The 288,358-nt window shown below is 43.8% G+C and overlaps 1 protein-coding gene and 1 long non-coding RNA gene across 9 annotated transcripts; both read left to right on the top strand.

Moving 5' to 3' along the window:
• The first annotated feature begins 121,119 nt into the window (after positions 1 to 121,119).
• Positions 121,120 to 125,233, top strand: MYC (MYC proto-oncogene, bHLH transcription factor). The gene is made up of 3 exons (XM_071553836.1): positions 121,120 to 121,463; positions 122,373 to 123,078; positions 124,107 to 125,233. Exons 2-3 carry the CDS (start codon positions 122,388 to 122,390, stop codon positions 124,667 to 124,669), a joined length of 1,254 nt encoding a protein of 417 aa, XP_071409937.1. The 5' UTR covers positions 121,120 to 121,463; positions 122,373 to 122,387; the 3' UTR covers positions 124,670 to 125,233.
• Positions 125,234 to 141,657: 16,424 nt separating this feature from the next.
• On the top strand, positions 141,658 to 277,157 carry LOC139671262 (uncharacterized). Of its 8 annotated transcripts, XR_011697701.1 has the most exons (8): positions 141,921 to 142,021; positions 167,606 to 167,810; positions 181,597 to 181,971; positions 241,603 to 241,978; positions 248,330 to 248,541; positions 262,144 to 262,193; positions 274,091 to 274,365; positions 276,830 to 277,157. It is a non-coding gene; the product is annotated as an uncharacterized lncRNA (long non-coding RNA). The 8 variants fall into 8 exon arrangements; XR_011697694.1 differs by lacking the exon at positions 248,330 to 248,541; XR_011697698.1 differs by lacking the exons at positions 167,606 to 167,810; positions 248,330 to 248,541 and having other exon boundaries at positions 181,937 to 181,971.
• Positions 277,158 to 288,358: the final 11,201 nt, after the last annotated feature.

Here is a 288,358-nt window from a genome sequence, read left to right as displayed (position 1 = left end):
GCTTTCTATGTGATTGCCATTAGTGATTGTACTTGATCTCAACCTCAGTCCTGCATCTCTCTTTAAGGTGGCACTTCCAGCAAAATGCCATATTTTCCTCTTCTATAATGCTGGAAAACTGGGATGCAGGCATTCCAACTGCGCAGAAACAAAGCTTGCAGCTTTGGCAGGATCATGGCAGCCAGACAGTGACTTTTTTTCCTTGTATGTTGTTTTTTTGATCCTGGCAAATTACCTTACGTGCAATAGGGAATATTATCAGGAGATCATTCAGTTTTGGCTACTTTAGGGTGTGGAAGTCACACAGTGTGTTAAAAGCTGCATAGTAACAATGGTCATCAGAATTATTTTAAACAGATTAAGCTATTGCTGATCATTTGTTCTCTCTAAATTGATCAAAGCCTTAGTAACTGTCTGAAAGAGCAAAGGACTTCAAAATCCTTCATCTTTTCCTTGAGTAACTTAAATGAAATCTGAGCTGGAAGATAAGGATGTTGCAAAAAGACACCTCTTCGTATAAGCAGAAAAGACTTGAATGGGTTAAGCCATATCTGGCTGAGTCCCAACAGACATAAAAATCACCTGTGCCTGCTCTGAAATAAATCAGTGTCCTTTTCTGCTGCTGCCGTTGTCTGGAAATAATGCAAATGCAATGGGCCTGCAGTGACATTGTGCCGCACTCGAAGGATACACATAATAAATTGTCCCCTAATACTGTTAAAGAGACATTTTCATCTTACTCAGTAGCTTTTGAGGTTGAACTGTGCTACTTACTCGTTGAGGATTGTGATATGGTGTCATGTCATTCTGCTTTATTATTCGTTTAGCCTCTTACTGCTTATACGCACATTTGGTTCTTGAGTTTAAAAGTGCATTTTGCTGTTTATACTCAAAGATAGCATGTTTGCTGGTGTGCAGGAAAAAAGCAGGGAGTTTTCTTTCCATTTTGTTGCTGTTGTTTTAATCATTTCTCTCCAATAGCAGCTGGAACAGATCATAGATTCGTATGATTTGGTTCTACCGCATTCATCACTTGGAAAAATGCACAGCTGTGTTAAAGGAAGACAGAAAGAATTTGTCTGCCCAGCGGGAAGCTATTGCTGTTCCATAATTGTTTGTTAAAAGGAAGCTGGAACAAAAATGGAAGTAAATGGGTATCAGTGTCAATCCAATCCATCAAAATGAGATTAACTGACTGGAAAGCCACAACTAAGTAGCTGGATTCCAAAGCTGGTGAACCCAGGATGAAAGAAAATAATCAACCACTTTAAATATTTTACATTTTAAAAATTATATCTGATTGCATCATCTTCTGCACACACAAAAAATAAGTAGAACTATAACCACACAAGGACAGTGATAAGCAAAAGTTTGAACTACAGAACATAATTGTATAGGAAGGAAGGAAGGAAGGAAGGAAGGAAGGAAGGAAGGAAGGAAGGAAGGAAGGAAGGAAGGAAGGAAGGAAGGAAGGAAGGAAGGAAGGAAGGAAGGAAGGAAGGAAGGAAGGAAGGAAGGAAGGAAGGAAGGAAGGAAGGAAGGAAGGAAGGAAGGAAGGAAGGAATTTGGAAGCTCAGGGAAGGGAAAGGAGGAAGAAAGCCCAAACTGGACTGGTTGCCCAATTATCCTCATGCTTTTGCCAGGACAGGATGGCATGAGGCTGAGAACAAGTACCTGTACAGAGCAGATCTGTTAGTATTACAACCTGTGCCTACTCAGGTTTCAGACTCCAGTGTATTTTAAATTAATAAAAAGCCAGTCTTGGCACCTTTCCGCCTCATTTTCATGTGTGAACAAAACAGAGAAAACAGAGACAATGAAACCCACTGAACCAGAGTAGCAGCAGAAGGGATTTAGCTTCAGGTGCCAGCCCTGTAAAACTTTTAAGTAATATGGTTAAACCCATTAGTCATCTTCTGCACATCAGAGTTTTGCAGGACAGGGAGCGATAGCTGAGAAAGGACTAATGCATCACTGTTCTTCAGGTGGAGCTACATTTTGGGCTGACATTCCTAGATCACAAAGCTAGAGGAAACCCACATCAGTCACTTGGCCTGGATATTCTACACCACAGACCACAGGACTTACTTGGCTAATTCCTGCTTGAAGTCCCTGATCTAGGATTGAATGCCTGTTTTTCAATCTCTGGTCCACAGACCTTGAAGAATTATGTCCATAGAAAGTACAAAACATGCCATTAGAAAAGGATTTCAAATACAGTATACAAGGGTGTATCATGACCCCTCCTTGAAAGCGCGCAAGACCAGGTCGGATAGGGCCTTGACAACGTGGTCTAGTGGAAGGTGTCCCTGACCATGGCAGGGGGGTTGTAACCAGATGATCTTTAAGATCCCTTCCAGCCCAAAGTGTTCTGTGGTTCTGTGATTATGTTGGGAAATCTTTTAGGAGTTTACATATGAAAGACAGTCTGAGACCATCTACTACTGCACAAATCTCCTTAACATCTCCCTATATTAACCTGAAATTTTACACTTCTACATCGAGTTACTTAATGTTACCTTGGTTTCAATTGCCAAATTTGTAGTTCAATTTTACCTTGCTTCAACTGCCAGCTATTTGATCTACTGTAACTTTTTCTGCTGAACTGAAGAACTCTCAATAATCACATTCCTGCTGTCCAGGTAGGTACTCATAGACCAGCAAAATCACCCTTAAAACCTCAATAAGTCAATCAAACTGTAAATCTTTCTCAGTAAGTTATGTTTCTTGGTTCTCCAGAGCTTCTCAGTTTTCTTTTCTGAACATGTACTAATTTATCAGTCACTCCTGAAATACAGCCCTGGACACACCATTGCTGTGGATGTTGCATTGTTCAAGTGGAGAGGTAAAAGATGTTCTTCACACCAAGACATTGCTATTCATATTTACAAGTCCGTATTAGCATTTCTACTAAAGTGGTTGTAGCTCATGTTCAGTTGATGATCTGATATGACCCATAAGACTTTCCAAGACCTTCACTTTCCCAGGACAGTCCTCATGCTGCAGAAATTACCTGCATTCATTGCTCTTCTTTGTATGACACTGTACCTGGTTGTCCAGACTTCCTGGAAATTATTCTCTTTGCTTCCACTCTTTCTACAAAGCCATTCTCATTAGGAAATCATGCTGACTTTAAGGTATAGTCAGAGAAGCTATACCAAAGTTAAAGCTTCACTTGTGCTCTCTAGATACGTCCAACACCATTTACTTCATATTCTCCTCAGCACTGCAAACTCTTAACACATCCCCACTCCTTGTGGAAACAATTAATGTGTTGCATTTATAAAAAATAGAGCACATAGAAAAAAAGACCATTTATAAAAAATAGGTGCTGATCTGCTGTGGGCAGTCCTGATGTAATTTTACAGAATCTCCTAATATTTGTGAAATGTGTATTCAACTTCCAAATTCCTATCAACCTTGATTTCACCAATAAAATCTGGTAAATAAGAAAATTATCAATAATATACATGGTTACCTGAGAAAAAATATTTTTACTTATATCTGTTAAGGATATTCACATTTACAGAAAGACTTTGGAAATTCTCTGACTTCCCACCTGTATGCCACTGAAATGCAAGACATGACAGACAAAGATAAACCCCTCTTTGTGATTTTTTTTGCTGTACAAAGGAAGAGGCAATAATAGCAAGCTGGCTTATGTCTCCCAAGGGTCCACAAAGATTCAGGCTGTGGCCCAGGGCAAGATCTTTTGATAACATTTCATTTTAATTTTGAGAGTACTGGGATATGACACGTGCCACACACTTCATAGGTTTGTTAAAGCACCTTGCTTATGTACTGCATGTCTGCAATGCTTTATCCTTCCTTGCTTGTTCTCAAAATAAACTGGTTATTTCTGTACCTTTCCCAAGCCACAGCCTTCTACAGGACTGTTTGTTTTCATGCAGGATTAGAGGATTTGTACTGTCACATATAGAAAAGAAATAAAGGCAGAAGAGCATTTTCTTGTCAGCTTGAAATTTAGTCTACAGACATTTTTACCAAAAGCAAATTTTTTTTGCAATGCTCTGCTATTTGGGAATTCTTTTTATTTTCTGAAAAATTCAGAAGGGTTTTTTTTTCTTTATATCTTTCTGTTCTGTGCAAAATTGCCAGGGAGATTAAAATTCCCTCAGTAAATTCAGTTTCTAACTCACACAAATACTCCTGAACATCCTTTGCCATTGGATGTTTTCAGAAGGTGATAAATTGAAAAGATTGGATTAAACTAGGAGCTGAATCTTAGGTAACTTCAGCAGCTCTCAACAAAAGCTCTGGAATCAAGAATCTTCTTTAACTCTGAATCTAACTTCTATCATCATGAGCACTGAGAGATTTATATACAAAATTACCATGAAAACATAGGAACCGTCACTTGAGGTATATAAAATGAACTCATATTGTTGTCCCTCTTGAAGACTTTCCCATCAAGAGCCCTTCCAGGCAGCCCAGTGTTTGATCCTCCACCCCAATATATGCAGGCAGATCCTGCTGCTAACAGGGTGCCCTGTGAAGAATCTGTGCCTTCCTCTGGGCAGGTGTCTCCATTCACCTGACAGCTTTGCCATCACTAATTCCTCCTTGACTTTGGAGCCTGCCCTGTGAATTACACTGCACTTCTCAAATATGTTCCATCTGCAGTTCCCAAAGAGTAAACACAGTATTAATAACTTCAATTAATAAAGAATGAAATGTTAAGAGTGCTCCAACAGACAACATGTGTGACAACCATATAATTCTGTAGCCTTGGACCTGTAAATGACAGGAAATCTCTCACCTGTGTCCCACATACAGCCCACAACATCACACAGTTTGTAGGCACCTTACTTCTTTTTGCCTCATTATGGGGTAATACCACAGCACAGGCAAAAGTCAGACAAGCACAATTCCAAAAGCTGGATTAGCCTTCTGCTGAAATAATCATAGAATGGTTTGGTTTGAAGGGACCTTGAAGACAGTCTAGTTCCAATCCCCAAATCTTTTCTAATGCCCTACTTTTTGACAACCCTCCCACATTTAGGACTAATTATTAGCTCCTTCTATATAGAACCATCACACTGAAATGCAATCATCAAATAATTATGCCAAAGAATAATCTGGCCAACTGGATAAATAATAGATATTATTGTACTTTATTAAATACATAAGCTTACAATATAATTGCCAGTTGCATTTCTGGCTTTACAGCTTTATAAGGAAGACCATCAAGGAACTAGTATTTCAGGCTGCAAATCCATGGAGACAGAGCCTGAGGAGACATTATCAAGAGGGAAAATTAACACAGACACACACACAGAGGCACGACCGAGCTGAGGAACGATTTTTGATCTTCAGTTCAAGCTGCTCCATGACCAAGAACCTTTTACTTTTCTAGAAGGGCTGTGTCCTCTCAATACAAAAATACACACAATCCATCCTCATATCAGAGTGTCTTGAAAAAGGCAACACTCCACGCTCATTGCTCTTGTTCTAATCCACACTCTTTGAAAACCCAACACTTGCACTTCTGCAATTGCTTGCTTATGTTGCCCTTTACTTTCTCAGCCTCCATTTCACCAAATTAAGGTCCACATTCCTTTCTAGCACTGAGCCCACACTCAGAGTCAACGTCAGATCAAGGCACTGATATATATATACAGCAACATCCACATATATGTACAGAAAGCCTCTAAGACAGTTGGCCGGAAGGGGTAAAATACCTCAGTTTATCTCAAATGATGTTAAATCCTGGAATCTCTTCTCTGAAAGTCCAGTCAACACCATTTTACAAAATTTGTATTTTGGCTAATTATTTCCTAATTTTACTCCTAAATATTCACTCTCTGGTTGGAAATAAGAAGTTTCTGCTCATTTCTCCCAAAAGCAAATTTCTCCATGTAGCGGAAAGCTCCTCAGGAAAATCATCTTGCTTTATCACCATTTCTGCAAATTCTGGAAGGGAATAGAAGAACTAAAAGAGTTCTGGAACATTCCAGAAACAACAGGTACTTTTTCCTGATGCTTTGCTAAATTTATTGTTGACTCTGCACCCAAAGCTTTGAACCAGAAAATCACTTATGTCACTGCAACACATGTACATTCTTTATAGTCACCGTTACCAATCAGTGGCAACCACTGGACTCTCAAAACCAATGTTTTATCCTCGGAATCAATAAAAAATTTGAATCATTTGTCAAAATTTTAAAGGATTTATTTTCCAAGACACTGTTCTTTTAAAAAGTTTTGACTCCAGAGAATGGCAAAAGTTCTCAGCTGAGCAGCATCAGGACAACATCTATTAATCTGAAGAACTGCATCAAACCAAATGGAAGGAATGGCCAAAAAGACAAAACAAAGTGAAACCCCAAAATTCTGAACTAACTGAGCTTTGTAGTAAATACTGTCTTAGTCTGAGGGAAGAAACCAAAATGTTTACCAAAAAGCAGAGGAGAGGATTCCTCTAAAATAATCACGTCACTCTTTATTAAATTTTAGAAAAGGAACTTTTATTAGAAAATGGATATAAGAAGGATAACTGTTCTTAACTACTACATATATATATACACATACATATATATGTAGGTATAGATATAACTGTAAACAGACAAGAGCAAACTACTCCCCCAACACGACAAGTAAAAATACAAGAGAACAACCCCCAAAATGGTAGGCTCCTCCTGGAGCAGCTATAGTTATGGTCAATCTCAGTGTCACACCTTGGCTAGCTGCAGGGTGAGTTCTCAGTATTTTCCCAGCAAGGCAGAGACAAGCGGTGAGCACTCAGATGAATTCTCTCTCTCTCCTTGTCCTTTGTCCCAAATGAAGAAGGAAAGCTAGAAGTGGAGAGCTGCAGCGTCTCCCGAAAGGCAGGTGTGACTCCTCTTTCTTGGGTCTCTGCCGCAGGGGGGTGGGCAGTTGTGACACTGCCAGCAACGGTGAGGCCGGAGCGGCGACCGGGGCCCCAATGCCGAAACCAGGAGAAACAGCAGTGGCAAGAAAAAACTAGCTTACTCCACAGGAACAGCGAGGAGCAGGAGAAAAGGTTTCTGTCCGAGATCCAGCACGCGCAGCTCCTACTTCCCCCCGGGCCCCGTTCCTTGCCACACCTTCACCTCTCCTCCCCCCACACCCCCCCACACCCCCACCCCCCCCCCACCCCCCCCACCCCTTGCCCCCAACTAAAACGATCAAGAAGGAATTGGTAGTAGTTAACTGCTTCTTGTGTTAACTAATGGCATGGGGAGTTAGTGGCAGGGAGAGAATTTACATCAAAACTACAACAAATGCTCAGGATATTTTGCTGAGATGTCACTACTTTCTCCCTCTGCAATCAGGAAGTCTTTCACTGGTCAGATTCAGGCTAATACTTCTCTTTACCTGAGCTTTTATGCACTTGCTGAAATTATCAGTTTAAGCACTGCCTAAGAACAAGTTTGTAAATTCCAGTCATCACCTGCCTTTGAGGTGAGCTCAGACTGGGAACACGAAGTCCCAGACTGCATTCACAGACTTGGAATTGTTTCACTCTTGAACATGGAGGGACCATTTAGTTTGGGTTTTAGGCCTGGCTTACCTTCATTATTTCTGAAATCAATGGGAACATCATGGAGAGCTTTAAAATCTTCTTGATTGCTGTTGACACCAGGAAACTTCAGGAAAACTTTCAAGGGATAACTCTACAGCCTTTTACAGGCAGATGTAAGCTTACTCTGCCAAAGGTACAAGCTGACTCTTGGATGCATTAACTCAGTGCAGAGTCAGTATATACAGACTCTCAGACGACTTAGCTCAGTTTCAGAAACATGATGAGAAGACCTACAGGGCTTCGACTTTGTTAACAGTACAGTCAGAGCAAGCTTACACTTGCCTGAAAATACTACAGGGACTACTTCAAGAGAGGATGCAGACACACCTGAAAATACATACAGTTGCACATGCAACCCCTGGATAACTATTCTTTCTCCCCCAAACCATAGCTATAGTGACAGAAATGCAATGCTGATTTGTCACCGTAAAGGCACTGATGAACTTACAAGTGATGCTAGAAGACCTCACAAATCAGGTATTAGTCCTGCAAAATGCATGTGTTTATTCACCATGAGTATTCCCAGCAATTCGAATAGCAATTTCAGTCTTTTTATATGTGGAGCATCCATGCATCAGAACTCAGGAGAAAAGAATTTGTCACAATGTCATGTACAGCCATTTCTTCTACTTTTTTTTATTGCCTTTGGTAATCTAACCAGAAGCTGATAAAGTATGTTTCTCATTACCAAAAAACTAACTAGGACAATAGGGGGAAAAAACCCAAGCAAACAAACAAACAAAAAAACAAAACAAAACAAAACAAAACAAAAAAAAAACAAAAAAAAAAAAAACCAAACAAAAAACCCCCCAGAACTGAAAGACCAAGTACTCTTAAGGCTTAGTTTTACTAAAAAGCACAAATTTTCTGGTTCAAAAATAAAAATATAACTGTATTAAGTATCTAGGAGTAGGTAGGGCCTAGACCGGATTAAAGGAAGAAAAGACTTTATAGACAACTTATTAAAACAAAACAAAAAAACCCAAAAAAAACAAAAAACAAGAAACCAAAAAACACATGAAATTTAACTCATTTTAACATGTTCTTGGTCCAAACTGGGCTCAGTTTTCTTCATCAACAATTCAGCCTGAACCCAATACCTGCATGTGAGCCCTTGGTTAAGGTCAAATACCTATATTACACTGCCCTTCAAGCAATATTGAATCAGTAAAGTATCTTTTCAGCTACAGTTATATTAGATATAGCTATTGACTTCTTCTTTTTTATTGCACTATAAAACACACTGTAGTGAAAATAAAGGTTTACTTTGCAACAGAGAATTCACAGACATCTATTACTGCTGACTCTTCAAATCCTTGGATGTGTCTTGCTGCCTGTGTTGATTGAGATATTCTGTAAACCAATTAACTATCCTTCAACCAGCATCTGACTGATGTAATTAGTGCAGTGTGTTTCATGTATTTGTGTACAGTAGATGGAGAAATATTTGTCTGTGTCCTTTTGTGTATAACCAAACTATTAAAAGGTTAGGTTTCTTTTTTTCCTGTTTTCAAAAAACAGACAGAAAGCTGCCATCCTCACGGAGATTTTGGGAGTTGGGTGCCTCCTTTTGATTTTAAAGATAATAGTGTCTCATCTTGATTCATCCTGCTCTAACAACTGAAGATCCAAGTGTTCTTTTGCCAAATACTGAGGTAGCTTTGAGACTGATGTAGCACCAGGAACAAGCAATTATATTCACTTTTATAAGCCTCAGATAGAAGGTTTGACAAAGAAAGTGCTCTGAGATCCTCAACCAAATAATCAGTAGCAAAAACAGGTTCAGATTTTTAAATTCCCAAGATATTCTACAAAACAAATAATCTAAGACATTTTAAAGTGATATTTTTCAGACACCTAAAAGATCCCTAAACTGCATTACTGCATTACTCATGCAAACTCCCATGAGAAAATCACTGGTCAAATTAAAAGAAATCCTCCCAATTAATAATAAACAGCGCTATTACCAAGGGAATATACAAGGAAGAAAGACGTTCCATAGTGTTTAGCTTCTGAAAACATTCAAACACAGGCAGGTTAGACAAATCTGTGTTTTAACGATGGTAATTTTGCTTGCCTGCGTGCTGCAGATCCAGGCAGCACCTCAGATTGCTGTGAAAATAGCAATAGTGTTCCCAGATCACAAATGGCTCTCACTGCCTACCTATCATGGAGAAATCTATAGGTTTGATAACCAAAATGTATCACAAAAGCACATATTGATGATTCCTATCAGGGAATGAGAAACCTTGCTTCTCTGCTGAGTCATGTCTCGTGAGGTCTGTCCACAAGGTACAAAAAGCCTCCTGGTAATCTTATTGTGCCCTATGGTCACTGAAGAGCCAGGAATATTTATGCAGATGTCGAAGCCTGATTGCAGGAGACCTCCTAATTACAGTCAAGGAATCAAAGTGGAAAGTGGGAAACCTGAAACCAACAGGGATAAGACACAGCACAGATCAAATGGCACAATAACAGCAAATGTTTGTTCCACAGTCAGGTCTCAAGCTCATTTTATTTTTATCCCTTTCCTTGAGGACTGGAGGATGTCCAGAGGAATAATTGAAAAGGAAAGGAGGAAGCAAAGATGAAGGAAGGCTTGAAAGAAATTTCATGCTGGAATGGCTAACCAAGGGTGTAGCTATCCCTTTGTGATATGGCCAAGCTTGTCAAGAATCACAGCAAACATCACTATGGCTCACAGCAGTCCCAAAACAGTCAGGGCAGGGAGGGACAAGATAAAAATGAGACATGTGAATTAAGAACTAAAGGAATGCATGGGTCCAAGTCTCAACTCTTCCACAGAACATGTGAGTGAATCAGGCAGGTGCGACGATTTCCCTTTCTGTCTTCCAGACTGTCTGTTTGAAATCAGACACACGTTTCTTTTCTGTAAGTACTGGTACATACAGCAGCTCTTCCAGTACTGCAAAAATTATATAATTTAACCATATAACAAATGTTCATTTACATGGTAAACTATCAAAGTTAAACCAGGCAGAGTAAGTCATCTTTTAAATACTATCACTCATCTATTGAAGTGGTTGGGACCAGACAACATCCTTACCCTTACTACTATCTGCTCCCAAGAAATCCCTCCATCCCTAAAGTGAGATGTGCTCTGAGGTGCAAACACTTGCCTGCTGGATTGTGCTCCAGAGAAGAAATGTTCTTTATAAGAGATACTGTCAAACAGCCTGAAACTAGATTGCTACTTGTGTTTTGACAAGACTTTGAGAACTTCATTCTATGGGGAAATTATAGCCTGGTGAAACAAAAACAGTGAGGAGAGAGGGAGAGAAATGCCAAAGATGTCACATATTATGATCTTTCCGCATGTGAGTTTGCCATTTCAGTCTGTCACAATTTGCATCTACATTTGCATTTTAATTGTTCTATGAAAACCTTTGCATTGGAACAAATCCAGAAGGAGCATGGATGAAACATGCATCCACACAGATACAGGTCTTGGGTGGATACCTAATCTTCTCCAGTAGGAAGAGCTTGCTGTAGGCAGAGTCTCAAAAATGAAACTATTACTCCATTTACCTCAGGTGAGTCAAGAGAGGCCTTGTGGTAGGAACTGCAGATGAGCACTTGACTGCTCAGGAAACCAAACAACTTTTATCTATCAAAGATATCTAAACAGGGATTTAGGGGGCCTTATTCTGGTATCCATCTTTAAAAGTACATAATTACATATTTCCAGTTGAACCATAGGAATGCCAAAAGGTCCCAGTGTAGATCAGCAACCTTTCCTGCCAAGCGCTGTGTTAACAGGAAAGTCAGGTCTTGCCTCAAACAGTTTACAAGACAGGCAAAGGAAATAACCACCATCTTGTTTTTCTGGCATGAAACTGAGGCCCACGGCCAAACAGAAGAGCTGACAATTGAAACAAGATTGCTTATTAAAAATAAATGCCAGGCCAACAACTTAAATCAAGGCACTCTCCTTCACTGAGCGTCAACTCACTGCTATCACCTCAAATTCATGTCAATTTCCATTCCACTGTCAAAGAACCTGCTTTCAATGCAGTTGAAGTGGGAGATATATCAAACTGGAGGCTGGAAGTGAAAACCCTGTCCCTTTTCTCTCAGCATCTTCATAAGAGCTGGTTCCTTTGACTCTGTGCTAAGGGTCATTCTTTCCACAAGAAGGGCACTTATTGTTTATTGCCACCAACTGTACAAACAACTCTGATTAATAAAAGGTTTTGCAAAAGGAAGTGCTTTAGGACATACAGCCTTGCTACAGTGTTCAGTCCAGGGCTGTGGCACTCACTATGGGAACAGAATCCTGGAGATTGGTTTTGCCTCACAAACCAGACCACAGTGGCAGTAAGTCAACCTGGATCCACTCTGCTCAATAGAAATTACATTGAGCCTGAGTATGGGAGGATGGAGACTCAGGAAAAATAATGATTTTTGCTTCAGTGAAACACTGTTGACTTGCAGTTTCGTTAGCAGATATCAATTTAGTTGCTGTCAAACACAAAAGGATGTTTTATTAAGTCATAAACAGGTAAGATGCCTCCTAATTCTCAAATTGTGAAACAGTTTACAGGGGGGGCTGGTCCTTCAAGAATGGAAAAAAATAGTATCCCCTGCTCTTTAGGTATTCTTATGGAACAAGATTGTCATCTGACACAGGCAAGCAGTAACTCCTGTGACCTTGCAAGTTTCACTCAATAACACAGATTAGTAAAATTATGTCTGTCAAGTAAACTAATCTTAAAATCAAAACCCCCTCATTTAAAAAAGAATAAGTCAAAGGGGGGTGTTTTTTCTTTTTTAATTCAGGTTCCTTACCAAATTGGGTGAGAAGTAATCAAACAAATGGTTAAAGCTATAAAACCAAACTGGAGACAACCTCCATAAAGAGTAGGGTGGGAAGGCCCAGCAGGGAGATATCTTCATTTGGCTCAGCACTTTTCAGAGCTGTTCATCTGATCATGCCCTCAGCAAAAGAAGTGGAAGGTTTTTGTTTTTTAAAGGCCTGTGGGACGTATTTCGGAACTTGTATTCTTAATGTACTTGAAAAGCACTTGGGTCTTTAAAATACCACCCAGAGAGAATGAAAAAGTCAAAATCAAGTGACTGTGAGCAGAGAACAGTACCGTCCCCATTAACAAGTGTCTTACCTTCCTTTAAGAAAAGAAGGAAGAACAGGGCAGGGGGAGGGAAATTAGTGAAAAAGTCAGTTGTGTTATCAGACAGAAGGAACTACAGAAATTTAGACACTCAGATCAACTTAACTCTTCCCCTTTGTGTATCCGTACATAATATATCTCTTTCTAGGCTTCTTAATTAGCTCGTATCTGTTACTTAGCATAAAAACATCTGTCTATTGTATATAGCTCACCTCCACAGCAGAAAGTAAAGGGTTAAATGATATAGGACACAGTTTCCTTTTTTATATGATAACTAAGAGCTGCAATATAATTGCCTGATTGCTCTATTTCATTAAGGTTCCTTTTTCCTTCTACTTCAAAAGGTTAATGCCACTCATATTTCCTTTTTTTATTGTCTGGCTTCACATAATGCCATGGGACAAGACAAAATAAGCAGTTGCCTCAACAAACTATAATTCATCCCAGCAGACCAATGACCGGTTGTAACTCAGTCTATTTTTAAATCCAACATGTAATGAAATTCACTAAAAATAATACATTTTCTAGAGCCAAGACAATAGACCTAAAATGTGTAATAATTAGTGCTCTGGTCCAAGTGCTTCAGGCTCTAAACTGCTTTATGACTGCAAGATCTGTTCTTAGCAATCAGTCCAGTCCATTGGTACCTACTTAACATCTTTATTGTTAACAAGTTTTTCCTGTACCATCTATGTTTAACCATAAGTTGAAAGCACCATATGCCTGCTTAGCAAAAGAATCAGTGCGTCCCAATGCGCTCCCCACAACTTCAGGACACATAGAGATAATACAAATAAATTCCTTGTCTAAAGAGGAAAGAGGAAAAGTCTGGCAAAACCCACAAAATACAAGGAGACTGCCTTGACAAACTGCCTTTTATGCATAACCATATTTATATACACCAATGAAAGCAGGCTGTAGGTGGCCAGCTGCCTCCCCTGAAGGAGATGAAGTGGCACACAGGGACTGATCTCCACTTCCTCTCTTTTATAGTAGCATTCAGTGATCTTCAGCAAGACTCTCTGTGCTGTATAAGTTTAAACTGTATGTGTGAGGGTATAATAGATACACAAACACTGTGCTGAATGATCTCTGACAGCCTGAAAAAAATACCTGCTACTGCAGCAGTGCTTTTCTTGATCTATATATGCTTTTTCCTTTAATTATTAGTTCACACAATGCTCTGCCAGATTTTTCCTACCCACAGTTTTGCATCTTCAGAAATGATTCTCTGGGGCTGAAAGAATCATTTGGAATCCAACATGCTCTAAAATGAAACAGACATTTTTCTTGGGGCCTTTAAGTTACTTTCAGTGCTACTGCAATCAACTGGGTCTGAAAATCATAGAACCTTAGAATCATTTAGGTTGTAAAAGACATTTTAAGATCATCCAGTCCAACCACTAACCCAGCACTGCCAAGTCACCATTAAGCCATACCCCCACGTGTAATAGTAACACATCTTTTAAATGCTTCCAGAGATGGTGAGTCAACCACATTCTTGGGCAGCCTGTTCCAACGCTTGATAATGCTTTTGGTGAAGACATTTTTCCTAATATTCAATTTAAACCTTCCCTGGCCCAGCTTGGGGCCATTTTCTCTTGTCCTATTGCTTGTTACTTGGGAGAAGACACTGACCCCCACCTCACTAGAACCTTCTTTCAGGGAGTTATAGAGAGCAATAAGGTCTTCCCTCAGCCTCATTTTCTTCAGGCTAAGCAACAGCTGCTCCTCATAATACTAGTGCTCCAAGCCCTTCCCCGGCATTGTTGTCCATTGTTGACACTCCCCAGCACTTATATCTTTCTTGTAGTGAGGGTTCCAGTACTGGACACTGTACTCAAGAGGGGGCCTCACAGGTGGAAAGTACAGGGGGCAAAGTTCAGACAATCAAAACACTCCCTAATATACAGGGATATCCCACCACATCTCTGTCCTTGCCTGTCACTTCTGAAGAGTTTATAATTGTCCCCTGCAGCACTCCAGTTGTGTGAATCATCCCACCACGCTGAGGTCATTTGTCTTGTTCAGCTGAGAAAAAAAGAAACTGAGTGGAAACCTCATCACGATCTACAGCTTCCTCATGAGGGAAAGCAGAGGGCCAGGCAATGATCTTTTCTTTCTGCTGACCAGTGATAGGACTCAAGAGAATGGCATGAAGCTGTGTCAGGGATTAGGTGGTATATTAGGAAGAGGTTCTTCACCCAAAAGGGGGTTGGCCACTGGAACAGGCTCCTCAGGGAAGTGGTCACAGCACCAAGACTGCCAGAGTTCAAGGAGTGTTTGGACAATGCTCTCACGCACACAGTGTAATTCTTGGGATTGTCCTGTGCAGGGTCTGGAATTGGACTTGATGCTCCTTTGCAGGTCCCTTCCAAGTCAGGACATTCTATGAGTCTAAGATTCTATGTTTCCATGATGGCTACTATGTCACAGTCTTTCTGCTACACAGTGGGTTTAAGCTTCTCCTGTTGTTCATGCTCTGTGCATTGGTGTGGATGAACTTCAGTTGGGCTTTTGATCCCACCACCTTTTGGGGTGGGGCAGCCCTAATTCCGACATGACTGTTCTCAAGTGCTTCTGTGGTTTCTAACACATCAATAACCCTTTCATCTTTGCCGTTTCATGGATCTCCATGCCCTACCTCTATTGAGACAGCAGACCAAAGGACTGTCCCTCAAATATTGTCATACTGCCCCCAGGCAAGTCTGGTTTTATCCCTTTCACCCTTCAAATCTAGTTTAATGCACTTTTGACTAGTCCTGCTATCTCCTGCGCGAAGATTCCTTTCCAGTGTTGAGGCAGGTGTACCCCATCTGTTGCCAAAAGGCATGGTGTTGCCTAAAATAACCAACAATCAAAAAACTGCACATTTTGCTGGTGACACCAGGCTTGGAGCCAAGTATTGATCTGCTGGGTCTTCCTCTTTCTTCCCTCATTATTCCCTCCAACTGCAAGGACAGAGAGGAATACCAATTGTGCTTCTGATCCCTTAATCAGTCATCCCAAGGCCATATAGACTCCCTTGACTGTTCCTGGACTTCTTGTTGCAACTTCATCATTGCTTACTTGAAAAAAACAATAATGGTTAATAATCCAAGGGCTATATCAGGGCAGGAGCACTGGCGCTTCTGTTCACATCTTCAATTCAGACCCCACAGAGGTAGAAGACTTCAAGAAGTGGGTCCAGTTTGTGTATTTTTTATTCTGATCCCATCAGAAGGGAGTCTTCTATGAGAATGACCTGTCTTTTTTCATTATGGTAGCAGTTTTGATTCGGGGGTGTGGGCCAACTTAACCTCAGCAATACCTCCATGTTAGATGAGCCACTATCTTTTTGTTTGGTTCCACAGATCAGTTGGTTCAGACCTTTCCTCTGCTGAGCAAACAGCATGAATTATTTTCCAACTTCTTTGTTTAATTGAGTTAGTTAAGAAGACAAAGGACTGAAGAGCCCTGACACAGATTTAAAACAGCTCATTAACATGCTTTGTCGCTCTAACCTGGCTAGTCTTAATAGCCCAGCTCTGCTGAGAGACCCTAGCCAAACTGCCTCTATGTCCACAACTGCACAGAAAGAGGAAAAGGTCCCTGCCTCAATCTAGAAAATATTGAGAAGGAATTTCAATTGCATTGAAAAAAACCCCACATTATTTCATATTTAAGGGTTACATTTGCCTGTTAGAATATGTCTGAAGACTGGGGACAGGTGAGCCTTTATGCATGCAAAACACCTGCTGAGGTGGAGCCTTGCCTGTGTGAGAGTATCAACACCAAATCCATTTAGAGGATAAATTAGATATAGAAAAATAAGAACAGGGAAGAAATCGATGGAGTTTGTTTTCAGTGTGTCATGCCAACAACATTCATTTCAGTCCATTAGTTTACAACATCCATCACACAGAGTTTCATCAATCTTATATCTGTCATGCACACCACCACTGCTGTGACACCATGAGGGCAGTTTGCACTGGTCAGCTTTAGTCCTCACTTCCGTCACTCTTTGCCAGTGTGAAAGCAAAATACAACTGTTGCTCCCTCAAAATACAACTGGTGCCATGCTCAGGCAGCCTGAGCCCAAGACAAGGCCCAAGACCTCAAAGGTTCTTAAATGCTGGGATCCCAAGTATTAGTACAGTGTCGAGAATTTTAATCTTTATGAGAATCTGGACTTGCACCACACATCCAAAGTGTTTCTTTAGCATGCCAGGACATCGAATCTGTCTCTGCTGATCCCCAGTCAGCCCTCCAGCTACAACCCAAACATGTATTTTGAGGTTTGCATTTGTACAGACGTATGTATGCAGCTTAGGAGTAATTTGTAACCAGATTATTACAAAACATCCCTGAAGCTTCATACAAGAGAATTTAATGTACTTCCCTATCTGAGCTCAACTACAGCTGTTGGGCTTTAATGTCCAATCTTTAGGTACCAGTTGAATTCACAACTCTTTCCAAAATACTGTCACCAAACCCTGACATCAAGGCTGTGGCCATATTCAGAACCCCAAACCACTACATGGAAACCTCATCATGTCAACCTTTAGAGGCACTGAGCAAGTCTGCAAGTCCAGAGACTAAGACTAAGACAGATTTCCTTCTCCTCACAACATGTTCTCTGCTGCATCCATGTGAACTGAGTAACATGAGGAATCAGCTCATGCCCACTTCAGCTCTCCTGCTCTTAACCTCTTCCCACCTGCATCCTGCCTCCCACTTGTCCTTAGAGCCACCTGTGAACATAGAGACTAAGCTTGATACCTACAGAAGAAAAAGGTTAGAGAAGAGATTTGTGAGGTCTCCCTCACTGGAGATATTTAAGAATAACCTGGATGCAATACTATGCTCTAGGAAGACCCAGCCTGAGCAGGGAGGTTGGATCAGACGACATCATCGTCATTAGAAGTGGTCCCTTCTAACCTACCCATCCTGTGATTCTGTAACCCAGCTGCTGCTCTGGGAAATACAACATAAGTGTCCTTACTGCATCTTCACTGGCACAATAAAGCTAATGGGCAGCTCAGGGGCTCTAGTTGGGTAAGGATTACCTTCAGAGTGAAAACAGATAGGTCAGAATGTCCCCAGAATGCAGCAAAAAAGCCAGAGGGCTTCACTGAACGGTAAGGATAGAGAGAATCCAAGGAGGACAGGGCAAGGTGCTGAGTAGTTAGTCATTAAAGGAGCATGGATTACCTTGAACAATCAGCAAGGTAGGTCCCAGGAAAGAAACACTTAGAAGCTGTTACTCACATGAAGTGGAGGAACTGAAACTGTTTAAAGAATTCTAAAGGCTGTTACCCAAAATGACTTTGAAAATGTTGCCTTCTTTCCAAAATTCACCTAGAGAAATACAACAATACTTGTGCATAAGCTTTCTAGAAAAAGCAAAAAAAATGCTCATAATAAATATTGCTTCTGTGATAAAGCCAAACTGAACTTGTATTTCAGTAGGTGTGGTATCGAGGAATTCAATATCTGCTTTTTCATTACTTGCCTTCAATGGTCTGCAGTCTTTAGAAAATAATCCTCTCTATACCTGAATCTTAGACCTGGCTTTTCTCCCATAAATGGATAGGACTTTCTTGCAGTTTGGTTAAATAGTTATTTGAACACTGAAAAAGAAAATGCAATTGAAGACTGAAAAGTAAGAACAAGGTGGAAAGGGAAAAAGAAGCAGTAAACACTACTTTTCCTTTGTGACATCCCATAACTAATATTTCAACAGCAATGAAAAACAGAAGTGATGTAATTTTTAGGAAATCTGTCCAGGAAGCTGGAAAACAAGACTTATTTCCTGCATGACCTTGACTAGTTTTTTAGGACCATGTTCAGGGCATGAACCAGAAGGGCCTAAAATTAAGCATCATGAATCCTATGACGTTCAAGCAGTTCAAGCCACCTATTGTGTACCAAGGATTAGCGAAATGACGGATGTTGGTAACATCACCTGGGTTAGGCAACTGTAGCCACAGTGGGGAGCAATAGCGCAGTGCACTCACCCTGGGTACTGTGATTTCTCCTGGTGAGCCTAGGCAGGAGCTGTGGTGTAGCAGTGAGGACGTGACGCCTTCTTTCCTTCAACACAGACAAAATACCTTATCCTATCTCACTTAGGCATTATAAAAATTAACGTTCTGCTGGTTTGATGACTGGGTGCCAGTGACAAAGGTCAGGTAAACACTTGTGCTGTAAGCTGGGATAGTATCTTTCATTAGACCAACTGCAAGAGATAAGGACCCATGTAGATAGCAGGCCACAGGACCATAAAGATCACAGTGCTTCCCATACTCAGCTTGCTTTCCTGTTCAGGAGTGGAATCACAGAGCCCTAGTGGATGATGAGGCAGTTGCAAACAAAATAAAATTTTTATTTTGCTGTGCAATATCCATGTCATGGTCCCTCCTCCTTGTGAGAACAATCTAAAAAGCTAAATTTAAACTAGATTTGTCAAGAGAGAGGGCACCTATCCACCCCAATTCTGCCAGTCAGATGCCTGGAACAGTGCAAAGGCATTCCAGATACTCCAGCCAGCAAGTTGGCTTTATCTGGGGTCCAGCTCAGATGTCTATACAAAAACGCATGTACCATGGGAAACAAATGACAGGAACCAGAGATCTGTGCACATCTGAGTGGATATGATATCACTGGCATCACAGAGACATGGTGGCATGGCTCCAATGACTGTAGCATTGGAATGGAAGGTTTCAGGCTTTTTAGGAAAGACAGGCTAGGGAGATGAGAAGGGGGTATAGCCTTCTATGTCAATGACTAGCTGGAGAGTATGGAATTCTGCCTGGGGAAGCATGAGGAGCCAACCAAGAGCTCGTGGGTCAAGATTAAAGGGAGGGCAGGGGAAGGCAATGTTATAGTGAGGGTCTGCTACAGGCCACCTGATCAGGAAGTTGGTGTGGTTGAAGCCCTCTACAGGCAGACAGCAGCAGCTTCACACTTGCAAGCCCTGGTCCTCATAGATTTCAACCACCCCAATACCTGTTGGAGCGACAGCATGGCAGGGCATAAGCAATCCCTGAAATTTCTTGAATGCGTTGACAACAACTTCCTTATACAAGTGATTGAGGGGCCAACAAGGAAAGGTTGGACCTTGTTCTCACAAACAGGGAGGAACTGGTGGAGAATGTAGTACTCCAAGGCAGCCCTGGCTGCAGTGACCATGAGATGTGGAGTTAGAGATCCTCAGGGCAGTGAGGATGGCACACAGTAAGCTCACGGCCCTGGATTTCAGGTGAACAGATTTTGGCCTCTTCAAGGACCTACACAGCAGAGTCCCATTGGATAGAGCCAAGGAGGGCAGAGTGGCCCAAGAATGGTGGCTGATATTCAAGGATCACCTCCTCCTATTTCAGGAGTAATGGAGGATGCAAGAAAGAAATTGGGCTAAAATGCCAGGAGGCCTCCACAGGTGGATCAAGAGATGCTGATGTTTGATGAAAAACTCAACCTGAGCTGGCAGTGTGAGCTTGCAGACCAGAAAATCAACCATGTCCTGGGCTGAATCAAAAGGAGTGTGGCCAGTAGGTCAAAGGAGGTGACTCTCTCTATCTACTCTGCTCTTGTGAGACCTCATCTGCAATACTTTGTACAGTTCTGGTGACCACAACATAAGAAGGATATGGAACTGATGGAGCAAGTCCAGAGAAGGGTCATGAAGTTGATAAGAGGACTGGAGCACTTCCCTGGCAGACAGATTGAGAAAGTTGTGTCTGTTCAGGCTGGATAAGAGAATGTTGGTTGGAGACATCCTAACAACCTTCCAGTACCTGAAGGGGCCTGCTGGGAAGCCAAAGAAGGACCCTTCATCAGGAACTGTGGTGATAGGACAAAGAATAATGTGTACAAACTGAAAGGGGGGAAATTTAGGCTGGATATTAGGAAAAAAATCCATTATGGTGAGCGTGGTGAGATACTGGAACAGGTTATCCAGGAAGGCTGTAGATGCCCCAACCGTGGCAGTGTTCAAGGTCAGGATGGATGGTCTTGAGCAATCTGGTCTAGTAGAAGATGTCCCTGACCATAGCAGGAGGGATTGGAACTAGATGATATTTGAGGTCCCTTCCAACCCTTAACATTCTATGATTCTGTGTTTCTAAGATTATAAAGCAACATTGGATTCTTAAATGTTAAAAAAGTTAAAAATCCCAAGAGAAATTATCATTGTCAGCCTGTACAAATAAAAATGACATCTTTGCTTTTAGCTTTCCTATTTGAAGTGTTTCTGGGAAAGGTAGCAAGTGAGGAGTCTTCTCCATTAGCTCCAAGCCCAGAACTCTGCAGAGCTCACAACCTGATGCTGGATCATACTGCTTGTTAGCTGGGTCCTTTGGTTATTGGTAATTGCTCACATTTCATGTTCTAGTCTGCTTGTCAGCTCTACGCAGCAGCAGTAAAGAGCCCCACTGTGCACTAAATGAACTCTATTACACATTTAAATGGTATTTTTGGTGTTGTAGAGCCAGAGTGATTGTCCACATGATATTCAGATTTGTCCCAAGCTCTTTACCTTAGTCTCCAAATTAAGTGTCAGAGGAGAGCTGCTCAGCCATCTTTCTTTGCATGGTCACTGAGGACCAGCAGCATATCTGGGATAAAGCACACTCACTGACTGTGGGGTTTTTTTTCAGTTTTTATGTTGTGTCCCTTTGCCACAAAAGCCGCAATAATCAATGCTGTCTCCTTAAAAATGTGATACTGGCTGGTGTATCCAGTGGAAATATTAGCCAGGAAAAAACATGGAGGAGCCTTAACCCACCTTTCCCCTGACCCACTCAGAGCTGGCTGATACCTGCAAGCTTCATTTCACACAGTGGGAAGCAGCCACCTTCCCCCATCAGCCAGAACATTCCTGGTCATGACCTTGAAGTTGTTGAGCATCCATCTGAACACATTTCACTCTTCATGATTTTTCTGTGATAGCAGCTTTCTCTTAATCTCTCATCTGAAACCTTGTGCCTCTCTCAGGGTCAAAATGATGTCAGTATCATGCAGGATTTTGTCTGGCTGGAAAGACTGAGATACCCAACATCAAGCAAACATTTTCTTGTGCCAACACTGCAACAGGAACTGAGTCCTTGACCTGATGTGGAGTCTATCTGAATGCACAACATAAGAAAAGGGATAAATGTAACACGTGTTCCCAGATTTTACAGCAAGGCGACAACTAAGCCAGCAGTAAAGCCAGTTTCCTTTTTAGCTAACACTGGACCTCCAGGACCAGTGCACAACAGCTCATAACACAATATGGGGAAGCTGCTTTGGATTCCAAATTAGCCCTGTAAGAATGACTTGACAAGCACTACAGAATACCAACAGAAGACATTTTTATGGAGGCATTTGTTTACTTTAATTGAGCAAACAGTTTAATTAATTTTTCTCACATATCAGATAAACAGCCTTTTGCTCTGTCCTGTTCTGTATTTTGTGAATGATTCTTAGCTGTGGTTTCCCCAAAGTCATTTCTTAAATTGGAATGATGAACCACAGCCAGGGTATTTTGGTTCATGTACTAAATGTCAAACTAAAGGCAAAAAATAAAATTAAAATTATAATGTCATTTTGCGCTGGCTCCAAATTCAACCAATTGGAATAATCTCAACACCCATGCACATGACCATTTTTCTCTTCAAGCAGTCAAAGATGTCTTCATCTGCTTTTGTTGTAAGCATAGAAGCCAAGGAACCTTGACATGCTGTACACCATGGCTCCTATAACCTCTCCCATTGTGAGCTGTGGAACACAGTACTCCAAGTCCCTCAGGATATATCACTGATCAGAAAGATCAAATTGTACATAGCAGAACAAAATGAAAGAGATGTAATTCACTTCAAGAGCAGTGTTGGCTCCCTGCACTTCCTCCCTTTGTGCCTCATTTAGCCTTGAGGAGAAAGGAATTAGAAAGCAAGTAGAGCAATTGCTGAGAGATAAAAGCATCGAGGCCAAAAATTAGGGAAAGATTCAGACTTTTGAGATGCCAAGCTTTTCCCCCTCATTGAATCAGCCCCTTCAGGATCATTTATAAGCACAAGCAATCTCTGTTTGCACTTGCTACTTCACAGCACTGAAAGGGAGAGGGAGAGTGACTGGTTTCCCTGAGATGCACTCAGCCCTACATGGCAATATCAGATCCTGTGCACGGGCAGTGAGACTGGTACAGCAGCATGTGTAGATGAATGAGAAAAAATCTCCCTCATGGGGCAACTTGGACACCCAGCAGTTTAATTTGCCTTCTTTACTTACAGGATTGAAGGGAGTAACCCTTCACTAATCACCCTCTTCCCCTGTGTGCATGGATTTGAAAGCAGTCTTCCGGCAGTAATGCAAGTTAAGCATCAACTCTCCAATGAAGCAGAATCTATGGCAAGGGCTCTGTTAGTGTCAGCTTTTCTGGAATTCAGCTTTTGATACTTCTTGTAACCCAAAAAGTTAAAGAAATTACTCCTTTTGGATCAACCTCAAGTTCAGTGCTGCTAGCTGGCTGTGCAAGGCAGAAACAGACGTTTTTATTATCTTGCCAGTACAAATTGACTCTTACTCTGGCAGTAAGAAAGTTTGGCTGAGTTTTTTAGCCATCAGATCAGTTCTCAGTGACTGGATACAGCAGCAGAATGCAAATAGTACATGTAAAATCCTTGTAAATAAACCATTTGCATGAATGGTTAAGTTGTAAGATTTAGAGAAGAACTGGTCTCTGCTTATTATGTTATAATAAAACTGTAAGATTATAAATTGACTCCAGTAGTGGTTTGAGACTATTTAACACATTTAGAAAGTTGGGACAAAAGAGTATTTCAATAAGAAAGGTGCACAGTAATCCTGACTTAGTTGTATCTGAAGTTACTGTCATTTTAGCTGCTCCAAGGTATATTCCAAAATATATGTTTGCTCTTAAACTTTAGCAATGATTATGGAGAGTTAAGCTGGGGAACTAAAATACAGCACAGACAGTCTGGGACAAAACCCCCTTTTTTATATTTCCTGCAACTGATGCTTAGCAGGCTTTGAAATTGAAAAGAATAATCTTGGAATAACCCCCTACTCAATACAAAAGAGATCTGATGAAGAGTTTGTATGCCTGAAAGTTTGTTTGAGGTATGATTTCTCAAATATACCAGTTGGTGTAAGGACAGAGCTTCCACTTAACGACTTCCTCTCAGATACATGGCCCATCATAACTGCAACCATCATTTCTATTGCAATAAGAGAGGTGGCTCTGATCACTAGAACTGACATTTCACAGTTTGCATGCTGAGTAGGGTTTTTAGCCAGTAAAAGTCACACTTTCCTTTGTAACTCTCTCAAATATGTATTCTTTTATTTTAAACAAATTTATTCTTCCTATCAGCTTCTTGGTATTCAAAGACAGTTTAAGGCAGGACACTTCAAGACAGGTCAGAATCTGAACTTTTCCTGTGACATTTAAATCTTAACCATAAAATTATTTCCTTTTTTTCAGATGCTTTCAACAATTCGACTCACACTCAACTCACATTTCTCTCAGTACCTATTGTATCATTGCATTATTTAAATATTGCATTATTTAAAACACAAATGGTTCCCAATGTTATGAATCAGTAGCCCAGTGACTTACATTGCTTCACTGATGAAATGAGAAATTTTCGGCAACACACACTGACAGCTGGCACATATCATGGAAGCTGCAGAAAAAAGAACTCATCTCAAAAAACATATGTGTGTGTAGCCATTACCTTGTCAGTAAAACAAGTCAGTTTTACTCCATGGGAAAGTATTGAGTCCCTACAGTATCTGTTAGTCTTCAGGCAGAATTGTCAGCATTTTACTGCTTCAAAGTTCCCATTACTATTTCATTTAAACACCAAGAAGAACAGCAGTGCTAGGGAACAGTGGACCTACATATTAAATTAGGAAGGCACATTGAGTGAAAAAATATCAGCTAGTCATTCACCTTGAGAGTTTCAAAATTATTTGTTTCCATTAAATAAATATCCCTTTCTTTGCAGACAGACAGCCTGATGAAGACTTCAGCTCAATATGCAACTACAGGAAAGGGAAAAAAAAAGATTTAAAAAGTGCATTGACTAGACATAGCAAGCATGTGGAATAGCATAAAGAGTAGTTCAAGACACACAATGCAGAGTAAACCAACTCCTTAGCCATTCCTGGAACAGGGTATGCAGGATTTGTTACAGCACTTCAAAAGGGAACTCTTGAATTTTAGGGATCAAAGGAGGATAACAAAATACAGATTTGATAAAGACAGGGATTGCTTATTTTTAAGAGAGTAAATCAGAGGAGGACAAGAGAAAAGTACAGAGTAATGAATAGTCTGGGAAAATAGACAAAGAATTTCAGCTTTTTAACGGGGCTACTTTTGTGCTCGAGCCATTCATAAAGGTGGTTTAATAGCTGCTCCAGCCCTAAAATGAGCTATGGTGCTCCAGTTTTTATGTTTTTGGCCTATAAGAGCATTTGCATATACCCATCAACCTCAGAAACTAAAGAAAATTCAGAACCTATTCTTTCACAAATAAGAACACACAAAATGATAAAAAACAGAACAGAATTAATCTGAAAGTAGATGACAACCTCTGTTCCAAGCTTCAGTCTAACCTCTCTTTGCAAGGTATCAGGATAAAGAATGAAATGATAGATTATTCTGTGCACTGTGCTGTTGTTTGATATTGTGTACAAGCATTGCTTATTTTTTCAATTAAAAAAAAGAGCAGAACTGCAAGGTACAGTTCCACAGCCACTGAGATGTGTGTGGCTTCCCTCCTTGCTTAAGGGCATCCTTCCTCAGAGCTGGGTATTCCATCACACAGGTGAGCATGTGTTGCCCTTTCCAGGAACTAACTTCATAGTTCAAAAAAATCCCATTACCTTTCAGTGGGGAAAAGCCACTGCAAGTTTTTCATTTTATTAGGCAGAAAGGAGGGGTTCTCAAAGGTCAATGCAGAGCAAAAGCCTACTCCAGAATTCTGAATTGCTTTCTGAGGGAAGTTCTGTTAACCCCAGAGGCATCCTAAGGAAATTTACCTGGGAGGCTAGATGCCACAGGGGTGGTGAGAATCCACACAAGGTCAGTACACTACAACCATGCTTAGAGTAATTTCTTTAATAAGTTTCTTCAAACTTTCATACCAGATTCTAGTCACCTTTGCACCTGAAATTGGGCATTTCAATCTGTAAGTTGATAATAACTTTAAAAGCGGTATAATAAAGCTTACACTTCAAAAAATAAGCCAGAGCAATGATTAACAGGATTAATCCCATGAACATGAAACTAAACAGGCAGCACTACATTGTAAAGCCCTGTAGATTAAATTTCTTGAGCAGAAAATAATAAACTGAAAATAAACTTTCAGGATTTAATTCTTCTCTTATTTACAAATAGATATTTTAGAAGCAACTCAAATCAAGCCTGTAGAGTAATTCAGGAGATGAACAATCAGCAGTCAAAAACAGACCACAAAAATTTATGGAGAATTAAAACCAAAACTAACATAATAACAAAGTCACAAACCCAAAAGTGGACAAGTGGTTAATAAATCTTTTGCACATATTTTTTGTGAATAAATACTAGAGGAGCAGAGGAATACCACTTACAGAACTTTAGACTTGTGCCTCCCCACAAAAGATTTTATGGATTCATATATGTTTAATGGATTTCCACCATAACATGTACATTCATTTATTCTTTCTCTATTAAAAATGAGTTGATGAGAACAACACAAAGGGAGAATATTGCCACAGATGACAGTGAGACAGAATTGATCTAGACAGATTTATTCCCACGTTTAGCACGAAATTCACAATTACCGCAAAAAGAAAGTAGAGAAAAATTACTTTTGCTTGAGGCAGTTAATGGCTACTGCACTATCCCTTGCCTCTTAATCACTTGCTGTGGTGAAGCAACAATCAATACAGTGTAAAAACGATCACAGAGGACCTGAAACAGGCTTAACCAAAGTCAGCAATTGAAAAAAATTCCTTCTACAAGGGAAGTTCGCTGAGTGTCACAGTATAGGACCTGCAACCAAAAGCTGAGACCAAGGTGACCTTGAGCTACAATTGTACTTTTCAATTCGGACTGCTTTAGAGGACTGAGACGGGACCTCAGGGAATGCATCCCAGCCAGGACAATATCCCTAGGCCACTGCAGAAACACAATACTGCAAGTCTTGCTTTACCCTTGCCTCATCACACTGATTCTCTGCCTGTTTTCCCTGCACTGAGTTCCATAGAGAATGCTCAGATGACAACTATGGGTGTGCTTCCATGATGCTTCCCTAGAAGGGAAGAGAAGAGACAAACACTGAGGCATCTGAGACTCTGCTGCTGGGTCTTGGGCTCAGTATAGCAGAGGTGGAGCAGAGACAGAAGGCTTCACACTCCTCAGAGACAGTAGAATGACAGGAAGGAATAGGGCTGATCCAGGGCTGATCCAGGACCGCAGCATTTCTCCAGAGGGCCATCAGTCATTAGTTCCTTGTCAGGATCTCTGTATAACCTAGCCACAGTCATTTTGTTTATCTGTGCCTTATTCCTACAGAAAGTATACTTCTACAATGCTGGCTTCAAAGTGGAGGGGAGGGAGACAGAATGACCATTAACTGTTTTAAACTGTGAGCTCCTAGGATTGTAATATGAGAACATTCTATGGTTTCTATTAAAATTACAGGTCAGACATATTCAAAATTTTGCTTTATTATTTTATTGTAAATAAAAATAAAAATTAAAATGAAGGGGTTTTACCTGCAGTTGTGTCACTAGACAAAACTAAAGAATGTACTCTGGCTTCTCTCCAAGGATGATTACAAACTTGGATCTGCAATATAATTTAAAAATGAAATAATTACAAGGCTTAAACATGAAAAAAGGATTGTTAATGTTCCACACCCAGCTTTGCTCCTGATCCCTCAGTGACCTCAGGCAACAAACCAAAACCGGCTTAAACTCCATCTAAGTTTCACATCTGGAGGCGTCCAGTCAGGAGGAGTGTTCTTGTAAAGCCAGGTTAAAGGTCCATCTAATCCAATATTGTTCTTCCAAGCATGGTCAAGTAGGTGAAGGATGTAAGAACCAAGCAAGAATGTAAATTACATTTTGTTCTATGTAGCTCAGTCTCTGCCTGTCTATGGTTCATGAACTTGCTCCGCAATGGTATTACCTTTGCATGTAATAACCCTCAGTGCCTCTGTCTTTCATAAATGTAGCTAATGATTTTTTAAGTCTATGTAAACATATGGCTCTCACAACCTCTTCTGCCATTAGGCTTTTTAGGTGCTGCTTACACAAAAGCCACTCCATAGTCTCTGTATGTTTTCCCATCCTATAGTATCATTTTACTGATTAGAATACCAAAAATGCATTTTGTTCTCATGAGGCTTCATACACTATACAGAATATTTTTGTTCTCTATTCCCTTCCTAAAAATTTGTATTATACACCTTTGATTTCTAGTGAACACTGAGTTGACTTTTTCATTGAGTTCTTGAAGGGGTTTTTTTCCCCAAATTCTTGGTTATAATCCCAAGATCTCATTCCTGATGAGCAATGTCTACTCCATTGACTATTCAAAAGTTTTTCTCCATGTGTGTTATTTTATATTTGTTCTTTCTTGTCCAGGATCATGGGATTTTTCCTACATTCTTTACAAAGAGCTTTCCTTTTGACACTTTAAATAGTTTAGTATCATGAGCAAATTTTGTCCTCCTACTATTTACATCCTTTCCTAAACCATGTATAAAGATACTGAATTGTATGTAACAACTCAGAAAATGTCTATGGGACACCAGTGGGGCTTTCCACCACTGACAACACTGACAGCTTAATCCTGCCCTTTTTTCTTGTGCATTTTAACCACTCTTTCATCTATGCAAGAACCTTTCCTTTTATCCTCTTGCAGCTCAGTTTCTTTAAAAGTCTTTGATGAGAAACCTTGCAAGGGCCTTCTAGAAACCCCAGTATTGCCTGGATGTCCCTTGTCTACATGGCTATTGACTCCTTCAAAGGATGGATTTATTATGCATAATTCCATAAATGGCACAAGGACTTTTCCCCAATAGATCATATTTACCCACAGGCCTGCTAATATTACAATTTAGAATAGTTTCCACCACCTTACCTAGTGTGGATATTTGCTTTAATGGCCTGTAGTTTCCCAGGTTTCCCTTAGTCTTCCACTTTCCATTCCACTGGCACCACAATAGTTTTAGACTCAAGGTTCAACCAGTCACAAGGTGTCAGGCAGAGTCATAAAATCACAGAGTATCTCAAGCTGATAGTGATCCATAAAGATCATAAAGTAGAATTCCCTCCTTCTTGAAGTACTTAGAGCAGAGCAAATACATCTGGCCCCCTTATTTCAGGTACCAAATTTTATTTTAATTTTGAAAAATTTATAAAAACTCAAAATTCTATTGAAACTAAGGAGTGCCTAATGAATAAAGTTATTCCTCACATTCAACTCATTTTATTTCATCAATCTCAGTAAGACAAAGACCAAGTAATTTGGGGGTATTTTTAAGAAAATCAAAACAGCAAGGGAAGGAAACATACTCTTTTCTTGCATTGATTAATGCAAATTTACTTTTTCAATGTGCTAAGGTCATACAAGAGACCACAAGCGAGAGCAGCTGAAGCCTGGTGGGCTCCTCTTGCTATCATGGGGCAATGACAGAGAGAGAAGGTGCAGATGTTGTAGGGAGGGTAATAACTTCTTAAAACTACAACAGTAATATTTTCCAGAAGTCATCTTGCAGATGGTCTCAGTACTGAAAAAATTAGTCTTTCTTGGTTTTGCTGATGAAATAAAGATCCTGATGACTGTCCTAATGGTGCATAAACTGCACAGTATGACCAGAGAAAGGTCATCATTGTTTTGTATGTATTGTACTTCCTAGAAATGTAACAGCACATGCAGGAGAGTAAAGTTTGGCACATTCAGGAAAAGCAGGAGAAAGAAGCACCTATATGATGTACTCCATTACCTGGGACTGTTGCTGGATTTGAAAGGGATGACATGGTTTTTCCCACACTATAAAGTCAGAAATGCAATTTCACTCCACTTCTATTCTGAGGTGATTTGTACATACTATTCACTGTGCTATTGCTATTTCCTTTTACTAAAATGCCACTGATGGATACCCAGGGAAAGAAGCGGTTGCAAAAACAGCTTTGCCTTCCAGCAGCATTTCAGCATCATTTATAAACTACCAAAGCCCAGCATAAACCAGGTATCTTTACACTTGATTTTCAATCTCTCCTTACACTGCAGGAATAGAATTGTTACTACAACTCTACAAGCTGAGACCTGTAAAACCAATAAGATCAACAGAAAATAAAATATTTTGTTCACAGCAATGGCTTCTAGATTTCTTTGCAATGAAATAGCAGTCTAAATTTTCAGGAAAGTTCTGATCTTCAAAAAAAAAAAGGGTGAGAATTTATTTCCAAATGGGATTCGGAGAACAATTGAGAATTATGGAAACTGTTTTCTAAGTGGGTCTGCTTACAGGTACTGATGAGAAGAGAACTACAAATCCAGTGCCAGCTCACTCTATTGAAAAACAGACTGGGAGTGTATGTCTACAAGATTGTCTCCTAGTGTGTTTAATGCATTTTACTGCTTTCTGCTAAGACAGATAGCATACTAAACAGATCCAAAGCATTCTTCACTGCAACTCTGGAGCATTCTTTTTAATGGAGGGTATAATCTCATTACAAGCTCTGGTAATCATCTAGATTACAATCTTAATTGCCAAAGTAGGTAAATAGATAAAACATATTTCATCTGTCCCCTCCACCTCCTTTTTTGCTTTTTAAAGGTTCAGCAAATGAAGAGTGGATTTTTTTTTCTCTCTCATGAGCTTTTAAGCACCAGAAAGGTTTCTTTGTCTTTGTTATCCTCCACACAGATCCTCTGCAAGATTACATTTCAAATTTATAATTATAAAGACAGATTCCTATGACAATCTTCCATCGGGCACGGAGGGCTCTCAGCATCTCACAGGAGGTGTTCAACAGCTTGTAGGATTCACTTCTCATTACATTGAGTTCTGGAGCACACAACTTGGTGATTCAAAAGGTACAGTCTCCTAAATAGAGATCTCATTAACTTTACCATTTTCCCCCAGCCTGTAGCAACCTATACCATAATCTATCATTTGCAAATAGCTGTATAAACACCCCTAAATCAGCCGCACATTGCTCTGAGAAGGGACACATAATGTCTTCTTGCTAAACTTAGTTCATGCATGAGTAAATGAAGGAAACAAGATGCGAAATGATAAAGCCTTAAAGCGGAGAGACAAGGAAATCTTGGAGCCCCTGCAGTTTGCTGCTGTTATAACACTGCTGATGCCCTTGATAAGTCGTGCATTTAAACAAAGATCACAGGTCTTTATGTCACTACAGCTAAGCTTCCAGCTGTGACCAGAACTGAAGCTGTCCCACCTCAGCACTGAAATGAGGTGCTCACTCAGAAAGAGTAGCTGCTGAGAAAATACAGGTTCAGAAGCCTATCAAACAGCAGGAGGAGAGGGTCTCTCTCCAGCCAAACACTGCTGTTCTGCAGAGTTTCTTCAAGATAGTTCCTCCCAAGTGCCTCAAATCCCAGAGCAAATGACACCACTGACGATCACCACTAAAATCTTGTTTCCGAAATAGACTTTTGGGAGACATTTTGTATCTTGGTGATAGAGTTGCCCACTGCTGAGCTACTCCATCAGGAAAAAGGCCATCTGATAAGTTTTCTAAATCCTGCCATTAAACTGCTAAAAAGCAGCACTAGCCTAGAACATGATTTGCAAGGGTCTGGAAAGCACTTAGCCCTTGTGAACTCATCGACGAAAATTGACCCTTTGACGCATTACAACTGAAGAGGTGCTCAGACTTAGAGATCTTCGAATAGCATTTATTCCAGAGAAAAAGAATGCCAGAGTCAGCTGCAATGAGTTCTCAACTTCCTTGATTTCCACTGAGAAAATGGTTTAGCTCTGTTTTCCAAACTGAAGGTCCAGCCATTGCCAGTGTTAACACACAGACCTGGGCAAAGACTTTCTTTGTTGAGTGACTTTCCCCAGAAGCACTGAGATCCCAGAGTATCCTGGCCAGGGAAAGGGAAGTGTAGGGTAATCCATCTCTCTATTACAAAGAAGTGAGAAGTGAATAATTGGTCCTCCTTCTCCCCTTGAATTTGTGATAAAACATAGCTGTCTCAGCTCCATTCTCAGACTAAACCAACTTGTGAACACCACCATCTACTTTTTCTCTGCAACAAGCTCATTGTGAAATGTCCTTGCCCCTGATGTCCTACTCCAAAATCTCATATAAAACCTGAACTCTTTATATTCACACTTGTGTTTTTTCTGGATTCATGGGTGTATTAGCTGAAATGCTGGTGTCAGCACAGCTAAGAGATCAGAGCAAACTCAATACACTTAAATACTGCTTAAATTATGTGATATATGAGATCCATTTACAGCTTTTTCACTTGTTTCTTCTTGCTGCAGTTAAACATGGGATTTGCACATGTAAACAACAAGCTATTCTGCTGGGAAGGTGTAGCTGAAGAATTATGTTTCAAAATTAAAAGGAAAAAAAACCCAAACAGTGAAATGCCTTTCAGCAGACAAGAACAGTATCTCCCTTTGTAGTTAAAATGAAAAAAAAAGGTGCTTCTAAAATGTATTTATTAAAGGGAACACATTGCTTTTCATTGGCTTGATCATTAGCATTAAAAAGTATTTAAAGTCACAATAATGAATTGTATCTCACAATTAAAGCTTTTATCACAAGATAGCCACAACTTTGACGATACTCCTGCACAACTTCAAAAACACAGGTTGTGACTATGTTTGAAGTGGAAAGAGATATATATATGTTTTTCATAGACAATAATTCCCTTAAATTTCCAAACAAGAAGTGGCTGGAAAACATGCCTTAGGTTGAAATATTGTCATCTACATCTGTGTAGTCTGTTGATCCTAGCGGTCCTTTTCACTCTTGAGCATATATTACTATAGTTCACTTTCAGCCAAAGGCAAAACTATGCCTGCAAGTGACAATTGCACAAACAAGGGACTAAATTGTCTTACCCCAGCAAGAACTGCAGAACTCCAGCTGCAGGTTTTCAGGACACCACACTGTGCTCTGGTGCTAAAGAGCCCATATTCCCTGCTTAGAAATCACCTGGAAGGGTCATAGACCTGTCTTGCTCCTTAGTCTGGAGCACTGACATTACATTTACCCTCACAGAATGCCTTGGATAGCTGTTCCATATTCAGGGTGGATAGAAGCTGAGCACAATGCACTGCTGCAATAGCCTACTCTTGAAGCTCTGGTTTTAAAGAATATGCAAAGCTGGAACAGCTCTCTGAGGTGACTCATTGAACTTCACAAGCATTACAAAAAGACTGGAGCAAGAATAGGTGCTTCTAATGAAGACAGTGCTATCTAAGTATTAAAAAATTGCCTTTCTGCCCTTTTAAATAATTACAAGTCATCATTCACCTATCTTATCTACACTATCACTAGGAAGGGATTAGGAGCAAACTGGAATACACTTATTGTGTACTATATAAAAAAACCTGCACATCCACACACTGCATATGCATATACGTGTGTGCACCCATGAGTGAAGGGGGGGATAATAATTCAGCAAAAGATCTGCCTTATTTCTCATTCTGACATGATACTCCTGAATTCAGAGGCAATGCAAACAGGACGTAGTGGGAAGCAGTTTCTAATAAAATGCTTGGATTAGTTTGTCAGTCAGAAGCTGCAAATCTCAGTCAGCACTAAAGATCGGTTCCTGCCAAAGGGGTTTTTTTCATACAGTAAATTCCAAAGAGATACAGCAGTCCTAAATAGATCTATTGCTTTCTAAGAATATAGTGCAGTGTGCCTGCTAGGCAGCTTGCCTAGAAATTCCTTTCCAATGAAGTACTGGAAGAGACAATTTCATTTGCACTGCTCCCTGTTCCTTGAGTGCCCATAGCTTCAGTGCACTCCTTCAATTTCCCATATGAAGGCATCGTGCATCTAGAAATCACATCTTAGTCTGAAGGAGTCTAACGGCTGAACTCTGCCATCCACGATCTACCATAAATCAGTGAAGGTGCTCTTTTTAAAGATCAAATTACACCATCATTTGTGATTTAATTTGAACCCTACAAGTACCAGCGAGAAACACCTATTAATAGTAATACACATTTCAGTGACCTGGTGTGCAACATGAAAGGAGACACTATGGACATTTCTACAGAGAAAACCAGGAAGGAGAGTATCATAGAATCATAGAATCAATAGGATTGGAAAAGACCTCCGACATCATCAAGTCCAACCTTTGGTCCAACTCCAGTCCGTTTACTAGACCATGACACTCAGTGCCACGTCCAATCTCAGTTTAAAAACTCCAGGGAGAGTGAATCTACCACCTCTCTGGGCACGTCCACAGCCTTATCCTCACCCACCAGGTGGGTCACCTGATCATAAAAGGAGATCAAGTTGGTCAGACAGGACCTGCCCCTCCTAAACCCATGCTGGCTGGGTCTAATCCCTTGTCCATCCTAAAGGTGCTGTGTGATCGCACTCAGGATGATCTGCTCCATAACCCTGCCACGCACGGAGGTCAGGCTGACAGGCCTGTAGTTGCCAGGGTCAGCCCTGCAGCCCTTTTTGTGGATTGGGGTGACGTTTGCCAATTTCCAATCACATGGAACCTCCCCAGTGAGCCAGGACTGTTGGAAGATGATGGAGAGCGCCTTGGCAAGCTCTTCTGCCAGCTCCTTCATCACCCTGGGATGGATCCCATCTGGTCCCATAGACTTGTGAGGATCCAGCTGGCTCAGTAAGTCAGTAACTATTTCCTCCTGGAATACAGGGGGGCCATTCAGCTCCCTCTCTCTGTCTACCAGCTCCAGAGGCCAGTTGTCTTGAGGGCCACCTGTCTTACTAGTAAAAACTGAGGCAAAGTAGTTGTTAAGTACCTCAGCCTTCTCCTCATCTTCCTTACCTATATTTCCCTCCAAGTCCAACAGAGAATGGAGGTTTCCTTGCCCCTCCTTTTGTTATTAATGTATTTATAGATGGACTTTTTGTTATCCCTAACAGAATTAGCCAAATTAACTTCAAATTGCACTTTTCTTTCCCTGATTTTTTTCTGCATGACCTAGCTATCTTTGTAAATTCTTCATAAGTAGCCAGTCCTTTTTTCCACAGTCAGTAAACTTTCTCTTTATCCCTGATTTCCTTCAGAATCTCCCTATTTAACCAAGCCGGCCGTCTTCTGTGGGGGTGAGTGTAAGTGCATCCCTTAAGGAAAGCTGTTTTGGAGTTCTACCTTAAAGAGATCAGAGCTACCTGGAGTATGTGTGGTGACTTGTAACCAATGAGAAGCTGTGGTGTATGCAAGGCGAATTGGCTAACCAATTAGGTGATAGCTTGTTGAATGTGAATGTGCTTAAAAGGTGTGGTTATTACTGCGTGAGAGAGAGATTTACTAGGATGGGAGAGTGAGTCAGATCTAGATCTACTGATGTAATAGGAACTAACTTCTACTATGAGCTATGAGAACTGTCTGTTAACCTATCTTGAATAAACTCTCTAAGATGTGTGCCTTCTGATCAAGCCTTCTGATGTCTGCTGTGCCTGAGCTCTTCTGACCGCCAGTCCACACCCAGCTCAGTATAAGGGGGCTCCCCCTAGAGTCTTCCTCTCCAGCTGGCCTTTTGGCACACTGGTATAGCCTGTTCCTGTGCACTGAAAACTTCCTGCTTGAAACATGTCCATCCCTACCGGACCCCCTTGTTTTTAAGTGTTGTTTCCCAGGGTATGCTCTGAATTAGTCTTTTGAATAGGCCAAAATGTGACCTCCAGAAGTCCAGTGTAGAGGTTTTAATGACCTTGCATCTCTAAGTATTGAAAATTCTATTACACCCCAGGCGGCCTCCAACCACTACATCTCCCACCAGCCCCTCTCTGTTTGTAAACAGCAGGTCTAGCGGGCTGGTGGGCTCATTTACCAGTTGATGAAGGAAATTGTCCTCTATACACTCCAGGAAATTCCTAGATTGCCTCTTCTTTGCAGTATTAAGCTCCCAGCAGATATCTGGCAGGTTAAAGTCACCCACAAAAACAAGGGCTTCAGATTTTGAGACATCTGCCAGCTGCTTGTAGAATAATTCATCTCCTTCATCATCCTGATAGGGCAGTCTACAACAAACTCCCATCAGGATGTCAGCCTTGTTGGCCTTCCCCCTGATTCTGGTCCACAGGCACTCAACCTTGTCACTGTTGACCTCAAGTTCAACAGAGTCAAGAGACTGTCTTACACATAAAGCCACACCTCCACCTCTCCTACCCTGCCTGTCCTTTCTGAAGAGCTTGCAGCCACTGATAGCAGCATTCCAGTCATGCAAGTCATCCCACCACCTTTCTGTGATGGCAACTATGTCAAAGCTTTCCTGTTGCACAAGGGCTTCCAGCTCCTCTTGTTTGTTTCCCATACTACGTGCATTAGTGTACATGCACCTGAGGTGGGCTGCTGATTTCACTCTTAACTCAGGCTTTCCATCCTTAGGCTGATCTTTAGAGAGCCCGGTTTCAATTCTTCCCCCTTCAAACCCAGTTTAAAGCCCTCCTGATTAGCCCCACTGAATTATGGGCTACAGTCCTCTGGGCTCTTCCTATAAGGATGAAGCCCATCTGATTTGAGGAGACTGGGTACCATGGAGTTTGCCTTGTGGTCAAAACAAAAAAAATTTTGATGTTGGCACCAGTCCTTTAGCCACCTGTTGATATTAGCTTTTCTACTCCTCTCATTATTTAACTCCTCATCCGTCCCAGATAGCACAGGAACTGAGACAAATATCACCTGTGTTCCTGTCCCATGAACTGACCGACCCAGTGCTTTAAAGTCTTTTTTAATCATACTGGCACTTCTTTCATTAATGTCTTCACTGCCAGCTTGGACTACTAACAGGGGATAATAGTCTGAGGGGTGAATTAGCTCATGAAGTCTCCTACTCGTACATGCGTCTAGAGGTGACTGAGTTAACTCTCCAAGGTTTTTTCCCAAACCACAAGGACCACAAGCAGAAACAAACTTTCTTGTCATGGCACTACACGCAGTAGCACAACTCGACTCTCTTCAAGACCTCCTGTGGACTGGCTTGTGACTTTCCATCCTCAGTCTCAGATCTTGACCCCAGTTTTACAGAACCCCTGAGACAGATGGTTCTGTGCATCAAAAAAAACAGATGTTCCTCATCATGAATGTTGGGAAGTTAAGTCCTATCATGCCTTGTCTTGTCTTACCATAGCTTCATCAAGCCCCAAGGACTCACACTCCCCATCAACTCCCTTCTTTACAGCAGCAGCCTACATGAGAAACCTGGTGATGTCTGAAACCAGTCAAATTCAAGGCTTAAGCTCAGAGACACCATTATGACAATTACAGATTTTCAAAGCAAGGCAGCCAACAGAAGTTCCCCACACTGGATGATCCCAGGGAGGAGAAATCAGGCTCTTTAGAAAAGCACTGATTGCTCATAGGTAGTGTTATCTACACAGGTGCAGTGCTTAGAGGAAGATAAATCATAAGAAAGTGCTACTTTCAGTACCTCAGTCCTATACTTGCCAAGTCAGCTTCTCACCAGAAGTAGAGTCACTTTAAGGACGGAGAAACAAAAAATAAAACTGTGAGGTCCAACTTAGGTTTCAGCAGCTTTCATACCACCCCTCTCACAAAGTTTTCTCCCTTCTGTTTCCCACTAGTGGGATACACCCAGAACAATAGGTCCTAGTTTGCTGAGTGGAAAATCTCAAGGAAGATGAAAGCACAGATTGCAAAACCAATTCCAACAGTTTAAAGCCTCTGAGTAAAGCTCCCTAGAATGTCTGCTTAGGAATTCCCCTTCCACTCCAGGGTGGCATGGTGCCAGGTAGTGCTGGAAGCTATAGCTTTCTCATCAGCCAGAAGAAGGGGCTTTAGATCCTACTCAAATGGATTTTGTTGCCCATGGGCAGACAGGTTAAAAGTAGAGCTGCGTCCTCAGTCTCTTAATTTATTCCAGGGAATTGCCCGGATACTTTTGTTCTTTATCCTGAGTTACAGCCAGGACAACTCAGACTCTTGGCCGTGGCCTTTTTCCTCCAAATAAACTTAGTATAGTGGTGACGACTAATGGGAGGGAAGAATTGTAATTCCACTGTTGTAGCTCATAAGAATAAAGACATACCAGCTGACAAGTGACAATAATTCATACAGAACACCCCAACTGGATATTACCCAGCTTACACTGTTGTCATTCCACTGCTAGAACCATCTTCATATTGTGCATTAACCTGACTTGGTGGAATGTCCAGCCAAATCACAATAATGTGATCTTGGGGAATTATGCAATGTTGTTTTAAGTTCAATACTCGGTGCCAGAAAGTAACGCCCCACAATATGTTGAACATACGACAAGCAATGTAAAAATACTGCTCTCACTTCAAGGAGGGCTGAGACCCACAGATTTCTGAGAATCAAAGGCATAATCATCAATTCCAAGAATCAGTCTACAATAGCAAGCGAAAAACCTTACTTATTCCCCTCTGCTGACATCAGCACTGCTCATCTGGTAGGAGGCTCATGGCACTGGCACATCTGCAGGGGAGCAGACTTACAGTGAAGATTTTGATTAAGATGGCAGGCTATGTTTTTCAGTTTCAGTCTTGCCAATCATAAGCTATCCTTTCAGGAGATGTTGATCTTTTTATATGCAGCCTGCAGCTATGCCAGCTCCTACCTTGCCTGGTCGAAAACATCAAGACAAAACATCAGCTTGCTCTTCATTACTCTCTTCTTCTGTTGGTGTTTTGGTTTGGTTTGGTTTTTTTAATGCACAGAAAATTCCCCACAAAAGTCTGCAGGAATTCAAGATGCATGAGCCAGGCAGGACCAGATGGCTGGCTGTTGAGTTTGTATGGAGCAGGCAAGAAAGCAGTGCTACAAAGATGAGAACGGGCTTGTGGTCAAAATGCTGGCCTGAGAATACAAACATCTGGATCCAGCTCCACCACAGTGACTTCAGGCAAGTCTAGTGGGATAAGATGACCCATAAAAATGCATACCTGCACTTGCTCTGCCCATGCCCCGGTGTCTTGTTATGCTTCTCAGCTGGGCTTGTTCACTCAGCTGACGTGCAGTGCCTATTCAGCCACTCAACCTTTGAACTGAAGTCTGTGTATGACAAAACTTTTTTGCACCTGTTTACACCCAGATGGTTAGTCAGAAGCTCCATCTCCATGTCTCCACACAGTCCAATTGCCCTTGCCTTCTCTGCTTTGCAGTAAGATGGACAGCGGGCAAGATGGCCAGTTTTTCAGCACTTATCTGCCCCTTAAAGGACCTAGTAATAGAGCTCATAGTATCCCTCATAAGAAATTATATTTACTTGTGATAGTCTGTCATCAGCAGCCCATCTGGTTAGGTTTCCAAAACCAGGATGGGATTTTTTTTTCATTAGTTCCAGCAGTTGAGTCTAGCCTGGAATCTCTGTAGCCATTTTAACTCTGTAACCTTTCACAGCAGCCTGTTCCATTGCTTAATTGAGTAGCTGAAACACATCTCCCACATATGTAGCTGGAATTTTCCTTTCTGCAGCTTAAATCAGATTCTATGCTTCTTTCCTCTCTGACTAATGAGAATAACTGACCCTGTTCCCTTTATCACATCATTTCATGTATTTGTAGACAGCTATTATGCCTTTTTTTAGTCTTTGCAGACTGAACATGCCTGTCTCAACTACTTCTCATAAATCTGATTTTTTTAATTCTTCTATAATTTTTGTTATTGCCCTTTGACCTTTCTTCAATTTGTCAGTGTCTTTTCTTAAAGATCAGCATACAAAACTGAATTCACTATGCCAGTTAAGGCTTTCACCAGTGCCAAGTGGAGCAGAAAAGCAACTCTACTTCGTTTACATATGATGCGCTCCTTTTTTACGTAATCCAGAATATTTCATTGTAAACCATCCATGATCTAAATATGAGAACATGTGGATGGGGGACAGCTAAGAGGAAAATAAATGTCTATGAGACTTCAAAAGGTGCAAACAACAAAAACAAGGATTGTTTTGTATGCTTGAGAGGAAGGAGGAGACTAAGAATAAGGGGATAAATTAAAATGGTACTCTAGATGTCAGGGAAAATATCATAACAGTTCAAACTGTGGAAAACTTTCTCCCTGGAGAAGTGGTGCAGACTACATAAGTTGAGTCATTAAGAATGAGACCAAAACAAAGCAATGTAAACCATATAGCAAGATGAAAATGTATTATTGGGTGTGATAATTTTGATTGAGGCCCCCCTTAGTAACCAGTTGTAACTAGGGAAGTGGGCATTACGTAGGTATTCCACACATGTTTTCCATGTAACAAGAGAGGATAACTAAGAGAGAGATAGGAAGTTGTGGGTTCTTCTTCTTCCGGTGAGGCTTGGGAACAGAGAGAATCCAGGTGTCAGCTCCTTATTAGAGCACACACAGAGAGAGAGAGAGGGAGATCTAGTTTTCTCTTGAAAGTTGTTGGTAAGACTGTATTTTTGTCAGTTTCTTTCCTTTTTAGAGCTTTTGATTGTATTTGTCTGTTTTGGTTTTGGTTTGTCTCTCCTTATTCCTGTTCCCCCTTCCCTCTTCCCTTTTTCCCCTGGGAGCCCCTGATGGTGTGAACAAATTGTATATATAGTTGTAAATGTTAAGAAATATGTATATATTCTGGTTTGATTCAGTTTGAGTCCTCAGTTTCTTTTCAGTTTTTTTTCCTTTGCTGGGAAGAGTGGGGAAAGGAGGGGAGAAGGTAGTCTGGGCTTGGCAGGGGGGCCAGGTTAAACCAAGACATTGGGATAGGGGCTAGATGGTCTGATAAACTTGGCATTTCTAAATTTCTTGTTCTACAGCACTCTCAAATAACAGAACTAACCTTTTCTTAGACTAATATTCACTTTTTGTCTTCACCAACACCTTCATGTGTTCTCCATTTGACACATAAGTGTCTGCAAAGCTAATTTAGAAAGGCTTTGAGAATTTCTGGAAAAGTTTGACAGAATTTGACATTTTCCCTGTCTTTGTATCCACAAGCCCAATATGTTTGCCAGGTTTCAGTTACAGACAACTAAATACTAACAGACCTCACATGGTACAAATGGAGAAAGCTATCACATCCAGCTAAATTGCACAGCTCTACCACCACCATTAACAACACAACCTGCCAGTGCAAGAAGTCACATTGGTACAGCAACACCAATGGCTGGCATCCAGTGGCAGTAATCAGGACAAATCCCCAGTCTAGACAAATCTTTAGTTATCATGAGCAAAACTCTCCGATCTTGCTCTAGTTTTCCTTTTGGTGACACAACTTTAGTATTGGTGGAATTTCACAAACTTCAGTGGAGTTGCTCCTGACTCCCATTCACACAACACAAGCAGGATCACCTGCAGAATTTCCCTTGGCTGAGAAGTGCAAAACTAAGTGGCATTTCTTTAGTTTTCTGATGATCAGAGAACAATACAAATTCAAACAAATTCTAAATACGATCTTCCTTGGTTTGTCTACAGAGATCACAACTATAAGATCCAGTGACTTGAGGAAGACCAAGACCAGAGGCAGAAGGTTGCGTGTCCACCACAGGATACATCTCTTACTCTTGGTGTCAGAGATGCTTAACTCTCATCTCAGCTAGACTAGACAGAGTTTCAGGCTCAGATACTTTACCAAACTCAGAATAATGGCCAGAATAAATGCAAATTTCGGGTGACGACATGCAAGTTTGAAAGAGAGAAAGATATTGCTCTACTGTATGCTATGTCTTAGAAAACAACAGTTATGTACAGCTGTTCTTCATAGCCAAACAGCTGAATCATTCCAAGCAGAAGTCTAGAACCTACCTTTATTTAAAAACAAAACAAAACAAAATAAAAAAACCCCAACAAAACAACAAAAACCAAAACCTGGAATTTTATCTTAATTTTGAATGTTGTTGCATCTGAGTGGCTGATGCCATGGGAACTTTCAGACCAGATCTTCTACAATTGTGAAAGTCAGAATTTTCCCTGCCCTAGAGAGTCTACAGTCTAGAACTAGCAGACTAGTAAAAAGGAAACAGAGAACTATGTTAGACATTAAGATGAGCAGCATTATTGAAACACGGGGAATGTTTTTCCACCATCAAGTGTTTCACAGCTGACAGAGCACAGGAGAGTCTCAGGGGTATGAACAAAGCATGACCTTGAAGAGCTCTGAAAAGTTAGCCTGAGGTCAAACCATAAATTATTACTTAAAGAAGAGAGGTCTGGTGTGCTTATCTGTGTTAGTTGGTAAGTGCCGGAACCACGGGCCTACATTGCCAAGAAGTGGCTATTACATTACTGAGATTATAGTTAATTTAGTTGGTGTTGTTACATAACATGCTAAGATTCCTAAATTCAGCAAAACTCTCTTGTCTGGCAGGAAATCGTCTGACCGGCTCAGTAGCAGGAGTCCTGAATGCATTTACTGTATCTAGTGCCAACCCTTGTCACTGCCAAAGCTCTCCAGGAAGAGATGACTCTTTCCCCTCTTCTCTGTCATACTACTTGGCATCATTACTGGCAGGGTGTGGAGACCTGTCAGTGAGAGGAAAGCCAGGGAAGAGAGAAATGCAGGTGATCGCAAGGACTAAGCAAACTTTTTGCTACCATTTGCTGAGCCACCACAGCACCAAACCACCTGAGTCAGATGGAGGACACCTTGACTCATGGCTAGGTATTATATTCTGAAACTTATCCTACACAAGTGACTCTTCACTAGCATTGGCATGGACTTGGAGCATTCAGAGTCTTCCAGCACTGTAAATGGCCAGTCAAAATAGAAGCTGATCTAAAAAAGTTGTAAGGGTTGTTTTATTTTTCTGTGTTTGTGTCCCATACAATGTGTCATTATGCCAATCTCTGAAAGTGAAATCTAGCTTTAGCATTCTGGGATGTCTTAAATAGTAAGCATAAAAGTGCAGCATTTAATGCCTTAGTTTAAGTACTCATAGCAACACTTTTCAAAGTGTGGAGCATCCCATTTGCCATTACTTTTCATACTCTACAAAAAAGTATTTTCTTTTTCACTATGACATTCACCTACAGAGTGAAGCATTCCTCAGAATCTTGAACAGCCCAAGTGTAGCAATAAAGTAGTAATACATGCCTTGTTTATTCAAAGGTTTGCACAGGTTCAGAGAAATACAATAAAAGAGGGTTTTTTCAGACTTTGGCCTTTTCTACTCACTGCTTGTAGTTTTCCGTAGAGTCCAAAAGTATTCTGAACTTGAATAGCTCCTAATTTTTGAATCAAACACAAACAAGTGAGCATTGCCTCCACCTGCAAAAGTGTGACTTTCATGGCCATAGGTGTCCTTTATTTTTAGTCTAAAATACTCTGCTCTCACTCTGAGCTGGGCAAAAGTCATGGAGATGATTGGGGAAGTCCTACATCTCATGATGATCTGTTACACCAACAGGTATGTAAATCACAGAGTATGTAGAGCAAAATGTGTGACACCTTTTCCTTCTTTTATCACTACCTTACATACCTACGCGCTAAAGCAGGTAATCTTGCAATCTGTGCTGTAGGTACTCATGACTTAAAAATAAACAGGGTCTTGAATCACAGTCTTTTTCATGACTCAAAGAGAAGGCAGACAAAGAAAATACATAGCATTTCAGGCTTCAAGCATTCAATATGCAAAGTGTGAAGAAACTTATCATTTGCAGGGTTTTTTGCTTCTAGCAAATGCTTCATCTGTGCATTCTCTGCCATCACCATCACCTTTGTGCCATTGACATCCTTCAGGTTATTCTGTTTAGGTGGTCCTTGGCCCAAGGAGGAGCTTTGCTTTCCTCGAGGCACTGTAAAATCCTTCTCTTTTCTTGGTGTGGAAGTCATAAATTTTGTCAGCTTGAGGGATTTGCATCAGTCCTTGTCCTACTTGAGCAGGAGGAACCAGTTGGCACTGTGTGGGGGTGATCAAAGCTGTGTATTCTACCCCCTCTATTCAAGGATAATGGGCCATTAGCAGCAGCTGCCCAGGGAGCCATTATCACTTTCACACCCAGCCTGAGGGGGGGGCGGAGCTGCTAAGGGGCCATCAACAGTTCAATACCCCCTGGCTCCCAGAGTTAATCACCCATTGTGTGAGTCCCCGCCCAGGGGGAGGGACTGGGTGCTCCCTGAGGGTACATAAGTGGTGGGTAAGAAGACTTTGGGAACTTCTCGTCGGATCCAGAGCAGCAGCAGGACCTCGACAGGAGGAGATCACCGCTCTCGCTCAGACCACAGCCCTCGCCTGCACCAACAGGTTTTTCATTTCCTTTTGCTCTGGACTTGGGGGAGCACAAGGGCAAACAAACCCCCTTGGGTTTGTGCCCCAGGACACTGGGTTATACTGCTGGGGTTTTGTGAGTTGAAAGCAATTTCCCTTGTGTGTCAGTGTTTTTATTGTAATATTATTATTAAATTTTAGGTCTGACTTATAATCTCTCTCTCGTGGTGAGTTCATTTTCCCTGCTGGTTCGCCTTTAAACCAGCACATCTTTTGGCGCCCAACGTAGGGCCACGAGAGAGAAGTCAGAATTACAATTTTATTTTGTGCATTTGGATACAGAAACTCCCTGACCACCATGTTGCTTGATATATTCATGTGGATGGTGTATCTGGGCCTGTTCATATTTCGACACATGGGGAACCATTTGCTTATTTTGATGCTCTCTTTAATACCAGGGAGAAGGATCAAAATTGCTTTATTAATATACTATGTTTATGTTGTCATAACATCAGAAGCAGTGAATTTCATTGTGAATGTATATTCAGTCTGGTTTGCCTGTCCTGGTTTGGGTTGTTACCTCTGGGGTCTCATTAAAAATAGCACCCAGCCTGTGAGGAAAACAGGCGGAGATGGTTACTTCCACCTTTTCACCTCTGCTACAACAATCATTGAAAATATTGAGCTTCCTTTTGATGTTAGGGACAGCATAATCCTACTGTTAGTGCTGTTAGTGTTGCTTTGTCTCCTCTGTACTGTATACACCATGTTTAGGGTCAGAACTGGACTTTCTAAGGAGGCTTGCTGGAGGCCTGCCCTGGGAGCGGATGATGTTGAGTGGCACGGGAAGTGGGAAGATATGGGCCAGTATTTGGAGACCTTCTCTCCTCAAATGATCTGGAAATTCACCCCGGAACAACTGCAGGACCCTGCCAAAATGCTAAGCTATGTGAAAGGAAGATGCTCTGGTAGTCCCAGAGATGTGCAGCTCACAGCAACCTGTTGGGCCCTGGCCACTGCCTACTGCACACTGCTTGGTGTGGTACAGCATCATCAGGAGGAGGAGAAAAGGAGCAAATCCACAAGCACCATGCCCACCCAAACCACGGCTGAGCCAGAGAGGAAAGGAGATGCATCAACCAGCACCGTGCCCACCCGAACCACGGCTGAGCCAGAGAGGAAAGGAGATGCATCAACCAGCACCGTGCCCACCCGAACCACGGCTGAGCCAGAGAGGAAAGGAGATGCATCAACCAGCACCGTGCCCACCCGAACCACGGCTGAGCCAGAGAGGAAAGGAGATGCATCAACCAGCACCGTGCCCACCCGAACCACGGCTGAGCCAGAGAGGAAAGGAGATGCATCAACCAGCACCGTGCCCACCCGAACCACGGCTGAGCCAGAGAGGAAAGGAGATGCATCAACCAGCACCGTGCCCACCCGAACCACGGCTGAGCCAGAGAGGAAAGGAAATGCATCAACCAGCACCGTGCCCACCCGAACCACGGCTGAGCCAGAGAGGAAAGGAGATGCATCAACCAGCACCGTGCCCACCCGAACCATGGCTGAGCCAGAGAGGAAAGGAGATGCATCAACCAGCACCGTGCCCACCCGAACCACGGCTGAGCCAGAGAGGAAAGGAGATGCATCAACCAGCACCGTGCCCACCCGAACCACGGCTGAGCCGGAAGGACAACAGAAACCGATAGTAGCTCCCCCTGTCCAGAAAAGAAAATCAAAGACCAAATCAGTTCGTATAGTGCATGACGAGGAAGAGTCAGGACCTTCACCTCAAGCAGAAGAAATGGAGCCAGAAATAATCACCCGGTCCCTATCCCTGGGAGAGTTGCGTGAGCTCCGGAGAGAGTTCACACGACAGGCAAATGAGTCCATCTTGACCTGGCTACTTCGAATCTGGGATGCTGCAGCCAATGATACAATTCTAGATGGGAGTGAGGCAGGGAACCTGGGATCCCTTTCTCGAGATGTGGTCATTGATCAGGGCATTGGAAAGAGACAGGAAACTCAGCCTCTGGCGGCGACTGTCATCAAGCGTGAGGGAGAGATATCTTTGTAAGGAGGACCTCCACGTACAGCAAGGACAGTGGAACACGATGGAACAAGGTATCCGGTGCTTAAAGGAATTAGCCATACTGGAGATAATCTTTTCAGAGGATGAGAGATTCCCTAAAAGTCCAGATGGTGTCCAGTGCACATCCCAGATGTGGTTAAAATTTGCACGACTTGGGCCAGAAATGTATTCTCGCTACCTTGCAACATTGCAGTGGAGAGAGGGAGAAGACAAGGTGGGCGCACTGGTCAGCAAACTCAGGATTTATGAAGACACTCTCACTGCTCCATTACGAGCCCACGTCTCAGCTGTGGAAACAAAACTGGCTGAACTGGAAGAGAAGACTAAGGAAGGACTCTTCCATATCTCTCCAGAACAAACGAGAGTCTCTGCCATCAGAAGCAGGCGTCTTCCGGCTAAGGAGAAAGGGTACACTCCACACGGCAATCTGTGGTTTTACCTCCATGAGCATGGAGAAGATATGAGGAAGTGGGATGGGAAACCCACCTCTTCCTTAGCAGCTCGGGTACGTGAATTGCAAAGAGGCACAACTAACACAGGGAATTCTTCAAGGTTGAAGGCTGCTCCAGTCTCTCGTGGGCAAGGCTCCAGACAGTATAGGAATGATGATGTTATGCCCGACCCTCTTGAATATGAAGACCCTCCCGGTCATATTCACAGGGAGAGCACAGTGAGTACCATGACCAGGACTAGGGGGGCCCTGCCTCTAGCCAGGTAGAGGAGAGGGACAATCGGGTCTATTGGACTGTGTGGATTCGGTGGCCTGGCACATCAGACCCACAGAAATACAAATCTTTAGTGGACACTGGTGGACAATGCACATTGATGCCATCAGGATACGTCGGGGCAGAATCCATCTCTATTTCTGGGGTGACAGGGGGATCCCAACAGCTGACTGTACTGGAAGCTGAAGTCAGCTTGACTGGGAAGGAATGGCATAGACACCCCATTGTGACTGGTCCAGAAGCCCCATGTATCCTTGGCATAGACTACCTGAGGAATGGATATTTCAAAGACCCAAAGGGACTGCATTGGGCCTTTGGCATAGCTGCTGTGGAGACAGAGGAAATCAGCCAGCTGAGCACCTTGCCTGGCCTCTCAGAGGACCCTTCTGCTGTAGGACTGCTGAAAGTTGAAGAACAATTGGTACCGCTGGCCACAGCCACAGTGCACCGTTGGCAATACCGCACTGACCGAGACTCTGTGACCCCCATACACAAGATGATTCGTGAGCTGGAGAGCCAAGGGGTGGTCAGCAAGACTCACTCTCCCTTTAATAGCCCCACATGGCCAGTATGAAAGTCCAGTGGAGAGTGGAGGCTGACAGTGGATTACCGTGGCCTCAATGAGGTCACACCCCCCCTGAGTGCCGCTGTGCCGGACATGCTGGAGCTTCAGTATGAGCTGGAGTCCAAGGCAGCCAAGTGGTATGCCACCATCGACATATTCCAATGCCTTTTTCTCCATTCCGTTGGCAGCAGAGTGCAGGCCGCAGTTCGCTTTCACCTGGAAGGGCGTGCAGTACACCTGGAATCGACTGCCCCAGGGGTGGAAACACAGTCCCACCATTTGCCATGGACTGATCCAGACTGCACTGGAAAAAGGTGAGGCTCCAGAACATCTACAGTACATCGATGGCATCATTGTATGGGGGAACACAGCAGGGGAGGTTTTTGAGAAAGGAAAGAAGATAATCCGATTCTCCTAAGAGCTGGTTTTGCCATTAAACAAAGTAAGGTTAAGGGACCTGCTCAGGAAGTTCAGTTCCTAGGAGTGAAGTGGCAAGACGGGCATCGCCAGATTCCAACAGAGGTGATCAACAAAATAGCAGCTATGTCCCCACCGACCAGCAAGAAGGAAACTCAGGCTTTCCTAGGCACCGTGGGCTTTTGGAGGATGCATATCCCTGAGTACAGTCAGATTGTAAGCCCTCTCTACCTTGTGACACGGAAGAAAAATGATTTCCAGTGGGGCCCTGAACAACAACAAGCCTTTGAGCAGATTAAACAGGAGATTACCCATGCAGTAGCCCTTGGGCCAGTCAGGACAGGATGTGAAGAATGTGCTCTACACTGCAGCCAGGGAGAATGGCCCATCCTGGAGCCTCTGGCAGAAAGTACCTGGGGAGACTCAAGGACGACCGCTGGGATTCTGGAGTCGGGGATACAAAGGATCTGAAGCCAGCTACACCCCAACTGAGAAAGAGATCCTGGCAGCTTATGAAGGAGTTTGAGCTGCCTCAGAAGTGATTGGCACTGAGGCACAGCTCATCCTGGCACCCCGACTACCAGTGCTGGGCTGGATGTTCAAAGGAAAAGCTCCTTCTACCCATCACGCCACTGATGCCACATGGAGTAAGTGGATCGCTCTGATCATGCAGCGAACCCGGATAGGGAATCCTAATCGCCCTGGGATTTTGGAAATCATCACCAACTGGCCGGAAGGTGAGAGTTTCGGATTGTCCTCTGAAGAAGAAGAGGAGCAGGTCACACGAGCTGAGGAGGCCCCACCATATAACCAGCTGCCAGAAGAGGAGAAGCGATATGCTCTCTTCACAGATGGCTCTTGCCGCAGGGACAGGCCAGAAATGGAAAGCAGCTGTATGGAGTCCTACATGGCAAGTTGCAGAAGCGACTGAAGGACAAGGTGGATCAAGTCAGGTTGCAGAGCTGAAAGCTGTTCAGCTGGCTTTGGATATTGCTGAACGAGAGAAGTGGCCAAGACTCTACCTTTACACTGACTCGTGGATGGTGGCCAATGCTCTGTAGGGATGGCTGGAGCATTGGAGAAAGGCCGGCTGGCAGCGCAAAGGGAAACCCATCTGTGCGGCTGAGATGTGGCAGGACATCGCTGCCCGGGTAGAGAAGCTGAGTGTGAAGGTCCGTCACGTAGATGCTCATGTACCCAAGAGCCGGGCTAATGAGGAGTATCGTAACAATGAGCAGGTGGATCGTGCTGCTGGGATTAAAGTCTCTCAGGCTGATCTGGATTGGCAGCACAAGGGAGAATTGTTTCTAGCTCGATGGGCCCATGATGCCTCTGGTCATCAGGGCAGAGATGCGACATACAGATGGACTCGTGACCAAGGGGTGGATCTTAACAATGTATTTTGCAGTATAACTAGATGCTGTGAAGTTTGTCAGAGCTCTTGCCCTGAACTTCCATGGGAATTTTTTAAGATTTTAAAATTATTTAGCTCAGATTTTATTTGAACTTATTACCTGAGGGCCAAAAGTCTTGCCTGAAATAGTGGGAGTGGCAACAGTTCTGCCAGTTGCTTGCCCTCTTGAACTCCTAGCCTGTGATGGGCCTTGGAGCTACTCTTGCAACTCTGCTCTCTACTTCCACCTGTGTCCTGGGGAATGCAGGCTGGTAGAGGGTCTGCGGAAATTTCTGACACCCATTTGTTCTTTCACACCTGTTAGAATTTTACTGGCTTAGTGGGACTTTCTGTGTTTGGCTGCTGAGATCAGGGTCTTCATGTACTTTCAAGTCTTGCAACTCTACAACTGTCGCTGGAAACTTGATTCTCAACAAGTTTAGGAAATGACTATTCCTACAATGTCTGATCACAGCCATTTAAAGTTTCCAAAGATCATGCACAGTATGCACTTTTAGGCCCTTAGCTTACTTGCCAAGAAAGGAACATCAAGAGGAAAATAATTGTGATAGGTGTGTAGAAAACTTGTTCCTAAAACTGTATCTTGAACACCCTGAAGCCAAGGATACTAGTCTCAGCTTAAAAGAATTCTGGGATCTGTTGTCCTTAAAATGTGACCTGTGGTGTAAAACTTGCAGAGTATATACCCCCTCATCAATAGAAAGCTCTGCTGAAGGCCAGGAGGAAATCAATCATGAATCAAGAGATGTAGGTAATGAGTAAATACCTCATTATCATGTAACATTTGTTTATGCAATGGCCTAATGTCTTATGCAACTGGAAAAGCATCAAAAATTAAGACAATTCTACTCCTGCTTAAGATTTTCAGAAGGAAAATTGTACTAATAGGATGACTATCCTTATGCCCCTATGGTATAAGCCAGTAAATTTCCTGTTGTGAATTCTTATTCAGAAAGACCTAAGGACTTCTCAACAGATTCCTTAAGGCTGCAGTCTGAAAAAAGGGTTCTGCTCTTCCAGATGTGGGGATTTAACGTGTGGAAAGATAGCCTGGCTGGCGGTAAACCCTGGATGTGGGGCTCACCCCAGTTCTCAGGGTCACCCACCTCACCTCCTTCCAACAGCCAGCATTGACTTGGCCTTTCTTAGTCATCCTTCCCTTTGTTTCCTTTTCATTTTGGCACCTCATCTGACATTCTTGATTCCCCATGCACATGCATACAGCTGTAGCTTGTCTTCCCTTCTCCATCTCTGCTTCATCAGGCAAATTCATTAGCAATTAAGAAGTGGATCCTGGAATGTAAACCACCAGCCCTAAACACAAGTCTGACAGTAATGAAAGGGCAAGTTTGGGCTCCTTCAATCCCTGCAATATCTTCTCCATCACTGAAGACCCTTAAGTGCTGCCAGGTGCCTGTCTCCACCAGGAGAGCTTAGTGCAGGATAACCTGCAGACTTGTGAAGTTTGGTGGGTCACCATCCCAACTAGGAGGGCTCTAAGTGTTCCTTAGGGAGTTGCAATCATCCTCTGGTTTGAGGACAGCTTTGAGCATAGCATCACTAGAAATGGCTTTAACTAAGCACAGACAAACACACCCAGTGCCATGCATGGGGGTGCCAGAGTGGCATCTCTCACCATGCTGTTAGGGTGGGAGGTTGTCAGTGGGATGCTGGAATGGTGGCAAAGAGCAAAGAGATTGCCTTCTCCTGGACTAATGGGGCTACTCCATTTCTTCATGGCCAGGGAAGTCGAGGGGGGGTGGTGAGAAAGTGGTCTTGTTCAGACAGAGAAGGGGCAGCGGTACAACTATTCTGGACCCCTAGTGACAGAGGTCCCTCATCCACTCTGGGAAAAGCCTCTGCTCCCCATCCACCCCCTGACATCCTGCAGTCCATCTACAGAGTCATGTCACTCAGCATGACATCTCAAAGCCCCTGCCCTGTGCTGCAGTGACTTCCCATCATGAAAGCTCACTTTGCTGATCACCAGCTAAAGCCTCAGCTCCTCAATCCCCACGGGCCATGCCCACTGTATGAACAGACATATGTGCTTCTCCCACAGAAAACCTTCAGTGACCTTCCTCCAACACCAACAGTGACCCTGTGGATCTTCTTTTGAAGAGGCCACTGCAAAACTGCTGCAGTTTCTGTGTCACCTCAAGGATGTGCTGCAGAGATAAATGTCCTTGGATTGTCTCAGTGTGCAGCTCTGCACAGCCAGTTCTTCCTCCAAAACATTGAGACTTCTAATAGATAGAATCTGCAAATCAGTCTCTTCTACTGACCTGGCTCTCATAACTGCAGAAAACATGGGAAACTGCCTTCCTATCGCTAAATCACTTTAACACCTTCTTTTAGCATATTGGCCACTGGAAGGCAAAATCTGTAGTATAAAAGATAAAGCAAAGTTCATTATTGCACTAGATGGACAAAAGCCACAGTGCTCTGACAGTGTCAGAAGGTTCTCGCTATAGCTTCTGGATGCTGCATTACCACTTCAACTTCAGGTTGTTCGTGCCTCCTTCCACCTCATGCCACACTCATGTGTGAGCACACCCAGCTATTGCTCACACAGTGCACTCTCCCATAAAACCTGCAACATCTTCTGGCAGCCTCTGTGCTGCACACTGAGCTGGGGCTCTTCCAAGTGGGTCTACGGACTGCTCTCCTTTTTAGCTTCACCTTATGGTAGGGAAAGAAATCTAATGGAAACTCTGCTTGGGGTCTCTGCATTCTCCATTTGTCAAGTCTTTTTCATTTACAGGTCTTTGAAGAGCTCCAGAGGCAATTATACAGGTCTTTCACTGTTTCCAATCTGTATTCTGCATCAGAAGAATTTGCCTTTAAAATAGGCTTAGTAACTGCCAGTTTTCCTGCATTCCTTTATGCCTGAGATTATTTTCCTCAGAGACCTTACTTACCAGTTCTCCAAGTTTGCTGAAGTCTACTTTTTTGGAGTCATTATCCATATTCAGCTGGTCTAGTTTTTTCCCTTGGAATAATGAACTTTATCATTTCATGCTTGCTTTCATCCAAATTACTACCCAACCTTTAGATTGTCAGGTTGTTCTTCTCTGCTAGTCAGAAATAGGTTTAAAGTAGCTGCTCCCCTGTCCATTTCCTCCCACTTTCTGAAACAGTGTCATCTTCACCACATCTAGGAACATAACAACTCATCTGTTTCTTGCTGTGTTGCTCTTGGTAGAGTTATCAAAACAATTATCATATCTTTTTACTAAAAGAGCTGTCCTACTGATGTATCTTCAGGTTGTTCAAAAGAAAAAAATATAGCCACTACATGTCCCAATGAGTCGATCAATATCAGATTCAAAATTTGTGATAATCGTCCCTGGTTTTCTTCCTGTACCAGAAACGTTCAACGGGTCTCTCTTCTGTTCCTTTGCACACACCAGGGCTTGGTACCCAGTGCCTCCCTTCTCCTTCCTTTTATCTCCTGGAAAAAAGACATTCTTTCATACCTTCCATACATTCCCATGGTGTGCCCCATGAGACTGCCATTAAGGGTTGCAGTTCTGCTGCCATATATTGTTGCTTTTTATTATTTTCTTTTAGAACTAAAATGGATAAAAGTCTAATAGACTTAAATGCGACAAAAATTGCTGGTAAGACATATCATCACAGAATATCCTGAACTGGAAAGAAACCACAAGGATCATCAAGTCTAGCTCCTGAAGGGATGTAGAAAGGGCTTGCTACCCAAAATTTGCATGTGGTGGTAAATGGAAGACACATATAGTCAAAAACCCCTAAAACACCAAGAGAACCCAACATCCTTGGTTTTGGCATCCAGGTTGCTGAAAAGCTGGAAATCCTGCATTGCAACAGATAGACAAAGCCGCTACCTAATTTTTTGGACAGACCCTGACATACAGGTTTCTCCTGGAATAAACACCAACTGATTTAAGAGCAGCATGACTGTGGAATCCCCTTGTATATTAGAGAGAAGGAGTGGGCTAAAGGGCTGCAGCTCCTCATTGACCATATGAGGAAAACCTCATTTTTTCATAACACATTTTTTCCCATGAAAGGGAAGATGAAAGCTAACAGATGCTTTCTTCATGAAAACTCTATATCCTTAGTGTTTCTTTTCAGAAGTCAAGCGTGCAATTCCTTCTGGCCAGACAGACTTTTCACATGCAGTATAAATCTACTACATCTCTTGGAAGAGGTTTTGGAAGCCTTCCTAGCAGGGAAAATATCTACAGCAGTTCCCAGTGGATTAAACTCACTTCTGTTCTCCACTTCAATAGATTAAGGTGATCCACACAGTCTGTGCCTCCTGTTGGTTTTCTCGATGCCATTGTTTTCATGGACTTTTACAGATGCTCGCTTTTCCTGTGAGCATTTTTGCCCCTGTGTCTTTAGACATATTTAATCTTCCTCTGCTTTGCTCCACCCTAGAAATGGCTGCATTGAGCAGGGTGCTGATTGTAGTTTTGTGTGAAGTACTTGATCTCTTAGGATAAAAGGTGCAATTTGAATGCAAAACACTGAAAGCTTCCAACTTCTAATGGTTTTGCTTTCCCACGCTGGAAAATACCTAGGATGCTCATTTCCATTTTTATTTTGTTTCCACTTTTGTGGTGCTTACCAAACTGAGGAACGCATGTCATCAGAGTGAGGGGAAGGGCTATCTAAGCCTCTATCCAGACTCCAATGTGCCAGATAACTCCTGGTCTGCGTAATGGTGCCGACCAAATTCCAAATTCTGAATAACTCTGGCCTTAGAGGGCAACATAAATTACCTTCCAAATATTGTAGAGCGTAGGGCTAGAAGGAATATCTACAAGTTGACTAGTCAAACACCTTATCCTGAAGAAAAATTAACCTTCTCTCTGATTATTGTTTGCATCTGTTTTTACCCATCAGTAGTGGGCTCTTAGATTACTGGCAGATGATAACCAAGATAGCCAAGTCTATATTCACAGTACTCTGCCCTTTGCAAACATCACTTCAGTTTGCTACAGACATTTTGTGCCCTGGAAAGACTTAATAAATAGATAAACTACTCAGAATGCAGCAAGAACCACTCAGGCCTGTGTCGTGGTTTAGAAATGGTATTCTCCAATTTAATGTTCCCATTGAAACCACTACAAAATATGCTCCGCTGCTTACTCCTCCCCTCCCCTGTGAGGGGCTGCAGAGGAGAATTGGAAGCCCAAAAGGTAAACATCACAGATTGTAATAAGAACAATTTACTAGAAACAGCAGTGAGATAAGAAAACAAACTGTAATAGCAACAATACTAATAAAAAAGCATACAAGAAATGAAGGATTCACATGTGAGTTCTTATCCCCAACAATACCTGGCTGCTGCCACACTACCTGACTAGAAGGGATGCCTTCCCCTGTCCCCAAAAATGACATGAGGACAACCTACAGGTTGTCAACCTACAGGTCCCAGCCTTGCCTCCTCTTTGCTACTGCAGAAATTAACCCTGTCCTAGCCAGAACCAGGACAGGCTGACTTTGCAGCCCTCAAGGAGACACACATGGCAGTAGACACAGCTGTCATTTGAAAAGGAATGACTGCTTTGCAGATGCCCAGCAACTGAAACAGCCTGTGTGAAACAGGTCTCTTACCATGGGGGAACTGATATGATCTCACTGTGCAGCCCTAAATCATGTTGGTCTGCCAGCAGAGGCACACACACCAGCTTCTCACCGAGCACCACAATGCCCAGCATCCACTGTCCCAGTGCCTGTGGGGGCCTTGCCTGGCTCCCTCACCCAGCAGCACTCTCAGCAGCTGGGCTTTGGATTCTGTCTCGGATTGTTTGGCTCGTAATGATCTTTAATCACAACCAACCAAAGCCACTCTCAGATTATTTAATTTGCTTGCCTGTAGCTCCACAGTAAAATACATATGTTACCATCGTCATTTTCTCATTTTGTTCCATTGCAAGAGTCTCAGATGGGGCTGGGTGTTCTGGGCTTTGATGTGTGTTTTTTTAAACTGCATGAGAACTATATTTAGTTTCAGTTCACTTGCAGTGTCAGGCTTCCCTGTCATGGCCCTCTGCCTTTACTTTGGCAGTGTTACAAGATCCAATTATGGCTTAAAAATCTGGCTGTGGAGAAGCAAAACTGCTGGCTTTTTCTTCATTACTAAACAAGGACCTTCTGTTGTCCACAACACGTGCCTGACGTGAAACCATTTAGGGGGCCCTTGAAGAGGCAGTTCTGCCGCTGTCCTGCCTTCGTGATCTCTTGAAGTCCTCAGAGGCTTAAAGATTTTCCTGCTATAAAAGCCCCTGAAGCCTTTGGTGTAAAAGCAGAGCTGAGTCCCCCTTTGCTGATCTCTTCTTTCACTTCTAGTCTGACCTGTCAGACAGAAATCCTACTTTACTTAAAAAAAAAGGGGGGGGGGGGGTTGGAAGTGGGAACACTCATTTGAAGCCAAATAACCTATTACAGACTCATCCACTTACCCTACGGGCTGAATTATAGTACTCTGCCTTAGAGCCAACACAATGAAACATTTCTCAGGGAATACAAAAGGGTTTTTTCCCCCTTTGGTTTTCCAGTACCATTTACAGTAGCTTTTATGTTACCTGGGTTAACAGTCAACTTCTGGCTAACACATATTAGATTCATCCACAAAGCAAAACATTTTCTTTTCTGACACTGGATGTGAAGAATATGTTTGTTTTAAAGTGATTGTCTCATTAATATGTTTAATTGAATTACACCCCTATAAAGAAATATTGTCCCATTATTAATATATGCTAAAGTAATATCCAAGAAAAACTTCTGGAGGAAATAATACAGTGAAAAGCCAGGTCTCTCTGCACTTTGCTTTTTTTTTTTTTGGGGCAATGCTTTATGTTTTCTTGAACATAAAGGAGATAGTCAGCCTGTAATTTTAAGTTTTACTTTCCAGATCAAATGAAACATAAGGGAATTCATACTACTTTTCCCTTAAAAATGGATTTGGAGTATTTTAATACATGACCATGATTCTCTGGATGAAATCCACTACCAGCTGCCTGAAATAACTTTTTTCATTCACTTGACACATAATTGTCATGGAAGAAACTCCCAAGTGACTTTGATCTCTAAAGAAATTATAGTCACCAAACAAGAGCTCTGTTTTTGACAAAGAGCAAGTCAAGCTCCTGAAATCCTCTTCCTTGGGGTAGCCATCCTCAAGTCACCACCAGGTATATGGAGCAGACTCCCTCGTCACTTCACCATCAGAGCATATGGAGACACTGGGAATATCAGATACTCTCCCAAATCACCCAGGCCTAGCTTATACACAGAAATTGCCAGCCCTTAATACTCAAATTGGTTGATGAGCATTTTATGCTGATTTAGCTTAATTTGGGAACAAACTCAATTAAGCTGAATCAATGTTAGGTACTAAAGGGGTTGCACTGATTTAACTAAATTAATTTAGAAACCTATTTAGTTAAATTGTAACAATTTGTGTGTGTAGACAAACCTCCATTTAGCACATACTCTCTCACTGACTTTATTTGAAAGAATAAAACCCTTTACAGATTATGCCTCCTTCTACACTTGCCTGTGGCACTGCATCTCAAAGGCAGATGCATACATACACTCATCATTTCTTACAGACTCTGCCTTCAGTCAAATTTTCCCATTTGGACTAATATCTAGCAAAGGTGACTCAACTCAAGTCCTTGACATTTTAAAAAAATGTAGATGGTTACATTTTTGTTTGTACTGAGTAGTTTTATTTTGGTTCACACTTTACAAGTAAGGCATCAGCAACCTGGAGAAGAGGAGACTGAGGGATGAACTCATACAGCTTCCTCATGAGGGGAAACAAAGGAGCAGGCACCAATTTCTTCTCTCAGGTGGCAGGACCTGAGGGAATGACATGAAACTGTGTCAGGGCAGTTTAGGTTGGATATCAGTAAAAGCACTTGGACAACACTCCCAGCCACATGGTGTCATTCTTGGGGCTCTCCTGAGCAGGGCTAAGACTTGACTTAATGATCCTTGTGGGTCCTTTCCAACTCAGGTAATTCTATGATTCTATGATCTGAAGAAGATCTGTTTTCCTTTGTCTTTACATCTCCTTTCCTCCAGCACAGTTTGAGGGGATGTGGACACCATAATGGGCCCATGGAGGCTGTGATCCTCCAGCTGCTCTGCTCTATGATGGAGGATGGCCCCGCAGCCTCAGGGTAGGATACGGACCTCAGCACTCTCAACTCCTCAGGACAGGACAAGGAACAGTCCTTCCCATGCTGGCTGGTGCTGCCACTTTGTGCCTCTTGTCCTTTTGAAGTGAGGTCAGGATCTGCTTATCACCTTTCTTTCACAGATGAGTATGACGAACAACAGTGTGGTATCCCCAGTCAGATGGGGTTGATGAGGAAGAGGAGAAGCAGATGTCTTTCTGTCAGCCCTAGTAGCATTTCCAAAGCATATCTGAGGGCTGAGAAGCAAAAGCATTTCCACTGTCATGAAATCACATGAAGTCCAGCCCTCTTTCTGCATTGGCCATTCCTGCAAAAAGCCCATCTCAGATGTCCTTCAGATTGTTGAACTTGTTCCTGCCTCCCAAGTCTATGCTAAGTGCACCGGGCATTTCAGAGCCTTGCTACCTGTGCTATGAAGCCACAGCAGTTTCCTAAGGCAGAAAATTGTTCTGGTGACATAGTGGTCAATGCATCATCCCTTCATTCTCCTCAGAAGATCTCTCCCTAAAATACCATAAAATAACTTCTAACCAAATAGGTTTAAATATAAATCCCAGCCTTTCTTTTTGTTTCCTGTTTTATATCACTGAGATACTGAAATATAACACTGGAAACATGGTTCTGGCTCACTTTTTATTCTGCTGAAGCAGAAGCCTGGGCGAGCATCCCTCCATCGCCTGTGCTGCCTCCCGTGTCGCATGCTTTGATATGGCTGGGTGCTGATAAAATTGCAGTTAGCAGGAGCAATATCCCTATCCCATTCTCTGTGATTTCGGCTTCCCAAGGATTAAAGTGGTTTCTCTGAAGGAACCTCAGTACATAACGCAACACCAAAGCTCAGCAAGGACAGAGACATCCTTTGTTGTGCAAAGTTATGACAGGAAATAACACTGCATTGGACTGATAAGCCTTCAGCATTCACCTGCTGCATATCAAATGTTTGTGTAAGGTGTGTAGCAGGACATTCGAAGTCAGCTATTCCCTGCCAAAGCTTTATAGCAGCTTTGTAGACGGCAGGCTTGTGAGTGCAAATAAACTTATATCTCTTCCACAAAGAAAGTTTGAAAAGTGTATTGATAATGCCTTGGTAAAAAGACTGCCTGACTGCATTAAAACTGCTTCCATTCCTGCCAAAAACAAGCCTACAATGAAACAAACACCACTTTATTTGAATACTATGGCAGTTCTGTGTTGAAGTATTTTTTCAGATTGCCAGACACCAGTACTTAAGATCAGATCCTGTTGGATCACAGGGATTTCTAAGCTGCCTGTCAGTATTTACATAGTGTGAGCGTCTGTTGTATTTCATATGGGATTAAGTATAATCAAAATTCATGTTACCCTTTGCAAGCTAGCATCAGAGGAAAGCATGCATATTTCAGCTAATTAATTAATAGGATGAATGTGTTAACGTGAGCCTCTTGAAATTCAGGTTAATGACCCACTAAGGGTCGTATTTGCAAGTGGCAAAGCTTCTGTGGCTATATAGTGAGCCATAAATTACCAGTGAGGCCACTTACTTTTTCAGTCCTGACTACCTAGAAACAGGGGGTTGTTATGGCTCTGCTTTTATAGGAGTGTGGGGTTTGGTTTTTTGTCTTGTTTGCTCCTATTTCTTTCTGTGTAACTCATTAAAACCCTCTGAATGTCACTGATTGCAGTGTGAGGAAACACAAGGGCCTCTTTTTCACCTGCTCAGAGAAGGTGTGGAGGCTGTGTAGTCTTCATTATCTAATGCTGCCCTGGTGTTATTAAGTCGGGGGCTGAAATTAATTTGCAAGCATCAACCTGGCCATGCCCATGTCACTGTGAAGAAACAGCAAAATGATATGCCATGGAGAGACATTTGCTTTCCAAAGGCCTGTTGCCAGCTGAAGACTGACCCTGTTGGAGGTCACCTTCCCTTATATGCTGCAGTGAGCCAGTGAGCATCTTAACCTACAGAAATGGGGACAGTCTGACCTTTCACTTAATGAAGGTCTCTCCTCATGTCTCCTACAAGCTAATCTGTGGAAGTGAGAACAAGCTGAGCTGGTGGAATCCCCCTGTAGCATCCCTAGACTGACTTCTCAGATGGGCGCATTGAACCTAAGGCCAAATCTACATTCAGCTACAAAATTTAGATGAGAGATGCTGCATCAGCCCTCCACACTCCCTGTTCTGTAGAACATTTCACAGATCTTCAACTCTGTAAAGAACCTGTTAGCCAAGATTTTGGATGTCTCTCAAGAGAAGCTGGTGAAGGCCAAGCATGAAATCACAGCAGACTCCCCTCTGCTTTCCTACACACTGCCCACAGTGTGAACCTATGAAAAAAAGACAAGTCCTCCTGCAAAAAGCAAGGAGCTTACACATCCTTTTTAATCCATTTTAATTACAAAAGTGATGCAAAATAAATCCTGACAGCTGAAAAAGGTGGGGAACTGGCTCTCCTCAGAAGTGCTAGGTTAACAATTGGACTCAATGATCTTGGAGATCTTTTCCAACCTTAACGATTCCATGATTCTATGATCCTGACCTAGTGTGCTTGGGGGTGTCTGCTACAGGTTAGGTGTGCAGATTCCTCAAAGAACCATGGACCACCACCCAAGGGCAGAGGGTGAGGGGAGACCAGAGCAGCTGGGAGAAGAGTTTCAGGATCTTTTTAGGGAATCTGGCTCATCAGTGGTCTTCAAGGGAGAGAAAAGCTGGAAAATGGAAGAAGAAGAAAATCTTGATTGGAACTGCTCTGCTGCTGGGCTCTTGCTGCCCTCCTTTCCCCAAAGAGCATGGTAGGCACACAGCCAAGCCATGAGCTTGAGCCACATCCCTCTCTAGACTGTTGGGTCATGGCTGTAGTGGCAGCCTGTTCTGCAATGGAGTTGGAAGGGACAAGTGTGTTACCCACTGAGATGGCTCATAGCCAATGATCTTGGGCAGGAATCAGAGGAACCCTGTGCTGAAGGAATCTTGCAGAGACAGATAGTTCCATGCCAGCTGGGCTGAGAAACAGGACTGCCTTATCACCACCTCCCTCTACTGAGATCCTCCAGGCTCACACACACCCTAGATGTGTGGGAGATGAGGTATTTGGGATGTTGAGTTTCTCAGGCTTCTCACTTCTCCAGCCCAGGTCTTTCCACCAGAAAGACCTCATTATTTGGGGAAGTTGCAAATCCATGGTGTAACCTCTTCAACAAGCTCCAACATATAATCTGAGGTATTAATTTCAGTTAGGGATGAGCTGCATTACTCCTCAAGTTTTGTAGCTGCTGTAGCTATCAGGTCCTATGAAGGGTAAGACTACACAGGAGATGCCTGAAAAATCTGATGGAAAGGGTGGGTAAAATTCCACAGCACATTCATTGATGAGCTGCCCAGGGTCAGGGTTCATTTGAACAGGTCTCTGACTACAACCAAGAGGCTTGTGGATCTTGCTGTGAGGAACAGAGCAACTCAAAATGCCACTGAACACATCTTTCCCACAGCTTTTAATTCCTTCTTAGTCCTGTTTGGAGTTGATGAGTTAGTGGCCTAATCACTTGTAATAAAATGGCCCAACTTAAGCACCAGAGAGAGCGGGAAATCCTACTGTTCATCACTGCTGAGCTGGCATTTATCTGCATAAATAGGAATATGCTGGGTTACAAAGACATGCCATGCCTGAGTTCAAAACTGAGGGAAATGAGAGCTTAATCCTCTCATTTTTCCACACTTTTGAGCTAGAACTCAATGGCACACAGGTGCACATCTGCCCTAAGAGCTGTGTTGCACAAGTCACAGACAAACTCTCCATTCTCCGACAGGAGTGTGGGGAGTTTGAAGATGCAGAGCACAGGTAAGTTAACCAACCCAAATACTGCAGTTAAATCCCATGGTTACTATTCCTTCCTTTCATGCTCATTACCTTTTGTAGGGCAGTTTATATTTGCAATTCTGGGGATCAGCTGCCAACCAAGCTACTCTGACCAGGCTTGGGGAGAGGACCCAGCCAGGACTCAGCAGTAACTGTATTTCCTTATCCCACCAGAATCCCATCAGACAGTTGCTGTTGAAGCATCCCTCCCATGAAACATCCTCAAGACCTTTCATCAAACATGCCCTTTTCATGCTTCCAAATCCAGATGATGTTCCCAGCTGCAGCCTGGAGAAGCCACAAATTCATGACTAGTTTCTCAAAAGGCTGCATTTAGTGATCTCTATCTCACTGAACACTTCAATAAGGTGCTGGGCGTTCACCAGCCTTAGTAGGAGGGTCATCAAGTAATCATCAATCTCCTTCCATACCCTGAAGCTCAAGTTGCCAACACTCCAGATCTAGCAGTGCAACTGTAGAAAAGTTGCTCCCCACAGCTCCCAGAGTTGCCTCATCTGCTCACATCTGGAGGCATGTGCTCTCAGCAAATGTTTGTGCTCCTTTCTCTTTCTCTCTGCCCCAGCTGCACAGTTCAGTCCTTTCCTCCACTAGTTCTGGAGCTCACCTAATCCTTCTAGAGAGCTAATTTGGCTCATTCACTTAGCAAAAAGTTCATGTATGGATGTGACCAGCACTTGAGATTAGTTCAACAGAAACAGCGGAGTGTCTGGCCATGTTAGTGGTAAAAGTGGGTGTCTTCACTTAGTGACAGGAAATTGGTGTAATCCATATCACCAACTCATTGGTGTAGCCCAGCCTTAACCTACCTCTTCATAAAGCACACAGTTCAGAAGATCAACCAGTCAATCAATAGGTAAATAAATAAATGTTGCTTACATTATTAAGTTAAACCCCCCATCATTTGGTGGTGAGGGAAGCTCGGCGTAGGAAGGTACCACATGGACTGTTGTTTCAGAAGGAATGGGGATGGGAGTACTCAGAGCAGCGAGAGTAATCATGACAAGCAGACAGAGACAATAACTTCTTACCCTGGCTCAATTCTATCTGGAATAATATGTCTAATCACAGCCTGAGACCACAAATGAAAACTAGAGGTATGAGTTTACCTACCCTACACACCAGTCATCAGGCCTGGCTGCATTCTACTGCAGCACACCTCTGAGAAACCATTCTAACCATGCTACAGCTGTGGTTTTGTAAGCTTACATTTGTAATTGCAGGGTCAGCATTCACTCTGGAAGTGGCCTGTTGTATCTCATTTCAGGCAGTGCCCTGCCTAACAGTGATGAGCAAGGAGCCAGCTGAAACTACGGAACGAGGCTATTGTTAGAGCTGGAGAACAAGAGGTGTCACAAGAAAAAGAGCTAGGCATCTCTGATGGAGGGCTACAGAGGCACACACAGACACACACATGCTGCAAATAATTGCACTCACTATGGTGGTCCAGCTTCACTGAACTGCCACTGGAGACGCTTTACAAGTGAGTCAGGTCTTTGCCAGGTCTGCAAGTTGGCACAGAAAATATGCTTCTCTTTTCACTACATATTTCCACTTGTTACTATGATGAGGAAGAATCTCAGATCTCCACCACCAACTGATTAAAGGAGTGTACAGAGGACAGTCCCCACTTTTGTTCACCATCAGTTAATTAGCACACAGGAATGTGCTGTGGATAATGATTCCATTTGATTGATGTCTCAAAAGCAGGTTCTGAAAACAGATTTCTTACCTGAAAGAGATCAGTAAGTACAGCCACTGAAGCCCTCCATCACAGAGCAACTTGTTTGCATGAGTGTGGGAAATAGAAGTGCACTCTCTGCCTCACTTGGATTTCCAGCCACATGGACACTAAAGAAGACCAAAAAAAGCGAACCTTCCACCTATTTCATAGTTGATTATGAAAAGTGAGCACCATGCTTATGGCTAGTACAATTTTAATGGTACAAGGTACCAAAGATCCAAAAAGCTTTGAGAAAGAACCAAGCAAGTGATTCAGTAGTTCTGGCAAAACTCTGGGCACATAATTTCCATCTGATCCTCCACTATCTTAATGTCACCAGTTTGACAAGACATTCAGAGTTATCCTTAAGTACCACAGCACTGTGTGTGAAAGCTGCTTCCTTTCAATATGGAAACAAAATATTTTTGTGACTAATGGCTGTGTTTTATTTATAAATATACACACACACACACACACACACACACACATATATGTATATATGCCATCAGCATTTAGCTAGACACATGTGAGTCCTGCTGCCTAGATGGGCCCCTGCTGTTGTAAATAGAATTCCATGCACCCATGAAAGACTTCCCGCAGAGATTGGATTCCTTGGCAAGAGCCTAAATGTAACACAAACTCTGTGCAGATATAGGACTCTTAGTTCAGAAAGAACCCCAAGCTGTCTGGAAGGGCAATGCATCATAGTACTTACTCAGCCTAATTTTTTTTTTATCTCTCCAGCAGTGCACTTTCAATAATGTCACTGGAGTTAAATCACTGTAAATAAGGTCAGATTTTTTTTTACTTAGCTGAAGCTGATCAACAGTCTTTAGTATCCATTACAGTGCTCCCAAAATATACAAGAGGTACCCAGTTATACATGTATGTGCATTTTCTCAAGATTTAACCCTAACCAGTAATGAAGAACCACATAGCCACTCACTCTTACCCACTACTCCCACTTCCAGTGGAATGGGAAGGAGAATCAAAAAAGGTAAAATCCATGGCTTCAGATAAGAACAGTTAAAAAAGTGAAATAAAGTTGTTAATAATAACAATAGTGATGATCATTATAATAATAATAATAATAGCAATCATAAATGAAAGGAAAAAGAGAGGAATAGAACCCAAGAAAGACAAGTGATGTACAATACAATTGCTGACCACCCACTGATCGATGCCTAGCCCATTCCTGAGCAGTGATCAACCCCTCCTGACCAGCTCCTCCCATTTTGTACACTGAGCATGAAGTTCTACAGTGTGGAATATCCCTTTGGCCAATTCAGGTCAGCTGTCCTGGCTACACTCCTTCCCAATATCTGGTGCACCTCCTCACTGGCAAGCATAGGAAACTGAGAAGTCCTTGACTCAGGATAAGCACTGCTAAGCAACAACCAAAACACCAGTTCATTATCAACATTATTCTCATATGAAATCCAAACCACACCAGCTACTAGAAGGAAGATTAATTCTATCCCAGCTGAAGCCAGGACACATGTTATGAAATGAAAACTTAGTTATTATCAAGGCAACATCTGCAGGTTTTGTGCACCAGAGTCCTCTTAAGCTATGTAAGGTGCAATCAAGAATCAGTTCCCACACTGAACAGCTAATGTAATATAAATTTAAAATGGATATAGAACAGATTTATCAGATATAGAAAATACCAAGAGACAAACAAACAAACAGTGGTCTGAGGGATGGGAGACCTAGATCACCAGCTGCTTAATGCTCACATGATGCACAAACCCAGAAAATTAATGTCTTCAGAGCGATAACTGTCCCACCCTACACATGGTGTGCATATCCATGAATAAGTAAAGTCATCCATACCTAAGCCAGACATAGGGGAATGTTGCTTAATGGCAGGTGCCACCTGCTAAGTCAGAGAAAATCCAAGCGGGCATGGCCAAATCTCCAAGAAGAGCTACAGCTGCCCAGTTGTCCAGGTGAAGCCTACAGGTTCTCTGCAAATTGCGGGAGGATTATGCAATCCTGCTGCAAATGTTTTGGAAACAGTGTTCATTCTTTTTTCTGTTCACTCAGCAGGGATTACAGGCATACTAACTTCATCTATCATTTACACAAGAAGATAAGGGCAAGGAAGGTGTAGGGCAGATCAAGCATCTCTCCTTTCCCCGCTCTCACACTTCCTCCACTGCAAATTTAAAAGGCACACAGTACAGCTCATGTGACCACCTCTTATCTAGTTACTACAACGTAGGAGAATGCCGAATTAGTTTATTGCTTCCTGCAGCTGTACCACCTGAAGTTCTGATCTATCTCATCAAATATCATAAATGGCTGTAACAATGGACACACATGGTCCTGCCCAAGGAAAGGGACCTCTAGAGAACATATGACCTGCATGGGGGTCTCTATAGCTGGAGGCATTTCGCTGCCACCTTTCAGAAGCCACAGGACCCAACATCCAACAAGGATATTGGGTACATATCCTGGGCTGCATCCAAAAGAAGTGTGGTCAGCAGGTTGAGGGAGGTGTTTCTCCCTCTCTACTCTGCCCTTGTGAGATCCCATCTGGAATACTGTGGTCAGCTCTGGGGCCTCGAACATAAAAAGGATATGGAACTGTTGGATCGAGTACAGAGGAGACCACTCAGATGATTAGAGGATTAGAATGCCTCTGCTACAAAGACAGTCTGAGAAAGTTGGGGTTGTTCAGCCTGGAGGAGAGAAGGCTCCAGGGAGACCTCATTGCCACCTTCAGTACCGGAACAGGGCTACAAGACAATTGGAGACGGCAAGAGGGAACAGCTTCAAACTGAAATAGGGAAGATTTAGAATAGAAAAAAGAAAGAAATTCTTTCCTGTGAAGGTGGTGAGGCACTGGAACAGACTGCCCAGACAAACTGTGGATGTCCTGTCCCTATAAGTGTTCAAGGCCAGGGTAGATGGGGCTTTGAGCAATCTGATCTAGTGGAAGGTGTGCGAGTCCATGGCAAGGGGGTTGAAGCTAGATGATCTTTAAGGTCCCTTCCAATCCAAGCCATTCCCTGATTCTTTGAGACAAGTGGCCTGCTTGTTACAAATATATTTTGATCACTGACCAAGATATGGAATATGTTCACATTTATTCTAAGAACTTTGTGCAGAAACACATCACAGGCCTTTGAGTGTCTTCACCCAGCCTGAAAAATATTTCATTCTTCTTCATTGCATAGAACAAAGAGGAGACCTATAATGTACATTAGGACCCTACCTTTACTTAATTTTCAGAAACCTAATTAAGCAATTCCTAAATTCACTATAAAGTCAAAGAACAGAAGGGCACTAGAGGGAGATTCTGCTAACCAAAGTTCCCCACTAGGCTTTGTGCCCAGATGTAATTTGATTAAACTAACATCTTCCCCAGTCTCTGAGAGGTGAGAGGGCTTTGCCTTGGAGAAGGTGGCTCTGTATACCTCAAATTTCCGACTTGTGAGAGTGTCAAGTCAAGAAAAGGCCACTGAAACCCATGATGTGACATGCAATACAAGTGTAAATTATTATAAATACAAAGTGTGATTAGTTTTCTAATGGATTATTGGAAAACCTCTAAACCTTGCACAGTGATGATAAAAAGCGTATAGTGAACAGCATTTTCCTAAAAAAACAGCTATGTTCTCCCAAACAGCACTTTGTTTATACACAATTTGGTTGACTCCCTCCCCCATCCCCAGATGCTCTTCTTTGAGGTTGTTTGAGGAACCCACAGTGTATGAGCCACTGACAATATTTACTGAGAATCTGGTAATATATGTCTGCTTCTCATTATTAAATATTCCAAACTTTTATTGAGATTATTAGAACCTATTTAATGGCTCATTGAACCTAGAAACCATACAATTTTCCTATTAGCCATTTCCACCTAAATATTTATGATAGCAGTTCATACAAAAAATAACAAAATACAAAAAAATGAGGAAGAGGGAGGCATTTCCTCAGATGCCTGGGAGCTAGATCTCTCCATAACTCTAATATAAACCAGTGGTGCAACTTAAAGGAAGCTAACTGAGAAACAAATATGATGATGATGATGAAAGGAGAACCTGGTCATGTCTTTAAGGGAGTCTGCATAAATTTGGATGCAAGGTTCTTTTCCATGATTAAAGAGAATATTTGTAACAACTCATTTCATTTTTGGGGGGTGTGGTAAGGAGTCTTCCAGTCAAATCACTACCTGGTATAAACTGATTTATCTATTTTAAACTAGAACATAAGTAAAAGTTCCAACACATTTTCCATCAGCATAGTAAAAGCACAGATATGGAGGAGGAAAAATTCATGATTTCTTCGTGATGGAGTATTGATGGAGTTTTGAGGAATACATAGTTGTGAGAGCTTGGGAACAAATTGATGTAATCTCTATCTTCAGATTCTCTAAACCCCCTATATTTCTAGATAGTCTGTAGTCTGAGCTATCAACAGAGCAGAAATGAAGAAGACAGGACTGTTCTGTTTATCTAGTTAGCAGAAAGGTCTGTCCTGATGCCAGAATTCTTCAATTCAGGTTGTTTGGGTGAGGTTCTCTGTACCAGTCAGAAAGTGCAAGCAAGTCAGTGCAGGGCAGCACCCTATGAAGAATGTGAAGAAGACACAGGTTGTTAGGGCAGGTGCCCACCGTCTTGCTTCTGCTCTATGCATGTCTCATGTAGACAGACATAGTTAAGTCCAGTTGCATTAATGTGACTCTGAGGCTGAGTTAGATGCCTTGTCACTAGAAAGGAATTATTGGCCCAAGTTAATATTACAATGCACAGCTTCTAGACAGGATCTGGCTTACACCCAGCTAGCTTGCAGTACTGGGAAAAAGGACGTGAAAACTTTCTGACCCATCCACAAAGAAACACTGACATTCAAGGGTATAATCTTCTAAATTGCTGCCTCATTGTACAAACACCCCTAGCTTTCAGCTTAAGATTGAGTAGGTTTCTAATGGTTCTGCTTGAGGGCTGTGTAGGAGTGTTGCACAATACCAAGAGGAGTGAAGTATGGCACCTAGTTGACTCCTAAACTTGATCAGGAATGTCAAAAGCCATCTGTTTTTCATTTTGGAAAAGAGAGAAGGTAGTACTGCGTACAACCTACCACTGTCAGAACGATGAATAAACAACAACCAAAAATAATGTGAGGTTCCGTGTTCTCACTTTTCCTTTACTTTAGAGAGTAATTGCACTCAGAGTGCAGTGAAAGCTGATATGGGACTGGTTATGTGCAATGTACATAAGTATGACTGGGAATCTAAATATAGAAGTAACAAATCGCTAGGCCTGGGAATTCTTCACTGACGTAGCAGTTGTGAAGCTAAAGAAGAGCATGGCTCCAGCTAAATTAGCTCATGAGATATTAGCACCTTTCTTTATGTTCCTTATGTTCCTTTTTCATAAGGAAATAAAATAATACAGGACCCAGAGATATTAAGATTATAAAGCCAGCAATTTGAAACATATAATGGAAGAACTGAAGTCATGTAAGTGCCTACTCATACCATCCACATATATACATTAAGGGACACTCCTTTTCCAGGAAGTTTAATCTCCAAAATTAGTTCTGAGGAATCCTGTCATGGCAATGCAAGAAATAACAAACACCCAACTGTCTTCTCCTCCCTTTTGATGGAATTTGCTCCTCCCAGAGTAAAGTCATTGGAAAATGCACCTGTTTTCATGCAAAACATAGCAGCCTTGGTGGGACCTGTTCTAAACCAAAATGCCAAGCTTTGTAGAAAAATGGCAGGATATGAGCACTCATTTATTCTTGCTAAGGTGGGAAGGTGTAGAGATGTCTGGTGGCAGGCAGCAGGATAAGTGACTCTGAGATGTACAGTGACATATGTGCATTTGTCTGAGTGCCCCAAAGGAGTAAGATTCTGGGCATGAGGAAACCTGACCTTTTGAGATGGAAGCCTCAGGCAGGGGAAGATGGACTAGCAACAAAACTAATGTACAATGTGTTCCTCAACTTGAATTCTGCATTAATATTTCCAGCTAAAGAACTACAGTAATTAGTTGTCTAAAAAACTCAAAATGATTGGCTGAATGCATGCAGCAGAGGAAGAAAGAGCTTGTCCCACTTCCCCACAGCTCTCTGATATCACAGAATGGCACTCAACAGTTTGTGGTGATAGCTCAGCTGAGACAGCACCACCCCAGCTACTCCCACTGTGGGCAAGGCTCCCAGGGTCTGCACTGTAGGAGGGAAGGGGCTTCAAGCCTGAGTGTTGAACTTGGTCCATGCTCAAAAGGAAGCATATAGATCCTGCACTGACCTCAGAATAAAGACTTCAATGTCAGGAAACTAAGTCTCTGTGGAACAGGCTTTTCTGTTTTACACCCAAAAATCTCCATTACACTATCAGGATGACATGACACTCAATCAGGACAGGTCCTGCTTCTATATGGCTTCCTTCTACCAGTGCTTATGTGTGTTGCCAAATTTCCCTTTTTCTCAATCAACTCAATACTGAAGGAATTTGTCATCATCTGCTTTCTTTTTAAAATACGGCAAAGCTGAAGCAAGAGCAGAATCTTTCCTTTTTGGACTATGACAAATAAAAAACTTGAGTGATAAGCTACAGTATAAACAAAAGTGGAAAATCATAAGCAGCATACTGAGTAACTACTGATTTTCAAGCTATCCCTTTATCAGATAGTAAATTAGATATAAAACCATTTAGTTGGAAGATAATAAAGTTTATACAACTAATAAGTAAGTCTTGTAAGGAATGTTGCTGACTTCGTTGTCTGTGTTGTCTCAATCTCTACTTGTTAAACCTCTGAACTTCCCCTGGGTCTCCTTCTATAACCTAGAAAGAATGACTGGACTTAAAAGTACCTCCTCAACTCTAGTACTTTTAAACATAGAGGAAGTTAACACAAGAACACTAAACACAGGAACATAGGAACAGCTACACTAGGTCATGGCAGAATTCCATGGAGTGCCTGTTCCTGGCAGGGGCTAAGAACGGGTGGGACAAAAAAGAGAGAACAAGATGATCATATGGAGTTACCTTCACAGAGCAGTCCTGAAGCGCCTGGAAATTTTTACCTCAGGAATTTCCAGATGAAAAATAATCACAGATTGTTCAGAACTGGTGTGCCCCAACACTTCTGGTCTTCATATCTTTGTTATGGTGGTACTGCCCTGCCATGCTCCAGACCATCTCTGCTCAGTCCTGTACATGCATATGACAAGAGAAAACTGAGCACCTAAGAGATTAGAGATGAGAAAGTAAGCAGGACCACCTGGAGACCTGGGAGGAGAATGCTGTCGCCTCACTCGTAGTCCCATAACAGCACAATTCTCCCCGGCACCCTCACTCCCTCTGTGCTTTTGCAGGAGCTGCTCAGCCAAGGCATGTGCTCATTTTCCCATCCTCAAGCATCTCTGCTACTTGACACCTTCAAGACAAACACAAATCTCTACTGACAGATACAGTGAGCAGTGCTTATTCCTTGTACAGTTCCACTGAAATGTAGGCAAAGCGTTACTGACACTGATGGAATTTCTACTTCTGCTTGCTGAGTGTAGGAACAGATAGAGCCCAGCTCTGCTATAAAAGGTTGATTTCTCCACACCATTGCTTTCTGAGAATATAAAGAGAAAGGAAAACACATCTCTTACAAGAAAGGAGAGACACAGAGATAAGTTGCAGCACTCTTGTATGAACACCAAACTCCCAGTGCTGCGGCAGAGAAACAGGACAGCAGGTTATACAAGTGCCTGAAGTCCTCCAAATCCCTTATTCCATAACATACACCTACACAAGGTTGTATATGTGTGTGTCTGAATTCTGAACAGTGATCACAGCTTAAGCTATTGCATTTTTGCCCATATCACAGCATGGCATTCAAGTCATGATTCTTCTAGCCCTTTTCCTTCTCTAATGAATTTGGAAACTGTGCACCCTGCCACATTAGTGTTCCTTAGTGGGTCAGATCAAACAGCACTCTGACTTCAAATGTGGCTAGGCTTTCAAATGACATACAGACTTTGAGAGTTTTGAGGCTATACATTACAACTGAAAACCAGAAAGTACCTTCTCTACCCTTTTTCCAGTTCTTTTTCCTGAGGGAAGATTTTACCAGGTGTTTTATGATTAGACAGATTGGAAGTGCAACAGTCAGTGCAATTTCTGCTATTTTCAACTTTCACTTTTCTTTTTATTTTTGAGAACTCGCTATATAGACCTCAAAAAAATATATAGCACAACACAGCATCATTCAGGATAAAACTCTGGAAATCATGGGAAATGTAAACATATAGGAGTGACAGTCATTGCACAATGTTTTAGTGTACAGCAGAGAGCACTGTTTCTATCTCTGTTAGATTCAGTTTCCTTGCTGCCATCGAAGAGTTTGTTTAATAAAATCAGTTAAGACCTCAGCCTTTGAAATCATTATTTTCATTTGCAGAAGGAGAATAGGATGAAGATCAGTGTATTTCAGCATCAAGCGTCAGAGAGAGGCATGTACAGGAGTTCTCTGGGACGTAATTTTCAGTAGTGTCAAACTGACAGAAAAAGAACTTAAAGGAAAATATATATATCTGCAAATGAGGTCCATCTTTTCAGTTGACAAGCATTGGAATTAAAAGGGACTACAGGAAAGCGAAATAGAAAAGGATCTATTCATTCCTACCTCTTCAGAAAACTGACCATGTGAGAAAAAATTATCACATACAGGAGCCAGCTTCCCTCTCTGGGCAGGCTGGCTGTGATGAGATAAACCACGGTGCCACTCACCTCTGTGCATGCCTGCCCAGAGCCCTCTCACAGGGGTCCTTGTTAGTAAATTGGGACCTCACAGCACATTCAGCACCCAAGAATGTCATTATGTTATTACTAACACTTATTTGTATTAGGGCAGGTTCCTGAAGGTCTGTCTTTTCAGGTCAAGAACCTCATTGTGTTTGGCATAGTAGAGTGAGAAAATCTGTCCCTGAAGAGCTGACACTAAACAGAAAGTACAGCCAGCATTGAGAACCCAAACTGAAATTCAGATGCTTCGCTTCTTCATGTCATCATACCACTTGACAATGAGTAGTACAGAAAAAATATGCTCAGACATATACTATAAATAATTTAATTTATAATTAAATGTTTGTGTGTCAACCATCCTTAGATGTGGGTCTTCCAGCAACCACTGAAAAGAAGAGTCTACTCTAAAAACAAATCTGTTAACACCTGAAGGCTGTAATCTACACTAATGTAATCACTTAAATTAGTAACATTCTTCATTTCATTGTGTTTGTTTATATTCATTTTTTGGAGCTAATTGGCCATGAATGATGAAGATACTGTAATTTGATTTCATACAGATGTAAGTGGGCCAATAGAGCATCATTTTACATGTTACTGTAAGTGGCACTGCAGAAACGAAAGCATAGGAGGGTACCAGGGTTTTTAAGCTTAAGACAATGCTGAGCTGGGAAGTACATGTCTATGTTGATCCTGGAGCTCAAGAAAGGCTTGAGTCCAGTGTGACATTTCACGTGCACCACTAATACAGGTTCCTTAGTACTCACTGGATAAAATCTATTCAAATGCATCAACTTCATGAATGTTTTTATTAAAGCTCAGACATGGACACACTGAAAGGTTAACTCTGTCCTCTGGGCATAGGGGGACAGAGAATAGAATCATCTAATCATGCTGCAATTCCTGGGGATCAGGAAGTTTAGATATTTCAGAAAATGTAGCATCTCTACTGAAAATTCAGAGATGTTTAAAGTGACACACCTAAGTAATAGTGGGCAGTATTTTATATTGAAATATCAGTTGATCCAGCTCAAATATAGCTGGGTTATTTATACCTCTTCCTTTTCTTTACAATTGCCTCACCAGAGTGATCCCTGACTTGTGGCATCCATGCCATTCAAATTACAAGAGTGACCAAAAGCGTACCACCGAAATAAGACTACAGCAAGACTGGTATCCACCAGAAAGAAAATCACCTTCTTTATTTTTAAGATTTGCAATATGTCACTGACACACTGAGAGCCAACATCTCAGATTTTCAATTAGATATTGATGAAGTATTTATTGCTTGTTCTCCTGTGTCTAAAAGCCAAAACACATCCAATAGCTTCAAACATGGTTCTTTTCTCTTTCACAAGTAAACATGACTGTCACAGTACAGTTTCCCAAAGCCAATTCTTCACTCCCATGGAAATCATCACCTGCTTTGCCAAGTTCACTCCACAAGGGTAACCTCACTCCATGACTTTCTCAGCAGCCAACACCAAGCAAGCAAGAAGACTTATATCCCTTAGGTCACACCCAGCATTTTACTTTCCCTCCACTTTTTCCCTATGTGCTGGTTTAAAGGTAAATCAACGGGAAAAATGAACTCAACAGAAAAGAGTTTACAAGTCAGAGTTACAATTTAATAAAAAAAGATTACAATAAATACAATGATACAGAGAAAAAATTGTTTTTAACCCACAAAACCCAGATGCATACCCCAGCACCCTGTGGCCCAAACTGAATGGTGTTTGTTACCCCCTGTGCTGAGCACCAAGTGGGCCCCCCTGAGTACAAAGCAAAACAAAAGGAAAACCTGTTGGTGAGGGTGATGGTTGCAATCTGGCTGTGAGTGGCAGTCACAGTCCTGTCGAGGTTCGGGTCCTCCTCTGAATCCGATGGGTGGTACCCCAAGTCCCAGATCACAAGGATTACATATGCTTAGGTTCAGATGGGAATGCCCAGTACCTCCCCCCAGGGCGGGGAGTTACACTGTGGGTGATTTGACTCCGAGTCATGGTATATTTTTGTAATCTTTGATGGCCCATTAGCAAATATGATCCCTCAGGAGAGGTGTGAAGGTGCTAATGCCTCCCCAGAGGGGGGTTATCAAACACTGGTGTGAAAACAAAGAACCACTCCCCTGACTCCAAGGGTTCTCTATCATCCAGCTCGTAGCCTGACCTGTCAGGTGTGCCCTGGGCAGCTGCTGCCAACAATCTATTGCTAACAGTACATTAGAAATGATTAGAGGGTGTCGAATACACAGTTTTGGTAACACCCACACAGTGACAAACTGGTCCCAGCCGTTCTAACTAGAACACCCTCAAATCCCATTTCCAGACATCCAAAAAGACTCTGAATGATAGGTAGTGGTAAATGGCCAGCCATTCACTAGGCACCTTCTGCACCAACCTGTTTCAGAAAAATGAGCAGGCTTAGCATTAAGAGCACTACTTTTTAAAACCAGGTACCTCACATTAGACTTCTAAATAGAGGTGTTGATTCCCAGGCTTTCTGAGTAACCAATTTCCCATCAGCAGGTCACATTTTTGCAGTATATTATTCACAGAGTAGACACCCCAGATAACATGTGGTCCTCAGTAAACAACAAAAACAAAGGAACATAAATCACATATAAATCTCTTGGCAAATTTGGTTAGCTACTTAGCCACAAACATGCATCTTTAAAACTCAATTTCCATTTTCTTCTTTTCTTCAGGGTGAAATCTGGATTCATTTTTAATTCTCTTTTTTCATAGCAAAATTTTCTAATTCTATAAACTCTCACTGTCTTGGATGTGATATGGGAGTCTTGGCCTTCCTTTCCAGTCATGGATTACAGCACAGTTAAACTAAAGACTAAATTTAGCAAATACTCCTCATTAACATTCCAGACATGATTTTGAATTAGAGAGCAGATTGCACAAATGTTCTTAAGAGAAATTTAATTTAGTTTATTGGGATGGCAATATTTATTGAAGAACTAGACACAATTTCAGTAGACTTGTATTCACGCTTGGGAATATCAAAATACAGACTTGCTTCCATCTCTAAGGGGGCCACAATCTTTCCAATATTAAAACATAATTTTTAGTAAGAATACTCTGGGTGCTGTGAGAGGGACTTTTGAGGTCTGAGGACCTTCAAGAACTGCTAAATGCAGTAAAGGACGTGGAATTACCAAGGAAGGATAATGGTACTTCCCTTTTCAGCAAATTGTGTTGATATTGGATGAAAAGCACAGATAAGTGAGGTACTATCTGTGCCACCAGCCAAATCAGACAGCCCCGTGCACAATCTGTTTATTTTTATAGTGAGGTATAGTATACTGTCAAAAGGACACTTCATCATCTATAATAAATATTCATCTACATGAATCATGCACTTGAGCTGCATGAAAGTTGAGTGCAGAGTACAGAAATGAATGAGAAACTTGTAAGATAAATGTCACCTTTCAATGCTGTTCTTGTGGATAAATTGCAGATAGATATAAACAAATTCAATTATTTCATACAAGTGTTTCTTGACTCAACATAAGTGTTCCTTATGCCTAGACTAAAATCCTAAACATCATCATTTACTTTTTGTCAGAGAATGACAAGAAGAAACAGTATGAAGTTCCACTAACTGAGGATAATTAAGTACAGTAACACATAACCATTACCATATATATTTTCCCAGAAACAAAGGTCGCATGCTGTGGTGTAGAACAAACTCTCACCTGTGCTTACTAAAAAATTCCATTGACTACTAAAGAAATATTTTTATTAACACTAGCAGAGAATGTGGCATATAAATTGAATGTCCACTGCACTTATCACCCAGCAATGACTCTGAAGCATAGCAAAATATCATTTCCATGACCTCAGTCACAGAAAGCAAAGCAAATTTAAAACAATCTTTAACTTTGCTTCTCCTTGAGTTTAGATTTGCTAGCTCTTTAATGTATGAACATATGTTCTAATTACTTTACTGTTATCCCTAAGTTTCTTAGAAAATAAAATATTCTTCCTGGAACAGCCTTTTATTTGGTTTTAATCTGCACAACTAGTCCATGGCTATGTAACAACTGCTTTCCACGAGCAACATGAAGAACATTAGATGCAAGGACTGTATTTTGTGATATACCCTAAGAAGCAAAATTACAAAGTCAGGAAGGCCCTGTTTCCCATGTTCTGTTATCTGCAGGTAAAGTAAAACAAAAAGAAATCTTGAAGAAATAGTTTTAAATTTCAATAACTTGTTAGTAATAATTTTGAAAATATGTTTTATGCTAATAGGAAGCTATGGACAGTGGTGTTAGGGCACTGTCACCTCTGTTACAAGAAATTACATTTAAAAGTTATGTATAACCATTCTGATCATAATTTGTATTATTTTTTTATTCCTTCTATAAGTTTGGTGTCATTTTAACATTAAAGCCGGACAGCAGATGGAGTTCAGTCATATGGCTAAATGCAATCACATTGTGGCTGTTTAGTAAGCTAACTGTGATTTCCCTCCTGTCCAGCCAGAGCTAACCACCTATACATCACACTTGGTCCACACAACCCCAGTCACGAGGTCATATACATTAATTCACCTCAGGTGAGGCAGCTCAATTTACTTTGTCTCACAAACAAGGCAGCATAAAATCAGGGCAGGGTCACTTGTTCAACCAGCTTCAGCTCCACACTTGCCCATATGCCCAAATAGTTCTTTCTCATACTTTATCTAATGGCACAACCCAAAAATCGACAAAACCCAACTACATCACAGTATCATAGGGGTTTCGGCTTTAAATTTTCCTTGTTTTCTAAATATGCAAGGAGCCTGTTCTGCCAACATTTACTGACTCCAGCAGTAAATGTGTTGCTTGTGCTGCCTTGGGGGTTGCATGTTCCAGCTCTGTGAGTGTGTGCAAGATCTGACCCTTCGTTTTCTGACTTGTGGCTCCACACCAAGAGCCAGGCAGCTCCCCCTGCGGTGTTACTGAATTGAGCCTTAATGAAATATAGGAGAATAAACAGAGATGTTGTTCCCTTGAAAGCCACTACATCTGAAAACTGGCAGGCTGCAGTAGATTATACCACCAACCACAGGGTCATAATGTCTGAATAGAATGTATATAGAAAATAGTTACCGAAAAGAAAGTATAGTCAGCATTGGTAATAAATAATAGCTAATAAATAGTGAAAGCATTACACTCTAGGATGTAGGATCCTATGTCTTCCATTATCTAGTCATTTATCATGTGAAATCCACTGACCTTTCCAAGCTTTCCTTTTTCCCTTTCTTTTTTGGTGAAGCAGGGGTGTTAATTATGCTTTTGCTTTTTTTATTGAGCAACATTAGCATACAAATAGGCCATCAATAAGCAATTACAATCTCCATCTCAGAAAGAAGAGAACTACAACATTAAGTGTAGCTACTCACGCATACACACAAGTCCTTTTAAAAAAAGACAGAGCAACTCACAATTGAGTAAAACACGAATGCACAGGAAAAACAGACAATGATAGATGGATAAATATCAGGCTAGCTTTCAGGCAGGAAATTCAGAAAGGTCCTTCTTATTCATCAGCCAAACATAAGACTCAAAATAACCCGTTTTCCTCAGACTGCACTGCCACTGACTTCAGAGATGAAAAATCTGTTCAGATTTCATGCTGGTAACATTTATGAATTTTACTCAAGTGGAAACTATCAGTTGTGTCAAATGGCACTGACTTATGTCTTAAGCAGCTTTTGAGTTATTGCCAGTGAAACACTAAATCTGCTCGCTTCTTTTTTATAGTGGGGAACCTACATGGGAGAAAGGGTCCATTTCTTGCATTTGTCACTGTAAGAGTAGACTTGTGCTAAAGATGAATAATAAAACAATCATTACAATATTTTTTTCTGTAGGTACAACACATTGCTCCTGTGCCTTTCATCCAAGACCCAGTTTAAACCTGAACCTGCACTGATTTAAGTAAATATGTTATTTTAAACCTTTTTAGTTGATCCAGTTTCACTTCATACTGATGGCCTAAAATTGACTCCAAATGAAAATAGAGGGTAAAAGAATTTTTAAGTGTCTACAGTGATGTTTCCACCTAACATTTAAGACCATTTAATCTTAAAATCAGTTATGTTTAAACATATTGTCAATCAGCCAATGTAGTAATAGAAGTCACTGATCCTCAACTTAAATACAGTAAATAACCAGATTCTAATTTATAGACCATTATGGAAAATGTAAATAGCTTACTTCAAAACATCTTTGATTGAAAGATGACCTCTTAACAGTACTATGCCTTGATCTGTTGCAAGCTTCATGTCTGAAGTTTGTTTATATTCTGCTTGGGGAGTACACACTCTATGGCAAAATATAAACACCCTGAATCAGTGAAACCAAAGCCTACTGAAGAAAAAGCTGCTTACAGCTTTTGTACAAGTGATCTTGACCTTCTGCCTTATGGGTTTTTTTTCCATTAAAATGACAAATAAATCTTTGAAAACTACATAATGCTGGTTATCTAGGAGGTCTTCTTTTGTTTTGGACTTCAGCAGACAAGTTCTGCCAATCCTGCCTCGCCAGCTGAGGAAACAGTTCCCTTGGTTTTCCATCTTGCCTGCCAGCAGCAAAAACCATCTCTGATGTGGACACAGAAATACACAGGAATCCACTCGGCAGACACCACAGTTTGCAGCCTACCATTGCAACTTAACTAACTACAGATTAAGTTGTGAATTTCAGCTGTCATCCTTGCCAACGCTCATTCCACTTTTCCATCTCCCCTGCGAGGGTGCTGTGTTCTCAGTTGCCCAGGAGGATTCAAAAATATTTAATAACAACATCAGCCCCCTAACACAGTTTAACACTCTCCCTCTCCTCCAGGTTTTCTCCAGTGCAGGCAAGATAATAGCTGCTAAGGTCCTAGCTGCTGTCTAATGATTTCTCTGGTGAGAAATGTGACATGCCTAGAGAGGGATAAATATATTTTAACTCCACTATTTTCTTCAGTTCTTGTAAAATCTCCATTTTTTTTCCTCTAGCATTTTGGTGCTTTACCACTGAAACTTTGCATGACATTTCCCAATGGCTTTTTCTGGTGGCACTAGCATATGGGTTTATGACACTGAAAGGACCATACCAAAAAAAATTTCAATACCCTGATATCAGAACTGAAAAGAGCATGGAAAATATTTGAGGGCAACTGTTCAGAGGAGCAGGTTTTTGGGTGAAGTCCCGTGATTTGGGGTGAGGCAATCTAACAGCTCATTGTCTACACCTTGGTATATACTGTGGTTCTCCCCATCTCCTGTCTCCTCCCCATGCCACTTGTCCTCCCCCTCGTTCTTATCGCAGACTGTCTCTGATATTTTGAGTCACTCCTTCCACCAATTCACTTCACTAACCCTGAACAAACTATGTTGTAGGTTGAGAGAAAAAGATCAGATAGTAGATTCTGTAGGCTTAGAGAGCTTCCAGGAAAGAGACTCGAGGACCAAAGTCAGTGAGTATCTCAGACTGGAAAAAAATCCTTAAGTCCAACCATTAACCTCGAGGCTGTATAACCATATAACCAAGAGAAACGGAATGACACCCATCCTTCATGGAAACAACAAAACACATGAAACCAAAGCTTAGCCTGATTTCATCTATCATGACAGGCCATTAGAATCATTCTCAAGGAGTTTACTGACCTCTTGACAAGATCCTTGCTCTTTGATTAGAAGTGGTAATGTCCAGAGAATGGTGCAGACAGGGAATGGGCTATTGGAAAGGAACAATTCATACACAGACTTCCCTGCTGGCTATCTTCATGATTTCAGAAAGTATCTAGAGAATAAGACTGTAAAAGAGACAAAAGGATCCGAAATTCTCAACAATGACAGGCAGCAATCTATTCCATTAGTTGATTAGCAGTGTGCTAACAGATTCTTTCTCCATAATTAGTAGAACCAGAGTGGTATTACTAGAAGGAAGGGGACTTTTCAAGTCCAGCTCTCTAATATCTTATTTTGGAGTTCTGTGCACTAACTGTGTTGCAACATGAAATGTGAAATTTCACTTTTAAATGTTGTGATTTTGTCCATTTAAAAATAAATATAATTCTTTAAACTGTTTTCACTATTTAAAATAGAAAATATAATCCAAATGAGCATTTTTCTGAAAAAGTAAAGTTTTAAGAATTCTAACTTGGCAGAAAGTCTTTTCATTGAAAATGTGGGATCTTCCTCTAATTAGATAAATTTTAACGCTCTTTTTATAACTCTCTTTATAGCATTGCACAAGCACACGCCAAGGCAAAGGTTTTGAATTATAATTTTGAAGGGTAGTATTGTAACTCATTTTTAAGATATTTCAAATCAGCAGTCCAGCCCAAAGACATCCATTCCAACTGTTCTCTGATTCTAAGATTGCCGAACATTCACACTTAATCATAAACACAGACTGTAGAACTGCAGCTGTTATTAAAATGTAGATAAGGTATATCTTAATTGACTGGTTGTACATCTGTAAACAACCAAACTAATTCTATCTCTCTGAATTGTAAGTGACAGCTTTGCATCAGCCTGAGATTTTTTTTTTAATTTCTTACTGGTTAAAAATTACTGTAACAGAAAATGTATGGTTTAAAAACAATAGATTTTTAGCAGTCCTTTCAAATTTATCTCAATTATTTAATCTGAGAAAAAGAGTAAATGCCAAAACAATTCCAAAACATACATAATCTGGACTAGTAAATGTCTATGCATTTAGCTGTGGTGCTTTGTGTGGCTAATCCATCACTGGGGCAACTCTATTCACTTTAATGTTTGTGCCATTCCTCTGAGAAATAAGGTAAAATGGAAAAGTTAAGATCGCACCTCTGATGTTGTCTTGGTTTTGCTGATGACCATTTTCAGATATCTCCAACAAGCATCATTATTTTCTTGTAGTTTGAATATTCTGACATGATCTATGTCTAAGGTTCAAAATCTTCCCCAATCTACAACAAATGTCTACATATTACACCCTCATAAATAAATAATTCCACATCAATATTTCTATTGGGCTACCTGAGGGTTATTTTAATGACATTTTTATGTGTCTTATTGCTAAGTCAGTAGGGGCAAATATATTCTTTTAATTTACTTTTGAGTTTATTAAAATTTACTGGTTCTGTGATGTCTCAGCAACTTCATTAAATTCACCAATTCATTTTACAAAAGCTACTGAAAAAAACCCAGCTGATGACGTTGCCTTCTGGGTCTCTCGTTTGGTCCACATGCAGTTGAACAAGTTAAGACAAAAGGTTATTACTTGATATTGCTCATTTTCACACAAGTGAAGAACTGGAAGTGTGGATTCTACTTGGTGAATCCTCTGGTATTTCTGAGATTACTACAAGAAAAACTCACTAAACTCACTAAACAAGAAATGTATATCACCAGACCATTTTTGATGCTGTTATCTTCAATGGAGGAAGAAATGTGGCCATTTCTAGATGTAACAGAATTTCATTCAGCCTAGAAGTGTTTGCACTGTGATGAAGCTTAACTGCTTCATAGAAAAGGTCAAACAATACCCTTGAAAATAGCCGTGAATGCAAAATTGTGTTTTAAATGCATTAATTTTTGATTTTATTAATAAATGTTGATTTCTTTAAAGATAAAATTGGGGGGGGGGGGGGGGGCGGGGCAGTGGGGGAAGAAAAAGGATAAAAACAAAAAAAATATTGCTTTGGTTTTGAGGGGAATCATGCAATCATAGGTTTGGGTTGGAAGACCCCTGAACGATCATCTAGCTTCACCGCCCCTGCCATGGGCAGGGATGACAAGTTGCTCAGGGCCCCATCCAACCTGGCCTTGAGCAGTTCCAGGATTGGGGCATTCACAGCTTCTCTGGGCAACCTGTTCCAGTGGTTCACCACCCTCCGAATAAAGAATTTCTTTGTAAAATCTAATCTAAACCTGCCCTCTTCCAATTTAAAACCATTGCCCCTTGTCCTGTCACTGCCTGTCCATACAAAGACAGTCTCCTTCCTTTTTATAAGCCCCTTTAAGGTATCGGAAGGTGCTATAACATGTCCCCAAAACCTTCCCTTCTCCAGGCTGAGTAACCTCAGATCTCTTAGCCTGACTTCATAGAAGTGCTCTGTTGCATCTTCATGGCCTGCTTCTGGACCAATTCTATCAAGTCCTTGTCTTTCTTGTGCTGTGGTTCCCAGAGCTAAACTCGTGACCCAGGTGGGCACATGAAGGCAGAGCAGAGGAGGAGAATCACCTGCCTCAACCTGCTGACCATCCCTTTTTTGATGCAGCCCAGGATACAGTTAGCTTTCTGGGCTTCAAGTGCACACTTTGGCTCATGTCCAGCTTTTCATTCACAAGAAGCTCCAGCTCCTTCTCCTAAAGGCTGCTCTTGATGACTTCTTCTCCCAGTCTTTACTTATGTCTGGGATTGCCCTGACCCCAGTGCAGGACTTTGTACTTGGACTTTTTTAACTTCTTGAGGTTCTCATGGGCCCATTTCTCAAGTTTGTCCAGGTCCCTCTGGTTTGCATTCCATATTTCTGTTGTGTCAACTGCACCTCTCAGTTTGGTGTCATCTGCAAACTTGTTGAGGATGCACTTGATCCCACTGTCTGTGTCACTGATGAAGATATTGAAGAGCACTGGTCCCAAGACAGAGCCATGAGGGACACTACATATCACCAGCCTCTGTCTGGACATTGACCACAACTCTCTGGCTGCATCCATCCAGGCAATTCTTTATCCACTAAACAGTCCATCCATGTCTCTCCAATTTGGATATAAGGTTGTCATGGGGGGGCATGTCAAAGGCCTTACAGAAGTCTAGAGAGATGGCATGTGTTGATCCTCTCTTGTCAATCAATGCCATCACTCCATCTTAGAAAGCCACTAGATTGGTAAGGCACAATTCGCCCTTAGTAAAGCTGTGCTGGCTGCCTCTGATCACCTCCTTGCTGCTTATGTGCCTTAACATATCTTCTAGGAGAATCTGCTCCATGATCTTCCCAACACAGAAGCAGGGCTTGCCAGTCTGCAGTTAACATAGTATACAGGAAAGAATTGAGGAAGACTTTCAGAAAAACTTAATATTTCAACAGAAATTTTACAGGTTTTATTTCATCAAAATTTTCAAGGAGAAAAACTTATCTTTTCTCATGATATGTCTTTGAACATGGAGTAGAAGTCTACACAAAGGTAATCTGATATTCCTTAAAATACCAAAATATTGATATAAGTAGACTTTCCATGAAAGCTAAAAGTACTGGCCAAATGTTAACCACAATATTGAAGCAAGATTAGACAGCAGTGAATATTTATACTTCTTCAGATATGAAGTTCTAATCTTACTTTGATAATTTTACTCAGGATTTTTTAATTGGTGAGGTAAATGGCTGAGGTTAATTTTGGCTTTGTAATTCCCTGACTGTTTAATGACAGCAAGGAAAGAAAAGCTGACAAGATTTCCAGTGAGATGCAGTTGAAAATATTTGTTTTCATTATATGCTTAATCATAATCTTTACAAATTCTAAAAAAAAGCAAATTGACTACAGAAATTAACAAAATGTTAACAATAGTGGGAAATTCCTAACAATTCTTACTAATGTGAAAATCAGACCCCTATGTTTGCATATATACATGTTCAGGGAAAAAACAGTCCTAGATTAATTCTGAAACAGTTACTACAATAATCCCAGGGATGCAATTAGCCTGCTCAGCCTAAACCAAGAAAAATTATCCTGAACTGCATGTCTCTCCCTCTCTTCCACTAGCAAAATAGATACTAGAATAAAACTCAGACAGGAAAAAAATTAAGTACCAAATAAAAACAAAGGAGATATATTGCAAAAAAGAAAATCTAAATATATAAATATATTTTAAAAAGCTATTTGGATGGAAGACTTGAGATAAAGCTACTTATTCCTTCTCAGTTTCTCCCCCTCTTTTCTATTTGGCTTCACTATCAAGCAGTAAGAATGATCTGCTTTTAGAATTTTTGGCTGCTTTGCCCATGGTGCTTCTTCTATGAAATTTCCCTTGAGCCAGAATTTGCTGAGGAACCTTATCTTCCCAGAAGTTAGTTGGTTTAGGAGGGATTCAGGACCTCAAAATCTCAAGTTCCTAACACAGGCTTCCTGCCTGTTGATGTGTGCCTGGATCTCACTGACTTGCCATCTACTCAGAAGGCTACATGAAGGACTTCACTTGTTCCACAGCATTTTAGACCAAGGACAAACATCTCCAGAGCATTTTAGACCAAGAATAAGCACCTCTAGAGCTTGTATCTGTGGCCATCATTTGTTGCCTTTCTCTTTCCCTTCTTCCTTCTCCCCAATGAGGTAGGTAGTGCTGAATTTCACGTTTTCCCCCAACACAAGGAGACTTTTTTTAGAGAAATCTTTTACACAAATTGCTGCCCTCAGCCCCTGGCTGAGACACAGACACAAAGTTCAACCACTGCATCCTCTGTTGTACATGACATCAAATCTGCTCTGAACACAGGCTGTCACCTCTCCCCTCCCAGGTGATGACATGCTCATGCCATTCATCTGCAGCACATCCAGAGAAACTGAGGCTGAGAGATGAGACACTTTGCCTGGCTGATCTGATGAAAAACTCTCCCCTGGTTGTCGGAACTATGACCTAAGCTTGCTCATCCAGGAGCTATAAGCATTTCACATCAGATACAGGGTGGGCAGAAGGGAAACATACATGTGGAGGCACCAGAGCAGCAGGCCATCTCTTTTTAGGAGAATGTGGCTACACTGATAATATGTAATATGAAATTTTACTGTAGGTAGTATGTCCTCTGCAAAATATTTCCTGAGAGACAGCACATCCAAGAAATGCTTTGTAGGGTATCATCTAACTGGAGACTTTCCTTCTATATTAACTTTAATAGAGCATTCACAGAGTAACACGAGCTACAGTTACCCTTCCCACAGGGTAAAATAGACACCCCCCGAGTACTAGAATAAATGTTACAGGAATGTCTGTGTCTTTATCTAATATATGAATTAACTCAAATAATCTGGCAATCAGTTAGTTTTGGAAGAAAAATTCTCATCTGCACATGCCCTAAGCAAAGACCTCTTTCTTTTTTTGTCTCATCTCTCTCTCTCTTGGCACACTTTAAACTCCTCCACGAGAAAGTGTATCACCCTTTAGCTGTTCTCCAGTACACAGCCTGCTGCTGGCATGCAACCAGTAAAACTCTAAGCCATAACAACATCAAGAAACAATTTCTGCTCCTGTTATCACAAGAATCCTGTTCAACTTTGGGAGTGGGTGGCTCAACTGCAACCCTCACAGCAGATCACCTAAGCCAACAAAAAATTCCCTTTTGAAGCTACAGACGAAGAAATCATAGAGGAATGAAAAATGCCACCCAAACACCTCTGAGAAATTATTTTCATTATGTGGAGATTTACTTGTAATATTGTTACAGAGATTACTGTTTACAAGTGGCCTTGTATCTTCAAAATAGTTCTAACCAATACTTATTAGATGCTTCCTCACATACACACCACCATTTTCTCTTGGGTTTAATAAATTACCAGCTGTGGAAAACTGTGGGGATACTTAAAACATCAAACAAGCTATTAATTTTGTGATTATGAAAATTAGTAGATTGTAGCTTGTTTCCTGGAACAGCTTCTCCTGAGGGAGCTGAACACAGTGCTTGGAAAACATTTAAAAAACAAAAAACCCCCACAAATTGTTATTCACTGAGTGACCAAAGAAACAAATCCTTAAATATTGCCCTGGACATGTAAATATGTACAGAATAGACAAAAAGGTTTTAAAAATCCAGAACAGAAAAAATAGATTTTAAAAATCCACAAACAGCATCAAACAAACAAAAATATTCTGGAGCTGGCATACACTAAAGCTGATGCATATCTACCAAAGTACATGTCTGTATCTAGGAAGGTCACCTGAAGATGTCTTTACATGCAGCAGAGAATTAGACAAACAAATTCATGGAGACAGTGACACAATTCACCTCATTAGTTTCCTACATTCTTAATTGCATCTTACCAGTTCTATTAGCTGCTTTGACTAGATTTCCCTTGGCTATATTAGAGGTTCACGATGCAGAGATCGAAAAATTATGGACCTCACCCTGATCTGCAAGATGTTCTCAGCTCTCCAACACCAGAAGACCTTCACTGTGGTCCAAACATAATAGAGTTCACTTTTACATCTATATTTAATCTGACCCTTTCCCACACTGGAAAACTGTATCCAAATCTTCAGTTGAAGGCCCTTCTTATCCATGTGTGACCATTTGAGAGCCAGTGTATTCAAATCTTTAGATATTATTCATGTCAGTGTTCACACTGGGTATGATGCCTAAATAAGACTCATGTGCCTGAAAATTTGTTATTAAAAATGTGATGTGGGGGTACCTGACACATAGTAACATGCCAGCTCATCCACTGCAACCTAACTGTTCATAAATCACCTCTTCAAAAATGAACCAGAAGAGGACAGGAAGAATTTACTTGCAAATACCCAGTGACTCAGCAAATACAAACTCTCTGCTGGCAAAGTATGAACATGTATAAGAGATGAAATTATTGCCTCTATCCTATAGTTTAGGTATAAGACAGCTGAAGAAAACAAAAATAAAGATACAAACAAAATAATCCAAACCACCCTTATGATGCCATGTGTGTATCACACACATAAGTGGCCAGAAACCTTCCTGCTGCCCTGATCTCTGTGACAGACAGACAAACAGGTACCTGACCTGTCCAACTGCCCCTAGTAAAAGGGCAGCTGTAGGTTACAGAGGCAATGACCAGTTCACCTTTCTTTACTGGCATGGTTAGTGACCCTTGTGATCAAATCCCTTGGCCGCGCACACTAAGCATTACATAAGAGAGCAATAAATCACGGTGCTGTTGAATGGTGTCTGCACGTTTTCCCCCCATACTTACCAGAAGCAAAGGTGCATGAAATTCATACACACAAATATAACTGAAATTCAGAAGTTAGATCTTCAGAATCTGGGTCAAATCACATCTTTCCACAAACTTCCTATGCCCAGGGTGTGTGGCCAAGACTCTTTATGCCTTAACCTCCTCTTCTCCCCAGTAAAGGAGTGCAGCACTTCCCTGTCTAAGGCTGAATACATCAAAGATTGTGATGTACCCACATATTTTGGCAATAAACTTGTAGCAGTATCTCAGGTAGATAAAATCTCCTGCAAACAAAATACTGGAGTCTTTTAAAAGATTTTTTTTTTAGTTCAATCAAGCTAAAAGAACAATGTTCATTATAAAACAGGTTTTCTGATGTAATTACCAGGGTTTCAAAGTCCCCTCCTGCACTTAACACTCAGGGTTATGGAACTTGTTGCCAAGCAATTACCCCTTAGATTTGCTTTAATCCATGCCGATCATTCTCCAGAGTTGATCATTACTGCAGACTTTAATTGCCTTTGTTGGCTTGCATGTTGCTGGAGTTCAAACAGAACAGATTAACAGGAGGCTGAACACCACAAAATCCTTTGAAATAAAGGCGGGAAGCTGAGTCAAGAAGCTCACAGTGTACTTTATTTCAAGGACTTCCCAGAAATTGTGGTTCACACCTACATTAGCCTCAGAAAAGGTCTGCAGGAGTTATATCCTGTTCTCACTGCTGTCAGTTTTATAGTGGTACCAGCCATCTGTGTTGTATGAAGTTACAGGCATGAAAGTCAGTAAGGAACAGGAAAAACAGTGAATCCAGTGGAAAGAAGCATACGAACATTATCTGCGTATAGAGCAGCACGCAAGACAACCGAGATACCCAGTGCATGTAAATCTCAAGCCCATGTCAATAGGAAAGATGGTCCCACACTGTAACTCCTGTGTGGTTTGGGTTTGCAGGTCACTGGGAGAGAAGGGCACCCTCATTTCTACCCCAAACATACAACCCGGTTCCCATCCCTTTGGATCCTGTCGTTTATCTTAAGGAAGTTGCCAGGTGCAGCAGGAAGGTGGATTGAGCCCACTATAAAAGCAATCTTTTCCTTCAATAACATGGTTTATCTATTAAGTGAAGCTGCTTTTAGAAGAGGCTCAGTACGTTTGCAACATCCCCCCAGGTAATGAGGTTAATGCGCTCGATAACAGCTGATAACTGTGCAACATTCATCAGGACCATCTTCATTTAAACACCAGACATATTTGCAGCTGTTCAGTACTTTCCCATCTAACCCAAGCTCATCAATTTTTCTGGTTTTCTGTTTGTTTCCCACAGGGACATAAAAACTCTGTCTCCAATTCCCAACTTTTAACAGAGATTCAGACTAATATAAAAGAGAGGGAAGTTTTGTCCACACAATACATTTTTCTTCCCTCCCACACCATCGTTATCTCTTTTCCTTTGTAGCTCAGTAACACCTAGAAGCTTTGGCAGCCCACCAGGGGTTTCACCAGTGCCAGGCATTATAGAGTTACACAGCAGTCTCAGGTTCAATTAAGGTGGCATCACAAAACCCAGGAAATGCAGAGACAATGTATATATATATATATATATATATATATGTGTATGCTCAGAAATGAGCAAAATCTGTGAAGAAAGGGAGGGAAACCAAACACCACATAGAAATATGATGAGAGATACCTGGGTCTACAATAAGTTAGTGGTGAAATACCATAATGATAGAGTGACAAGTTTATGTTTACATAGTTTATGTGGCAGGATGACGTTTGTAGGTGCTACAGCCACTAAATTACTATCAGACATACTATGTGCTTACATAGAGCTTATAGTGTTTATAGGGAGAGAAAGAGAAAGATCCAGCTTCAGAGGAATCTGGTGTGTAGCAATGCACAACGAACATACTGGGAGCCCATTACGCAGTCCTAATCTTAAACTTTTTAGTAGGGCCTGTTGTGATAGGACAAATGGCAAAGGTTTTAAACTGCAGGAGGGTCAATTTAGACTAGATACAAGGAAGAAATTTTTTACAATGATGATGGTAAAACATTGGAACAGGTTGCCCAGAGAGTTGGAAGATGTCCCACCCATGGATACATTCAAGGTCAGGTTGGATGGAGCTCTGAGCAACTTGATTGCAGGGGGGTTGAACTAGATAATCTTTAAAGATCCCTTCCAGCCCAAATTATGCTGTAATTTTATGGTCTGAATTCATGAACAATACTTTCTTCCAACTCCCAGTAGAGGTGTCCACCACAAACTCAGGATAAAACCCGAGAGTGAGAAACTTTATTACCATCCCTGTGAAATACACAGGCTGTGCTCTCCAGGCTGAGAGGCTGTAAGGATCACTGCTCCAAAGTCCTTCTCTTTTCTCCTTCCTTGTCTAGATAAACAGATATTCTCTACCTACAAGAAAAAGTAGACATATTCAACAAGAAGGTGCAATTGTGCTGTGATACTCCCCAGAACAACAGACAGCATTTAGCATGTAGCTGCCCCCTTGAAAATTATTTAAACTGAGAAAAATGGAAAATTAAAAATAAGGGTTTAAACACCCTAATTGCTCGGGGTGGGGGGTGGGGGGTGGGGGGAACCCAAGAGACTATGGTAAAAAGGAAATCTGAGAAATGCAAAGAAATTACAGTGGGGAACATCAAACCCAACACACAATATTTTAACTGTGAAATTGATGATGTAGAGATAGGAGGCACTGCTTACCCTGCATAACACAAGATTATGATACAAGGAGAACAGAAGAATCTTGAATAGAGATGGACTGGAATGCAAAAGTATTAAATGCAAGGTCCCACAGCTGGGAATTAACACTACTAATATTAATCATGAATAGGGACTCTGGAAAGAGATAGAGAAGATATTGTGTATACACTCAACAGAGAACTATGTGCAACCATTATGTTACAACTGTGAAAAAGGATAATGCAATCCTAAATTGTTATGCAATGTGATATTTCAAGAAAACAACGAAGAGGGGTTAAAGCCACCACATCAAAATGGGATAATAAAGTGCACAATTCCACACATTTTCAGAGCTAATTAAAACTGTAATAAAACTTTCTTTTTCCTTTTAACTGCAGGTCTGAACTATGGAGTGAAAAAAGATATTTAAGCTGAAGGACGTTGACAAGATGGAATCAACTACACATCAGCTATGAATAGAGTCAGCTTGGAAATTGGCAGAAAAAAATCCACCTATCGGAGCAATTATCTCTAGAAGTTTCCATAGGAAAAACACCAAAGCATAAACAGAGTTATGGTGGAACTTGATAAATATATTAAATACATTTTTATTACATATTTGCCTCCAACATAACGGGAACAGATTTAGTGAACCAGGAGATCCCCTTCCACTCTATGACTAAAACAAAATTCACCCTTTGTACAAAAAACAAAATTCAAAATATAAATATCCTTGAGCCTACAGTTTGAACATTTACAAGGATTTTAAATAGTTTTAAGATTCCAAAGTTTCACCCGTGACTCATGATTTGTATATCACACATCTCTTTGGCTCTTCAGTTTTTATATGAAGTTTATAGAGACATTTTTTCCTTTTGTGGGATTTGTTCCTTTTTATTTGCAGGATCTTCTGAACACCAGATTAAAAGCATCTGTATTGAGCCCATCTCAGACACCCCTGCCAGCATTTAGCTCTGCCTTCACCATAGAACAGGGTTTTGTTGGACTCCCCTAACTTGATAGTATTTTTACATTTGGAAACAAAAACTGAGAAAAGGTTAGGGAAAATATAACAAGAAATAATAATACTCCTTCTGGCTGAAGAAAAGTGGCGTAACTTGCTGCAGAAAATTACTGGTTTAGTGCTTATATAGGCTTTTCCTGCCCAATTTAAATGGAGAACCCTTAGAAAAAGTTGCTCTGAGAAACACTTCCATAGAAAGGCTACAAGTTAATGGAGTAGGAGAGACAGAGACAGCTATTCTGCAGGGCACACATCAGATTTTCTCTTAAATCCATATGCATCAATGATTTGTAAGTAAGCTACTGAAACTGTGCCAGCCAGGATGTACACAGCTAAGGTGTTCACCCAGGTGTGAGATTTACCCTGACCTTGTGTCCATGTGGTGGTACCAGAGGCTGTTCCAGTGGACTAAAAGTTGACATGACAGACATTCAGAGGAAGCTGGGATATTCACATTTGAATTGGACCCCTCCAATGCACCTTCACTTGTTATTTTTTTAAACCCAGATCTTCCCAAAAGACCTAACTTGCAGACCTGATGTTTATGGTCATATTTAAAGACAGAAGACAGAGATGTTCTCTGTCTTCCTTTGTTTCAAACTGTATCAATGTGAACACCAGTAGTCCTAAGAGTTGATTTCTGAGGCATCTCTACCATATGTCTGCCTCTCATTGCTGCCCATAACACAAGCTGCGGGTGAAGCTCTTCCCATATCTGATGTGTCTACAGGAGCCTACTCCAGAGTGGATTCTCTACTACCACAGCTGAGAGCATGTCCAGGATCCTTTTTTTTTATCTGAGTGATAATTTTCACTAAACTTAGAAGTACCTAGTTATGTTTACAGTTTTTTTCACTTCTCGCAACTATGACTAGTGTCATCAAACAGGTTCAAAATGTACCAGCATAAGACATATGAACACACTTAAGCAGTGTATTGCAGCATATGCCTATTTTTCTTTGAAAATAAGGCTAAGAATCCTGCCCTAAAATGTAGAAAATAAGTTAAAACACACAACAATATTTACTTTTCAAGACTTGGGATACAAAAAGCCTTCCTCCTACGTCACAGACTTAGTTGACAGACACAGGATTAATTACCACACTCACAGAAATGGTAATGATTGGATTCAATCAGGTTGATCCACGGATCTCATGCAGGTTGAAGACAAAAAAAAGTCAGAATTGCTCCCCCCACAACTCGTCCTCAACTCTTTCCTCTCTATACTGGTGACAGAGAAAGTCCAGAATAATTTTGATCCTGGTAACTTCAAGTGCTGACTCTGGCTGGAGCATTGCATTCATTCCAACACAGCATTTTCTCTGGCACAAATTGATCTGGAAGAGCTACAAAAGCTGGTGAGCAAAAACTTGATCTAGAGCCCATAACTGCTGCACAGAATTCTGGTTCTCTGAAATGGAGGGGGATGATGAAAAGGTTTGTTTCTGGAACTCTAAACATGGGTGGCAACTGCATCATTTGTGCTGATGGTACCAGTTTGCCTGCTTTACAGCTATTGCATAAGGAAAATATCTACTGCCCACTTTTCGGTGTTTTGCTATTTTTACTGTGCCAAAGCAAGGTTTTATAAGTGTCTCTGTCTTTGCACATTAAATCCAGGGTGTGTAAGGCAAAAGGAATGTGGGGCTGGTGGAAAAACACATAGGATTTCTTAAGGAAATTGTGTGGCAGAGACAAGAGAACCAAAGGGTCTTTTATCTGTAAAAGAAGAGAATTTGAGAAACAAATTTTAGGCGGAAAAGTCTAATTTTTTTTCTACTTCCTTTGGCCTCAGGAACTGGAGAATCCCTTTAAAGATGAATTGTGAGAGAACGCTTGGATTTCTTTTCCCATTTCAATTAAAATGGCTATCACTCTAAGATATTTCAAATAAACGCAACACTTTTAAGCAGCACTCAAAGAAATCAAGGATTGGCTCAAAGAGGAAGGTTAATCAGTAGATAGAGTATTAGAATAGAATTTACAAAACTTATTGCAGAACAGGGAGCTGAGTACAAGCCTCCTATATGACCTTGAACTGAATTGCATTGCCTTTTTCTATCTTGCCTTTGCGTTTCACATATACTTCAGGTGGTCACATAGTACAGTAATAAGGGACTCTGGAGAGAGACATGCAAACTTCAAAATCAAGTGCAAAATCAACTCATTTGTCGTGAGGATCAATAAAGAAAATTAAGTGAATTATTTCAGGTTTCATATCCTGTTGCAAATATTTTGCACCAGTCTTTGAATGATTCTTTGCCTTGCACATTGAACACACTGGTGGGGTAAGACATTATCTCATGGGAAAAGGTGTATAAAGTCCTCTTCAGTGAGGACAATTTCTTGGAGAAAATAAATGCAAGGATATGAAGTGAGAGAGAAAAAAAAAATAAGTTGCAGTCATATCAACTCTGACAGGTTTGAAGTTGAACTCGTGCATGTGCAGAGACCTATGCACCTCTGCACCATCTAAGCCTACTGAATCAAAATTGCATTTTACAACCACACATTAATCCAACAAATGTCATATTTGACTGCATATGCCTGTAACCTTCTCTAGATAGAAATCTGTGACTTGGCTTCAGCTAATCTACCTATCTTTTTTCCTTCCTCAGATTGATGTTTCCTAGATGTTAGCTACACAAGCCCCTTCCTGACACATTTAGTTCTGTGTGTTTCAGTCATACGTTCCGGTATGAATGAGAAGTTTGATGTGTTAGTCATAAAGGAGCTATCCTTCTAGAAAAAGTATCATTATCTGACATTGCATAAAGTACATGTCAAATTGCTCTTATTTTTAGTTATTTGAGGCTTTTGATTTCTTGGATGCAATTGTAAAAATGAAAGCTTTGCTCCCATCTCAAGCTTAGTTAATCACACGCCTAAAAATGAGACAAACATCATCAACAAACCCAGTTCCACCTGATCATGGTTATCACCTTCACACAGTGGCTGAATAGGTTTCTTCATTTCCACAGGATGCAAGAATGGAAATTCTTTGAAAATGTTATAAGTAGTGTTTCTACTTAATCTGTCGTAGTCTTGTTTTATTCTAGTAATGTGCTGTTTAGTTCTCCTTGCACTGGCAAATCAGGAAGGCAAAATATATGTATTTATTTACAATATCTTTAAATACCCCAGAAAAAAAGCTTCTTCCTCCCTTGAAAAACCTTTACTAAATCCAGTTTTCCATCAACAACTTTTTGCCTGTCTTTGAGACACCACCCTCTGCTCTGATGTAACACACTGCATTCACATGTCCATTTCCAGCCCAGCTCAGGCAATGGTAATGAGTGCTTTAGGAAGACAGACAGGTGGATACCTAAGTTTGAGCTCACGTTCGGATTTCTTTGCTATCACTTTCCCATAATCCTGCTTCATTTCCTGCTTTTGCTACCCATTGCCAAATCACAGCTAAATGCAGGGCCTGACCATAAAACCCCATCTGCCCAAATGGATTCCTGAGCCTCTCTCAAGTCTGGCCACCTCCATTTGGCTCCCTGTTGGTGTGAAGATTTGTTTTTCAGCCGTGAAAAAGCCAGATTAGGACTGATGTGGATAAACTCCACAAGATATGCTGTTTGACAGTAAAACCTCAGGCATGTTCACTAATACTCTGAAACAGCAAATTCATTTTTCGAAATAATATTGTGTCAGATCTGCAGATTGCACTGATGCCACCAATACTTTCATCACTGAGTATTAAGATTTTTTCTTTCCTTTAATCTTCGAAGATATGACTTTCCACCTGATAAAAATCAGCAAAGTATGATGATAAGGACATCATTAGCTACACCTTTAGATTAGGTTACATTTGTTTTAACATTATTAATTATTCTGCTTTCCAGTGAGTAATTCAGCCAAGTGATTGCCTATCCAAGCCATAGCAGAACATCCACATATATTGTGTAACCTGTAAGTGTGACAGCCTGAAGGATTGCTCACAGTAGGAATTTATTCAATAGCTACAGACATCTGTAGGCCAACATCTAGACACCATGTGCAGGTGTAGGAAATATAAGAAGCAAAGCAGAAGCAGGATAGCACTACCCTGAGCACATTTTAACATTGGTACCTTCGTCCCTGCAGGACAATAAAACAGTTGATGTTGAAGTGTCAGAGCAGGGCAGGAGAAGAACCTAAAGGCGAGCACAAAAAGACAGAATAGCTGCTAATATAAAGAGCTCCATCAAGGCAAAAAGACAAGAAACTGGCCAAAGGAACAACAAAACTTTATGCCAATCAAGCCTGCAGTCAAGAGAGTCTTATAAGCACACCAAGACACCCAATATTTCTTCATAAACTTAAAGCCAGACAGGTCCATTAAAAGATTAAGCCTAGCCTCTTGCATGACATACTCTATCAAACCACACACTACACACCTGGGTTGAGAGTAGGAGTTTAGGTTTGACTAAAGCTCATCTTGCAAAAATGGATACAGGCCTGATTTGAAAATGTCAAGAAAGGAAAAATCGAGTCCTTTCCTTCAGGTCTCTAGCCTAGATTAAAAGAAAAATCAAAAAGAAAAATCCAAATAAAACCCACAACAAAATGAAAAAAAAAAACTGATTAAGTCTTTCTGTGCTAGACTGAGCAGAGTTCAACAACCACTATTTTCTCTACTGAAAATATTTCTGTTTCACAGTGAAGTCATCCCTGTATCTCTCTTGCTAAATTAGATGTGAATCCTTAGGTTTTTCTCTTTTTTTTCTGCTTAGGAAAAAGACTTTGTTAACTAGATTGAAATTGCAGCTAATGATTACAGTTTGCCCCTAAAAGTGAGTAAAATAAACAAGTTAATCAGAAAAACTGATAATTTTTTTAAGGTGAAAAATGTCAAAGAAGAGAGAAAACAAATTCTGATAAAAATATCAACAAAGACATACAATGGAGGGTTTCCTCTTGTGGTCTGTTACTCAGCCATTAGATGTCCCCATGTGCCATCATGATCAGACACTAGCTGGGCAAAGGAAAGAGACTAAGCAGCAACTCAAGCATGTGGGTTTGTAGCATTCACTGTATGTGTGTGTTTCATATACACTTACTGCTTGAGAGCAATAATGATTTTATGAATGCTGGCAATAACTGACCCTTTCTGGAGGGAAGACTCCAAAGCTGAAGTTACTATGAAAAACCTCAGGCAGGATCTTATTCAAACAGCCACAGGTTGAACCTTAGTTATTAACATCACTCGTCCCTGTACAAAGAAGCAAGATTGGAGTAGACAACAGAGGCCAAGTTATTGATGGATATTTATTTATCTACAGATCAGATCTAATCCTTGAATTCTCCCGTGCTAGCAGCCAAATTGTATTTGCCCATCAGAACCACACATGATTTTAGAAAGCAAACAAGGTAAGACCACATCTTCAGGTGCTGTAAATTAAAATTAGTCAGTTAATATCTTAATCTTAAACACAAGTGAGAAGGCTGGAGCAGATACTGCTCACAGAGATTGCCAGCACCATCACTGGGGCAGCCCAACAAAATGACCCAAACCCACCAAAATCCACAGAAAGACATGTGAAAGTAAGCCTTGGTTTGGGCTTTCTGCATGGTAGTTTAAGATCAGCTTCACCAGCATTTCAGAAAGATGATGACCACCAGGAGAGAAATGAGAAGGATAGCTAGAAGCAGTAACTGCCTTAGTCATCTCAGTCCAGTCTACCTGTGTACATGAGTGACCTGCGCCCTTCAGTGACAAGCACAGATAGTTTCACTGACATTTTAGTTGAAGGGCAGGTGCTTGAGGGTAATTGTTTTACCTTTTTTTTATCCATTATTTTAGTTAGCTGAATGCTGAAGTTGCAACTCTAGTTCATCTACTGAATGGTGCAACTTTTTTGCTTATTATGAGCAAAACGTAGTGTTCTAACTAATATTTATTCTTTTTTTCGCAAAATCAATTCATTTACTAAAGTGAGGATAAGGACATGGTCTTCTTTTTAGCCCTGGAAAGTATCAACATTTTCTATGCTTCAACAACAACAAAAAAACCCTTGCATACACACACACGTGCACGCGCACACACAAAATCATTAAGGAATGCAGTGAGAGCTGAAGGATCATGTCTAGATTTACTTAGTCAACACAGGAACATGGAGACACTCCCCTTTTCATTAACTAGGAGCCAGCTTGGAGATGGCACAGGGAGTTTCACAACACTTCCTTTCTGTACAGATGAAAGGCTGCAGATTATTCAGTAGTGAAGGTGAGCCAGGGAGAGACAGGAACATCCAGGATGACAAGGCTGTCCACACCCATTAGCAATTTTTAACCAGAGGACTGAGGTACAAGCAAATATGTGCCAGCTGTATCTGTAAAACTATTTCTTTTTGATGGTTCAAGGACAAGACTGTAAAGGCTGCAGAGTAGAATTCGTTAGAAAGACATGTGAGAAGCCACCACCAATGGGCTGACATTTCATCAGAGATATTGATGGGGTTGGCCCAAGTATCTTCAGCTAGAGTTCAGTGAAGACCCTGCACACTTAAGGAAAAGCTTCCTGTATTTGAGGACATTGAGTTTTTCTATGTCTCCAACGCTGTGCAAGACATTAGTGGTACTATGTGCTTTCTCTGAAAAAAAAAACCAAACAAAACACCCACATTAATTTCATGGCAATAATGAACGTACAGACAAAAATGCCATCACTCCACCACACAGATGCCTCTCACTTCCTCATCCTAACCAATAAGATTACAAGCAGGAGCATATGCTCTTCCTTTCTCCCTCATCCTTCTTTTCCTCTTCTCGCAACAGAAGGTACTTACTCTGGCAGCTCTGGAGGAGTCAGTTTCACAGGCATACTTGGCTCACACCACAAGTGGTTAACCAAGATATCAATAAACTACTCAGCAGAGAACTCCAGGGACTTAACTACACACTGAGCTCTCCCTTGTGGCTGGATTCCAGTGACGTAAAGCCAGCTTCTGGCTCCAGGTCCGCTAGGAGATAGCTGGTGCCCTGCACCCCTTTCTTTGGCTCCCTGCAGAGGTTTTGGCTCTGGGGCCCCAGAACACATTGCCTCCTCCTCGTTTGCTTTGGCTGCTCTCAGACAGCTGGCCTGAATCTTCCCTTGATGCTGTCGCAATAATGGTTTGAGGAGTGCAGGGTCAAGGCAGGCCAGGAGACCTGGATGGCTCTGGTTGGAATAATAAAGGATTTGTTCAGCCAGCAACAGGCAGCAGGTTTGACTCTTTTCCCAGGATGAGGGCCATGCTAGAAAAGGTCTGAGGTTTGGACTCCAGGGCTAGAGCTGGCAATTCAAAACCTCCTCCTGTAGATGGACTTTTTATGGGCCAAAACAAGCCCATATAAAAAAGTCTCTACAAGGAGTACTTCTGCCAGGTCTCCAAGCAGAATAAACAGAGCACTTCTGTGAGGGTATAAGGGCATGCTCACAACAGTTTGGGTCAGACTCAAATTTTGCCTGCGATCCCAGAGTCATCCTTGGTGTTTATCCGGTCCACCAGCAAAAGCTCTTCAGGCAGCCGTGGCCACCAGTCAGCCCAAAAGGAGTTAGGTGGGAGCTGTTCAGCAGGGGAGCCCCAAACGCCTTGGTTGCACTCTGATGAGAATCCAGTCCCTCCAATCAATGCAATTTTCCCTTTGGAGACCAATGAGCAAGGATGACTGATACACCAGAACAGAGCACACTGGGCTAACTGGAGAGGTAAACCTACCTCTCCACTTCCCTGTAAGCATGACTACCAGCTCCCAGAGATGGAGGAACTCTTTCCCTCCCGGATGGTGTATCTCCTACCTCCTCCCAGCTGTCTCCCTCCAGTCAGTTAAGGAGAACCTTAGACCAATCCAGAGGTCACTTCAGTGAACTGAAGTGCTGGGCATCTCAGAACACAGAGCTGAACCAGCTCTCAGGGGACCCTGTCTCCTAGAAAGTCATGACAGGTTCCAGTAGCTGGAGTGGAAATGTGATAAACTTGACCTTGAGACAAGATGCTGTTTCCTGGGGGTAAGAATGATTAAACACTGGGATAGTTTGCCAAGTGAGAGGAGGATTCACTTTGCTTAGATCATTTACAAGATTAGATCTTTTTATCAAACCTATGATTTAATCCCATTTCTGGGGAGAAGTTCTACTGTCTAAGTAAGTCAGAGGGGAAAGAGGATGAAATTTGCTAATCAATACCTCCTTCTTGACCTGTAGTCCATGTATCTCTGAACATACCATAACTAATGGACTAATGGCAGTTGTGGTGCAACAAGGTGAGAAATATTTACTCCTTCCTCCAACACACCTTGCAACAAAAAAAAAAAAAAAAGAGATGAGTAGAGTGCCACAGGACCTAACCCTGCATATGTGAGATTTCAAAAGTCAGATAGTTTGACGAGTAGTACTGGAAGTGTCTCTTCCACCATGTCTCCTATGGGTGTGACGTCACTCTCATATACATACTTTGGTTTCCAAGTACTGGATCTCCTAATCCTGATACAACTAGTAGCTAGTAGGAAGCTACACTGACCCTTGAGGTCCCTCAGCAAGAATGAGGTCAGGTCACCCTGCTGCCAGTGTCAGATATGAGGTGAGCAAGTGAGAGACTCTCCCAGATAACACATAAGACCTGACAAGTCTGAATGTAGTCAAGTAAGTTTTAGACCTTCCAGGGATTCCCTTCAAGTAAATTGATTTCCATCAAAGGTGACACAGCTAATCTCTTCTCACCTGTGCCCTTCAGGGAAGAGGATACGAGTAGAAACAATTTAGTCTACATAGTAGTTCACGTTATGGCTAACAATGTGCTCCTACTGCATTTGGTGTCCTGTCCTTTGCCACGGCTTCACATTCTTCTTTGCCAAAACCAAATTACATCATCCACCAAACAAGACAGCAAATAAAGAGAAAAAAGGCAAATTAGAAATTTCCTAGTTAGCAATCCTATAGGTTTTAAGGAAAAGGGTCTCTTCTGTGCGGCGTGGAGGGAAAGAGAGAAGGGTTTCCCTGCTATCCCCTTTGTTCCATGGGCCCAGAGAAGGGAGGAAGAGACAAGCAGCTCCATGCAGTTGCAAGGCACAGAGTTATTCTGTTAATTCAAAAACCAAGAGGTAATATCCAGTCCTGGGGGCGGTCCCCAGGTTTGGCAGGATTGGGTGAAAACTGAGGAAAAGGCAGGGTCAAAGGTCCATTAACCAATAGAACTGGGAGAGGGGCAGGGCTGGCTGGGGCCCTGGTCTGCCCCTCCCACCTCACCACTGGGGTAACAGAACAGAGGGGAGGAGGGGAGCCTGGAAACCCCTAGAACCTAGGGACTCTTGAGCAAGGGCGGACACCGCCCGGCCCAAGACAGAGCAATCCAGCCCAATAGCTGGGTCGTCAAGGGAACAAAAGGGCTCCAGGGAACACAAAGAAGGCTGGCAGTGTGTGATATGATAGAACTAGGCACAGCTTGGAGGATACAATGGACAGGGTGTGGTGGTCATCAACCCAGCACCGACAGGGTAACAGAACTAAGCACAGACGAAAACCAAGCAGGGTAACAGAACCAGAAACTGCTTTTTAAAACTTCATCTGAGTCTCTGAGTTTTTTAAGGTGTTTGTCCAGTGCTGGTTTTGGAATTCATTTCAGCATCTTCCTACACAATCCCTGCAAGAATTACTCCTTTCCAGCCAGTGTAAAATATTCTAAAACTCTAAAACTTGTAATGTATCAGACCAGTAGTCATTTATGTTTGTGGGATTGCTACAGCATCCATACCAGCATTAATCTCTCTATGTATGGTTCACATATTTTAAGGTCAGATGTTTAGGATCATCTAGGCAGTATAACACAAACTGCTGAATTTCGTTCAGAATTTCACCCACATCAATCCCATACATTCAGTTAAGCAGATTGCTTGGGCAACACCTTCTTTCAGTTCAGTGAGATCTTTAAATTGTATAAAAGAGAGTTCTGGTTCTATTTTCTTTGAAAATGATGGCTAGGGTTAGAGGAAAACAGGACACAACAATAAAACCACCTCCATCAATGCAACTCCCTCCCCACACCAGCAAGTCAGTGAGGAATTCTGAGTATTTTGCACCAGAGACACACATTTTATGCAAACCATCATAAAGTGGAAAATACCAGGTGACAACTCCACACTGGAGATGCTTCAGCCCTCAGTGGGCTTATACAAAAAGCCATAATACACATAAAAGTCTAATGTGCCTTCAAAATTACCTCATCTTTTATTTAGAGGTTATTTCACCCTTGTCTTCCTTTATCGCTCTTTATATGAGCGAAGTGGGGAAGCTGGACAAAATTGAGGCAATTTAGGTTACTAAGTGGAACTAGAGTTTATGGTCAAAGTGAGACTCTGGAGGAGGAATTCCTTGTCACCACCCACTAGCCAATCTACTGCTTTGCAGTCAGTTTTGTTTAGGTGCTTCTTCCAGCCCCCACCCTCTGCTTGGCGATAAGGCTGTCTACTAAAAGAGGAGAACACAAACAGAAAGCTATGGAGGGCAGCTGGATGAGGGATAAAAATAGCAGCGGGGCTTTTTGTAGTGGTGTCCTTTGTACCCTTAGAGTGGGAACTCTGGCTGCATTTCTATTCATGGAGTGAGTGTCTCCGAAGGGAAGCAACACACATACTCAAAAAAAAAAAAGACTATAGGCTGAGTTTTGGCCATGTCAGTGACATGAGTTAGGAATCAGCTAGAACTGCACAAAGACAATACTCCGGAAAACACTGGAAGACTGACTCCTCCTGGAGCGCAGGGTGATGAAGGACACAGGAGAGAAGTCCCAGCTCCAACCAGCTTGGCTTATACTGTTTCCTCTTATGTTTTCGTTGTTCCCCCCCTCACCCTTTACCTATTTTGAGGCTGTTTGGAGCAGACTGTCTCTATCTGCACAGCACCTGGAAGACTGATTATCATCTCTAGGTTCTACCATAACATAAATAGTGTTGGCTCCAAGGTCCACATATCTCACCAACTACTACTATTTAAAAGTTCCTACTTCAGGGGGGAAAAAAAGGAGTAATTAATTTTAAAATTAGTAGTAGCAGCATATCTGCAGCTTATATTTTCCCATTTTAAACAGAAACAATGCTGAAGAGCAAGATAAAGTCAACAAAGAAAGAAATATCAATATTAGTTTTTCTTCCTCTCCAGAAAATTCTTGATGTTTCCTATGCTTGCTGGTATAAATTATCCCTAAACCTATGGGGTTAAGACAACATTTGCACAGATTTATTGTCTCCTAACAGTCTGCAGTAGCCTTCCAGTGAAAGTGCTAACTCTAGGTATTTTCCAAGACCATATCCCAGACACTTTGCAATTCTCACCCCGCTCCAGTATTTCTATTGCCTTCTATTCCTCTGAAGGCCTTTTCCATCAACTGTTATAATGTAATCTGCCAGTGATATCACTGATGCTCCCCTCTCATCTGGTCAGATTTGGAAATCTTTCTGCAAGCTGCTGAGCAAGCAGGCTTTGCTGGCTCCTGTCTTTTAAATTGCCACAAACAAACAAACAAACAAACAAACAAACAAACAAAAACCTCCAGATCCAAACATCTAAGCTCTGACTTTCAGGAGAAGTGAATTATGCAGTGAATTCAAAGCCTAAAATTTCAGTTCAGATGTAAATTAAATGCAAACCTGTGGCTTTTATGATACACCTAAGTGGCATCAAATCAAATGTTTAAATTGATTGAGAGTTGAATTAATCCCTTCAGTTAGATGCTCTTCTGTTTGCTTTAGAGGATGGCGGTGATGTAGCGTAACTCAGTAACTAATCAATAATTTACTTTTGATTCCTAACTAAATGAAGCTTGATAAATATCAGACACTGTTACATGTATTTGAGGGCTCTGAATCACAAACTGTGGCAACTCCACACTGAAGCAACCTAACTTTGTCTTTCTGCTAGGAGATACTTCCCCATGCCATGTCAGAAGCAGCAGGTGGTCCTCAGACATGCAGGGTTTGGATGCCCTCATCCTGACGGGAAGTAATTTCGTAAACCTTATCACGATGCCGGTGTTCAAAGGGAGCGATGTAGGTGATGTGGAGGGGGAGAAAGGGACATCAAAGCGGCAGCTGGGGAGGGGCCCAGCTTTGAATTTCCAACCGTGGGTTAGAGGTGGCTCAGAAACAGCTGATGAGAGTGATGAGCAGCAGAGAAAGACGTCAGCACGAGGAGAGATGGAAGAGATTGCATCTGTTTCCTGCAGAGACTATGCAAACAGGGAGTGACATACTGCAAGCGTGTAAAAGAATTAATGGTCTAGAGAAGTTATGTCTCCCAACACACAAGAGCTCCTAGAAAACCAGAGGCAATGGCCCTTCAGCAGAGAGATATTTTAAGCGTAATGCCATCTGCAGATCTCATCCTTGTCATTGGTGAACACCAAAATAGCAGAAAACAAAGCAGAGCCACGGAGTCAGCTTCCATTTGGCCTTACAGAGAAGAGTACCCTGCTCTGTGCAGAAGGAAGGCTTAATTTCCTGAGCACAAGCTATGCCATGCCTCTCACCCTCTGGGCTGCCGCAGGTCCTGGCGTGCTTTGTGTGCCAGCACAGACATGGATGGTCAGGTGGAGAAATTAGCTGGAATCCAAAAGGTGCAAGATCCTTATCAGGACCCAGCGTCGCACTCAACAGGAAAGGAAAACACGAAGTAGAATCCAAACACATGCTGGTGGAGATTACAAAGAAACACACTCTGCGGATATGTTGTTCCTGAGATTTTCCTACTCTTCTTCCAAAGTCACTGATACACGAGGTTTGGTGAACTGTTGGGCTGTCACTGTGGTTCTCAAGCATCGGTACCAAAAACTGATGCTAACAACAATGACCACCTCCCAGTGAAAATGATCACAACCCCAGCAAGCTAACTAGTTCCATCACTTTACAGCTTTCCTAGATGTAGAACACACATACTGGACTGGTCTGGGAAAACTACATCCCATGGACAAAGGAAAAGGCACTCCTAAACATTCAGTTTTGTCAATGTAACCACATTGGCCCTTAGGATCTCTGCCTGGAAAGTTGCAGTGCTGAAAGTCCATGCTTCTTCATGCCCTGACAAAATGAGGGTGTGCATTTATCTATCATACTTCATTTTAAATAAATATCAGTATTTTTTCCCCTGGGCTCTCCTTTCTTTTTTTGTCAAGAGCAATGATTGTATCATAGCCAACATTATGATGCAAAATTAGAGGGAAGAAAATGCCTTAGAAAGGTGGCATCACCCGAATAGATGTGATCGCTGCTTGCATTAGCTCAAATATCTTTCTCCCTGAAGTCTGACTCTAGCTGTAAATCAGAGAAGCCTGACGAAATGTAAAAAGAAATGCTATCCTGTTGACCCAGTTTTCATAGAGAGTAGTATGTATAATTATTTCAGCCACCTGAAGTTGATAAACCAATCCCGTGTGAGGTTAAAAATTACCCAGGCATTTACTGGTGACACAGCAGTATGGTAGAAACCTGCACAGCAAACCTGCTCAGCCGCACTGTCCTGGAGGGAGGTGTGGTGAGGCATGAGCCGGGACTGAGATAGCTCTGCTTGCAGATGTCCTCAGCACAGAGAAAGCTCTATAGGATTCTGCTTAGGTGATTTATTTTATTCAGGAATGGCAAAACAAGTGATACCACAAATACCTTATTTTGTGATAAGATTTGAGCTGCACAGGGGCTGTGTTTATGATGCTCCAGCCTGCAGGAATATCAGTAGTTTGCAGCAGTAAATAAAGCACTCTTGGAACTACTGCATTGCTGCAGGAAAACCACTCCCTCTGGGAAAAGATATGCTGGGAATGTGCAATTTTTTTTTCTATAAATAGCAGCATTGCAAAGGATTTCTGCCAGAAAGCTGTGACAGTGAAAGCACCACTTCTGCAGGCCCCAGCAGATGCCGGTGTGCTTGCAGAAGTCCTCAGCAGAGACTAGGAGGAATTTGCTGAGATAGCATCCTCCATGGCTGTGCTGGTGACGCCACTCCCGTACATTCCCAGGCTATGATCACCTGCGACAAAGATTGCAGCTTAGGTTTGCACTGCAGGCTTCCCCACAGATGAGGCTGGTGCTCCTGGGCATCAGGGCAGCACAAATCAGGCACTCAGGTGAGAACATAACCTCCAGATGTTCGGTGGGTTCTGCAGCCCTGGGAAAGAAGTTTCAAACACAGCCTCCCACAAACCACTTACTCATACACCCTTTTTGTCACCCCTCACTCAGCCTCACCATCCTGTCTCTCTTTTCTCAGATTTTTATTGTATTTCTTCAGAGGTTGAAAAGGGTTTACACAGAGCTCATAACCTTCTTAGACCATCTAACTGGGATGTGAGAGGCAAGGGTTTATATATTTGAATTTTTTCACAACTAAAACCCATTTCTCTTTTTCTTTTTGTATTTGGTATATTACAGAGTTGCAGTGAATACCCAGGGGAAAAAATGTGATATAGCTGTTGCTAATTGTTCTAAAATTAAGCAACTTACTTGGGAAAGCATTTTCACTGTAACTTCATGCAGAAGTGCAAATGGATATAATTATACAGACATAACTTCCTAGTCTGTCTTGATTTTGTTTATGTCATTTAGGAAGGGATTTAAATTCAGCCCAAACATTTCAATTTCTAAGAGGGGAAAAAAAAAGGTGAGATTCTTAATATAAATGATAGTTATACCACACAGTCTAAAATATCAGTATTAATGGTAATGGTATAATGGACCATATTAAAAAAAAGAATTCCCATATCTTCCATTACAGCTTATACCCTAATTTCATGCAAAACTGGACTAAGCTATTTATAGCAGTGGACTTCCTAAAAATTTACCCTAGATTAAAAGATTCACATCTGCTCTTAGTGTGGAAACTGCAAATATTACTTTACTAAAACACAACCGAACAGTATTCCAGCCCATTACATCTCAGGTCTCTGCTAAGTAATGAGTATCCTCTGTTAAAAACATCAGTACAGGCAAGTTTTTCTTTAACAAAATTTCTTCAAGACTAGCCAGCTAATGAACAGGGTTTAATGATGATAATGAGCCATTTTTGAAGAATTATTGACATCTGCACTCAAGTACAGAATGTATAGTCAGACATAAGTCCCATGGGTTCTCACAGTTTACCAGGTCTGCATGGTCCATATCCCCGTGAGTTATCATGTTTATAACACACTTGCTATAGTCATATCTGCTGGGGAAACCTCAGCTGGGCTCCCTTTGACACAGACAAGTAACAGAACAGTCATAAGGACATTTCTGCTCAGCAAGCCAATCACAGCACAGGTCCTCTGCTGAAAAGATGCACCTTCTTCACCTCCAAAGGTAACCAGAAATCACATTGTGGCCCTTGTTTGGTCAGTGCCAGTTTGCAGTGGAGGCCAGGCCCAAGTACAACCCAAATCAAGTCCTCTGTGATGGTTAAAGTAGTGCCATGAGGTCCAATTGCTGCACTGCTGGGATGGCTGTGCCCTGGTGGCACTTAGATGGCACTCACTGCCAGATCAGTGTTGACAGACACCCTGTATGAAGTGCTGTGGATGAGAGAAGCAGCTCCCAGCTCCTTCTTGGCTTCTGCTTCCATCCTTCAGATTGTGCTTTTCACAGCTCAGTTATCAAGGCAGATGGCTGCCTGCAGAGCCGAAGGCAAATGGACAGATGGGCTATCCTCCCCACCAAGCTAGGAGCAAGAGCTTGCTGACCTTGCCTGTTTTCTTGGCTGGAGTCAGTCAAAAAAAAAAAAAAGAAAGAAAAAAAAACAACCAAAAAACCTGTACTGTAGCTTTGATTCCTTCTTCCACTTGAGGTAAGCTGGAACTGATGTGAATCTTGATTTTCCTCATCTGCCTGCAGATCCAACACCAGGTTGGAACTTGCTACTCCCAGATGATCCTGAATTATTTCTAAACTCACTGGTGCTTCATCTCCTTCTGAACTCAGATTGATCCCCTGCTGCATTTGTTCCAGATCTGGTCAGGCAAGGAAACATTCAGCACATCACCTCTACATGCTCCACATTACCTTTGTTCATATTCATGATTATATGCATTTATGATGCCATAAATGCTTAGAAGAGCCTTCAGGATCCCTGTTGCTTGGGAAGGAAAGAAGAGATAGGGAATGGAAAGGAAAAGTTGATATGGGAACATGCTGACCTCAGAAGAAATTTAAAGTGATGTTGGTACAAACTCTCACATGGAAATAACTGACCCATCACCTGGTGACCAAATCATTTGATGCTGTTACCCTTGAGGGAGCTGTGAGGTGGTAAGGCACTGGAACAGGTTGTCCAAAGTAGTTGTGGGTGCCTCATCCCAAGAAATATTCAAGGCTGGGTTGAATTTGGCCCTGAGCAACCTGATCTAGTGGGTGGCATCTCTACCCAAGCAAAGAGGTTGGAACAAGATGATTTTTAAGGTCCCTTCCAACTCAAACTATTCTGTGATTCTATGAGAAACCATAAAGGGAGGAAAAAATAGAAGTAACTGAGCACTGAGAAATTTCAGCCCTCATTCTCCAAAGCCAAGAGGGGAAAGACAATACACAGAGGTTTGGGGAATGCTAGATTGATTCAGGCAGTCCCTTCTGATGTAAATTTTCTATGATTCAACTCATAAAACTATGACAGGGGAAAAAAATCCCAAAATATCCTTCATAGTGACAGATGAAAGAATCAGTTTGGTCCATTTGCAATCTATACAATCCTTTCTCCAACCTCTGACACACATTTTCAGATATCGATGCTGTGGGAGCCAAGACAGGAAGAAGACAAGCAGGTACTTGGTGGGACATTAAGGCCTTTACATTTGGTCCAGAAAGTGTTGCAACAATATGAAAATTGCACCAGAGTTGCAGAAAACAAGCCTGTAGAAACTTACTGAACATGACAGACCTGCCCCTAAGGCTTGTGAGCTTTAGCAAACCCCTCAAAAAGCTTGGTTTGTGAAAGGAATTTGTGAGAAAATTCCAAGTCAACAGCTTTACTGTAAATATTTTACACTGAAGTTGATCTGCTTTCCTTCCTTCCTTTATAGCAATGTTACCTCATGTTCTCTCCTTGCAAAAATCTGTCCTTTGAACTGCTTTGTTGTCCTACAATCTTCCACTCAAATATCTCAATCCACCAAGAAAGCAAGGAATACTGCATCCAGTAGAAAGAGGAATGGAGGAGACAGGTGACCCTATGGAGAGTAGTTGCCATTTTGGTGCCATGAATCTGATGTTTTGATTTCTCAGTAATGACAGCACAGACATGCTGAACTGAAGAAAACTGTTGGCTTTTAGCTCACAGAGTTCTTGACTCACTGCTGAGCAAAAATCCCTCACCTACTTCCTGAAGGCAATCCTGTGTCACTCCAGCTGCAGGAACCACACAGTAGCCCATTACTGAGTGAAAACTCTTCTCCTGCTGCCTATTTGATCTCCATATCAGAAGACAGTAGGTAAAAATGGAATGCAGCCTTGTCTACAGAGCTTGCTTGAAAAAAGGGATTACTCGGGGAGTGGAAATCCAACACAGAGATTGGGAATTTAAGAACCCCTCTAGCTCCGCGTGAAAAGTGGAACCCACAATGACATCACTGTTCTTGCAAAGCTTGCACGCACCCCACGCATCACTCTGAGGTTCCAGCTACCTGCACTTCCATCTTATTCCCAGCAGACTCTGCCTAAGGTTATGAGGAACACCAGTGTTTGTCTTCGGGAAGAATATCAAACCCTCCCCATGTCCCAAACTTTTCCCTTCCCACTCCCCTTTAGATACTGGAACTCTGCAACATTTTTCTTCCTTCCAGTGGAAGCAGCATCTACACCAGCCTAAACCCTCCAGCTCTCCTGTGCAGGCTGCTGGCCTCTACTTACACGTCATCTCCAAAGCTTTCATTTGGCAGGCAGTTTGAAAACTGCCAGCGTGCTACATTAACCTGCATTTGTCTCTTCATTCACCACTCTTAATTAGCATTTGGGAATGTATTAACATGGGGCTAAGCCACAAACTTTGCATCTGGACTTGCCTCATGTTTGGAGGAGCTGAGTTAGCACCAGAGTCTGGTGAAGAGTTACCCCTTCCTCACGTAGCACCTGAAAGCAAGAGCATAGCAGTGAATCCCCACCACAGAACTCCCTCTTCTGCTTAAATATACAGTGACTGTGATTCTTTGTCCCCTGTTTTCCCAACTCTAAGCCACCAAACAGTCATTTGGCCCAGTTACTGAAGCTGTTTGGAAACTACCAGCATTTCTAGCTTAACCAAAGTCTTTGCCTTCAGGCAAGGTTGTAACAAAAAGGGATCCATGACAGTGGGTGACTTAAACAATATTAAATGTCTCTGTAGCCACTTTCGGAATGAATATATGAGCTAGCTATTACTGACTTTCATGTGTATGTGTGATAGATAAGTCTAAGTTTGCAGCAAGATAGTTATTCTGATACCACAGGCTCTGGAATAGCTACAAGGTCAAAGAGAGGTGGCAGCAGACACAAGAGGATCTCCTTTGCTCTTCCTCCAGTGGCCCATCTCACCAGCAAGGTGCTAGCAGGCAAGCTGAGGTCTGAACTGTGGTGCAGTCTTTCCTACAGGCTGCTGTGCTTGGAAGACACGTATGTTCACGAACAACTGTAGTTATAAAGACGTAATGAGGTTCTGAGGCCCCTGAAGCAGTTTGAAGAGACATTGAGAAAACTGTCCTCACCACTGCTCTCCCAGGGTCTTTGTGTGGCCACCAAAACACTGTTCCCTGCTGCTCCTCAGTAATGTAGGAAAACCTGTAAGCAGCAACCAGAACTGCCAAGCAAACAGCCCTGCTGAGGATAACTACCAGAGGCAGCACCATGCCAAGGCAAGAACTTACTCAGACAAACTACCAGCCCACACCTGTATAAGACCACCCCTCTTCTTGTCCCAGATCTTTTCCTAAGGTTTTCAGCAGCACTGACCCATTTGACAGTAGGCGTAGGTCTGCACTGCACACAGTAATGCAATGACACACTGACATACCTGAGACATCTCAAAGCCACACAGCTTATGGTACAGGCCCTTCCCCACCAATTGCTGATCTCAGAAAAGGCTGTAAAACCTGTATGGACAAAGTGAGGTAAGTGAATTTCAGCTAAGCTCTGAGCTGCCACAGGAGTCCAGGTACTGAGGTTTGCTGGTTTAAAGCTGGTAAGTATCTGTCTTAATCATAATATTGCACACATGTAACACACCTGAACTCCATATGCCACATCATTTTAATTGAGTGACCCACAAATGCATTCTCCAATTTTCCAAGTACAGAAAAACTAAGGGTAGCTGGGACTCTTCATAACATGAAATAATGCAGGAGATTTCCCATTCCCCCATCTTCTCAGTGTTTAGCAGACAGCAGCTTCTGGAACTTTGAGGGTGGGAGTATAACTACTCTCACATTACCAGCTGTGCAGGAGAGAATGACCAAGCATGTAAATGTAAGGTTGTAAGGATGACCTTGCACCTTCAAATTAGCAATATCATGACTAAATTCCACAGCACTCACACACACAGCCTCTGGCTTCATAGACATAATATCATTCTCTGCGTGTTTTGGAAGGGGAATAACAAGGGAAGCTGAGAAGAACATAAGCTGAAGGCAGATACCTTCTGTTTAAATATCAGAACACTAACAACATAGTAGCTGTAGATATTAGCACGTTGTTTGTGGGGGCTGGCATATGTACCTAACTTTCTCATCCCATATGTATATAGAACTTGATGTTCTGAAGCACACAGTAGTCTCAACTCTAATGTGTATAATTTTTTAGCTGTCCACTAAAAAAAAAAAAAAAGCACAGTCCTCAGTAAGGAGCAGAGCTTGTTGGTCCTAAAGTACATATCCTTATTTTTTATCTCTGTTCTCACCAAAAGCAGGATGCATCTTTCATTGCCCTTTCCCGCGACAGTAACAGGAGGGTACATCTACACTAAAAACTAGACTGGAGCTATACTGGTACAGGAGGGTTATCCTTGATCCTTTGGGCACTATGGTTTGGATCTGCAGATAAATCCTAATGAAAGTGAACAGGGAGCAGAGATGTCTCCTGCTCCCCAAACACAAAGGTCACGATAGGTGCGAGAAAATCCGGGGTTTCCCAGGTTCCCTTGGTCTATTCCTGCATGCAGTGTAGGACCATGTACTTCGGCTCTCTGAACCTCCATCCCCCATCCCTGTTGCACATCTCTTTCAGCCCTGTCAGAGCCAAGGCAGGCAGTACGGTCAATACAACATACTTGGGCCTACAAGATGGGGTCTGAGCATTGTTAAGTGCCTTTGCGATACAAATGATAACAGTAACAATAATGGTTGTAGCTCGTAGATCACTCACGACCTCTCCTTTCTAAGACTGGGTGTAAATAATGTTCTTATCTTCTAAGAAATACCTCTGGCATCTCTGACTAGGTGATAAGTAGAAAGAAGAGAGACACTCTTAACTGCTAATCAAGAAGGAGGAGAGTGATTAGCATCCTCTGGGGAACACCTTGTTGATGATGGCTGCTTTGCATTGTTGAGGCTGTAGGAAGCACCTAAATTCCTCCTCCACAAACCTCTCAGCTGCTGATGAAGTCAGTTCTACATTAATCCCTCAGCACACTCCTCATCATGCCCATTTCTGATCAAAGCTTTTCTTGCCACTGCAGTCATAATTGCAACTGTCTGCAACATTCCCATTTGAGAAAGGGACAATCTAAATGTCAGTAGGAGGAAGGACAGGACTTAAGCAACACCAAAAATCTTCTGAAGTAAGAAAATAAATGAAAACAATCTGCAGAGGAACAAATCAGTAGAAAGGCTGAATCAATTTCTGAGACTTTCACACTGGGGTTGTGGCTCCAATTCCCTGGTAGTTGGGTTTCATAGGCTGAGTCTCAGCAGTTCCCTGGAATTGCCCATCAACGCACAGTGCACAGACATTTTTGAAGATTTAGCTCAGTTTCTGCCATGCACAAACTTTAAAAAAATGAGCAGAGACAGGCCCAGTGAAACAGCATTCCTCCTACAAAGTCAAAGCCTCGACTAACTCACAAGTCTCCTGCAGCTTAGACTTAATCTTGAGCATAGAATGGATTAGGTTGGAAAAGACCTTCGAGATCATCAAGTCCAACCCTTGGTCCAACTCCAGTCCAATTACCGGATCACGGCACTCAGTGCCACGTCCAATCTGCGTTTAAAAATCTCCAGGCATGGTGAATCCACCACCTCTCTGGGCAGCCCATTCCAATGCCTGACTACTCTCTCTGTAAAGAATTTTTTCCTGATATCCAACTTAAATTTCCCCTGGCAGAGCTTAAGCCTGTGCCCCCTTGTCCTATTGCTGAGTGCCTGGGAGAAGAGACCAGCCCCCACCTGGCTAGAACTTCCCTTCAGGTAGTTCTAGACAGTGATGAGGTCACCTCTGAGCCTCCTCTTCTCCAGGCTAAACAACCCCAGCTCCCTCAGCCTCTCCCCGTAAAGGACTTATGCTCCAGTCCCTTCCCCAGCACTGCACTGCAACCCACTCCACTGATTTGCATTGGTAAGCACCAACAGATAGAGGCTTTCTCTGTCCTCACCTTCCTGAGTAGTGGAAATCAATGGCACTTATGGCTCTGCACCCACTGGGATCCTGTATGACAGCCTGGCTCTGCAGCCAGATATGTTATGGTTACTCTGCAATGGTGCAATGCATCCTGACATCTTCTTTCTGAGGCCTCTCCAGCCTGGGCAACAAAACACAGATATAAGCATGTGTGCAATTAGGCTCCGTCTGTACTTTAAACATCTCAGAAAACAGCTGTGACAGGAGCTCCCTCCACTCTGCAGACTTGCTCTCCCTGCAAAGGTGAGCCCCAATGCTGTCTGAGTCTGTGTGCACATTAGGAAAAAAATGCCAACCAGATTAGAAATACACCTACACCTAACAACCTACACTTGGGTAGCGTGAGAAGAAAATAGAGCCTTCCACTTTCAATTACAGCCCACCTCTTAAACTGGACAATCCTACACCATAGCAGTGATGCCCTTTCTCCCCTCTTTTTCCACTTTTTATCTCCCCATATTACTGCTCACATGAAAAATCCATTTTCAAACATGATGCTTCCCTTTCTAATAAAATGCTGCAGGAGGTTCCACAGGTTAATTATAAATTGATTTTAAAAGCATTTACCAAAAAGTTATTTAAATCCATTTCCCTTAATTTCATTTGATGCAGCATATGTCTTGTGGCGCAAAGGGGAGATGCAGTTTTATTGCCACTATCTGCCAGATGAACATGTTCATCATCAACAGTGCAGGGAGTGATAAGTCGCTTATCTGATACAGAGAGACAAAACACTCCCTCTTTCTTATCAACAAATTGAGTTATCAGCCAAGTGAAGTAGTTTTTCGGTAGCCTTTCTGACTGCATTTTGCTTTTAAATCCATACTGGCAGCAAATGTTCGTGGATGTATTTGCTGCATTTGCCTCTCTGATGCTCGTTTCAAAATGTAGCAGCAGCCACAGATAAGAAAGCTTCATCTCCCGAAGACGTCTAGTCTGAGTGCTGTTAAACAGTTCTGAATTTATTCTGATTGCTGGAAAACTACACCAAAAGTAACCAAAATGATGCTAAAACAGTTATACAAAGAGCTTAGAGGAATACAGAGCTATAACACTGCACAACCAAAGCCTGCTTACACAGCCATCATTGATGGCCTAAGCCACTTTTCCCAGTGCTGTCCCTTACATCTGAGTGTCTGACCTGAGTAACTAGGACCCAGGAACCTGGGAAAGTGCAAGCCCTGATCTAGCCAGAGCAACACTTTTGCTATACCTAGCTACATATGCCCAAATAGATTCAGAATTAAGTGCACAGCATAATAAAGCTAGAGAGAATTTAGGGTTATCAGCCATGTAACATTATTAGAAGGCTGTAACTGAATGCACGGAAAGGTTTTAGGTGTGAAGAGTTAGAAACTATTTGATATCTTTTTAGGACTCAGTTTGATGGGGTGTTTCCTGCTGGTGTGCTCTGTCCAGTGAGCAGCTACTCTGAAGGGCTTTGCACAGAATGCTACTCATGAGAAAGGTGTCATCAACACACTGACTTGAGCAGAGGACAAATGTGCTCAGTTGTTCTCAGAAATTTCTGAGTGCTGGAATCAGTATTGTTTTGGCTGAGTGTGGTTGGAAAGTTAACTTCATTGGGGTAGCACTGAAAAGCACTTGACTACAGAAGCCAAATGTGCTCATTCACCAATGTAATTTTAAATATGACTGTTTTCTTCCATAAACCAACCCCATGAAAACCTGACTTGATAGAAGAAACTTATGGAGGACAGACACTTTAAGTCAGGAATGTTTCTTGTAAATACCTACAAGTCCCCTGCTACAAGCTCATCTTCCTCTCTCACATAAAGACATAATCAAACAGGAGCTCCAAGATCAATATAAGGGTTGACAACAAGAAAATCATCATTTCACCTGCTGAGCAAGACAAGCAAAACCTGTGAGTGCTTCTGAGCTTGCTCAACAGAGAGTCAGAAAAGAAAGCTCAGATGACCTTCACCAGAAGCTTGAACCAGAGCTGCCGACTTTGCATTAGTTCAGTTGAGTAGATTGCATACACCTTTACAGCTACACAAAAAATCAGACACAGCCACCTAACAGCTGCAATAAGACCAGCAATACCTCCAATCTCCAATATTTCCAAAGCCCACACATACCAACTTTTTCAGACATTCTCCCTCTACAGGGCTACTTACTTTCCCAGAATATGATCCTGTGGCTGAACCTGTTAATTTGATAGCAATCAGATAGCTAATCTCTAAAGCAACCAGCTGCATGATTCCTGGAAGGATCCTATACTCTCACCTCTTTGCAGGTGGGACAGGATTGTTGGATATTAATTCTCAAAGAGACAAGAGATAGCTATAAGAATGGCCCAGCTGAAAACAGTTTCAATAGTTTCCAATGTTCCTGTCAGCTGACACATTCCTTTCTCCAGATAATATCTAATGCACTCAGATGTTTCTGAAGCTGTGCCTCCACAGGATGTATGGTAGGAATGACAGCAAGCTCCGTGCTCCTCTGCTTTCACACCAAACCTGCAAGGCAGTTGCTACAGGAGAGGTTGTTTATTTTCCTTGAGCATTAATGAGAAACTTGCATGATAACTTCCAATCCTTCCCTCCCTTCCAGCTGCAATGTTGCAGATCCCCCTGGTTTTGCGCTGAGTGGAGGAGGACTCTCTTTGCACTTGCAGATGCAGTAAGGAGGTGGCTACCTATACATGGGTAGGCACAAAGATTCGTTCCTGCTGCCTCACACCTGATACTGAGTCGTGTGCAGAGAAGAATCACTCAGAAACTCTTGCCTGCCAACTGTTCCTCCCTGCAGCTGAGGGACAACTGCAATGGTAGAGGATCTGATCCCATTACTGTTCTACAGATCAAGGCTTGACAGTGTTAGTGCCTAAAAGGATCGTTAAGTAGTTGCAAATGACCCTAATACTTTAAAGAGGACTTAATCAAGCAGAGCTGGGATGTCTTTACAGTCTTTCAACTGCAGCATACAATCCAGAGAATGTAGAGGCCATGGGAATGTATGACTGGCCTTTGGGGTTGGTTGTTCTTTTTAAAGAGAAATTTAAATTGTCCAGGCTTTCAGAAATAACTATTTATCTTTCACAGGGGCCTTGAAGATTGTCTCATTTATCACATACTTAAATCAGTACAGATTTCCTGTAATTCACCCTTAATCCACAGCTGGGCAAAACTCTCTTCTATCAAGGAATGCCAAAACTACTTGTGTTAGTTAGATCCCTTCCAGTTTTCCAGGACAGAAGGTGTTAATTTGTATAGAAAGAGTTGATTCAAACTCAGCTTGTTTTTGGCGTTGATTCAGTGGGACTTAGATTAGTTTACAGGTAGTGTGTTTAAGCAGCAAAAATAGCTAGCAAAAAAAGTAGTTGGTTTGAGATTTTAAGTTAGTGCTAGACACACGGCTGAATAGTTTTAATTTATATAGTTAAGAATAAACTAAACAAGGGCTGCCCTGTTTGAAAACAAATGAAAATTTAATACCAAAGGAACTGTGATGGTTTGAAAAAAGTGCAAATTCTTACTATTTCTAAACAAAATTAAATTAACAGCTGTAGTAATTTTACCCTGAAGAAAAAAAGGTAAAGGGTGAACACAATGAAAAGACCAAAGCTGGTGTAAAGGATTTTATTCTCTGTATTCAAAAATGTTAATTACATTACTGTCTTTCAATCTGATGTCTTCTTCAATTTCATGGTCCTAGAGAAGAGAATTAAGAAGGACAAATACATATCAATGCATATGTGTCTAATGCCAGACCACCTTTAAAAATTGCTCATGGTTTTGTTTCGCTAAAGACTTGCTTTCATATGCAGTCAGATTAAAAAAATCAACATCTGAATTATTTGGCTTTAACAAATAATAAAAAGTCCCATTTCATGTACACTGTCAGTTAGAAAAATTAACATCTAAGATGTTTTGTTTTGACAATCAAAAAAATGAAAGAAAAGTCCTAAATCTGGATCCGAGGAAGTATCATTTTGAAATTCCTTTGGTTTCCCCAAGCCAGAGGAGCAATTCAGGGTCTCCCTCCTGATCTTCTTGATAACCAAACTTACTTTTCTGGTATTTCCATTGGTTTCTGTGAGGGATGTGGTACTCACTGCAGTTCTGGGGAGAGCAATTTAATATAAACTTAACACTTTATTTACCCACCCCTCTCCCCATTCAGTTTTCATCTATTTCCTTCTGTGCATTTCCCTTTTCCTATTGGGAATAAATCCTCTGAACTTCTCCACAGTGAGGACCACAGGCTGGCATTGTGCTGAGGAAGGAGCAGCTATGTTTGCTGCAAACACCTTTGAACACATACCTGAGAGGATGAGGGAGAGTCAAATAAATAAATTACACCAGATGCCACTTCCACTGACCCCATAACAACAATGCCTGAAGATGGACATCCACAAGTCAGTCCTCAGTTCAGGAAAGATACTGAGGTGCTGGAGTGGGTCCAGAGAAGAGCAACAAGGCTGGTGAAGGGGCTTGAGCACAAGTCCTATGAGAAAAGGCTGACGGGCCTGGGGTTGTTTAGCCTGGAGAAGAGGAGGCTCAGAGGTGACCTCATCACTGTCTACAACTAGCTGAAGGGATGTTGTAGCCAGGTGGGGGTTGGTCTCTTCTCTCAGGCAACCAGCAGTAGAACAAGAGGGCATGGACTTAAGCTCTGCCAGGGAAGGTTTAGTTTGGATATCAGAAATTCTTTACAGAGAGAGTAGTCAGGCATTGGAATGGGCTGCCCAGAGAGGCGGTGGACTCTCTGTCTCTGGAGTTTTTTAAGGTGAGACTGGATGTGGCACTTAGTGCCATGATCTAGTAATCAAAGTGGGGCTGGATCAGGGATAGGACTTGATGATCTTGGAGGTCTCTTCCAACCCAGCTGATTCTATGATCTGTGATCTAAGGCAAGGATGAAAACAGCCTTGGCTTCCAACAGCAGACAGACCTTAGTATTTAGTATGTGCTACCTCTGGTTTAAAACTAGCACATTATAGTTTAGTTGAGTTTAGTTTAGTTTCATTTAGTTTAGTTTAGTTTATCTTATCTTAGTTTTTGATACTGCTGTGATTCTTTCATTCATACTTACTGATAACAAATCATCCAGAAATCATGCTGATTTCTTCTGCACTCTTTATGATCATTTTAGAGACTCATGGGACATGGCTAGGGCTGTTACACTGAGCTAGCTGGATGGAAACTGTGGTGGTGCTGGGTGCTCTCCATCTTCAATAGGAGGTGTATTTCAGTCTCTGTTTTTCACTATGGTAAACAGACAAGTATGGTGGCCCTCCCAGACATCTGCATTTCTCTTCCGTGCTGGGGGAGTCCACCGGGACGATACTTGTTAGCACAGCATATGAGTCTTTCTAAGCCTGGAGGAGGGGGTAGAAAGATGTTATTAATTTAGTCAATGCTGTGCAGCTTGCAGAAACACTGTCAGCTTCTGCCTACACTTATCTCACCACCTATTGTTAAAGAAATTACAGCTGCTGAAAGAGATGAAAAAGTAACACATTTTTTTTCTGGCTTTTATAGTAATAAGTCAAATCTGATTATTCTTGACTCTGTAGCATGATTCTGCTTTTTAGACTGGAGTTTTTGTGGGTAGCAGTGGAGACACGATTCTCTGCACAGGTGCTATCAGCTGTGCAAAGGTGTGCTAGCCAATTTTCATGGCTCTGATTGCACTGACCACATTTGTTTGGGTATATCACTCTTTGAAGAAGTTAGGACTGTCTGGGACTAATTAATATCTAGTTAGTGCTTTCCCTTTTCTCACTGTGGAAGGCATGCAAAGCCATGGAAAGATCAAGCGAAACTTTCAGCAGAAATTTCTGAAGATAGCTATGAGTTACAGGATCACAGAATCACAGAATCATCTGGGTTGGAATGGACCATAAAGGTCATATAGTTCCAATACCCCTGCCATGGGCAGGGACACCTTCCACTAGATCAGGTTGCTCAAGGCCCCATCTAACCTGGCATTGAACACTTCCAGGGATGAGGGAGCTACAACTTCTCTGGACAACCTGTTCAGCACTCTCAGAGTGAAGAATTTCTTCCTGGTCTCTAATCTAAACCTACTCTCTTTCAGTTTAAAGCCATTTCCCTGTATCTTATCATTACATGCCCTTGTCAAAAGTCCCTCTCCTGCCTTTCTTGTAAGGCCTCTGTTAGGTACTGGAAGGTGCTCTAAGATCTCCCCAGAACCCTCCCTTTTCCAGGCTAAACAACCCCAGTCCTCTCAGCCTTTCCTCATAGGAGAGGTTCTTCAGCCTTCTTATTATATGTGTGGCCTCCTCTGGACATGCTTCAGCAGGTCCATGTCCTTCTTTTGCTGGGGGCCCAAGAGGTGGATGCAATATAGAGTTCGTGGTGACCCCACAACTATTAGACAGCTTACTGTTGTCTGAAAAAGAAATTGCAGATATCTCCTGAAAACAAAACATGCAGTAGGTGGCACAGGCACACAGCACATTACGATATGTCTCAGGGGTTTACCAGACAGAGAGGTGCGAGAGCTTTTCCCACCATCTCCACTTCTCTCTCAGGTTTTGCTTTCGTTTCTGTTTCTCACAAGTTACCACTCTGCCATCACACATAAATTCCACCCAGGCTCCCAGCTCAGTTCCCTCCCATTTCCTACTGATCACTAAACCCCTCAATGTCAAAATAATCACTTTGACTCTGCTGTCTCCTTAATGTTATACTTGTGCATTTATTCTTTCTGTATAACAGCTATTTTGTCAAGATGGCCTTTTTACTAAAGATGAATACTTACTAATTTCACACCTTGTCTCTGCTCTTTTTCAGCTGGGGTTGAACATAAGAAACCAGAGCAAAATGTCTTTGTTCATATATACTAAAACTGCCACGTAAGAGCCATGCTGGTGCACCTCAAAGTTGGCTCCTCAACAAAGAACAAACTCACAGTCTGCACCAGGCCTGAAGAAATCCTTTAGAATATTTTAAAGACCGTTTCCTTTGAAAGCTGTATTGTTTCAATAGCACATTTCTCCCAGTCTTCCTTTCCTGTTTTTCCGTTCATGTGAACACAGGGTATTTTAAGAGTCCATCTGCTCATGTTACTTATTCTTCACTTTAAGTCATAACCCTCTATGATATTACAGTTAATTGCTCTGCCTATGATTATATTGCAATCATGATTTTCAACCCTATCTGCACTGGAGGAATTTCAAAATATTTCTACTGTTAGCAGCTCCAGCTGAACTTCAATGGCTTTTACAATTTTGTGGACAATTATTGTGTATCTGGAAATTCTGATGCTGTTCTTAAACAGACAAAAGTGCCCATATTGCATTTTACACTAGTTATAACTAGATTAATTTGGATCTTGCACCTTGCTGCCGGAGTTCAGGCCTGCCTTTAGTCATGTTATTTCCATTTACAGCAGCAAGGTTTGCTATAGACAGAGATGTTCTTTAAAAATAGCACGATATATTTTAGGTGATTTCTGAGCAAGGGTGAACTCCATTCTGAAAATGTCAATAGGTGAAGCATCTACACCACGACTGTGCCACGGCTTTTGGTTGTTTTATCCCATTGTCTGCCTAAAACTGTCCCTCCTTTATTGACAGGACACGGGACAGAAGATGGCCTAAATTTCCTTGCGGCCCTCTGCTGTGTTAGGAGTGTGATGTTTGCATGCAAAAACGCTGTTTTGCAGACACAGTCCGGGGGGAGGGGGGTGAGGGGGAGGGGGGAAATGGTGGGGAAGAAGGGGAGTATTTTATTTTTTTGGTGGAGAAGGGTGTGTTGCAGCCCAGTGTGCCGCGGCGGTTTGGGGGTCGCGGTGGTGCAGGTGGCGCGGCGGGGGCTGCGGCCGGGAGAGGGCGCGATGGCCCCGCGGTAGCGGCGCGGCCGACGTGGGAACCCGGGGCCGCCTCTAGCATCGGCCGGGAAGGAACTGGGAAGGAAGGCGGGGGTCCTCCTGCCTGGCGGGCGGCCCCGCGCTCCGCATCCCCTCTCCATGGGGGCTTGTGCTCGTGTATGCTTAGCAAAAACCTGGAGAGAGGAATAAATATACATATAGGCATAGGACATCCGAACGGAGTGCCTGCGGTGGGGACGGGACAGCCGCCTGGAAGGGTTTTTGAGGGGGTACACTGGGGTGTCCCCAGACATCTCCCGCGAGTGCGGAGGGCACGTCGGAGAGGTGGCAGCATGATGCGCGGGCGCAGAGGCTGGCGGCTTCCCCGGCGGACGAGAGAGAACTGCAGGTGTGGCCGCTGCGGGAGGGGGTCGGCGATGCCCGAGAGAGTAACTGGCAGCTCGTCGCCACCGGGGTCCCAGCGGGACCCCCAGCGATGGGAAGAGATGAAGATCGGGGCGTCCCGTCGGGGCTCGGCAGCCAGCGCAGCTCCGCGCCCGTCGGGGATGGCCGTGAGGAGGGGTGGGGGGGAGTCACCCCCCGGCATGCGGAGGTGGTCAGAGTGGGGGCGGCACAACCTGGGGCGGGGGCACACGCGGGGACTGCCAAAGGGAGCGTGGCTGCAAGGTGACCCCCGTGGGGCTCTGCCTCCGCCTTCTCCCAGTTTAATCTTCTGCAGACGCCGGCAGAGGCGGGATAATCAAGCGGCGACTGGGGCGGGGGGTGCCCGAGCTACACACACTCCTTTGTGCCGGGAGTCCGCGCCTCCCCCGCCGCCCCTCGGCCACCACTCTGCACTGCGGGACCAGCTCGCCCTGAGGCGCCAGAGCCTCTCCGAGAGGGTCGAGGATCGGGTGAAGCCCCTTCCCCCGCCGCCGTCAGCGGGGGACACCGCGCTCTCCCTTGCCGGAACGCTTGGGGGAGGAGGGGAGCGGCGAGGAGCTGCCTTTAATCCCTACTAGTAATTTTTTTTTACTGTGTTTACTTCCGACCTCTCCGTGCGCAGCTCGTAGTAAAAGGCAAAAAAAAAAAAATAAAAAGGGCCGCGGAGCGCGCCATCGCTGCTCCTGGCGCCGTTACCTCCCTCCCGCCCGCCCGGCAGAGGCGGGGGCAAAGCGCGGCCGCGGATCTCTGCGCCGGGGAGAAGGGAGCGCGGCCACCCCTCCCAGCGCGCCCTCCCGCGGCGGGAGCGCGGAGCGTGCGCGGCGGCCGGGGGCGGGCGGGAGCGCGCGGCGGGAGCGCGCGGGCCCCCGGTGCTGCCCCCGCCCCGCGGCCGCTCCCGCCCGCCCCTCGCCGGCGCTTTAAAGGAGGAAAAGCAACTAAACTTCTATTGTACCGGCCAGCGCGCCGAGCCGCCCCGGACCAGCGACCGACCGCGCCGGGAGGCGGCTGCTCCGCCGCTCCGTGGGGTTTATCAGACCGTGGTGGGAGGAAGATACCGACATTCTCCCGACGTTTTGTCTTTTTTCTTTTCGTTCTCAATTTTTCACCCGCCTTTTCCGGCGGTTCTTTTTGCGTATTTTTTATCATCTACCATTTTTTCCCTCGTTGTTCCCGCACCGCAAGCAATAATCGCTTCGCTACGTCTCGCAGCTGGCGCGTTGGAGAAGCCGGTGAGTTGCGGGGCTCTGCGCTTCCCATCACTAGATTCCCGCGGTTGTGGCGTTTGGATTGACTCGGGCTGCTGACACCGGGCTGCTGGCGGGGCTGCGCTCCGCAGACCTGGATACCTACGGTCCCGACGGACGGACGCTCTCCTCTGCCGGGCTCCGGCGTTCTCATCCTTTTTCTTTCCCTCGGATTTTAATTTAATTTGGGGGGGGGGACGGGGAGAAGCATTTGCTTCTTGCGTATGTGCTGGCTGGTTATGGTTATTGCATGTACTGTTTCTGTGCAAATATATATATATATATATGCATGTATATATAGCAAGATTTGGCAAAGTTTGCCAAGGTTGCTGCCTATCCCCGCGCAGTGCCAGCACGCCCAGGTGGGTGGCTGAGGAGCAGCCCGGCTGCCGGATGGAAGCTGCCCGGGCGCTCGGCGCCCCTTCCCGCCGGCTCCCGGGACCCGGGATAGGGATGGCGCTGCGGTCCCGGGAGGGAAGGAGCTCCGTGCCGGAGCTGGGCCCCCTGTAAGCGCAGCGGCGGTGGGGAGCTGATCTGAGCCTGGCTGAGCTGAGCCCAGCTGAGCCGGGCGGACTGGCTGCGGAATCTCCTCCGGGGGAGCGGGGAGGGTGGTCCGGGAGCCGGCAGCCGACCTCTCGGTATGTCAGATCGCGCCGCCCGGTTGTTCCGCCGCACTTGGACTGGGGTTAAGGGGTCCTTTTTTATTTCTTTTTTCTTTTTTTTTTTTTAATTACTAAACGCGATTGCGCGCTTCCCCGCCGGAGCGGCATGGGGAGCCGGGAGGGAGCGCTGCGCAGCGGGGGGCTGGTGGCCCCGCCGAAGCCGGGGGAAACCGACCCCCGCGGCGGAGCACGGCTCACCCGAGCGCCCGCCTCTTCCCCCTCCCTCTCGCAGGCACCAGCCGCCGCGATGCCGCTCAGCGCCGGCTTCTCCAGCAAGAACTACGACTACGATTACGACTCGGTGCAGCCCTACTTCTACTTCGAGGAGGAGGAGGAGAACTTCTACCTGGCGGCGCAGCAGCGGGGCAGCGAGCTGCAGCCCCCCGCCCCGTCCGAGGACATCTGGAAGAAGTTTGAGCTGCTGCCCACGCCGCCCCTCTCCCCCAGCCGCCGCTCTAGCCTGGCCGCCGCCTCCTGCTTCCCCTCCACCGCCGACCAGCTGGAGATCGTGACCGAGCTCCTCGGTGGGGACATGGTCAACCAGAGCTTCATCTGCGACCCGGACGACGAGACCGTCAAGTCCATCATTATCCAGGACTGCATGTGGAGCGGCTTCTCCGCCGCCGCCAAGCTGGAGAAGGTGGTCTCGGAGAAGCTGGCGTCCTACCAGGCGGCTCGCCGGGAGGGGGGCCCCGCCGCCCGCCCGGGCCCGCCGCCCGCCGCGCCGCCGGCACCACCACCGGGCCTGGCCGCCTCCCCCACCGCCTCCGCCAGCCTCTACCTGCACGACCTGGGCGCCGCCGCTGCCGACTGCATCGATCCCTCGGTGGTCTTTCCCTACCCGCTGAGCGAGCGGGCCCCGCGGGCCGCACCGCCCGGCGCCAGCCCTGCGTCCCTGCTGGGCGACGACACGCCACCCACGACCAGCAGCGACTCGGGTGAGTGGGACCCACGCGTGCTCCGGGAGGGTGTGGGAAACCCGCGCGGCGCCAAGGGCTCCCGGGGGCTCAGCTGGAAGTCAGCACGCTCCCCTCGCCTCCCTCATCAACCCCTTCTGCCCCCCTCCCCGCGTGGGATTTTTTTTAAATGCCACGTTAGCGAGGCACGGAGAGACTCTCAGCCAGTCTATTTCCTGGAAAACCAGCCCAGCTTTCCCTCGGGGGAGGAGGGAGAGGAAAGGGGAAAAAAGATTAAAAAGGAGGTGTAGGAGGGATAAACCTTCATAACGGAGTCCCGATAAGGCTGGCTCCCGGTTCCACCCTTGGGCCGGGAAGGAGTTAACTCCCACCCGAGAGCCGCGGGAGGAATGTGCAGTCAGGGAGGTGCTAGTGAAAGTGACTGCAAGGGAGTGAATGGGGCTGGGAAAGTTTTTAGAAATGCTTCCTTAGGTATGTGACAGCGGTTCCGCTCCCTTGTAAATCTCGTTTGAAAGTGAGTTTCCACCTAAGGAACTACAGCCTTCCCTTTTTTCATTTTTTCTTTTTTTTTTTATACTCCGTCTGATTTTCCACAAGTTAACAGATCAAGAAAGATTCAGAAAATGTCTCTGAATACATATGTGTGTTAAGTAAGCTTTCTTTTGAGGCGGGGCCAAAGCCTTCTAAATCCATAATTAAGGGCAGCTTGAGTCTGGGAGCTTTATTGCGCTGTACTGCTGACAACCGAGGTTAAACTTTCCTACTATCTTTCATGCACTCCTCAGGATTACGCAAGATCGTTACAGTTTTTGAAATCAGGGAGCCAGGGTTTGGACGAAAGTCAGTGTGCCCTATTGCACTTGAGGCATTGCTTCCTTAAAGGAAAGGCTCTTGGGGAAAGTGGTGTCCAGCATCATCAAATGGGTTTAAGAAGGGTTTGTCATTGGGTTGCTCACTGTGCCGTTCAGAGTAACCTTCCCTTATGCATACAACAGTCTTGAGAGTCTCTTCATACAACTTATGAATTTATTTAATTTTTTTTGTGGCAGAAGAAGAACAAGAGGAAGATGAGGAAATCGATGTTGTTACATTAGCTGAAGCAAATGAATCCGAATCAAGCACAGAGTCCAGCACAGAGACGTCAGAAGAGCACAGTAAGCCCCACCACAGCCCACTAGTTCTCAAACGGTGTCATGTCAATATCCATCAGCACAATTATGCCGCTCCTCCCTCCACAAAGGTTGAATACCCAGCTGCAAAAAGGCTAAGGTTGGACAGTGGCAGAGTTCTCAAACAGATCAGCAACAACCGAAAATGCTCAAGTCCGCGCACATCAGATTCAGAAGAGAACGACAAGAGGCGAACACACAATGTCTTGGAGCGCCAGAGGAGAAATGAGTTGAAGCTGAGTTTCTTTGCCCTGCGTGACCAGATACCTGAGGTGGCCAACAACGAAAAGGCACCCAAGGTTGTCATCCTGAAAAAAGCAACAGAGTACGTTCTTTCCATCCAGTCAGATGAACACAGACTGATTGCAGAGAAAGAGCAGTTGAGACGGAGGAGAGAACATTTGAAACACAAACTTGAGCAGCTAAGGAACTCTTGTGCATAGGAACTCTTTAGCATTGCTTAGAATAACCCAAACTAGACTGAAACTATGATAAAATATACTGTTTCTAATATCACTCATGAGCTACACGGTCCATTGAGTATGGAACTATTGCAACTGCATGCTGTGCGATTTAACTTGAGACTACACAACCTTGGCTGAATCTCCCAATGGTTTGGCCAGAACCTCAAAACTGCCTCATAATTGATACTTTGGACATAAGGGATGATGGGACATTGTTCATACGTGGGGATGAACTCTTCAACTTTTTTTCTTTTAAAATTTTGTATTTAAGGCATTTTTTCATACGAGAATCAAAAAAAAAAAGTTTGTCCCCAGTTTGCTGTATATATTTACACATCATATTGCCATGTAAATACCTTTAATAAAGCCTTTATAGAAAAATGTGCAACATTAATAAGCAACAGTTGTGGCAACTGGATTTATACTTGTCTTGAACTTCTGTGCCATAACATTTCACAATTTTTTTATTTAAATACTTTTTTCTTTTAAAAATGATTTTTATTTTGTTTTTAGATAAATAAATATTTGCCCAAAATATAATTAGTTAAATCTTGTGTAAAGACTTCACTTTGTCTTCCACTGTTGTCATTAGATGCCTATTTTCATGGCATCCCTCTTGTCTTCATCATGGAAGTGACCTGCCCAAAGTCAAAGGGGAATCAGGTGACAGGGAATTTTGCAGCTTAGTAGGGAGTTGTTTCTTCTTTCCCTCCATGTCTCTTAATTTAAGTAGATAAAATTGTTGATCTAATATGCTTTGTCAGTTCAACTAGTGCTGCCACCAGATCCTCCATGAAGGTGATGGTAGCAATGTATGTCTTGGTTATGGTCATCTTCCTGCTGAAAGTAAAGTCATAGTGGTGTATTTTCTCACTGGTCACCCCAGTTGTAGGGTCTACATTCCTTCCACATACGTATAATTACATTTTCAGGGCATGACCTTCATTCTGCACTGGAGATCCAGCCACATACTTTGAGAGCTGCTTTGTAGTAGGCTCACCTTAATTGCTTCCTGTTTGATTTTAACAGAAGTTAAAGGGGATAAGAAAATAAACTGAGATGGTGAGTGTTGAAGTGGTTAAAACAACAGAGCGGTTTCCCTTTTTAAGTGCTGAAATCAGCAAAGCCAATCTTCCTGGTCAAACACCTTAACACTTTATTAATGTGAATAGTTATGTGGGATTTCAAGGGATACAAAGTTCAAGGACACACAAAGGGAAGAAAGGAAAAGGAGAGCTATTTCTCACTTGAAGAATATACTCAGACAGATTCCTAACATTTGCCAGACATATTAAATAATATTTACATTCAGGACTTGTCCTATGATCAGCTTTGGATGGACCATAAAGTACTTGCTTGACACAGGTCCTAAGATTAGATTTGATCTTTTTCTCCCCTTTTTACCCACTTAGCTCCACTTTGGTCCTGGCTTCAGCAACAAATCAATGAGCCTTTGATGTGAAGGAAGAATGTGCTTTTCAAAATGTTGAACCCTGCACTTTTTTGATTTTCATAATTCCCGTTAAATACATATTTGTTTGGCTTCTAACCATTAGAGAAGCAGTGCTGCCAGATAACACCAGTTCCAGCCCTGGAACCAGGGCTGATGGTTCAGGTTTTTGGTGTATTGAGTTAGGAGTGAGAAAAAGAATGAATGGGTGGGTGCAGGTGTATATGGGATGGGGACAGGTAGGATTTTATGGACAGGGTAGAGGGCAAAGGTCTCTGCTCTGCAAAGTGTGGGGTAACCATCCCAACAATCTTGCATGTGGGAGTTCAAAAAGAAGGTAAGTCTCTAAATCCTGTTTGATGAAGTACATTAGCTGTTGGGCTGAAGGTTTCTTGGGGGAAAATTCTCTTAGAAAAATGGGACAAAGCGAGGCTTTTTTCTTAATTTTTTTCTGTATTGCCCCCTTGTATCTGGGTTTATAGAACAGGTCTGCAGTTGTGTTTTCCAGCATGCAATTCAGATATTTACTTACGAGGAAAAGGAGTGATGTGAAATGAAAGTTAATTGTACCTGAACTGTAAATCAGGACGTCTTCCATCTGAATAACATAGAAGTTCCACCTTTTATTAGACAAAAAGGGTCTTTTCAAAAAGAAATTAATTTCATTTGCTCTTTGGCATGCACCCTATTTTAGATAGTGCTTCAGAACAGAAGCAAGCTGTTGTTCAAGAATTTATAACTGCATCCCCATTCTCCAAGATAAATCAGGAGGTGTAGATACATCCAGAAAAACTGAAAAATACCAGTCACCTTTGAGTCCCAGTTTCCTGTGTTAGCAAGACCCTCTCACTTCTTCCCATTAAACAAGGTTAGACCACAATGATTAATGAACCTTTTATTTGCCAGCTTGTTAAATCATTTGGAGAACAGTTTTGGGTTGTTTTATGTGCAGAAGGTCCTTAGTCTTTGATGAATAAGATACTTGCAGTTATTTAATGTCTTATTCTCATCTTTTAATTGAGCATCAGTTTATCTTGCCACTTTCCTACTGGAAAAAACTAAATCATGAACATTATCCTAAATTGCTACTTCAAAAAAGTGTGATTTTGTGGGATCACACTTCATATTTATGACATTTCTTACTTTGTTGAAGGATTGCAAATTGTCTAAATAATGTAATAAAAAAGAAGTATGTTTAAAACAACCTGTGGGTACAGGGGTAAGAAACCTCTTCTGATCATTAAACTGCTTCTAGAATAAAGAGGAATGTGGCTTCCACTTATCTAACTCAACACTAGAGGTTAGGATATTCAGAAGACAGGCATCCCACAAGAGTTTCCGGGCTGGATTCAGTTAGTAACGCATTGTATGTGGATAGGAAAGTGTTGGGTTTTGCTGCTGTTTTGGAGCAATAGAGGAGATAAGCTTATAAAAGAAGCTTCTTAGCCTTGAAGTGAAATGTGGTGCATATTTATAGTGCTTGCCAAACAGCTGTACCAAAGCTCTGTTTGAAATATAAGGTGCATTTTTAACTTCATCTCTTTGCTCATTTACTTCCATGGGATAGTTCAAGCTACTTCTCTTCCAGAAGAACTTCAGGCAAAAATGTGGCATCAAAGGAAACTAGGAAGAAACTATCAGGGTGAAAATAAAATTTCCTTTAGTGTATACCCTCACTGATCCAATTTAATAATAGTGTCTTTTAGGATTCCAGCTTTTTTTTTTCTTGTGTCTAAAATCTGTTTCTCCAGCCAACTAAAAGTCTAAATGCTTTCAAATGTATCAATACAGAATATGCTGGGGGAGAATTGGGATGTATACAAGAACCCACATCTACTTCATTAAGCTCCCATTGGAGTCTAGAAATTCCATGTTTTGTCCAGGGAAACAGATTTGTGCCAGTGGAGGATGCTCTTGAAAATTTTATCACTACCTATAAAGAAATCCCTTTACTTGTCCCTACCACTCTTAACTCACATAACACTTTGCTACCATTGCAGGCAGTTGAGAAATTAAAAGCATTTCATCAGAGTTGTATGAAAAGAAGAATTTCAGGTAAACATAATAGATTTACTATAAATTGGAAATAAGCCAGGCCACTGCATTTAAAATCTGAATTTATTCAAAACAAAAGGTGGAGGTGGTTGTTTCATCTACAGAGATGAACCATCTTCTAATACAGTGGATTTTTTTAAACTGTTTTTTTTTTTATTGATCTGTGTTAAATCATCTACCAAGGAATTATCAGAAAAATAAAACTGAACAATAGGGGATCCTAACTGAAGCAGACAGCTTGGGAAGAGGCTCAGGATTTACTTTCCAGCTTTCAGGTTTGCTATTCCTTCATTTTAAAAGGACATTTATGGGAGTTTCTGAAAAAAGGCTCTGCTGACTGAAAACTAAGCCCTGGTTTCCCCCTGTGGTTTTCACGCAGATGAGGCCCAAACCTACCTAGAAAAAAAAGTGAAATCAAGAAATGAGACAGATGAGCTGCAGAAGCTGGATTCCATTTCCCGTAAAAGACATTTGAGGTTCTGCAGGTTTTGCCTACCTTTGTGTCATTTACTCATCTCAGACATAGCTGTAACGTCAGTGGGGACAGGCAATAACTAAAATGTCATCCAAGATTCAGAATAGCAGCTAATACGTCAAGGGGTTTCTTTTTCCTCATTCAACCAGGTGCAAGAATTTGGAGGATCTTGCTGGTGGAAGTGGACTCAGCGGTGTGAGTAATTCACATTGTAAAATCCTACAATTGTTTAAGTTGAACAAAACCTTTAAGATCACTGAGTCCAACAGTTAACCCAGCACTGCCTAGTCTACCACTAAACCACGTTCCACATCTACATGTCTTTTAAATCCCTCCAGGGACCAACACCCCCAGGTCCTATTCCACTGGGCAGAAAATACTGGCCCCAATACTGAGTCCTGGGGAACACCACTTGTGACTGGCTCCACTCACCACCATTCTCTGGGCCCAACCATCCATGCCAGATTTTTACCCTGTGAAGAGTGCACCCTTTCAAGCTGTAAACAGCAACTTCCTCCAGGAGAATGCTGTAGTAGACAGCATCAAAGGCTTTACTAATCCGCAGGAAAGGCAGACAACATCCAGAGCCTTTTCTGCATCCACTAAGCGGGTCACCTTGTCATAGAAGGAGATCAGGTTGGTCAAGCAGGACCTGCCTTTCATAAACCCATGCTGGCTGGGCCTGATCCCCTGGTTGTCCTGTATGTGCCACGTGATGGCAATCAAGAGGATCTGCTCCCTAGTCTTCTCTGGCACTGAGGTCAGACTAAGGGCATGTAGTTCCCCAGAACCTCTTTCCAGCCTTTCTTGTAAAGGGCATCATGAAAGAGTTGCAGTTCCTGTGCTTCCAGGTGAGAACAAAATTGGGTAAGACACTGGCCAGGCAGTGACAATGTCACTTCTTTATCAGTTTGTGACTATAGTACAGAGTATTTTTTCACATCTCTATAGAGGCCAAACAGCTTGTCTGTAGGTGTGTCCAGACCCCATCTTCCTAGAAAATGAGAAAAATTATTTTTTTCTGATAATGACAAGTATGACATTTGGTGCTGAATATTAACGAATATGAAAAAGCTTTATTGGCCACTTGCCAAAACTATTTAATATTTGTAGTTACTGGGCAAACCTTGCTTCAAGTTGCCACCAATGCATGGGAGCTACAAGACACATCTGTGTGGTCATGCTTGAAACATGAGACACAAAGAAGAATCATTGGCTGAGAGCGAACCTGCACAATTCTGGCTGACTTTGATGGTGAAGCATCTTATTTCCACAAGCACTGTTTTGAGTTTCCAGCTTGATACCGGATTATGTTTTGTTGCTAAATTTATCCTTCATATGAATGTCTCTCTACAGACCTTGCAATGGCTACCGTTCTGGTAAATACAATTCCATTCAAGGCAAAACCTTTCTTGCAACCATGTGCAATGTCTACCACAAGCTTCTATGTTCAAATTATGTGGAATTATGTTTTCCATATAAGATCAAAAAGAAGAAAGAAAGTAGAAATAAAGGATTGAGTTCTATGAATGAAGAGATTTTAAAATATAAACTACAAAAATGGAGCAATATGTCTGGGTCACAAAAAGTTCCAAGCAGAGAAATTAGCACTGCTTGGAACTAATTAGCTCCATCGTCTTCCTTCATGCTAATTTATTCATGATGAAAGAGGGAAAAAATCCCCAGGAATTGTGCTTTAAATACAACCGCTGCATATGAGTAGGCAAATAACAAAAAATTCTGCAGGCTAAAGTTAGACTGTGCATGATCAAATATATCACTCAGTTCCCACAACCATGTATCTTTGGATCCCTTAGGACATCCCCCTGGATCACTGGGCTTGCAGTTGTACAGCAGCTCTCCCATTTCCCAGCACATTTTTCTTCCAGGCATCACGTGTGTGCGAGGGACTGCTCATAGGGATGCAGCTGCCAGAGTGAGAGCTTCTTTCCACTCCTTTTTCTCCCATTAATCTGCTCCGTGACGACAGCAGAACCAAACAAAACTTCTCAGTGCAGGTAGTTCTTGTGATCTAGTGCCCAGTTGAGTGTCTGACAAAGCCTTTTTTGGCTTGTGACCAAGGCTGTGATGCTCTGCGGATGAATTAGGGGAAGAGGGATCAACGCTGCAACTGTGTAGATATAGCAAAGGTTTGCATGCTTCCCTGTGGTATGGAAACATCTCTACTCTCCTTCCTCTGCATAAAAGTGGTGCCTGCAATACCAGGTGGGCTCCTACACTAGCACTGGACAGACCCCACATTGCTCAGCTTCCAAATTTATTCAGTCTTATTTATGCAGTTCATTTAGGTTTATCCAGTCTGATATGGGCAACGCTATTTCCTAGAATTATTTGGGTTCTCATTTAACTGCACCACAATCACTCCTTAATTAATTTCAGTTTATTCATATGTTCATATTCCAGGAAAGGAAACTTGCTCTCTAACAACTGCTACCTGTACAAGGCTTTCCAATAAGAGTGCTTTGGGGAAGCTGTTGTTTAAGTCTCTAAACCCAAGTAAAAATGTAGAAAATATGGTGAGGATGCTGAATCAGACAGCAAAGATGAACTTTCCACCCACAGTGTCTATCAGGGTTATTCCACACTTTACTAATGCATTTTTAGACTACCTTCTGAAATCATGAATAGAAGAATAAACTGAATCTAAATTAAAAGGATGTGACAAGGTATATATAGCAAAGATTATGTTATAAGCCATGTTCAATGCACATAAAAATTTCATAGAAATCAAATGTGATCCATTAGTTTCTAAGGAACCTGAACAAAGATACTTCTGCCTTAGACTGGGCTGACTTTTCAACAGTAAACAGCATCACTACAGAAAAGCTGCAACTGAGCTTTCAAATATTAGAGGTTTTATAATATATAAATGTTATGAACAGGAGAGGAAAAGGGAGATTGGGGGATTTTCTGGGGGGTTTGTTTTGGGGTTTTTTTCAGGTTTTTTTGTTGGTTTGGTTTTGTTTGTTTTTTTTACTTTTATCAACTAAGTATTTTTCACAGAGATTTTCCAAAAAGAAATACATCAGAATCTAATAGTTCACTGTGTGTTAGCTGCAGACATTATTTTGATAAATTGTGCTGTTTTATATTAATTTGATCTGCAAAATTCCTCTTGTCTGGGGTAAAGCAGATTTTTCTTTGGGCACACATGAAATCTTATTATGTGTTCTCATTATCATTCATCATTATGGTAAAGACTAAGATAATACTGCATTGTGCCTAGACTTGAACACTTTAAAGGAATGTAAAAGGCTATACGAATATCTTACAAAGTGATTGAAAAATAAAATTGACAACAAAGTGATTTGACTATGTAACATATTATTCCCACTCTGTAAAATTGGATTCTTCCTGAAAAAAGCTTTTGTTCTTTTCCATTTGTGAAAGAAAAAAACATAAGCCTGTTGCCCTTGGAACAATACAGCATTTTCCCATGTTTACAAGGGCAAAATTATGCATCCTCGTGTGTACTTTTATTTGAAATTTAATTTTTGATGCTTGATTAAAATGAATCCTGCACTTCCACATTCATTTCAGTTTGTTGCCCTAAAACTGATACCTGATAGTGACACGCAAAACAATCAACACAAACTGCAAAAGCATTAATAGGACTCCAGGGGCCAAAATAATCACCAGATATTAATGACCTTCTTAGCAGCTGGAGCTAAATATCTGGACTGGGATGTGGCTGCCATAGAGGTCTGTGCAGTGGCACCGTGTCACCTGGCCATGGAGGTTGTCCCATCCTCCACTCCTTTTCAAGTTTATTTTTCTTGAAATTGGTAGTCAAATTCCCACTCATGTCACATACTCATAGTTGGCAATGCTACTTTCCAGAAGATTTTAAGGTCAGCTGATGTTTCCATGAGGTTCCTCTGTAAGTATGCCTGTTGGTGGCCTTTGGGGACATTGCTTAGAGAAACATAAATCCCACTGGAGAAGTGCAGTGCATTCACACAACACCAAGTACTGATCTGGTGTAAACATGCTTTCCCTGTTCAAATCTGTCCAAAAGACTTTGGATGATAAACTTTGTTACGCCAGATGTTATGACAAATTTGGTGACTTATCATAGCTGTTCTGAAGCCCTTATGAACACTCCCTAGTTTGCAGATCAATGATGATGTCCATATGACTCATATTCATACTCCTGGATGCTCCAGCCATCTGTGGTTTCAGTTTTGTGACTATGAGGCCACTACAACTTATTTATTCCCTAATTTAGTTGTCTCTGTTTAAATCAGCTTTCAGTTGATACCTTCCTTTGTATTGGTATGCATCAGGACCAACATCTCGGCCTCTTCATGAAGCACCACACAAACCACAAAACGCTTATTGACTCCAGCAGGGCCAGGATTACAACCTGAGTTTTGCAATCTTACTTTAATCTTCTCTTAATTAATTTAATTCTGATATCATTATCTAGATTGCCCCATTCAGTCAGCATCACAGCATCTATATCTTCATTCTCACTGGCAGGCTTTAGTAACTTTTGCAAATGGGGCAGCTCTATCTCCCATTTCTACCTTTTGATCTTTACTAACAACTTTCCTTTCATGTTTGCTAAGCTCAGCTTTTTATCAGGCAGAGCACTCCACCCTCCCTGGTAGAGGGGGCACTGCTCTGATCAACATAGGGAGGCAGAGCCAAATTTCTACCGTCTGCCTCTCGAGGTGATTCTGCTGGTCCATCCTGGCTCTCCAGCCAGTTTTAAAACCAGTTCAGCCAAATCCAATTTAAAACTGAAGGGCAGACAGGATTTCATAAAGTCTTATATCTCATTCAAGTTTAACTAGTTTCAGGCCCTGTGTTGTCTCTTCTTGGTGGACGATTTCTTCTGGTAACTGCCTTGGGTGGACAATACTGGTATGGGTAAGCAAACACAGTAACCCACAGCTTGCAACAGGCAGTATAGGTTGAAAAGTATATAATTCATACTGTGCTGTTGTCCCATTTATTTTAGTTTATGCAAAGAGCTCAGCTGTTACCTTTTTTATTTTTTTGCTTAGTGGTACAAAAATGTCCTCCTGTTGCCATTTGTACCATTAAATTGAAAGGCCCAAACTATTCCATGGTTCTATGACTCAACAGGCAAGCTGTCCCTTCTTCTGCTTGGTCTCGGTCTGACTCAGTTGGTGTGGAGCAAAGAGGACAGGCATTGCAGCCAGGTCAGAGCAAGAAAAGGCCAGGGATCAGGGTGCAGACTGGCACAACTTGTGCCAAGACCCCTACTGGCCCCCAAACTATACTGTATCACTGGGATAAAAATCCTTATTGTCATATAATCTCTAAATGGAAAAAAAAATTGTATTAGCACACCTACACCCATACTAAATGTCTGTAACTCTATTGGTCTACCCTCCTGCTCAAGCAGGGCCATCTGCGGCAGGCTGCTCAGGACCATGACCCTTTGTCTGTGACCATGGCTTCTGAATATCTCCAAGGATGGAGACTCCACAGCTTTGCTGAGCAATCTGTGCCAATGCACAGTGACAAACATCCTGGTTATGATGTCTTTCTTCCATGGTGCATTTTGTTGCTACAAAAGATTTAACACAGAGTATGTAAATTTTTAGAGGTGCTGAGCAGATCCCATTGACTCCAACCATGTCTGGGGAAGTTCCTTGCTTTTAAAGATCAGGCCAAAAAAAGTGCCATGGTTTTCCTCTCTTGGAGCAGTAACAATTTCAGGATGAAAACACAGCAGTGAAAGGATAAATCTAGGGTACAGACAGATACAAGTGCACTGCCTGCCCTCTGCCATTTTTTCTGAGTAACTTTAAACTCTGATGCACTCTGACTCTCAGACGAGGCACGTTTTCAGAAGCTCTCAGATGTCAGTGGTTGCAAAGCTCAGCTGAAAACCGAGCACAAATGGAAAATCCTGTCCTTTGGTCTCTTCTAGCATGTCAAGGATTTGCTTTGACCTCTTTAAAACTTACCTGCTCTGCCTCATTTTCTCACTTCCATTCACTTGTACCTGTCAGCATCATTTGGGTAAAAGACAAAACATCTAAATAGATCAGCATGGCTTCCCTGCCAAGAACTGACAAAAAAGCCAATCATCCCCGAATTCTGAAGGCAGAGATTGGACACCAGCAGGAAGGCAAATATGAGCACACAGCATCTGTGTAGTGCTGGTTTTCTGGAGCAAGTCTGTTTACGTGATGTTTTCCATACAACATATGCTTTCTCCACCCATCATTGCTGAGGTAAAGCTGTGCAGCATGGCAACAAAATAAGCTGCTCTGCTGAGTAGTGGAAAGGCCTCTTCCCACTACATATTACAGTTTGCTTAGAGGGATGGTTAAAGATGGTGTGTTGATTTTTACAAAGATTGATAGTCAACATGGATATGCTGCCTGCCTTGCTTCTCTGCTGGATGCTCAGCAGAGAGCCTGGTGAACCTTAAACAATGGGATTGCCTGTTGATTTGGGGATTAAAAGCTGTCTGTGGAAGGAAGGGCATGATGAGAAAATATGCTGAGAGCTTCTGCTGAAGGGGCTAATTCATAGTCTAGTCAAGTAGGCTTATAACCATGTCTATCATGAAAATTTGTTATCAGCATACTGTTTGAATCACAGATCAATGCATACTGATTTTGGCAAATCTAATTAGATTTGATGGGGAACAACATGGTTGCATTTTTAAAGGCTCTGTAGTTCCCATCTTTCTATGTGTAATTTCATTTTTGATTTGTTTAACAGCGATTAAGAGTTGTGAATCACAATACTGTGAAGACGTCAGCCGCAGTTATCCCAGTCACTTAGCCAATCCCACCTGTCACCCAATACTGAGAAGAAGAGACTGGGAGTCAGAACTCCAGTGCCTCCCAGTTACATCAGTCAGAATTCAACGTGCACTCCCTGTATGGCCACAGGCAAGATATTTTACATATGTGCACCTCAGTTTACATATCTGTGAACTTGGATACAGCATATATATGCATCTTAAGGGTATTATAAGACTTCATTGATCACTATTACTTCTAAACTGTTTCCATTTCTTCTGCTTCCATGGCACAACACATAATTAATTATCATAATTTGAGATGTGGCAGGGGCACAGCCTGGTGCCTATCTACTTTTGTGAGTACTGTGGCTGCTCTGAATTCAATTTTGCCTGTTATATGCAGTTGCTTAAATCTCTGCTTGGTACAGCAAGGATACCAGCTACACAGGTGTCCACCATGAGGTCAGGACTTAAATGGGACATTCTCTAGGTCTAAACTGGTGAGCAGCTTATGACAGATACCCACCAGATACTTCTCTCTCTCTCCTTAGGTCTTTTCTCCAGTGCCGGTGGAGTTTATTTAGTGGCTGTTAACCAATTTGCCTATATTCATATTGTAGCACTGGAGCAGCAGCGTCATGGCTGTGAAATGGACTTCTAAATCCCCAGTGTCCTGCTCTGGTGCACACCTTTACCTCTGACATGGGAGCTGGGAAGAAATGGGGCCAGCACAGGCCAGAGGCTGAGATGGCTCATTGTGCTCTAGGTGCAGCCACTCTCTCCAGGCAACAGAGAGATGCAAAGGAGGGTGTTGGAGCCAGTTTCCCACTTCTTAGGGTGGCTTTGGGTCATTATACAAAATGTGGGCAGTGGTGCCACTGTCACCAGTCATGCTAATGAGAACACAAGTCTCCCAGCTGCCTTTGGGGAAGAGCCCAGCCCAGCAGCCACAAACATGCCTGTCCAAGCCCCCAGCAAACCAAGCCCCAACATCTGACCCATGGCTGTGCCCACACAAACAGTGTGGGGCACATTCATAAACAAGTACTTTGAGAAAGTTGAACTTTAAACATGAATGCATGAACAGCAACCAGTCTTGAGAGGACAGGGACACCAGGTCCAGCGTGGGTTTCACACACCATCCCCCACTTCCATCCTGTTTCTGGAGGAGCTCTGTGCATTGCCGCAAGCTCAAATCACAGTTTGGCTGTGTCTACACACCTGTCGTGACAGTTCGTGGGCTGCCAGTGTCACTCTCCCTTGAAAAGCGCTCACTTGAATGTTGTATATTTGTCATAGATAAAGAGATTACTGCACAGACTAAAAAGGGAAAGTAAATAGAAAGGAAAGGACCCTGGGGATACCATGGTGGTGTATGCCAGCTTGGCTGGTCCAACCTGTTTATAATGTCTAACACAAGCACAAGTGCCAAAGAATACCAACAAGTTAAACAGTTTCCTCTTTGCAATTTAGCAACAGGATCTTTGTGTGAGGAAAGTGGAGATCCTGCTATTTTCCCAGAAGCCAAGTGCTTCAGAAATGGGCAAGCAAACACCAGGCTCTCCCTTGAAGACTGGTGACATTTTACCTGCTCTGTGAATCCTCTGCTGCTGTTGAGATGTGCAGTCCTCCTGTAGGCACAGGGCTCTCCTGTGACCTGATCTAAGGCTCTTACCTCTCATCGAAGGACATCTTCACATCCTGGGTATTCTATCTCTGCTGACAGCACCACTTTCTACTTCCTCTCCCAGGCATCCAACTTTCTGTTGTGATATTTCACCCTTCACACAAAATAAACTTGAGTCCTTCTCCTTGGAGACTCAGTCAGTCTCTTTCTCAGGGGCTTCCTTGGGAAATATGGCTGGGACCCAAGTAGTGCTGCCTCCCTCTCTCTTCTTTTGCTCTCTCTTCTTATTTTTTCACTGATGATGCTAAACCTCCAGCTCAAGAATTTTGAGAACTCTCCCCCAAACTCAAGCAGGCTCATCTCTGGATCTAGTTGCCAACTTCAGCAATGCAGACATTTAATTTAACTTTATTTCACTGAAATCATAGTCAAGCTAGTAATTTTAATGCTCATTTTAAATCTCAAATGGAGTATTTGTATCTCTCTGCCCTACTAGTTCAGTCTTACAGCACATTCAGAAAAGTATAATTTTAAAAAGTAAGTTTTTTTAATTATTATTCCATACACTTGTAGAATATATGGAGCATCTAAGTCCCATGCTCCCATAGCTAGGCCATCAGTGACAAGTCTGTAATTTCCATGATTCATATCAACCCTGAATGCCCTCTTTCTCTGCTCTGGAGTCACATCTAAGCTACCCTGAATCTATTCTTCATCTAACATTCAACACTGAGAGTGCACGGAAGGCAGTGGAAGTCTTTCCAGCAGCTTTGTAAAGTTTCCAGTCTTTGTTTTTGCTTTTGTTGCCACCTGCTCCTGGCTCTTACAGCTTTGTCCACACCAAAATCACAGATGAGTCACCCTCACCTAGAGATGGATCACTGTTTGGGTAAAGGAATGCATTTTCTTTAGATTAATATAAGTACTTAAACTAAAAGACTGGGAAATAGAAATAAATTATGATAAGCACCACAGCTTTATACCATTGTTTTATCACAGAAGGAACCTGATATTGGTAAATACAACAGGGAGCTACATGCAAGGGTGAGAAGAGCCAAGAGACATTGTGTCAAATCCTAACATCTGCTGCAGAACAAATGGGTATACACTGCCTATAAATACATTCAGAGTGGAAATTAGGTGGTTTCTAATCTTCAGAGGAGTTCCAAAGTAATATCCAAGAAGGTGAAGTGAGGACAAGACAGTGGTGCTCAGCGCAATGCCTGTATGGGCAGGATAATGTGAAATGTTGGTTTCCATTGCGAGAGGAGCAGATGAAATGACCTAGCTCTTTCTCCTGAGTGTCTGAGATGACACATTTCTAGAATTAACCTGGAACAAACTTAATCCCTGGATGAGGGAAGGTATAATTACTGTTACAATTACACCCTCTCAGCTGTTTTTTCTTCTGTGTCTCTCCATGACCCATGTTTAGGGGGAACATGTGGTGGTTTCCTCTAGCCTCTGCTGAACCTACCTGTTCTGGCTGATGAAACCTCACTTTCCAGCTGCCTGTGGTCACCGGCTGGAAGCTGTCACCTCTGCACCCTGGTAACCTCAAGGCACATATCACAGCTCTCCTTGGCTCCCCACTAGCACTTTGTCTAACTTGGCCAGCCTTGCCTGACATGGATTAAGAAGCACTCATGTGATCCCTGCTGCCAGCAAAGCTGGTGGGATTGTCAGCAGGGAAGCAAAAGCAGAGTGCTGGAGGGTAGAAGGCTTCAGCTGCCACAGCCTCATTGCAGCCTGACCCCTGATCTTTGCCTCAGATCTTCTTTTGGCCTTGAAAGAGCGTGCTGTGTCAGTTGGCCTTGACTTTATCATGTTTAACTTGCAGGGGTGAACTTAGAGCGATGCAATAGCCTTGTGTAAGTGTGCTAAGCTGTCATAAGGATGATTACACTCAAGTGCTTTATTGACATGAGACTATCAGGTTGTAATATGAGATGATTTTTAGAGTACAAACACTAGATAGGCTGCAGAGCTGAGTGATATGAACATAAGGTGTATTCTATGTGCCTGTGGAAAGTGGGTCATTTTGTGTTTTGTGCAATAAGAGACCCTGGGTGTGATGGAAACAGTGGGTCCTGCCATAACTGATGAGGCTTCAACTGTGCCATTGCTGGGGGAAATGTTTGGTGGTCACCTGCCACCACCCTGCCAGCCTTCCTGGAAAAGTATAATGGGTGACTTGTGAATTTTTATGTAGCTTGGGGACTGACTTGCAAACCCCAAGGCTGCCTTGCAGTGGAGGGGAACACTATATTCTTTTGCCATAGGTTGCAGAGGTCCCTCCGGAAGCCACATCTGGATAACCTCGTGTGACTGTGGTCTGACTTCTTTGTGTGTAAACAGGCAGGCAAACACTTTCACTCCTCTTCATGATATTTTCCTGGCTCTGTCATGCCAGTAATTGAACATGAAGATACCTGCCTTTTGTCACAGCACACACAGCTGTGTTCACAGCCATGCTGCTGGTGCTGGTAACACACAGGCAAGTCTGTGGCATTGAGAAAACCAATCTGAGTTGATGTTTTAACAGCAGATTCTCTGTGTGTTTTGCCAAGGAAGAAAGGGAGTCCTATTGAGAAAGGAATGAAAACTCAATTTTGAGGGCTATTTGATACATATTTCTCATCTGCTTTAGTAGCTGGGAGCTGTGAAGGAGTCATTAGGGCCCCATTTAAGGGCAATACCCATGTGAAGACAGAGTAGTAGTTTTATGTCACTGCTTCTCCCAAATTCCAGAGTGGGAATGGGCTTGGTGAAAAAAGTGTCAGGCTGCTTCAGAATAAACTGTGTCAGGGCACTCCAGCACTCAGTCTCTTTTCAGCTGACAAAATGAACCTTTGGTCTCATGAATAACCATAGATTTTGATCTTTCCCCTGAGTTCATTGACATTGGGAGGTCATTTATTTACGACTTGGTCCCCAGCCAGCTTTAGGACTATGGCCCAAAGTGATCTCCTACACTCCTCTTCTGCTGCAGCAGGTTGCTGAAAGGGATGGCACAAAAACCTTCCATTTACCTGTGCAGGAGGGCTCTCATCTTTCTTACTGTGAACATGCAAAGCCTCTTTTTTCAACCCAACATTATATCTTGTTAAAGTGCAGGACCACAGAATCACAGCTTGAATAAAGCCACATTTCCTACCATAATTTTGTGCCTTTTGCATAAGTATTTGCTTCTCCTGTAATGACTAGGTTGTTCTTGCAGATAAGCTCTTTTTTTTGCAATAGTCAAAGCATTATAGGGAGTTGGGAGCATATTTATTCATTAGATGAGGCAGCATGTGCAATCCCCATGAAGATGTGGATATGTCGGGTATAGATGGATATGTGAATCTATGCTGGGTATAGACATGCTCTATGAAGAGGCTGATTAGTCTAGTCTGGCAGCGACAGCTCTTAGGCTGGGCATCAGAACCCACGTAGGTGCCAGCCTCTTCTCAGGTTGTACACACTGCTGGAAAGACACTGAAGCTCCTGCCTCACAGCAAAGGTGATGGCACAGCAGGAGAGAGCAATAGCAATGTGAAGAAAAATCTCACATGGTATTGAGGTTTCTGCTTGATTTCAGGTCCAGTGTGTTTGCTTGTTTAAAGTAATAAAAATAGAAATAGAGTTTATTTTGTTTGTATACTGGATATTTGCTCTTGTTTTCCTGTTTCCCCAGTCTGTAGGCTGTTCTATGTTTTCGATGTTCTTTCTTCCAGTATTTGAAGAGCTGCAAAACTATTTTCTCTACTTGTGTGTGTGGGGTGCTTGTATCCTTCTCTCATGTGATTGTTTGAAGACAGATAAGATATGTCAGCACTTGAATACAGGGACAATGTGATTTCTCTTTAAAAAATTTCTTTGAGAAGCAAACTCAGCAGTGTTTGGGATACACGAGATGGAAGGCATCTGTCGGGGGGAACAACCGCGAAGAACGAGCAGTAAAGGCTCCCGTGCTGCCCATCCGCTGATGTTGAAGCTGATCCCCTTCTCCCGCAGCATCTTTCTATCCGAGACAGCAGGACGGGGTCGCAAAACTTCCCTGTGCACGCTGCGCACCTCCGCGCCGGCTGCCCCCAGCAGCTGCGGAGCGCCGCTGAAAAAAAAAAAAGGAATAATTTATTTATTTACTTATTTAAACTTCGGAGTACGCCGAGACACGGTGCGACGGTGCCGGCAGAGCGCTGCGGTGAGGTGAGGTGCCAATGGTGCTGTGCGGTGTCACTGGAGCGGTGCGGTGTCAGTGGTGGAGCCGCGTGGTGCGGTGCCAGCGAAGCGGTGCGGTGCCGGTGTTGCGTTGCTGTGAGATGCAGTGTCGGTGGAACGATGGAGTGGTGCGGTGAGATGCCGTGAGGTGAGGTGCTGAGCAGTGCCGGCGGAGCGGTACCGGTGGTGCGGCACGGTGCGATGTGGTGCGGTGAGACGCGGTGCAGTGAGATGCGGTGTGGTGCCGACGGAGTGGTGCCAGTGGAGCGGCGCGGTGCCGTGAGGTGAGATGCGGTGTGGTGAAATGCGGTGCACTGCGATGTGGTGCAGGCGGAGCGGTGTCGGTGCGGGCGGTGTGCTGCAATGTGGGGCGGCGCGATGCGGTGAGATGCGTGCCGGCGGAGCGGTATCGGTGCGATGGGGTGCGGGGCAGTGAGATGCGGTGCCAGCGGAGCGGTGTCAGTGCGGGCAGTGCGGTGCGATGCCATGCGGTGGATGCGGTGCGGGCGGAGCGGTGTCGGTGCGGGCCGTGCGGTGCGATGCGGTGCCGGCGGAGCGGTGCGGGCGGTGCGGGGCAGGAGGCGGGGGCAGGCTCCGTGGCTGCCCCGGGCTGCGGCCGCGGGCGGCGGGGGGCGGTGACGTCACAGAGCCGCTCGCCAGCACAACGTTCCATTGAGCCGAGCGCGTGCTCGGGCGAGCACATGGGCAGCGGGGCCCGCGCGGCTCCGCGCCCGCCGCGGCCCGGCCCGGGAGCGGGCGCGGTGAGTACCGGGGCCGCGGCCCGGGCGGTGGGCTGCAGGGAGGCGGTGGGCTGCGGGGAAAGGGGGGTATTTGTTTATTTATTGTGGTTTTGCCTCTGGTTCCCCCCGCCCCCCCGCGCTGTTATCCGTGCCCCTCTGTGGGGCGTGCGGGTCGCGGAGCGGTTCGCAGCCCGGGCGCGGGGGTAGCGCGGATGGGGGGAGGGGAGGGTGCCCTTCGCGTTATTTATTTATCTTTGTTAAAGCGCTGGATCGCCCATGGCCTAAAAATAGCAACTGCACGCCGAGACCCGTGCCGACGGGGAGGAGAGCAGGCCGGGGCACCGTCCGACGGCAAACACGGCGGCGATGGGGCCGTCGGTGCTGGGGGTCGGCGCGGCTCGAATTGCCCCGGCGCGATGCGCCCATCCCCCGCAGTCCCCCCATCCAGGCTGCCGAACTCAGGGAGGAGGGGAGGAAGAAATGGGTGTCCAGCCCCCAGTCTCGTGGTGTGGTGAGACCCCCGGGGCAGGGAGGTAACTGGGGGTGGTCCCCGCGGCGCGGGGCTGGATGAGCCCTCTGTTACTGCGCGGAAAATGCGCGCTGCGCTCAGGCCGGGGCGCGGAGCCGGCCTGCTGCTGCCTGCTCTGCCTTCTCTGCCTGCTGCTGCCTGCCTCTGTGTGCGGGGTGAATTAGTCTTTAACCTGCAGCATGAGGCTGCGTTGCTCGGCCACTGTTAGTGTGATCAGTCTGGTTCTAAACTGGGTATCAAGAGGGCCTGAGGAATAGACAGGAAATATTCTGTGGATGTTCCGAGGACCGTTTTTACAAAGGATTTCTTTTGGTTCTTTTCCTTAAAAAGTTGTGTGGGGTTTTTGAGTACAACTTTAATAGGCCTGGTTTTGTTTTTATACCTAAATAATACTGAAATGTGTCCTTTGACAGGACGCTTTAAGACTTGGATCTCGGTCTGTTAAACTGTAAGAATTGTGTCTGAGAGATGCTGCAGGCCTTCAGTGAGATCTTTTTAATCCCATCTGCGTTGGCAAGTTTAGACATGTTGTTCTGGTCATGTGTCTGGTTAGACACAGCCCCACACTAGTTCCTCTTTAATGATATATTAAAAAATGTACGTTACTTAAGTCATTGATTTGGAACAAAAGAGCTTTTCTGATGGTATGTTAGGGTATATTAGCCACTGCTAAATACAAAGAGCACAATATGTTGTGGGCTTGTTACAGCTATATGAGATGGGAGTGTTTATTTTTTCATGTAGCACAAAGAAATACAATCTCACTAATGCCAGTTTGCACCAAGTGCTGTGTATTATCCTAAGAACATTTATATACATTGTTGCAAAGCATGAGGCTATTAAACATATGTAGCTGTGAACTCTTGACATTACTAAAAAATAATGATACAGTCTGAGTCATATGTTGTAAACATCCATTTTCATTTTGATTGGTTTCTAAAATTATTAAATATGTGTGTTTTCTAAGCACGTGGTGCAGTAAGATGCTCTTCTGTGTTAGGAGGTGCATATCTCTGATAAATGACAGCTCACACCCCAGGGAGGTTCAAGTGATTTTATATTCAATATGAATAATTTTAGAAAGGCACCTTTATTCTTTTCAACCTCTCTCTCTCTCTGCTTTCTCTCATAGCATTGAGTCAGGAGTCTGGCTAAGAGCTAGCTTAGCATTGTTATAATTCTAATTGGTCTGACTTTGCCTCTGTGCATTTTAGGTTACATTAAGGTAATTAGTGATACAGATGCAGTTTGTCAGCCAGTGGGAATGCCTCGATACCTTTTTGGAGTAAAATGTACTGCGCATCTATATGTCTCACATCCCTGCGAGAGGGGCCATGCTGGTCTGATTGCACAGCGGCAGCAAGAGCAGTGCCAGCTTGCTGCTTCCGCAAGGCCTGAAGGATTTGGCTTCGTTTGCATCTGCACGCTGATGTCCACACTACGTCAGAGCTGGTCTGCAGTAGCAAAATAAGGCTTGCTGCCGTCGAAGGGCCATCTGTTGCAGACAGGAATCATGTGTTTGAATTAGTTTGTAAATTGGAATATTGATGTCCTGGGTGAACATGCACGCTTGGAATATAACCTTGGCTAGAGCTGACAGATTCCAGAGACAGTGTTGAGTTGTGTCTCCTGATGGTAGAGTGGTTCTGCAGCTCTGTGTTGCGGTGTGTTCTCCTCTGTGCCCCTGTCCCATCACAGCCCTGTTTATAATTTCATTAAGGACTTTTTATCTTCAAAAATTGGAGCTTATACCTAATTCTTTACAAGATTTGAACTGTATCTTCCTGTTTTTAATCAGAATGCTTTACAAAGGCAGCCTATGCTTTCTGACTGTATGTTTCATTGACTTTTGTATGGGGAATTACTGTCAGGGGAAGCCAATGTTGTGGAGCAAGGCTAGGGGGAGGAGAAGCGTGTCAATATACTTTTAGGGTATTGGTGCATCTTGTTTTTGTTTGGCACTTTTCAGCTGAAGGTGTTCAGTGCATTATTACAAAATCACTATTTTTCTACAGGTTTCTTCAGGCTTTTTCAGTACTTATGCTCATGCCGTTCTGTTAGAAATTGCAAGGTCGTGCTTACAAGTGAGGCAGCTTAAAAAATAATATTTTTTCCCCATTGGTCTGTACAGACAATACCTCTGGCAAGCCATGGGAAAATGCTGTGGCATGGGAGGTGTTTCTGCTGCTTGCAGCGTTACTGGGGGTTTGTCTTTTGCTCCCAGTAGGTTAATTGAGGCAATGCCAGTGGGTCTGTCAGTGCCTCAAGTGGAGCCTGTGTGCTGCTTTCAGTGCATCACTGCTGGTGATGCTGAGGTGGTGGGCACATCACCCTGACCCCTCACCACTGGCCAGGGGGATGACAGTGTGGTATGATGTCCTGTTTTGTGAGCCAGGAGGGGTGCAGAGCTGAAAACTGAGCTAGTGAAGAGGAAGATGCATACCTCGTCAGGGAGCTTTTGCCTTTTCTCAGCAAGGTGATACTGATCATATTTTGAAGCACAGTGTTGTTCTGTCTCTTTGTTGTCTGGTAGCTTTAGTACTAAACACCTTCATAGTTGCTGGTGAGATTTATGAAGAGTGAGGAGAGAATAAAGACATATCTGTCTCTTGGACCCATTATCACTGCATATGTGGGACATTTTCCCTCGTCACAGCTGCATCTGTTCCTGAGACTGTCTATCTTGTGTAGCTAAGTGCTCAGCCCTGGCAAACAGTACTGTTGTGCACTTGCATATGGTTTACTTATACCTGAAGGGCGGTCCCGTGGTGTAATGGTGAGCACTCCGGACTCAGAATCACAAAGTTGTGAGTTCAAGTCTCAGTGGAGACCGTACCGGGCAGTTAAATCAGATCGGATCTGATCCGTCAGATCTCGGATGCTCAGCAGGGTCAGCCCCTGTTAGTACCAGGTGCTGCAGACAGTCCTGAGGACTTCACTGTCACTGTCCAAGCTTGCTCGGCCGTGGCAGATGGACCTCAGGTGGTGCCAGTTCTGCACACGCTGTGCCTCACCTAAAAAATCCACTGTGCAGGCTTGAAGGGCACACCCCCACATGGGGACAGCCCTTCCCAAATCTTCGTTCACGAAGTTTGGCCATACATACATACATACATACATACATACATACTTATACCTGAAGATGCAGTGCCTGCTGTTTGCTTGCCTTGTGGATACAGTTCAGTGAAGGACAGCATTTTTTTGAGTTACCAGTGTTGCGATAAAGCAGTGTTCTTGACTCTTCCCTCAGTTGCCTTCCTGGCAAGTGCCAGAGATTGTTTAGAATGGGGCTTGACAATGGTACTTTTTTCCTTGTCACTGTAAGGGTGACAAATGAAAAGCAGTGAGATGGTTACCTGGTGCATCAGCTCTGCTCTGCTGAACACAGCAGTCTGCAGAGTGACACAAACACAGGGACCACCTGGGCATATGAAGTGGCCTGGATGTGTATGATCTGAAACATCCAGATGTATGATCTAAAGGCCTTTTAATGCATCCCTGGGTGGTATAATTCTTTATGTGAATTGGAGGTATGGATGTGAATATTGAAGTGGAGCCGTATCCTGCAAATCAAGGGCTGGTTGGGTATCACCCAGGTTTTCCTGGCAGGTTAATCCTATCCCCTCTGATGGCTGTGCTGTCACATCTTCACTGCTATTGGTATGTTATATTTGTCAGCGGATACTATGATTACATCTCCCATCACCTTGAAGGAAAAATGATCCATGAATTACTGCTGGTATAGTGCATCATATGCAGGAAGGGGCTCTCGAGTGCAGCAGTGACAGGCAGAGCTAGAACCAGTGCCTGGTAGATTATTTGAATTAGAAATTGTGGCATGGATCTTCAATGGTAAGAGTGATTAGCTGGTGAAACAAATCACCAAGGGAAGGGGCAAGTTCACTCTCTCAGTCATTTCTGCCATAAAACCTGAGTTGGAAGAAGCAGTAGAAGAAGGTTTGTATAAAAATTATTGGGTGGGTTCCGGCAAATCATCTCATTACAAAGTTCCTTGACAAAAGAGGGGAGGCTTGACCATGCTCCCCACTATGAGGCTGGGCTGTGTGGACATTGAGAGCCCACCTGTGGTGCTGGAGAGTGGGCTGAGCTGAGCTGGGATGTGTGGAACACTCTGACAAGAAATAGCAGCCCAAAGCCCTGGAAGGACTGTGCAATTGCACAGGAGAGTGTTGTTGCACAGGAGAGTGTAGTTGCCATGAGATGTTTTGGAAATCAGCCTTTTGTCACCTCTTTTGCATGTCTCCATCAGGAATACCGTGCACGAGATCATGGGCATGGCCAAGGGCTGCAGGACTTTGAACGCTTCTCGAGGAGAGAGCATTACATCACTGGGGTTCTCACCTTTAAGCTAGGGGCTTGTCCAGGCACAGGACCCAGCTCATCTTCTGGAGATAGGAATGAATGGTAGAGAAGCCTAAAGAAAGCCCCAAAATGATCATCTGTTTTGGGAAGAGGAGGTCCCTACTGCAAGAGCAGTACCCAGAGCTGTAGGCTGTTTCCTTAGAGGCAGGTGGCGAGCAGAGCTGGGTGGCAAAACCACATCCCATCATGTGGTTTATTAAGCAGCTTGTAAAGACCTTCAGCACAATGCAGGTTTGAGCTGGGAGCCCCCCAGACTTTGAAGTGAGCCAGTGCATGGATTTTAAGATTTAAAACTCTGATCCAGGCTTCGTAATCACCATCATCATCTTCCCTCCATTCAGCTGGATGGTCCACTCCTCCTTGACTTTCTCTGAACACTCATTCTGTGCTGCCTGGCTTCACTGGGTAACTGCTGGTTGTCTGCCCTGTCTGTGCTTTAGATTTACTGCTCGAGTTGTGCAAACGTGTATGTCAGGCTGGTAATGCCTTTGGTGTGGATGCAACATCCTGATTCCTTGCACTGGTAGAAGCCGTCATGTTATTACTGCTGTAAGTTCTTTTGCATTTGGGCATTTGTGCAGAGTAGCAAATTGTACAGGTTCAAAGACATTCCAAAGCAAATATGAAGTGGGCTGTCTTCTACTGCTTATGTACTGCATGCCTTTGGTCTCAGGGTGATTTTGTGCCTTTCCTGAATTCCCAACAGCTTGACTGAAGAGGTTGCTTGCCTCACTCTTTTTCTCCCAGTCAGAAGAACTAAAACTTTAGATCTTACCAGTGCTGCAGGAGTAACATCCTGTGAGGTCCTGTATAGATCTCAGCTGCTGTTAGGGAGCTATTGCCAGCAACTTAAAAGGAGAAGAAAAGTTCAGTTTAGGAGTATTAAAAAAAAGAAACTCTGGATTAACACTTTGTATTTTGAGGCCTAGATTTGATTAGACTGCAACCATCTCATCTTGAAAATGTTGGCTGAGCAAAATCCCAGCCAAAATTAAATGCATTGCATTGCCTTGTGCAGTTTCCTGTCCAGGTTAGGGACCAAGCCCTGAATGCACAAGTGGAAGGGGCGTGCTGGCTGTGCAGGGAACACGTGGTGCAGGAGGCTGGAGTGTTACTGCTTTTGTAGGTTTAGAACAGGTGGCTTTTCCTAGATGTCTTTCAGCCAGGTTCTATGTCCTTGCAGCTTAGTGTTGGATCAGGCATCATTGTCCCTGGTGTTGGTGCAGTGCTGACATATGTGTGGTGTTGTGTGTGCTGGTTTACATGGTGGAAACAGCAGCTGTGGGCTCATGCCTGATCTTGTGGGATGTGAAGCAATGGCCAAAGCCCAGGCTGTGCTTGAACCCTTTACATGACACCTTGCTGAATGGAAAAACATGCCTCTTTCTTTGCTAATACTAACATTTGGTATTATTATTAGTGTCCTCATCATTATAACTATCATTATTATTATATAAGCTGTGTTACAAACATAAAGTTTATTATACAGTCATGTAGTCATGCTATAGGAGTCTCTAGATGTGATGTACCAAAGCCTCTTTATGCTTTAATTGGGGTTGTGAATAGGTAGTCACAGCTATCAGTGAAATGACCTGCAATTTAACACATTGAGCAAAAGCTACCATACATCCTTTTGGAAATATTTAGTAATGTTTCCAGGCCTATTTAAATAATAATGGGTTGTTTACTTTTGGTCTTCTTTCATAAGAGTAGGAAAGTCTGAAATACATTTTCCCAGAAGCTCTCGAGGGGTGAGTAAAGGCTAAGATCTTCATGCTGTGGCACAGGCAACTGGGATGCTGCTCAGGGGTTTTAGACCATTATGTTTTCTGTGTGAATTGCTGGATTCTTTGATTTACAGGTATCTCACATCTGCTTCTGTTTTTTCTTAGCTTTTGGGGGTGGTCAAAACTTTACATTTTTCTTAACTATCAAAAAGGTTGCTGTTAGATTATACAAAAATACTAGCAAAAATGTACATGTGTTTGGTGTTACAGAGGAAAATAATAGCCTTGTTTAGGAGCTGGGAGGCTGGACTGGAGATCCCAGAGGGTTCTTCCCACGAGCACTTCTCTATTTTTGTGGTAACCGAGGCAAAATGGAAAAGCTGAGCTTCAGGTCTCTGTTTGTGAAACAAGATGGAACGAGGTCCAGCTTTCCTGAATACACAAGAAAAGTAAATAAATGTGATTAAGATAATCAGGTTCAGAGGGGAAATTTGTCTTGAAAAGTTTTTCTTGTTCTGAGTTGTTAGCATGGAGACCCACCAGTTCTGCTTGTTATGAGTGGCTTGGAAAGATGATGGGGTTCCCAGTGCTTGGCCGTGGGTAGGATTTGGGGGTTTAGCAAGGAATTATTTCTCTCCCTCTCTTCTATCCTGCCATTTGTGTCTCATCTGGAAATGCTGGAGCAGCCACTGCCTTTTCATACAGTTATTCACAGTGTAAAACAGCAGAGCCCTAATGTCCGATGGACCCTCAGAACTTCACAGAAATGTTTGAGCTCCTGTACTTGACATATTCAGAAATGGCATTATTGATGTATTGTGTAGATTGCCATCTTTGAGGAGGAGGTCTGATGGCTGCAGCCAACACAACCAGACAGGAAAAGAGCTTTTGCAAGCTTCTCACCAAGCAGCTTTATGTTTCAAGTGCTAATCTGGAAGGTCTGGAAATAAGACCTTACTTAGCTCCTAGTTTACTGTGACAGGTAAGCATTGGTACCGGCTTTGCATCTTTCATAGTACAGTCAATGGCCATACTTCATAAGGAGGAGGAAAAAGGAAGGGAATTTTGCAAAGATTTTGTAATTTTAATTTTAAAGATAAGCATATCAAGTATAATCTATAGGTTACTAGGTGGTAATTTGGGTATAAATATCTTTGAGGCAGGTTGTAGCCTGCTCAGAGCTCAAGATGTTGCCATTAGTGTAAAGCACAACATTTTATTTCCTGGGGGTACAGCCTGTACCCCTCTGTTGGTAGCCACTGTCCCTGATTTCCTTGTAAATCTTGGTGACTTGAGAGACTTTAAACAAACACTTTATTTTGCAGGATGTGTTTAATAACTTTTAGTGAGTATTTTTCTTGGGGTACTTTTAAGAGATGGATTACAATAAATAGAATTCAAATTCTGTACATCCCTTTGTTAATTAACACAATTGCAGCAGTATGGGAGAGAAATGTATGGCAGGGATTCAACAACTTTCAGCCACTTGTCCTGGTCCACTAAGACTGGAACAGCTTACAACTGGTCTTGCTAATACATTTCACCTCCTAATAATACTGGGACAGCTAATATTAATAGTGATAAATACCAGTATCTTGTTCTGCTTGTAAAATTTGGATGCTGATCAGGTAAAAATGTTGTTGTCTCTACTGTGGCAGCAGAAAGACAGCTCAGGCTCATGAAGGTATGAGGTGACATCAGGGATGGACCACCATGTGGGATACATGCTCTCTTGAAAGTCTTGAAGTCAGGGATAAATCTGTTTAAGGCTTTCCAGAGGCATGACAAATCCTGTAGACCTGTGAAATACTGCTTATAACATTAATATTTCATTTGCAGATATTGAGGGATTTTGATGTCCATTAGAAGCTGCCAAGTGTTAAGACTGAACTCCCACAGTTGCAGTTTCACTGGAGACTTGGCTGGCAGAGTGGGTCTGCACAGAGGCTTCTGACTTGCCTCCACAGTGGCAGGACACAGTGGCACCAGAATAAGGAGCTTGAAGTCACGTCTGAGTCCTGTGAAGTGGCTGATACCACAGGAGAAATGATGAGATGGCCTTCTCCCCCCAGTCTTGGCACTTGGAGCCCCAACACTGCCTTGCAATGAATGATCTAGTTGGGCAGCCCAGGCTCAGGTGGCCACAATGTGAAGATGATCCATATATTTGTTTAACCCTTTTACACTCAGCTGCTGCCAGGGAGCCAAGTTCTTGAATGTTGTTGGCTCATTGATGAGGAACAGCTGTCTGAACTCCAGCAATGCTGAAGAGCATGAGAAAGAGGTTGAAGAGCCTGCTGCTGCCATGCTGGCTATGTGCTGATGGTACTTGCCCACAGGTGGTCAGTTGAGTCAGTGGGTTAGTAGCGCTCTTGACTTTCCCCTGATGATGAACTTTTTTTCTTCTGGTATTTCTGTCACCTCTGGCTCATTAGCAGGACCAGCCACATCTTCATGGGAAGAGTCCTGGTCTTGGCCTTGACATTCATTGCATCTTGGCTTGACAACAGCAATAACATACTTGTGTAGGGAGCCTGTGAGTGAAGAGAGTTGCAGCATCCAGGAGATTGCAGGCCATTTCTGCTTCTGTGTGTCTTTCTATGCTGGCTTCTGTTGGAAATACAGATAAGGTTTTGAGGTCTTTTATTCTCTTCTTAGTGTTCTCCCTGAATTGCCTCAGGTAGCAGGAAGAGTGCTTGAAGTTTTGTGCTAAAGACCACAGGAGCTTTCTGCAAGGAAATGAAGCTCTACTCTCTGAAGGTCCAGTTTCACATAAACTGTGCAACCCCTGGAGATAAGGATCACCAAAAACCTCATCATATTCTGCTCTTAAGTTACGTTCAGCTGAAGATCCTTTTTCTGAATATATAGCTATGATGTATATGATGTTTAAAGACACTTAAGAAGCACACAAGCAGAACAAGATCCTCCACTTCTGGGTTGGAGGGAAGAAGAGAAAGAATCTGTATCAGGTTCATCACCTAATACAGTACCCAAAAGATTATCTGGCTATGACTGCAGTGTTTAAACTGAGCATTGAAAAAAATACATTTGACTGCAGTTCCAGTTACCTGCAGTAATTTGAGCCTTTTAGGAATATAAAAAAAATTCATGAAATTTAAAGATGAAGGTATGTGCCCAGACATCCCTAGCTCTGCCCTCCATTTCTTCACTCATTTCAAACTAGGTCTAATTATCAGAAATTTTCTGCAGAAGCAAGGGTTTGTAGCACCCTAAAATGTCAAAGCAAGCTCTATTATCTGGCAGAAGTGTTACATGTTGAATTGTTATTTTTTAAAACTATGTTGCCTCCTATATCACTTGTGGATGGACTCAGAGATTCCAATTTAATTAATGTACAACTCTTGGTCCCCATCTGTTTTCTATGTACCAAAATGCAATATTTAAACGAATCAGCAGCTAGAAGAGGAATCATGATGTCAAGCTCATGATGGACATTGTGGCCACTTTAGTTAGGGGTTGTTTCTGTGTGGTTTGAGAGATGTGGTGGTTCTAATGTGGGCTACTGCTTATTGCTGGTTGTTTCAGTAATGGGGGATCTTTACACCATATCTATTAGTGGTTTAAGTGGGATTTCAGAGAACAGGGAATGGCTGGGTCTTTGCTTGTGCTGTGTTGTGGTTGACCCCTTCCCATCTTCCTGTCTAAAGCAGGATTATTAGATGGGCCCATCCAGGATTGCCATGTATGGTGACTTGACAGTATCTCCTTTGGCATGGCTCCATTCTGGTCAGCCTGCCTTATTTGCTCCTGCTTTCTATCTGTATCTTGGTTTTACCCTAGGTCATTGGGTCTCTGGGACAGAGTTTGACCTTTCTGTTCTATTTTTATATAACATCCAGCACAGACACGTTTGGTATCTCAAGCTCTTGGTGGTGCTGTATGTTATGCCAATAACTAACAGTGCTGATATTCCTCCTGGGCATCTGTTTCTGTCTGTGCACATGACGACCATAAACGTGCTGCTGTAGAGTAGATTTTCTTATATGGCTTCTGTGTTGTTTTAGTTCCGAATAGCCGTAAAAGTGGCAACCAGCTTGGTACAAGTAGTATACAGAAAGCATTTCCATGCCAGTGAAAACTGTCAGTGCTGACCTATCAGAGCCAGTGGCTGGTGGTGAAGTTATAGAGTCACAGAAATCATAAAATGGTTTGAGTTGGAAGGGACCTTAAAGATCATCCAGTTGCAACTCCCCTGCTGTGGGCCGGAACACCTTCTGCTAGACCAGGTTGCTTCAAAGCTCCATCCAATGTGACCTTGAACACCTCCAGGAATGGGGAACCCACAGCATCTCTGGGCAAGTGCCAGTGTTTCACCACGCTCATAGGGAAGAATTTGCTTTTGTACAGGGCAGTGCAAATAAAGCATGGCACAGTTTTTCTACTTGTGCTTGTATAAATACATCTATATCCAAGTAACTTTTCTATGTATTTTTATGTATATACAAACATATGTGTGAAAGCGTCATTGCTTGCTTACCTCTAACTTTGCTTCCTCCTCCTAGTTTCTCTCTGCTTCTCTGTTTCTGTTCCACTTTGTGTTTGAGTGTTATGCCTATGGTGTTTTTCATAGGCATACTTCCCTTTTTTTCTTACCTTCTTTTCCCTTTTCTTCCTATTCTGGCTTTTCATTCTTTTCCTTCTTGGCCACATGTTTCTGCTCCGCTTCTCTTCTGCGTGGTTTCTGTTTTCTCTCACCAGGGCAGGTTGGCCAAGCACCCTGTTAAACCTCTCTGCACACCCTGAGCGTTGGTGGTCCAAGGAATGATAGCCATTGTGACCTTATTGGAAAAAAGAATAAGGGAGTTGAAGCTGCTTTCGTTTCCCTTCTCTCTAAACTATTCTCAGTTTTTTGGTTTCCCTTGCCTCCTCTGGATTGCAGCTGGCATGGCTGAATAGATGTTTCTCAGATTTATTGGTTAACCATAAAATTGGTGTTAATGGCCAAAGTGCTTCTTCCCTGCACCTCTGGCCTGGTAGTGCTCCTTGGCTGGTGTGTGCAGTTTGCACCCCAAGCCCAGACTCTGTATTCCTACTGTTATGCCTCTTTCTGCTGCTGATTTTAGTAGTCTTCTAACTTGCTGAAAGTCCAGGGGTTTTGCACCTGGTTTCAGCCCTGTTTCTGCCCTCGGGGGGATGAGGCCGTGGTTTGTGGTGATTCTGTGAGGGCTGCCATGCACTGATGGCAGAGCTTTTGTCTGCAGAAAGAGTTGAGTCGAAGGGTGTACATGGTGATGGCTCGATTTGGGCAATCACCATCCCTGTAAGAAGATGCTGCCCAGGGAGAGCAAGTGGGCAGTGTTGGGAGCAGGGGGATTTTAAATGGAGCTGAGGACGCATCCTGTGCAGTGCTTCCCAGTCTGTGCAAGCAGTGAGTGTTGTCAAGCCGCCTCTTTTAGGGGTTGACTTGGAGACAAAACTGAGGGTTTGGCCTGCTTTTGATTATAGAAATGGAGGGAACTGAAATCGGGAAACACTTTGATGTTGATGATCTGAAGAACATGCTCAATATCGCTTGACAGCAAACATTTTATTCTCAGCTGCATCCGCCTTGTAGCAAGCACATTGGTAAGGTGACTGCTTGCACAGCTGTTTTTTCCTGCCCCCAGAAAATCCCAGGACTCAGCACTATGTTTCCTATGCTGGAAAGCTGACAGTTCCAAGCCCTGGTTTGTGGCATTGGTTTCTTCTATGTGTGGCAATTCCTGAACGTGCCTAGCCAGCACTCCATGGGGGTCAGGTTGGGTGAACTCTGCTGAGTGTGGTTTAGGCATGAGGACCCATGGAGGGGTTTTCCTTCCAATAGATGGAAAGATTTTTTTTATTTCTTGGAAAGATGTAACATGAGGAGAAAATTTTAAGAGATGTCATCAAGGTGAATAAACAGAAATCAGACTCCGGACTGTCTCCTTCATGTAGTTGATGATAATATGTGAGGCTTGTTAATGTGAAATGTGAACACTCAGTGATGTGTTTCATTCAGGATGATGCTTCATTTTTTTTTCCCTTTTTTCCCCTCTCTGAAATGCAGACTTTCACAAGTGGTAAAAGTGGTACAAGTGTCCCGTGCCACTCACTCCCACCCCTCAGCCCCCCTTGGACAAGGGGTTATTTCAGTCCGTGCTTATAACCTGATCCTGCTGATGCCCCTTGCTCCCAAGGATCATTTACTGCCAATTGTTAGGGTGATTTGCTGTCTTCAAGACACTTGGGCCCAATCCTTGCATGCCCAAATGGGATTTTTTTGCCCTGGTTTAATTTGGCTGAGGAATGGGCTGTTTATCTGCTCATGAGTTTGGTGCTGCCAGTTCACTGAACACAGTGGTGGCATCTGAACTTCTCTAATAATTGCAGCCCTCAGGATGGGACACTGAGTGACACTGGTTGAGCTGGGAAATGCCAAGGACCTTGCCTTGGAAAGCATAAGGAGAAAATCGGCTGGGGTAGCCTGGCAGACAACTGAGAAAGAAAATTTGTTTCTACAGCCCAGTCTACTTAATGCTGAGTTGTCACCATGCAGGTTGTCCCAGGTTCAGTGGTGAGGCTTGTGATACTGCTGATCTTACATTTTTGGGCTCTAGTGTGGTAGAATTTCTATAGTGGGACAGGTGCTCCTTAGACAGCATCCTGTCTATGGCCCTGGTCAAAAGCAAGTGCTTCAAAACTAAACAAAACAAACTGGATGAAAGTGAAATAATAAATGGCTAAAAAGTAGCCAGATCGTATGAGCAGTTTTCTACCAAAACATTTCAAGCCCTTGTTGGCTTGTGCCCAAGTCATGCCTGCCCAGTGGAGGGCTTGGTGATGAGTTGTAGATGGCAGATTTCAGCTAGCTTACAACATCTAAACAAATAAATCTTTTTCCTTTCCTCCCCTCCAGTATCTAAGTGTGTGGTCTTTGCTGCTTGAGTGTCTCTTTTAAGAAGCTTAAAACTTTTTCTAAGTGAAATATGTTTCTGTGCTACAGTTGGGAGATAAATATAGCTGGTGAGTTGAAAGAAGGCCATAGTATGTGTTATGTTGCCTTACCCAGTATTTTTTCTTTTTTTTTTTTCTGTGCTAACTCAAAATGGAAAATCTCCTGAAAGATGTTATTTTTCTTATTTAAAAAAATTACATACCAGAATTCCATTCACTGCCTTATGCTTCAACCAGTAAAGGATTAACCCCCTGTCCCTTTTCTCCACCCCAGCGACGTGTGTTTGGAAAGCGGGTGCCTTTACAGCTGAGCCAGCTTTAATAATAATAATTCGTGTTGAGAAGCACAGAGCAGCCTGTGATTAGCAAAATAATTATTGGAGAGTATATAAATTGAGAGGTGGGTTTTTGACAAGGCAAGGGGAACGCGCACTGCAGCTGCCTGGGGATGTAATGAACTCCTCTCTCCCTGTTGATGTTCTCCCTGTAAAGTTGGGTGCAGGAACTGTGCAGAGCAAAACATGCTTGTAAAATGATTATTGCTTTTGATTTTTTCCAGTAAATTCTGCTGATGAAAGAGTAGCTGGAAAACTTTAAAATGAGAGTTTTACACTGGGCTCTGGAGGGTAATTACATCGGTAACTTTTTTTTGTTTTTTAAAGTTTGGATGCAGTTGTTGCGGATGTTTTCTGTGCTTGCCAGGAGGCCAACCATTGACTATCTGTTGGCTCTGGCACCTAAAGGATGGGCTAGGAACCCTTCCAAAACTTCTTTTTAGTGAATGCTGGTTCAGATCTGGGTCAGCAGGATGGAGAAAGATGTCTCTATTACAGGACACTACTCTGACACCTATAAAGACAAGTTTTAGCTGATGGCTCATTGCCTTAAAATCTAATCTGACCTCTGCTGCCTAACAGTGAGCAGAGCATTTTACGCATGCTTTCCCCTCTGTGCTTGGTCAGCAAGGGCAGGGTTTCTGTCAGGCAGCCTCTGTGCTGGAGCTGCCAGCACGGAGCAGGCTGGGAGGTGGCACCGTGCACATGTGGTTGCAATTGGCCATCACTGGTTCAAGGCTTCAGGGTAGAGCTAACCCCAGGGACTTGAACAGGCAGGCCCAGGATCGGGGACTGCTGGAGCTGACCTAGACCAGAAAAACCAACAGAGCTTGGGAGATTCTTCCTAAGAATGGTGCTGGGACAGGCATCTCCAGACAACTGATCTGTGGATCAACCTCTGCCTGGGTGCTGTCCAGCCTATGTACCCTCCTTTTTGTAAAATAATTCATCTGCAAATATATATTATACTAAGAGAAACAAGTCTCTAAAAAAAGTAGGTTTAGGCTAAAGAAAGCCAGATGGATCTCTTCCAGGCTGCCTTAAATATTTCAATTGGACTTGTACAAATAGGGCCCCAGTTTTCCCCCATGATTCTTGCTACCATAATACACAAATAATAATAATAAAAACATGTGCTTTAGTTTGTTTTACTTGAGGCAAGCAGGTGGAGTGCATCCTTTGATCGTTCCCAACCTCTGTGTTTTGTGATACCATGTTTTATTTTCCTGTATTGCTTTTCTTGACAATAATCAAAGGATGTGTGTGTCCATGCATGTATGTGCATGTATGGATACACATACCACACATTCACACACACTTACCTTAAGCCCTTTTTCTATATTAAAACTACATGGTTGGTTTTTTCCCTGTGTCAATGACAACTGGTATCGCCTGCATCCAACTAAACATGACATTGAGTTAATACCACCATGTAAAGTTCAGGAATGCCTGGTGAATGTTTTTCTAGTAAGAGGATATTCTGGTCCTCTTGATAATCAGGCCCCCATTGTAAACTCATTTTGAGTCAGAGGTTTAAATCTTTGTTCCAGTGGAAAAGATTTTTATGGGCAGCCCAAAGAGGCATCAAATCCTGGGGTTTTCTTTAGCATAGCTGCTTAAAATAGCACAGATGCTGAATCCAAGGGAAAACAGAAAAGTTGAAACAATAGAAATCATGGTTTGGTGCCACAAACCTTTTGTCCCACCCCGACCCGTTAGAAATTTGGCAGAGGCAGCAGCCTGGGTTTCCTTACTATGTGACACTGCATGCTAGTGATTCCTCTGGGCAGTTGGGTTTCTATCTCTGCTGGTGGTCAGCCTGATTTTATTTTGAGGATGCCAGAATATGGCTTTGGAAGTCAAAACTATGCCAGTTTTATGCAGACCTATTCCCCTACTTCTTATATCCCTCATGTATTTGCAGGGAAAAGGCTTTTCTGGAAAATGTGCCAGCATTTTGGAAACATGTTGTCCCCATGATTTTGGGTTTGGACCTCTTTTTCCTTTCCCTTCTTCCACACTGTGAGTAGGACATCCCCATGGAGTCCATAGCTCTTCCCATCAGTCCTGCACAACTTACCCATCACCTTTGCTCTCAGTAACTGAGATTACTGTAGCAGCAGCAGCCCTTGGAAAAATGATTTTGTCAGGGTAGAGCATCATGCTGAGACAGTCCATGCCTTGCAGAAGGTGTGATTCCTGTGTTGATGAGGTGGCAGGTGGCTCAGAGGAGTCAGTGCCCAGGTAAAGGTGAGCTGGGAAACCTATCCCAATTTTCTTGTGCTGTAGAGGATGCTCATGGCTGCATGGTGGATTTTGTGAGAAGCATTGCGGTGATGAAGCTGAAAGCTCTTACATCTTCTTTTGCTCTTCATTCCTGAGAAATCCGGTACTGAAAGGTGGTCATGCATCATTTTGTTCTTCTCCTGCTCATCCAGATGCTGGTGCTAGTGCTGTTGTAGCAGCTGGGTACTGCTCACATGTGGCATTGCCCTTACACCTGCTGTGCTCCAGGTGATGGATGTGCTGTCTTCCTTATCCTCGAGGGTCCCTGGTGAGGACCTTTTGGCAGGTGGAAAGCACTTTCCTCTCATCTGGCCCCAGCTATCTTGGCGCATTCCTCTGCCCAATGCACTTTGCCTGAGTAAATAAGAACAGCACTTTCATTGCTGCTTTATCGCACAGGAACAGCAGCCGTAGTGTAAAGTGCTTTTACACCATGCAGGGGCCACACACACTTGGATTGCCATTCCTTGGTCTTGGATACTTCCTTCATTCTCCTTACTGTGGTACTGAAGCATCTTTCCAAAATTAAAAAGTGACAGCAATCTTACTCATTTCCTTAAAACAGTCCCTGAGGATGGAGGAATGGTGAGATTAGCATCTGGAGCTGACATATATATTATTGATGACACCTTTAAATGATTAAACCAGTTTTCCTTGCATTATTTAGGGAAATTATTATATTCATCATTAATGGAAAGCTGTCTGGGGCAATGTGAGATTTACAACTATAAGTACCATCTCTCCTGCTTTTGTCACTTGCTGCGTGTCTTCTCCCATTTTTTGCTTGTCCTTTGTAGTCAGTGTTTGTCCTTCTGTCAGTGCCTCCTGCTGCCTTCCCCCTTGGTGTAGGTGACCTGTGGCTGCATAAGGGTGTGTATTTTATTCTAGACCGGTAATTTAATTTTCAGTGTCACCAGGATATAAGGGATGTGGTAATCTGGGTGAGGAAATAAGGTTTATAAACTCTTAAGTACATTTAAGAGCTGTTTGCAGCAAATGTTATTCATATTCTTGTTCTTGATATTACTGTCAAGGGTAACTGGAAGCATGAACAACCCTGGCATTAGGTATGCTTATCTCCCTGTGATATGATGCAATATTACAGCTGGATTGTATTGTAGAATGAAACAGTGTTAACAGATAATGTGGCTGTGATAGGGTAGGCTTCCCCATGCAGAAGATGGGAGTCCCTTTGAACCAATTAGTTTTACTGGATCCTTAAGTAATTACAGCATGGTCTTCCCCATGAAGAAGAAATACTGTTTACAGGGTGTGATTTTAAACATGAAGTGTAGTTAGCTTACTTGCTGTCCCACAGGAGATCAACATCTATCTGTGGAGCTTGGGTTGACCTCCATATAGTAAATTCAGTCTTCAAAGTTAGTTGTCTTAGGTCACTAATAAAAAAGCTATTTCTTAAAGAAGAGGATATTTAGATGGAAACTTAATTGTTGATATTCAGTCTTTTGGCTGAAACTCTATGTCTGCCTCATGCAGAGTGGCCCTGGGATGTGAGTGGAACAGGAGGAGCGTGAGGTGCCTTCAGGATAGGTTAGGAGATGAGAACCTCAGCTTTGAAGGGGTTTGTGGAAAGGATGAAAACTCTACTTGGAGTCAGTGCATTCCTCTAGAGCATGCAGAACAGAAATAGCCCTAGTAATCAATCAATCAATCTAGGTAGGAGATCTCCCCCCACCCTCCCCCCTGCCTTTATTCTTCCTGCCTTTTCTAATATTTACTTCTGGTTTTCAGACTCAAAAGTCTTTCCTGTAGGAGCCTAGAAAAGGGTTCACACTTTTGTGACTTCTCCCCGTACAAGTCTATAAGGAAAAACAATTTATTTGGTACTTCTTCATCCTTGTTTCTTTGACATCCTGCTTGCCCAGACCCTTGTGCTGGAGAAGTTGAGGTGCTTTTCACCTGACATCTCAAGCTTGAATGCCCTCACAGCATCTTTCTGGTGTGAGGGGGGTAGCATGAGCAGGGACCTTACAGGTATATGGCAGCCTGGGAATGTGGTCATTATGGAAGAGGACCTGGAGGAGAGTCTCTTGGGTTTTCCTGTACTCCATGTTTTGTAGCACTCATCCTTTGGGCAGGCTGCTGAACCCCAAAACACTTGCTTATGCAGGACACTGTGGTAATACTGGGGGAAAGGAGGCCTTGCTTCCTGGTTTTTGCTGCCAGTCGATTCAAGTCCAAGAACATAAGGATTTGTTGTTTTTCTTATTCCACTTCATCTCTTTACAGAGGCTCTGTTTAATATCTTACTCTTGTTTGAAATGTGGAATTCGTCTGCTGCTATTATTATCTCAAAGCAAAGGGGCCACAAAACTTTTTTTTTTGTTCAGCCCAGCCTGGATCACTTTGTGCTGGGGGTCCTGGCTATGGGATGGGGCTACCCTGGCCACATCATCCGCAAAATAATGTTTTTCTCCTTATTATGCAGCTACAGCTCCTTTCCCTCTGAAAATTGCGAGTAGGGTGAGAGGGTGTACAAGATGCTTGTGGGGATCTCATTCTATACAGCGAGGTATCCTTTGTCACCAGCAATGCAGAAAATGCAGAGGAGACACAGGATGGTCTCCCTATCTAGGAACCTCACATGCAATCCCACTGTCCTGCTTCTGCATTCCTTCCCAGCAAACTTTAACCCATCTTGGGAGCTAAGCTGGGTCCTTTCCAGATGCTTCTTGACAACTTTTTGTCACTGGCAAATGACTGCCATGCCACCTCTACAAAGCACTGCACCTCCCAGGCAGCACTTCACAGCCAGCTGTCCCTTTTGCCATGGATAACATCGTATTTATCCCCTGTTCTGGGCTGTGCCTGCGCTCAGGGCCAGTCATGCGGCTCCCACGGGTCTGGGCTGGCTTTGCCAGTGCTGAGCATCATCACAGGCACGTGGTCCCAGAGAGCAGCACTCACTGCTCCCTGCAGCCCCTCCTTTGTTGGGGAAAGAAGGAAAAAAATCCCCTGAATTCTTCACTGCTGATTGCAAAGGGCAATTATTTAATGAGATTTTGGGCAGAGGGAGCCCAAAAAGGTTAGACTGCTCTGAATCTGGGCCATGAGGCTGCACCGTATTAGTCATAGGGGGGAGGAATAAAAAAAAAAATCTCTGAGTCATAATCCCTGATACTACAGAGCAGATTTGCTTTGGGGTGTTTTTTGTGTTCCTATGTGCTGACTAATGTGCAGAGAAACAGTAAGAGCCCTTTCCCTGCTCTTTCATCCATGAAGAATGTAGCCCTGTGTCCCCCCTCCTTACCTCTATGACATACCCAAGCGTGCTGTCCTTCTGCTTCCCAGCCTACCGAGCACCACTTACCCTCCTCAAGACCCCCGAAATGCCAGTGGCAGTAAGGTGAGTGCTGGCACTTTTCCAGCTGAGCAGACATGCCAGGGCAGGACTGTGCTGGCAGCTGTTTGTGCTCCCATAGCTCTGCCACCACCGGCAGTGGTGGGGGACAAACTTGAAATACCCCATATTGCAACTGGCACCTGTTCTCTGAGAATCTTGGAATGTTTTATATAGGGAGTTTGGTATGTAGACATCTCCCTGGACATATTTATACAGCTTACCTGAGCCTAAGACCCCAAGAAATTTGTAATTTATGTATTTTTACAGGGCATCTGATTTTTGGCATTTTGTTCTGTCAACCAGCTCTCATTGTACTTTCAGATTCAAATGGCACCATGATTCTTACTATCTTAAATTAATTTTGATTACATCCCCAAAAGACATGTATAAAATCCATATGTAATAAAATATACCTGCCCCTAGCCCTTACCTTGCTCTGTATTGAGGCCAGGGATGGAGTATTAAACCGAGTGTCTGGAACTGGTCTTGTTTGCAGTGGCAGCAGCATTAAGAGGCATCAGACACCCTCAAAGATGTGGCTGAGAGACTGAAGGAGGTCAAGTTATGGGTGAAAGAGCAGGTCTCCCCAGAAAGGGCCAACTTCCTCCTTGGGAGCCAAGTTTTGGCTGTCCTGTTATTCTAACTGATTAGACTCATTTCTCGGATGAGGAACTAAGTGACATTATTTATGTTATATTGCCAATATGAGCTGCTGGTTTAGATTCAGTATGCTTTCAAAAATATTTTTAGTATTTTCTTTGCTTAAAGGGTAAAAGGGTATAGAATTGAAAACTGAATGCACATCCATACTTGCGTATACACAGAAAAGTAGTGCAAGGGACTGTAATTTCAGGGAGCAAAGTGTTCTGTTGGGATATGAAGCCGTTGTTTTTGCCTTACAATGTCCTTAATTAATTTTTCATTATTACAGGTATTGTTGATAGGATAGATGTTCCTCCCCAGAGAATAGCTGGTCCTCCAAGCTGCACTCCTCATCCAGGAGTGGCAACTTGGAGCTCCTAGTGCTGGAACTAAGTTTCACTGCCCTTGGGTTTTGTACATCTTAAACCTCTCAAATGGAGTGACGATCTGCATTGTGCAGTTTATATATTGTTTTTGTTTTTTATTTCCCTTGTGTAAGGTTATTTTTTTGTTCCCTGATGGTGTTTGCAACCTCTCTGTAGGAAAAGAGGAGGCAGCATTTTGGAGGACAATACACGTTTGGGTGATGCAGATGTCACCTGTGGGAGGTGATGTTATCCGCTCCCCTGCTGCTGTGTACAGCTCTTCTGCTGGGCAGCTGAAACCAGCTCCCAGGACAAACGTAAACTTCTTCAGCAAAAAAAAAAGCTTTTTTCTGTCTTTCCTTCCCCACTGCCTCCATAGTACTTTTCAAATTGATTGCGTTTCCTCAGCAGAACTACAGAGATTGTGGCTGTGGGTTATTCTGAACTTTATTTTAATTTATTTTTCATCATTTTACTGGCTCCTGGGACATCTTAAATATGGATCAAGCCAAGGCAAACATGAGATGCCTTGATTTCTTGTCTGTGAAAAGGAATTGATATGCCTTTGGGTGTGAGGATAGGGAATTTGCAAGTCTCTGGATACAGAATAGTTTTTTTTCTTCCCCTATGCTTATGAGATTTAAGAGTGGATAGGAAGTATTTGGATATTAAAGTGAAATTTATTTTTTACATACTAAAGCATTTGTCTGTAAGAAAAGTCTTTGCTGACTTGATATTTAATTCTTTTATTTTCTTTAGCCACATTACCTATTGAGATGCAGATGTTGGAGTGCATGATTTTACACTGCTTTGCTGACCTGCAGACAGCCCTTTTCCAAATCAAATGCAGCACCTTAACATAGGATCATGCCCCAAGCCTGTCTCATTGCTGCCTTTGGTCTCCATCTCATCCAGCCTTGCCTGCTGAAGTGCTGTTACCTGCAATGCTGTGATGGTAGCAACTCCTGCCATATGAGCAGGCAGGGAGGGTGATGATTTGCTGGTGATTTTTTGAGCTACCTTAAAATACTCATTTCACGGCAAGGTGATAATGTTTTAGATAAATATCCATCCAGGTGGGCCTGGTCAAGGGTCTGAAATGAGAAGTGGTTCCCTTTGCAAACATCCCCATGCCTTACACGAAATCTAAATAAAACAGAGATACTAATTAAATTCATGCACTCCTGGCATTTAGAAGAGGCCAAAGACAAGTGTGTTAAACCAGGTGACACAATCCAAACAACTTTACTGGTGGGGAGAATACATCACCCCTGCCAGGCTCTGATAGAATGAGGGCAAACCTCTATAAGATGTCAGTTTCCTTTTTGCCTTATATTTGATAATTCCCTGTGCCTTTACAGACCTTCTTGCTTGCAATGGCTCTCTAAACTAAGTAATGTCAGCAGTTTGAGGCTGTCAGTGGCTGTAGTTTCTTGTCCTGAAGGGTGGGGAGGCTTCATGCTAGATGAGACTTTGTTGTAGGCAGAGCTTTGCCAAGAGATTGGACTGCCAGCACCTGGGACAATCCGAGTGCAAGACCTGTCGAAATGCAGGCTCATTATATTCTAGAGTAAACTTGAGTGCTGGATTAAAAGTAAAACTCCTGGTTATTCCTGACCAGCTGCAGCTAGAGTGTTTTAGAGGATGTACCCTATGGTTTATTGTGCTGGAGTGGCTTGGGATTTGTCCCCAGCTGGTTGCCCCTAAGCTTCCTGCAGACTGGAGAACCTGTGCTCAGGTTTTCCCCTGTGTCCTCAGTGCCAGTGAGATGTATTTCAGCTTAGGTAAAAAGCCCATGCTGCAGCTGAGCCTGTGTACAGACGGGCTGTCCTGTTTGCTTGGCTGAGGGTTTGAAGGCAAACCTGGGATCTCAAGTTCTCTGTGGAGCATATGGGTCCTCCCAGCAGATGTACATGTAGAGACCTCGCCACGTTGCAGGGAGCTGGGGGTGTCCTGGCTGATACAAACCTACTGGTCTCATCACAGCTCCTGAGTCAAACTTACGTTAGAAGGCAGTGGAATACAAGAAATGAATCCATTTGCGTATCCTGGTAGTTGTATCGGAGCCACTGGGGATGTCCAGAAGGAAATGGTGTCACATGTTGGCAAGGCAGCAGCTGCATTTACTGGCTTAACTGAGATTTGGTCTTTGAAAATCTGCAGCTGAAAGGCTGAACTACAAACCTTAGACTTGAAAGTAATTTTTATCTAAACATACGGATCTGAAAGCTGGAAACCTATCAAAGGTACAGGCAAAGTATCTGAGTACCTTTGAAAACAAATGGCTTAGAAGAACACTGAGGCAGTAATCTCCAAAGAGAAGCCAAACAAGTGATGGAAGTATTTGGAGGATAAGAAACCAGAGTGTTTGCTGTAGCAGAGGGAGTGCTGGGCAATGGGATGGAGATGCACTGGGAGGTAGCAGGGACAACTTCTCTCTTGCGAAATTGTCAGATAGCGAGTATGTCAGATTTGTTGTAGCATGCATGTGAAGGGCTTTCAGTGGTGGACAAGAGTGATGGAGCCCTGCTTGTGTTGACTACAAGTAGCAAAAATCAGTGGAAGGCTTTGGGAGTTCCTGTCCTTGAAGGAATGGAGTAATCCCTATGATACATGGCACTCTGTCATGGCATAGTTTTGTCCTTGCTGGTAGCTTAGGCTTGATATGTAATTTATGTTGGGGATACATAATCCTATGCTGAGGGGTGAAAGCATCCTCCTGTCCTCAGAGCTGCATCCTTTGAACCTCTGGCTTTTGAACGTCTGGGTTTCCAGTGTCCTGTTACATGTCCAGAATGAGTTCCTATCAGAGAGAGTGATTTTAAGAGTTGTGGTATCTAGGTGGTTGAGGATAAGCAGCAGCCAATTAAGAAATACTTGCTAATGAGAGGAGGAACACAAGCGTGTGTAATGCTACTGCAATCATGAAGGGTCTTCCTTACCCTCATGAACAGCCAAGGTATATAATCTCATTAATAAATTTATCAAGCTGCATATTAAGACTGATTAGGCTGCCTGCCCTGGGACTGCTGGAAGGCATTCGGAGCTGGACATGACCAGGGACCTTCCAGCTGCAGCCTAAAGTAGTTCATAGCTAGCTGATACTCATTTACTCTTTTGCCAATGTTGTTCTTTAGCTTAAATCCCTCCTTCCATTATGCTGGCAGCAGGCTCACACACTCTGAATGTGCAGGTCCAGCAAAAGCAGCTCACTCTATCCTCTCATTTAAGAGAGGTATTTAATTCCTCTCCTGCTTGTGACAGCTTGATCCTCTATCAAGCTCTGTTCAAACGCATCCTTCTTTGAACATAAGCTCCCAGGTGGGACATAGCATCTCAGAGGCAGGTGTCCTGCTATTACTGGTGTAGCTTGATAGCTTTAGATATACCAGAAATACTTTGTTCTCTGGCCATCTCCAGAGCATCGTTGCCCTTGAAACCCTGCAGTGCTGATGTCCCCAGTTCACCTGCACTCACCTACAGAGAGAGGTGAAATTTCTAGTGGGACCAGCCTTAGCTAAAATCAACCTTCACCCAGCTCTGGCACTAAGCTCCAAGGTTTGTGACTTTGTGGAAAAATGCAGAACTTAGAAGGACCATCAACAAAAACGGTTAATTTTTCCTTATTGTGTCTTTACCAGGATTGTTTGGCAATGTCACAGAATCCTAGAAGGGTTTATCTTGAAAGTCACGTCTAAAGGTCATCCAGATTCAACTCTCCTATAGGGTTAGCAGGGACAGTAGATGAGCAGGATCATCCTCAACTCAATCAGGTTGCTGAGAGCCCCATCCAGCCTGGCCTTGAATGTTTCCAGGGATGGGGTCTCCACAGCTTCTCTGGGCAACCTGTTCCAGTGTTGAAAAAAACTTCTTCCTTATAGCTAATCTAAATCTTCCATCTTTCAGATTAAAATCATTGCCCTTTTTCCTATCAAACAGGCCCTGCTATAAAGTTTGTCTTTAAAAGGAACAATATAGGGTATAAAAATCCAAGGTTATAAGTCATAAAAAGTATATGTAATATAATGGCTTATTTATTTTTAGTTATAATTGTGTGAGTGATGATGGTGATGCAGTTGTAATTCTTTGATGGTTTTGTCCATAATTGACTTTCTCTTGCTAAGATGAAATTTCTACTTTCAATTTTCTGCAGACTTTGGGTGCTTCAGTTCTCTGTTTATTTTAACTATTTGCATCATCTTAAATGAAGGTTGTAAGGGCTGGAGTGAAACACCAGAGCTTTTAGGCAGTGTCATGATTCACCTCGCTTTCAAGGGGTCCTCCTCAGTGCTGTGGGTTTATTGCAGCTCTAGCTAGCTACTCATGCACTGAAGTCAGGACAAGCACCTGTGAAGGGACAGAAAATGTTTTTGCAGTGGTGCAGTTTGCAGTAGGCAGCTCTGCTGTAAATCAGGAGTTTGTGAGAGGTTTATCTGTCCAGCTGTACTTGTTGTTACTGTACTTTGAGGTCCATCACCCTGGCTGGCCCTTAGGATTGAACCATTGTTGCAGAGCAGATATTGAGAGGGCCCTTGCTTTCCATGCTTCAATTCATGTGTGTGGAAGGAAAGGGAAGAAAAAGGGGGAAAAGCCAGCCAAACAAAAAGAAAAAAGAAAAGAAAAAAGAAAAAAAAAGAAGAAAAGAAAAGAAAAGAAAAGAAGTCAAATTTTCTGCTACAGCTGTTTGAAACAATGAATGAACCATGATGTGAGGTTGTGGGTGTTTGTTCTTTGGCCTTCATTTCCTCATCCTCATCTTTTATTATTTCACAGTCTTGGAGGTGAGAAAGACCATTCTCAAGACATGGTGCCTTGCCCTGAATCCTGTCATACAACTCTCACTGCTGCTTCCCTACCAAAGCCATTTTATGATTCCTAGTGTACTGTGTGGCTCTGCCTTTATGAAGCATTTTCGGTACAAGGTGGTCATGGGAACTCATTGCTGTAGAGCCATAGCTGAGCTACCAGGCTGGGGAGTTGAAATCAGGATGCCACATAACTGCAATGACATAATATGCATGACTTTGACTTGCAGGGGGTTCAGCCAGGGTGGCTGAAGTGCTTGCAGACCGCATCACTTCTCCAGGAGTTTTGTCTGGAGGCACAAGGAGCTGGAAACCACCTCATGAAGCAGCTCAAGCCCTGTCATGCCTTGTAACCCAGCACTTCAAAGCCACCTGAAAGGGGTTGCTGTTGGTGCTGTGTGCTCTGCTGTAGGAGGAGGAGTGAAGTGGACAGTGGTGAGTACCCAATGCCTGAGCTGTCCTTTCTTTGACTCATCTGGGCTAGGGAGTGACCACCTTCCTCTTCTGCCAGACATGAAGTTATACCCAGGTGAGATTCCAAAAGGTCTGGTGGAAAACGCAAGATATCTGAGGAAAATAAAAGTCTCTGTATATCTATATGGACATAGGTAGTTGGTTTAAGCAGTGACCTTGTAGTACCGTGGAACCCTAGAGGTTGTGGCAGGTGGTCTCCCTGTGATGCAATCCCTGTGGTAGATGTCATCATCCCTGTCAGCCGCCTGTGCTGCATTCTGGAGGCTGCAGTGTTTGCCATGGCTGGAGGAAGGGGAACCATGTCAGCCTCTCATGTCAGCTTCTCAGCTGCTACCAGTAGCAGCTGAGGAATTAGTTTAAACTGTTGATTTAATTAAGCTGGTGAACACAGCAAGTAGTTTGTGCATGTCAGTGGTGGGTGCCAACAGAAGCATCCCCTCACACCTGTCAGCTGCATGAGACTACTGTCCAGAACATCTGACAACTGGATGCTGAGTAAGAGCAGTGTTTAGGTTTGTTCTCCTTTGGTGATTCTTGTGTCACTATGTTTAAAAAACATCCCTTTCACTGGGAGGCTCATCACATGATCTATGGAGGGTTTGCATTCTTCAGAGTTATTCCAGGTCCCTTTAGACATGGAGAGCTGTGATCTTTAGATATTACATCTAACGTGCCTCAGGCTATCCTAGTGAAAAGGACTATATTAGTGCCATGGAACCACTTAAAATAATATACAATAAACTATTGCAGGCTCTGGGTTGTGTGTGTCCATGGGGATGCTTGAGGGCTTGGATTTAGGAGACAACTTCACAGAGCTCCCTTTTTGGGGTCACATGGAGAAGGAGAGTGGCAGGAAGTGGTGATGTTAAGGCATTTGAGGATCACAAGATTTCTCATCTCCCAGTGTCCCACAAATGGGGCTATTTTTACCAGTTCATTACACTGTGTTAGAGTCAGAAGAGACCAGACTCCCACCATCATTCCCAGCCCCATGTGTGGTCTTCAATGGATTTACACTGTCGTGAGCATTCATGAGAAGACAGGAAGACAGGATGCTTTTATATCAGCATGGGTGCATTGATGCAGATCTCTACTAATGGAACTGTTTCATTCAAGGAAAATCAGAAATTTCCCTTGGTTTTGGGTCCTGACTAGTGGTGGTACTGGTACATGAGCTGCGCAGGCAACCACGTGGCAGTTGCGCAAGTTTCTAAATGTGGCTGAGAGTGGTTAGACCTCCTCAAATAAAGTTAAAATGGGCACAGAGCTGATGCATACACTTAGCTTCTGCTTGCAAAAAGTTGTTTGTGTCCAGTGGACCCAGGTTGGCACCTGTGAGATAATGTAGCCCTGAGGGGGTGAGTTCCTACATAGATTTGGCTTGTGTCGGTGAGAACAAGTTACCAACTAAACTGGGCTTTGTCAACTCAAGGCCACAACTTTGGTGGAGCCGTGGTAAGAGCAGGCTGGCTTTGGCATGTTTGGATATCGACATGATGCATTTCCTGGTGGTAGGTGGTGGGAAAACTCACGTCTGCTGTGAAATGAACACTCTTTCTTTGGAAAAGTACTTACTGAGATAGCGATGATGGACAAGTCTCTCATGATAAATGTGACTTCACAGATTGTATTTTCAGCCTCATGGAAAAAATGGAAAAGTTATCTAACACAGATCTGGAGGTTTGAAGGTAATATGTTCTAAAAATAAACATTAAAAATTATTCTTGAGCTTGGGCCAGGTTGCTTCAAGATCAAAATCAAGGCCAGGGCACTCCAGTTCAGGTTTCTAGGTAATTTTTATTGGCTTTTTTAATTGGTGCTGCTTGTAAGGTAGGAAAAAATGGTAATATTTACAAGGATCTTTCCACTTTTTTCGTAAAAACATGTTCCTAAGGAGTCCTGACACTTCTGCCAGTCTGATGGTTGCAGCCTTGTCTCTGTATAGCATGAGATTCTTTTTCTTTGATATACCAGTTTAGCCATAGGAAAAACAAGTAGTTTGGGTGCTTTTTGTATAATTAAGTGTCTTGTAACCTTTTTTTGGTATGGTGCTGTATATATAGTGACAGCATATGGATGACAGCATAGGGGTGTCTAGGTTTGAGGGGAAAAAACCAAAATGTTTTACCCACAAGCAGGGGAGGGGCCTCCTCCACGATAATCACACCACTCTTTATCAAATTTAAGAAAAGGAATTTTAATACAAGAAGGATAACTGCTATATATATATATATATATATATATATATATGTAAACAGACTAGTGCAACCCACTTCCCCAACACCACAAGAGAGGGAAAAAAAACAAAAAAACCAAAACAACAACAAAACCCAGCAGGTTTTTTTTTTCCGGGAGGAAAGGTTATACTCAAGTGTTCATATCACAGCCCGGCTGGCTGCAGAGTGAGTTTCAGTCCCTCTCCAGCGAGACAGACGAGCAGTGAGCTTTCAGATGGACTCAGTCTCTTCCCCCTGTGTTCCCCGTCCAAGAAGCAGAAAGGTACGAGCAACCAGCAGCAAATCCAAGGCAGGCAGCAGCAGCAGCAGCACGGCACGAAAAAGTAGTCCGAAGTAGGCAGCGGCAAGACAGCCAGGAAAACCCCAGCAGTAACCAGCAGGGCAGCCTGCCTCCTTCGAGCCCCCACTCCCCCGTTCCGCCGAGCCAAGACTGGGGAGAATATCCAAAAAAAAACCAAAAGAGACAAACCTGCCCCCACCCCAGCGATCAACAGTTAACTGCTTCTTTTGTTAACCGCTGGCCTGGGCAGTTAAGTGGCAGGGGAGAGAATTTACATAATAATCCCAAACTACAACAAGGGGCATAGAAGAACTTTAAAAAAGTAGACAGCAAAATAAATAAATTTAAAATCACCATTAATATGAACCCAGACAGACGGACCAAAGGGGAAGCAAATAAACAGCAAGAATAATTTCTTTTTGGGTTTTCTGATGTCTCAGTGGCTAGTTGCAGCATTTCTGATAGCTCAGAATTCCATTCTGCTCCACAGCAGAGCTACAGTGAGCACATCAGTTGGAGCCAGCTGGACCCTGGAGAGGATGTGGAAGAGAGTGAAACCTGGTTATGACCAGGCATGCACAGCCTGATCCAGCATGGGAGGCAGTGAGAATATTTTGGTGGAACCAACTTCGGATTTGTCTCTAAACAGCCTCTTGATGGTGGCTTCTGGCACTTGCCTCTGGGGCTGATGATTTCTGATGTTTTCTCTCTGAATTTTCCAGATTTCTATTGCTGGCTTTCAGGTCCTGAGTCTGTTGTGCTTTGCTGCCAGGCTGGAGAGCCAGGGAATTGGAGCTGGAAAAGCCATTGTGGCTTTTGAACATGCTGCTGCTGTTCTCTGGAGGGAGAATAAGTCCCCTGCCTGAGACTGCTGGGCTTTTGCTTGCCCCTTGGCACGGGCCCAGCTTCTGGAGGGATGGATGGGGCTAAGCACTTCAGGAGCCACTGGGGATGGGAAGAGGCTCTCTTTTCCTGGAACAGCCTGTTCTGACCCCCTTATCACTGGGGATGGCTTTGGGCACAAGGCTCCCCCTCCTGCCCTTAGCTTGCTGTGTCCTAGAAGGACATTACGGATTCCGGGACCTGTTGGAGCAACCAGTCATGACAGGGCTGGTTTTTCCAAGATAATCTTTTATCAGGAAAGCGGCTTGGCAGATGTAGGTGAAAGGTGATGCTGGCATGTTGCTGGTGCAGGTTGGCTGCCAGTTTCTCGTCTGAGTCCTCAGCTTTTTATAGCCTTGCTGCATCACGGCAGCTGCCGCCCGCCTCTCAGTGCTCTGGATCACTGGGCAGTGCTGGGACTGTGAGCAGCGTCAGCTGCAGGAGCAGCGCTGTACACTGACTGCAGTGTTACATCAGGGTTGCATCAGCCATAAATGTGTCTAATCTGATAGTCCAACTCCTAAATAACCAGCATCAAATGGGTTAGAGGAGGGCAGGAGGTGTCATTTTTCTGGAGAAAAAAAAGTTATTAATCTCCTCTAATATTTATTTTTAATTATCGTTGCTGGTTTTTAGCCCTGAATCATGAAGTTCAGTTGTTAGTATACCACTTCTATGATATTCTTGATCTATTTCCTGGAATATTCTTCATGTGTTTCAGTGTTCTCTCCTTCCTCCTTTCCTTCTTCTTTAAGCTTGGGTGCTCCTTTACCAAATATATCCCAGAGTCTGGCTATCTACCATGGGTACCTGCTCTGCATTTGCTGTCTTAAGAAAATGGAGAAAGGGGTCTGGAAAAGGCACTGATTTCTGCTCCAGCTTTCTCGGAACTGAGTTCAGCCTAGGAAGTGGATTGGCAAAAAGTGTGTCTTGATGAGCAGTTTCAGAAAGGAGTTATTACAGATATTTTGGTCCAATAGCCCTGAGGATTTACTGATTGGGGCTAACATTGCTTCACTTAAGGAAAGATAATATCACCTGCAATATCTCCATTCTTTATGCTAAAAGATGGGCATCTGCATGAAAAACAATCTTCTGTTCCTGGAGCAGATTATGACCATAAGAGGGTAATCCTGTCTCAGTTGAAGTTAATGGAGAGGCAGAAGTGGAACTGTTTGCTCCTGGCAAGGGTAAGCCAGATGCTTAAGAAAGGCTGGTCTTCAGTAGCTCTTGGGAAGGAGAGAAGTGAAGCTCAGTGCATAAGGAGCAGCTTTGCATTGGGTGTGGTGACAGGTGGGTGACAGATGGATCTGCTGTTGGTGTTGTATATTTGCACAGGAGGTAAGAGACATCCCTGACTTCACAACTGAGTTTGGTAGACATGCTGGTGGGTCTTCTGCTGAGAGGCTGCATGGAGGCTTTATCTGAGTCTTGGGCCTTGAAGCCATGGAATTGCTGAAGAGTCAGTGCTGCAGGAGCAGTTGTACAGGCTCCAGGCTTTCCCTCCATATGCAGAAATCAAGTTGATGTTTAAACAGCTTCATCCTACCGTAAATTTTTTTCCCTTTTTTTCTGGAGCAAGTCAGAGACCACTCACCTGCATCGCTGCCTCAGCACAGAGGAGTGGCAGTGCTTCCAGCAGCAGGGCCATGGCAGAGAACAGAGAGTAAAGTAATGCCGAAGCATGGGATGTATGGGTAGAGGGAACACTGCACCCTCCAGGGCAGCATCATCCCTGCAAAAGAGAAGTGACCTTTTGAACTGGAAACATTGGTGGATGGGGCTCTGAGCAGCCTGATCGGAGTTGAATACCTGCTTATTGAAGGGAGGTTGGACTAGATGACCTCTAAAGGTCCCTTCCAGCCCAAATCATTCTGTGTTTCTATGACTGTAAGTTCTCCTGAGACTCACAGGCCGTGTATGTAAATACGCTGTTTAACTGCATTCACATACAGCTAGTGGTATGTGGCTAGGAATTCCTTTGATGCCTTTAGATGCTAATGTAGTGATAGAACATTCCCTTATTTTTCTCACAGCATATAAGCTCTTCAGAAAACCAGGTCACTAAGCATTTAAGAGCATGGACATGATTAAAATAAAGATATTGATAGCAATAAATGAGTGAAAAGAGATGCAATACATTGACAGTCTTGGAATAAAAATGTAGAAATCTCCTCTTTGGGCTACAGGAAGGTTAATTGATTTTGTGAGCACATTCAGGCATCAAAATAATGGGGATGCCAACCTGAGGAGATCATCTATCCCCACCACTGAGCTGGACCCTGACTGCTGCCTTGTGTGTTAGAGGTGCAGGCATGAGGGGCAAACAGCTGATTCACTGCAGGATTCACTGCAGCTCCCTGTTGCTGGGCTGTATGTTAATTTTGCAAACATGGAGAGGATTATACAGGAGCCAGATGTGTTTTCAGGGTTCTTGTTTTTGGGTTTGTTTTTTTTTTTTCGCTTGATGTGACTGCACCAAGAATGGAATAATCACCAAGAATGGAGGTGAAAGCAGAGTGATGGGAACAGAGACTTGGTAGGACTGAATTGGTTTTGTTTAGGAGAATTAAAATTTGTGCATGGTAGGGAGTACTCTGTGAAAGCAAGACAGTGAGCAAAACATCCCTTTACAAACATGGGATGGGGCAGGTAGAGCTGGAGTGCAGTACTTGATGGGAATTTTTGCATCAGCAGAGAACGAATTTGCTCTTGGATATCAGTGGAAAAATGTGTCCTGGGCTGCAACTGTATAGTGTAACTGTATGATTCAATAAATAAAATCTTTCCATGCTGATTTAGTTAAACCAATGCAACCTCTATGTTTGGATGAAGCCTAGTCTTACACTGTTACAAAATCTTTTCTAATAATAGTAGTTTCTTTCACCTCAAGAAGGTTCTGAGCTTGTGCCCAAGTGACTTCACTGAGCTGCATGTTAAAGCTGCCTGTAATAGCAGGGCAGGCATTTATTTGGATTTGACAGCTGAAATGAGCCAAGATTATTCCATGGACTTTGGTTTAATGACAAACACATATTGTGTTATTATTTACAGAATATTGAACATATACTCTTAACAAGTAGAAGCTTTAAAAATGTAATAGGAAGACAGAGCCTAATCTGCCAAAATGTTTCTGTGCTGCTATTCCCAGAGCTGTTTTGAAATCTTCACCTTAGTTGCCTTTGTGGAGCCTTGTGCCAGCCCTGGAGCACTTTGGGCTTCTGTTGGGCTCTGCAGGAATACTTGGACCTCAAGCCAAGTGTGACAGTGCACAAGGAAAGTCATTACCCCTGGGCTTCTGTCCGATTCTTGCACGAGGACCAAGGATTCAGCTTTTAAAGGAGCCAGATATTAGGCTGAAAATGTGTCAGTCCTGCAAGGGATAATTTACACTCATTAAAAACCATCTTTTTCCTTCTCATCCCTTACGCCCTCGCTGCTTCTTGATTGATTTTCTTTATCCACGATAAATGCTCCCAGTAAGAGCAGTGTGTGGTTTCCCAGAGAGGAGCAGTAGGCTCAGTAATCAGCTTAGGGCCTCACTGAGCCAGCAAATCAATTAATCAAATTGGCATTTGTGGGGCTGGAGCTGTATTGGTTCAGTGCTGCAGTGATCAAACTTCACCAGCACTGGGGCTGTCAGCTGTGTTTTTGTCCCACTGGTGCCTTCAGAGAACCAACCCAATCATCCCAACTCAACCTTTTTGGAGCTGAAGCAGGGGCATGGATGTCTTAACAAGGAGAACTGCAAATCCATTTTAATAGATTTCAGGAGGCTGTGATGGTGGGAAGCTTATAAAAGCAAATGTCAACTATGAATAAGATGCCTGGAGTTGGTTGACTTTATCTTTGAAAAGTAAGGGGCTGGTGTCTTCTGTTCTGTGCGGTTTTGTTTTTGGGTTTTTTTGTTTGGTTGGTTTTGTTTTTTTTTTTAAATAGCATACAATTAATCTCTCTGTTAGCCACTTTTACAATTTTAGCACAAGTCCTTTGCTCCTGAAGTGATGTAATCTTATGAGAATTTCAGCATTTATTTGACTACAAAGCATGTTTTTAGCCTGCATGGTGACAGCCTAGATCCTGTAGGCTTGAAGAATAGGTCTAAGATAAAGAACTGAAAGTGTAACGTGCAGAAGGATTATTTTTGCAGCTGGTGTAGTGATTTTTCTTTCCCTTTACTGTAAGCTAGTAACTAATGCAGTAGACTAAAAATCATAAATAAAAGGTAGCAAAAAGTGTCTACAGGCTTCAGACTGAGCCCTGCTCTGGGGAGCTGGGATGGTTGAGGTGACAAAGCCAGGCGTGGGGAGCTGCAGGTCAGTTTGGCCAAGGCATGAAGTGAGGTTGCAGTGAAGTTTTCCACTTTCCTGAGAATCACAGCAGTGCCTGTTGAGGGAGTTTGGCACTGGGCTGTGTGTTTGGATGCAGCCAAGCAGCTCTGGAGATAGAGCAGCAACTCCATGTGAGAGCTCCTATGGGTCTTTGGAGCTAGACATGGGATGGTGGGAGAGCTATCAGCTTCCTTGTTGCCAAATACCTGCGTAAGAGGCCAGAGAAAAGAAAGAGGCTCTTGTTGAACCTTCTGGCAACATGGAAGTGAAATGATACTCACCTGGGTGTGAACAGTGGAATGGAAGGGCCTTTCCTTCACCCAGGTGTGGGAACCTGCCTTTCATTTTGATGCACAGAGCTTGACTTTTCTTTTGGTAGGTGAAGTTGATGGTTGTTGATTAATTGAGAGCCTATTTTTATAAAGCAAGCAAACAAAAGAAAAAATCCATTCCCTCCTGCACTTGAAGGGTCACAACTTTTCTCTGCAAGCTTAGCCTAGGGACCAGCATTTCTGAAAAACAGCTTTGAAGCGAGAATACAGAGTCCTGGGAGAGCAAGAAGGCATGAAGTGCTTGTCCCTTCTATTACTGCATCCCCTTCACTGGACCTGTAAGTCTGATTTTCCCTCATGTGCATCCCATGCCAACAATGTTTGGGAACTGAGATCAGATTGGTCTTTTTTGAATAAGTCAGTTATTGAGTATCGCACATTCTTGGAGCATCACTGAGTGGTCAGGTGGATGTTCCTCCTACCCAAGGACCCCGATTGCATCTCAGAAGGAGTGTAGCCATTGTCTGAGCTAAAAGTGGTTTGGGGTCAAAATGGTCATTCTTGATAGACTTTGTTTTAGTGTGTCACTTCAATTTTTCCAGGTGAGGCAATCTAGTATCTCTTGAAAATGACACTCCTGAATTCATTGTAAAGCATGTTTTGTAAAGAGGAGGATGTGTGGAATGCTGTCTTTCATCTTAGAGCTGATTTCAATAGCATGAAAGAAAATTATTTTTCTTAATACTATCATCTACCAAGTTGTGAAACATTCCTGTCTTGAATACTATAAAAAGGCAAGTTAATACACATTTTACAGTTTGTTCCTTTGCTCTTCTCTGTGTAACAGTCTGCCATTTATTAGGAGAGTGTCTTTCCTTACTCCTCCTCAGAGAATGTTATTAAGTTTTTTCTCATCAGATGGTGCAGATAGAGAATAAAGTTATTAAATTTTACTTTGAAAATGGTCCAAGGTGACATTAGGTGCTTAAAATGTTAGATTGTGTGGTATTTGCTTAAAATTTTTCTTTTTGTCTTAAAAAATGGTTAAAAAAACAGGCTTAGTTAGAAAGCATCTCACCAATCCTTCAAATCATAGCATCCAAGTTTGTGATCCTAATTCGGAGTCATTCTGTAAAGTCAAAACAGCATAGTCATGATGTGCATTTTGTGTGAGAACTTGAGCTGTAAATACACAGCCCCTTGGTCACTTGGGTGGTGCTTGAGGTTGTTTGGCAGATCCATACCTAGTGTGGATGAAGAGTCCTGGATAGATGTGAGTGAGATGAATTTGTGTGATGATACCTTCAGTGGAATAGCTAGACTTACATTTTTAAATGTACGTTTTATTTGAGAAACTATTACAAGAGTTCTTGGGAGCATTTTTGTGTTGCACGTCGTGCATTACCAAAGAAGGTGCCTTCGGGAGGAGTGTAGGTTGGAATTCTCAGTCTACCAGGCAAGCCTCCTGTGCTTGTCTATTTCCAACCTTCTTCTTTTGGTTGGAGTTTCCAGGAAGGAATTGATTTTTAGGATGAAAAATAGTAGAGTGAGTCAAGAAAAATGGTTCTTGCCTTCATTGTGTTTTCCTAAAACACTCACATCTCTTCACCCGGTCAGAGGCTGGTGAAGCATCTGTGAAGTGCCCTTCCCTCATGAGTAATGTCCCAAGCATAGCTGCTTTTTTCTGCTCTGGGAGCAAAAGCCCCAGCTCTAGAGACTGCCTGGGATGTTGGCCAAGCTTGTGAAGTCCTCCAAAGCAGCCAGGTTACTCCAAGAACTTGGTGTTGCTGAGTGAGGAGAAAAAGGAGCTGCAGCCTTTACACCTTTGTTCTTTGGGTGGGGATGAAAATAATTTAGGTTTAGAGTTTTGTTTATTTCTCTGTTATAAGGATGTAAATATTATGGGCATGTAGTGAGCCTGTTAACTGGTGTCCTTCCATAGTGCCATAAAACAAACAGATCCATTTTGCAAAACTGGATCCAGTTGACCCAAAACCCCCTGATTTTGCCACTCTCACTGTGATGTCAGATTTAGTCTATAGCTCTTCTAAAATTTCCTGCCTAAGAACAGGGAGCCAAGGAGAAGTTTTAGAGGTGGGCTTACCTGATTCACCAGTTGGATGTTGTTGCAGGATACAGTCTGGGCTCCTGCCCTCTTACTTCTGCCAGTGCTGGTGCTGAGCCTACTTTGGCTCACTAAACCACAAGAAATCTATTCCCCACACGGTAGCTGAGATACCCACTGTAGTGAACTGCTGCCTTTCAGCAAATACACCTGCAACTGTTTGCTTCTAATGAGCTGGAGGTTTATAAAAAACCAGAAAAGTTGAATAGCTTTCTTTTTCTTTTTTTTTCCCCTCTGCTGGGTAGCATAGACTTTGATAAGCAGTCTCTACACCTGGAGATGTTCTCCTTCATGGGGATATGTAGCAAAGCCATTTTGGGATGTTCACCTTGTGCTCAGGAGGGGATTTTGGTGTCAGCGAACTGAGGACATGCTGCACACAGTGCCTGGTGGCAGGAGCAGCAGATGTGAATGCCCCTGGTTGCATTCTTACCCATAATAAAGTCACTACGGGAGCTTACTACAGTGATCATGAGGTTTAACAGGGCCCTTACTGCACTTAAATCACATAGCTGGGTTGTAATGAACATGCTGAAGTGAAAAAACAGCTCTTTCCTTAAAATAAGAAAACACAGTCACAGAAAACATTCTTTGTTTTGTTTTTTAAATGAGCCATTGCACTTGGGACTCTTTAACAGTTAAAATTTTAACAGGTGGGACTCCTTATTCTTCTCTCTTCCTCCTGTATTTTTTAACTAATTAGGAAAAAGTCTTTTAACTCTTTTCATGTGTCTAATAATTATGTGGGGTCTCTCTGTCACAGAGCGCACTTTGCTCATTGCTGGTTTCCTACGGCTCATGTTGACAGGTTCTTGCTGCCCTTGGAGAGGAGCCATGGGCTCGGGTTGCTGCTTTCCGTGTTGAGGGTGATGCCTTGTTTGCTCAGAGCTGGACACATGCTCAGCTCATGGTGTTTCTTTGTGCAAGTGATTCAACCCTTGTTGTGTATGAGTAATGGCGTAATTTCTTGGCCAGGGATGGGGAAGATGAATGTGTTTTCCAAGTGCTGGCCCACGACTTGCAAAATCTGGATGTTCTTCATGGCTTTGTTGCTAACTTACTGCATGACCTTCAGTAAGTTACTTAGGGCAAGACCTAAACTATTGGTCTTAGGCAGTACTCATGGACAGTCTGAAGGGAGGACCCTCCAGTTTGAGGGGGAAAGCAGAAAGCTGCTAAGAGCCTGGAGTAGAGTGAGCTGGAGATGGAATCAGTGTCATCCTAGCAGGCAATGTGCTTGGTTTTAATGATCTGGTGAATTTTAGGAGTAGAGTCTAGAGAACTGGAAAGTTGTCTTTTCAGGCATGTGCTAGGCACAAGTTTGGGTTTCATCTGCACCTCAGACTGGGAAGCAATAAGACAGTGTCTTTTCCTTACATGAAGGGGTGGAAAGTGCTAAGGATTCTCCATAAAATGAAGGAAGATGCTTAAAATGAACATTAATCATCTGCCATTGGTTCATCTATTGCAATCTGCCTAGAAAAGCTCATATGATTATATAAAAGTATAAAATATGCAAGATGCTGGTCACTGAGCGTTTCCATAGCCCTTGACTCCTGCTGCCACCAAGTTAGGCTTGAGGGCAGATGATTGGAATGGTGTGGTATATGCAAGATGGAGGGAGATATAAAAGAAAGAAAACAAAGAAATTACATTTTAATCTGTTGGACAGTGAGGACTGTTGGGCTCGTCTCCCAGGAGAAGTGAGCAAAGTACATATTGACACATCCCTAGTAGAGCTGGGACAAAAAGCCCTGCTGCTCCTCTGAGCACAGCATGATGAGGAGCTGGGTTGGTGGAGCAAGACTCATTTCTCTGGTGACAGAGATTCATCTCTGTTTGCGTGCCTATATTTTACAGGTAATTGGTTTATGAAGAAAACAGAATTTGAGGCACACGTTCTTGCCATAGAGAAATAGGTTTTACAGGCATTTTGAATGTCATATAGTTATCAGAGTGGCTGAGGTTGGCTGTGTAATTAGTGGAAAAACACTAGAAGAAAGGACAAGACAATTCAGATTTCTTTTTCTATGAATTACCACACTTCAACTGCAACTCCATCTGTGAGCCTGTCTGCAGACTTCCAGTTGCCTGGTATAATTTTCATGCTGGGTTTTGTAACAACAAAAACACATTGCTAAGACACCAGATTTTCATGGGTTATGGTGGTGTCCCGTTGGTGGCACCACAAACCAGGTTAGTTTAGGTTGTGGTTAGGCTGCATCTCTCCTGCAGAGACGGCAATTGGAACTGTTTTCCCTAGGGAGGAAGAATTTTTGGTTCAAAGTAGGTTTTGTACTTGAGGTGATTTAAACATGATCAAAGTCCGTGGTATTTTATTTAAAATAAACATGATTCTCCTAATCAGACCTTTAAAGAGAACATCTGGGGAAAAAGTGATGCATTTTTGTACATTTAATTATCCACTTGATTTTTTTCCTTTTAAATATCTGATGACGTTTCCGCTGTTTGAGGATAGATAGGATTTTATTGACACAATTAGCAAAACAAAGTATTATCATACCTTTTCCTTAATCCTGTGCTATTTGATCTATTTGCTTGCACTTTCATTACTCCTTTGCTTGGTTACATTACACAATGTTACCACCTTCCTGTGCCGCTGCAGCTAAAACAAAGTGAAAAAAAAAAACCTTTTGGCTCTCATCTGCTCTCTGCTGGTTTTTTTTTTTCACAGATGAACTAGAAAGCAGTGTCGGGCAAAGAGTTATTTGAGTTTCCTTTCAGCGCTTGCTGGGCATTACTTCCGGCTTTGGCACTTGCCTGTGTTTATGTGACAGTTTTCATATTTTAAAATAACAAACAAAAATCCCAGCAACTCTATTCCCGGCATAATTAGTAAAATCGGATTAAAAGAACTGTGAAAACAAACACCCAAAACTCTCCAGATTATGATGGGTTTATATACATCAAGTGCTAGAATCTTTATGACTAATTGCCTGGTTGTTTTGAGCCACTTTGAAGGGATGTGTTTACTTTCCCTGAAGGCAGAGGTGGGAAACGGCGCTGCCTGTGTGGAGGTCACCGTAGGTTGTTGTACTTAATAGCTGAGTGTTTCTGCTATGTCAGGGATAGGATCCCCCTGATGGATTGGGGCAGACCTTGATGCAGATTCCTGGTGGTGTGGTTCTCCTGACGGTGAATAGACATTTTCTTCTGAAGTCAGGAAGGCAGGTGGTCCTGCTGATCTGCTGCCTTTACAATCCTCTCTGTGCTTCTCTTTGCTGGTAGAGAAATACCTCATTAGGTTTAGAAGAGGTGGAAAAAGAGGAGAGATGAGGAAAACTGTCTGCTTTCATCTGAGAGTTTTGGAAGGATCTGTTTGTTAGGTGAAAACTTTTTTCAGTTACTGGCCTGTCCTCCTCCTCTCACATCATCTGGCACATGTGAGGCATCTGGAAGTGGTGGCTCCATGTTGTGCCTATGCTCACCATGACAGTAATTTAAATAAATAATGCAAATTAAAAACAAAAAGAAAAAATCCCTAGAACTTCCTCCTGTGCAAAAATAAATCAAAATATATGAGTCTGCATGGGAATAAGCCTCATCCAATGTGGTAAGAGCTGTTGTGTAATGGCCTGTCCCTTTCCTCTCTTCTGAAGGTCCCAACCCCACGCGTCCCACTGGTCTGGAATAATGTTTGAAGGAGCCTGGCAGTGCAGTCCTTTTGGTAGCTCCCAAGGGTTTTTAGGATCATGGGATGCATGGACATATGGACCCATGAAACCCTCTGGAGAATGTTGGCTATGGATCAAAGCATCTGGATGTTCCTACCATCTTTTTACCCATTTTTTTCCTGGGTCTCCTTGTGTCATTTGGAAAGGAAGCCTCTCTGTCCTGAGGATTATAGCATACCGGTCACTTACTGGAATACCTCCCCAGGCATCTTCTCAAGATGGAACTATCACTTTATCCAGCTGAAAGATATTTTTCTTCTTCCAGAGCTTTTCCAGTGCAGCAGCACTCCTGTCCAGCAGGTATGTATATGGTTTTCTCTGACTAGCTAGTTTGCTTGCTTCATCTTTAGGAGTTCAATCATTTTTTTTCCTTGCTAGTGTCTGCTAAAGGTTAAGACCTTCCTAAGTCCTTGTTGCCATACTCCAAAGGCGGCTTTTCCTTGTTGGAACAGACTCAATTTGAGATGTAGGTTCGTGTGGAGCAGTGGTGTCCGCTTTTCCTGAAGTTTTTGATATCCAACCTTAGCCTCGTAAATGAGGAGAGGAATGGATTTGCTGCTCTTTTTTCTTCCTTCTGGATCTTCCTGGACTCTTGGGCAGCTGTGTTTGTAACCCACAGTTGGCACTGGCCAGTTTATCGGGATTCATTGTCTCTTTTCAAAGGGAATGACACAAATGTTTAATCTATTTTTCAATTTAACAGTGTTTCTGCTGAGGAATGTAATTTTGAGAATGATTTATCCCTTAAAGAGGAGATGCCTTTAGCTCTCACATTGAAACTACTCGTATTCAATATAGATGTGGATAACTCAAGCAGTGATAGCAGCCAAATTTGCATTTTTATAGTCATTTACAATGTGTTATATGTTTTTGTGAAGGTGACAAGTTTTTTTTCTATTTTCTTTAATGGCAGAACTGGATCATTGTTTTGGTCTCTGTGGGTATCAATTTGCTGTGAAAATCATCCTTTTGGCACTTGTGCTGGTTTGGTCAAATGCTTATGTGTGCTGGTGAACAGATCTTTCCTTCTAGGGGTAGCCAAAAAATTAGCTCTTTGTATCTAACTTATTTATATTTACTATACAAGGAGGAGGTGCTGAAGGAAAAGGGCTGAAAATGCTTTCCTGTACATTTATTCTGCATTACCCTCAGCATTTGTGAGCCATTAAAAGTTTCATTTTCTTGCTTTGTAAGCACGATTTTTCAGTAAAGAAAGGAAATGTGGGTAGCTGGATGAGTAGAGCATGTTCAGGGGGAAAAAAATGATCAGTTGCCTTTCTCTTGAATTTGACTGCAAATCATAGGCCAAATGGAGATGGTAGACAAAGACGGGGATAAAGATGTTCTTTGCTTTATCTAGCAGCAAAGTCTCTTACAGGCTTGCTGTGCCTGTAAGAGAGGTTGGAACTAATCCCAGGGGTTTGGACTCGTAGGTGAACAGCAGCATCATGCCAGGTTGGTGGGGATGGGCCATGGTCAAGCCCTGTGCAGAGCATGGTCGTGTGCCAAGGCAGAGCCTTCTCCAGTAGGACTGACTGGAGGATCAGCCAAGCTGTGTCAGACCCTTGTGCTTGCTCTCCTTGGCTTTGTGCTCTGATGCATTGGCATTCCCTGGAAACAGCTCTTTATTCCAAGATAAGAGTTTTCAGTTCTTAACCTGAATTAATTTCACGGGTGGGCAAGCCCCACTGGGTGGGTTGAACAGGAAAGATGTCCCACCCATTCTTCTCTCTCATGAACACAGAAAACAGCTTTCCCACCATCGAAATTCTTGATGTTTTATTAACTAACTCCTAACAACTTCTACAGCACCTAAGAAAGAAGCAGCACTGGCAGTTTGAGCTTTTTATCTACAATTAAAGTAAACACCATTGTTATTTAAAGTACTTTTTTTTCCTTTTCTTTTTTTGGTGGCCAGCAGTTTGATAAAGGCATTGCAAACCAGTTTTCCACATGTTCCTGTAAGGTGTGAAAAGGTCCTTTGTCAGCAGCACACTGAGGTGGAATGAGCTTTATCTTTTGTAAGTAACTAGGAGCAAATGGGCTATCAGTTGCTCTGCTCCAGTGCTGCAGTCCCTTTGGTGCTTCTGGGGGTGCCTGTTTGGAGACCTAACAAACCCTGCCTGTGACCTGTGTAACCCAGAGCAGCCCCAGGGTGCTTGCCCTCTGCATTGTACGGGTCTGTGCTGACACCAAGCAAGGAGAAAAGCTGCGGCAGATGTACCCCGAATCTGGCGTTTTACATTGCTCCTTGCGGTGTGACTCCCTAGTCACACAGTCCTGCAGGCACCTGGCAGACCTGGGGTATCAAGGGGTGGCCCGAGAATTAGAGCTTGGCCAAGAATGATGTTTTGGTTGCAAATGTGCAGCTGTCCTTTACAGAAAAGAAAATTAAACTCGGATTTTGTTCAGAGCAGATCTTGTCCTGCACAGACATGGGGAAGCTTCAGAGGGTAAGAAGTTGAAGGTCTTTCCCCTCGGTCAGTGTGAATATCCAGGCAGGGAGGGCTGCTAGCTGCATCCCTGGATGTTAATTAAAAGATGAAGCCCATAAGCATTTAAAATATTTGCTGGTAAAGTAGAAAAGACTTCCTTGCAGTCAGGGTGCAGATCCTTGGATCAAAATGTCCTCTAAGGGGTTGGTCTGTGGACAGATGCATGTTATTAATAATAATAAAAAAATACAAAATGATTCAATTTGGCTGCCTGTGAGGGTTATGTATGTGGGTGTGTGTTTCAAAAGCACGTAACTGATTATAAAAATCATTGATGGGCTAAGTCGGTATTAAGGATGGTTGGATGACCGTGAAAAGCGGCCCTGGCACATTGCAGGGATGTTCTTGTCATGACTAACCCTCTCACTCTCACCCCAGTGGAATTTTTTAGTGCCCAGCACAGACAAGCACTGAAATTTCAGGTTTGCAGAAGTTTTTAACTCTCTCCCCAGCTGACAGCAAATAAAGGAATTGCAAGTATTTATTGGTTTAAGGATAAAAAAAACCTCAAAGCTATAAAATAAATTTGACAATGAAGTATTTTTAACGGAGTCTTACTTTCTTTAGAGGCTTGTGTGTTGAATGTGTCAAAGCCTGACAAAGGAAAAGGTTTTAATCTACAGGTGCTGTCTCTTGCTTGGTGGTTTCCTGTTTCTAAAATTACTTCCAGTTTTTCTGGAATTGGGGCTGAAACTAGTTTTATCTTTCAGTTTGTGGGCAACCTCCCTTACCACTTCAGCAGGCAGGATTTGCAAGTGTTGGGGGCAGAAAATGCAAGTGCTTTAAAAGATTCTTATTTTGGCTGCCAAAACTCCATTTGCCACTTTTAAAATATTTCTAGCTGAATATTTGGATTTGCATCTTCCTCTTTTTGAGGAAAATGCTGAAGCTGCTGATGCTAAAATTTCACTTCAACCTTTCTTTCCCTGTCCTGCGTGGGAAATTTGGAGCAGACTGTGCCCTCAAGGATGAAGGATGGTGATCCACCTGTGCTCATCTTCCTGCTGCAGACCCCAGGACCCTGATTTGGAGGATGCAGGCTTTTGCTTATTGTGCAGCAGTGAGAGTCAACTCAAGCAAAGCAAATCAATTGTGGATCTCAGTCTTTAGGTTGTATTAAGTCCTTCAACCCCTTTTGCAACATGCGTTTGCTTAGGGGCTAACCCTCTCTTGGTGCACTTACTAATGCCATTTGTTTTCAAACTTTGTACCCTTAGTGGAAGGCATCTAATTGGGGATACACAAGGCCAATATTTCTATAAGTAAATAAATATATATATATTTATTTCTATAAGTAAATAAATATTTATATATTTTTAAAGATCTGGAATAATCCTGCTACTATGTCTTGAAAGATCCTCTATTTATTACTTAGAGATATTGCTCTGAATTTTATATTGACTAGAGCATCATAGTCATTACTTTCAGAATGAAGACCTTTCTTAATGTGTGATCTTCACTTTTCCATGAGTGCCTGCATCTGCAGGTGCTGATTCACTCTGCACAGTAAATACTGAACTATTTGCTGACTTAATGTGCTCGTCAGGTTGCAAAGAAGCAGTGAACTGGCACAAGACATGTCCTTGTTAAAGCCAGGAAGGCAAGAGGTATCTGCTCAGCTCCTAAATTTTTTGTGTTTGAGGGGTCTGTGCAGAGCTGAAAGTGTCGACAGGCTGTTTTCTTGGGCCCCCATCTGCTGAGCAGCATTATGTGGATTAATATTGAGGAACTCTTAGTGAAATTTATCTCATGCCATGAAAATGTAAAGCCTCCAAAGCTGGCTGGCATCCCAGGGCTGCGAGAGGCCCTTGGAGGGGCTCCTGGTGAAGGTGACAGGATTTGCACTGTCCCAAAACCATGAACAGGACATGATCTGAACAGTTTCTAATTGAGATTTAATAATCTTCAAGCTGGTCTGATTGCTGACTTTGGCCAGCAGACAGTATCTGTCAGACAGGAATGGATGCCATGGGGCCAGCCTGCCACCATGGGAGGGCTTCTGCCCAATATTCTGGTCCTACAGCATGGAGCCCAGGTCAGAAATGCCACTTTGGGCAGTATTTTATTCTGAAGGTGTTTCTTGAGCTGGAAGCGAACCTCACTCCTGGCGTCCTAGTTTTTCCCTGGCAATGTTTTGGGGATCCTGTGGTTTTGCTGGCTTTGCTCTTGCAGGGTACTATCATTGCACTGCTTCCTTTTTATCTTTGCAGTGTCAAAGCCAAGATTAGAGACCTGGGCTTCAGCAGCAAAAAGGGGACCTGTGTGCAATAAAAACACTCTCTCTATATTTATAAATATTATTGTAGGCAAGCTGAGGGATGAGGCATGGCTGCATTCCAGCCCGGTGCCTCTCAAAGGTGAACCTCTGCTCACTATCCAGGTGAGATGTCCAGCCTAGTTTGCCCGGCTGGGGACATTCACTGGGATGCTGAGCAATGCTGGGTTGCCCGCACTGCCCCAGCATCCTGCAGGCTGCAGGGGCTTTTCCTGCCTTTCGGCTTGGCCTCCTCTCCACAGTGTGGCTGTGCCCTCCTGCTGGCTGGCAGCATCATTGTGGCAAATGGACGCTGAATTGCCATCAGTCTCTCCCCACTGGCACCATTGCTTGGATTTCATTATGCTTTTTGCAAAGAGCAATTCTTCCTTCTGAGGCCCCTGTGCTGTTTTAACCAGGGCTACATTTGCATCACCATCAGGTGGTTTTCATTTGACCTTTGCCCTGCTTAAAAATTAAATACCGAGGTACTAGGAAGAGAAGTAATCTCGCAGATAAGCACTTTTTCTCTGCTCTTCTGTAATTCACGGGGGAGCTGGCTTACTACCCTGCCTGTGGATGACTAAGGAGGAAATTCTTTTTTGGTTAGGATAATGCTGACAGTTCACTGGAATTTTTTTTATCATGGGTTTATCACTTCCTCCCTTCGAATTCCTAACTCTTATGTGCAGGGCAGGAAAAAAAATAGTGGTGACCACAAGTTATGGAATTTGCCTTCTGTGGAAAAGATGCTGAACAGCTAAATGGTGCTGTCAGGTTTGCCATGGTTTGCATAGGGGATTTGCTCCATATCCAGTTATATAAACAGGCTGGGTAAAAGTCATGAATATTCTAACAGCTATCACCTTTCAAATGTGTTTTTTTAATGTTGGAGTTAATTAATGCTCATATCTCTTGAATATAGGTGAGTGTAAGCCTACTCATCTTTCAGGTGGGGAGGAGGATTGGATTTATCACAGGCCTCTCAGAGATGGCAGGGTCTAATTTGAGTTTACGTGTAATGAGTTTCTGGGTCATCTTGTTAATCTCCCTACCTCCCTTTTTTATAGAGGGGATCTGGATGTGTGTCTCTAGAAAACTCAGAGGGAGTTAGCCAGAGAGATTCTGCCTTAAGGTTAAACACATGTGTGTTCTCATGGTGTTTGCTTCTGGATGCTGTTAGGTGATTGTGCTGTTGATCCTTCTGCAAAGGCTTGACACTGCTTCTGAAAAGCTTTGACACTGCAAAGCATTGTTTATTTATGAAAGTGTTATTATATTTTGAATATCTATTATTCCTATCTTGTCTTCAAAGTGACATTATATCATAAAATTGCTCTTATATTTCAGAGCTTTGAGGAAAAGCTGTTTTTTTTGTCCCAGACTCTGTGACAGTACTGGAAAGTGCCTTACCCTTTGTATCTTTGTAGACCCCTTTTATGATTTGTGAGTGACAGCAGGAAAGTATAAAAGAGCTCAGAGGAGCTGGTTTTGATGTTTATAAAAGGCTTTGATAAAAGATGCAGCACACAGATGATATTATTTCCTATTTTTAACTTCTTAAGAGCATAGAGTGCTCAGATCCAATATTTATGGAAAAGGGGAAGGAGGGGGGCTGTATGTCTTCTTTTTTTTCCCTTTTATTTTTGTTTTTTAGGACCAGGTGATTTAAAATAGAAAAGTGTCTCTCTTCTATGCCCCAGTAAAATTTTCTTCCACAAAACATCAGTAAAGTCAACCCCATAGTGTTAATTGTGTGGGTGATGCTGGAGATTAGCTGCGGTTTTGAAGGCTTCTTGGCTGTAAGTTTGTGCCTTCAACCTCTCAGTCATGGCTGACTCCAGTGGGCCCACCAGCCATGGTGATGTGTGTGACAAGGCCTGTGCTTCCAGTAATGGGCCTCTCCACCAAGAGTCAGAGAAACGAAACATGGGAAAGCCAGGGCAGCTCCTCTCCTTTCTCTAAAAGTCAGATCACAGTAAAGGCATCTCTCTAATTAAAGTAGTTTTTGCTCCACAGAGATGTGAGGCTGTTACTGGCTAGGTAATTGCAGTTATACTGATGATAGTGCTTATCATTATTTCCAGCCTCTTTGTTGAAGTCCCATGTTTAACCTCATCTGCCAGTCTGGCTGGCTGGTGGTGGACCTCTGTACTCCTGAATATTCCCATGCATGTACACAAGCGTCTCCATAAGACTTCATCAGGCACTTTCCCATGTGTGTGTGCACAGCCACACATGAGTAGAACATAGTGTGAGGATGAGTGTGGGCTGTGAGTGCACATGTGACATTGGCACAACCATTTGTATGATCAGGTCCTTCATCCATGTAAGGGCCTTCTCATTGGATATCCAGACTCTTAATGAATGGCAGCATGCAAACCTGTCCTTGAGATCCACCTGATGACAAAAGTCATCCTCTTCCTTGAAACAACATTTTCTATTTTACTGCGGCTAAATGTCTGGAAACACTCTGTGCAGGGGAGGATTAGTCCTGCTATCCCCAGAGAGCCTCAGGACAGAGCAACATTGATGAGTCCCATCTTGCTGCAGTGCTGATGAAGAGTTCATCTTGATGGGATGAGCACAGCAATAGCTGTCAGTGGAGGTGTCAGAGACTGAAATAGTTAATGGCTTAAACATTCTAAGATCAACAAGACTTTTGTTCACTGTATCAAACTGAAAAGAAACAGCTGCTCACCCAGCAAAGCCTACCCCTCCCTGAATATGCCCAGTTTTAAAGGACCTTTGGGTCAGTTAAGTGGGTGCCACTGTCCAGCTATCCCAGGTTCAGAAGGGCATGCACACCTGAAGCTACAAATTGGATTTTCAGATAAGGGAAGAGGCTAATAAGAGGCAAATCCTGTGAGGTGGGATAATCCTTCTTATCATGCCAATGTCCTCCCTTACATGATGACTCTGCTGTAAAACCTCAAAGACATACCGCATCTGGCCTGGGCTTATTCATCTTAAATATTGGACCATGATGAACCATGATCAATTCTGTGTCCTAGTAGGTGTCAGAGACTTGAGACATGCCCTGGGACATGTCCTGTGACACTATCCATTGTAAAATTCCCTGTCCTAGAGGAGGTAAAAGGCATTCACACCTGAGCTTGAAATGCATGAAGTCTTTGAGTTTTGGGGTAGGGGCTTCCCCCTGCCCCGGTGGATCAAGACGATCACTTTTGACAGGACTGCAACCACCAGTTCAATCAACAGACATGGCAGCTGCAACTACCAAGTTTCATCACTGGATTGAGTGGGTGGTGACTATATATATCTTTCCACCTTCTCTCTCTTTCTCTCCCTTCCTTCCTTTCCTCCCTCCCTCCCACCCCACAGGATTTATTAATAAGAACCTGAGTTACTCTCCCCTTCTGAGGTGGGTTGTAACAGGTAGTTTTGAATTTTTCAGCGACATGCAGTCATCCAAGGGGCCATTCCAAAGCAGGTGCCGGGTTTGAAGTAGGTGGACTTGAGCAAAGGTGTCCCAGCCTCTCACTCATCTTAGGTGAATAAGCATCTTTGCTCTGCTCTTTGTGCAGGAACTTGTGTGTGAAACCATGAAAACAAAGGAAATTACTAGCATTGGGTGGTCATCGGAAGATGCTGAAAAGTATGTTTGCTTGGGTATCGCTGTGATAGTTTTGATCCAGGCCTTCCTCAGTAACCAGTGGTAACTAAGGAAAGGCCTGTTTCCCAGGTATTCCACACTTGGTTTTTTCCCGTAACAAGAGAGTATAACTAAGAGAGAGATGGGAAGTTGCCTCTCTCCTTCTTCCAGTGAGGTCTGGGAGCAGCTGGTCCCTGCGTTGGTCTGACTTACCAGAACCTTGGGCCTGTTGCAGTTGCCGTCATCTACCCTGCAGGAGATCAGGGAGAGGCTGGTTTTCTCCTAAAGGAAGTTTTAGTGAGATTGTATTTTGCCAGTTTTTTTTTTTGGGGGGGGGGGTTTGTTTGTGCTTGTCTGTTCCATTTCTGTTTTGTCCCTCCTTTGTCCCTGTATCTCCCTCCCTTTTCCCCTCAAGAGCTCCCCGTTGTATGTACAAATTGTATATGTAGTTGTAAATGTTGGAATATATATATATATTCTGATTTAATTCAGTTTCTTTCAAGTTCTCAGTTTCCTTTTGTTCTTTTTTTCCCCTTGCTTTGAGGAGCAGGGTGGGGAAGGTGGGGGCAGCTTTGGCTGTTTTTCTAGAAGTTTGCAGAGCTGGACACTGCGGTCTACAGGGTGAGATGCTCATTTGGGATGCATTGGCATGGCACTGTGCCTTCTTGGGAACCTTGCCTCTTGTGTGCTCCTTCGTGGTGATGAGTCCCCAGTTACATTCCAAATGGATCCCTCTAGGAGTGTTTAACAGGGCCCACACATGACTTTAGGGGATGAAGCACAGTCTTCCTATTTTCTTGCCTCACCCATGAAACCATGTAACACCACGTGTAAGAAGGTGCTGCTGTCTTCTGCTGCATGACTTGTTGGACTTGGCTTGCTTATACCAGCACATACAGGTGTCTTTTCAACTTCTGACAGGTTGTTCAGTTAGCCAAAAAGTTTGGGTATCCTCAGTTCTTATGTGAAGTAGGGGAATAGATAGTATCTACTGGAGTAGATACTATGGTAAATTGGAAAAGCTGTTGCTGAATCCAGAAGAGACAGGTCAGGGTAGGACTTGTTGAGCTAGAGTGATACTGTGCCATGCCCTACCTGTGGCACAGGGGTTTGGAGTGTTTGCACTGTGCCTTAGTGCAACAGCTTGGGTGCCTCAGTTGCATTTCCAGCAGCAATCCAACTGCATTGCTGCACGCTGGGGAGGAGTGAGCTTTGGAGCGCAGTGGGGGCCTCCCAAAACCTTGGCTCTGTGTCATTCAGCAGAGCTGTGCCAAAGCATCTCATGAAACCCCGATGTTAGCTGGCAAGAGCTGCAGTTCCTCTTCTTTTGAAAGAAGCTGAGAAAAGCTCCCCAAAACAACCACCAGAGAAAGTGTCCAGATGAAAGGTCTGCTAAGCATCAGGGTCCCCTCTGCTGTGTTTTCAGGCTCTTCTGTAATCAGCTGTCATTTTGGGATCTGGGCATATTGGACCTCAGGGAGTATGGATTGAAACTTAAACAAACATTGACTCTTGTATAAATATTTAGCTTGCACTGTTTAGAAGCTGCTGAGAATAGGAGACAAAAAAGGGTTTAAAGTTCATGACTGTCTAGAAAAGCTATCGGAGGATGGCACTTGGTCACCAGATCAGCTGACATGTAGCTAATCCTCTTTTTTCCCTCCCTTCAAGAACAGGAAGTGTTTAAGCATCCTTTGGAGAGACATAAAGTAACTCTTTCAGTGCTTACACAGCTGCACGAGGGACTCAGATCAATGCAGAGGTCGTCTTCAGCTTGGCTGATTGAGCTGAATGTCCAAGAGGAACTGTGGTATGAAGTAAATGGATGATGTTTCCTGGCCCTATACATCTTTGCAAATTTGGATAGTCATCTGAAGTTCATACTTCTGCATGGAAGAGTGGGATGTGTCTCCAATTGTGTGCTTTTATCTGGCCACCTCATTACCAGGACAGAGGCCTGCGCCTGGGCCAGCTGGTGCTGAAGGAGCTGGGGTCTCCTGATGGAGCTTGTTTAAACACCACTAGGTCTTGGGCTGCCACATTGTTCCTGCTCTTGCAAAAGCCTTGACAGCAAGGTAGACCTATCTCTGTCAGCCTTTTTTGCCTCTTAAATATGAAGAAAATATCCTTTTTTCACTTTGCAGAGCTCTTAAAAGAATGGGAAAAAATGAAACATGCTGATAAGAAGTGGTATTGGTAGCCGAGAAAGGCAGAGGCACACGTGCTTTGAATAAGCAGGGAACTTCACCATGCACAAGAGTCTGAGATGATTGATTAAAAAGAAGAAAAAAGATCTATCATTGATTATTTTCTTTCTCTCTGTCCTTGCTGTTCTAATACAAAGTATTTGCAGTTGAACTAGGTGATGGTTGTAGGTCTCTTCTGACTATGGTCTGGTCTGATCTGGTATCCTGTCCTGTCCTGTCTTGTTCCGTCCCGTCCCGTTCACTCCCATCGCCTCCCATCATCTCCCATCGCCTCCCATCATCTCCCACCCCATCATCTCCCATCCCATCCTGTCCTACTGATATAACAGTAATCACAAAATGTTTGGCATGCCTTGTGAAATGCTTTGCAACTGCTTGCATCACCCCTCCTCCTGATTGCAGCATTCTGGGGCTCTCTGCACCAGGATAGTCCACATGTCTGGAAGATTAGTGGCAGAGGAGAAAATGCAAGGGAAGGACAGGTAAGAAAAAGGTAAATTTCTCATTTCTAGCAAAACAACTTTTGAGGTTTCAGTATTTGAGTTGGAGGTGGTGGCAAGCTTGATGTTTTTTCTCTTTCAGTATTTTCTTTTAGTGCCCTTCCGAGTTTAAAATAAGGTGTTTAAATTATTGATGTTTTACCACTAAAGCAGAGGGATTCCAAGGACTGTAGCAAATCTCTGCTAAAGCATTTATCTTAAAAAAGACCCTCACGGTTTTTCCCAACCCCATCTTTGACAGAAGCTCCGCTTCCATGAGAAGCACTGAATCTACAGAGGTGGACAAAGAGCTTGATTTAAGTAGAAGGTAATTTTCCCTAGTGGTGTTTGGCCAGAAATCATAAAGATGATAATGATTTTTATTTTTTGACATAGCCTTTGCAGATCTCTCTGTTTGTGCCTGTTGCTTAAGCAACACTGTGCCATAGGTGAGTGCAAGTCCATGGTCTGGGATGCTCAGGTTCTGCATGTGAGCATTGGGTGCCCTTATCTGGTCATTCTGGTCACAACCCATGCAGCCATCCTGGAGATAAGAGGGAGGTGGGGCTTCAGACACCCTCATCAAAGCTGTAGGTCAGCTCAGGCCTCATTAGATATACAATACATTTGCCTGCTAAACCTCCCCATTCTCTTTAGATGTCTGTCCTGATTTTGTACCAAATCTCCTTCTTGCTACTTGAACTGAAGAATAAAGTATTATAACTTTGGCTTAGGGCAGCTGTCCAAGGGATATATTGGGATACATTTGGCCTTTGAAAACAAGGACTTCAGTTTCCAGCCCTGTCAGTCCCTCTGGCTCCTGGAAGTTTTCCTTCCAAATGGTTATTTCAAACCTCAGAGAAGTTTGTGTTGGGTTTTTTTTTTTTGAGCTATGATTAATACCACTTTTACGCTTTGCTGCAAAATGCCACACAATGAATGAGACCAGCAGGGTGGTGGTTTATGGGGTTTATGGATGGGAGGAAAAAAAATCAAACAAGCACTTTCAGATGCTGTTTTGGAAGAGTGATGTGTGTGTGCATGTTTTATAATCTGCTGTGAACTGTGGGGTTGTGTTCCTATTAAAAGGAGGGGGAAAAAGTCTTCAACCTCATCTATGGAAAGAATGTCAGAAATAGTTGAGAAGTTGAATAATTACAGGGGTCTTTTGTGCTAGGTCAGTGAAAGCTAATTTAACATGCAGGATTGTGAGGCAGTACTGTTTTCCAGTTACAAAGTCACAGGGTGGTTGAAGCTGGCAGGGACCTGCGGAGGTAGTCAGCTAGGTAGCTACAGCCAGTTGTCCAGGACCATGTCCAGATGGCTCTTGCATATCTCCATGAATGAAGAGGCCACAATCTTCCTGAGCAAGCTTGGTCACTCTCATGGTAAAATTAGACATAGTGCATTGGATTTAGGCACATCAGCCATAGGTTCCTGCTCGTTACTTGTGCAGTTTGAGCAGTTTGCAGGGGTATGTGGTTTTGGCCTAGAGCTGGCTTGAGAGCACAGTAAACACGGGTCTGAAGCTGAACCCTGTGGCTCGGGCTCAGCAGTGCATGTCTGGGACTTGGGAGCTGGCTGGGCTTGGCACGAGATGCCAGAAACAATGTGCAGGGAGGCTTCCTGCCTGATGGCCGGGTGTCTGGGAGCTTGTGGTCCCTCTGATCTGGTTTTAAGGCTGTGCCTGTAGCTGAGCCTCCAGCCAGCTCTGCTGTCTTTTGCTTCCCTTCCCTTGACACCATGTGCCTATTCCCAGATGGCGAGTCACTTTGCCACAGGAATCTGGGACTCATGTATCAGCAAAAAATTAGGCTAATTACTGTCTTGCCTTGGTGGCAGACCCTGGGGAAAAGAATCCGAGAGGTTTCTTGTGGCTGTGTGCCCAATGTGTCCCCAATCTTGGGGACACAGAGGATGCTACTGCATGTGGGAGGTCACCTAAACCTTTATGGGGACTTTAGAGTCAGCACAGATTTGCTTCCTTGTGGCTTCATGTGCATCCCTCATACATGGAAAACAAGCAAAGCCTAAGACTACACCCAGGATCTGGTTCCTCCACTTGGTCACTAGTGTTTCCTCCTGTCTTCCATCCATGGAGAGGAGTAGCCCTTGTTTGTCAGCCTGGGTGCACTTTCTTTTTTCTCCAAGCCATGTTCTTTTCCTCCTATTTTGGTTGCTGGTGTTAGGAATACCAAGAATGAGATGATGGCTCCCAGTGACCACTCCCACTGTCTACAGATGTGTCCCTTTCAGTCTTTGTGCCACTGACAGGGGTATTTTCTCACTAAAAATAGACCACAGACAATGCCACTTCCCAAGGACTGCGATTTATCATTTAATAGCAAGTGGTTACTCATTTCCTTTGGAAAACTTTCTGGAAGTGTTATTTTTCTTCCTCCCCTTGCTTCCTTTTTTTTTTTTAAATTTCCTTCAAAACCCTGCATTACCCATCAGAGCCACTGTGTCTGTTAAATGAAATGTTCTCTTTTCAAAGTGTGTTGTGCTTTAACCCCAGCCAGCAACTAAGTATTATGCAGCTGCTCACTCACTCTCCCACCAGCAGAACCAGGGAGAGAACTGGAAGGGCAAAACCCAGAAAACTCATGGGTTGAGATAAAGACAATTTAGTAAGGAAAGCAAAAGCTGTGCATACAAGCAAGGAAAAACCAAGAAATAATTCACTGCCTCACATCTCCGTGAGAGCAGGACCCCATCACACAGAACAGTTGCTCAGGAAGACAAATTTCATCACTCCAGACCTCCTTTCCTCCTTCTTCTTTCCCCCATTTTAAATACAGAGTATGATGTCATATAGTATGGAATATTCCTTTGGTTACCTGTCCTGGCTGTGTCTCCTCCCAGCCTCCCATGCACCCCAGCTTCCCTGCCAGCATGGCAGCATGAAAAGCAGTAAAGGCCTTGGATCCATGTAAGCCCTGCTCAGCAATAACAAAAGCATATCTTTATTATCAGCCCTGTGTTTAGCACAAGTCCAAAACACAGCCCCATACTAGCCACTATGAAGAAGAATAACTCTATCCCAGCTGAAACCAGCACAAATGGAAATCATATTTAGGATTCAAAGATCACGAAAATAACAAGTCTTAATCCTTTGGCATGAGCTTTTCTTTCTAAGTGCCTGCAGCCCTAAAGTCTTAGCTCAGCCAAGGGAGATAGCAACAGAGAGACAGCTGGGTAGGTGAGACTTCAAAAATGGTGATGCTAATCCTGAATGTAGAATGGATAATTTGCTTGATCTGACTTTAAAAAACATTTCAAGTAACTTTAGGTATTGTCTTGAGTTGCCAGCTCTTAGCTGTGATACCTCCTGGTGTGGCAAGTTCTCCTGGAGGATGGAGAATTTGCAGAATTACTAGGCAATATACCAAGTCTGGTATTTTAGTGACTTTACAAAAAAAAAGTGCTGAAAGCTGTTGAATAGTACTCGAGGAAATCCCAACAGCTTAGTAAACAAACTTGGGAAATGTGCTGAAGATGAAATCATCATAAGTAGGTACTTAAGATGCTAAAAGAAATAGTTCTCTGTTAGATCAGGAAGGTATTTTAAGGGTCAGTAGCATATTAGATGGTAGACTGCAGAGGATGCAGAAGATGAAATGCAACCAGGGATGTTGCAGGTACTTCAGGTGATAACATCTCTCACAGTTTCCTTAGTGAGCTGCAGATAGAGATACTTAAAAGACAAGAAAAATAAATTCAATAAAGACAAGTGCAAAGCTGCACTCTTGGAAAATGGATGCACATACCCAAAATGAGCAGTAACTCTCAAAATGAGCTGGTTAACTACAGAAAGGGATCCATGAGCTGCAGTGAATCACAAGCTGGTTGTGAATTGCCAGTCAGATGCTGTTACAAGAAAGCCAGATCTTGAACATGCGAGAGAAAAACACCAGAGGTAGTAATTCCATCTCTTCAATCTCTATGGTTCTACAAAACCTCATTTGAAAGACAGCATCCAGTCCCAGCCCCTCTTTTTTGCATATGAAAGCAGACGGCTTGGGAAGATGAAGCTTCTGTTTGGGAAAATTTACTTATGAGGAATAGCTGGAAGATTTGCATATGTTAAACATAGGGAAAAAACAATAGCCCACAGATGTCAGGCCATGATTTGATGGGATGCTGTCCTCAGCCATAGTTTTGGGGCCAGGTATCTCTGCTCTACTGCTGTTGACTGTGCTACAGATCATCATGTGATCAGTTGTGTAGCCACAACATCAGTGTTCCCACTGTGAGCTGGGACAATGAACTTCTCTTAGTATAGAAGAAGCTGAAGAGTGTCTCCACATTTACTTCAGAGTATGGCTACACAAGTTTTCCTGGATAAAAGATGGCATGCAGGAGGAAGGAGGGCAAGGAGAGGAGCTGGAGATTGAACATGTGGTAGAGTTGAGACTTGAAGGTAGCACAGCAGATTTGAGACATCCAGGAAGTTGATGTGAAGAATGCAGCACACGGTGTCTCTCCATGTCTGACGACAGGACTAAAACTGATTACAGGGAAGTGCTTCTCTGGACACTGTCTTCCAGTGCATCATCTCTGCCATGCCTGGTAGTTGTGGGGTAGGCTGGCATTTCTCAAAGTGTAGGTTCCAGCTCCTGGTTGGTGGTGGTGGTGAGGGAGAATGAGTGATGCTGGAGTTGGCCCAAAAAGCTTTAGAAACCTCTTTGTTAGAAGCACAGCAGCCCTTCCTGGATGGTGGGGCAAGTGCTGCTTGTCACTGGGAACTGTGGCTGAGTCCTGCTTGCTCTTGGCAGGGCTCTGCCTGTGTTGCCTTGGAGAGTGGCACAAAGACAAATAAGCCAAGAGAGGGTTCAGGGCTGGGTAGCTGTTTGACGACCCTCCTGGCCCAGCATTCCTGTAGTCCTTGCATCCAGATTTTGGCATGGCTTCTGCCCCTGTCAGTCCTGCTGAGGCTGAGTGTCTCAACACATTCTGAATCCAAATTTCCGATATTACTGCATTGCACTTGGTTTTTTGGCTCGTGGGAGTAGTTCAGTTGACCACAAATTGGTCACTCTGCTGTGATGTAAGCTGATGATTTCCTCCCCTGCGGATGCTAAACCAAATACCCCTGCAACTGCTGCCTGATGGGGATGTTACTGGGCCGGTGTTTGTAGCTGATGGGAATGTGCTGGAGCTGTGCAAGCCTCAGTGTTTCAAGCTGATACTTATGTTTATGGTGAAACGGTAAATGCCTTGTCTGTTCCGTCCTACCAGCTATACCCCCTAGGGGAAAAAGGGGTTTCACTGCAAGAAGAAAGGATATTCTGGTATTGGTTGGTTGATAATGAGAACACAGAGCATCAAAGCTGAAAGAGTGTGTGCTGGGTTTTAAAATCACTGGAGGATATAGAAGTGCCTTGAAGACAAAGATCATAGATAGGCAGACCTACTGGATATGCCTGGTCAATTTTTTTGTAGGCTGCAGAGCTTACCCCTGTGGTTTGCAGGGTTCCCTTGCCTTCCTGCATCGCTGCACAGCACACAGCACAGCATTTGTGTCTGTAGTATTGGAGGATGTAGACGTGAGCTTTGCTAGGGAAGATCTAGGCTTCAGTTCGACTCTTGTTGATACTGAAGTTCCCCTGAAAAAAAAAAGTTTGATATGCTTGCATGTGATGTGTGAAATGCTGGTTCTGAAGCTGACTTGTGTTGATGTAGGTTGCTTAAAAAAAAAAAGAAGTATGGTAATTTGTTCCACCCACATCTAATGGGCAGAGGGATGTGCTGGAAGAGGAATTGAGTGTCAATGGGTCCCCAGGTTTCTCTCTCACTTTGCTCTCCACTTGCATTGTGGATGGAGAAAAACCATTATGGTTTCACTGTTGACCAGTCTGGGGGCCAATGGCAGCAGTGGTGGTGGGGTGCATGGGCCTGAGGAGGTGCCCATGCTTTGAACCACTTTGGCTGAGGAGCCCTCAAGCTCTTTGAGGGAGTCTGGTGGTTAAACGTGCTTCTATACAGGTGAAATAAGGGGGGGGGTGTCTTGTGTTCATCTATAGAAGCTTCACATTGGGTGTGTGGAGCTGGAAGGGGCTGGTGGTGGTCCCATCTATATGTTCCACAGCCCTCATCAGCGGGTACCATGTGGGTTTCCCCTGACAGGAAAGCTGCTCATCCTGAGGGCAGCATCCCTCCTGTTTCATCAACATGTCTCACCTCTACCTGCCTTGTTTTCGGAGGCTGACCTGGAAATAGAGTGATGGCAGGAGCAGTAGCATGCAGGACCTCGGATTGGGACTCATGTGCTACCCGTGGGGAGATGTTTAATGTTGTTGTTCTTTCCTTGATGCGTTTGGCCCAGGGCTATTGGTACTGCAGGGCATTCTGAGCAGGTGGATACTAAACAGCATTTGTGCCCACGTGGGTCATACATCCTCTGGTCGGTTCTCCTGTGAGAGCATCTCTCAGGCAGGGTCAGCACATTGCCTGAGTGGTACCCACAGAGAATTCTGTGGCTTCCTCTTGGGGTGGATGCTGGTGTGTGCAGGACTGCCATATCTTTGCTTTCACCTACTCGTCTCCTGTCATGCTTGCTCAGGGCAAGGCATTGGTGTGCTGAAAATGGGGAACCTCAACAGCCACCAAATGGTGATGGAGCACACACAGGTCTCCACCCCAGCTCTCTTTCCCCATTGTTGTGCCCAGTTTTCTATTGGCCTCCCTCCAGTTCTGTGGCTGGGAGCCACCGATGGCAATCCCCACAGTGAAGCCTTGACCTAGTATCTTCCTCCTCCTCTCTTCCATCCAGCTTTTACTTCCCTCTCCGGCTGCCAGGTTGCTCTAAGCAACTTTGGCTCCTGTCCCAGGAACAGTCTCTCAACACACACAAACCAGGAAGGCTAAAATAACACTTCAAAATTGTTAAATAAATAGTGATCAGGCTCTGCTTAAATAGGAAATGCAGCTTAATTTGTTAAAGGTTTTTTTGTCCTCCCTTGGACAGGGATTCAGCCAGGCGTGTGTGTGTGAGAAGCATTTATTGTAGCTTGTAATCTGTATCTTGTGGCCCCAAATAGGCAGAGAAGGTTATGTGACTCTGAGTTACCAAACACTTACAGTAAAAGTGTAGTCATCCTGAACCTCAACCAAAGAGGTGGGGTTTCGTAACTTTTTTTTTTTTAACGTTTTCCCCTCTCTCCCTGCAGGATGCTGCTGCGTCACTTGCATTCTTCACCCCGGCCAGCTTGTTGGAAAGGCAAAAATCCTCTGAGCCCAGCAGTAACTCTTTCCAGACTACCAGCAGCAGTCCAGGCACTTACATCTTGCCTCATTCCCTCTCTAAGAACTTAGTGCACAGGGCAAGTGCATCCCCTATCCCACAGCAAAAGAGAAGTGGCTGCCAGCAGAGGTGCCTGTATTCCTGAAACCTTAAAAATGCTCATTTCGCTCATGCACCTTTTTCAAATCTGGAGCAAAATCAGAATAGCAGTTATTGTCACATGAAAATGGGAGGCTCTGAAAAAGCATTTGTAAAATATCTGGGGAAAATGGATGCCAGCAAAGGCTCTGCTGAGTGGGAGTGGATGTACCAAAATCTGTGTGTCAGGATGAAAAAATGCATTTCTTGGGAAGGACATGGGGAACTGGCTGCTTCTCAGCACACACCTCCCTCCTGGGCTCATCTTATGGGAGCTCTCCTCATCATTTTTTTGACACATTAATTATCTCAACCTACTGTTCTGAGTAGTAGAAACTGTTCTGTGTTTTGGGAGAGAGTTGCTTCTCATTAACTATCTGAATGGGGGAAAAAATAACCTTTACTCCCCGAAGTGGGAATTGCACAAGCCAAAATTTTACATTTCCTTCTTCAACCCCCAGTTATTCCTGGAAGGATGAGTTGTGGGTTAGAGAGGGGCCATGCCCTCCTGCTACACTAGCTGTGAGGGCTGCCAGGTCTGGCTGTGAGTCTGAATAGGTTATGAGAGCAGAGTTAAATTACAGTCATGGCTTGAGCAGGGATACCCAAAATTACCATCAAAAGAAAAGGAGGGAGTAGCCAAATACAGCTGGCAAACCTTTAATTCTTTGTGATAGTGATACCCTGAGCCAGGCAATCTGCAGCATCAGTGTTGCTGAAGTTACAGAAGCAGCTGATTCTGTGGGAAGAGGAAGGTGTAATAGAAGGTATAATAATGTATCTTAGATGTTTTAATTTTCCCTTTTCATCCTAAACTGTAAGAGTATAGTTTCCTCCACATTGAACAGGTCTTTTTATGTTGTCTTTTTATAATTGGGTAGAGCAGAATCATGTTTCTTCGATATATAAAGTGAATTTGGCAGCCTGGTTTGGTACTTCAGCCTCCCAAAGAGACAAGCAAGCATAAAGCAAGAAGATTCACTGCCTACTAAAATGCTCCACTTATTAAAAAAATACAATAAAATCCTCTGTGAACATCCTGTTTCAACTCTGCAATATAACTCACCATTCAGTTAACAGTGGATCTCCTATTTTTATGGAGAAAGGCAGCTGTAAACTTAAGAGGTTGCTGTGGGAAAGGGAAAAAAAACAAAATTAAAAAGATCCACGCCTGGTCTTGCAAACAAAGGTTGCCTTGGATTGCAGTCACATGTTGCAGTTCAGCTGATCTCACTCATTCTAAAAGGGGAAAGATTTCTAGTATTGCCTGAGCCCCACTGAGCTAGTTTAGGGAATTAATTAGAAGAAAATGCTCACCTTTTGTGTTTTTGTCCTACCTAGCTTCCTCTTAGATTCGACTGCTCTGCTTTGGCTCACCAGCTTAGGGGAGCCGGGGCAGCTGGGACAGGATACATGGCCATTGTGTGAATTTAACTGTGAGTACAATTAAACCACTGACAAATGTCTTCTGGCTTTTCCCAGCTGAGGATGGAGGAGCCTCCCAGCTACCCAAATCTGGGTTACCACTGAACTTTGTAAATCATACCAGGTGGCTGAGTTGCATCAACAATAATGAGACAGAAATACCTGAAAGAACATTGGGGGGTTAATTGCAACCCCCAGGCGTATCAGATGAACTGATAAGCTGAAAATTCACCATGCATATGTCTGTATTCAGTGAATAGTTTTGGCCAGGTCCCTGCGTTTCAGAGGGTACTTTCAATGAGGGGTACAGTGTCAGCAGAGCCAGGTATCGAAAAACTTTCCAGGACTTCATCACTTTTGGCCATGTGTGTCCTGGGTCTGGCTGTGTCCAGAGAGCTGCAAGGGTGGCAGTCTCCAGGAGCATCCCTGATCAGCTCTATCCAGGCTCTTGCTTCCTTGGTCATTCCATGTATCTTTAATTATTGGGGGGAAAAAAGTCTAGTACTTGTAAAATCCCCAAACCTGTTCATTTTTAATTGGTTGATGATTATTTTCTTTTTTTTTTTCTTTCCCCCTAAACCTGAAACAGAATGGATTAGGGCTGCTGAATTCAAAATAAGGACAGAAAATCAAGTGTGTGTGTGTGTGTGTGTGTGTGTGTGTATTTTACAGTGAAAAACAGTATCTCTTCTCCTTGTGTGAGGTGGTATGAAATACTTAACCCCTTCCCAAGTTTCCTGTGCCTCCTCATGGACTTGCTCACAGCACCCTGTGCCTGAGATGAAAAGCTTTGGTGCCTACTCCCTTCAGGGCAACGTGGATTTCTCCTCAAAAATCTCAGTTCTGGCAACTGGTTTTAAAAATGCCTAAAAAATGAGGCTTGTACCTTATCTCTTGAGAGATCGTTGATGCATCCATTTCTCAGAAAGATATTTTATTCAGTCCTTTAATGCCACGCCACTCCCTTCATTTAGATGCCTGGAGTCTTTTATCACGTCTCCTCTTACTCATTGCTTAGCCAGGTTGGGCATATTTAGTTCTTTTAATCTTTCCTGCAACTCAGCTGTCTTTAATCATCCTTCTTGATGTCAGAACGTTTGATGCCCACTTTTAGTGAAAACAAGCCTAGGTTTTTTCTTTGGTGTGCGTGTGAATTGCTTGGGAAACGTCTCAGGAGAGCAACCAGAGCTCCATGGCTGTGTACCCAGGCCTGGATTCCTCAAAAGCTCCTTCGAATGTCTCTGGGTGCCAGCGAAGATTTCTGGCTCACCATGTACACCACCAGACTTGGCATCCTCTGACATTAATTAACGTGTTTATTTGTTGGGTGTGGTCAGCAACACTTTCCCCCCCTCCCCTCCGAGATATTCCATGGGTTGGGTTTCCAGGGGCAGATTTCTCTGGGCATCTGCAGAAGAGTGCGGGTGCTGATGGTGTTTATGGAAAACGGGCCCAAAAAGGTTACCATAACATGGTTTTCCTTCCTATACCTGCCAGTAACAAGGAGAGAGGTTTAATTTGCTTCTACAATCTCAAAAGGAAAGCCTGATGATAACTGTTTATAGGTCCTGTGCTGCAGGTCAGGGTAATGCTTTTATGTGCTGACAGGAATGCTGACCCGTTCTTGCTGCAGGTATTGATGCTGTCTTTCCTGAGTAGTTCATCTATTTTGCACCAAAAAATAGTCATTCACAGGTAAAGATGCTGCTAACAGGTACCAGGCTGAGCACTGCATTCCTTCAGGGCAGGGTCTTCAGACAGCTGTCTGAACTTGAGTGCCTCTTTTCAGGCATGGAGGTGTCAAGAATTCCCCTCACATATCTCCTGTAAACCCGTTATTTTAGTGGGAGCTGTTTCCTCAAGACTGACTTAGTAATTTTCTTAAAAGGCAAGTTCAGATGCTGACATGAAGGGGTTAAGGTAACAGATCTCTAGGTTTGCTGGGTCTGGGCCATTGCTGTGCAGTTTGGGGTGGCTTCCCTGACATGGACTTTGAATTAGAGAACACTTGGCTGGGAGTTAAAGGAGCCCAGTAGCCTGCTTGTCCCTCCCCCACCTCCCATTATTATGGAATGCTTCTCATACTCTCCCAAATTTAGCAGTGCAAATGTGGCTGGGTTAAGTAGGCTGAGTGATGAGGCGATTCTGATGGTAATACAGGTCCCCGTCCCTGCTCTGCCTCAAGCTCACACTGCCAGCAAGCCGTGGGATATATAGCTGTTTGATATGTGGTTGTGTGATTTATGGCTGCACCAACAAGGGCTCTGTGGCTTGAGAAGGAGAGGACGGGCACCGAGATGGTAGGAGAAGACAATATGCAAGGACTACCACCCAGCAGAGTGCTGTGGACCTGAACAACAGCCTAATGTCTGTCTGGCTGTCCTGTGTGATCCTCAGACTGTAATATGGGATGTCAGCAATGTCTGGAGGTCACCACGAGGAAAAGCCAACATCCTTTCCATGATGATACTGGGATGCTCTGGGTCATGGAGCAGGAGTCCACTGCCTCCATCCCTTTTCTTCAGAGCTCTGGACTGGCCCCAGACATGCACCACAAGGACATTTCTTCATCATCCCAGGTTCCCTGGCACTCCTGGTTGTGTTTCCTCCCATTACTCTGTATGAATGTCTGAGGGATTGCTTTAGAGCTGACAGTGAACAGATATCTCAGGAGAACCTCATCATGGTTGTTTTGATGCCATGTTGCTGGGTCATCATGGGTGTCTAGTATGGGGACAGGCTGTGGGGCTCCATCACTGATGCTTGTCCTTTTGTGACTGTAATTTATATATATATGTGTATGTGTGTATATATATATATGTAAACGCAATATATATTAAATATATATATATATAAATATTTAAATATATGATGCAATTTATATATAATTGCTTTCCAGTTCAGCCTTATATTGAAAAGCTAAGGAAGTTGAAGCCTTTTGGTTGGAGGGTTGGGCTTGCTGACATTTCCTTTGTTGCAGTGTCATGTAGGTCTCAGTTGTCTTCAAAAGGAGAAAGGAGGAGTGTGCGGAAGGAAGGTCAGATCCTGCCAGGGTTTCCTGGGAAATGAGGTGAGTGGTGATGTATTTCAGCACTCATTAACCTGAAAATACAAGCCCTCCTGGGCTTCCCTGCACGCTTTGGGTGAGATCTCTTCTGAAGATCCTCCAGATTTAATTTTTGGTATGGGTTTCCCTGTATTTAGCCTCTTCAGGGCAGATAGACTGCTGATGTGATTGGGAAACTCAAAAGGGCTGGAGACTGTCTAGAATGTGTTAAGATCTGTGCATCACACAGACCTTATTTCTGGTTGTGTTTGGGCTTCACAGCAGGGGACTCCAGTCTTCTTTTACAGTCGCTGGAGGGAAATGATAATTTTAGGAAGTGCCAACCCTGACCTTCTGCAGGCATCTGAATGGGATGAATCATTCCCAACAATACCTGTTTCTCTGCACTGTCAGCGTAGCTGAGACAGCTTGTTTGGATGTAGGGTCTGCAAGGCATGTTTAATGTGTAGGAAGACTGGAGTTCAAGGTGCTTGCTTGTGGCATGGGGTGTCCAAACCCACTACATAAAAGCTTGGCTTCTCCAAAGCTGCCCTTAAATTTTCTTCAAGGTTTGGGCACAGTTTAAGTCTGTGAGCCACTTGTCTGAGCCTGCTCTCAGCAGTTATACACCCTGACTGGCAGCATAAGTGCATTCCTGAAGGATAGGTTATGATTGCTGAGGAGGTTTCAGTCCAACTGGGTCATCTCATGCTGGCTGTTGCAGTCTCAGTGGGAACCAGAAAGATGATTCCAGCCTCAGGAGATGATTCCAGCCCCAGGAGCACTAAGACCCAGTGAGTCTGCTTGGGCTGCAGTGGAACCTCCTGGGAACCAGCCCCTGGAGCTGCTCCGGTCCGCTGGCTTTTTGAGTGATGTGGCCTGTGGCTTTTCAGCCACAGCAAGGTTTGAAACGATACTTGTTATCTCCCTGTGGGATCCTGACACCTGTAGCAGAAGCATCCACATCCTGGTAACTCAGCTTAGGTGCAGCAACCCGCAGGTAACCGTGAAGAACTGGGAGCTGCGTGTCAGGTCTCTGTTGATTAGAATCTCTCCCCAGAGCTTTTGTGCACATCACTGCATCTCCCAACCAGGGGAAGTCCCCTCACAGATCCCTTCACCTGCCTTTGCCAGGCCACCTCCTCCTGCTTCCCCTCCTGTTTTTTTGAGGGATGAAAATATTATTTTCTGCTTGGGTCTGCCGAGTGCTCAGCCTGCATTTGGCGTATTACTGTTCATATTACAGTGAGAATAAATATCCACACTGGTCGAAATTAGAGGTGCAAGCTGTTGTACCTAAGCAGAGGCAACTCTGGAAGATTTTTTGGTATGCTTTTGCCTCTGCTGATGCCCTTCAGATGGTCCTTTGTCAAGATTATCACTTTAAGTCAAGGAAGAAATAGAATTTACTGTAGTACATCTCTCTTGCTTAGTTTTAAGTGGGCAAGGCGAAGTGTCTGTGTTGTTCTTATATATTTAGTTTCTTCTGCAATTTACTGTTAGCTTTTCTGTATTACTAGTCATTGGAGTATTTTCATTGCCATCCCGGAGAGAGGAATTTCTCCCTTTTATAGCAATGGAAACACTGTGATGGTGAAATTGTATGGTCACTGCCCTTTGCCTGAGACCTGGACATGTGCATGTGGGGGGACACAGGCATCTTCTGCCTTACATCTGTCCACCTTGGGGACAAGATGTTGCAAGGCCTCATGATGCCCTTGGGTTTGGTGCTTGCTTCTGCTGCTTGTCTCTTTGCTCTCAGGTCATGCCTCGATTCTCCATCAAGAGAGCAGGAATAAACTGATTCTTTGGCATTGCAGTGAGAATTAACATTAAGAATGAGCGATGTAACAGGAGATCTTAGGGCTGTGTCTAAGCAGGGTGGATGCTCTTTGCAGTATCAGCGGTTCCCAACCTCTTTTTTACTTGGCTGCTGAACTTCTGTCTGGCTCTTCTACAACCAAGTTCATTCCATCTGGCTTTCTTTCTCCATCACTCCTTTTGAAGCATCTTTGTGTTGGGCTGACACATTGGACATCAGCAGGGGGATTCAGAGCTCCTGGATGTGAAGTTACCAAGCCCGTGACCTGGCATGAGGCTTTCTGCTTTCCTTGAGTTTAGTTTGCTGGGATGCTTTCGGATTCTGGGACATGGTAAGCAGGAAAATATGGTCATTTCCATTTTGACCGAGATAAAATGAGCAGCCTGCCTGAAGTGAAAAGGGTTTTGCAAGTCTCAGTGACACCAGTTAAATACTCTGGAAGGGGTGTGAATTGGGGGTGGGTGGAGAAGGAGGTTTGTTATGTGCTTCCCGGCAGCTAAAAGCAGGTGTTCAGTCAACTGAGAGTTGCCCTAAAGGCAGAGAATAAGAATGCAAATGATCTGTGAAACATAAAAGGAACCATCTGAATGCCCCTTTTTTTGTTTACCTCCACCCTGGGTAATTTGCATGACACAAGTTGATCAACCCTGAGAAAAAGCAATTCGGTCCAACAGGACAAGATAATTTTGTCACACCTGAGGACCTTGCAAAGAGGCAGAAAGAGGCAGAGCACAGAGGCCAGGAGATACTCAGCCGGAAAGGGTGGGCTGTGGCAATGCTCCTGGGTGGGGAGCTGAATCCCCTGATTGGCACTTGAGAAGTCCCTTCTTCCTCCATGTTTCACAGTAACCAAGCAAAATCAGCGCTGATCGCAAGTATGGGTGTGTGTATAGCAGTTTAAAACGTCTTTGATAAGGGCAGTGTGAGGAGCATTTGGTGAGCAGAGCCTGCTGAGCTGCTGCGCAAACAGGTACCACATTACCCTGGTTAGTTAAAACCCACCTGGAAGGGGTTTTAGGCTATGCTTTTCCTCGTTTTTGAAGCAGTAGCAATACATGAATTCAAACGGTTGCTGCAGCTCAAGGGTTAGCTGTTTAAGCAGTAACGATCCCTTAGCTCGAAACTGGTGTGGATTCAGGACCCTTCATGGCCAGTCTGGCGATGCTGAGTGCGGTGCCGTCGCCTCTGCCCGTCCTGCCCTGATTTTGCTGCAGCCGTGTTTTACACACAGTCTGGGCTTACACCCGACCAGAGCTTTTAATGATTTTTTTTTTGCTACGATTTGGACCTACACATATGTCCCATCGCGTATTGTCTCAGCTGTAGTCGCAGACGGTCCATCTCCCCCACCTCTCACCTGTGCTCTCGTGCTGCCCAGTGTGATCTGCTTAATTTGATTGATAGTTTCACTAATCTTCCCGATGTTAATGAGTGCTTCCTCCGCTGCAACTCCCCACCCCAGCCCCCCGCAAGCCAAGATGCCGACTCTTTCACTGTGAGGGTTAATTGCTTATTTATTTTGTGGACTGCATCTCCCCCTTTCTGATTTCACTTGATACGTGCACATTGTGGTGATAAAAATCTGCTTGAGCTGTCTTCTGTTTTAGACATTTTGTCTTCTTTAAAGTAGCTTCGTAGGGGGATAAAAGTGTACAAGGGTGCCTGGATGGGGAGGTGGTGAGCGAGCACCGGACTGGACAGCCTTGTGCTCTCTGCAGGCTCTGTTCTTGCCTGTGTGGGCACCCAGGCGTTCGATCAAAGGTTTTGAGGCACTATCTTCTCACAGAACCATTGTTACAAATCTGTTAAAAAAAATAGTGCCGTTATTCAGTGTGATCTTCCCACAGCTCCTTGCGTTCTCCTCTTCAGGATTCAGCTGCTCCTGATCAGCAGCTCCCAGCATTGTTTGGGCCAGCGGGCAACTTGCCAGTTCAGTGGTGACAACGTGTACCTGGAGAGGGCACGGCATCAGTGTGGATCTCTACACTGTCCTTTGCAAACTCCATGGTGTGTATGGCTGTATGATCCTTTCCAGCCTTACTCATGATGTGATTCTCTGCAATTCTGTGGGTCTCCTGTTTTCATTGAGGGCATTAGCAAACTGTATATATGTAGTTTAACCAGGTGTGGTGTTTTCTGGCCTTTTTTTTTTTTTTTTTAGGTTTTGCATAGATGGGTTGTTTGGTTCTGCTGCTTCCTCCTAAACTTAATGGTGTCTATGGATGGTTAACTCACATGCATAAAAAAGTTGCTCTCAAGAGGTGTTTTGTATTGTCTGTATTTTTATCTCAAACGTCTTCTCTACCCCTGGCCCCCACCATGCCTTTGCCTTCCTCACCATGCACAGAGCTGCCCTTACCTTGATGTCTCCCCAGGGTGTGCACTGAATTTCCTGGTAAGCTTGAGGATGTAACAAGGATTGTTGAGGGAGATTAAGGGATCGTTGTGGTCTACTGTGAGGATATGGAAGGGAAAGGTTTGGGGGAATGTGAGGCTGGAGGGGAAGGCAAAGAAGTCCCAGAGAGCAGCCAGGCCATTGGCGTCTCCTACAACACAACAGGACATGAGGGAGAGCCCACAAAATGCTGATTAGGAGGGACCACAGGGGTCTCTAATGCCACCAGCATTTGCAGGGATGGAGAAGTTCCCAACTATCCAGATGACTGTTTTCAGCACTACACCACTTAGCTTGTAGGAAAGCTCTCCATGTGTCCTGTGTGGCCACAACTTGTGGATGTTGCCCTTTGTTAAGTAGTTGGTCTTGGCAGCCATGGAGAATATGTGAAAGGATTTGGGAGGAAGCAGGGAGAGGTCTCCTCTGGCCCACTTCTGTGTAACAAGTGATGACACTTGTGGGCAGCAAACACATCTGCAGCATGTCCCACAGAGATGGCTCCCCTGGGGAGATGTCCTTGTGCAGTTGTTTTTCCTTAATAAACTTGACCCTTTTGAATAAAGCTGTGTTTATTTTCTGAATTATGATGTTATGTACTGAAAATCAATATGGAGTAAAGGAGGCCAATGTCAAGAAAGGCTAATTATTAAAGCTGGAGTGTATTCTACTAACATCTTCCTAATGCTCTGGGGGTGATGCTTCTTAATTCAGTCATAACTTCCCACCCTAGAGCAACTTGCAACCAAACCAAGTATCGCCTTGGAGAAGTTGGTATGGAAGAGACTTGATCACTGTACCTTCATGGAAAGGGGGTTTAAAAATTGGAAAGGAAAACACATGGTCCAAACTACCAAATGGCTGTCTGTATTGGGTTTCAATTTGTTTTTTTTTGTTCAGATGTGTTTGCCTGAATTTGTCACCTGGATTCCCCCCCTCCCCGAAAAAGAAGGCCTGAGAGGTCCTTAACAGCAATAAAGGGAACTCAGCCGTGGAGGAAAGGGTTGCCCTTACTGCTCCAAGAAGATAGGCTGTGAACTGCTGACTTGGAATGAGATGGGTGGTGGTTTTTAATCTTGTCCTTCTTTGTGGTCAAATTGAGCATGTATAGTGACATACCAGGAACAGATCCTTGCTGGGTTGCATTCTTCTGTGGGAAGGCATCAGATGTAAGTTGTGGTGGGGATTTACTCATTAGACCTTACCATATAGATAGTGCTTTACAAATTATCTTTTCCCGGGAAGATTTCCTGTCTGGGCATACTCCCAAATGGCTTGGTATTTTGGATAAACATCTGAAGCTGCAGCCCTTTCCATGTGCTCTTCTGTGATGGTGCTGCTGATGTGGGCCGAGCTGCTGGGCAGAATCAGGTGGGAAGGGGCAGAATGAGCATTCCTTGTGTCTGACTGCTGGGAAATCCCATACCACGTAAGTATCTTTAACAGTTGAGCTAAAAAAATATAAAAATAAAGAATTTGGTACTTCTTGGGATTGATTTTTGTGTGTTTTCTGAGAGCACAAATAAAGGCTTTAAAAGCAGTTTCATTTTCCAAAAGGGGGAAGAGCCCAGGCTTAAGTGTGAAACACCTTGGTCCTGGTATTGCAACATACTTCCCATGTGACCTTGGACAGGTCATGCAGCTGGACTAAAAATGCCCAAAAGTGTGGCTTGGCAGCCAAAGTGCTGACCTGCTTGGAGATGTACCAGCATGACTGTGTCAGTTTGAGCTGGTATTTGGGGGACTGCTTCTGAATGGCTGTGGTTGAGAGTCAGGTGAGGTTGGTTGTGAAATCTAAAAAATCTGTTTTCCGATGTAAACTCTACTTAAATTCTGTGGGAAGAGGGAGAACAAATAATGCTTTTGGAGCAGCCTGTTCCTCCATGGACCATGGAAAGTTTCCAAACAGTTGGCTTATATTAGATACCCAACTTCCAGACAGCTGAGGTTAGGGAGAGAGCAGTCTAAAACCTTCTAGTTTCTTGATGTCTCTTGCTTTTGTGTAAAATGAGTTCAATATTAAGTTCTTGTTTCCCTGAAACAGAGAATAAACATAAAATTTTGAGCCACTGCCTGGCTACAGCAGCAGATGAGTGCTTGCATTGGGGATAACAGGCTGATCTTGGTCATGGGTAGCATCTTTGAAACTGCCAGGATGCCAAGAATTAATGAATATGCTTGTATTTCCCCTGATGTGTTAAGGCTTTGAAATCAATTTTATTGCTGCACACCACCACAAACTTTTTTATTTAAGACCTTTCTTTCATGAAGTTCAAATAGCACCCACTGAAATCCAGATCTCCAGGAGAGTTTAGGACAACTTGCTTGAGGTTTCTGTTGTGGTTGCTTGCAGGAGAAAAAAAAAGAAAAGAAAAGAGGGTAAAATAACTAAGGTCAGCACCTCACCTCAAGCTGCCACTGGAGCTCCTCTGGGGAGAGAGGGATTGAGTTACTCCACACCTGCAATTCATCCCTCATGCCCATAATCAAATAATCCAGCAAGACAACATTGAAAAGGATGGGAAAGTTAAGGAAAGTTTTCACTGTAAACTAACGTGGGCAAATGATGATCAGAGCTGCACTGGTGTCTCAGGCACAGATTTCTCTTATAGAAAGCGCTAGGGAGGGATTTTACCGAAGGTTTTGCATTAAGGTCCTGATGTCCATAGAGTGTGCAGTGGAACTTGCCTCTTCAAATGCACCATGCTTGCCCCCATCTTGGTAGGAGGTTTTAGTTTTTGGGTGCAGTGATTCTGATTATGTTTTGCACTTATTATTGCTCAATATATAGTGCCTTTATTTGAATTTAATTAATTGTTGTTTAATATTATAGTCAGCTTTATTATAGATTAGTACTACCTTGTTTTTATTAGTCTTACCATTCCAGAGGAGTTGTTATAAGATTCCCAACCCTGGGATGCTCATGTGCCCCCTTTGATGCCCTTGCACACATTATACAATTGTGGTAAAAACTCTCCAGCCTGATTTCATTTATTTTCAGTCTCATTTTGCACTGTAACTTGTTTATTATGAACTCATTGAGCTAACAACAGTATTATTCTGTTCTAATCTATATGCATTTGACATTGACATTTTAGCCTTATCCAGGTTAAGTCTCAAGGATGGCATTCTGGTGTTCCCTGCCAACATTACTTTTTGGCTCATTAATGTTGGACTAACCTTCAAGGAATAGATTTTGAAAAGTTATTTCTGAGGTTATGCTAATTTTTGCCATGTCACAGCCATGTGATTTTAAGAAAATTGCATTTCAGCAGCAGGCTGGATTAGACAGCACACTGGTGAACTCTGTGATGCCAAGGAAATAATTTGCTGCAGCACCCTACCACATGTAATCTTTGTTTTTCCTGGGCTATCTCCCGTGAACCTTGTTGCTGATTTTTCTCTTGTGAGATCTGATGTGATCGTCATATGTTGTGGTATGTAGGGCTCCAAGCCAAGAATATACAATACTTTTGAAATGTGTTCATTACTGTTCAAAATAGGCCCTTTTTCCATTATTTTATAAGATTTTGCCACTTCTCTAATATGCTAATTTTATCCCTGCTTTGACATCCATGCTCCTTGGTGTTATTTTGATGTCTGCTTTATATATGTCATGTATAACTCTGTATGAATATGACATTTACATAAAGTCTGTCTTCCTGTGTTGTCACACAGAAATCATTCTCACTTTTGTGGTGGGATCTTGGGTTGGATTATGGTGGGTCCAACTAGTCCATTGCCAGACCTCTCTGCAATCTGGCCCAGTTTGCTTCCCTTGATCCCAAAACAAGACCATTACTTCACCTAGGTAAGAGAAGACACAAACTATCCAGCATCATTTCAGTTGACTACAGGTGTGAGGTGTGTGGGCTTTGGAGCTGCTAGGTGGAAGTGTTCAGATGTCCCAAGTTATATATGCTCATCAGTTACATATGTGCAAATGAGCGTGGATCCACAAATGTGGTCAAAGTGTATATGGGGAAAATGGCTTTAAAAATGGGTATAAAACTGCCCTGAAAAATGAGGGGAAATCTCCTGAATCATGACCATGGTTGTGGGCATGGATGAAGGCTGGAGGCAGCAGCTGGGGCACAAGTGGAGTGTGTGGGCAAGTGGAGAAGATCAGTGTGAGAAACTGCACTGAATGGCAAATTTGAAAGGAAAATTCTGATTTGGATGTGAAGATCATTAATTCGGGAAAGTTGATTCCCCTGTGATTTCTTATACACCTTGCTCTGCTACTTTGCTTTCCTAGTGTGCCTGCTTGGGCCCAGTAACTGAGTAGAAGGACTGTGACAGGGCTGACATACTTTGGGGGCAGAAAAGGAGGCAAAGTTAACTGTGAGACCCAGTCACGAAGACCAAAGCTTTGTGGTCAGCTCTGACTTCAAGGAACCAGTGGAGGAAAATGCCCACTTAATGTGTCCGTCTTTTGGTCCTGCTTGAAAGTGGATGATCTCATTGCATGGATATTCATGGCCTTTGTTATGATGGCATCTCTTTAAGGCCTCCATGTAGTCATCATGGTATCTACCAAAGAGATGGAGACCTGGCCTATTGTGACTTTGTCAGTTTTATATATTTGCCCAGCTAAATTGTGACAGGCTTTGTTGTAGGCAAGTAAAGGTTTCCAAGAAGTTCTGGAGTTTCTAAATTGATGATCTGAAAACAGAGGCATATAATATATAAGGTGAAAAGTGGGGAGGACGGGCTGTTCCTTCGAGACAGTTGTGTGTTTACTAGGAGGAGATGTGAGACTGCAACTATTGCAGGTAAATACATTGTGTATACCTCGGCTGCTAGTTTCAAGCTTGTCAGCTGAGGCAAGTGTTACATCAGAGAAGGATATTGCCACCTCCACCGAGGGTCTTGGTGGCTCTGATGTGACAAAGACTGTAAACTGGATTTCACGTTTCTGTGCTCAAGGAAGAGACAGCTCTTGATCTAAGGAGCAGTGTGGCTTGTCATGAAGAGGGAGCTGTGACTGATTAGCACTGATGGTCCTCCATCCTCTGTACTGGGGTTGTTACTGGTGGTAGGGTTAAAAAAACTAGTTTCCTGCAAAGCAGGAGACCTTACAGTGTGATAGAGGCCACAGAAGTGTTAAACTGTTGAGCCTGAGTTTGGCCACTTAATGTCATCATCAGTCAGTGAGAGCTCTGAAGATGGAAATGTTTCATAGTGTGAAGTTACTGAAGGAGGGAAGACATTCAAGATGATTAGCTTAATATTTATTCACTCAAGCCTTACCAGCTGTGAAAGGGGATTTTCCAAGATTGGCCCTTATGTTCTCCAAGTGAAACAGGCTGAATGTTGTTGTGTTTGACTCTGCAGGAAGGCTGACACAGTGGCAATAACACTCAAAATTATATATTACTCCCTTCATAGCCAAAGCTAAAACAAGAAAAGTATCTTAAGTCAACCTGGTCTTTGAAATACAAATGAGTAAGCTCAAGCTCACTTGTAAATGTCATGGTGTGCTTTGTGCTCTCACTCCCTAATGTGTGGTTGCTTTGCTTTCTCAGTTAACATGTTTTCAGGCTCTTGCTTCAAGTGATGCTATGACAACAGGAAAAGGAGAAGAGAATCACAGTTTTTTTGTGTTGAGCTCTGCAGGACTGTTTCACCACTGAGGAGCCCCACTGACCCTATGCTGACTTGAAACCATCAACACAGGTGCTATGCTCCTGTGAAAGTCCAACTTGTGGTGGAAGCATGTTCTTCTGTTGTCAGACTTGGGGGAATGGTACATGGAGAGGCACTGTGCAACTGTTCAGCTTGGCAGCCTTGGCTTTTTCTATGTGCTCTAAGTTTTTCTGAGGGCATTTTTGTTTCCACCTGTCAAGTAGTCTGTGCTTACTTGCTGAAACCCGTTAATCCTGTTGTAAGGATGAATTGCCCTGTATTGGACCACCAGCAAGTAGCTGTGCCCAGCCATGTGGACAAGCATGCTGCAAGCTTGGGGAAGCGGAGGGACAGGCACTGATCTCGTCACTCTGGTGACCAGGGACAGGACTCAAGGGAACAGCATGAAGCCAGGGGTCATTTGTGTTGGGTATCAGGAAAATGTTCTTCACCCAGAGGGTGGTTGGACACTGAAACAGGCTCCCAAAGGAAGTGGTCATAAACCTACTAGAGTTTAAGAAGTGTTTGGACAATGCTTTCAGATACATGGTGTGGTCCTTGCAGTTGTCCTATGCAGGGTCAGGAGTTGTACTCGATGATTGTTGTGGATCCCTTCCAACTCAGGATAGTCTATGATTCTGTGTTTCTAAGGCAAAGCATTGCACTTGTGAAATCACCTTTGGGGTCTTCTCTTTACTGCCTTTTGCATGATGCACTTTCGAGTTTGTACTAACCCAGTTCTTTGTGAACTTCTTCCCTTCAAAACTGAATTACAGTGCGCGTAGAAAGCCAAGACTGGAATAAGATATGTTGCTTCTGCAGAGAAGTTGGTTACAGAAACTAATTGTGTTATTTTGAGTTATACCACAATGGGCTGGCTGGGTTTGATGACGTTTCTGTCCTGTCTGTGATTAACCTGATAACTATGTTAAAAAAAAATACAGCATCAGAAGCGAATAAACCCCTCAGAATTACATTTCGGATGTCAGAGCATGCTCATCCTCAAAACCCAATTGTTAAGATGGTAAGTTCAAGCCAACTTTCAGACTCCTGTCTGAGTAATAGACATTTCTGTGGAGTTAATCAGAAAGAATTGCAGTTTCTTTTACCATGAGCAGAAATAAATGTCAGACTGAGGACAATGTGTAACAGGAATGACTGGATTTGTAGACTTAACCAGAAATGCACAGCCAGTAAAAAATAAAATCATTTGGAAATACCTCACAGGCCTCTGAATCAGTGCTGAAAATTGCTCTGGAGCTTTACTTGCAGTTGGTGAATAAACTTCTTGAGAGGAGTAGTAGGAGCAAAGGACTGCAGGAGATGCTCTCTTGGGTTCAGATGGACCAGAGAAATGCTTATCCTCCTCATCCCTCATTCTGCCATATGCAGTGTCTGAGCATTCCAGTCTGGACTTAACCCCATGCCTTTTTGCTTCTGTCTTGAGAGAGAAAGGAAGAAGCATGTGGGCAAAAAGTACAGTTCTGGACCAAGTTTTTGGCTGATGAGCTTTCCTAGATCAGAGCTGTTTTCTGAGCAGAATAAAGCCTAGAGAGTGCTTATTCATCCCGTCTTGGATGCAGCAGAGTTGCAGTTCAAATGCCCACAGCCAGTGCTTTGTGGTGGGTAAATGAAGTGAGACAGCTGTGATAGAGGTACTTGGATGTCCTGGTGAAGAGCTTCTCAGGATCTCCCATCCAACCTTCATTATTGTGTTGTGTTGACCCTGACTGGATGCCAAAAGCCACTCTATCATTCCCCTCTGCAACTAGAGAGAGGAGAGAAAATAGTCACAAAAGGCTCATGAGTTGAGAAAAGGGCAGGGAGAGATCACAAACCAATTACTGTCATGGGAAAAGCAGACTGGACTTGGGGAAATTAATCAAATTTATTACAAATCAAAATCAGAGCAGGATAATGAGAAATAAAACAAATCTTAAAAATGCTTTCCACCCACCCATCCCTCTTTCCCAGGCTCTACCTCCTTCCCCCCCAGCAGTGCAGAGAGGCAGGGAATGGGGGTTACGGTCAGTTTATCACAGGTTCTTTGTGTCACTGCTTGGGAGAAGAGTTCTTTTCCTGCTCCAGCATGGAGTCTCTCCCACAGGAGACAGTTCTCCACAAACTTCTCCAGCATAAGTCCTTCTCATGAGCTACAGTTCTTCATGACCTACTCTAAGATGTGTTCCTTTCCACAGGGTGCAGTCCTTCAGGAACAGGTTGCTCCAGCATGGGTCCCCCACAAGGGTACAAGTCCTGCCAGCAAATCTGCTCCTGCATAGGCTCCTCTCTCCACAGGTCCACAGGTCCCTGCCAGGAGCCCGCTGTAATGTGGGCTTGCCACAGGGTCACAGCCTTCTTTTGGGCATCCGCCTGCTCCGGCATGAGTCTTGTCTACAGGCTGCAGGTGGATCTGTGCACTGCATTGACCTCCATGGGCTGCAGGGGCACAGTTCTCACCATGGTCTGCACCACAGTCTGCAGGCACCTGTAGCAACTCTTCCCCCTCCTTCTTCACTGACCTCCACAGAGTGCATTGGTAGTCCAACTATGTGGGTTTGGCATGATATTGGGGTACTATATGGTGTGGAGGGGGCAGCTAGGTATACATTTTTTCTGGCTGGTTAATACCCTCCCTAGCTTGCACTGAATTTCCCCTCCCTCCCTCCATCCCTCCCTCCCTCTGTTTTCACCATTTTAGTTAAAAACATAAGCAGCCGGGTGTTGTGTAAGAGGCTGCTGGGGCTGTTGCTCATTGCCCACAGTGCTCAACCATGGAGGATACACTGATACCCTGGTGTTCCAGCCCTGTGTCTGGGTTCCTCCTCATGCATGACTGTGATGTAAAAAAATGTGGTGGGAGACTTTGCTGACTGAAAAAGGCTTCATCTGGATGAGCTCAGCTTTTTTTACAACACTCAGCTTACACAGGTTGATGTCTTTCCAAGAGCCTGAAGCTAGGATAGAGACCCACAGCTGGGGCATCTGCCAGAACTCCCTGGATAAAGTGCTGAGCCTGCTGCTCTCTGGGCAAGAGCTTGACAGGCAGTTTGCCCATAAACTGCTGGTATTTAGTGTGGTAAAAGTGCAGTTTATAAAACGTTTCAGTGGTGGCAGGGCTGTGTCAGCATGCTTGGGTGCATTCATGAAATGGTGGTGTCGTTTAAAGGAAAGTGTTTAAATAGTACCCATGGTGCCTTAGCCCAACAGCTGGTGTGATTGGTGTAGATTTACTATCCCCTCTGTCAATTTCGCTTTCTGTTTCCTACCCTTCTCTTTTCACAATTTCAAGTCTTTCTGCTTTGTGTTTCTTTTAACTTTTTGTTCACCTACAAACTTCCAAGGTGTGCCATTAACTTCATTGAGTTTAAGTGTTTTTGCCTTTGCTGTGTTGAGTGGTATGTGCCAGTTGGATCATTGCTGTTATTTCAGGTTTTCCCAAGTCTTCCCACAGGCTGCTTTTGATTTCAAAAATACATTTCTTGAAAAAAGGAATATTTCCATAAAAAAGCCTATCACACTTCTGATGCTTTCAAGCACAACTCCTGTTGAGCATCTGGCCTGTTTTCCCTTGGCAATTAAGAGCTGATTAAAGTAGCAGAAGTCCCAATTTCAGCTATTTTTATGTCACATGCCTGACTTGGTGTGTGTGCTGCTTTTGCAGTTGGACATCCAGCACACTAGTTGGTGATGGGTGCAGGGACTCTGGGGCATGCATGTGAGCTGACAGCATTGCTGCCTATCACAGTGCCACTGTGGTGAGCATTGAAGTGGCAGCCCCTTGGGCTGATCAGCAGCAGAGGCTGGGTGTTTGGGAAAGCTCTGAAGGGGAAATGTGTACTTCATCTGGCTGAACCTCCACCTTTGAAACTGGGAATAGGTCCAAATTTCCCACTTCCTACACCTTTTCTCTCTGTACAAACTCTCCTCTCTTCTCCGCCCAGATTCCTTTCTATTTCCCAGCCCCACAGCTGACATCTTCTCTGAGTAGAACTGTCATGGGCATTTGTACAACCCATCAGCCTTGTACTTCCATGCTGACTTCCCTCAGTGATATCCAAGGGATTGGGATAGCAGTGGCAATGGATTCCTGCTCTCAGCTGTCAATACTCTTCCCAGTGGAATCCTTCTTCACATGGTGTGTTGCCCACTCTGCATAAAATGTCCAGCAGAGTCCTTTGAAGCCTGAGCCTGATCTTGTCCAGGTGGAACCTCTTTGGATATAAATTTGCACATGAAGGTTAGTTGAGGTGAGGTCTGAAGCTTTTCCTACTTATGTTTGTGTTTTGAAATTTGTGGAAGCTGCAGGGAGTCACAACTTGAAGGCTGCTGCTGCAGGCAGTGTTAACAAGGATTAAGTGGGTGGTGTGTGGGGACTGCCACTGTTGCTGATGGAGACTCTCTGGCCACAGTGTCACCCCAATGGTGGCTGGGATGAGTCACTCCCAACATCCCCTTCCTTTCCAATTGAAGCTTTGTGGCTCTTTTTATGCTGCTGTGTGAAATGCTGGGGACATGCTGGTGAGAAGGTCTCCAGAGATGATACCTCATGTGCATCATTTGGTTCAGAGAGGAGCTGATTTTTCATGTGAGTAAAGCTGTAAACAAGCCAATGGGGAGCACACAGAAATAATTTCTGAAGAAAATTCTATTAAAAATTTAATAATAATAAAAAAACAAATATTGAAGTGTTTAGAGATCTTGCAGCTGTGCCTGCCTGGGCAGGAGCCTCTGGTACATTGCAGTGCCTACGGGAAAGGGAACTAAGGGGACAGGGAGTTCAGATTGATTCAGGTCCAGAGAACACTGAGATAGAAGAGTTATCCTGGGGAAAGGTGAGTGTGAAGCTGATTGGTGAATGACCAGGAGAAGGGAATGGACTAGGTGGGCACATTGTTTCACAAAATGATTTTTTATTTAGATTACAGATGCTTTGTATGGTTAGCATCCAAATGGCTCCAGCTGGTCTTTGAAGTCAGCATCTCCTTGAAAAGCAAAGAGCCAAAGAGGAGTGGGGAATACAGCATTTCTTTTATTTTTTCGTTTCTCAATGTATATGTCCACTAAGTTGAGTTACTAGCAAGACTCTATGTGACTTGTTTTGGGAACACTTTTTTTTTTGAAACACAAGGCATTTTTAATTTTTGATTTTTTTCCCTTTTTTCTTTTTTTAATACTCAAACTTGGTTATGCAGAAAGCAATAAAAAGTGACAGAACTATAATGTAATTTAGTTTACACTCACCATTCCCCAGTGCTCCAGTTATAAACCAACAGCAGCAACTGCCATTCTGTCTCGTTCCTTCTCCATGTGAAGAGCAACTGGGTGCTGTGTTGTTTTCCACTCATGCACCCTTCTCAGATGCAGGTTTCTCAGTGGTTACAATCCGTGGCTGGCACGGCGAGGTGATCCAGCAGCATGGCTTTGATCCAGATCAGTCCTGGGTATTCAGTTGCCTCTCCGTGGGATCAGGCTGAACTTGCCACATGAAGGTTACATTACGATGCCTTGCTTTGTTTGGGCTGGCTTCGTACAGGCCACAAAAGAACAGCTGATACTGGATTGTGCAAAATCAGTGGGGAGCCTGGATGATGCCTGATGTGACTTTGCCTGGCGCCATTTTTGAGCAGAGGTGGATGATTCAAGCATCACCACATTGTGCCATCTTGCAAGGGGTTCTGCAGTGGCAGCAGTGACTGCAGAGCCCATGCCAGCATACCACTGAACTGTGTCCTCAGGTCTTGTGCCATCAACAGATGACATTAATATACAAAAATTATGCAGTATTTTTTATTTATAAAGTGACTGAGTGGATTTTACTGCGTTATTTCCATACCAGCCCCAATCATTTATCCAAAGAATTGTGGCTGCATACTGTCCATGATACTCACTTCATCTGTCTTCCCAAGGCTCTGTAACATCCCCACACTACATTTAGGCTCCTTTGTACCCTTCTCATTTATGCCTGTGTTTTAATTTCTGGCTGCTCTTACACCTTTTGTAGGATTCTGCCATCCTCATTCTGTTTTCAGATGTTTTGGAAACTTACTTGCTTTTTTTACTGCTCAGCTTTCTGCAAGTCTCTTGTACTGCAATACTTCTTCTGTGTTTGTAGCATTCTGTGCATACTCCTAATATCTTCAAGTGAAGCCAAAGTAAAGAGAACCACCAAAACTTGCCTTGACTGGGGATGGGATGCACAGCCACCATCGTGCTAGTTTTAGAGTCAGCATCTCACCTGGAATAAAACTTGGTCGTACAGAGTAGGGGTTTGTGCAAATGCATGTTACTGCTGATACACAAGTTTTAATGAATTTGATTCAAGTAAAAGGGACCTTAATGAAATTATATGTATATATTTTTAAAAATAAGATCATTTGTTGGAGAAGTTGGAGAGCTGTGTCATGGCTATGCTGCACATGGACAGCAGCACTGGTTCAGGAGGCAGCATCCCTAATTTGGATTGACATAGCAGTGTCTGAGCTGCACCTCAAATCTGTCAGAGTCCTTTCTGGCAAACCACTTCAAAAAGGGTGTTTCATTGTGGTTTAATGAACAGAAGAGAAGGCCCAGCATGGGGCATGCAGACGTTACAAGGCAGGAGTTACCAGCTGTAGGCCCCTCTAGATGCTCCATGGTCCCATACCCAGTGTACCAAGGCTGAGAGCAACTTTTCCGTCTGTTCACTTACTTTTCTTTCCCATTTGAGTGTTTTGTGCAATTGTCAAAACATCATGTGCATATTCTGTTTCTCTTCTCCTAGACTAAGCAGGTGTCTTCCCCTTTCCCTGAGTTAGTTTCTTCACGCAGGGGTAGGGAGTGGCAAAATATTTGTTCAGAGATAAAATAAATGTGTTTGTCTGGTCAGGAGGCCTGGGGGTGGGCAATGCCTGAGAATATAGTTTGTTGTTTGTTCAAAGCAGCTTGGAAATTTTAAGGAAAATCGGAGGAATTTTCCTTTGGATGAGCTACTTAGAAGTGTCCTGCCAACCAAACTGATCATCCTCAAGCAAATCCAAAACAGAACCCAGCACCATTCTCTCCAGCTGCCAAGTTTGTTTGCTTTGGAATTTTAATTATAGGGAGTTTCCACAAAACAAAATAAACATTTTATCTATTATCATCTTTGCTTCCTCCTTCTCCTCCTTGTCTGCTTTTCCCTTCTGCTGCTTGTTGGCTGTGTGATGGGCTGTTCTGGGCTGTCACCATTCCTGCCACCGGTGTGGATGGTACCACTGTCTTCTCCAGCTCTACTCAGCCCATGTGCTTGCTCCAGCACTGATTCACTGTACTGATAGAAAGTGAGTTTTTGTCTATGCTGGCTGAGATTTCTGCTGGCCAGTGAGCTGTATCACCATGTGGAGGAGTTTGGTGAGCACCAGAGCCAGCCATGGCTCTGGGAAGTGAGGAAAGGTTGCTTGATTTTTGGCAGTGATGAGGGCTTGAACTCATGCACATCGTGGACCTGAACAGTGAGTTTCAGCCCAGTCCACCTCACTCATCAAGATGCATCCACATTGTTTACAAGATGAAAAGGTTTTGTGGATATTTTTTTCTCTGTCCAAAAAAGTCGACTGCTTTAACAGTCCTGAAAGTGCTAACATGTAGATGGTTGTTGATTTTTTTCCCTCTAAACTATCTTGAAACTAACCCAAGTCCTTCATAGTATAGGGTATAAGTTTATTTCAACAGAAGGGAAAAGCCTGGTAGATCATCAGCACCTTTTATTTCAATGTGTGTTTGTCTTGTCTCCCAGGCAAATTTAGAAATGTGCCTTATTCTTATGTGTGTACTGATGTGTTCAAGTTAAATGTGATTGAGCCTGGTGGCTGCTTGGTTGGGTTATAGGGCACTTCCAGGTGCCATCTGAACATAAGGACATTGGTGATATAGGGAATGCTGTTTTCCAACGTTTAAGAGACACTTGTTATGGAGGTGCCTTTTGATGATCATCCAAGATCCTAAAGCCTTTCTTTGTACATTCAGGTTTATCTTTATATTGACTAAATTTCCATTCACTTTCTTCCTTGTGAAGAGTTTCTTTTTTGTTGAATAAACTGTTCCTCACAAATCAAAACAATGAGATCGATGATGTGGAGTTTTCAGTTGATTGGGTTTTTAACAGCTCTTTCTACCCAAGGGTGGATTTCCCTTCATTATGCACCTTCTAACTGGTTTTCCAAGCCTTTCTCACCTTGTAAGATCCTTAATTCAAAGAAATTTAAGCCTTCTGACAATAGAATTGTGTTTTTTGTGTTATCTTCACAGGTCCATACAATATGGAACATGGTTCCCCAAGGTCCAGATGGCTTGAAATATACCATTCTGTTCTTTCTAATAGTTACTTGTTAGAATTATTAGGAGTTTTCTGTGCTGTTGATGATTTATAACCCTTCCATTCTCATGTAACTGTTGGGAATGGCAAAATCAAAGGTCTGGTTAGTGATTGCCCCAGGCACCTACTTTGGTCATATGAATTTGGGTAGAGTGCTGTACTAATGTGCCTATGTGGCTTTTGTCTTAAGCTGGATTGAGTCCCAGTCAGCTTTGGGCACATGTGGAACAAGAGCAAGTCTGTCTGCACATGTCTGAGTAGACACATCCCACTTGGATCATATGAAATCCCTACTCATCAGAGGGACCTTCTTGCCTTTGGCTGTACCTGTGAACTGTGTGGCACTGAATATAGAAAATAATCAAAGGGAGCCTGAAAATGCTTGTGATGTGAAATTGTTACGTTAATAAAAACAAAGGAATTGTTTGTGTTCAACCAAGCAGAGCCATGCTGTTTTTAGAGAACAGTGTTTTCAGACTTGCAGTCCTTAGAGGGACCCTGATCAAAAGTGCTGTATCTGACCTGCAGTACAGCTGACTGCAAGGTGACAGACACAAGCTGTCGCCCAAGAAACTTTTTCATGTGCATATGTGCAAAATGTCTGATGTGAGTGTGGGAAATGCTGCCCAGCTGGGAAGGCAGAGCCTGCATCATACAGTGCAGATGCTGTGGGGTCCTTCTGTATGGGGCAGATCAATCCTGAATCTGTAGTGATGCATCTGAGCCCCAGTGAGAAGGACTAAAAGAGACAGGAAAACACTCACTGTGTGTCTGAGGTCTGTAAGGTCTGTTGTTTATTCCTGGCTTCTGTTGTTACAGAGTCAGTTCAGGTCAAGTTCATCTAATAGATGAGTGAGAAAGGAGGAACAAACCCAGCCCTGCTCTGTGTGCATCATGATTTTGTGCTGCAGTGCTCAGGTCCCATGTGGCTATTGGATTCTCATCAGTCAGTGAGCTGGCTGTGCTGTGCTGCTTGGGGTTGCTGCAGCCTGGTGGAAGAACTTGCCTTGCAAGTCTCTTCTGGGCAGTGGAGGGAGAGTCACCTCCATGTGGCTTGCCTTTTTACCCCTAATGCCTTTTAATCTGCTAGAAGCATCCACAGAGCCATGCAAAGCTGTGGCTCTGTGTCTGAGCTGCCCAGGGTGTAAGATGTGAGTCACAGATTGTCTTCCTGGTCAGTTGTGTATCTCCTTGATTGGGTAGCAGAGATGCCAGTGCACTTGTGGGGACCAGAGTTATTGGCAAAATTTTGATCAGGGCACTCTGAAGACTTGCTCAGGGCTGCCCCTGCTCCTGAAGCCTAACAGCAGCAGGTAATGCTTCATGGTGATCACCTTTGGATGACACAAGTGAAGAGGTGGCAAAGATTCCATAATCCAGACCAGTTTATCTATTTTCCAGGACCACAGTGACACTGAGGACAGGCTGAGAGTTGGGTTGTTCAGTGTGAAGAGAAGGCTCCTTGGAGACTCTGTTGTGACCTTTTTGTACTTAAATGTGGCCTATAAGACAGATGGGAACAGACTTTTTAGCAGGGTCTGCTACAATAGAGAGTAATAGCTTTAAACTAAAAGAGGATAAATTCAGACTAGATATAAGGAAAATATTTTTTATAACTGTGATGAAACAGTGGAGCAGATTGCCCAGAGAGATGGTAAATGCCCCATCCCTGGAAACGTTCAAGGTCAGGTTGGATGGGGCTCTGAACAATGTGATTGAGTTGATGTCCCTGCTCATTGCAGGAGAGTTGGACTGGATGACCTTTTAAGGTCCCTTCCAACCCAACCTATTCTATGATTTCCTGTCTAGTAGAGAGAATGTCACTGCAGTGCAGTCATAGTTGAGTAGTCAGCATGAACGTTGTGCTTGCAAACAAGGGTGATGATTTGTTCTTTGACGTCCAAAAAATCATCGTGGGATGCCTTCCATGCTGCCCAGAGTGATGGGTCAAGAAATGCTAACTGTAGCTGTGATTTGTTTGGGAACAAATAGGATGTTGTTGTAATGAGATGCAACAAGAGGACACCTGGGTCTCGGTGCACTGTGAAATATCCTCAGGCATCTTGTGGCTTCCTGGCAACATTATGCAAGTCGAGTTCTTGGCCATGTTGTCTGCTGTAAACCTGGGGATCATATCTAGTGCAAGCAGCTATCCCTTGACCTTGGCAGGTGTTCAAAAGTGTTATTTTCACCACAGTGACAATAGGAACACTAACTGTGCACCAGAGCCTATTGTTCTTTGTACAAGTGTTGAATCAAAGGCTGTCCATCCCCCAAGGAGCTGTTGGTCTGGATCAATGACAGGAGGTTGTGGTTTGTTACATGCAGATGGGGGAGTAAAATAAAAATGCCGGGACATTATTGATCATCTTGACAGACATGCCTCAGAACACCAACAGTCTCACAGTTACTGAGTTTTTTCTGCAAATGTCACAGCAAAGGAGAGCTTTGATGAAGTCGATGAGGTGGTTCGGCAGACATTTGAGACAACTTCCTACCAGACAAAAGGCAGGACGGAAGTAAATATCATTCAATATCCAAGACATTTTCCACTGACTGGCCCAGGAGATCAGCTTCCTTAGTAGAAGTCAACAATATAAGAGTCAACGGTAGATACTGGATGCTGTTGGGCATGGGATAAGCCTTGAAAATTAGAGAGCTCTTGTGTGATGAAGTAGGGTAAGAAGAGATCCTTGAGAAGGTGGAGTAGAAGACATGACCCACATGGTAGTTTACTCTCTACCCAGGAGACATTAGGTTTCTCAGGGAATGGTAGCTGGGATGTGGGAAAGTAGGAGCTTCGATGACAATGGCAGATTTGAATGCTGGATGAAAGATCTTTCAAAAGAAGTCCTGAGATTTAATTTTGCATATAAGGAGACCTGTCTGGAGTGGAGAGTCTGAATGGAGGAGGACACAGGTCATCAAAGTGATACAAGTTTCTAGAGAAGGTGAAGGGGAGGTAGAGAAGGATGGGACCATGCCTGGAGCCACAATCTGAAGCTGAACTGGAGGATGATGAAGAGGCAGAAAATGGGAGGTGAGAGACGATGCTGTCAGAGGCAGGTTTTAGGAGTCAAGGCCAAGCAGAGCGACATGGGAATTCTGACCTTTGGCTAACGAATTACTAGTTTTTTCAGTAGAACCATGAATAAAGAATATTATTGCTTCCAGACCCAGACAGGATCCTCTGCAGATCAACCAGTGCAGATGGAGAAAAGTTTTGGGTGTAACATCATCCTGGAGTGCATCAAACACAGCAAAACCAGATGGACAAAAGAGGTGATTATCCCACTGGAAGGGCTGGAAGGCATGTCCTGTGAGGAGTGGCTGAGCACTCTGGGCTTGTCTTTTTTGAGAAGAGGAGGCTAAGAGGTGACACCATTGCTATCCACAGCTCCACAAGAAGGGGAGAGGGAAGTGCTGAGCTCCTCTCCTGGGATCCACTCATAGGACTCATGGGAATGGTTCAAAGCTTCATCAAGGAAGACTCAGACTGAATATTTGGAAGCATTTCTTTACCAAAATAACACTTTCTTTAGCAAGTCAAACACTGGAACAGGCTTCCTAAAGAGGTGGTCAATGCCCCAAGCCTGTCAGTGTTTAAGAGGCATTTGGACAATGCCTTTAATTACATTCTTTAACTTTGGTCACCCCTGAACTGGCCAGATATTTGGACTAGATGGTTGTTGTAGGTCCCTTCCAATAGAACTATTCTATTCTATTCTATTCTATTCTATTCTATTCTATTCTATTCTATTCTATTCTATTCTATTCTATTCTATTCATTCCATTCTAATCCTAGCCCAGCCTAGCCTAGCCTAATGTATCCTGTCCTATCCTGCCCTGTCCTGTCCTGTCCTGTCCTGTCCTGTCCTGTCCTGTCCTATTCGATCCCATCCCATCCCTTCCTGTCCCGTCCTGTCCTGTCATCAGAAGTGGCTTGTGTGTGTGCTTTTTCCAGGGACTTGTGCTGCACTCCTGCCTTGGAAGGGGTCTGCCTGGCTCCCTGCACTTTCTGTCCCATCTCCCCACTTGTGGTGGGGATGCTGTTCCCATGAAACAGGCATGTGCTGATGTCTCTGCCTGGCTACACAAGCCAGCTCTGGAAAACCTCAGCTCCTAGATTACCAGCATAGCAGGGCTCTGTCTGCAAAGGTGTAGGATTACAAAACACACACTCCATACTCACACGGCTTAACCAAAACCACCTCAGTTTTAGCAGTTTGTGAGGGTTTATTCATTACACTTCAGCAGAGGAATGCAGGAATGTGCGCAGCATTAAACCTATTCATTTGGTGGGGAGGCAGCTCCTCTCCCCTGCTCCAGCCTGCTTGGCTTTAATGATAATTGCACCTCTTGAGTTGTTAAGTTGACTCTCTGCCACATCGGCCCTCCCCATGCAGATGTGTGTGGCATAGTGCTGGGAAGGCAGGATGGAGCCGGGAAATAGCTCAGGTTAATGCTTTGGATCAGGGCTGTCCTTCCCACTGGTATGCACTCCACATATCATTGTGCATCTCACCCTGCATCCCACCCCACTCGCACCTCTTCCCAGACTCCTGTGCTGTGGGCGGCTGCCTGCTTCCAAAAAGGCATTGCCTCCTCCCTGACAAGCCCTCAGCCCTGCAAATGGCCTAAACTGAGTTTTGAATGTCTGCTACTTCCTTCTCAAAAAAGCCGTTCTGCATGTCTTGGGCCACCCTCCCTGTGTAACACTGCCCAAGTGCCAGCATGAACTGCAAGACTCATGGATGCTCTTTTGCTTTTGACTCTGGGCAGGGAAGTGGGGGACAGTCACTCCCTAACTTTTACACGTCCTGCTGGGGAATTTATGTTGCTAATATTATTACTACTACTATTATTATTATAAATATCATTTCTTTAGTGCTTCTGATTAACATTCCCCAGATGCATCTAATAGTATCTCAGCATCTAAAAATTAACAAGTGATTTTAAAAGCCTTGTCACTTTAAAATTGGGAAAGAATAATAAAAAAAATAAGTCAGCAGTATTTTTTGTTAGCTTGTTAAGAATTTGAAAGAGGAAATAAAATCCGATTTTAGGTTTATTTGTGCTGCCTGTTCCCAGAGGAGGAATGTGGCACTCTGCACAACCTGACTGCTTACAGAAGCTGCTGCTGTCACCACTTTCAGCTCTGCCACTGGAATTTCACATAAAGGGCCTGGGAAGTTGAGGAAACCGGTAATGCTGGATCCATAATGAGAAGACAAGTATTGTGTGTGAACTGTGGATGCATGGGCTGGATGGCTGGAGAGTTTGTCAGCAGAAGTGATCAGCATAGGTACAATAGGACTGTCGACCTAATAGAGACTGCTACAGTTGAATTTTAGCCACAGAATAAAGTTTTATTGAAATTAGCGGTAAGATCTGTGTTTAAAGGGCACTGTTTGAAGGGTCTGTAATGAGAATAGAAGCAGCCTGATTTAGTTCATTAGCTGGGGACCCCAAGGTTTCTCCTGCTGCACAGTGCTGAAAAGGACACAGCCTGTTCCTAAAAGTAGAGATAAAACTAATTGTGTTTCAACAGAGCTGGGATGCGTTTGGACAGAGTCTGTTAATTTCACTTGTACCTGAAATATTAATTAAACTCTCTTTCCTGGCAGGACTGGGTAATGGAGAGTTGAGTGGTAAAGAGGTTTGCTTAACTGCTGCCATGTTTGGGATGCTCAGGTGCAGTGCTTCAGTACCCACCTTCTGGATTTTGGGCCATGTCACTAATCTGCTTCATGCCCTTCATTGGTCCATAGTTGTACAGCAAGAGCTAGGGCAGACGTGGTCTTCCATCATCCTCAGTTTTGGTCATGGGTTATCACCAGTAGATAGTTCCTGTCCAGTTTTCTCTTGGTCAAGTTGGACTTCTCTGGAGGTATAACTTTTGGACACATGATCCTCAGTTGCTGTGATGATAATCCTTTAATTGTTCATTTGCACTTCAATTTAAGAGGTTACAAGAAGGCCAAATGAATTAGTCAGAGGAAAGTGAGGGGATGGGATGGACAAGAGAGGGTCACTAGAAGGAATTAAGAGCAAATAAGTCTATGGCAAGTTAAAAGAGACTTTTCTGGCGGCTCTTTCACCTACTGCATTCACTGCCCTGGACTGAAAAGAAACAGCTACTTGATGGGTACACTGGAGAACATATATGGCAAATAGAAATATTTTGCATCACTTTCTATCTTGGTCGTCCTCCAAGAGTGGACCTGCTGACCATGGGGTGTTCTCCATGCTCACCTGTACCAGTGACTCAAATGGTCGAGCACCATCATCACCTCAGCCTCAGGCTTTGTGTCTGCTGCTGCTGGAAGAATCCAACTTTGCAACCTTTGGGCAACTCTAAGGTCCTGTTTCCTTTGATAGGGATGAGGTGCACAGACCCTGTAACTTTTGGTTCTCTGAAATGCCCTCTCTGACTCATGTTGGTGTGTAGTTGTTCAACTCAGACCTTGGATGCAGGATTGGACTGGACTGGACTTTGGTAACAACAGAAATCCATAGAGGGTTTTATGGTAGTTTTTTGTTGTTGTTGTTTTCTTGGAAAACATCTGCAGGTATCAATCTTATTTCATGGATGTGGAAACTGAGGCACACCTGCTACCTGCTCTGACAACCCTTACTCTTTGCAGAAAGTCTGCCTTCCTGAGCTTTAAACATAGAAAATTCCTGATGAGGCAAACAACAAACAAACCCAAAACAAAAGAAACAAGTGATGTATTTCCGACTACCCTTTTAGCAGGGACAGTAGCCAGTGCTTTCCAGAGTGCCTGATGGTGGGGCACGCCCTATCCTGGGAACCACGGTAGTGCCATGTAACCACCCGGCTTGACTGCCGGTAACTCATACCCTGCAGCAAGGCTGCGTGGAGGAATGGATAGACTTGTGCTAAACCAGTCCTGCTTTTTCTCTCCCAGTGGGTTGTTGAGCAATGTTGGATGGGTTGCTCAACCCAGTCGAAGTTTCTCCATGAGTATGATGGTGCTAACAGCCCTTAACTAGAAGTACTTTGAGATCTATGGCAGCAGCAAATTAAAAGAGATAACGAGAGGACATGAGGGAAGGGAAGGCATACAAGTGTCAGGAATTTAATTGGGAAGTCTTTTTCATTGTATCACCTTTGTATTTATTCTGATCTTGATGCTACTGTTGGCTTTCTAGGGCTAGGTCAATACTGCAGTGAATTCAAGACCCTGAACCTTGCTGTTCCTGCTGGGGAATGCTTGAAATCATTACTGTGCTAACAGCAACAGCAAAGCTAATAAAAAAATACCCTGGAATGTAACCTCTTTGGGATGAGAAGAGGTCCTGGCACTGTGTTCTGCCCAGATTTAGCTACAGATAATGGAGTTTTTCCTACCGACATCTTTGGACAATGGATGGCTGTGCAGCACCATCCTTTTGTAGCATGCTTGCAGTGCCAGCTCTTCTCCGTGGGCTTTCTTGTTGGACAGCAGGTGGTTGGCTGCCATTTCGGGGCTCAGGTTGTGCCAGCCATGTGTTGCCCAGTCAAGCAGGGCACAGCTGGTGACTTGCTCTGTGGTTGTTGCAGCCTTCTTCCAGGATCTCCAGCTGAGCTCAGTCCTGCATGTACGCACATGCAGCGGAACATCACGAGACCAGCAATTCTTCCTCCTCCCGGGTGCTGGAGCTAGCTGGAGAGCTGGCATCAAAGCAAAATTTCCAACTGGTATCTCTTTTCTCAGAGGCTGCCTGCCTGTCTCTGTCGCTAGCTCTCAGTGGCGTTGAAGCCTGCCTGGGAATGGGTGCCACTCCTGTATAGCTCCTGAGGTGACTCTTGTAAGGAAGGGTGTATGCCTTGGCGAGTGTGAGCTGTGCCTTTCATTTTGTTTCACCACGTAGGAGCTGGGCTGTAAAGCCAGGGAACAGGCTTTCTTCCCCAGGGCTTGTTCTCATCAGTTCTTGCACTGGCTGGCAGCCCTGTTAATCACAAAGTGGCAGTTAATGCTGGCACAGCAGCACTGCCTGGATGGCCAACCCTTCCTGCATGTGCTGGGCTGTTCTGCTGGGCCCTGCATTGGTGCCCCATGAGAGCCATGCTGTAGCTTGGGGTGGGAGTCTCACCCCTTGCCCTGAGTTTCCTCATGGACTCTGTGGCAGTGAAAGGAATCTTCAGGACAAAAGTCACAGTTTCCAGTTCTGATGCTGCTCTTCTCCAGGTTTCTTCCAGAGCTAGTGTCCCTGGTGTAGCTCAAATCCCCAAACTGGGTACTTTGCTAGTAAAAGAGGGCTAGTGATGTGTACCAGAGACAAGGAATGAGGAGTTCTGCCCTCTCCAAACCAAGTAAACAGATCTGGGCTTCAGAATCTCCCTGGGCATGGTTCCCAGCTTGATAGTATCCAGTGTTACTGGGATTACTGGGTTTACTGGGTGAAACGCCATGGTCTTTTCCCCACATCTTCCCACTGACCTGTGTTGCCATCACTTGTACTTTGCATCCATCAGGGTACAGCAGCTTGAGTGTTCACCTGTCTCCTTAGAGGAGGAACAGGTTGCCCAGAGAAGTGGTAGATGCCCCATCCCTGGAAACATTAAAGGTCAGACTGGATGGGGCTCTGAGTAACCTGATCAATTTGATGTCCCTGGTCATTGCAGGGAGTTGGAGTAGATATCTTTAAAGGTCTTTTCCATCACAAATGTTGCTATTATTCTATGAGGGCATCCCCCAACTTGGCTAACCCAGAGTGGCAAGTGGGGTGCAGGGCACCCGTCTGACCTTGTTGTGGAGTGGCAGGAGCTGTGGGAGTGGAGGACAGAGACGGTGCCATGGGCAGTGAAGGGATAGTTGTATGCATGGAGGGGCGCATGAGGGGGCTGAGCACTCACATTGCTCAGTTACAAATTCCTCCCAAAATGAGTGGCTCAGGACCTTTTTAAAGGCCATTGCTAATTAATGCAGACCCCACCTGTTCTTATGCTTCAATAGTGGATACAGCAGTCTGAAAGCCGGCAGGAGAGGCAAAGCATGGTTTTGGGGTTTTTTCATCTTCCCACAGGACACGCCTTTATGAGCACCGAAGGACATATTTGCATTTTTGGGGACATAGTGAATACTTTCATCAAATAATAAAATAAATACACATATCCATCCCACATGAGTATATTACAAGGCAGTAAAAGCTAACTGCACTTAAAGGGATCAGCATCTTGCTACTCCTGCCTAGCTTGTTGGTAAGGGAACATGGTGAAGTTCTCATGTTCTTTGACAATGTTTCAGCTTGTGCTTACGTTGTCCCTGATGCGTACCAAACTTCAGCCATGGACTTCACTCTTCAGCACCTAGTCAGAAATAGCTTACCTTGCATTTGCAGTCAATATTTTTAACTGCTGCCTCTGGTGCTGCAGGGTCACAGAGTAAGCCAGTCAGCTGAGAAATGGGATCACTTAGCCAAATTCAGTCCAGTTATTTTGATAGCACACATAAATATGGCTAGTCGCTAAAAAAATAGAAGCCTGTGGCCACATTTGGTGGTTCATCCCTTCGGCAGCTGAGCAGTGTTACTGTAATAGCTGGCATCCTTCTGCACTGCTACACCCAAAACCATTTCAGACTGCCAACAGAGAAGGATGTTGCTGAACCCACTCACAACAGGGAACCCATCCAGCTGACATTTTTTCTCTCCTCTGTGTCGTTATTTGGTAAATTTGATTCCCCAGTCCAGTTCACAGTCTTGCATGGCAAACTGGCATGCACTGGCATGGCAGAGAGGGAGGAACAAATGGAACCAGTATAATGGGTTGGTTCTGATGCCAAAAAACTTGTGGGGGAGAGTCACAGGCATAATCATATTGAAACCTTGGGAGCTGCAGCTGAACTGGGAACCTGCTTGGGCTTTGTGCCTGCCCCACATCCCAGGGCAGTTTGGTTGATGATGATAAATGGGAAAGTCTCAGCGCCCAAATACCTGCATATACAGTTTGTTCCTTTGTGCTCTTGTTTTTGCTCTTGCTTAGAGTTAACAGTACAAAATGGTGGAGGTTGGGAGAGTGTTCGATATTTCTTTTCATATCCTCATCTTTTTCTGTATTTGCATCCCATCCTGATACTTTCAATCAGCGTCAGTTTAGAGCAAGACCACGCGCGATAGGTGTGAAGTTGGGAGGAGCTGGGCTAAATGCCAGGCTCAGGGCTGGATGCCACACTGATATTTTTTGTCCTTCTTGCCCCAGATGAGCCAAGATGACCCTCCCAGGAGCCATGTTTCTCTTTGGCTGGTATGCAGCTGGGTTTTGAACCTTTTGCTGGCTGTTTTCTCAACAGTGGATTGCTTGCCAGCGTCCTTGTTGGAGCACAGAATTGGAACCATTGATATTGCTGCTCATTGTGGGGGCCTTGAACTAGATGAACTTTAAAGGTCCCTTTCAACCCAAACCATTCCATGATCCCCAAGTCTGTGATCCAGCAGGTGATTATTGCTAACTAAACCAAGGGAACCCCTTCTGGAAAAGGGGAGGGTGAGCACATCTTTCCCCTCTGCAACCTTTTCCCAGCATATGGCATTCCTGAGATACACTATTTCCCCTGGCACAGTGTGTAGTAACACCAAACCTCTTTCCTTTGATCCAGGGCTTTTAGTGGAGCAGCATGATGCTCCTGACCTAGCTTTGATTCTGCCGCGCAATGTGGTGTGCATGTGTCCAGGTTGACAGGGGCTATAAACACCCATTTCCTTGCAGAAGTTGAGAGTGAATGAAACCAAAGCTCATGACCACAGTTTGGTTTATTTATTAATTATATAATTCCTTTTTTCCAATGATTTTAGCACTTATTGCTGGATGCAAGGGGATGCTGCATCTGTGTGTGCTTGCAGTGTCCCTTTTTAACTCACAGCTCTCATCTCATGTGCAAGAGAGGATGCTAACAACAGCTGGATCCCCAAAAAGTGTTTTCCTGTAAATCCTGGAAATGAATTGCAGTAATGGGAAGTGACTGGCTGCAAACTTGTGTCCAGAGGAAGATGGATGGTTTTGAGGAGGAGTGTTGTGACCTGAAACTTAAGCCTGTCACTGGGTCACTGCCCTTCTTTCAAGTTGTTTTCACTGGGCTGGAAGCTTTCTTGTTATGCATGGAGTTGCATCCAGTAGGATCTGAAAGACCGCTTAACCCTTTGCCTCACAGTGAAAGCAGAAAGGAATGATAATACAATAAATCCAAAGCAAGCCAACTATCCCCAAGAAAAAGACCCTGAAAGGCTGGAAAAACCCACAAAGGAGAATGCTGGGTTTATATTCCCTGCTCAACAACAGCCTGTATCTGAGTCGATGTTATAGCAAAGGTTTATAAAGAAATTCAATGCCATTTGGAATATAACACAGGTAACATTTCTTTCCTCTCCTCTCCTCTCTCCTCCCTTCGTCTTTGCTCTAATCCATTTGACTGAGTTACAGTGCAAATCCATGACTGTATAAATATAAATTGGAGGAAAAAAAACCCCAGCAGAAACCACAAGCATTGTTTAGGCAGTTCTTTGATGTATTTCACCCATGAATATAAACTCTGTGAGCCTTACGGGGTGGTTTTGGGCTAAAAGGGGCTTGAGACTGGTTTATTGGATGCCTTATAAAAACATTTCACAAGGCGTTTCCCTTCTCATCCTTTCTCTCTTGATGTATGTGCCTTGCAGCAAAGATGCTTGTGCCCTTGGCTCCCAAGATGAAACCCCTTCTACTGCACTAATACTATTTGGGATCCACAATTTGTACATATAGACATACACCTCAAAAGGGATAAATCCAGGTTTTGGCACTGCCAGATCCATCTTCTACATTAGTGTCTCAGCTTTAACAGGGCTTGTCAGGAAAAATGTGTTCTTCAGGGCAGATCCTACAGCTAGTGTTGGAGTCAGGAGTGGGAGTGTGCTGGCAGTGCTGGATCTGCAGTGATGAAGGACAGGGGGATTTGGCAGCTGGACTTGTTTGTTTGGGAGTGCAAGGGGAGGACTAGTCTCTGATGCTCGGCCTGATACTTAAGTAGCAGTTCCCAGGAAATTGCCATCGGAGTAATTAGCATGTGCTGACTTATTTGTACAGTGATAACAGCAGGAAAGTATTGAAGCAGGAAAAACAAACACATTATTCATTTGAACCTTCAATCCACAGCCTTTACCTGGCAGTTCATTATTTGCGATATGCAGGTCTATTTTTAGGCTTCCAAGTCAGGTGGGCTCTTTTTTTATTTTTGTCTTGCATTTTGGGTTTTATTTTGCTGACATAAATTGGAAATGAATCTGTACTTAGAGATAAACAAACACAATTTTAAAATAAACATTTTGAATACCAAAGAGTCTGTGGAAGTGCTGAAGCTTAGTACAAGGCTCTTGAAAGTTGCACCCTTGTAAATGGGATGAAGATGCTGCAGATGGCAGCTGGGATGGGCAGAAGGAGCTAACTGTGCAGATGCAGCTCGGATAGTGGAATGTGATCCCTAGTTCTATCAGAAATATTTGATGTGACCATGAGCATCTTCCTTAGCCCAGGTTTCCCTGGGCTCAGTGGTGAGTGCTGCTTAGCCAGTCAGGTTAGAATTGTCCTTTGAGAGGTGAGCACTGAAGAGTAGGTTTAGTAACTTTAATAATTATTGTTAATGAGACTATGGGAGAATGGCACAGTGTCACAGGAGTTTGTGGTTGTGAGGCATTCGAGGAGGATGTTTGGGGAAGGGCAGCCGTATATATGTGAATAAATGGAAGAGCTAGTAGAGAGCAGGAGGCATTTTGGGGGGAAAATGGGTGTGGTGAAATGTGTGGATTCACTTAGGAGTGGAAACAATGAGAATGAAAGTGTTTGCTCTGTCTCTTCTTTCCTCCCCTCTCCTGCTTACTAGCCATCCTCAGCAGCAATTCGCTGCCAGTCACTTGTGCTAAATCCTTTGAAAGCTCCTCTTCTCCCTTGATGATTATAAATACAGAAGAAAGGGTGGGGGCAGAAGACAAGCTGTCTGCAGGGGAAGGGAGCAGAGGGGCCCCAGGGTTTCTCCTGGAGATAGATTTTGTGAACAGCTGAGGAAATCAGGCAAAGCATCTCCCGAAGCCGGCAGCTATATCACAGGCACCCCTGGCCGCAAATGCAGTGGAGATAAATCAAAGTTCCTGTTTTAAATACCAAAGGCTTTTAAGTATTCAAGCTAGCCATCAAAAAGGTGACTTACCATCTCCATAACTTGAGCTCTTTGCATGGAGGTTGCATGCTTCCCTGGAAGGAGGGGCTGAGGCAAACACTAGCAATACTGTTCAAATCAAAGGTAAGAGTGAAACTTGTGACCACCCTTGTGCAAGATTCAAGCTGGGTGACCTGATGGTTCTTAAAGTCCTAGGGAGTGATTGCCATGTTTTGCAGCCCCAAAAGTTTATCCCCATCCTTGGCTCTCCCTATATTTTTGGCTACCAAACGAAGGTTTAGGGCTGGAGGAGGCTGGATTTTGACTGAAGCCTCCAAGTTTCTTAGGAAGCAATAGCAGCTCCTTGATTTTTGTGCTACAGGTTAGTTACTGTTTTAATCCCATGTCTGTCACAATGGCCCTCACATTTTAAGCCCTGAAGGAAGAAGACGCAGGGGTGAGGGAAGATATTGCAAACACACAACTGTGAACCAGCACCATGATGATGAAAACTTCAAACAAACCAACCAGGAGGTGGGTTTTGCTTTCTGTATGCAGGGAGCACTTTTCAGCTCTCTGAAGAGGGAGTACAGTCAGGGACTGCGTCCTGAAATACGCTTTTGACATTCAGAGGGACCCAGCAGATGTGAAAATCCTGGAGTCAAGAAGCACAAAGGGAACCTGAAAGCATAATTACAATTAACATCAGTGGGCATTTCAGTGTGTCAGAGCTGGGAGCTTCATTCCTTTAGCTTAAGTGCTTGTAGTCAGGAAAGTTTTGTGTGCCTTTCACAGAGCCACAGACTGGGCCACACTGGAAGGAATCATCTGGTCCAATCTTCTGTGGGAAGTGGAGCCCAGGTGATTATAGCAACCTTCCACTTGCATCTTGGAAACCTCCAGTGATGGGGACTCCACCATCTTGCTGGGGAGGTTATTCCAGTGAAGTACTTTGAAGTACTTATTTCTTATATGATGCTTTCTTTCTGCCCTGTGAGTGTAATTTTTTTTGCTTGCTTTTGTCTGGATCTGATTTTTCCAGTTGTTTTAGTTGGGAAAAGAAATTGGAGTGGGTTTCTTGGTTCAATAGCATCTTGCTTTGCTGTTCATGGTGGGGATCTGTCACCGTTACTGCTGTTCAATAAAATCCACATCTTGGTAGTGATGGGATGCAGAGGACTTTTGGATGGGCCAGGGATCTCTGTGGCCAAACAAGCCCAACCACTGATAATGGGGCATCTTGTTCTTTGTACCACTGATAATTGGACCTCTTATTCTTTGTACCTCATTGATTTCTAGGCTTTAAGGTCATGGTGCTTGTTTAGTCTGAGTAGTTGTATAACAGAGATTTCCTGAATTAGTTTCCACTCTGGGGTCAGCAGTTGTGAGTGGAACCAAACATATATCTGATTTTAAACATTGCCAGTGCTGTATCCTGGGCCATGGCAGTTAGAGGGCTTTTCTCTTTGTTAATTACCTGCAGTGTTGAAAAATGGTGTCGTAGTTTCTGGGGTTTTTTTTGTGGAGCTTCAACTTTCAACCTTTGGTCTCATTATGCCTTTGTGTGGCAGACTAAGGAACACTCTTCTGACAGGTACCTACAGGCTGTGAGGTGCCTTTTAACTTTGTCTTTGATTGACTTCCTTGAGCCCTTGCTACAAGCCTGGGTTTGTTCTTGTGGTTGTCCTCTGAACTCTCTCCAGTTTTTCCACCATTATTCTTGAAGTGTGAGAGTACAAGTATTAAACCTTGCACTCCCAGAAGCTGTGCCAGCCCAAGGCCTAAAGATAGCAGGGCCTCTCTGCTGGTACGTGACATCCTTTGCTTCTGTTGTGGACCTGCCTGGCAAGCTCACATTGGGCTAATTATGCCTCTTACCTCAGCCAGTCCTGTAGGTCTCGTGTGTTTAAAAAGTTTCCATGTAGCCATTTCTTTCATATGCCAAGTGTCTAATCCTTTTGATGTATTTTTTTTTCCTTGGTTTGTATTCTGAAAGGAGTTTTAGTCCAACCTTTCTCAGTGTACCAGCCACATGTCAAAAATCTTTACACAGCTGAATGTTGCTAGGAATGTATTTTACAGAGCTGGGAGAAGGAAAGTGGTTCACAAGAGGAAAATAACAGTGAGATATAACTCCAGTGTGTGGTGGCACTGGACAGACACATGCCACATGGTCCAGAGTCCTACAGGTATTTTTGACCTCTTCAGCTTTGAATAGATTGCTTTCTACCATGGAGATTAACCATGGAAACGGTTAATCTGCAAGCCCTGTGCCAGCCAAACCTGTCATTGCTGACTACAGAGTGTAGAACCAAGCTCCTTGACTTGACCCATGGTTTGGGTCTGTGCTGGTGAATTTCTTGACATTAGACAGAGTGAGTTGACTGTATTTCCAATTGAGGCGTTTTTTATTATTGGTTCTATGTTGTTTCTTATGTATAATGATTCAGAGGAAACAGAGCTGTTTGATCTGATGGGGAACCTAGAAAGCTTTTTAGTAATAACATCCAGATGTTTCTTTCCTTAGTACATCTGCTTAAGCCACTGTTGAAGTCGTTGCCTTCAGCAGTGCTGCTGTGTGTGATGCTAATTCATGAGTAATGCAGGAGTGGGGAGGAAGAGGAAATTTAGCAGCAGAAGCAGGGACAACCAGCTGCCAAAGAAGTATGGGAGAGGAAGGCAATCCAGACTCTAACCCAAATTAGTCTTGCTTTTACCATTTGTGTAGGGTGTTTGGAGGTAACCTTGCATGTAATTGTAAGTACTGTGCCCCAGGTTTGCCTAGTTACAGGTCACTGTGTACCTGTGCTATTGCAACTCAGCCATGTGGGCAAGACATTTGTCCATTTGAACATTGACTTCAGCCAAGAGCAGGGCAAGCCCTCCTTATGCAGTGACAAATGTGTGAAAAGGTGTTCCTGCCTGTACCCTTTTTCACAGGAAGGTGTTTCGCTCCCTGTTTGTATCTGTGTTTAGCACTTTAACACTGCCTTGCTAATCCCTGTACCAGGATTGTCAGCATGTGGTGTTCCTCCAGGGAGGGTCAGCTTCAGGACAGCTCAGCTGTCTCATGCCAAGGCTTTGGACAGCCAGGATGCTATTGGACATTGTGCTTTTAATGTCCCTGCCCAAGGGAATATTGCCAGCAGCCTGAGGATAACATGCCATAATTCCCAGTGCCCTGAGCCATGCAGTCTCTTTCTAGGCTGCACATTGCAAACTCTCAATTTATGGTCACCACTCTTCTGATACATACTCAGCTCTGGTGTGTGCTCGAGCTGGTTACACCATGCTGTCCTTCCTCAATGATTTCTGCTGGTGGCTGCTTTTTGACATCTCAGAGAATGTGTCTTCAGAGCAGAATGGTTTGTGGTGCTCACTGGAAAGTACTGGCATGGACATCTGGTGTTGAAAGGTGCTTGGCAGCCTCAAGGTCTTTGAAGAAGAAAAGAAACTCATCACCTCAAATGAGGGCTAGTGTGACACCTCCCTCCAGGGGGAGTGAGGTGACATTGGAGGTTCTGCAGGTTAAAATGAAGGAAGAAGGTGGAAGTGTATGGTTGGGGTGTGCAAAGTCCTTCCATGTGGAAGAGTTCTTGATTTGGTAGGTGTCTGTGAGACAAATGGCCCAAAGTTGTACATGTCATCCTATTCCTGTCTCTTCCTCACTAATGCGTGACATAGCACCATGACCTGTCCAAGGATGAGCCATGAAGAGGTTTTGGTTAGGTGGCCAGGAGCAGCCTCACCTGGTGATTCACAGGATGGAGATGGACATGAAGAGTAGTGGTGTACAGCCCCAGAGAAGCTGGCAGTACTGTGGTTTCTTGTGGGGTTCTTTAGAGAGTCAGGGCTCTGAAACACCACCACACATCTTGGAGCAAAAGAGACTGTGTGGCATATAAATGTTTTTCACGTAAGTGGAGAAAGCAGCAAGAGATGGTCAAATAAATTCATCTCTGGAGTTGTGGAGGGTATTGCCACCCTCTTGGGCCCTGTTTCCAATTCCTATCTTCTTAGCTGAACTTCCTGTGCTCCCAGGGGGTGCCAGAGCCATTTGTTTCCTCCACACCAGTTATGATCTGGTTTCTTCTGGCAATAAGGTAATTCATCTCACTTGGCTTCTTTAGCAAAGATGTGTTTGAGCCTGAGTGGCTTTGTACCTCCTGTGCCACATACTGCATTCAAGAGAGGGGTTTCTTCAGCAGCATAGACCAATCCTCCTTCTTCCCATAGAATCATGTCATAGAAAGCCCTGGACTGGAAGGGACCACAGAGATCATCTATTCCAAGCCTCCTGCTGTGGCCAGGGACCCCATTTCACTGTGTATCTCTGTAACTAGAAACATTAAATCTGGGTAGGACCAAACATGCATTGATATTACAGATCTCTTTTTTTATGAGGCTAAATTACAAGTTATTCCCGGCTGCCTCCTAAACCTGAGTTAGTTTCTATGTTACCTGCACTGGAACTCTTTCTCAGTTGCTGGGTTGGAGTTAGCATGCAGTTCATTCCTAATGGGATGGGGCTGCTAGCCTCTTCTGTAGCTCTTCCCATCCAAAGAAGTCTTGTAGACATCTCCATTGCGTTGATTCTTAACCGCTTTCAAATGTTCCAGAACGCAGATGAATGCAGCTTGTTTCTTAGGACCATTACATTGGGCTGCTTGCATCTGGCCAGTGTTCACTCGAGTAGGTCCTGGACATCATGAAAGTGTTTAGTCTGTATAAAGTAGCTAGATATTGTGTTTCTGTTTCTTTCTGTACACACACACACACACACACACGCACAGTACTATTTTTGATAAAACTTAGAATTTAATCTAGATATGATTTTTGGAGTTTTTCCTGCCTCTTCATTGGACCTGTGTGTTATACCCAGCAGAGCAATGTCTGCATTAGTATTAATCAATACACAGTGTAGTCATTTTGCTAGTCTGTGAATCTCTAGTTAAGCACTGAATTTGTTTTAGGGTAGAATTTATATGTAAAGCTAAGTATATTGCATTGTGTATTAAAATCCACTTAATTTGATTAAAGTAGCTCCACATTTCCTTTGTTGGCATTTGAGCTGTGACTTTGTCACTAATACACTGCTATGTTGCAGTTAAATGCACCCTCAGGAGACAGTCAGCTTCAGTAAATCCTCCTTGGTGGGAAAAGTATAGTAAAACTTTGGAGAGTGTTTGGGTTAGGGTTACTGGATTAAGGTTACTGGCTACTGAGAGTACATCTAAACTTTCTAACTGTGTTTGCATTTTGGTTTCTATTTGAAAGAACTCTTTGTTTCTAATGGAACTCGTAATGCAAAATATAAAAGTTTATGACACCAAAGGGAAATTTTCCAACAGTTGAAACAAAGTGCTTCAAATCAAAATGAGTTTCAATTTAGCAACCTTCAAAATGTCAAGGTTTTTATATTTTTTCTCTTATTCAGAATAGTAAAAAAAAATCAAGACCTTTAAACCCTGCAAGGATGACAGAATGGATTTTTCAGGTTTCTTTGGCATCCCTTGGTTGTCTCTGTTTGACTAGTACATTGGCTAAATATTCAGGCAAGAATAAGATGTTCTTCTGTCAGTACTTCAAGGTTGGGGTGTCCCTTGAAGGGTGAACCAGACATCACTCCCTTGATACTAATAGAAATCATGCATAAACCTTGAAAGTTTGTTAGTCTGTCCTGATCCAGATCTTAAAACTCTGTTTTCTTTATAGGTGTATCCACTGTTTGGATGATGAAGCTTGATGAGCTGCAGTTTGGGTTGGTTTACAGTATTTCAGAAGACTTTCTGAACTTGCCAGACAACCCTCCCCCTTGACTTTGGGACAGTGGAGCTTAAGTTTATGTCTCCAGTATCACACAAGGAGAAAGAGCATTGCTTGGATGTTTTGCACAAGTAATGAAAATCAGTGCTGCGTTACCATTTGGAGGAATGCTCAAAAGGAGAAAAGCCTAGTATATAGATCTTGTTTTATAGACAGATTTTGCCTGGGAAGAGGATGTCCAAGGGAAGATACAGGAGAAGGAGGAGAGGTGATACTATAAGCCAACTTCCTGACCTGCAGAGGGGGACTGAAGCTTCATAACAAGGTAAAAAAATCAAACCCAAAAAATCAGCCAAACATTTTCTTTCCTTCCTACCTCAGTCAAATATTCATCAGACAAGAAATGTGATGAGCCCGTGCATTGATTTGAATAGTTTCTCCTACTGCCCACAGTCTCTCTTCTATTCCCCTGCCCACTTCTTTGTGTCCTGCTATCATGCCTTGATCAGGCTTCATGTAAAAATCGTCAGCAAATCTCTACTGTCTTAGTTGCCCACATATCTAAGAGTTAATTTTTCAAGTATTTCTGCTCACACAGACACATTAAATATGTCACTTCTGAAGGATGGTTTTTGCCTTTATGCCTGAGAAATTTGTTGCTTTGTTGTTAGAAGTGAGGATGACAAGTCCCTCACACTTATCTGCAGTTTGCAGCTCCAGCTCCAGAGCATGACAGTGATGTATTTTCCAGACTGATGAGATACAAAGCGAGCTGAAATGTTTGAGCTTATCTTATTGCTTCATCAAAAGCTACAAAAGGAGAAAGGCAGGAGGTAGAAAAAATGGAGCAAAATTCACTACCTTTGGAGAACTGAAAAGCATTGGCTGCTTTAAAGAAATTTGAAGCTCGATTTATTTTTATATTTTCTTGCTGCAAATGTTTTTCCTCATAAACATGTATGGCTCCTCACATGTAGGTCCCTGAGTTCTGGAGCACTGGAGCATTCTTTGGAGAAGGTCAGCCAGAATAACAGAGGAGTGTCAAGCTTGGTCTGTTCTAGCAATACAACTCCACAGGCATGAGTGGCATGTGGCTTTCCTCTGCTGCACTTTTTGCCTTCTGTGGTTCATCTGAAGGCTGTGTGGTGGTGAGGGTGGAAAGGGTTCATCAGACTCTTCCTCTGAGGTTGGTCTGTGTGATGTTGCTGTGAAGGCCATCATCTTTATTGTCCCTACAACATTCCCTAATAAATTTGGCAGTGATGAAAAATGCTGAATTGAACTCAACTGAGATGAAAATCCCCTTGCTTTCTCACATCAGAGGTGTCCTGGCTCCTTCTTACCCTCATGTCTCAGCATTGAGCTGGAAGGACCGTCACTTAGTATTAGAAGTTTTTAACCTCTGTGATTCATTGTTTGGTTTAACTGCTGATATTTTCAGTGAGAAGGCCGGTGACATGGGTAGATGTGGTGATGGGAAGAGATACCACTGTTCAGGAAGCAACAATAATTTCACATCAATGAAGAGACTATATATGACCAAGTGTGTAACTTCTACATTTCTAAAGCAGATTTGAGTCAGAGTCTGGGTCTAGCCCAGTTCCTTGGAAGAACTAAATTGAAATTTTGAAGGTTAAACATAAGTTTCTGTTTCAGAATATACATTGAGGTGTTGATCTTGAGAGTGAAATTCACCCATTAAAAGGTGATGTGAGCGAGTGTGTGATTGACAGCAGCTGTGCTGTTGAAGGTGAGAGGGAGTAGAAGTGGATGTAGAGAGTGAGACCATCTAGTTTGATATCTCCCTTGATGACAACCAAGAGAGGAAAAAGTATAAGAAAGAACTCTCTGGGGATGAGCCTTCCCCAGCAGATCCTTCCCGCTGGCAGTGGTTAAATGTGCTAAGCACTTCTTGGAAGTGTCCTTTAGTTGTCCCCAAGGATCAGATGCCCCTGTCAAGCTCAGGTTACAGAGTTCATTATTCTAAACAACCCAAGCCATGCAGTGTCTGGCCCAATATCATGTTTATATGGATTAGCCCAGGTCACTTGAATCAGAGTTTCTGAGTTGGACTCAGCTGAGAGATGTCACAGCACTTGGTAGGCTGATGTTCCTGCTCTAATGACCAGGGCTCATCTCAGGAGATTGCAGTTCACCCTCAGACCTGTGTAATTCTGTCATTTAACCCCTCCACTTCTTCCCCTGGAAAGCATCTACTGGCACTTCATACAGAGCACCAGTCATATCTGTGAGTGTAAATTCCTGTGTAACAAGTAGGATTTAATAAGAACAGGCCTCAGAAAATCCTGCACAGCCCAGTCTTCAAATGTAGGACTGTTGTTTCCTTGGTGGATTGGTGCTTGAAGGAGAGAGATACAATCCCTTGTATCCCGCAGGAATTTCTTCCAGGTCTTCAAAGAATGGAGTGTAATTTGGCACTTACTATTTCATTGCATCAGCTTTTCTGGGTCTGGGAGTGCTCTTAGCACAAGCAAATAAAGTACCGTCTCATTTTGCTGTGTGCTCTGCAGTCAGCCATATGTTTGAGCCTGATAGAGATTCTTATCTCATGGGCTAAAATTACTCAATGGAGGATGACATTTCTTATCAAGGGCTTTGCTGAATCAGAGAGTGGCCCTGGCACCCAGCTCTGAGACAGGACTGCTCTTTGTCCACCCTCCCAGCCCAGCAATAAATGGATTTGTGTCTGTAGGTCAGAGGCACTTGAGTCAAGGATTGTTGCAGGTCAAACCTCTGAAGATTGTCTGTGTGCCTGGGAGGACGTGGGATCGAGGAGGGGAAGTGAGACTGTTCATTTGATTAAAACAGAGGGTCTTACAGCTGTGCAAATCCATCTTGGAAGATCCTTGTACACACAGCTGATAACTTAAAACTTCACATCCAGACTTCACTGCCTGACAGCTTTTCTTCCAGTTATGTGGGGTGACAAGCCATTCCCTCATACTGACAGCAATAGTTTCTCTCCAGACTTACAACTTGCATCTCTCCATCCTCCCACCTCTTTAATGGACAGGTTAATTTTCTTCCTCTCTTTCTGTTTCTTTCTTTGGAGTTTATCTGGTACCTGCTGATGATTCAAGGGGTTGTCTGGATGTTTAGCAGGTAGGAGAGAGAGAGAAACAACTGCTCCTCCTTACAGCTTCTTCCTGCCAAGCACCTTCACTTTGCCTTCTCTTTGCCTATTAGCAGTGCTGAACTGACAGCATGGGATGTTCAGCTTCTGCAATGTATCTGGGCAAAGCTCTTGATGAAGAGTGGAGGGATCTCTTGGTGAAGGGTCCTTTCCTCTAGCTGACCACTGTCCACAAAGGTAGGTTTGTTCCTAGGAGCCCTCCTGGGCAGGAAGCAAGGCTAGCCACCTGCCCACCCAACCACCCAAGTGAGGTCAAACTGTTTGTAAGAGGTTCCTCAGAAAGGCAGCTCTGAATTAGCATGTTTTCTCCCTACAAAAGGGTGCCTTCCACAGGTCAATACTCTTGTAGTGTTGTACTAAGGGCAGGAGCATCTCCTCAGATCAAAATAAATCTAGTAAAATGCCATCTTTGACAGAGAGAGACTGAACATGCACCATGGATTTCTTCTGTGAGTTTTTAAATTTTTTCTTTGACTGTAGCAAGTCACTCCTTTAATAACAAGTATCTTCAATCTGGCCTGTGTAATGCACAGCAGGAGGTTAAGTCCCGGGTGTCCAGCAAAAGTCAATCTTTAGGTTCTTATAAAAGGGTGATAACTATGCCCAATATGGTGAGGACATTGTGTCTGAAGGTCCCACGATGTCTACCCTTGCTGGCTCAAGCCTGGCATGCTCTTGGGAGCATGGAACAGGCCTTGGAGTGATGCTAACCAGAAAAGACCCCTTCATTTCGAAGAGCCAAACCCCTAGAACTGCTTTCTGCAGTACCTTTTGAGATGTCTAGAGATAACAGCCCTCTGTGGTGTGGCAGTGGGCCACAGCTGTGCTCTGAGTGACTCTTTGGAGAGGCTCCTCTGCCATCTGCAGCAGCCATCCTCTTTGTCAGCCTGCACAAAATCCTGAGGCTGATGGATGTAGCATCCTCAGAGTCCCTGTCTTGGTTTGAGCTGGCAAAATGCCAACCACCCAAGACAGAGTGAAAAGGGAAGAAGAGGGAGAGGATAAAACCCTCCAAAACTAGATTTATGCTGAAACTAACTACATGTATTTATACAGAAAAAATTAAGAGAAAACCACAATATAACACACATTTACACAAGTTCTCTATATATAACAAGAAATAACCTCCCACTCCCCAATTAATACAAAGTGTATTACTCTAGATCTATAAGTACTCTAAAAGACACCCTGCAAGAAAGAGAAGGCATAACAACAAAGTATTTCTACTTCCCTGAACTCAAACAAAAGGCAAGTAGCGGCAGCAGCAGGAGCAGCAGGGCCTGGCATAGCAAAACAACTCTAGCAGGTCCTGTCTGTACTTCAGGCATGGTGGAACTGACCAAGCCACACCCACACACCGGCTCTTATCCCTTCTGAGATGATGTCGTAACATGGCATGGAATACAACACTACTGGCTAGAAGAAGTCTGCTGTTAGCTAGCCCAGCTCAGGTCAAGTCAGCTGACAATTCCAGGCCTAGTCTGAACTTTAAAGCCTAAATTTTTGGCCTACTTGGCTAAACCCATAACAGTCCCCCATTCCCAAGACACGGTGGTGGGGGCTAGAGAGCGCATCAGTGCCACCCTTCTTGTGGGTAGCACTGCCATGAGTGTACAGCTGCCTTCCTCCTTTTGAAACAGCATCCACAGCCTGATTTTGAGGTTTCCCATGTCCTGCCTCCTGCTTTTTGATGGTGCAGCCCAGCACCAATCAGAGCTTGCAGCATGGGCGTCCCAGGCACCTCCAGGTGTCACTGCATGGGGGCTGGGTCCTCCTTCCTTCAGATATTTTCTCTTCACCACTTTCCTGCCTGAATTGTACTGAGTCACCCCAAACTCACAAGAGCAACCTCAAGCCTGCCCATCAGCCCCTGGCCCTGCACCACCATGACCAGTGCCCTGTGGTCATGCTGGAATGGAGGTCTCCAGGGTGGTGGGTGACCAGCTGGCCCTTGGGCTGTGTCCATATGCCCAGCCATCAGAGTCATGTTTTTCCCCATTACCTGGCTCCTACTGAAGTGGCTGTTTTATCACCTGTTGCCTTTGGATGCAGTGCTGTCCCACCCTGTGGAAATAGGTTGTTGCCTCAGTGGAGGACTGGGGAGGTTCCAGAGAAGCATCATGCTCGGTGCTAGTGGCCACCTGATGTGACCAGCTGGCATATCCATGTACCAGATGAGTCAGCTTGGCTTGTCCTGCCAGGTGCCTGCTTCTCATCCTATTGCAGGATCATGTTTGATTTCTTAAAAGAAAGAGGAGAGAGGTTTCTCTCAAGCTGCGTGCTCTGCCTGTCCATTGTCTCAGACATTGTGCCTGGCTGTGACTTCTGAATTGTTGCAGATAACCTTCGCTGAGCTGGACTCAAGCAGTGTACCTGAGTGTGCACCTCACATGCCCACAGAGTGCACCCCAAATCCCATGGTGTGCACCCTATATATGCACAGCATATGCCTTGCACACCTATACTGTGTCCTGTGTACCCATGGCATGCAGCCCAGGCACCCATGACATCATGGCATGTAGCCCACACACCCCGGGATGCACCCAGCATACCCACAGCACGCACAGCACAAGTGTATCAAGACTATGTGCCAAGTGGCAGTGCTTGAGGTGACAAGAAGACCTCATGTCGTCACTTGCAGTTCCCAGACCAAATTTACAGTTGGAAAAAAACCCAACAAAACCCTTTAATTTTATTTATCAGCTGATGTAATTTTTTTCTAGAAGTCAGTAAGGCACAGTCAACCTGCATCGCTCTTGCTATAAACCATTATCTAGGTTAGGCTTACACACTCATAATGGGAAGGTTGAGGCAATTCTAGTGCATGGCTGGAACGTTGTCAGTGCCTGGTTTTGGTCCTGCTGTGGTGCAGCCAAGGGTGATGTAGCAGCAGAAGCCAGTGGAGCAACCCGTTGGGGCTGCAGTTGATGATGTCTGGCAGACATCCCATATATAGCTCTGGGAGTGCAGGAATGAGGACTGAATGGGCTGAACTGCCAAATGTTCCCAAATACTTGAATCCCTAAATCTGTCCACCACAGTTTCTGCCAGCCTGGTGTAGGTTGTGGAGTCCAGGAGAGCCTCCAAAACATCTGCTCCATGCTCAGGAATTCCCAGTATCAGCATAGACTTGTACATGCAGGGCAGGAAAAGCCAGCATACATGCATACACCAGGGGGAAAAAGCAGGCAAGCTTGGTCGATCTCATTTTAAGCAAGCCAGAATACATCTGTTAGAAGGGGAATCTTAACTAAAAAGTAACTGGGAACCTCTTCTCTCTGGCTTTGGTGTCTAGAAAACAGAGCCTGTTTTCAGAGGTTCTATGGGCAAGTGCTGTGTCCTGCACCCTGCACTTGCTCAAGCAAAACCTCAGTGTCAGCTTTTCCCTGTCGAGTTTCTGTTCTCACATCATGTACTTGGTCATTTTCCCACCTGATTTGTTACAGTAACAAACAGCTCAGGTAATTTCCATCTAGCATTAATTAAGATTCTTCATGCCTTTTTATTCCAATATTAAAAAAGGGTTCCTCTTGATTGCTTTGGAGTATGGGAGCGTGCAGCTGGGTGCCTCTGACTTCGGCAGTATTTAAGTGCACGTGTAAGTGCTTTCCTGATCCTCATCTGAACCAAGACTGCAGTAAATCTTGACGACTCACAGTAGAAGTCTTTCATCTTCACAAAGCTCTATAAGTGAAGGAAGTATTTGCAACTCTTGGAGCCAACAGAAAGAATGTGTAAGTCCTGGCAAAGAGGTGAATTACTGTGGAGTTCAAAGAATGACATGCTCCTTTGTGTACTCTTATCTCAGTTGTTGGGGGGAGTTAGCTCTTTAAGTTGTGGTGGTGGGGATGGGGTTGTTTTGTGCTTTCTTTTGTGCTTTGTGTTTTGAACTCTGCCAAGCATTGGGGAAGGTGAATGCTGTTCTGTCCCACAAACTCTGACTGGCTGAACATTGTGGGAGGAAGGATGAAACTGCATTGGAGTCCCTTGTTTCCTTTGGTGCTTCAGGAGTAACTTTACAAAGCAGTTGTCCATAGCTCAGGAAATATTTTTCTGCTGACTTCATCCCTAGCTAGTGACTGCCTTCCACCTCTGGGAGGTTAAGGCAGGAAGAGCAAAGTTCTAGCTGAAGGTCCTCCATTTTCAAAATTAGTCTGATTTTTATTTTTTTAAATACTTGATTGCTGGATTATTCCTTAAGGTATTTTTCACTGGGTTTTGCAGAACATCTCATATTTTTGGAAAATTTTCAGGAGGGAAGAGTCCCAGTGGTGCTGTGCAGCTCCAGAGGGCTGCATGTGATACAGACAGGTGGTAATGACAGGAGGAAGGGATTGGAGGGCAAAACAAATGCAACTTATGCAAAGATATCATGAAGAAATTCAGCCTGGTGAGGGCATGGAGCAGCAAAACACCTTCCCAAGTTGAGACAGAGCATCACTGCTTCGCTCATGTGGCACAAGTAAGGATCCAGCTCTATTCCCCAGGGGATGGGCTGGTGCATCTTTTCCATCTCTAATGTCTCTGCTTCTCTGATGTAAATAATTTATAAGGTTTGAAACGTGATCATGGGGCTGTCTGTGTAGGAGAAAGCCTGAGGCCAGCAGCATGCAGGAGACCTAGTACCTAATGTAGTGCCTGTTCTCCATGGGCAGTATGCCAGGTGAACAAGTGCTGGACTGGTGTCTGAACCCTACTAAAGTCACCCCACTCAGTCATTTTCTTCTTTCCATCCCTTTCTCCATATCTTCTTCCCCACTCCCTTGTTTTCTGTTTTCTATTCTTTTTCTTTTCATTTCTCCCTTTTTTTCCCCCTTCTATTTTTCCCTCTTCTTCTATTTGCCATTCTGCATGTGAAAAATGGCCTCTTTATTCTTCTATTTTTTTTGCCAGGTAGTAGTATATAATTGAGCTGTGGGTATTTTGGCCACATAAGAACTAAACAAAGGGGTCATCACTTCTGTACTGGTCTAGTTGAAACTGGGAATGAAAAATCAACTGTTGATGCAGAATGGAAGTCTGAAAAGCTGGACTGGCTGTGGGGTGAGAGATGCCTTAAAGTGGCAGTATATAGGAAGATGTTTCTCCATTCTTGAATTCAGAGTATATAAGTAACCAGTGACTGTAAAACCCATGAATCATAGAATCATAGAATTGATTGGGTTGGAAAAGACCTCTGAGATCATGGAGTCCAACCCTTGGTCCAACTCCAGTTCATTTACCAGATCATGGCACTCAGTGCCATGTCCAATCTCAGTTTAAAAACTTCCAGGGATGGTGAATCCACCACCTCTCTGAACAGCCCATTCCAATGCCTGATTACTCTCTCTGGAAAGAATTATTTCTGATCTCCAACTTAAATTTCCCCTGGCAGAGCTTGAGCTCGTGCCCCCTTGTCCTGTTGCTGAGTGCCTGGGAGAAGAGACCAACCCCCACCTGGCTAGAACTTCCCTTCAGGTAGTTCTAGACAGTGATGAGGTCACCTCTGAGCCTCCTCTTCTCCAGGCTAAACAACCCCAGCTCCCTCAGCCTTTCCCCATAGGACTTGTGTTCCAGTCCCTTCACCAGCCTTGTTACTCTTCTTTGGACTTGCTCCAGCACCTCAATATCTTTCCTGAACTGAGGGGCCCAGAACTGAACACAGTACTCAAGGTGTGGCCTCACCAACACAGAGTACAGGGGAAGGATCACTTCTCTGGTCCTGCTGGCCATGCTATTTTTGATACAGACCAGGATCCCATTGGCCTTCTTGGCCACCTGGGCACACTGTTGGCTCCTGCTGAGCTTCCTGTCAATTAGTATCCCCAGGTCCCTTTCTGCCTGGCTGCTCTCCAGCCACTCTGTGCCCAGCCTGTAGCACTGCAGGGGATTGTTGTGGCCAAAGTGCAGGACCCGGCACTTGGCCTTTTTGAACTTCATCCCATTGGAATCAGCCCATCTCTCAAGTCTATCCAGATCCCTCTGCAGAGCCCTCCTGCCTTCCAGCAGGTCGACACCCTTCCCAACCTGGTGACATCAGCAAATTTGCTGATGATGGACTCAATCCCCTCATCTAAATCATCAATAAAGATGTTAAACAGGACTGGACCCAACACAGACCCCTGGGGAACACCACTGGTGACCGGCCGCCAGCTGGATGCAGCTCCATTCACCAGCACTCTCTGGGCCCAACCCTCCAGCCAGCTCTTAACCCAGCAGAGGGTACACTTTTCCAAGCCGTGGGCTACCAGCTTTTCCAGGAGTATGTTATGGGAGACAGTGTCAGAGTCTAGATAGACTATATCCACAGCCTTACCCTCATCCATCATGTGGGTCACCTGATCGTTAAAAGGAGATCAGGCCCCTCCTAAACCCATCCCTTGTCCATCCTGAAGGTGCTGTGTGATTGCACTCAGGATGAACTGCTCCATCACCCTGCCAGGCACGGAGGTCAGGCTGACAGGCCTGTAGTTGCCAGGGTCCTGCTTGCAGCCCTTTTTGTGGATTGGGGTGACATTGGCCAACCTCCAATCATCTGGGACCTTCCCAGTGAGCCAGGACTGTTGGAAGATAATGGTGAGCGCCTTGGCAAGCTCTTCTGCTAGCTCTCTCATCACCCTGGGATGGATCCCATCTGGTCCCATAGACTTGTGAGGATCCAGCTGGCTCAGTAAGTCAGTAACTATTTCCTCCTGGAATACAGGGGGGCCATTCAGGTCCCTCTCACTGTCTACCAGCTCCAGAGGCCAGTTGTCTTGAGGGGCACATGTCTTACTGGCAAAAACTTAAGGCAAAGTAGTTGTTAAGTACCTCAGCCTTCTCCTCATCTTTGTTAACTATATTTCCCTCCAAGTCCAACAGAGAATGGAGGTTTTCCTTGCCCCTCCTTTTGTTATTAATGTATTTATAGAAGGACTTTTTGTTATCCCTAACAGAATTAGCCAAATTAACTTCAAATTGCAGTTTTCTTTCCCTGATTTTTTTCTGCATGACCTAGCTATCTTTGTAAATTCTTCATAAGTAGCCAGCCCTTTTTTCCATAGTCTGTAAACTTCCTTTTTATCCCTGATTTTCTTCAGAATCTCCCTATTTAACCAAGCCGGCTGTCTTCCCCTCCGGCTGGCCTTTCAGCACACTGGTATAGCCTGTTCCTGTGCAACGAAAACTTTCTGCTTGAAACATGTCCATCTCTGCTGGACCCTCTTGTTTTTAAGGGTTGTTTCCCAGGGTGTGCTCTGAATTAGTCTTTTGAATAGGCCAAAATGTGCCCTCCAGAAGTCCAGTGTAGAGGTTTTAATGATCTTGCATCTCTGAGTATTGAAAATTCTATTATTTCATGGTCACTGTGCCCCAGGCAGCCTCCAACCACTACATCTCCCACCAGCCCCTCTCTGTTTGTAAACAGTAGCTCTAGCGGGGCCTTACCCCTGGTAGGCTCATTTACCAGTTGATGAAGGAAATTATCCTCTATACACTCCAGGAACCTCCTAGACTGCCTCTTCTCTGCAGTATGAAGCTCCCATCAGATATCTGGCAGTTTAAAGTAACCCACAAGAAGAAGGGCTGGAGATTTTGAGACATCTGCCAGTTGCTTGTAGAATAATTCGTCTCCTTTATCATCCTGGTTGGGTGGTCTGTAACAGACACCCACGAGGATGTCAGCCTTGTTGACCTTCCCCCTGATTCTGGTCCACAGGCACTCAACCTTGTCACTGCTGACCTCAAGTTCAACAGAGTCAAGAGACTCTCTAACATATAAAGGCACTCCTCCACCTCTCCTACCCTGCCTGTCCTTTTTGAAGAGCTTGTAGCCCCCCATGGCAGCACTCTAGTCATGTGAGTCATCCCACCATGTTTCTGTGATGGCCACTACGTCATAGTTTTCCTGCTGAAGAATGCTGTTGTGTGAATACCTGTGGAGCAACTGCAACACAGTTTGACTGACAGGTCCCAGCACAGTTGCACAGGTGTTTCAAGCTTTCTGGAAAGCAACATGAAGGTAGAGGTAAATCTTGCTGGTTGTGTTGCTCCCTCACTTGGTGGACCTGTTTCTCTCCTGGAGCTCTGGAGATAGAGGGCAGACGATGCAGAGTGTTTTTGCCATTGCAAAGGGTGGGTTAGAAGGCACAGCAGCCAGAGATGGTCATCAAATAGATAAAATTAATCAGCCCAAATTCCAGAGGTGGGCTCACCCCTAGGAGAGCTGCCTTTATCTATTGTGGTGTTCTGATGGAGCACCTCTCCTGTGAGGAAAGACAGTGAGTGTTGTGGTTGTTCAGCCTGGAGAAGAGAAGGCTTCAGGGAGACCTTAGAGCACCTTCTAGTACCTAAATGGGGCTACAAGAAGATGATCGGAGGGCTGGAGCACCTCACCTGTGAGCAAAGGCTGAGAGAGCTGGGGTTGTTCAGCCTGGAGAAGTCTCTGGGAAGACCTTAGAACACCTAAGGGGCCTATAAGAGGTCTGGAGAGGGACTTTTTACAATGGCATGGAGTGATAGGGCAAGGGGGAATGGCTTCAGACTGTAAGAGGGCAGGTTTACATTGGACATAAGGACGAAATTTGTTACAGTCATGATGGTGAGACACTGACACAGGTTGCCCTGACCAGCTGTGGTTATCCCATCCCTGGAATTGTTCAAGGCAAGGTTGGATGGGGCTCTGAGCAACCTGGTCTGGTGGAAGGTGTCCCTACCTTTGGCATGGGGATTAGAACCAGATGATCTTCGAAGGTCCCTTCCTACCCAAACCATTTTGTAACTCTATGATTCTTGAAATCATGCAAATTGTGATCTATTGCAATGGAACCATTTGCATTAATTGAGAGGGAAGAAACATGACAGTTGCAGTCCATTAAGCAGCAGAGACATGCTCATGCCAAGAAACTGCTGGCAGCAGCTGTTGGAGGTGACAGGTTCAGCAGAAAGGTGGAGGAGTGGATGAGCCCAGAGCCTGAACGTCCCTTCACCTGCGCAGGTGAGCAGAATCAAAGCACTGTAAAAGGCCGTGGACAAATGTCAGTGAATCTAAAGAAATATTTTCTCAGAATACTGCTCCCCTCTGAGTCTCAGGGGAAACAGGTCAGTCTACTAAGTGGGACAGGAATCAACAGTAATTACATTTAAAAGTGGCATTTGCTGACTTAATCTCTCCATGGGCTTTGTCTTGGCATCCATTGCTCTTGTTGAGAGCTCATTTAAGTAGGCGATTGCTCATCCCTCTGCCTGAGTGGCTCATCTTGTCAATCCTCCTCATGTCACTCATGGAAGTAAATTGTAAATATATATATTTTTTTAAACTTGGGGCTTTCATTGCATCATACTCAGTGGCATGGTCTGCTTTTTGTGCCATTTCAAATTTATCTTTCAAACAACATACGTAATTTTTCAGCACCATTTCAAAATACTACAACAATATTATTGTAGAACTAAGTATTGTAGTTATTTATAAGAGCAGGATGCTCACAGTTTCTGGGACTGTATGGTATTTTAATTTTTTGGCTTCTCTTTGGGACTCATGTAAACCACTCTTTATTTTCAGCAAAGCATCTGTTTTAGCTTCACGATTACTTTGTCTTTTAGACTGAAAGGGGCCTCAGAGCATTTTAACCTCCTGCTTCCCCTGCCTTGTAATCTCCCCAAGGTTTGCCAGGCTCTTTCCTAACATGAATGGGGGGCCGGAGGGGGAGACGGGAAAGGGGGGGATTCACTTCCGATGAAGTCAGCCGAGCTCTGTCCTGCAGCGGCCAAGTTGGGAAGGACCTTCATCCGTCTCTCAGGATGCTGCCAGTGCTGGATTAGGCAGTGCAGTCCTGAGCTGGGAAGCTGGTGGTGAATACGCTCCCCCACTGCTGATCTTCCCATGGGAAGCTTTTGCCAACAGGAAGATGCATGAAATTGTTAAATACTTCCCAATGTCTGGCTAAAGTTTCCCCTTTACTCATTTAATTTCACTTCACTTATGATTGAGGTGATTATTTAAAAAAATCACTTTTTTTGACAGTTTACATATTTTTTTTTAATTTGAAACATCTTGTTCTACCTTTAAGTAGATAAAAATCCTTTGTTCCATCACAGATGCAGGGGACTTGGAGAGCACCTCCATCTCAACAAATTGCTTTATCCCAACATAAAAAATGGATATCTTAGAAAAAATTAAGTCATAGGTTTGAAAATGTTCCATCTACTTGAAAAGAAAGAAGCACACACCAGGCATGTCCCTTATTTTTTCTCAGGGTGCTGCTTTCTTTTCATGTTGCTGTTGGTGGTTTGTGGAGTATCATGCCTTAGAACCCATCAGCCAGCAGCACAGACCTGCAGTGCTGAGCAGGTGTCTGCCCAGGTGCTAGGCTGCAGCAGTCCTGAAGCTGAGTTCCTATGATAAGTAAAGTGCAGAAAAGGGGTGTCAGCGCCCTTGCTGCTGTGGACTTCTGTGGGAGACCAAACACCTCACCAAACCCAAGGAGGATTACTGCATGGTAAAGCTGGATCTTGAAGCCCTGACAATGTGCCAGCACCTCAGCCTTGGGCTGGGTCTTTTCCTGGGACTGCTGGAGCTCAGTGAGGAACTTGGGCTGCACTGGGCCACTCTTGACTCTTGACGCCACTTTGGGTTTCACTGAAACTCTGCTCCCGTGGGTGGTGAAGTAGTTTATGTCCAGTAGATAACATGTCAGGTGACAGAAGCCTTGTGAAATTTGGTACCATGAGAGCAGGAAAGAAGGGAAATATGGAGGAGGAAGGAGACTGCTCCTCCTCTTCCCCAGGTCTCTTCCTTCCCCTCTCTATCCTTCCTCTTTCCGCTCAGTGCTCTGCCTCCAGGACTCACCCTCCACTTTAGGGGGTGCCAGCACCCTTCCTTGTTAGGAAGCCAGTTGTGCAGCTGATGGATGATGTCTTTTTGAAGTCCTGTTACGTGTTTTTGTTTGCTCATTGTGGAGATTAAATGAGGGAACAGTTGCAGCCTGAGATGCCAGTAGGTGACAGTTACATCTAACATATATTTCAATTTTTGTTATCTTCCTGCAGCTGTTTTCACAACACTTATATGAAAGGTCCACTTATCTCACTCCTTCCATGGTAGAAAAGGCTAAAGAAAGCACTCCTATTTGTTTGTATTGAAACTGGTATGGTTTGTACCTTTTATATTTTTTTGCTGGGTTTTTTTTTATCATCTTGAACTCTTTGAGCAGAAGGTAACAAAACACTCAAGGGCAGAGTCTTATCTCTTCTACATCAGTGCACATGAAGGACTGTCACTGACCCTGGGATTGCATTGTTGCAGTCTCAGAGGCAAGCCCTCTCTTAAATAAAAAGATGAATCCCTCTGCAAATGCTTGGCACATTAGTTTTCCACTCCCTCTTACTCGTTAAGGTATGTTGCATTATAGTTATTAGGAGTCAGATCTCCTATAGCACAGCAGTTGCATTGTCATTAAAGACAATTTTTTAGTTCTTCATACAAATAGCTATATCAGAGGGAATGTAGAGGGGTTATTTGGCATCCTGGGGCAGTGCATTGCATCCACACAACTGCCGCTTGCATGGGTGGACCCAGGGTTGTGCACATCTGGCCTGCATGTAGCCAGCAGCATTGTGAAGTTCCAAATAAAGCCTGGAAACCAGGGAGATGGTAGCCTGCATAGTGCCAGAGTGCCTTGGAACCCCTGCAGGGCTGGTCACGTTTGGGCGCTGGAGCTTCTCTGGGTTATAAGGGATTTGGGAGACAACCTGTGGCTCCTCATGTCCTTTTCTGCTTCGGTTGGCTGGTGTGGTCTGCTGCTGTGAAGGAGATGGCCTTCAGCACAGTGGTGGTATTTGTCCAGGTTGGAAGGGTAGTTAGGAGCTTGTTTGCTTTTGTAACTAGTTTGACTGGAAAGGTTGTAGACTGGGAGGAGGAAGGGCTTGATTTCTCATGTGTGTGCTCCCAGGCACTGGGCTGACACCATGCTTGTATGGTGGGAAGACAGAGGGGTTTATAATGTCGTTACAAGTCTTTGTGTCTCTGGTCATTAGCTAGATGAAAATCTTAAGATTTTTAAATTGGCTAAAGTTTGCATGAAATAAGTGAGCCAGACACTTCCCCCTTTTCAATGGTCTTCCTGTCTGCAAATCTGCCGGGTGCAAGCCAGAGCACTGAGGGCTTCGCTTGCCGCTCTGCTCCATCAGCTCCAGGTCAACTGGAAACCATTTCCAAAGTCTGCATTCCTTTGATCAGTGATTAGTGAACTCAGATATTTAAGGTAAATGTTACAGCTTTCTGGGAACTCTCACCTGAGTTGCCACATAAATGGCGTGAAATTATTGTAAGGAAGCCAGTCCAACTGACGCAGGAATGTTTTCCACTTGTGTGGAGATACAAGAGAGGACCTCTCAGTGCTCCCGGATGCTGAGGAATTCAGCCTTGTGGCCTTTCTGAGAAGTGATTCTTCTGCCTGGCTTGTAAACTGAAAATAAAACACAGATGAAGGGATTTACCCGAGATCGTGTAGGATGCTGCCGCACTTGAGATCAGAATCATCATCATCTGTGTCCCAGTTTTGCACTTCATCTATTAATACATCACGCTATTTTTAGCCCTCTAAGTAACCACATTGTCAATAATTAGCTGCACTAATAAGTGCTCTTCCATACACTGCAGGACCCATCAATGGAGCAGCACCCTCTCCTGAGCCAAGCTAAACACAAGGGCGGCTAATAAAGGCATCTGCATTTCAAGTTGGTTGTTGCTGAACAGACACGTGTCCTTGCAGCTCTTATGATCAGGCAGCTGCCTAAATACAGCTCCTGTACATTGGTTAAGGATGAGGTATTACTGCTCAGGGTTTCCGGGGTGTTCCCTTGCTGACCTTTGAAGAAAGTGAAGAAGCACGGTCTGTCCGTCTCTCTCCACTGTATGCTGAGTCAAGACTGCTGCTTTCGAAGAGAGATAGCATCTCACAGTACCTAGAGCTGGAAATTTAATTAATGGCTGCAGATATCTTAGATAATGACTATATTTCCACACCAAGAGAATTAGTAGTTACAGTACAGATTGGGAGATGCACTCAGAGCAGCTGGATGGAGCTGAGTGACCAAAGCAGATGCAAATCCAGGAGTAGATGACTGCAGACGAGGAGATGCTGAGCTGCAGTTCTCTTGAATGCTACTGATGACTGCAATTTTGCTCCATTAAAAATACAATCACTTCACCGGTACCAGCATAATGGTGCTATCTAAGCAAAGAGACACACCAGTGCTTCAGAGGAACCTATTTTCACACAACTTTCTTTTAAGAATCAAGTCTCCCAACTTCCAAGCCCAAAATAAGGGACCCAAAAATGTTCTCCAACATGTAGAAAATGAGGAGATGGATGACTGAAGTGCTGTGTCACCTCACTGCATGCTTGCTATGTGACTTTTGCATCATGTGAAGAGCAACTGTGTGTGGGGGCAGCAAAATGATCTCCCCTTTCAAGAAATGCCCATGTCAGAGGGGTTGTCATCTCCAGAGCTGTGACCTCTTATGAGAGCACCATTCATCTGCCTCCAGATCTGCAAGATCTGTGTGAACATCACCATGTTTTGCATGCGAGACTTTCTCCCCCTCTCCCTCTTTGATATAAATGTATCAAGATACTTATCTTTAACTGTGCATGCAAGCCAAGCTGGTTCACTGAACATTGGCACAAGTCATGTGTGCTTAAACCAGCAGTCTTTATTCAGGCAAAGCTGCTGTTGATTTTTCCTTGCTTCTGTAAATTCCAGAGCCTTGGTCCAAAGCTGGTGGCGCACATTTGTTTGCCTTTGTATCGTAATACAGATGGGCAATCCTTGTAATACAACTACCTTTATTTATCGATAGAAACATGCAGAATTGTGATAGGTTGCTACATAGATTATTATTATTGCTTCCTTCTTTTTCTCTTTTTATCCCTGCAAAACTGGCTGGGCTAAATGCTGTGTTGGGCCAAATAGACTTCTCTTTTTTTCCCACCAAAACTGAGCTGGTGAAATGGTCTTTTCCTTTGCAGGATTCTCCTAATTTGTGTCTAATATTGCATCACATGTACTACAAAAGCACTGACAGGGCTAGATTACATCTGTGGCCAGTTCAGTTCCTACTCAGCACTTTATTTGCATCTTGGCGGTAAGATTTGACAGTTTCCCCCAATCTTCCCCTGTATACTGATTTCCTATGAAATGTCTGCATATTTAGACATTTAAAAGACAACTTTGATCATACATCTCCAAAGAAGAAAAAAACCCAACAAAACAACAAAAAAACAAACCAAGCCCCAAACCCAGAGTTAAAGACTAGTAAAAAGTTCTCAAAGCAGCAGATGTGTACATAGAAAAACAGGGGTTTTCACAGAGGACAAGTTGCCCTCCCAAGAGTGTTGACTGGGTCCAGTTCTTGTGTTCTTCAGATAAATTTAAATGGGAAGAGGTGAACAGGAAGACCTGGCATCAGAGAGCCTGGAGCAGCATGGCTTGCTCAGGCCCATAGAGGTGTATCAGGGAGGAGATGACCTGCTGAGGCAAAAGGATGCTGATGATTCAGGAGCAAATGGTTCTCACCTGGCATGACTGTAATTATGCTGAACATAAAAAGGAAGTTTCTAATCATGTCAGAAGTGAAGTTTTGGGGAAGTTTTTTTGCCAGACTGATGGGACCGAGATGTTTGGTTTGTTTCTGGGCAGGATTATGTGTTTCCCTGAGGTGAATGTAAATGGTGTTCATGCTCCAGGGAGGCCCTTCTCAATCATATTAACAAAAAAAAAAAAGGAAAAAGAAAGGGGAGAAAATGTATCTAATGAAGATGAGTTTGAGGTTTCAGGAGAGAATAAGTTGGCCTTGTTCTATTTCTGAATGACTGTCCCCATACAGAGCCTGTACTCCAGTGAAGGAATCAGTTTTATTCCAAAGTTGATGGTTAAGTGCTGAGAACAACTGTCTGAGGGGTTGCTTATGCGTCCCTTTTCATCCAATGACAAAGGGCCTGGTCCCACTGACTTTACTCTCCCAAACTGATTACCAGCCCATCCCTTGTGTTGGTGCCTGGGAGCATGTGATCCTGCAGCACTGCAACACTGACTTTAACAGAATTTAGCCCAGGGGAAAAACACAGTTAAGCTTGTTCTTGATGGTGTCAATTCCTGCACTTGTCTTACAAGTGTCTCAGTCCCTGGGGCAGGTAGGGAAAAGAGCTAACCTTGAGCACTGCTGGCAGTGCAGCATGAAACTGTCCCAGCAGTGGGTCCCCTATATGGGAAGAACGTGGACCTGTTTTCGTGGGTCCACAGGAGGCCATGAAGATGATCAGAGGACTGGAAAAGCTGAGAGAGCTGGGTTTGTTCAGACTAGAGAAGAGAAGGTTCTGGGAAGATCTTGCAATACCTAAAGGGGCTATAAGAGATCTGGAGAGGGACTTTTGACAAGGATGTGGAGTGACAGGACAAGAGGGAATGGCTTTATACTGAAAGAGGATGGATTTAGTTTGGATGTGAAGAAGAAATTTTTTATGATGAGGATAGTAAGATGCTGGAACAGGTTGCCCAGAGAAGCTGTGGATACCCCATGCCTAGAAGTGTTGAAGGCCAGGTTGGATGGGGCTTTAAGCAACCTCATCTACTGGAAACTTTCCCTGCCCGTGGCAGTTGGTTCGGACAAGATGATCTTTAAATGTTGCTTCCAACCCAAACTGTGATTCTCTGAAACACTGTCCTAGCCATGGCAAGAGCTTTTATTTTCCAGTCCTTTTCAGTCAGGAGGAGATGGAGGTGGCCTCACCTTAGGCTTTGATCTTAGGTGTGGAGCTCTTGGGGTTTAGTGCGTCTCTGCTGGTCCCCACAGCCATCCCCTCATGCCTGCTCCCCACTTGCAGGCAAGCCGACAGAAGCATTGTACCCACCCTGGAATCTCCTTGCCCACAAAGCCTCACAGCCAGGCTGCAAGAACAGTGCATGGGCCCCTCTTATTCATGCCAGCCTGTGTAAAACACTTTGGTGGCTCTCAGATGTCAGGGCAAGGTGATTCATTCATGGGGTTTTCTCTCCCTTTCTGGTGTGTGAAGTTGCGGAGGTGTTTGGAGTTTTCCCCTCTCTGCCTCTGCACCCCAAACTCCCCCTCTGAAATCTCCGCAAGACACCCATGTGATGACTCAACCCCCTTGGGAGACCTGTGGGGTATTTCCTCCCCATCTTCAGCGATTTCTCTCATGAGAAAGTTCTCCAGGTCTTGGCCTCACTCCTGTGGCTCACCAGAGTCCACCAAGGCACAGGCAGGCAGCAACACAAAGGTCACAAAGGGTTGCAAAAGAGCCAGTGCAGTCGGTCAGAGCTGCTTTCATCAGACAGTTTTGAATGAAAGTGTCTTTGTCATTTTCTGTCATTTATTTCACTACTAAATTATTCACAAATTAGTTGTCGAGATTTAATCAAAACAGAGGGAAGTGAGGAAGCATCCTCCATGTTCAGAATCATTTTGCACCTGGTGCATGAGTGGGTTGGGATTTCTCTGCTGTTTGGGATGTTACCTAAAGCAACCCCAAGAAGCTCTTTCTTGAGCACTGGGTCCTCACTTGTACCCACACTCACTGCCAAGCAAGGAAGTGATGAGCACAAACCCCCAAACTGCCACATCTATAAATCTGAGTCTTGGTCTCAAAAGCTATTTCATGTACAGCCTCTGCCATAGGTGTTTGCTGAAGTGTCCACCACCAGGAAGGGTCACATTATGTTTAGTGTAGCAGTACTTCACTCATACTACATATGGACCCTAATAGTTGTCTTGCTCCTGATGTGCATGTTTCATCTGATAAGCCCCAAGCCAACTTCCCATCTGCCACATTGGGTGCTGTCTTGCTGACCAAATACCATCCTGTTCATTTTATTGGTTTGATAACATGTTTTGATAGTTCTTTTTTCCCCCTATTGTTTTCTTCACAGATTTATTTGGAAAGTATGACCGTCAGGAGCAGCTTACTCACCATTAGATAAGTACTACAGATGACTCATGCTAGAGTATTGATAAGTGTGCAGCTGAGCTGTTTTATAACAGCTGCCATGTAATGCCAAGAGCCAGGAACCCTGATTTCATCATCTGTGCTTTTCCATTAATGTGTTTTGGGTCTCTAGCACCTTTTCTCCTTAGTTTGTTGATCTAAAGGGTTCACAGTAGATGTTTTGCTTCCCTCAGTGAGGTATAGGGTATGGGGCAGCTCATGTAATTTCAAGTTGTCACTTTGAAATGAAAGCTAGTGTTGAAAGGCTGCTGCTTTGTAGCTGTTCTCCAGGACATGCAATTTTTGTCTTCTTAATAGATGCCATTAGTGGCTTTCCTTGATTCTTTGGGGTGGTTTTTTTGTTTGTTTTTCCAGAGCCATTACATCCCTTCTCCAGCACGACAAACCAGAAGGTGCAGAAACAGGTAAGGCAACTGCTCTTGTGGGATGTTACTTTTGAGTTATTAAGTTTGAGTTATAAAATACTGGCTGCAATAAAGTGAAGAAAAAATAAATTCACTCAATGACAAGTGAAAGTTGTGCCCAGTGTGCTGAGCTCCATGAGAGCCCGTGAAATTACTATGTTCAGGTGAGAATTTGCAGGCTACCTGACAGTGTGCACCTGAACCTTTCTCTGCTTCCAAAACCACTGACAGGCCTTAAGGCTGTGTGAACAATCGGTGATGAGATTTAAGAAGTGATGAGCAACAGGAAGGAACCTGCCTTTGGGAGAGATGCAAAAGGGGCTGAGATATGAAGGTGGGGGTACATACATGATGGCAGGAGCTACTGGGAAGGTGTTAACCCACATGGGATGGCAGGGGACTGAAGTGGCTTTAGCTTGGAGGGGTGCAAAGCACCATACAGCAATGAGAAAAATTTAGAGTTAAAAGTTACTGTGAGGGTGTTGTGACACTGGGGTAGGTTGCCTAGAGAAGTTGTGGATGCCCTGTCCCTGGAAGTGTTCAAAGTCAGGCTAAATGAAGCTCTGAGTAACCTGATCTAGTGAGAGATCTCTAGTGGGGTTGGACTAGATAATACTTGAAGGTACCTTACAACCCAAACCATTCAGTGGTTCTATTATTGTGATGCTTTGCTATGCTCATTGGAGTTTCTGTTCTTCAGACTATTGTGCCACTTTGAAGTAAAGAACTGTGTCCTGCTCATGCTATAAAATGAAAAAAAAAATTACATTGCATCTGGCTTCAACAGAAGCCCCTGCATGATAGCTTATAACATAGGCTCAATTAGGCTCCTGCCATGTAGATAGAAAATGCCTGTAAGGCCTCCGCTATTTAGACTTTGCATCAGGTATTTACATTCCATGAACTTATGTCGGGACTAAATTTTTCTGAGTGTTGCTCTTGGAAGAAAGGGTGAGGGCTTGGCTTTTGGAGATCGCATGGCATCAGCCAATGAATGCAAGGGTCAGGCTATCAGGAATTATACCAGTGTGTTCTTCCACTTTGGGCATTTCCTCCTACAATGATATGCCTAAAAACACCCCTGAATTCTAATGAATGCTCTTAACCGTCACTCGGGGGAAATACTTTTGGGGTAGAGAAATGAGATCACCAGACCCTGCCCTGCTCACCTTGCCTCACTGGGGTCAGGATGGCAGCTCAGAGGCAGGATTTGTGCTTCCCCGTGGGTGGTCTCAACTATATATATTCAAATCGAGCACCCAGCCATGTCACCTCACTGCCACACAGGGGTGAGGGACGCACAGGGGCTTTCCAGCCCTGCAGGACATTATTAGTAAGAGGGTTCGCGCCTGGTATGTCTTTTGGTTCAAGCTGTGAACTGCCAGCAGGCTCTAAAAACTGCTGCTGAGCCCTGTTAATAGTATTGCAAAAAGTTTCCAAGAAGCATAATAACTTCCCTAAATATATATATTTTATGTCTAAAGATGCTTGGGCATGTGTTCATGCTGAAAGTTTGCTGACTCCAGTAGAGGGGATTTTAACTCTTGCCAGCACTTGGGAAGCTCAGGCAGGTAGTGAGTAAGGATAAGGAAGGAGTTGTTGGGGTTTTACTTCTCTCTGCTGGTTCGAGACAGTGGATTTTGGGGCATGTTTGTGGGTTTGGTGGGTAGGTAGAACAATTTAAAGCAACCTGAGTGGCCTGTGTGGTAACTTCAAGATTGTGCCAGTTGAGCAACTAGATCAGGGATTACAGTTCCCAGGGCCCCTGAAGTCCAAATAGGTTTTTAAATCACACAAGTCATTTTAAAAGAGATAATTAAGTTCCTGTGTTCCTCAGTAGTGCCTACAAATGTTCTTGCAAATGGCTCATGAAGCACTTGCAGTCTATAACTTCTACCAGAGGTAAATGTGCTATTAGGTGGAAATTAGCTGCCCATGTGGCATTTTCTGTCTTGGAGTCTCAGCGTATTTTACCGAGATGTGTTAATACAGCTGTGCTGAATGTACAACTCATCTGCACGCTCTGATAACCATCCTCATGTGAAATGAATCCCTGTGGAGCTCTTTGAGATGCTCTCAGTTTCCACCTGCCAAAAGCTGCTACCTTACCCACAGAGACAGGGCTATAGGATTGGCTACATGTGCAGCTGCACCTTATTCATTGCTCTGTATGAGGAAAAAAATCATGTTTTCTTACTGGGAGAGTTGGAGCACAAGGGGGGAAGCCAAAATGTGGCATATCTATTCTGCCTCCCCTTACTAGAGAGGTGGACAATTAAAGGCTGGAAATGCACTGAGGTGGGGGCAGTGACATCTCATGTGCTGAAGTTAGGCTTTGAGAGCAGTTTTGCCCTCTGGAAATCTCTGCTTCTTTACATTTGACTAGTTGGCAAGGTGGGAGTAATTGCATGGCAATCGCCCATGTAGGTCAGCAGTGCAGCTTTTGGTTTATGCTGTAGTCAGAGGAGATCTAGTCAATGTTGTCTGTAGGGTTTAAGGTGTGATGAATCTGATCAATGGGATGACTTACAACTTCATCTTCCCTCGCTGTGTGGCAGATTCTTCACCGACTGCAAAAACATCCTATGCCGACTTGTTTGGATGCAGATGCCAACACTGCAAATACCTTTTCTTGATCAGATGTGGCATGCCCCCAGCCAGCTCGCTTAGACTAGATACAAGTATTTTAGATGGCTAGAGGGTGGGTGAGGTGAATCTTATACCTGCTGTAGCAATGCTTGGTGCCCCAGGCTGTGGTGAGCTGTTTGGAAGTAGAGGGGGATGTTAAAGCAAGTTTAGTGAGACCTTCTTGCAGCAAAACTTACTTTCAATCCATTTCTGAAGAAGATGGTGTTCAGATCAAGGTCAGCTTGGAAAAGGGAAAACTTCTGTAGGACACTGGCAATTTGGCAGTGGCTGTATCACACACTACAGCTGTGATCTATCAACAGGGGAGGCAAAGGTAGGACAGGGCATGACACAAGAACCATGTGGGAGCTTTTCAGGGATGATGTTGCTTGAGGCAGTATGGGGAAGGCTGGAAGTAAATACTGTCCTATTCCCAAAGATTTAATTAGTTCTGTGGAAAAGATGCTTTGTGTTTTGGTTCAAGGATTTAATAATTTTAGCACTTGGCATTTTGATGCTGGTACCTAAGTTACACAAAAGAGATCCCCAGCTGTTTCACCCTGTCTGGGCAAATTGTGTTCGGCAAGTGTCACAAGATGCTTTGATGAAACCGTTGTTTGGATAGGCTAATAGGTGACCATACAAGTAGCAGACATCTGAAATGAATTTTAAACAGCATCACCTTTGTGTGATTGCTTTAGGGGAAAACCTTGCAACTGATGGGAAGCCAACAGAGGAATATTTGACATTTCAGTCAAATGACAGGCTCAAAGTCTGCTCTGACATCTCATCCTGACATGTCATCCTCTAGGCATTAGGCCAGCCATGAGAACACTGTTGTCACTTTTGCTGCCTCTCCTTATGGACTCTCCAGGAGGTTGCTGTGCTGCTATAAGTGAGACATAGAAATGCTTGTTACCTGCCATCTATCACCATGGAGGGGGCCTTGTGAACTTCAAAACAGTCATCACAATGACTGTGGTGTTATAAGGGAGAGGGTTATTGTGAGGTTTCATCTTGACTGATCAATTCAGTGTGTTTTCCCCAAGGGCAAGGTCACCAGCTTCTCTGCTCATGTTTCCTGTGCCCTTATGGGTTTTCCAAACATGACATCGCAGCGCCAGGCTGTGATGGAAACATCCATATGTGAATGGGATGGAAGGGTCAGTCTCTCTACTGCCTTCATCTCAGTAGAGACAGTGAACAGGGAAGAGTTTTGTTGGCTGCTGATATTGTTGGCACTGTGTCGAAGAGTGGGTTTTGGTGACTTTGTTTGCCTGGAGGTATGTGAAGGTGTCTGGATCCTTCTGGGATGTTAACCATTGAAGGCAGGCTGAGAGTTGGGATTGCTCAGCCTGGAAAAGAGAAGGCTCCAAGGAAAGCAGAGGAAAGGAAAAGGCGTCCTTATTGCAGCCTTTCAATATCTAGGAAATGGATTATAAGAGAAAGGGCGCACACTTTCTATCAGGGACTGTAGTGGCAGGATGGGGAGCAACAATTTTAAACTGAAAGAGAGCAGGTTTAGACTGGACAGGAGGAGGAAAGTTTTTTATAGTGAGTGTGGTGAGACACTGGAACAGGCTGACCAGAGAAGTTGTGGATGCTCCATCCCTGGAAGTGTTCACGGTCAGTTTGGGTGAAGCTTTGAACAACCTTATCTTGTGGAAGATGCCCCTGCCCATGATAGGTGGGTTGGACTAGGTGGTCTTTGAAGGTCAGTTGCTGCCCAAACCATTCTGTGATTCTATGATTTTAGTTTTGCTGTGGGGTGGCTTCCCTATGAAGGGAGGAGGGAGGAGAGAAGCAGCAGGACTGCTAGCTGTGGGAACCTCTTCTGTGTTACCATCCTTGTAAGCCCAGCTGCTTTGGGCTTCCCTTCCTGGGCATCATAGAATGAAAGATATTCTGAGTTTGAAGGGGCCCACAAAGATCATTAAGTCCAACTTTTAAGTGTTCAGGACTGAAGATATTTGGAATCACTTTCTCATTAACTCCTGCTGTATCTGGGCTGAGGAGCTGCAAAAGGAGGAAACAGCTAAAGTGGGGCACAAAATCCAACCTCATGTTTTTCTGTGCTGCTGCCTCTTGAGGTCCATAGGCGACGTGAGCATGGGGAGCGTGGGCTGATGGTCACTTGGTGAGTGTTCTTGTACTGGTGCACGGGGTGGTTGTGCCAGTGAGCTCTGGACATGTCTCTTTCCAGATCCCAGCACCGTCTCCCTTTTAGGTGGTTCCCGGTGCAGGTGTACAGGGGTTGACTCTGCCATCTCTGCACTGGTTATGGTGGCAGTGGATACCCCCCTGCAAGGGGAGTTCTCCCTGGCTGCTGTAGAGCCTGAGCAGTTAGCTGCTACAGTCCAGCCCTGCTATTGCAGATGTATCATGAACAAGGAGGAGGGGAAGCACCTGGAGACACGTCTGCATTGGACCATGTCACACAACTGTCCCAGGTGGGCAGCAAGCCCAGTCAGTAGGTGCGCATAGTGCCAGTATCCTGCCCCTATGGCCTTGCCAGCCTGGCTGCCTGTCCCAAGCAGTGTCAGCCTGGGCAGGAGGCTGGTGCTTGCTTGATTTGTGTCTTAAAGCCTTGATCACTGCCTGATTGTTACCCATTAGCCTCCCTCAGCTTCATGTTTCTCTTTGCATTTGGAGTTGCAACCTGAAAACACTCAAGCTAAATCCTGTGCCCCAATGGCTGCTCATCTGACAGTGGAGCCAGCTCGCAGCAGCTGCTAAAATAGCAGAACTGAAGTGGGGAATGAAAAGTGAGATGGTGATTAAGACCTGATTTCCTGTCACGGTCCTGCAGGGCTCCTGCCAGCAATGGAGACATTGGCAGGGGTGGTGTGAAACGTCCCAGCCTTTGGTCTTGGGCTGGCTGAATCACTCACAGGCTGCCCTGTGCTGGTCAGTTGTCTTAGTGCTTTGTAGATGTTGGTATGCATGCTAGGCTGGGCTCAGGCTGATGATGAGGATCCTGTTTTAGGAAGGGAGGAAGGATAGGGAGACCAGTGCAGGCTTGTCCTGGCTGAGCTGGGTTTGGAAGCAGCCATGGTGAGACCCAGACCAGCCCTGAGGCAAGCTGTTTGCTGCTTTCTGTAATCTGGAAGACCAGAGGGAGTGCACAGGATTTGGAAACACTAGGAACACTGGCTGCCTGGATTTTTTCTCCTGTCTTTGTCAATCATTTTCTTTAGATTCATCATCTAGGACTGGGAGAGGGGAAGAGACAAGAGAGAAATTGCTGCTGAAGGGATAGTGAAGCTCCCTAGCTGATGGTGTTTGTTCCAAGGACTCATGAGTTGTTCACCTGCCCTACCATTTGGCCCCATGTGAACCTTGATGTTGTAAAAGAGCCAATACATTAGAATTAATTTATCTTTTTGGCCTTCCTTACATCTGAAGTTTATTCAAGGGAAAACACTTGAGTGCAAAGGAGATGCTGAGCTCACGGCTTTTCCTCTGAGGACACTGACTTGCACTCACTGACATGCTGTATGTATGTGAGTGCCAAAGGCATCTTCTGGTTTCTTTCTCACCCTGGAAGTGCAAATCACTGCTGTCCTGTGTCCCTCCACTCGAACAGGCCCTAGGTCTGTGCTGTAAAGGTGAGAATCTGATGTGTTCCAGCAGTCCAGATCACATAATTGTAAATTGGATCCTTCCTGATGGAAGAAATGATGTGTAATGCAGAGATGGGACTTTCTTACATCACCTCATCCTTTGAAGAAAGCCAATTGCAAAACCCACTGCAAAGAGACCAAAACCTCATTGACCATAGTGTTTGCTCTATACTTAGCAGTTACTCTATTTCTTTCTGTATTTGAAAGTCAGAGCAGCTCCCATCAACCCCAGTATTAAACCCACCAGAATCTCTAACTATCCTTTGCTCTCCAAAAGACAGTTGATACTTAATTGGGCAGCTTGAGGGACCACTGCTTAAAACTCAGTGTCATGTGGCATTTGGTCTTTTTATCTTCTCTTGGGGCCACCCACATGTCTTCCAAGGCTGCCTCTTCCTCTGCATTCATGCAGCACCCAGCACCACTGGCATGGCTGGAACAGGCTTCTGTCATAGAGGGCACATAACTTCCATGCTTATATCTGATCAGTATGAAAGAAATGTATAAAAGTATAAATGTACATATGATGTATGACAGAGCAAGTCAGCACATGAGAGAGACTGACAGCTGGTGATGATGGGGAAGACATGCTGTTTCACAGCAGCCAAGGTAATTGCCTTGAACTGGTATCCTGTACTCCCATTACTTTCCTCCAACCCAGGAGTCCTTCTCTGCTGGTGTGCAGCCTTGGGCATGGCCCTCATGCAAAAGGTGAGGAAAAGAGCAGAGGGGACTGCTGATCCTGAGCATGGCAGAGCATCATGCATCATATTTCCTGTGTGAGAACGGGCAGCTTGCTTGCAGAGTAGTGATTTCCTGTGGTCATGAAGTGACTCATGTAACACTGACTGCCATGGAGGAGAGGGATATTTTGCACTCTTCTGGTGTCTTTCATCCCAGAGGAGTTCAAAGTGCTTTTTAGACTATTTTCATAGTCCTGAGAAAGCAATGAGCAATAACTTTTGCACAAAACATCCATTCCTGTCAGAGAGCAGCACCCAACTGCTGCAACTGCTGCAGCTCTGGGGGCTAGAGCTTTTCCAATGCATTGACTTCTGCTGGCCAGCAAAGCAACACTGCAGGATGGTGTCATCTTAGGAGTCTGGAGGAAGAGATACCCAGAGCTGTTTAAGTATTTTAGGAACTATTTTGAAGGAGGGTGGATTAAAGGAGAGGAAATAGTACAGTCATGGGAAGGTAAACAGCTGCATTTTGAGCAGTCAGGCCAAGTATGGCTTTGAGGAGATGGCAGGGAACAGACTGCAGGTGAATTTCTGTGCAAAAACCCACCATACAGATATAAAATACTTCTCTCTTTGCAAAGAGCTCTTTCATATCAATCTAAGGAGGAAACTGCTTGGTTGAAAGAAACAACATAGCCTTGGTCTGGTTGCACCTGGCATATTCCTAGTCCTAGTTCCCCAGGCCAGTAAGGCTACAGAAGACCTGAGAGATATGGAAAAGATAATAAACTTTCTCCAAGGGTCAGAGCTGTGTTCTTCTGACATGATCCAAGCACCTTTAGCAGTAATCGGGAGTGGCATTTTTGCTTGCACCTGTGAATCACGGCACAGAAAGGCAGCAGCCTGTGTCACCACAGCAGGCTGTGTCCTGACTTTAAGGTAGTTGTCACACGGCAGGAAGGACGTGGCAGAAGTGGAAGATCTGGTGGAAGAGGAAGGATCTACCATAATGAAGAGCCATGAGAGGTTGGACAGGGTGGTCCCAGCGTCATACTGGTCTGTACAAGAGGGCAGGTGTTGACAGCCCACCAGTGTATCCCCATGTCACCGAGGATGTCATCCAAATGGCAGCTCCTCATCCTGTGGTCTTTTTCAAGAGCTCTGTGCCCACGCACTAGCTTGTCTTGGATGGCTTCTTCAGTGTTATTCCATGTTCATGACCATGTTCATCAAGCAGTGTTGGTGTATGGTGGAAGTCAGGAGCTGCGTGAGAGAGCAGCTGGAGGAGACCTGGGTGGCATGAGCTATCTACAGTGGTCTCCCTGCTGCTTTAGCTTTGCTCAGTCTGCTGGTGGCAGGTGTGCTCCCCACCTTGCAGTGTGTTCAGCCCAGCCCAGGGACTTCAGGTTGCATTTGATGTGCCTTCCATTTGCCAGCCATGTCAGTTTGGCTTGCTTGCCAAGTCCATGTTCAGTGTGGTGGGTGTCAGCAGGAGAGTCAAAGGTCTCTGTGTTGGACCCTCTGCAAAGCCTGCAAGAAGGTGGAAGAGTTTTGTCTGGGGCGGAGGAGGAGGAAAGAGGCATAAGGATTGATGTCACGTGGGTTTGTTGTATTCCCTTAAGGAAAACAGTATCTCTGCAACAACTTGATGATCTTGGAAGTCTTTTCCAACCCTAATGATTCTATGATTCTGTGACTGGAGAGCATCAGGGAAATAAAAACTGAGATAAAGAAGAGATAAAAAACTGAGATAAGATAAAAAAGGATAAAGATAAAAAACTGAGATAAAAAAGAGGTAAAAACTGGCCCACCCCTTAGCAACACTCACTTGCATCTCTCCTCTCATGGGTCCCTCACCGCCAATAGTAGGGAATAAAAAGGGAAAGAAAAAAAAAGCCATGAGATGGGTTTTGAATGGATGCCAAGTTTGATTTAATTAGATGTATTGAATTCGTTAACTTCTGAACGGCTTGGCTGTCACGCGGCAGAAATGACGAGCTGCGAGCGACAACGGCAGCGCAGCACTGACCTGCCAAAAAGGTTCAGCAAAGCAGAAGGATTGACCTACTTCCATCGGCTCGGCAGAGAGCACAGGCGAGTGCTCTCCGCTCACTGTCGCTGTGCTCCCTGGTGGTCTGCTCATCCCTGTGCAGGGAAGAACTCACTGGGCTGGGGTGCTGCTGGGGAGCCCAGCATTGCTGGTCAGCTCCAGCACAAACTTGGGGCTGTGTAAATGTCCGTATGCCCGTGGGAGGCACTCACTTAAAGCTGGGGCGCCTTCTGTATGTTAAATGCTTACTTATGGCTGGCACTGATTTTCTGCTTCCCCTACCTATTGCACCCTTAAAAAAATACTCCAGTATTCTCTGATAATGGGTCTAAATGCTTTGCAGCTGATAAGGGTGATAAAATCACCCATGCACACTGCCATGGCAACCTACAGCAATTGTTCCTCACTCTTGATGTGTGTCTGCTCTTTGGTATGAGTGCAGATGTTTGGTTTTGTTTGAAAATTGCCTGGGAATTACCCAAATCTGGAAGATTTGTCCAATTATGAGCTCTGAAAGGATGTGGAGCCACTGAGCAGCTTCTTGTCTTGCCGGCCACCCACAGGGTGGAGCAGGTGGAGCAGGGCATGCTTCCCCTGTGCACCTTGCTTTTGAGCCCTGGCAGTGCAAATTGCATCTGGAAAGAATTGTCAGTGCCAGGGAGGAGGCTTCTGAAAAAGAAATTTGTTTCCAAATGAATTCCATAGTGGTTATCAAGAGGAACCGCTGGGTGTCTGATCCCAGCTCTGCCAACATGCATGCATGCATAGATCCAGGGTCCTCCCTGCAGTGAGCACAGGATCCCTTTGAGATCAGTGTGGTGCCCCCTGGCCAGGTAACATCCAAGCTAGTCCAGCAACTGAGTGGCATTCTGATGTTCTGCCCCTGGGACCAGCCATAAGCTGGACTCCACTCATTCACTTGACAGTCTTCTCCATCAGTCATTAGTGTCAATGCAAAATGTCTTGTGAAAATGTGTCTGTCAGGTGCTAAAGAGAGAAAGTGGATTTCCCAAGCTGCCAGCCTGGCAGTTGTGCTCTTGTGATAAGGAATGTTTGCCAAGACCTTTGGAGCTAGAAGACTCCATCAGAGATGTTTGTGAAGTGCACGGGTGGACATGCTACATGAAATCATGGTCTGAGCTGTGCTGTGACTGAACAAAATGCTGACATGGAAGGGAAGCTTGGACACAGGATCATTCTCTGATTATTGTCAGTGGTAACCCCAGGCTGGTAACCCCAGGCCTACAACATAGATCCTCATGGTAGTCAGCCAGTGTGGTGGGAAACTTGCAACTTCAGTGGGGAAATGAGGCAAAGCAGCATTGGGGAACTTGTCCGAGGTCATGTGGAGAAGACAACTGGGATGTTGTTTCCCACCACTCAAGCTCTGGCCTTTTCCTCTTCCTGCCTCAAGCGTGGTTTCTTCTTCTGACCCTACAGCAGCCCTCAGCCAGAGCAGAGGAGTATTGTGTGAGTGGGATGAAAGAAAAAATGTTATTTCACTGAGCAGTATCAAGAAATTATATGGGAAGAAGAAACACAGGACAGATAGAAGGAATCCAGATGTTTTCTTCTGCAGAGAAGACACCTCTGTAGCATGGAGACTGCTTTCAGAATTCATGATTCAGCTTTCAGGTTGCTTGTTGATAGTTAGAATGTTTTCATTTTGACTTCATCTGTTGACAAGGCGGTAAGAGCCCTGTGAGGATGCGTATCTTTCCATCAGGTATGACTAATTGTACTGGGACAGCCATGAGCACGGTAACACTTGTGTTTTCCCCCAGAATAGCTCCATTACAGACTGCCTGGTAGCTGAACCTCGTGGGAGTTTTGCTGATTGTGCAGCCCAGATAACCTGTGAGAGCAAACATGGAAAGTGTTGAATTCAGCTCAAAAACCAGAAAGCAGACTTGTTTCACTGCTTGTCTGGACTAAGCTTTTAACCACATGTTGTCAGTGCTTTTCAGGAAACTCATCTGATCTGGGACACGTCATCTGGCAATGAAGTGCTCCCATTTAGGGACAGCCACCAGGAGTTCTGCAAAGGCCAGGGTTCATGGCTAGACACCGGTGTTTTTGCAGCTCAGTATTGTACTTTGCTTTCCCCATCTCCTTGGAGAACAAAATTGGTCTATTCAAAACAGATGCATTTCTAAACAAGATTTCTCTTAATCTTACAATCAAAAGCAGTCTCCAAAAAAGCCAGTGCATAGGGTAAGCATTTTCCCTAGATGTTCACTACTGTTGATCCTTCTTTCTGCAAGAACCCAGGTGCATAGTTTGGGCCATAGTTTCTAGTTGGGTGTTAGAGGAATTAGTCAGTAGCAGATGGATTATGCATCACGAGGTAGTCAGTCAGTGTGGACCTTCTGAGAGCATTGGCTTCTCACAGCAAATTCACCTAAGGACTATTTCAGTCTCCATCTCCTCTCCTCACTATGTTGGCTTTCTTGTTTGTTCCTGGAGGATGGGAGTTACCTAAGGAGCTCTGGGTAACTGAATAGAGGGGTTGAGCTTGGGATGTGAACTTGGCAGCTGAGGACACCAGGGAAGGAGAATGTTCTCCCAAAAGTGTGAGAAAGCTCTGGATACTGACAGAGGGTGCATGGCATCATGGCCTTGTGACTGTGATCTGCCCAGGGTGAATGTGCTACAGATAAGGCATCCCTTGCAGGGGCTAATCCATGTGTCTGCAGCTCTTTAAAATAAGGATGTTGTCCCTTGTCAGCATTGAGTGTGGTTCCCCCCAGATCTGTTGGATGCCTGATGGTGGGAAGAGGATGCATGCTGACTGCCAGTTCAGGTCTAAAAATGATGTCTGTGCAAAGTCTGTCCTTGTCTGGACTCCAAGGGGATGCTGTGCACAAGGTCTTCAAACAGTTTCCTTAACAGGCTTCTTTTCACTTTTTCCAGGGACCTGCACTGTGCTTCATTTCAGAGTGATCCAGTGAATTAACATATTGTTGCTACTGCCTGGGTAATTGCATGCCCGGGGTCTGCTCTGCTCCAACAGAGTCTTCCCAGCTTCCCAGACAGAAAGCATCCTTCTCCTCTGACAAACAAGGCTGCCAAGTATTGCCCTGAAATTGCTCAAAAGAATGGAGGAATGGGAGAGTGGTAAGAGAAGAGAGAGGTTGTTTGAAGGCATATCTGCCTTCAGGAGTTCACCTATCAACAAGTAGGAGGAGGTGGGTTTTTTAATCTTTATTTCTGTACTAAGGTACTAATTTTATCTGAAGCTGTGGTTTCTCTTGCTGATATATGCAGACATTGGTATGGGTGCAGTTATAGAAATTTAGTTTAGCACAAGTCACTACGGGGAATCAGAACTGCTTGAAATTAGCTGTCCTGGGTCACACAGGAATTTCAGCAGAAGTTGAAACTGAGCGACCCAATACCCTCTTCTGTACTGAAAATAAAACCCTGTGAATAGGTAGGTGTAAAAATGCTTTCTGGTCTCACTTCCAAGTGGAAAAAGCCGCACATGTGTTTAAACCCTTAGAGCCCTCAGAGGCCCTGTAAGACTAGAGCACATCTAAAAACACATGGGTGAGCATATTGTCAAAGCTGGACAGGTTTCTTAATGTGTATACAAGTTTGCATTTTGGAAAGATAATATTTGGTCAGCACCGACTTCTGTGGGGAGCTGGCATCCCTTAAGCAATGGTCTTCAAAAAGAAATATGGTTATGTACACCATGAGGAGAGCAACTTTACTTCCTAGTACAGCTTGGCTATCAGACAGAGGCATGAAGAGGGCATGGAGCATCAAGACTCTCAGACAGAGAGGAGGAGGTTGGTTTATGGCTCTGCCACTGACCTCTTGGGTGACCTGGGGCAAGGAGATGAACCTCTTCTTTTCCACCGCCTCCTCTCCTGCACATCAAGTGCATGTGACAGTTGTCTTGTGGTTTGTATGGATCTGTCTGAGAAGATGGAGCTCAGTATTGCTGTCTGTAAGATCTCTTTTCATCTCAGTTGTGACATTTCATGTCTTTTAGCCACATAAGTTATTTTGACTGGAAGCAAGACATTGCTCCAACACCCTTTATGGACGTGAGTGGACAGCTGTGTTGGTAGTGTAGTTTGCTCATCCTATACTGGAACATTGCAGTTTGTGGGACAGAGAAGGTTCCTTGAGGTGTCTCCATTCTGTGAAATAGTAGTAGCAGCCTTGTGCAGTATGGAGAGCTGTTTTGTGGTTGGTGCTATACATGGGGCTTAGGGAATCCTGTTTGTTGTTAAATCTGTGTGTATAGGGGAGGGAGGTGGTCTGGTGTGTGCTGCACATGGGTCACAGACAAAGGTTCCTTGGCCAAACTGAAATGAACATTTTCATGTGGGTCATTGTGGGACTGCATTCAAGAGTGGAATTAGTGATGTCCTGAAGGGAACATAGGTATGGTGGCAGCAGTACATTCTGGGCCTTCATGCTCTTGGGTTGTGGTTGTTTCTACAGGTGTTTCACTTAGGGAATATCGCGCTCCCCAAGCACTGAGTGATTCCACCCTTTGTCCAAAGCCTTTGCTTCTGCACCCGAGCATGCTGTTGGTCTTTGCTGCAGTTTCTTTCCTAAGATCCCAGTTGCCCTGTGGTCCCAACAACTGCCTGCCAACCCTACTCCTGAGTGACGGCTGCTTGCCTGGGACATTGGGGTGTGCCTAGATGCTGGCTTAAATAGAATCTGTAACTGCTTGGAAAGCCTGAGTGTTTCTCAGCAGCCAGGAGGGAAAAGGAGTATGGAGGATCCCTGGAGTGGAAAAAACCTATAGTCTCTGCTAAGGATATGGGGTCCCACAGGGAGAGGGACAGGGCCCAGACAGATGAGGTGATGACCTGAGTTCTGCAGAAAAAAGCAAAGAGCTGTATTGTTATAACTACTCCATCTCATTTACTCATCTGTAAAGCAAGATTTTACTTGCCATTGTGCTTCCTGTGGGGCTTTGACTGTTGATGGTCACGGATAGCTGAGGTCCTGCAATACCATTGCAAAGGGTTGTGGAACAGATCTTGCTTTCTGGTCTCCCTGCTGAGGCTGAAGCAGGACTCCTGGTAGCCATATGCAGGGGAATAGTATGTATCTATCTATCTATGTATGTATACTATACGAAAACAAAATGCTGCAATTTCATGGTGTGCTGCCAGGTTAGTGTGTGAGTTTCAAAACAGCAACCTATATTCTTTAAGATCCAAGAGCCTTGGGAAAAGATCCATTTTTTATGCTGTACAAATTTTAAAAAATGCTAGTTTTTTTAGTGCATCAGGGTAGTAATAAAAGACAAAAAGGAGAAAGAAAGGACAGAAAGACCTGTACAATAATTTTAAAGGTTTTCTGCTTTTCTGTTCATGTTCTTTTCAGGAAATGAAACTGACTATATATGGTATAAAAATGAAACCACATATCACAAGCCACTGTGGAGTTCATGAAGTGACCACACTGAAAAAGTAGTGAAAAATATGTTCTTGCTAGCACCTTCCCAGCCTGTAGGAATCCTAGCTGTGGCTTGTGATTGTAGTGGGGTGAAGATTTGCATTTTCAAGTTGGTGGTTTTCCTTTTTACTCCTCCACTTCCTACGAGCTAATTTGGTGCTGTGTTAATTGTGAATCTGGAATGCAAATCAACTCACCTGCTTGTTTTTCTTTTATTTTCAGATTTTCTAACTATGGAAGCTCTCCTGAGGAGCTGCATCATGCACTGCTGTCCCTGAGATGGGATACAGGGCAGGGAGCAAAGAGGAGATGCAACGTGCCACTGCAAGTTGCTCTCACAAAGAGAGAGGCTTTCTGGCACATCATATGGTGCTGAAAGCCATTTTACTCTTGACAGTAACAATCCTTATCCTTCTTGGGGTTTTTTTTCCAGAACAGATGATATTTCCTGTTGAGATGCTTTGTATGCAAATCAATGTGGTACAACAAGAAAAAAAAAGTCCTGAAAGCAATCACACCAATAAACTCAGCCCACTGGGGAATTTCTGCTTATCATTTATCATTTCTTTTTTCAGTTTTGTACAAAATACTTCTTTGCCTGTGCTTTCTTACAGTCTTTAACGTTTGTCCTGCCAGACCTCTTGCTTATGAACTACAGTGCTTCTTGCATTTTTCAGTTCTCCATCAAAAATGGAACAAACAAAAGGCAGTAAGTGCTGAAAACTGGTGTTATAAAGGCCTATGTTTCAGCTTTGCCCTGAATTCCTCTGGTACTTTCTGAAATTCAATCTAGAAATGAACCTCACACTACAGATTGCCATGTGCCTGCAATGCTGGCCTACCTGGGAAGCCTAGAAACCTTCAGAAAGCTCAGGAAAGGAAAGAGGAGAGGTAAGAATCAAAAAGAAGATAGCAAAAGTTTACCTAGTAACTTACCCAGAAGTAGGATTTGACCCTCCTGAGGTACCTCAAGAGATGTGCGCAGCACTGCACTAATGCAGTGACGTGAGTTGGTCACCTCCTCACTCCAGCAAAGCAAACTCACATAGAATCACAGACTGTTTTGGGTTGGAAGGTACCTTACAGATCATTTAGTTCAACCCCTCCGCCATGGGCAGGGACACCTTTGACTGGATTGAGTTGCTCAGGAACCCTTCCACCTTGGCCTTGAATCCAGGGATGGGGCATCCACAACTCTCTGGGCATCTGCTTAGCTTGTGCCCAGTAGGTATCCCTCTAAGTGCAAGGGGCTGATCAAAGCCTTGCTAGCACCAGGCTTCCACTCTGCTCTGCCGATTGCAGCATTGCACTGTTGCTACAAGTTGTGAGGGTGAAAAAAAGACTTGTAGAAACAGCACGAAAAGGACATGTCAGAGAGCTGCAGAACTGCATTGCTAGTGTGTGCATTGTCTTGAGTGTGTCCAGAGACACCCACTGCAGCTCTGGTCTCGTTGAATCACATTGTGGTTGCTCTGGCCTTTCTGTGGGTAACAGTGATAATCATTGTGTGTGGTATGGGTTTTATTATTTGGTTTTTCTTAAAAGTAAAATTAACAGTCAAATTGGCACTGGTAAGGCAGCAAGCCTGGTGCAGCTTTTATCTACCCTGAACCTGGGGACAAAGGAGGGAAGCAAAATGGCTTGAGCACTTTGGCAGCTGTGTGCACATAACAGTCCCGGAGTTTGAAGCAAAGGGCACAACAGTCAGATACCCAAACTTGCCTGGGCCCCGGCTGATAAGTCACATTTCAAAGCAAAAGACAATCCGTAAGGGGCTCTGCTGCGTGGCTGAAGCCTCCAGTGCTGAGTCTTCTGTAAAAGGGGATTTCATAAGGAGTAATATGAACAGAAATGGCTCTTTTGTGGTTTTACACATTCCAGGCATGCCAGGACTGTTCCTGTCAAGGATAGGCAGTATCTGAGGTTTTGGGTTCTTCCCCCCCTCCCCCCAAATATTTGCCACAAACTAACAGCTGAAATGGTGAAAAATAAATGGGAGTTGCAAAATCATTACAGTAGCAGTAATGGAAACTGTGAGGCTTATACTTAAACTGGATGTGGGGTTTCACTCTTCTGCTGCTGCACTATGAGAATCACTACTTTTGCTGTCTATGAGCACTTTCAGAGTGGATGATTTGAAAACAGAGCTTTAACTGTTGGTTACCCAGAACCTCAAGAAGCAGGCTTTAAAGGCTTTTTTCAAAAGCAATACATTTCAGTGGAACCACTGTTAAATATGAGTTCCTTCAGTGTCAATGCAGTTGCATGGCCATACAGCATCTTTACATTATGACAGCAGCATTGATTTCTGCAAATCTGTGGGTACAGAAATGGGTTAGAGCTTCAGGTGGGCTTTTGTTTTATGCAGGTTGTACTACTTTGGATTGCACCTGCACACTTCAGTACAGGAATTTAATTGATGTAAGAGCTTCCATGCACAAGAGGCTGTTGCCTTAAACATTAAAGAAGGGCACCTTAATCTGCCTTAGAACAGTCTGAAGATTCTCATGCAATAAAGCACCAGATGGCTTGTGTAGACCTAGCCTGTTAGTAGCAACAGTTGCTGCTCCTGTTGCTGTGGTCCTGAGTAGGTAACAGAAGCTCATGGATGGTCGGGAAAGCCATGGCCAGAGAAGGTGTTACTGCTATCACCTCACTAGCTGGAGTGCCACAAAGGGCATGGCTGTAACAATGTATAATTGTGTGAACCTCAGGCCCCCCAGTCACCCTACTCGAACATGCAGTGCCTTTACCAGCAGCACATGCTGACCACAGCCAGCTCAACACCTCCATGAGCTGGAGCTGCAGCTTTACCTGCTCTGTGGGTGAGGCTAATCCCTCCATGGGGAGAGCAGAAAATGGAGCCAGGCTCATCCCAGCAGAGTCTGAACTATGGGACATAGATACCCATCCTGAGAGTTTGCTTTTCAGCCTGAGTGTGGCCATAGCACAAATGCAGGCAAAAAGTGTGAGAGCATCTCTTTTAAAGTGACAGTAAAAGAGACACTGTTGAAATGAACTTTCTGATCTGGTTTTATTAAATGTGAATATGGTTACTTAGCGGTGAACAGGAATGGGAGTGGATTTAGGACATGGTGCCTGAAGCCCCCTCCCATCTTCCAACACAGGCTGTTACAGAGAGGTGTCAAGGTTGTCACTTGAGCTGGTGTGGGTCTGTGGGCAGAGGAACTTTAATCACCAGGGTTGTCATCAAGTACCGCACTTAAAAGATACAAAGAAGAAGAGGAAAATAAAACAGAAAAAACAAAAACTCGGAAAAGTTTTCTTTACCCCATCACTGCTACCAACCCCAGAAATTTGGAAAGAAAAAGTCAGAAGGGGTGTTCAGCACTGAGCTGTCTTTTCAGTGGGCCAATCTTGCTGGGTTTGGCTTTGAAATGGATTTTGTTCTTTCCGCTCAAGGTCTCTGCTGTGGGAATTTTTATTGCTGTGAAATTGCAACAAGCTTTAAGTTGCAGAAAAAACTACTTTTGTAATCAAGTAAATGTTCTTTCCTTGTAAGTCACACAGATAGATGTGCATTTGGAATGTTTTTTTGTTTGTTTTCAACCAAAATAACTTTTCCACTATGTTATCTGGAGTGGTAAAATGGGTGGACCTTGAGTTGCATTTTAATGTAGATTTCATCCATTCAATTACAGCAGAAGGCTACACAGAGATGTTTTGCTGTCCTTCTCTTTCTGTGTACTTGATTGATATTTTGTGCCTCAGAACCTCTGTTTTCTCTGGTTTTGATGATTTGAGAGTTTAGATAGAGAGGGTAAAAATGCTTAAAAATTGCGATGGTCTTGGAAAGGCTACAGCAAGTTATGCATGATGAAGAGATGCAGGCAACCTGTAGAAGAGCCAGTTTTTGACAGAATGGGAAGTGGTTAGTGCCTCACTGGACACCCTTACATCAAAGCTGGACAGTGAGCTGGTTGAGATACTCTGAACCACAAATTGCTGTGTTTTGGGCAGAAAGCATTGCATGAAATTCTGTGGTCTTTATTAGGCAGGAGGTCAGACAAAATAATTTTGCTTGTTTCTCTCAGCTTTTAGAATCTATAAACCACATAGTCATGGTGTTTTTTTATTTGCTTGGTTGTTTTGGTTTTGGGTTTTGGGGGTTTTTTTTTGAGTTTCTGTGAAGTTTGCCTTGATAGCTTGCAGACAACAAACCTCATCTGTTCTCTTATCCTTTTGTCATGCAGTGTTGCTTCTGAATTGTTCCAGAAGGAGGATGAAATTGGGCTTGTTATTTAAGTTTGGGTTGTCAAAATAACTCTACCTTGATTATTATGGGCCTTCCATTACCTAAGGAATGAATGATGCCCACTGTGAGCCCTGATTAAACAAACATCTGAGGACTGGCTCATCACTGTAGCATAGCCCATGGGAATTGTGCACCATGGGATGTTACAGGAAGGCAAAGCTCAGTTTAGGAATTCACAGACCAGTGCAATAACTGGAGGAAAGAAGAGGAAAGTCATGTGGCAGAAACATAAGGAAAACAAAAATAATGTGAAATGATGTCACTTTCTTGCTCAGTATGTGGCTAGAATTCAAATGCAGGCACAAGCAGAGCACTGAAACAGAGTATATTTAAATTAGGTACTAGGAAGAAATTCTTCATTGTGAGAGTGGTGAGGCTGCACAGAGAGGTTGTGGGTGCCCCATCTCTGGAAGTATTCAAAGCCAAGCTGGATGGGCCCTGAGCAGCCTGGTCTAGTGCAAGGTTTCCCTGCCCATGGCATGGGGTTTGGAACCAGATGATCTTTAAGGTCCCTTCCAACCCAAACCATTCTATTCTATGAGTATATAACTTACTACCTGCAGCCCTTTCCTCTTTGCCAAATGGGGCTGGTGACCTGGTCCCACCCAGCACTCAGAGGTTTTAGCTGTTCAGTGACATCCCAGGCTTGACCTGTCTTTATAGCAGCTTGGGCCCACTTTGCATTGTAAGAAACAAACCCTTCCTGTCCTACAATAAGACTTCTATTCAGACTTCAGCAGGACTTCAGTCAGGTTCTTAGGGTTGCAGACTGGTCTAGAGCAATAGGCCAATGTCCCGCTTGTAGTGAAGCCCTGGTACATGTGACAAAATGTTTTGATACATGCAAGGCTTGCTGACACTTTGCCAAATGGCGTGGGACAACTTAGGCATAAACTCTCCAGCTTTCTATGTTGGGGGACTGCAACCAGCTTGTTGTTGGGAATCGCCGCTGTTGGCCTTCATTCAGGAACATGCTGGTTGTATGAGCCAAGTGGGTCAGAAATGTAACAACAGCGACAATCCGAGTAGCAGTGTTTGTGAATACCCAGTGGTAAGGATGTAACCAGGCCCTGTAGGCTGATATCTGATTAAATAGCACCAATGCTAAAAACAACAAAAACAAACAAAAACCCCCAACAAACTACCCCACACATTTATGGCAGTTGAATATGTTAGGAACAAAGAGTTCGGCTTCTGTCTGAAGTCTGTGTGAGCCTATCTGGGGAGGACAGTGTCAGGGAGGGAGTTCATGGGATCCTCGTGCAGTCATGTGAATGTCAACTTTATGGAGCCATGAGACAGAAGGTACTTCTGCAATTCTAGAGAGCAAGTGGAAGGAAGGAGGTGTCTTTATCTGTTTAAATGGGGACACACTGCTTGATGTCTGCACTTGAAGAGGAAAGGTGAGATGCCAGGAAGAATTCAAAGGAAGGCCACAGATGACTTGAGATTGCCAAACCAGAACTCCAGGTTTGAGGAGCACAGTGTAGTTGGTTAATTGAGATGAAGGCAAGGAAGAGAGTGACTTGATTGCCCCGTCTAGTGGGAGAAAATTTTGATCAGCAGGTTTGGGATGAGGAGGAACCCTTAGAAGTTTTATATCCTTTTCCAGATTTTAGAGGCAATAACAATATTTCTCTAGGGTTGCAGGCTTAGTCTGTAACATAGGGTTTATTATGTAGAGGTCATGGATGAAAGGAACTGATGTGCAGTATGCTAAAAGCATTTGGGTCTTTCTGCCTTTATGCTCAGAGCTGTAATACTCCCCAGCATCTTCCTCCCTTGATCTTTGAGGTAGGGCTGTGGCACTATGTCACTGGGCATAGTGTAAACTATCAAGTCAAAATGCTTTGGAGCCATCTCATTTTATGGTAGGCATCTAAGATACCTGGGTTTCCCTCCAGTAATGACTGCCTTCAGCAACTATGTGGAGGACCAGAAAGCTGGCTGAGGTGTGGACTCCTGCACTTTGGATGTTTGAACCCCCCTCTCACCTGCATGAGTGAGGAGGAGTTACTGGAACAAAGCACTTAATGCAGAGCCATCTGACACCATCCAGGTTGAAAATAATGTGGCAACTTTAGTCAGCTCTCCACAGCTGAGCAGTCCCTGGAGGTCCTGTACCAAGCCTGACCCACTTGCTGAACCCCAGCAGTGCAGCACTGGGCACTTCTCCACCTGCCTTCAGAACAATGAAAGGCTAGCAATGTAAAAAGAGACAAGCAGAGGGGATGGCAAGCAGTGATAAGTCTTTATTTGGAAAGGGAATATTTTGTTAATTGTTAAAAGCAGACACACATTCTGCAGTATTTCTTTTAGTGAGCTTCTCAGAAAGGAGGGAGGTGTTCATAAGGTTTGTTTTCATCCTTTTAAAATGATTTCCCATTTCTTTCCCTGCACCCTGGCTTGTCACATCCCAGTCTCTCCAGACATGCCATGTTCAGGAAGCAGCTGTGGGCACACGTCCTCAGGGCTGAGCTCCAACACAGAAAGTGTCCCGGGGCCGCTCCATCCCAGGCTGGAGCCTGTTTTGCAGTGATAGAGGGAGGTCTCTTGCCAATGGTGAGGAGCAGCAGGACTCCTGCCAAATGTCCCAGTTTGCTGATAGGACGGCCTGCAGAGCAGGCTCCTGATGAACCCATGCTCCCATCCCTAGGCTCCTCAGAGATGTGGCCACTTTGCCATGACTTCAGCTTGGGATGTCTGAGCAGATAAAGCAACAGCGGGTAAAAATCAAATCCAAAATCTCTGGGCTTTGAGAAGATGATAGCAGTGGACTATTTGCAGCAAACAGTAATCCACATCTGCCTTCCAGGAAGATGTCACTGAGAAGACGATTCCTATGTGTTTCTAAGAAGGGCTGCTGAGCTGCCAAAGAAGCACCAAACTTTCCCCTTCCTATGTGTATCCATCCGACTGGCTGCAGCTGGGATGCCATAAGCCCTTGCTGGACCCTACGAAGACGCTAGGCTCTGTCCCTCTCTGGCATGCTGGGGCCTGGCCAGACTCTCCAGGCAGAGTGATGCTCCAGGACCTTTGGACAGCCCCGCGTCCTCCCTGGGCACAACACATCTTGATTTTGTGGTGTTTCTCCTTATTTTTTCTTTTGACTGATTGAGTAACTGAAGTACAATCCTCTTTCACCTACTTGACATTAATTCACTGATGGGTGGCAGAAGGTTTCATGTTTATTTTTTAACTCATAGGGCGATGATGTGATTATAAACCTCACATCCATGGTGTATTTTTGAACCATCTGAAAGTGTGAGTTTTTACAGAAAACATGGGAATGTTGGGGGGTTGTGGAATAAAATTTTTGAATCCCCTGATTTTCATTCTCAGTTTTGAATTAATCAGATGTGTTTCATGGGACCAAAAAAGCTGTGATTTTCCCCCTTTTCTTTCTTCACCATTGTTTCTTTGTTTTGTTTAGCTTTTTTTTTAATTTAAGTGTTTACTCACATATAAAGGTTTCCATAAGTTAAATGCATTCTGATGAACAAGTTGATGTTGAAACAAAACTGAGGGTGAGGAGAAGTCAGGCACTGGGGTTTGGGTATCTCATTTTTTTTTCTTTTTTTTTTTTTTAAGCTTCAGCAAAGTAGCAATTGTTTCCTTTTGACCCACTTTCAAATCACATTAGTGAATAAATACAGAAAGAGAAGAGTAATCATGTGAACTACAAAAATGCAGCAGGTCAGGACAGGAGAGACTAGCAGCAATCCTGCTCTGATCGTATGCCTAGATTTGGGTATTTTAGTGTATCTTACCGTACTATTTGTGTTACCAGTAATGAACTTCCAGTGACTGAAAGAGGATGAGGAAAAAGGAGCCCCCAACACTTCTCTCCCCATTTTCCTTGGCTCCCTTTCAGATGACAGCAGCATGCATCTCACAGTCACCACAACTGCCTCGTTTAGCTCTTGTGTAGAGCCCCTCAATGCAGATAAGTGCAGGCAGACAGGTGCGTGCTGAGGTCCCTGAGCTCTGGAGTCTGCCAATAGTGGCAAGGCTGGGCTCAAAAAGCCTTGCTCAAAGAAAAGGTACATCACCTTCAGTTAGCAGCATGGGAACTCAGTAGCAATGCTCCCAGGGCCCAGTGAACTCCCCCAAATCTCTTCTGGTCTGTGGGAAGATGGACTTTCGGCTATGATTCTTCCATGATTTTGCTAAGCTGCGCTTGTCCACAGCAGCTCTGCCTATCTGATTGCAGAGAAGGGATGCCAGAAGCTTCATCTGAGTTTGGAAAAGTCATCTCCACGGTTACTGTCTTCCTGAAGAAGCAGCAGGAGAGCCACATTTGATATGCCTAAGGAAATAAGTGCTTCTCTATTGACCTTGATGGATTTCAGTTGACTGTGCCAGCTAAGAAACTGACCCTTCTATTTTGTTAGAAAGGCTGTTTAGCACACACAGGCTGTATGGTTTGTGTTTGGTTCAAGAGATCTTAGTAGCATTTCCTCATCACTATCAAAACAGCTCACTTTCTCATGCCTTTGCCATTCCCAGTTTTGGTCTTGCAGCAGAAGCAGCAGCACTTTTTCTTCCATGAGTCCCTGATTTTTTTTTGTCAGGTGTAGGGAAGAGTGATCTTGGTGTTACAGCTCCTGAGACCTTCCTCACTGTCATCCTCAGCCAGTGCCTAGAAAAGGTGCAACATGAACTGTTTATCTAGGATAAAATAGGGATTTTTCAATGGTTGATATGAGGGAATATTTCAGTCTCTGCCTGTCTCTGCTTTTCTCACTGTGAGATTGAGGCACTGCCTCTGTCTTTATTCCCATTTTGGTGAAATGAAAAGGCCAGCTGAACAGCTACAGAAAAGGTCGCAAACCCAAGAAGCATGTAAGATCCTGATACAGCTTCCCAGTGTTTTAAGTGATGCTGCTGGGAGTGCCCAGCCTGGGGTAAGCATGGCAATGACACCACTGGAATGGCTCTTCTCCTGTTGGCTTGGGAATTTGTAGCCCCAGGGTACAGAGACACTACCAAAACTTACTGCAGTCTCAGCCAGATCAGCAAAGAAACAACACTCTCTCTATGTAATGAGGGAGATACGGCTCCGCTTGCCTTTTGAGAGCTACCTAGAGCTTATGCACAACTCCATATCCAAAGCCTCCCTTTTCCTAGTGTCTGACCACCCAGTGAAGAGCAGAGTCCCCAGCCATCTGCAGGGAGGGAAGAGTTACCCAGGGATCAGCCCTGGCATTGCTCCCTAAAGCTTGTCAAAGTGTTACTGCTTCCAGCTGTCCTGACCATCCCCTGCTAGTCTAGTCATGTTTATTAGCCTCTGCAGCAGATTGAGATTGGGAATCAAAGGGATAAAGCACAGTTTGGGGTCTGTGAATGGTTGCAGAAACCTGGGACAGGAAGATGGGAGTAAGGAGTGATAATGTGCTAAGCCACTGCAGGTGCTGGACCAACAGAGAGTGAACTAGCCTCTTGCTGCTCACCCCACCAGCAGGCTCCTGCAGAGATGTGTGACTCAAATGGCAGAGACCTGGGTGAGATTTGCTCCTGTCATTTTGCATCTCCTCTTACCCTGGTTGGCAGCCATAGTTGGATGTGTTGCCTCATGCCAAACTTATTCATAGATGCCTAATCCTCTGCAACCAACCAGCTTGGTGTCATGGACTTCCTTCCAGGAGCCAGATATGTCAGTACCATTATACATCTGGCTTTTGAGTCACTTGTGCAAGGCCAGGCAGCAGGCTTGTGACTGAGCAGGTGTTGAAAACCAGCTCTCCCAGGCTTCGAGTTGGCAGTCTGTCCACCAGAAAATCCTTCATTTAACTTTCCACCACAGCAGATGGAGTTGCATCGATGTAGTAGGCAAGCGTCCATGTGCTTATGTGTCTCTTTCAGCCCTTCTTCACCTCCCCACATTTCTCCTTGAAGATGCCTACTGTCAAAGTGAAAAAATATTACTTGCTGTCCAGGAGAGAGCAGAAAGGGAGATGGATTGCCTCTGGCACCATGCATTGAAGAAAAGAACAGGATAGCTGGGGGCAAAGTTCAAGGTGGGTTGTGCAAGTTTGCAAACTGCTCCTGCAGGCCTCCATCACTGGCTCTTATCCATGAGAGCCTGTCAGGTGTAGCAGCAGGTTTCTGTGCTACCCCTCACATCCCTTTCCTTCGAAGCGGGAACAAGCTGCCCTGGAACAGGCTGACCTTTGGCATAATTATTTCTGTGGGGTTTTTTTCCCCCCAAGTCAGGGGCACCCAAATGAAAACCAAGTAAAGCTAAAGCAGCCTCAGCTTTCTGTCAGCTTTGCTTGCAACAGTGACAGGGCTGTTGTTCTGCTCTTGGCATTAAGTAAGAAATCAGTGTTACCATGGGAGCAAACTCCCAAACAGGTGGCAATCACACACATATTAACCTGAACCAGTGCAGGAGGCACCATGTCCCCCTGCAGACCTGCCAAGAGGAGAGGAGATCTCATCATTCTTTGTTTGTGCTCAGAGTGTGACTTTTCAGAGGATGGTGCCCAAATAGATAAGGCTCCAGGCACAGATGTCCAGTTTGGTTATTCCTTTCCTTTTGCAACAAACCATATGGTAGTATATGGGCAGCACAGATATTTGGCAGTCAAAATTCCTGGGCTCCCTCCCTGACTTTGCCATTTGCTCATTTAAAATTCCAAGTGGTTATCATGCATCAGCAAAACTTGCTCCCTTAAACCTCCTCACCCCTTAAAGCAAGAGCTCCCCCACATTACTGGAGGTGTTTTTGAATATAGTCACCACATCTTGCTTTGCTATCACAAAATTGGGTGCACTTAATGCTTGTAAATTACTTTGGCACCAGCAGATAAAAGGTGCTACAGACAGGTTGCTAATCAGTTTGATTAAGTAAAGCACCTAAAGTTTGCCACTGCTGCTGGAGTATTTCAGGCTGATCCATCTATAACCCACAGGAGCAAGATGAATTAGGTACGATAAGGATTGTTTGGTTTCTGGTCTGTCAGCCAGTGAATGAAGTGACTTGGTGTTTATATGCCAGGTCACAAAGAAAAGTTTCTTGTGATTGGAAATGATTAGGCACACTGATTAATGCTTCCAGTGCTCTTTGATCCAGAGCTGCCAGTTGGAACGAGTCTTGCTGCACAGAGACATCCCAAGTGCCTGGTAGCGAAAGTGCAGAGGTTAGAAAATTGACAGAAAAAATGCGGGTGTGGATGGGAAGGCTCTGCTGTAAGATATGCTCTTTTTCCATCAGGGGCTCCAGGCTTGCATTCTTTGAACCATCCTCTTATTCCTGGAAGTCAAGGCAGTTTGTAACTCACATTGTGTTTGTCAGGGTTTATTCATTTTAAAGAAAATGTTCAGGAAGATTGCCAAGTTGTCTAAACTTCCAGCACTGATAAGGACCTCAGGGTCTGCTAAGTTAAGAAGAAAACATACCACGTCCAAGAAAAGCTTTAAAATGTAGCACTTTTTGAGTAGTCTCAACTGTTGTGAAACTGTTGTTTTTT

Source organism: Pithys albifrons, chromosome 4, assembly GCF_047495875.1.
Source record: "Pithys albifrons albifrons isolate INPA30051 chromosome 4, PitAlb_v1, whole genome shotgun sequence".
Classification (NCBI taxonomy): Eukaryota; Metazoa; Chordata; class Aves; order Passeriformes; family Thamnophilidae; genus Pithys; species Pithys albifrons.
This window is presented reverse-complemented; position numbering and strand designations above follow the sequence as displayed.

Bases quoted from the DNA above. Each gene is read 5' to 3' on its own strand.
- MYC (XM_071553836.1), top strand. From the start codon at position 122,388: ATGCCGCTCAGCGCCGGCTTCTCCAGCAAGAACTACGACTACGATTAC. The intron at 123,079-124,106 runs GTGAGTGGGACC...TTTTTGTGGCAG, and splicing joins CACGACCAGCAGCGACTCGG to AAGAAGAACAAGAGGAAGAT.